Source organism: Lynx rufus, unplaced genomic scaffold (genome assembly GCF_022079265.1).
Source record: "Lynx rufus isolate CCGP_SWC_20201006 ecotype Redwood Valley unplaced genomic scaffold, mLynRuf1.p SCAF_9, whole genome shotgun sequence".
Classification (NCBI taxonomy): domain Eukaryota; kingdom Metazoa; phylum Chordata; class Mammalia; order Carnivora; family Felidae; genus Lynx; species Lynx rufus.
Genome location: NW_025814897.1, coordinates 99505371 through 99784089, shown reverse-complemented (window position 1 = coordinate 99784089; position 278719 = coordinate 99505371). Strand labels below are relative to the sequence as shown.

Below are 278719 nucleotides of genomic sequence, written 5' to 3'. Positions count from 1 at the left end.
TTATTTCCATCAGCATTAACTGAATTTAGCAGAATTTTAACTTTTAGAAACTTTAGTCTCCAGTTAAAATTAACCATCATTTTAAGGGTCTTTTTACCAACAAATTGCAGCTGAGATAACATAAGCTTACTTGACTTTTAGTAAACCTAGGTAATAAAAACATTAAGGCAGCCATGAGTTCGAGGAAGGTCATGTTCCGCATGTTTCAGGGGTCTATCAGTGGGCAGCAAGCTGTAAGATTTATTTAAGAGGGCGGGGGTATTTCCAATAGGTTGTAAGCCTATTGTTAACTAGACGGCACAGATTTTATTTGATTATTTCTGAAAATAAATCATCTCACTTCTCAATGCTCCAACTCACTAACAGGGGATCAAGACCTGAGCCCAAGGCGGGGGGAGGAGGTGGCGCTTACCCGACTGAACACCCAGGCGCCCCTCAATTCCACTTTTAAATGCCTTTCATATCAGTTTCTTTTTCATAATTAGTTTCTACCTCCAGCCGCAGTCATTAAAGCTTAAAGGACCAGACCCCCCTCCTGAAGCGGCGAAAAAGCCTGGGGCACGTGTCTCACGGGTACGAGCACCCGCAGCTCCCTCTCCCCCAGCCTCCTCCCGCTGTCCTAGACCCAGAGTGGCGTTGTAGGCTGGCGGACGCCGCTGCCCGAGCCCCCGCTCCTGGCCCCTCACCTTTGAGGAGTTACACAGGAACCGCGTCTCATATTCCTCGTTCATGGTGATCACCCCGCGCACGTTCTCGTCCTGTACCAGCTGCCGAGGCAAAGACAGGGCTCAGAAAGGGCCGCCGAGGCGCGGGCGGCGCTCGCCGGCTCCCAGGCCCGGCTCGGCCAGGCCTCCCTTCCCGGCTCACCCGGCGCGTCATGCTCCGCAGCGGCAGCGCGCCCAGCAGCACCGTGGGGTCGATGCGGTGGTACCAGTCGCGGCGCGCTCGGCCAGGCACCTTACCGCGGAACAGGGTGTACAGCAGCGTCGGGTAGAAGAGCACCCGGGCCAGGCCGGCCTCCAGAAATGTGCCGGCCGCCATCCCGCCCCACCCGGCCTGGCAAAGCGGCGGCCTGCCCGCGCCCAGGCTCGCGGTCGGCGGCCGCGAGGAGAGCCCCGAGGGCGACGAGGACGAGGGCGGAAGGTCGTTCGCCGCCTCCCGCGAAGGCGACGCGGTCTGCGCGGCCGCCTCGGACTCGGAGACTTCGGGCCTGGCCTCCGGATGTTTCGCGGGAGAGCCCGGGGCCCCCGGGCCCGGCTCCATGGCTCCGGAGGAGGGGCCGCCGGCCTGGGGGAGGGACCAGGATTTCCTGGCGGGCTAGTGGGACCCCGGCCGTGGGAGGGCGCGTCCGGGACCCGCGGCCTGCGACTCTACCGCTGGTGGAGCAGGGACCCATGCCCGTGGCCGGTGCCGCCCCGCCCCCCGCCGCCTTCCCGAGGGAGGGAGTTGGGACCCTAGGCGAGGGGAGCTCTGCCCCCCTGCGTGTGCGACCGCCCCGTGAGGAGGAAGGGCGGGTCCTGGCCACTTTTCCGAATCCCGGGCCAGAGGGAAGGGGCTGCGACCCCAGGTAAGGGTGAGACCAGACCCGGAAGAGACCCTGTGGTGGGGGCCTGCGGGTATGGTGGAAGGGGAGAGCGGAAAAGGGGGCTTTGGGCTGTTAGGCAGGGGAGCTACTTTGGAGGAGAGGGCTGGCAGGGCACCTGGGTTGATATGGCCCTCCCCCCATTCCCCACCCTCCCGATCGGCCACAACTCGTTGCTCCCTCCTGCCCAAACCGCAGTGTGTATGCGTGTATGTATATAAAGAAAAAAATATATAAATATAATATCTGCAACAAATTATGAAGATATATTAAGAAAATACTGTGATAAGCTTGCATGTAAAAACTGCAACCTACAGAGAGGTAAGAGGAATGGGTCTAATGCTGGCTATTTACATTTAAATGGAATGTGCATCTGGTGCTTTTCAAAAACGTTTCTTTTCTCCTTGTAAAAGTAATACATACATATTCAGGGTGCCTGGCTGGCTCAGCCGGTGGAGCGTGAGACTCTTGATCTCGGAGTCTGAATTGGAGCTCCACCTTAGGGATAGAGTTTACTTAAGAAATAAAAAATAAAAACTAATACATACTCATAACAACTGGAAAATACAAAGAAGTCGAATTTATTCTAGTTACCTATAATTCCACCACCTCAAATACATGTTTTCTTCCAATTTCCTATGGGTATCACTAGAAAAACCTTTTTTGTAACAACTTTACTGAGATATAATTCATATACAATTCACCCATTTAAAGTGTAGAGTTCCCTGGTTTTTAATATATTCAGAGAGTTGTGCAATCCTCACCACAACCAATTTTAGAACATATTCCTTAATACCCAAAAAATCCCATATTCCCCTCCCCCCAGCCCTAGGTAACTACTAATTTACTCTTATAGATTTGCCTGTTCTGGACATCTCAAATAAATGGACTCCTACAATATGTGTCCTTTGTGTCTGGCTTCTCTCAGCATACTGTTTTCACGATTCATCCATGCTGTAGCAGGTTCAGTGCTGTATTTATTGCTGGGTAATATTCCATTGTATGCATATACCACATTTTGTTTCCTCATTTATCAGTTGAAAGATATTTTGACTGTTTCCACTTTTTGGCCATTTTGAATAATGCTGCTGTGAACTTTCATATACAAGTTTTTGTGTGGACATAAAAAGACATTTTCATTTCTCTTGGATATCTACCTAAGAGTGGAATTGTTGGTCATATGATAACACTATGGGGTGTGTGTATACCATTAAAAAAAAATCATTGGGCTCCTGCATAGCTCAGTTGGTTAAGAGTCCAACTTCTCCTCAGGTCATGATCTCATGGTTGTGGATTCCAGTCCCGTGTTGGGCTCTGTGCTGACAGCTCTGAGCCTGGAGCCTGCTTCAGATTCTGTCTCCTTCTCTCTCTGCCCCTTCCCCGTTCGCACTCTGTCTCTCTCTCAAAAAAATGAATAAACCTTAAAAATAATTAGGAACACCTTTAAAAAAATCATTGCAATCATGTTGATAAAATTTTGTATCACAATTTTTTTCATGAAATGTGCCATAAGCGTTTGCTGTGTTATTACACTGTCTTTACCATTTAAAATGAACCTAATTACTATACCATGTGATCATTCTATTACTGGACATTCAGGATATTTCCAAATGTTTTTTTATAATTCCAGCATGAAATTTTTTTCTATATTTCTATATTTTCCATATTTAGAATTACTATATTAGCAGGGTGCCTGGGTGGCCACTCAACACTGGTTTAGTGTCTGACTTTTGATTTCAGCTTAGATTGTAATCTTGCATATCATGGGTTTGAGCCCCGCATCAGGTTCTGCACACAGTGCGGAATCTGCTTGAGATTGTCTCCCTATCTCTCTCCCCCTCCCCTGCTTACTCTCTTGCTCTCGCTCTCTCTCTCTCAAATTAACTTAAAAAAAATTATTAGGATAGGCTCCTAAAGTGGAATTACTATTTCAAAGGATCATTTACAATGTTTGCTTTATATGAAGTACATAGCCTAAAAAGCTCCATCCTTACCCCCAAGCTCACTCTTCAGAAATATAGATTCTTAGATACATATATTTTCCAACATTTTGTGATGAACCGTCTCATGATAAATTAAAAACTGAAAAAGGAATAAATTGAGCAGGAAAAACCCATATAACCACCATCTAAATTCAACAATTAACACTTTGTTTTATCACATATTCACCCAACAATCTGTTCTATTTTTTTTTAAGATTTTAAATTGTTTTTTTAAGTTTTTATTTATTTTGAGAGAGAGTGACAGAGAGAGAGAGAGAGAGAGAGAGGATCCCAAGCAAGCCCCTAGCCAGCAGCCCAGAGCAGTGCCAGCCTGCTCAGGATTCTCTCTCCCTCTCTCTCTCTGCCCCTCCTGCATTTGCACGCACTCTAACTCTCACACGCGTGCTCTCTCTCTCTCTCTCAAAATAAATAAACTTAAATAAATAAATGTGGAAGGAATGATAGAAACTCAGCATTTTGAAATCCCTCGTCAGATAATTGATCCAGTCAATGGTCATCAGTGGACAAAAAGCATTAGATGAAATGCTGACCGGAAACTTTACCTGGAGGGATCAGGCTCTTGCCACGGGAACCGATCACTGATTGATCCCTGCATTGCTGAAAGCAGGACAACCTGACATCAGATGCCTCCAGAAGTCCACAGCCTCAACCTCAACTCATTCGAACCTGAATTTAAGCAGGCCTGAAGAGCTAACTTTCTTTTTCTTTTTCTAATATATTTTAAAAGTTTATTCATTTATTTTGAGAGAGAGAGTGAGCATGTGCGTGGGAGGAACAGAGAGGGAGAGAGAAAATCCCAAGCAGGCTCCATGCTGTCAGCACAGAGCCCCATGTGGGGCTCCAACTGAAATCAAGAATCAGATGCTTTAGCTGACTGAGTCACCCAGGCACCCCTCTTTTTTTTTTTAATGACAGCTCTTTATTTTTATTTTAATTTCACTAACTACTTAAGAGATTGAATATCTTTTATTTTTATACACAAGTCTATGTAAGAAGTTTTTCTAACTGATTCATTTTTTGTGTACATTTACATACTATTTTATATTTTGTAGTTTAATCATACATACACACACTTTGGTCTTATATTGTTAGTGCAGTGAAACCAAAATCTTTTTAAAAATTTTTTTAATTCCAGTTTAGTTAACATATAGTGTCATAAGGAGCTAACTTTCATTTACAGCAAAGGTAAGTGATAGAAGGATGAGTTAATGTCATCACATGGAACAACAGACAAATCCAGAGTATAGATATTCTACAGGGACAGTCGATTCTGTTTCTGCAAGGCAAAAGCATGGGGGTTGGGGGGGGGGGGTGGAGAATGGGAGGTCCACTGCCTCAGATCAGGAATCCTAGAGACGTGTTAACCAAAAGTAAGTATGGACAGTATGGATCCTAACTGAAATGAATCAGCTATTAAAAGACATGTTTTGGGGGGCTCCTAGCTGGCTCAGAACAGCATGTGACTCTTGCTGGTGAGTTTGAGCCCCACATTGGGTGTATAGATTACTTAATTTTTTTTAATCTTTTTCTTTTTTTTCTTTTTACAAAAAAATGTTTTGTTTATTTTTGAGAGAAAGAGAGCAAGCAAGGGAGGGGCAGAGAGAGGAGAACAGAGGATCCAAAGCACGCTCTGCATCCCCCACCAATGTGGGCCTCGAACTCACAGACCACGAGATCATAACCTGAACCAAAGTTGGACACTCAACCCACTGAACCCAGGAGCCCCAGGTGTATAGATTACTTAAATAAAAATAAAACTTAAAAAAAAAAGTCTTGTTTTTGAAATAATTGGAGACCTTTGATTATGGATGGAGATAATACCAAAGAATTATTGCTAATTTTATTAATGTGGCCATGGCATTGTTGCTGTGTAAGAAAATGCCTATAAATTTATTTATTATATGCTTAGTAAGGTATGTAGACATACATGACATATGTGGGATTTGCATCAAAGTACTGTGCCAAGAAGAAAAGCAGATTAGACAAATATGGCAAAATATAAATCATTGTTTAATCCAAGTGATGTTCTATGGGGACTCATTATGCCCTTCTGCTTACTTTTTAAAAATATTTCATAATAAAAACTAAAGATGTATGTATGTAAAAACAATACATATATTGTTACATGGAAATGTATGCTTAATAAAATTGGTAATATAGCAACTAGTCTTTTATGACTTTTTCATTAAAGGTTCAATCACACAAGGGGCACCTAGGGGGCTCAGTTGGTTAAGCATCCAACTTTGGCTCGGGTCATGATTTCTTGGTGTGTGAGTTTAAGCCCTGTGTCCAGCTCTGTGCTGACAGCTCGGAACCTGGAGCCCGCTTCGGATTCTGTGTCTTCCTCTCTCTCTGCCCCTCCCCCGCTCACCCTCCGTCTGTCTCTTTCTCAAAAATAAATAAAACATTAAAGAAAATTTTTGTTAAATAAACAAGGAGTTTAGTGTGTTTTTTGTATGTTTTTTGTTTTTGGGTTTCAGCTTTTATGCAAACATTTTATTGTCATTCCCTCTACCCTGGTTTTGCTTTATAGTTTCTGATCATAATAGTAACATATGTTCATTATAAAAAATGCAAGCACTTCAAAATTATATACGAAAAGTGAGAGTTTCCTGTAATCTTACCTCTGGAGATAATTACTATTTCAGTTAGATGCATATTCCCCTCGTGATTCTTGTTTTTCTTTTTAGAGACTAACCGTCCACCAAAATTCTTTATATCCAACTCTCGGAATATCTGAGCTGTCATGTGCTCAGTGTGCCTTGAGGTAAAAAGTAATACAGGACTCAGTTACCTCCAATGGAGTGTGAGAGGAAGTGATGTGTGCCAGCTTCAGGACCAACAGGGCCTGGTCCATAACTCCTCCACGAGTCTCCTCCACACTCTTTTTCTCCTCTTCTGGGCTGGAGTAGTAATGAGGAAGACTGGAATCATCTCAGCAGGAACGAGTTATACCTAGCAGAGTCTCCATTAATCTGGGTCCCTAAATAATTACTTCGAGAAGAAGCTACTTCTCTCCATCCTCCCACTGCGAACATCTTCTCTAATCTGTTGAGGGAGAGAGAAATAAGCTTCTATTTTGTTTCAGCTATTTACTTGAGGTCTAATTGTTGCAGCAGTTCGACTTATCCTAGCTAATATGCGTGCATTAGTCAGTTGTAATGTGAAGACCAAATCTCTTATTTGAGAGAGAGAGAGAGAGGGAGTGCAAGTGTGAGCAGGGGAGGGGGCAGAGCGGAGAGATAGAATCTTAAGCAGGCTCCATGCTCAGCACAGAGCCCCATAAGGGGCTTGATTCCACAACCCTGGGATCATGACCTGAGCCGAAATTGAGAGTTGGATGCTCAACCGACTGAGCTACCCAGGCTCCCTTCAAATCTTTTTAAAAATTATATCAAAATATACGTGCTATAAAATATGCAATTCTAACCATTTAAAAAATTGTTTTAATGTTTATTCATTTTTGAGAGAGACAGAGCACGAGCCGGGGAGGGGCAGAGAGAGAGGGAGACACAGAATCCGAAGCAGGCTCCAGGCTCTAAGCTGTCAGCACAGAGCCCGACAGGGGGCCTGAACCCATGAACCGTGAGCTAAAGTTGGATGCCTAACCAACTGAGCCACCCCGGCGCCCCAAAACCATTTTTAACTAGGCCGTTCATTGGCATCAAGTACATTGACATTGTTGTGCAACCATCACTGAAGTCCATCTCCAAAACTTTTTTCATCTTCCCAGACTGAAACTCTGTACCTATAAAGCAACTCCCCATGGGGTGCCTGGCTGGCTCAGTCCTTAGAGCATCTGACTCTTGATCTTGGGGTCTTGAGTTCAAGACCCACATTGGACACAGAGATTACTTAAAAAGTAATTTAATTAATTAAAAAAATAAAGAACTCCCCATACCACCCTCCCTCCAGCCTCTGGCAACCACCATTCTACTTTTTTTCCTCCTCTCTATATTTTTTCAAGTTTATTTGTTTATTTTGAGAGAGCGAGAGAGTGTGCATGCTCATAGGAGAAAGCAGGAGCAAGGGGGGTGGGCAGAGATCAACATAGAGTGTTCTATTGGTTTCAAGTGTACAATATAATGATTAAACAATTCTATACAATGCAATACTCAGTGCTGGTCGTAAGTAGTACTATTTTTTGTTAAGGTTTAACTTTTTGGTGGGGTGGGGCTCCTGGGTGGCTCAGTCGGTTAGGCCCCTGACTTTGGCTCAGGTCATGATCTTTAGGTTTGTGGGTTTGAGCCCTGGGTGAGGTCTGTGTTGACAGTTCAGAGCCCGGAGCCTGCTTTGGATTCTGTATCTCCCTCCCTTTCTGCCCCACCTCTGGCCATGCTCTGTCTCTGTCTCTCTCTCTGTCTCTGTCTCTCTCTCTCTCTCTCTCTCCCTCTCTCTGAAATAAACATAAAAATAATTTTTTAAAGATTTTTTTTATGTTTATTTTTGAGAGAGAGACCGAGCACAAGCCAGGGAGGGGCAGAGAGAGAGGGAGACACAGAATCCGAAACAGGCTTCAGGCTCTGAGCTGTCAGCACAGAGCCCAACATGGCGCTTGAACTCGCAGAATGGGAGATCACAACCCGAGCTGAAGTCGGATGCTTAACTGAATGAGCTACCCAGGCACCCAAGATTTATTTTTAAGTAATCTCTATACCCCATTTGGGGCTCGAACTCATAACTCTGAAATGAAGAGATGCGTGTTCCTCTGACTGAGCCAGCCAGACACCCCTTGATGCCCAACTCTTACCTAATTTGGGAACACAGATGATCTACTGAGTCATATAACAAACCTCAGAAAGGGCAAGTGAGCACATAGCAACAGACACCAGGGGATTCAAATGCCATCAGGAGTTTTTGTCTATCACTACTTCTTCCCAGGCCCACATCTCCCCATATTTATCTCCTACTGAAAACCTCCCTTCCCTTAGTTAACAACATGGAATAATTGAATATACATGTATATTTCTTTAAAACATAATTCGGGGGCACCTGGGTAGCTCAGTTGGTTAAGCATCTGACTTTGGCTCTCACAGTTCCTAAGTTCTAGTCCAGAATCGGGCTCTCTGCTTCAGATCCTCTGTTGCCTCCTCCTTCTGCCCCTTCCCCCCATCAAAAATAAATAAACATTAAAAAAAAAAAAACCAAGATAAATGGGAATTTTGTAACTTGCTTCTTAGCACTTAATTGTGTCTTTTTTTTTTTTTTTAAGATTTATTTATTTATTTTTGAGAGAGAGAGAAAGAAAGAGCCCCTGATGCAGGGCTCAAACTCATGAGCCTCAAGGCCATGACCTGAGTGGAGATCAAGAGTCAGATGCTTAACGGTCTGAGCCACCCAGGTGTCCCTTAATTGTGTGTTTTTAAAAAAATTTTTTAAATGTTTATTTATTTTTGAGAGAGACAGAGACAGAATGCAAGTGGGTTAGGGGCAGAGAGAGAGGGAGACACAGAATCCGGAGCAGGCCACAGGCTCTGAGCTGTCAGCACAGAGCCCAACGTGGGGCTCGAACTCACGAGCTGTGAGATCATGACCTGAGCCGAAGTCAGATGCTCAACCGACTGAGCCACCCAGGCACCCCTTAATTGTGTATTTTTAACATCTTTCCATGTCAGTCTCTCCCTCTCTCTCCCTCTCCCTCTCTCTCTCTTTCTCTATACATATATATATATGTATATATGTATATGTATATATTTTTTAAGATTTTATTTTTAAGTAATCCCTACACCCAACCTAGGGCTCAAATTCACAACCCAGAGATCTCTAGAGTCACATGCTCCACTGGACTGAGCCAGCAAGGTGCCCCTATATATATTTTTTTCTGATAGCTTTTGATATACCAATATTTAATTGAACCATCATTTCTTTTTTCATTTCTCACTGTTATAATCTGAATAGTTACAGAATATTTACTTTAATTTTTTTAATTTATGTTTTTATTTCATTTTTGAGAGAGAGAGAGAGAGAGAGAGACAGCAGGGGAGGGGCAGAGAGAGGGGAGACACAGAATCCAAAGCAGCCTCCACGCTCTGAGCTGTCAGCACAGAGCCCGATGCGGGGCTCGAACCCGCAAACTACGAGATCATGACCTGAGCCAAAGTCAGATGCTCAACTGACTGAGCCACCCAGGCACCCCCAGAATATTTAAAAACAGCATTTTAGTGGTGCCTGGGTGGCACAGTCAGTTGAGTGTCTGACTTCGGCTCAGGTCATGATCTCTCATCTTGTGAGTTAGAGCCCCACATTGGGCTCTGCGCTGACAGGCTGGAGCCGGCTCTAGATTCTATGTCTCCCACGCTCTCTGCCCCTTCCCCGCTCAGACTCTATCTCTCTTTCTCAAAAATAAATAAACATTAAAAAAATTAAATAAGTAAATAAATAAATTAGCATTTTATGGGTGCCTGGCTGGCTCAGTTGGAAGAGCATGTGTGTTTGAGCCTCATGTTGGGTGTAGAGATTCCTTAAATGAATAAATTAAAACTTAAAAAAAACTTTTAAAAACTAGCATTATATATATTATATACATATAAATATAAGATAGATAGATAGAAATGATTTAAATTAAAAGCTCCAACACGCATTGTTTGAGGTAGATGTTATTGCTATCTATATCTTCATTCCATTTATTTAGTCACTTCAAGTAACTTCGAGTTCATCAATTTACAATGAGGTATAGAGCCCACCCAGGATGAGACAGAACGTGTCCCAAGTTAGAAGAGGACTGTATGGCTCCTCAGTGATGTCTCCTGTAAATTTTATTCTTTTCTTTTATTTTTTTTTAATTTGAGAGAGAGAGAGAGAGAGAGAGCTCAAGGGGGGAAGAAGGGTAGAGGGACAGAGAGAGAATCTTACTCAAGCAGGCTCTATGCTTAGCATGGAGCTTGACGGGAAGCTTGATCCCATGACCCTGGGATCATGACCTGAGTCAAAATCAAGAGGGGGCCAGTCAACCAACAGAGCCACTCAGGTTCCCCAGTGATGTCTTCCTGTAGAGCACCAGTGCTCCACTGTACAATTAAGGTTTTCTTCCCAATACTTGAATGTGACCTTCTGGGTCCCCTGGCTGTTGCTGACTTTGTTGCCATTTTGTTGTCTAGGATGTTGACCCAAGCTTCTTGGCCCCTCTCCTGTAGGCCATGCATGTGAGATTCAGGATAGCTGACCAATCAGAATTCGGGATACTTGCTTAAAGGAAGAACCTTCAGGGGCACCTGGGTGGCTCAACTGGTTAAGCATCCAACTTCAACTCAGGTCATGATCTCACGGTTCGTGGGTTCGAGCCCCATGTCAGGCTCTGTGCTGACAGTTCAGAGCCTAGAGCCCGCTTCAGATTCTGTGTCTCCCCCTCTCTCTGCCCCTTGCCCATGCATGGTTTGTCTCTCTCTCTCTCTCTCTCTCTCTCTCTCTCTCAAAAGTAAATAAACATTAAAAAAAAAAAAAAGAGGAACCTTCATTCCAGCATAAGCTGTCCTGAATCCTACTGCAGAAACTGTTTTCTTTCTGGGGATGGTGAATCCTAGATCATGGCCAACAAGCAGATGTTCTAAGTGGCATCCTCTGAGACTTTATCCCTAAGAGGGAGCCATCTGGTCACTTGCTTTTTCTCACCTTTCTAATAGCTGCTCCATCTCCTCAAGGGCTGTTGTAAAATCATCTACTTGACTGTTACAGAAAGCCCACTCGTCTAGGAACCAGGCCCTCTCTTATTCTTTCACCTTCAACTCTATTTTTAAGGCCTGGAACTCCCCCGTCTGTTTTTTGGCTGTTTCCTTACAAAGCTTCAGCTTATCTTGCAAAGTGTCTACCAGCAACATGGAGCCCATGTGATCCCTGTGATGCCGGGGTCTCACTGCCTAAAACTGGGTTGAGGCCCTTGCCCAACTGTTGCCTTGAAACATCTCCAGTGGCTCCACTATTGGGTCGGGCCCTTCAGTTCTTTCTGAGTTTCAGTGGACTTCCAGTGCGAGTGCTTGTTGATGGCCCCTAAGAGCTGGTTTTTGTTCTTCTTTTCAATATATATTTTGTTTAACATTTTAATGTTTATTTATTTATTTTTGAGAGAGAGAGCAGGGGAGGGACAGAGAGAGAGGGAGACAGAGGATCCGAAGTGGGTTCTGCACTGACAGCAGAGAGCCCGATGTGGGACTGGAACTCATGAACTGTGAGACCATGACCCCAGGCAAAGTCGGGCGCTTAACCGACTGAGCCACCCAGGCGCTGCGAGACCTCGATCTTATCCTCTCATTCCGCTTACTCAATGGTTGGTAGCTCTTTTGGATGTTCCTTCTGACGGCGGTGTCTGCAGCTTCCACCTGAGACACAGAATCCGAAACAGGCTCCAGGCTGTGAGCTGTCAGCACAGAGCCTGACACGGGGCTTGAACTCATGAACCATGAGATCATGACCTGAGCCGAAGTTGGACACTTAACCAACTGAGTCACCCAGGGGCCCCTATTGTATTTCTATATTACAGGATATGTGCGGGGCCCCTGGGTGGCTCAGTTGGTTAAGCATCTGACTTCGACTCAGGTCATGATCTCTCTGTCCATGAGTTCGAGCTCCACTTCGGGCTCTGTGCTGACAGCTCAGAGCCTGGAGCCTGTTTCAGATTCTGTGTCTCCCTCTCTCTGTGACCCTTCCCCATTCACGCTGTCTCTCTCTGTCTCAAAAATAAATAAACATTAAAAAATATTAAAAAAAAATAAAGGACATGTACATCTTTTTTTTTTAAAGATTTTCAAAAAGAATTTTTAAGTTTATTTATTTTGAGAGAGAAAGAGTGAGAGAGGAGGGGAAGGGCACAAAGAGAGGGAGAGAGAGAGAATCCCAGGCAGGCTCCGCACTGTTGGTGCAGAGCCTCATGTGGGGCTCAAACTCAGGAACCATGAGATCATGACCTGAGCTGAAATGGAGTCGGCCACTTAACTGACTGAACCACCCAGGTGCCCCGATGTGTGCATCTTTTTAAGAGGGTCATAGGATATGTTTTCTAGTTTTGTTGAGTATAACTGACATATGCTACACTACACATACACATACTTAAAGTATACACTTGAGGGGTGACTGGCTGGTTCAGTTGGTGGAGCGCGTGACTCTTGATCTTGGCGTTGTGAGTTCGAGGCCATGCTGGGTATAGACATTACTTAAAAAAATCAAATCTTTTTTTTTTTTAAACGTTTATTTATTTTTGAGACAGGAAGAGACAGAGCATGAACAGGGGAGGGTCAGAGAGAGGGAGACACAGAATATGAAGCAGGCTCCAGGCTCTGAGCTGTCAGCACAGAGCCCGACGTGGGGCTAGAACTCACGGACCGCAAGATCATGACCTGAGCTGAAGTTGGCCGCCTAACCGACTGAGCCACCCAGGCGCCCCCAAATCTTTTTTTTTAATGAAGTATACACTTTAATACATTTTGATATATATATGTACTTGTGAAACCATTCCCACAGTGAAGATAATAGAACGTATCCATGCCCCCCCCAAAGTGTTCTCATGCCCCTTTGTAACCCCTTCTCCCCACACCTCTTAACTCCCTCACCCTGTTCCTTGGCAACCACCGATCTGCTATAGATTAATTATCATTTTCAAGAATTTTATAGAAATGGGGTGCCTGGGTGGCTCAGTCAGTTAGGAGGTAGGCTCTTGATTTTGGCTCAGGTCATGTTCTCACAGTTTGTAAGATAGAGCCCCCCACCCCATGGGACTCTGCGCTGACAGAGGAGAGGGTGCTTGGGATTCTCTCTCTTCCTCTCTGCCCCCTCCCAATCGCAGTCTTTGCCTCTCTCAAAATAAATAAATAAACATTAAACAAAAGAATTTTATATAGATGTGAATGTTTTTCATTTTAATGATTACCATTAAATTATCCTTCGAGGGGCGCCTGGGTGGCGCAGTCGGTTGAGCGTCCGACTTCAGCCAGGTCACGATCTCGCGGTCCGTGGGTTCGAGCCCCGCGTCAGGCTCTGGGCTGATGGCTCAGAGCCTGGAGCCTGTTTCCGATTCTGTGTCTCTCTCTCTCTCTCGGCCCCTCCCCCGTTCATGCTCTGTCTCTCTCTGTCCCAAAAATAAATAAAAAACGTTGAAAAAAAAATTAAAAAAAAAATTATCCTTCGATATGGCTGTGTGTGTGTATACACCAAAACTGCCTATTTCTCACAACTGCATCAATCCTTTATTTCTATTTATTGATTGATTTATTTAAAATTTATTTTGAGGGGCGCCTGGGTGGCGCAGTCGGTTAAGCGTCCGACTTCAGCCAGGTCACGATCTCGCAGTCCGTGAGTTCGAGCCCCGCGTCAGGCTCTGGGCTGATGGCTCAGAGCCTGGAGCCTGTTTCCGATTCTGTGTCTCCCTCTCTCTCTGCCCCTCCCCTGTTCATGCTCTGTCTCTCTCTGTCCCAAAAATAAATAAAAACGTTGAAAAAAAAAAATTTAAAAAAAAAAAAAAATAAAAAATAAAATTTATTTTGAGAGAGAGAGAGAGCATGTGCACATGAGCAGGGGAGGAACTGGGGGAAAAATGGAGAGACAGAATCCCAAGCAGGCTGCCAGCGCAGAGCCTGACTTGGGGCTTGAACTCACAAACCCGTGAGATCAAGACCTGAGCTGAAACCAAGAGTTGGATGCTTAACTGACTGACCTACACCTAGGCAACCTCCAACAACCTTTTAAATTTAATTATTTAATTTATTTCCCATTCTGAGAGGAAAAAAACCCATATTGTTTTAATTAATTAATTATTAATTAATTAATTAATATTTAGAGAGAGAGTGGAGCCCAATGCACGACTCTATCTCATGACCATAAGATCATGACCTGAGCCAAAATCAAGAGTCAGACGCTTGACCGACTAAGCCATCCAGGTGCCCCCAAAATAAATAATCATTAATTTTTTAAAAAATTTTTGAGATACAGTGGGGAGGGGCAAAGAGAGAAGGGGGCAGAGGATCCCAAGCCGGCTCTGTGCTGACACTAAGGAGCCTGATGCGGGGCTTGAACTAACAAACTGGGCGATATTATGACCTGAGCCCAAATCGGACGCTTAACAGACTGAGCCACCCAGGCGCCCCAATTTTTTAAAGTGTATTTATTTATTTTGAGAGAGAGAGCTCAAGCAGGGGAGGGGCAGAGAGAAAGAGAGAGAGAGGATCCTAAGCATGCTGTTAGCACAGAGCCCAATACCTGGCTAGAACTCACAAACCATGAGATTATACCAGAGCTGAAATTCAGAGTCAGCAGCTGAACCAACTGAGCCACCCAGGTGCCTTTCTCCCTCCCTTCCTTCCTTCCTTCCTTCCTTCCTTCCTTCCTTCCTTCCTTCCTTTATGACAGACAGTGTGTGCGTGTGAGTGCAGGGGAGGAGCAAAGAGAGAGGGAGAGAGAGAGAATATTTTTTCTTTTTTTTTTTTGCTGTCCACTGTATTTTACTTCATTTTCTTTCTTTCTTTCTTTCTTTCTTTCTTTCTTTCTTTCTTTCTTCCTCTTTCTTTTTTTCTTTCTTTCTTTCTCTCTTTTTAAAATTTTGTTAACATACAGCAGTATTGTTTCCAGGAGTAGAATTCAGTGATTCATCACTTACATACAACACCCAGTGCTCATCACAAGTGCCCTCCTTAGTACCCATTGCCCATTTAGCCCATCTTCCCCCCCACCTCCCTCTGTCAACCCAGAGTGTGTAGGAGAAACAGAATCTTAAGCAGGTTCCGTGCCCATCTTGGAGTCCCTGGGGCTTGCTCTCATGACCATGAGATTGTGACCTGAATCGAAATTGAGTCAGATGCTCCACCAATTGAGCCACCCAGATGCCTGTATTTGTTTTTTCATTCATTCATTCATTCATTCATTCATTCATTCATTTTTAAACAAATGTTAATCAATTTGGAAGTCAAAACATGAAATAGGGGCTCCTGATTGACTCAGTCAGTGGAGCCTGCGAGTCTTGAACTCAGGGTTGTGAGTTTGGGCCCCTTAATGGATATAGAGATTGCTTAAAAATAAAATCTTTAAAATAGAAGTATCCTACAACCCAGCAGTTGCACTACTAGGTATTTATTCAAAGGATACAAAAATGCTGACGCAAAGGGGCACACGCACCCCAATATCTATAGCAGTGCTATCAACAGTAGTCAAATTATGGAAAGAGCCCAAATGTCCATCGACAGATGAATGGATAAAGAAGATGGTGGTCTACGTATACAATGGAGTATTACTCGATGATCCAAAAGAATGAAGCCTTGCCATTTGCAACAACATGGATTGAACTAGAGGGTATTATGCTAAGCAAAACAAGTCAGTCATAGACAAATTTATGATTTCACTCACATGTGGAATTTAAGAAACACAAGAGATGAACATAGGGGAAGGGAAGGAAAAATAAGAGAAAAAAACAGAGAGGGAGGCAAACTATAAGAGACTCTGAAATACAGAGAACAGACTGAGAGTTGCTGGAGGGGTGTTGGGTGAGGGGATGAGTCAATGGGTGATGGGCATTAAGGAGAGTATTTGTTGGGATGAGCACTGGGTGTTATATGGAAGCAATGAATCACTGGGTTCTACTCCTGAAACCAATACTACACTGTATGTTAACTAACTGGAATATAAATTTAAAAAATAAAGAAAAGAGCATATGGGACAGATATGCACTTTTGTGTTTATTGCAGCATTATTCACACTAGCCAAGATATGGAAACAAGTTAAGTGCCCATCAATAGATGAATGGATAAGGATGTGGCATAAGGAGCACCCCTCTATTTGCTAGATGGAATGATGCTGGATTTGTGAATCATTTAATAAAACTAATTAGATCTTTAAAAAAATAAAATCTTTAAATAAAATAGGAAGGTTTTCATACATGTTTGCATCTCAAGCTTTTTGTGTTTGGACTGTCCTATATTTTGTCTGTGCTGTGAAGCCCTTTTAAGTTATAAGAGCCTATGTATGGTTGTTTTTAAGTTTATTCATTTAAGTAATCTCTACCCCCAATGTTGGACTTTAACTCACAACCCTGAGATCAGGAGTCTCATGCTCTTCCAACTGAGCCATCCAGGCACCCCCTATTTGTGTTTTTCATGTAACTGTCATGCCCCCTCCCCACCCACCTATCACTTTGGGCTGATAGGATGTGGCCTTCCTTGGTAACTAGATGCAAAGGTTACACCAGTACCCTGCAATGAGTAGTACTTCCTCTCTGTCAATGGGAGTAAGTCAAGATAAAATAGGGAAAAGTTTCTGGTTGCCCTTCACAAAATACCTATTGAAAAACAAAACCAAACAAGATCCTAGAGAGATAAGAATAAGAAAATGGGTGTGATCCCTACTTTGATTTAACTCATGGGCAGGTTCCAGGTAGCTTCTGAAGCTTAAACAATTCATTCTCTTTTTTCATACCCAGCACCTAGATATGCTTATTCATGAATTAAGCAGTATTTATTGATGGGGGAGGGGAATTTGGGTGTAGATGGTCAAAAGGTACAAACTTTTAGTTAGAAGATAAATAAGTACTACTGATGTAATGTACAACAGGATGACCATAGTTAACACTGTGGTATGGTATATGGGAAAGTTGTTAAAAGAGTAGATTGTAAGAATTCTCATCACAAGGAAGAAAACTTTTTTTTTTTAATCTATAGGAGATGATGGGTATTAACTTATTATGGTAATAATTTCAACATATATGTAAGTCAAATTAAGAAAATCAATATTTATTAAGCACCATTATTCTAGGCCCTGAGGATATAAAACAGACAGTATCCCCATCTCTGTAGAATTCACCTTCTGGTTGGGGAAGACTACAAATAAAATAAGTAAAATATGAAGTATAAAATATACTATGTTAGTGATTAGTGCTTTGGATAAAGACAAAGCAGAAAAGGGGGATTGGAAGGATGGGTGTATGTGTGTGTATTTTATTTTTACTGCCTTCAGTGTGTGTGTGTGTGTGTGTGTGTGTGTGTGTAATTTTTTTTTTTTTTTAAGTGGGCCTCACGCCTAGTGTGGAGCCCAACACTGGGCTTGAACTCACAACCCTGAAATCAAGACCTGAGCTGACAGTTTAGCGACCAGCTTTGGCTCAGATCATGATCTCACAGTTTTGTGGGTTCCAACTGACAGTGCAGAGCCTGCTTGGGAGTCTCTTTCTCTCCCTCTCTCTGCCCTCCCTGACGCCTGCTTTCTCTCTCAAAATAAGTAAAATTAAAAAACTTAAAAAAAAAAAAAGCTGAGATCAGGAGTTGAATGCTTAACGGACTGAGCCACCCAGGTGCCCCTGTGTGTAATTTTTAAACCATTTAATTTAACTTTTAAAGTTTATTTATTTTGGGAGAGAGAGGGAGAGAGAGAGAGAGAGAGAGAGAGAGAGAGCGCCCATGAGCGGGGACAGAGAGAAGGAGAGAATCTTCAGCAGGCTCCAGGCTCAGCACTACCGGGCTCCATCTCATGACTGTGAGATCATGACCTGAGCCGAAATCAACCAGGGGACGCTTAACTGACCTAGCCACCCAGGTGCCCCATGGGCAATCAGTCTCTTAATAAGGACCCTTATGAGCTTCCTGACACTGCAGGGGTTTTGGAAAGTCGTGCGGTCACACAGCGGTTCATCCCGCTAGAAAGCACTCCTCGAACTCTGAAAGCTCGCAACACACTTACATTCCACACCTCAGCAAAGAAAGAAGGAGGCCTGGATCCTGTTGCTTGTCTGCTGGAGCAGAGGGAGGGTGCGTTATGTGTCCAACGCTGGCCAAACACCATTCCATTCACTCATTCATTCATCACCTATTTTATTATGCGCATATTCAGTGCCAAGCTGAGGTCCTCGCCCACCAGGTCATCCAGAACTCCGGTGGGCATGGTGCGCAGAGCCGAGAACTTCAGATTCTCAGGCCAGGTCTTCCCACCCTTCCCTTCGGTAGGGCTCTGAGACAAAGAGAAGCGTCCCGGCAGATCGCCGGGCTGAGGGTTCCGCCCGCAGCCCGGGGGGCTTCGGCGCGCCTGCTTCTCCACTCCCCAGCCCGAGGGGGCGCTGCAGCGCCACTAGCTCTGCTAGCCCTTGCGCCGCGCTCCGCTCGGATCTGCTCTGCGGGCGGCACCACGGTGGTACGTTCCCTCTCACTGCCCTCCCCCTCCTCCTCTGCCCTCCCCGCCGGTGGTAGGTGCCGGAAGTGCCGCCATTTTGGGGTGTTCTGCTCTGGCGGCAGCGGCAGCGGCGGCGGGACGCGGAGGCTCCCCTGGGACTCGGCCTCAGCAGCGAGGCGGCGGCGGCGGCGGCTGCGGAGGCGCAGGCAGCAGCTGAGGCAGCGGCGGGCTCAGGTGCAGCCGCTGGTGAGTGCGGCCGCCGCGGGTTAACGGGCCGCGAGTGGGAGGGAGGGAGGGAAAAGAGGCAGGAGGGAGGCGCCGCGGGGCGGGTCCGGTCCTGGCGGCCGCGGGTCACAGGGCCCTTCGGGCGCGGCCGCTCTGGTTCCCCGCGCCTCAGGGCAGGTCGGCGATTTCTTCCCGCGTGTCGGGGTCCTCCGCTCTCCGGGTCCGGCCGCGCTTGTCCGGCGCGTGCCCCCGCGCCCAGGGAGACCCGCCCTCCTCGTGGCCTTGTCTCCTCTCCCCCGCGCCCTTTGCCTTCACCCTTCGGGCCCCGAGGGCTTCGTCCCCCGCCCAGGGATAGCTCCGTCCTCTTTTTTCCGGCCGCCGTGCCAGACCCAGGCTGTCTGCCCGGGACACCCCTTCCCTGCTCCTGTCGCCCCACGTGTTTTTGGTGCCCACCCCTGGAGAGGGCCAGGACCCCTGCCTTTGGGGAGGCAGCCTGTTCTCCTTAAGAGCTTCGAGAGCCCCCCGTTCCCCGCCCCAGATCCGCTGGGGCCTTGGCTCGCCCTCCCCCCACATCAGGTGCTCACCCAGTCGTGGCCTAGTAGCTGGGCTGGAATCTCGCACCCGGGAGCGCGGAGAGCACATTGAAGAGCTTTTTTCTCCGGGGAGCTGGCTTTGGATTTAGAGCCGGTGGTATCTTGGTCGCGATCTTCAGGGCAGGATGTTGTTTTAATTTTTAAGACTATATAGCACAGGCTCTAAGGAGCTTCTTGTTGGTTCAGGTTCATCCTTATAGGTGAGGGGAAGGTGGTGAGATTTTGGTTGGAGCCTGTTTCAGCAAAATGGAATCTTCTTCTCTCCAGCAGAGTTTTAATGCTGTACTTTTATTACTCTCGAGTAAAAAGGGCTGTGTAACAATTCTAAATAGCGGCAGTGTTTTATAATGTCTGCAGTGTAAGAGGTTACACGCTCAGCGAATCCTTTACAGGAACTTCATCTTTTAAAGGTCTTTGAGCTGTCTTTGATTCTCTGTAGATTGGAGAGACTTTAAATGCATTCTTTCACCTTTTCCACAAGTGTTGGGTCAGCTCTTTTCCTCAAGTGTGGCGTCTCTGAGAGTGCCCTGCAAGTTCAGTTTCTCCTTAACGTGCTTGGTGAGGAAGGAGGAGTCTCCACTTGGAAGCACCCAGGGTTCTTTCTCCTTTAATATTAATGAGTCTACTCGGAAAATCATGAAGTTACCATAGCATGCATAAAGTATTGCCAGAGCCCCCCACTCCCCATTCCAGTTTTTATATTCTCCTAGCTTTACTTACAGTATGTGGTGTCTGGTCGTGAAATAGCCAAGATTGAAGCATTGCTGTTAGTAAAGCAAAGCTGGAGCTTTCAGCTGTTGCTTTAACCAGGAAGTTTGTGGTTCCCCCAGTGGCTTATTTCCTCTTGACTGTCCACCACCTGTTTCCATGAAGAATGGCTCCTGGCCCAGAGCATAGGTCTCAACTTGTCTCCAATCATTCATTCTTGTCCATGGGGTTTTCTGGTTCAAAGATGGTATCTCGACTTAAAATCTATTAGCATGTGGGGTTGTTAGAGATAAAATATCTTTTCCAACTCTTTCGCTTTTCAGATGAGGAAACTGAGGCCACCAAAGGTTAAGTGACTTACTTGGCCAAAGTTACATAGTGAGTATTCTTAAAATAGTCTGAACATAGGTTAAAAGCAACAACAACAATATCATGAGCAATAATGCAGATTGCCCTTTAAGATGTGCCAGAATGGGAAGGCCCCTGAGCTGGAAGTTAGAAGGCCTGGGAAACCTTACTTTTGTTAGTTGCTAGCTTGTACAATCTTTAACAAGTCCCTTAACTGTCCTGAGCCTCAGTTTATTCTCATCTGCAAAAGGGAGAAAATAGTGTCTGTCTCCTAGGGTGCTAACTCAGCTTCACTGCAGTAACGTGTGAAAGTGCCTGTGGTGTAAGAGACGGTGAGATTTTGAGCTAGAATGTTTATTTTTCTAAAGATTTCCACTTAATTTTTTATTACAGAAGCTACAGATTCATTATAAAAAATACAGAAAAGCAAGAAATGAAGAAACTCACCCTTAGTCCCATCACTCAGAGGTGATTGTTAGTCCTTGGTCTTTATCTTATCTTTTTTATGTACTACAGAACTGTTTATTATTTTACCAGAATAAGTTTATCCTGCTCACAGTTTTGTGATGTGTTTTTAAGATTTAATAATATATGATAGTTATGGTTAATAAACACCTTTTAAATGGTGCTGTGAATTTAATAGCTCCAGCACATGTGAGGCCAGTGGATACCCAGCACAGGCACAGAAGAGTTGCTTTTTTAAACGTATGCTGGGCTGGAAGAAGAGAAGAAAAGGAAGGGCAGAGACCTAACATCTATTGTATGGCTACTGTGTAAAATAAATAGTTGGTTGTTTTTTTTTTAAGTTTATTTATTTTGAGAGAGGTGTGCATGCATGAGCTGGGGAGGAGCAGAGAGAGAGAGAGAGAGAGAGGGAGAATCTTAAGCAGGCTCTGTGCTGTCAGTGCTGAGCCCTGACACAGGGCGCCACCTCTGTCTACCCAATCGTGAGATCATGATCTGAGCTGAAATCAAGTTGGATGTTTAACCAAACTGAGCCACCCAGGCACCCACCCCCATTTATTTTTTTTTAAGTTTATTTATTTATTTGTTTTGAGAGAGAGTGAGACAAGGGCAGAGAGAGAATCCCAAGCACGTTCCGTCAGCACTGTCAGTGCAAAGGCCTGCACGAAGCTTGAACCCACAAACCATGAGATCATGGCCTGAGCTGGAGTTGGACACTTAACTGACTGAGCTATCCAGGTGCTCCCCCATTTTTTTTTTTTTAATAAAGATTTGTTCTCTGCTGCTAAATGTCAAGGCGAATCCTGAATTCTGTCCTCCTTTGTGTGACTGTCACTGCAACTTCTTGAACTTAATTTTCCTGTGAGGCTGGACCTAATAAGGAAGATGGGGGAGGTTAGAAGGTGATGGTGGCGTGTGCCTTGTAAAGGGGGAGAAGACCTGTCACTTGGAGGCCCCATTGAACAAGTTGGAGGAAGTCAGAGCGTAGTCTGACTCTGCTGAAGGCTCAGGGTACTTCCAACAAATTGCTGTTTTTAAACCATGGAATGATAGGATTTGAGTGAGCTATTTCCTAAGCTTTTTCTTCTTTTTTTTTCTTAATTTTTTTTTAACGTTTATTCATTTTTGAGAGACAGAGCATGAGCAGGAAGGGTCAGAGAGAGAGAGAGAGAGAGAGACACAGAATCTGAAGCAGGCTCCAGGCTCTGAGCTGTCAGCACAGAGCCCGATGTGGGGCTTGAACTCACAAACTGCAAGATCATGACCTGAGCCGAAGTCAGACGCTCAACCAACTGAGCCACCCAGGCGCCCCGTCAGCTTTTTCTTTTTAAACAGCTTTATTGAGATACAATTCACATACCATACAATTCAGTGGTTTCGGTCTATTACGTTATTTTTAAAAATTGTGGTAAGATACATATAACAAAAATTTGCCATTTTAACGTATTAGCATTTTTTTTTTAATTTTTTTTTTTTTCAACGTTTATTTATTTTTGGGACAGAGAGAGACAGAGCATGAACGGGGGAGGGGCAGAGAGAGAGGGAGACACAGAATCGGAAACAGGCTCCAGGCTCCGAGCCATCAGCCCAGAGCCTGACGCGGGGCTCGAACTCACAGACCGCGAGATCGTGACCTGGCTGAAGTCGGACGCTTAACCGACTGCGCCACCCAGGCGCCCCAGCATTTTTTTAATGTTAAAAAAAAACCCACATAAAATTTACCATTTTAACTATATTTGAATGTGTAGTTCTGTGGCATGAAGTGCATTCCCATTGATGGGAAATATATCTCCAGAACTTTTTCATCTTGGATATCTGAAACTTTATACCCATTAAAATCAACTCTCCTTTTCTTCCTCCCTCAGCCTCTGGTAACCACCAATCTATTTTCTGCTTTTGGATACGTCATATAAGTGAAGTGTATTTTCTGCTTTTGGATACCTCATATAAGTGAAGTGACTGGCTTATTTCACTTACCATAATATCTTTAAGGTTCATCCATGTTGTAGCATGTGACAGGATTTCCTTCCTTTTAAATGCTAAGTAATACTGGGGCACCTGGCTGGCTGGCTCATTTGGTGGAACGTGTGACTCTTGATCTTGGTCATGGGTTTGAGCCCCATATTGGGTATAGAGATTACTTTGAAAAAAAGGCTGCTTAATACTCTATTTTATGTATATACCCCATTTTGTTTATTCATCTGTTGATGGACATGAGTTGTTTCCCACCTTTTGGCCATTGTAACTAGTGTTGCTATGAACATGGGTGTGCACATAGCTCTTTGAGACCCTTCTTTAAATTCTTGTAATTTCCAAGATAATAGCCAGAATTGGGACTGCTGGATCATATGGTGGTTCTATTTTCAATTTTTTGAGGAACTTCCATACTGTTTGCCATAGTGATTGTACTGTTTTACAGTCCTACCAACAGTGCACAAGCGTTCTAGTATCTCCATCCACATCCTTGCTAACATTTGTTGTTGTTTGTGTGTGTGTGTGTGTTTAAATAGTAGCCATCCTAATGGAGTGTAAGCTGATTTTTTTTTTTTAAATTGAAGTGTAGTTGATGTACAATATTATTTTAGTTTCCCATGTACAATATGGTGATTGGACATTTATATACATTATTTCATTGTGGTTTTGATTTGCATTTCTCTGATTAATGATGTTAATTGAACACCTTTTCATATGCTTGTTGGCCATTTGTATATCATCTTTGCAGAAATGTCTATCCAAGTCCTTTGCTCATGTTTTAAATCAGTTAACATGATTTTTTTTTTTGTTGAGCTGTCGTTGTTTGTATATTGTGAATATTGATCCTTTATCAGATAGATGATTTGCAAACACTTTTGCCCGTGTCTTTTCACTGTTGATTTTGTCTTTTGTCTGTTTTTGCTTTTGTTGCTTATGCTTTTGGTGTCTTATCCAAGAACACTGCCGAGTCTAATGCCATGAAGTTTTCCCCCTATTTTTTCTTCTAGGAGTTTTATAGGTTGTTACAGTTTTAGGTTTTAGATTTAGGTCATTTTAACTTTTTTTTATGAGTACAGTTTAGTGGCATTGAGTACATTCACAATGTTACTCAGTCATCACCACTATTTCTAAAATGTTTTCTTTATCCCAAATAAAAATTCCGTAACCATTAAGCAATAATTCCCCATTCCCTTTTCCTCCTAGCCACTTGGTAACCTCTAGTCTGCCTTCTGTCTCTATGAATTTGCCTATTTTAGGTACTTTGCATAACTGGAATCATAGAATATTTGCCCTTTAGTGTCTGGTTTATTTCAGTTAGCATGATATTTTCAAGGTTCATCCGTGTTGCAGCATGTATCACGTTGTCATTCTTTTTTGTGGCTGAAGTCTTTCTTTTTTGAGGTCAAGGATTTTTTTTCATCTTGATATTTCACCCTCTTTTGAAGCTCCATAAAGGCTATTGAATTGATTAGAATTCATGCTCTTCATGTGGGTTGCAGTCACAGGGGATGTCCACTGACAAGCACAAATTTCTTGAAAATTCAAACATATAATTGTGCGTAAAAGTGCATAATGGTAACCCAAACCATAGTAAATAGCATCATTTATAATTTCTTGTCTAATTATAATTTCTGATCTTTGAATGTACAGTGTTTTTGGAATATTCTGTTTTGTACAGAAAAAGTGTCACATGAAGGGAACAAGAATAAAGAATAGGCAGATTTTTGCCTTTGCTTTATAAGTATGTAGTGATTTTATTAGAGGTGTGGATTGATCGCCAGATAGTCTGTATTGTATAGAGAAGTTTTTTTTTTTATAAGTATGGTATTTAATGGCCTAGTTAGAAAAAATAACACTTTTGGGGAAAGAGCATTTTGAAGTTAATCATAGACTTTCTGGTTTGTTTCGGTACGAACAAAGCTATTCAGGATATTCTCATGTATGAAAGGCTTTCTTTTCTCTCTTTTTTTTTTTAATTAAAAACAATTTTTTAAAATTTATTTTTGAGAGTGAGGGAGAGGGAGGGACAGAGAGAGGGAGACACAGAATCTGAAGCAGGCTCCAGGCTCTGAACTGTCAGCACAGAGCCCTATACGGCGCTCGAACTCCACAAACCACGAAATCATGACCTGAGCTGAAGTTGGATGGTTAACCGACTGAGCCACCAGATATCCCTAAAATAATTTAAGTTTATTTTGAAAGGAGGAGGAGGGGCAGAGAGAGAAGGAGAGAAAAAGAGAGAGGGAGAGAGAATGAATCTGAAGCATGTTTCATACTGTCAGCATGGAGTCCACCCAGCAAGGGGCTTGAACCCACAAACTGAGATCATGACCTCAGCTGAAACCAAGATTTGGATGCTCCACTGACTGAGGCGTAGCCACCCAGGTGCCCCAAGGCTTTCTTCTTAAGATGAACTTGTACTTCTGTCTGTCTCTCTCTCCAAAAATAAATAAACGTTAAAAAATTTTTTTAAAAAAGGCGCCTGGTGGCTCAGTCGGTTAAGTGTCCGACTTTGGCTCAGGTCATGATCTCACGTTTCCTGGGTTCGAGCCCCGTGTGGGGCTCTGTGTGACAGCCCAGAGCATGGAACCTGCTTCAGATTCTGTGTCTCCCTCTCTTTCTGCCCCTTCCCCTGCTCACGCTCTTTCTCTCTCTCCAAAAATAAGTAAACATTTAAAAAAAAAAAAAAAAAGATGAACTTCTACTTGCTTTTTGTGGAGGTTCATAACTAATTTTGATCTGCTTGCCTACTTTTCTTCTCTTTGCTTTTTGGACCTAGCCTCCCACTGCATTTTTCTCCTCTCTGGTAATAACGGGGATTTAATATTAGTCCTTGAAGTATGGGATGAACTGGAAGTTTTTTTCAGTAAACTGTTCTCCTAAAGAGATATTACGGTCCTTATAGTACTCAACACGTGGGACTTTAGTGTCAGGGAAGACATTCATACTTTTTCTTCAAACAACATGAAACCATTCTTTTGTTAAAACTATTTCTTGATTCTTGGTTATTTTTAGTAAAAAAAAAAAAAACTTTATATGAATGAAAGTTTAATAAATGAAGGTTTAAGTGTTTCAGAAATATGCTTTGAACCAGAAATTAAATTCAATGTAGTGTTTCTGAATGGGACTTCTAACAGCCCAAGGCTGCTTGGTGTTAATATAGTCCTGCATTTACCTGCACATTCCTTCATAGAGGTGCTGTGGCATGCTGAAATGGTCAAAGAGCAAGTAAAATAGAAACAAGAAATTTGTTAAAACCTGGAGAATTACTCTTCCCATAATTGAGAGTTGATTCTTTGATTTTCTGGTTTTTCAAATGAAAACTTGTGGCTTGAAAGAATGATGTGATTTGAATGGGATTTATAAGCATAGCCTGGGAGGGATAGGTGTGGCTGCTCCAGTCAATGAGTTTAAAAATTGGTACCATCACTGTGTCACCTTTAACATTTCTGGTCCTGTTTTCATTTATTTATTTAAAAAAATTTTTTTTAATGTTTATTTTTGAGAGAGAGACAGAGTGCAAGTGGGGCAGGGGTAGAGAGGGAGGGAGACACAGAATTCAAAGCAGGCTCCAGGCTATGAGCTATCATCACAGAGCTCAATGTGGGGCTCAAATTCATGGACCGCCAAGATCATGACCTGAGCCGAAGTCAGACACTTGACCGACTGAACCACCCAGGTGCCCCCAAATTTATTTTTCATTAAAACATGTTTATTTTGAGAGGGAGTACATGGGTGTGCATGGTGGGGGAGGGGCAGAGAGAGAGGGGAGAGAATCCCAAGCAAGCTCTGCACTGTCAGTGCAGAGTCTGACGTTGGGCTCTATCCCACAAACTGAGATCATGACCTCAGCCAAAATCAAGAGTCAGATGCGTAACCGACTAAGCCACCCAATTGCCCCTGTTTTCCCGTCTTTAAAATGGAGACTGATACCACCTTGGAATGGTAATGTAAGAATTGAGGTTATTAATGCTAGGCATTGAGCAGTGCCTGGTAAAGTGTTGATAATGTTACTTCCTTTTTTCATCTGTAAAAATGGGCGTATACTTATCTTATGAGTTGGTAACCCAGTTTAGCAAAATCATCACAGTTAAAATGCCTGGCAGTGCCATACATAAACAAGCATTAAGTAAGTTCGTGTTCATTTTGTTTCTCCTTTTGCGTTTACTTGTTTCACATTTTCCTTTGTCTGTAGTGACTTAAGGGATAGGATTGTTTCCTTAAGTCCCAATTTGTGCATCTGAAATGTTTTGCTACACAGGGCATCCTTACCCTTAGAACCTTTTAGCTCATTGCTCCCTGTGGAATACTTGGGTAATGTGGTTTCCTAGATTCATCTTCACTGTCTGTATTTCATATGAGAGTCTGTTGATAGGAGTCTTCTATGTTCATAGAAAACTGAAAAATACAAATGAGTTTATTACTGGATTTGTAATAGGATCACCTGGGTCTCTTTCTAATTAGGTAACTGGTTTTAGGTGTGGAGGGAGAGAGACCAGGCTCTGATGCTTAGAGTTGTAATGTAGATGAAAGAGTTAGTCATAATCAGGTTAGCTGTTTGCTTTGTGAACTGTGTTGTAGCAAGAATCCTTATCTGAGCTTTGTAATTTGCTAAAGACAGTTTTCTGTGAGGGGTTCTTTGTAATTGTAACTTTGTCCTTGTCATGAAATTGGCTGTTAAAATGTCCTTAAATAGAGGTTTCCTTGTAGAATTAATCAGCAGAACTGTTCTATAGTTGTTTTTTTTATTTTTTTAATGTTTATTTTTGAGAGAGAGAGTGTGAGCGAGGGGCAGAGAGAGAGGGAGACAAGAGAGTCTGAAGCAGGCTTCAGGCTCTGAGCTGTCAGCACAAAGCCTGATGCAGGGCTCAAACTCACAAATCACGAGATATGACCTGATCTGAAGTCGGATGCTTAACCCACTGAGCCACCCAGGCACCCCTCTATAGTTATTTTTTAATCTCTATGTTATGGAGGTAATGAGCATATATCTGTTTATTTAAATTTCTTCGAATTCCAGAACTGTAACATTTTTCAAGAATGTTTTATATCTGTCTTAAAATTCATATTGACTTAACATATTTTTTTCTGCTAAGGAACTCTTTAATTCTTCTAAAAATTTTATCTCATGGGCCAGAGGGATAAACATCAAAATTTAGGCATTGAGACATGGGTGTATTTTTTTCCTTCATACTTACTGTCGTTTAAAACAAAAAATTTTAAAGTAAGATCTGTGCCTGATGTGGGGGCTTGAACTCCCAACCACAAGATCAAGAGTCACATGCTCCACCAACTGAGCCATCCAGGTGCCCGCGATTTTTTTTTTAACGTTTATTTTATTTTTATTTTTTTAGTTTTGAGAGACAGAGACAGAATGAGCAGGGGAGGAGTAGAGAGAGAGAGAGAGACAGAATCTGAAGCAGGCTCCAGGGTCTGTCCTGTCAGCACAGAGCCTCATGCGGGGCTTGAACTCACAAACCGGAAGATCATGACCTGAGCCCAAGTCAGACACTTAACCGACTGAGCCACCCAAGCACCCCTGCCCCTGATTGTTTTTAAGATTTTTATACAGAGAACATGAATTTTATAAATATGAAAAGTACTTAAAATTGGACTTTTTTTTCCCCTGAAGGGATGAGAAAGCCTAGTTAGGGGAGACTGTGAGAGTACTATGTATTGGCATTTCAAGCATCTAAGATGTTAGAAAGCATTTTAGCTCTTAGAGCTTTGTGAAATTCTAACGTGACCCTCTATCAGCTGACCTTCTCCCCATTTCGCAGGAAGTAGACTCATTTTCAGAACCGCTTTTGGATTGTAACATTTTGATTTCTCTTTTTCTCCACTTAGAAAGTAATGGCAAGCAAGTATAAAGAAAAATGGTGAGTTCCAGTTTAGAGACTGCAGTGAGGTCTGATGGATCGATCTCACTTAATTTTAATATGCCACTTTTGGGGTATGTTCATAGGTGCAGAGTGTGGCTTTAGAAGGAACTGTTAACTAACTTTCTGACCTCCACGGACTGCCAAGTGTTTAAACAGCTATGTTCAGCTTTGACAAAATGGAGTTGAATATCACTTTTTTTCCCTATGTTGAAACTCCACTGAAACTTTATTTTCGAGTTGGGAAATGTCTTTAGTTTGGGGATTATACAAAATGCAATTTTTTTGGTTTCAAAGCTGTTTAATTTTATAGTGTCATACTTTTAATTTTGGAAGGTCAGTAGTTTCCATTTACATAACCTTGCTACTCTTCAGCAAAAGAATCATTAAATTAGAAACTGTCACCACTTTCTCATTGTTCTTTTACCTTTTTGTTTCCTGTGAGATTGAAGCAAGCTCTTGCAGAGACTGGGAATGTGATATTTTGGTGATAATGTGGGGTAACTAAGAGTCTACAATGAGTAGACCCTTTTTTAACCCAATATTATGTGGACATCTGTTAAGTTTTTGCTAGTTTCTGTTTTGCACAGATCATTTACTGCAGGCTTTTCCCAGTTTCTTTGTGCTTGTAGCTTTTGTGTGTGGAAAACATGCCTCTTTTCTGCTCTAATTCCCTCCCCCCCCCCACTACCATCACATGGCTTGGCTAATGTTTCTATCCTGCATGACTTTGTGTGATACTGCCCACTTTACCATACTAGATTGGGTGGGATAGTGCTAGTGAGAAACACCTGTGCTGTCCTTTTGGCTGCCTGCCTGATTTTGAATGTTGTTGTCTGAGCAAGAGTCTTAGGGGTCTGGGGAATGAAAGGAAGTCAGGGTGGTGGTGATGAGCAACTTGACATTGTGTAACTGACATTATCAGCTAGCTGGTTATTACCGCCTATTGAAGCAGTACTGTTTTGTGATCATAAAGCCATTTTAAACCTTACAGCAGATTTTCAACAATGATGTTTCACTGGAAGCTGTCTATGTGGTAAAGGACCATTCCTTAGGTTTCTCTTTCTTAGAAGGCTAGGACGAGAGGAATGTGCATTGCATTTTTTTGTCTGTCAGCTGTTTCCTGCTCATGGTTCAATTTCTATTTGTCATTTAGTACATAGCTAACCTTTCTTATGAAGCCTTTACTGTTCATCCATTCCAATACTGTATTATAGGATATTATTTAGTGTTTTATTAGACGCATTTTCTCATTTCAGCAAGATTTTAAGCTTTTGTGAGCATGGAGACTGCTTTATGGCTGAGTGTATTATATAACTTAAAAAAAAAAAATTTTTTTTTTTTTTCCTTTAAGCAAGCTCTAGGCCCCAAGGTGGAGCTTGAACTCACAACCCTGAGATCAAGAGTCACATGCTGTATGGACTAAGCCAGCCAGGTGCCCCATGTATTCTATAACTTTTGAGGAGTCAGGCACACAGTCCCTATACTAATTATACTCTGTGACCTACCCCTTCTTGTAACAGCTTATTGGACCAGAGGTGGACACCTAACCCAAGCTGGGCAAATCAGTTTCTCCTAAGAATTTGAGATTGTAACTGAGATTTAAGTCTTTAGGGAACACACGTATCACCTGAATTCAGAGAACTTGAAACATATAAAATCACATTCACAGTCAAGTTTAGGCTCATGATACATCAGGAAGCTGTGAAGGCCAGTCTGTAGGGAGGGATAATTAAGTAGATTCATCCTGAAAGAAGTATAGGTGAGAAATGCATCTCTGAGGAGAGAGGCGGCCATCCACATGCAGAATAGAAACCTATGCATAAAGCTTTTCCAGGTGTGGCTCTGTTATACTTTCTGCCTTTGAGTTCTTTTAAATACTCCAGTATCCTTTCAGTTAATTCCGTTTTGTACTTAGGCTAGTTTGAAGGTTTCTCTTAATTACTGAAACCTTTGAGAAGAGTACAAGCTTTAATATTTCTTAAATATTTTTGAATTTTAGAAGTCAGGCCTAGGATCATGGCTTTTTGGAAGATTGCCCCTTTCCCCACGCAGCAGGTAGCTCCTCCTTTAGGCTCCTTTGAGGTCTCGGCTCCTCTGTAGTATAGACATTCCTCTATGTTGTCACTTTTGGTGTGTAGAGAGTACTTCTCTCTGGTGCTTTGCCAAATTAAGATTGAGGTTTTGTTTTTACATGTTTTTAATGATTGTTTGTTTAGTTTATGTAACGTTTATTTGCTTAGATTATTCTTTGCAGCATATATGACTGATCATAACAAAATAATATTGTTATTTCAGATAGGAAACTTAATGGTGGGCCATCATTTTAGAAGAATTTTTTGTGAGGTGTATGGATTAAGTTCATTCTTTTCTAGTTAAGTAACACATTTGTTTTAGTTCTTGATTGTTTCCTCTTGAAGAAAAGTTGATGGACTTGAGTGGAATACAATAATGTGAGTTGAATGGCAGTTGAGACTTTAAACAAAGGGTAATGGTGAGTGGCTGTGTGCCCAGTTGATGGAGTCTGTCTGGTCTGGGCTCAGTTAGTAACTTCATGAATGATCTGTAATAGGAGCATCACAGTGGTGTTTTTCTCTTTGAGAAATGTTAATGAGGGAGAGAGGGAAGCTCTGAGAAAGATAGTTTAATGCTTCCAGTTTTTTTCTTCCTGTGATCATTTGATATTTAAGTTGAAAACCTTTTTTCTGGAAAAATGTAAAATTTCCCTGTAATAATAACGAGCAGGAATTAAAAAGAGACTAGACCCAGCTTTGAAACATGGATTTTCATACAACCAGGAGGGAATGGATTTTCAGAGTAGGAAAAACTGGAAGACGTTATTTCCTATTGGAGGCTAGCCTGATTGTTGTGAATATGTACATAACCAGTGTTACACTTTCATGGAGTGCACATATGATATTGAGCTGAATGCTCTGCATATCGGAAGTCTTACTGTCCATAGTGCTCAGTGGTATTGGGTCCTTGCACAAAATAGAGACTTGATATTTTTAGAGTACTCCATGTCTGGTCGAATGGCACTTTAATTTTACGTTTTGAGATAGTTCAGGGCTGAGGAATAGGAAGAAAATCTTTTAAAACTGAAATTCTGAGAATTTCTTGTTTTTTCAAATCATTGTCTTTTGAAGATAATCAGTACTCAAAGGAGTTTTATGGGAAAAAAAAAATTGTAAGCAGCCTTCCATTGAACGACATTAACTTGGGGATGCCTGAGTGGCTCTGTCAGTTGGGTGTTTGACTTGATTTTGGCTCAGGTCGTGATTCCACAGTTTCTGGGATCAAGCCCTGAGTCAGGCTCTATGCTGGTGGGGCGGAGCCTGCTTGGGATTCTCTTTCCCACCCTTTCTCTGCCCCTCCCGCATGCGTGCTCTCTTGCTCTTAAAATAAATAAACTTAAAAACAAAAAAGACATTAAGTTGGCTAAAATTTGTACTACAAAAGACTTTGTGTACCTCTGTGATCTTGAAACCTCATATTGTATATTGCCTGGACAAAATCAGAAGGCTCCTAGACAACCCTGATTCTGGCTCTGTTTTCTGTAGCTCCAGAGAATTAGAAAAAGAGAATCTGATACTGTTGGCAGCCTGTGCTCTCTTGCTTTTCTGGGCCAAGACATGCATTTAAAAATAAAATCAAGGAGATTGTAAACCAGTAGTAAAAACGAATAAAACACCCAGGAGTTTGCTTCCTCTCATGTCCTGTGGTCTGAGTCTTTTTTAAAGTCTTTAGGCTGGCATTAAACTCATGTGACAAAACTGTACTCCGGGCTTGTTCTTCTGTATTTCCCCTTTGAGATTTATGGGAAATAATGGAAAGACACCATGTTTATTATATATTTATTGTTTTTGTCATGTTCTATTTCTGTTTAATAGCCTCTTGATACATTTACAAGTGCAATAATAATAATAAAAAAAAGCCTGCAAACTTCTTTACTGAAATCAAGTGCTATTTTTATTTATTAATGTTTATTTGTCTGGTATAACTTTGCTCTTGCCTCAGTAAGATCCAGACAAAGACTTCACTCTGTTCCAGGAAGCGTGCAATTTAGAAAAATGTTTTCTTTTGAATTCTGGCTGTTCCAGCTTCTCCTGTGAACAAACCAGATCCACAGATCAGGTTTGTAAATGACCTGTTTTCTTAAGGTATCTTCTAACAGAACAGGTCTCGGGAAACTGAGTGGCAACACATTTAGCTGGGAGTAGCAGCCCATCTCCCCGAACTACATCCCCTTTGTCCACACACAGCAATTTTGGAGGCAGACTTGGAATTTAAATGTACACTTCTCTGTTCTGGTCCAGTTTGACTTTATAGTCCATTTTATTATATTTTGTGTGTCTGACACATTAAGATTTTTTTTAATGTTTATTTTATTTTTTGAGAGAGAGCGAGCGCGAGCAGGGGAGGGGCAGAGAGAGATGGGGAGACAGAATCCCAAGCAGGCTCTGTACTGTTAGTGCAGAGCCTGAGGTGGGGCTCGAACTGCTGAACTGTGAGATCATGACCTTAGCTGAAACCAAGAGTGTGGTGCTTAACTGAGCCACCCAGATGCCCCTGTATTTGTTTTTATGAATAGGGGAAAGATGAAGACTAGAATATATTTCCTTCTTTTGCAAGACAGAGTCTCTGAAACAGTATCTAATATTTCTTCAGCATTGTATACTATATGGTAATATTTCTTGACGATAGCTTGCTAAAGAAAAATGGAATCAGGCTTTCTGAATTGCCAGATCCAGAACATCAAAAAATGCTTTGACCAAAAAAGAAAAAAAAAAAGAAAAAAGCCCGCTGGATCCACCCCCAGGAATCCTAGTGGGTCCCCATGGTAACAGCCTCCTTGCTTACAACTTGTCACTGTGTAGCTGTCACTAGAGTTCAGAGAAAAGCCAGTATATCAAGAACTGTGTGGCATTAACTACTCCTTGATAAAATGCTGTTGCATATTTGAAACAAGCCAGAAATAGAAAGTTAAAGGTTTTACTTTCTGTGTTACATTAATTAGATGTTTTAAAAAGCTGCCTAATTATGGTAAGGTGCAGCAGTGGGAAGGTGGTGGGTGGCCGAGGCAGGCATAGGAAGAAGCCATAGGCTCAGAAGGTTAGATTCTTCAGAGATTTTTCTTCTCTAATCCTTTCATTTTGCAAATGAGAGAAGTGAAGTGCTTTACTTTGGTTCACATAGAAGCAGAAACAGGATTCCAGCCCAGGCTTTCTAATTTTTCAGCATACTGTTCTGTCTCCACTCATACCTTGCATTTACCATGCCTCTGTTTTTCATAAATGAAGTCGCAAGTTTCTGAAGTTAGGGAAGGACCTTAGAGGTTATGCAGAGAAACTTTCTACCTAGCAAAGGAGTCCCTTCTGCACCATCTTGGGCAGGTGGCCTCTGCCTCTTCCCTCAGGTGGGGGTTATCTATCTAGTTAGCAGGAACTCCACTGCCTGAGTTCAAAGAGAAGATCGTTGTATGTGGATTTCCCATTTTAAAGCGGTATGCTTTGTTTTTCTCCTCTAATAAAATAGCAGTTGACCATCAGACTCACATGTTTTTCATTAGCCTCTTTATCTCCATTTAAGTCATGCTTGTCAGTCATGACGAGAGAGAATTCTTTAAAAGAATTATGTCTTACCTAAACCCTAGAACTTTGAAAAGGTAATGCCATATTTGGAACAATCTGGTCCTTTAATGGTGGGAGGGAAAAGATGATAAATGTTATATTCAGTTTAAATACTTTATAATGTGCTTATTAATAAGATGAAATTAATTATAAGCTGGAGTATCAAAGAGGCCTCAAAGTTTTAAAAACAAAATCAAAACCACATAGGCAAGATGTTTAATATTTTTTGTGGTGCATTTATGAATACTTTTGTATAGAGTAGGTTCATTTTGTATAGAGTAGGTTCATGTAAAATAATAATCTGACCCAATATCGAAAGTCCACCCAGGTGCCCCTATTTAGGCAATTATTAATTATAATACCAAAAAAGGACTTACTTGGTTTGTTTTTTGGATGCCCTGTTGCTTAGTATGCCAGTCATCAAATGCCTCTGTCAGAAAGCGCTTCAGCTTTTATCTTTCTTCTTTCACAATTGCTTAAAAGGTAGTAGTAGGTAAACAGTTAAGATTATTAGCTTGAGGGGTGCCTGGCTGGCTCATTTGGTAGAGCATGTGACTCTTGATCTCGGGGTCACGAGTTCAAGCACCATGTTGGGTGTAGAGCTTACTTAAAAAATAAAAAAAAAAAAAAAAGATTATTAGGCAGCTCTTCCTGCCCATGGGTCCTGTCCCTGTCCCCTTTTGCACATCCCTCCCAAAAAAGATTATTAGCTTGAGATTTTTTTTATACCTTTTAAGAAAAGCACATATGCATATTTTCTAAGATATACAGAAATGTTTTCAGTTTTTCATAACACAGATATTTTTTCCTCGAAGAATTTACCATACCTAAAAATGGAGAATTTGGCTCCAAGATTAATTTTCCTTTTTGTCTTACCAGAAAATTAAAGTGAAAATGCTGTTGGCAGTCTTTTGCTGTCTTGACTTCAACACAGTAGAGAATGCTATAATGAAAATGTGGCTGAGTTTTTAATATTCTGGAGTTTCATGACCACCAGCACTTCTTGTTGTACAGCCAAGGTAATTAAGGTAATCAAATATTTTAGTCATTAGCAGGTGTGGCCTGACTCTGAAAGAAATCTCTAATCCTAGCTTTATCCCCAGTGCCCTTTTCCTTTTCACTGTAAAACATTTATTACTTAGTTGTTCTGGCTCTCAGTTTGACCAGTGAATTTTTGTGTAAAAGTTCATTGTACAAAGTTTTTGACTAGAAAATATGCCAAGTTATAGTGTAATGAAAGAAACTGTTAGACCTCACATTGATGGGGGAAGGGAGGAGAGACAGATACAGGAGTGGGATGGAAGAAGAGAGAAATGGTGCATCCTTACATTTGGTAGACAAGGCAACTTGAGGTGTTAGGAACCTCAGTGAGGAGAGTAACTTATTTGAGGCATCGAGCTATTACGTGGTAGGACATGGTTGGACTGCGAGTCTACACTCCAAATGCTGTGCCATTTTCCTGCATTTTTCTTGCTTCTCGAGGCCTAGTCTCATGACAGTAATGAAATAACTTATTTTTGTAGCCATTCCGTTTCATGTAGTAATGTAATTTTTAATCATTGAACCAGTAATGTAAATTCAGTATCTTGTTCTAGAAGTTCTTAGCTTTGAGAGAGTTAGAAAAATAACTGCCCTGATATATTTTTTGGTGTACCTTTCCTAAACTGCTTACCGGTTTTCTGATCGAAAAGTGGGAGTAATTTTAGACTTAACAAGTGGCATGGAAATGTGGTTTTAAAGTAGCATTCATGACTTTCAAGTCATTCATGACATCTTCACGTCTTTCAAAACAAATGCATGGGTCATAATGAAGTTTCTGTTGGCAGATAGATGGAGGTAACCCTCACAGGTCATTTAATAGATGAGAAAACTGGATGTTACAGCTTTATTTGGTTCTAGGGAACCAAAATGAGACATGATGTGACACAAAAGACTGTCGTTTCCCCCCTACCCTCTTCTTAAAGTCTGGTCCCTCTCCCCCAGTTCCCATGCCCCACAGCCATCATTTTGGCTCTGATAATTACTTCTTAATTCTAAACAGCCATATTCCATGAGCTCCTAGAAAAGAGAGAGAAAGAAAACCCCAGTCTCTCCAGGGGACCTTTCAGTCAGTGCCACATTTACCAAGCGGTCTGTCTGGTCTGTGACCATGTCCTCTTTTGTCTGGGCCCACATGAAAGAGTGTCCCAAATGCTATCTTGATATATGTCCTCACTAGCAGTCTTGTTTTTTAAGCCTCCCTTTACAGGTTGATTCACAGTAGGGGAGAGTCATGTTCAGAAACTTTTTCTGATAGCCTGAATTTTCTTGTCTTTTATCTCTTTGCTTCTATTTATGTTCTTTGTACCTCTTCCTTGAGCTTGTGCCTTCTGCATAGTTGACTCTATTATATCATCTTTGGGGCTGCAGAATAAAAGTTGGAAGATTTTAAAGTTAAAGTTCCCAGAATAATGTTGTCGCCCACATTGCACATATGTCACATCTTGAGTTTACTAGTTAACTCTCTAAATATGTGCTTTATATACAGTATGTGCAGTGTGATCACTTAGGTTGCCATGAGAACCTAAAAATTTTAGGCTTAAATTGTTCAGTAACAAACACATACTTTTATTGTCTTAGAGGCTAGTTTTTTCTTTTGTCTGATATACTTTTTACAAATTAAGATATTAGGCAGTGGCCATTCTCATATATTGCCTCTTGCTTCTTTAACTATTCTTCACTTCAGTCTTCTATGTTGTAGTTTTTTCTCTCTACCTGCCTCCTATTTCTTTGCTATAGGAATAGAATTAGAAGTAGGAAATTGGGGAGTGCTGGGTGGCTCAGTCGACTAAGCCTCTGTCTTTGGCTTAGGTTATGATTTCAGAGTTTGTGGGTTTGAGCCCTGCGTGGGGCTCTCTGCTGTCAGTGTGGAGCCTGCTTCTGATCCTCTGTCTCCCTTTTGCTCTCTGCCCCTCCCCTGCATGTGCTCACTTTCTCTCTGTCTCTCAAAAATAATAAACATTAAAAAAAATAAGAAGTGGGAAACTGGAAGCTTTACTTTTTAAAAAAGTGCACCTGGTAAGAGAGGAACTATATGGGATATCCCTAACACACCTAAAGAGTTCTGTTTTCATGTAAGCCTCCTGAGATGAGCTATAGTGCTAAAATTTGCTTGGAAACTTTTTTTTTTTTTTTCTTTTAAGCATTGTAATGTTAGCCTATCATCTAAAAACAATTCAGGTCCAGTTTTAATTGGAATACATTTTATCTTAGACTTTTTTTTTTTAACTTATTTGTTTTGAAAGAGCATGAGCAATGGAGAGGGGTAGAGAGAGAATCTCAAGCAGACTCCGCACTGTCAGTGCAGAGCCCCGTGCAGGGCTTGAACTCAGGAACCGTGAGTTCATGATCTGAGCCAAAATCAAGAGTTCGATGCTTAACTGACTGAGCCACCCAGGCACCTCTAGACCTTTTTTTTTTTTTTTTTAAGTTTATTTATTTTGAGAGAGAGCACGGGGGTCAGATGGGGAGGGCAGAGAGGGAGAGAGAATCCCAAGAAGTATCTCCCCTGTCGGTGCAGATCCCAGCATGGGTCTCAATTCCATGAACTGTGAAATCATGACCTGAGCCGAATATCAAGGGTCACTTAGCCGACTGAGCCACCCAGGCGCCCTGGAATACGTTATTTTGAGTAATTTCTTGGCCATGGTAACTTGTTTATTCTTGACTGGGTTTAGTCATGAGGACTCCCTTTTTTGGACCAGGAAGTACAAGAGGAGATAAAAGGATGTTAGAATGGGGAACAAACTGTATATTGTTTAGTCTTAATCTAAATCTGTTTTGGATCATGGACCCCCCTTTGTAAATCTGGTAAACGTTATGGACCTATTTTCCTATAAATAGAAATAAATAAGTATAGTTGAACAGTGTGGAGATTAGTAGAAAATCCACTTATAACTTTTGATGCCCCCCCAAACTTTACTAATAGCCTACTGTTGACCAGGAAGCTTTACTGATAAAACAGTCAACACATTTTGTATGTTACATGTATCATATACTGAATTCTTAATAAACTAAAGAAAATGTTAAGAACATCATAAGGAAGAGAAAGTACATTTAAAGTACTGTACTGTATCAAAAAAAGTTGCAAGTAAGTGGACTCGTGCATGTCACACCCATGTTCAAGGGTCAGCTGTGTATGAATGCATTTTGCATATATGTGTAAAATTTACACATAATATAAGGGAGTTTATGGAATTCTGTAGGTCTGTGGACCGTAGATAGGGACTCCTGTTCTGGTCCAGTTCCGTTTTTGAGGAAATGGGAAATGAGAAAGAAATGACCAGCCCAAGGCCATAGTGTAGCTGTTTATAGCCATTTTGATTTTGAGGTGGTACTTTTAATCACTGCTTGGTATATGTAGTTGTGGTCCTTTGAATTGTGTTCTTTATTTTTACTTAGTTGCCTTCACAAGAGGAACCTTGGTAAAGTCTGTAATAGATCATTAAAGCTGTGATCTTACCCAAAAAGTAGCATATTAATCCATAACCAGTTACTCTTTGGGAAATCAAAGTTGCTATAACAAGCTGCTCAGAAAAACTAAATATATAAGCCACTACATACAATTAACAGGGTTTTAATAAAATGTTGAACATTTGCATATCTGTTTTGTTGGACATGAAGGTGCCTCTACTGCTGGAATCCTGTGTTTTCTTTGTCAGTATATTAGATGGTGTGGACAAGGCTCTGCCTTGCACTAGAAGATCTAGGTAGTGGGATTGAGAGATCAAGTTTGCAAGATCAAGTTTGCTGTCCTTTAGCATTCTTTGCTCATCATTACTGTATTACGTACAATGGGCAAAGAGAATTCAAAATTCCAAAACGTTAATTTCCTAATAAAATATATTGGAGCAAGTAATTATGGTGGATATGTTATTATGTCTTAAGAATTTGAAAAGTTTCTTTAGTTTCAGGGACAGTGTGTTGCTGGAGGGTGGGGGAAGCTACCTAGTGTATTTGTTTATTTATGCCCCATAAGCTTAGGCTAATGCGCACATACATACCAGACAATTCAGTGATGGGAAGGAACTGGACAGGGCTCTGTTCTCTGGAATTCTCCTTCATGGTTGGATGACTGGTAGTGTTTTGTAATAAAAAATCTCAGAATGTGTCAGCATGAACATTTCTAGTCTCCACCATACTGTTTTCCTGTGGCAGGTGTTTTGTGTTTTTTCCCCTTTTATTTATTAAAAAAATTTTTTTAAATGTTTATTTTTGAGGGAGAGAAAGAGACAGAGTGCAAGTGGGGGGAGGAGCAGAGAGAGAGGGAGACACAGAATCTGAAGCAGTCTCCAGGCTCTGAGCTGTCAGCAAAGAGCCTGACACGGGGCTTGAACCCACGAACCATGAGATGATGACCTGAGCTGAAGTCAGATGCTTAACTGACTGAGCCACCCAGGCACCTCTTTTTTCCCATCCGTTTAATGGTGGTGTAAAATTTCCTCAAAAGGCTAGGCAGAGATTTCTGAGATATGTTCCTGAAAGTGTGATGTGAGAGATGTTAGAGTGGATGCTGAGTTATGGTCTGAATTTATTTTTCTTTTTTTTTAGAATATATTTTCTCTGAAGTTGGCAAAAAACTATACATTTTTTTTCACTTTTTTTAAAGTTTACTTATTTTGGGAGAGAGAGAGAGAGAGAGAGAGAACCCACATGCGCATGTGTGCGCAGGAGAGCGGCAGAGAGAGGGAGAATCCCAAGCAAGCTCTGTGCTGTCAGCACAGAACCCGACCCAGGGCTCGATCCCACAAACCATGAGATCATGACTTGAGCTGAAATCGAGAGCCGGAGCCTTAACTAACGGAGCCAGCCAGGAGTCCCTTAACTTTATATTTTTAAATTACAGACTTAAAGAATTTCAGAAATGGAGGGACCTTAGAAATCATCTAGTTCAAATATCGTAGACTTACATTTAAAGATAATGCCCTTTGAGTGCTAGTAGGTGGGACCTGTGGGAGAAGATCTAGGTGTGTCTGTCTTCAGTCTTTCTCTTTTTTTTTTTTTTTTCAGTCTTTCTCTTAATTTGTATCGTGTTTATAGTTGTTACTCCACGGTTTAGCACTAGTCAGATGCTATCAACCTTTATCATCTCATGTATTAATCTTACCTAAGAACTAGAGTTTAAGTATTGGAGTCATTGATAGTACAGTTTATGTTTGTGCTGTATCCCCTGTAATACTGAATCTAGACAGTGCATGGTAAATACTTGGTTGATTGATTAGGAGTTAACGTATGGGATCATTTCAACCAGTCAACCATGCTTTTTTTATCCTGCGAGAGTTCACTCTGGCCAGAAATTGAGCTTTTCATACACTTCACATTGAATGAATCTGAATGAATTGTTCCAAGCAGAGTAATTTTTGGAATATAAAATATGGCTTCTGATTACATAAGCCAGCATCCTGGGAAATTATATTTTTAAAATCACCATCAGAATTTATTTTAACTTGTAACACCCCCCTGCCCCCCAAGAAAAGGAGAGACCCCAAAACATAACCTGAGAGCTGGAATGAGATCTTGATTCTGGAAATAGCACAGGAGCAGTGAAGGTTGGGATCATTCACACAAATGGAAATAACCTTTTTTACTGTGTTAAATTCCATAATTTAAATGATAAATTAAGCCTCACAGCTACTGCTGATCTGGTAAGACTCTGACCTAGTAAAGTTTTCACACTGTCTTTTCTGTTTCCCATGGCTGGGGGATTCTTGGTGTAAGTGACTGAGATTATTGGGAAGTTCCTTGACTGAAATAGAATCTCTCAAACCTTTCTTCAAGCACCAGCCTGTGTGTTTCTGGTTTTTGTCTGGAGCATGTGAACAGAATGCATGTGTGTGAGATAATTGGGTTTTCACTGATGGCCCCCTTTCAGCAACCATGTATGGGTAAAGCTGTGCAGGTCCCTGCTCCTCCCTCTCTGAGCACGGAGCAGAATCTATTCTGCTGAAGCTGCTGTTCCACTTTCAGCTTTCTATATTTGTACAGCAGCAGCAGGAGCAGCCCACTAGCTAGGCGGCGTGGCTGCCCTGTGCGCCCATATTGGCTCAGGCCTGAGCAGGGCTCGCAGTTTGTGTTCTTACGTGCGTCCATCTGTCTGTCTGTGTACATTACTGTGGAGGACTGAGGTTTTCAAGTGAAAGAGGTGATCCGTTTGTCTTTTCTGTTTTGTCATTTATAAATGGTAGAGAATATTTCAGAGTCTTGGGGATGGGGCAAGGAGACAAGATTTGTATTACTGAAGAAAATTTGTTTTCCGAGAGGAAGGCCAAACTGGTAAATACAGTGTCAGAAATGGTCTTTGGGTTCTTTTAGAAACTTATCTTTTTAAAGTAATAGTGTTTTTCCCCCTTTGTTTTTTTACCAGTTTCAAAGATCAGTTCTTAGAGGTGGAAATGAATTCCTTGTCTGGCATGCAAATTTCCTGATACAAAATTTGAGTAGAAAAGACTGAGACACGACCACCTCCTTAAGAAATGATTTTGTACACATCTTTTTGAAAGAGGGTGTAGTAAGAGCTCAGTCTCTTGGCCCTTTGCTGGGAAAGGAGCTGTGGGAAATGCCCTGTTGTTTTGGGCTTTACAGCGTCCTATGCTATGTTGCACTGATTCAGAGTGCTTTGTAAAGTTTGGCTTTACAGAGGGCTTGTAATGTTTTTTGGTGTCATGTCTATTTAAGGAAGAGTAGAGGATGTGACATGTAGACAGATTTCAGGCTATTTCCAAAGAGTATTGGGTTTGTTACGCTATTTTTAAAGGATTGTTTTCTTGGTTTGTTTGAGATATTCTAATTAGGCAGAAGTGAATTCCTCACTCTTGATCAGTTTAAGTCTAAATTCAAGTTTTGTTTCTTTGTTTTACATTTTGCTTTTACTCCCTTCCCCCCTCCCCCCATGAGTCATAAGCATGCAGAGTTGGGAATAGAACTTGTCAGCTGAGTAAGGATGAGACTGTTCTCTGCATATACTTGTTACTGTGGACAATGAAGAGAGAAAAGGACTTTAAATGCTGGAGAAACACAGTTCACTGAGGCAACTTCTTCCTGTGGCTCTGTGGTATGGTTGCAGAATATGTGTGACCATTTGCTGATGTATTCTGGCTTTGAATCACTGAGGAATCTGTTCAGTGATTTGTCCATTGTTGGCTTTGGGTATATGTGTTTGTTTAGAGTTTGGGACCTGGAGCTGTCTTTTGTGGGTCCTGCATACTTAATGAGTTTCTGAAATTCTGTTGAGTGGCTTTAAATTGGATTCACCCTCCCCTTCTTGGCAACTCTTAGTGCCCATCTCATTTTACCATCCTACTAATGTTTTCTCATTTATAGTATGAATCACTATACACCCTCTGTAGGGGCTGTCATTGGAGATTAAAATCAGTGGCAGCTCTTTGATTTTACAGCCCAACCTCAGTAAAGGACACGGGCTAGCACATCACGATTCCAGCTTTCCCTTTGTTTTTGATATTTAAAAAATACATATATGTATATATATATATATATATAATTTCCCTGATCTCATTTTATTTATTTTTTTCATTGTATGCATTTTGAAAGTTTCCACAAAATGTTTTTTGGTATGATGGGGGTAATAAATGAGTGTTTACAAATAAATAAATGCTCTTAGAACAAGTGGTTCAGTATTTCCTAATGGAGGTTACACTTACACTGGATGCTCACAGGCCCAGTTGGAAGTTGAAGATCAGTCAGCCAGTCATTGCCTTCTTATCTATCCCCCCACCCCTTTTAATAAGACCTATTTCTGTAGAATCTTAGGCACTCTCAATTTGAAGAGACAAAATCATCTTGTCAAAGAGTAAAACTTTTGGGGACTTCTCCTTTCTCACCATAGGCACCAACCCCTAGTGCCTGGAATAATAATGATAGCAGACGTTTATTGAGCACTCTGTGGGTGCCAGGGATTGTTCTGAATGCTTTATGTATATAAATTCTCTAATTCTAACAAGCACCCTGTAAGATAGATACTGTTACTATAGCCATTTCCCAGGTGAGGAAATAGGTGTAAAGAAGTTAAACAATTTGTCCCAAGTTAACTGGCTAGCAAGCAGCAAAACTGGGATTAGAAAGTGGTGGGGTGACTACAGTGTCTGAGTGTAGGATACGTTACAAGGTTTACAGTAAATACTTGTTTATTAATTTTGTTAACATATAGAATATTATGTGGGATTATTGGATTATGAATCAGTCTAACTCAGTTTAATTTTCGAATTTCCTTATGGACATGATTATGGCTTTGATTTTGCAGCTCACTGTCAATAATTCACTTATCGATGATAAAGAGCTGTAAGGCAAATAGCAAGTTCATGGAGTATCCCCGGAATTACTAGTTTATCTCTGCTAGTGCCTGTTTACTGAAGATATCAGAAGCAGAATTAACTTTAGTTTCTTTAACTCTTGTTCCCTGTACTAAACATCATCAGGAGATGCCTCCTCATGGTGAGGATGGGAAAGTGGGAGGTGGGGGGCTGGCAAGTTTTGCCTCATCCATTAACTGATTTGTGAGTGTAATAGGAAAATAGGGAGGTTTGTTGAAAAGGAATGATGATGTGAGAATTATTGGTAGGCTGGGTAATTTTAGTGGAAGGTAACAAAAATGTTATTCTATCCTAGACAGTGTGATTAAATAGCACATAAATTTGATTTAGACAGGGAAATTAGGAATCAGCTGTCCTGAGATAGATGTTTTAGTCTCTCTCAAATTGATGGCAGATTTTTTCCCTTGCCATATATGCTTTCCCTTGGATGTATGCTGTTCTATGCTTTTTGTTTCTTGTTCTTTTTTTGTGTGTAAGTCATGTCTTCTGAACAAGATTATAAACTCATTAAGGATAGGGATTAAGCTTTTTTTGTTACCTCTCTAGTTCTGGGTATATAGTGGATGTTTTCTACATGCGTTTTTGATTGATAGAGCTCCCATTTTAAAGAGAGCTTGTTTTTGTAAACAAGTTTACAAAGTTTAATTTTATGAAACAGTGGTGTGGTGGGGTTTTTTGTTGAAGTAGTGATTTGAAGGAGGCGAAGGAGATCATATGAATGGGTATTTAAATGTGAGAAACACTTTAGAACACAGTTCAAGAGTGATGAAAGCATGATAATTGAAGTCACTTTTTACAAAAGTGACAATATTAAGAATGTATTTAGAATTTACCCTAGGACTGTGTATTCTTTGGGATGAATCTAGCTACGCCAAACATACTCCCTGATTGGCTGAAGCAAAGGTGTAAGTTTTGTACTTTTTGGCATATAACCTATCTCAGGAAGCATCTCCGCAGAAAAGTTGTTTCTGGTTTTGTAGGATTATGATATTAAGAACAGAAAGATTGAATAAAGTTTCCTGCTATTCAACAAAACAAGATAAACTTCCTGAGACAAGACCATATGGCAGCATCCTGCTTCAGTGCCCATGTGTTTGGGGTGAGGTTGGGGCAGATGGTACAGGCAGGGTTCTTGGCTGCTTGGTCAAGGGTTTTGGAGATGGTAGAAGTTAGATGCTAGGTGCTGTTGTATGTCCTGTGTATTGGGCATGTCTGCCTAAGAAGTGGAGCGAGCTCAGTGAAATGATACTGATGTGTTGGGTAGTGTGGGGGTAAGATAAGGGGAGAGGCTGACTTTGGAATGATACCTGCAGTTCGATCATAACTTCCCTCAGAGATGAGGGAGAGAGACAAGATACGGTGTGAGAAACAAGATTCCAGATCCCTGGCCTCTTCTGTTCTCTAGAGCCTTCAAGTAAGATACTGCAGGACTGTAGGATTTTTCTATTTAAGCTTGAAGCTGTTTTGATTCCTTTTTGAGATACTAGGCCAAAAGCTGTATTTATAGAACTTGTTTTGACATATTATCTCACCCTGTCCCTTGCCTTCCTTACTGGAAGCCAGCTAATGTTGCACTCTGCCTGGCAGGAAAGGTTGATTGAAGAAAATGTACACATAGATATACAGCTGAGTGATTGAAAATAGCTCCAAACTTTGTAAATAGGCCAGCCATAAGATTTGCAGTCCAAGCTACATGAACATCAGTTGAGTTGCTGGGATAATTTCAGATGGTGTAATGGTAATTACTCAACTCACATGTGGTAGCTGTGCTGCTTCACCTGGACAATGGCTGTTTCCACACAAAAGTTTCAGGCAAAGCAGGAACAAATGCAAAACAAACTGCTCGTTTTGGAATAGATCATGAGTTGGGATTTTTCATCACTTTGTCTCTCATAGTTTCAAGAATTTTCTTAAAATTTTTTCTGGGGGTGCCTGGGTGGTTAAGTGCCCAACTTTAGCTCAGGTCATGATCTCACAGTTCGTGAGTTCGAGCCCCACATTAGGCTCTGTGCTGACAGCTCAGAGCCTGGAGCCTGCTTCAGATTTGGTGTCTCCTTATCTCTCTCTGCCCTCCACTCCCCCCCCCCCAAAACAAACATTTAAAAAAATTAAAAAAAACTTTTTTCCTGTATAGGCGCCTTGGTGGCTCTTCTTTGAGAATCCGACTCTTGATTTCAGCTCAGGTCGAGATCTCATGGTTTGGTTCATGGGATCGAGCCCTGTGTTGGGCTCTAGGCTGACAACACAAGGCCTGCTTAAGATTCTCTGTTTCCCTCTGTCTTTGCCCCTCCCGTGTGTGTGTGTGTGTGTGTGTGTGTGTGTGTGTGTGTGTGCGCGCGCGCATTGCCAGCACTCTCTCAATAAATAAACATTAAGAAAATTTTTCCTTTAGATAGGTAACATATCCATTTTTGGACAATTCAGCCAGTATTCACCTCTGCAGCCTTGTTAACAGTTTCTTCTTTATCCTTTCAGAGACATGTTGTTCATATATAAACCTCGTGTAATTCCTTTCTTCTATATTTTCTTGATAAGTTCTTAATGTAGTATATTGGAACTGCCTTATTAGTTTCTTTAATAGTTGTAGTGTTCTGTCACATTACTGTACTATAATTTATTTAACTAGCACCCAACTGATGGGCCTGTATACTTCCAGTTTTTGGTGTTATAAACAGTATTCGCATTAATGCCCCTTTGCGTACTTGGTGTACACCAGGTAAAAGTATATTTGAAGGCTATATTTCTAGAACTGGAATTGCTGGATTCAAAGGGCATATGCAGTTTTCAATATTGGGAAGATACTCTTGAGAACCTATTTTATGTTTTACTGAAGATATTATCCACTGAAGAATGTTACTGGTAGACAGAAAGATCTTAATGTTAGGGCGCCTAGGTGGCTCAGTTGGTTAAGTGTCCAGCTCTTGATTTTGGTTCAGGTCATGATCTCACGGTTTGAGTTCGAGCCTCGCGTAGGGCTTTGCGCTCACAGTGCTGAGCCTGCTTGGGATTCTCTGTTTTCCCCCTCTCTCTGCCCCATGCACACGCTGTCTTTCTCAAAAATAAATAAATAAACTTTAAAAAAAGATCTTAAACTACCACCCCAAAGAGTTACTTGAATGAACATAATGTGACCTGAAATGGAAAATTTAAGAAACCTCAAGATAAGCTTAATTATCAAACCCAGCAGCCATTATTGTTGAAGAGGCAGATTGCCCAGAGTAGGCAATTTCTACTATTTTCTGATTTCTACCAATTAGAAAAACATTTATGGTCCTGTGGCTCATTCAGTCCTCTCATAACACAACTCGAGGGGCTCCTGGGTGGCTCGGTTGGTTGGATGTCTGACTTTTGGTTTCTGCTCAGGTCATGATCTCACGGTGAGTTGGTGCAGACACTGCTTGTGATTCTTTGTCTCTCCCTCTCTCTGCCCCTCCCCTGCGGACGTGTGTGCGCTCTCTCTTTCAAAAATAAATAAATAAACCTTTATAAAAAAACCCACTCAGATGGATCATGAAACCATTTAGTCATCAGAATTAGTTGCAAGTAGTTGTTATAGCTAAGGTTTAATAATCACCTCAGACAATTAAAAGAAAGTAATATTTTGAATCCCCCACCCTTCCAAAAAACACATTTTAATAACTGTCTTTATTTTACAAGTGGAGTGCTATGACTCTAAGTACAAGCCTTACTGGCTGGTGGTGGAACGTGGGTCACTTAATCCGTTCTTTTCACTTTAGTTACCTTGTCTGAAAAATGGGAGTGAAAATGCTGAAGAATCTCCTTTGAACACCCAGAAAAATAATTGTATAGTCATTTCCAGAAGGTTATGTATTATAGAAATGAGTTTTAAGAGACATAAGATTATAAGGTAATTTTAAAAGTAACTCTGACAGTGTTTTAGAAAAAAATTAGTCACATTCTGCCTACATGGTACTAACATATGGTGCAGCCCTGATGAGCTGCACAAGTGGGCTGAAATCAAAATGCATTTGGAGAGAGGAGCAGTAGTGACTCACTAGATGAGACAGATTTGGCCTTATGGCAGGGCAGGGAAACTAAGGCGGAACTGGTGGTCTTAGAACATGCCAAATTTGAGCAAGTGATACAAGAATATTATGGGAAAGTGGAATGACTGAACCCTTGGATTTGGATTAGCTGCTGGATTATAGCTAGGCCCCGTCTTTGTCCGTAGAGCTCCTGCTTCTCCACACAATGGGGAATTTTTGCTTCCTCTGACTTCTGTGTACATGGTTCCGTGTGTCTGAAGATAGAGGCCAGTAGGCAAATATTTAACATTGATATGCCTGGAACGTTGGGTTCAAACTAGAAAGATACATAGAAGAGTTAGCAATTCTGCCCAAAGAAAGCTGCATGTTAGCTTGGCTACCATATGTAAATTGCTACTTCTACATCCAGCAATTTGTTGCCCAGGACTGACAGTGCTGCCAGGGAAACAGGAGGAGGAAAAGACAGAATGAGATTCCTGCACCCCACTCCAGCCCCCAGTGGAGAGCTGTATGGGGAAGAGAAGGGGAATTCTTTTTTTTTTAATTTTTTATTTTTTAACGTTTATTTATTATTGAGAGACAGAGAGAGATAGAGCATGAGCATGGGAGGGACAGAGAGAGTTGGAGACATGGAATCCGGAGCAGGCTCCAGGCTCCGAGCTATCAACACACAGGAGAAGGGGAATTCTTAATGGGAATTTGAGAATTACTTTGAGTCTGTAGGCATTTTGAGACCACGTAGGAACAGAGATTTTTAAAAATGTATTTTGCATTCCCTATGTGTCTCATTTGACCACCTCCAAAATGGGATGCCTCTTGTTTTGATATGTATATAGTCATATGGAAAGATTACTAAACAGGAGATGAGAGGGCAGATGAGGAAAGGAAGAACAAAGAACCAGACTCACCCACCCCCGTTAACCTTAATGTGCTACTTATTTTTTGTAGCAATTTCAGAAGATTTAATAATTATGTTGGCCTTATGAAACAGGTTTTATGTTTATTGGTTGTGAAATAAAGGTAAGGATGGTATTGGCAAAAGTCTGTCTTCAGGCCAGTTCTGACTCTTGATTCTTTTTTTTTTTTTTTTTTTTTTTTTTTTCTGACTCTTGATTCTTAAATATGCGTTGTTCACAAGAAAATGTTTGTAATTGTTAAGTGAAAAAAGTACGTTAAACAATAGTATATACAGTCTGATCTGTAATTTGATAATAATTGTATGTATTGGAGTATGTATGCATAGAAAAAACCCTGGTAGGGAATGAACCAGAATGTGGTTTTATGTAAACGTGAATAAATAGGCAAAAATTTTAATTGAGGAAATAGAAAAATCAAGGGGGAATACTTAATAAATATTCTATAAAAAGGGAGGAACTGCTCACACTACTGTTTTTACCCAAATACCACAATTTAATGGGGAAAAAAGACAGTTTTCTTTTTCTTCTTCTTATTTTCTTTTTAGATGTTTATTTTTGAGAGAGAGCGAGCACATGAGGGAGGGGCAGAGAGAGAGGGAGACAGAGAATCCAAAGCAGGCTCCATGCTGTCAGCGCAGAGCCTGATGTGGGGCTCGAACTCAAGAACTGTGAGATCATGGCCTGAGCCGAAACAAAGAGTCAGACGCTTAACCAACTGAGCCACCCAGGCGCCCCAAAAAAGACAGTTTTCTTACTAAAAAGTTGAAATATTTATGTGTAGATATCTCAGTTGAAGAAAATGTTAGTGGGGAAGGGTGGCTGGGTGGCTCAGTCGTTTGAGCATCTGACTTGATTACGGTTCAGGTCGTGGTCCCAGCATCGTAAGATCAAGCCCTGCGTCCAACTCACTGTCCAACCATGGATCCTGCTTGGGATTCTCACTCATTCTCTGTCTCAAGTAAATAAACTTAAAAAAAAAAAGTGTTAGTGAAAAATTTATAAATTAGAGCAGATAAACCAGGGAATTCATTTCAACAGTTGAAGGTCTGATATGTGTCATCTTTATTCCAGGTATCCTGAGGATATAAATAGAAAAGGAAGTACTCATGACTTGTTCTCAAATTAGTAGCCTTCGAAATCTGTTTCATTGGGGCACTTGGCTGGCTCAGTCGGTCAGCAGTTCGTGAGTTCAAGCCCCGCATCAGGCTGGCGCTGACAGCTCAGAGCCTGGAGCCTGCTTCAGATTCTGTCTCCCCCCCTCCTGTCCCTCCCCTGCTTGCACTCTGTCTCTCTCTAAAATAAAATAAAATAACGTAAAAAAAAAAAAAAGGAAATATTTTATTAGCAAAAATTTAGAAATGAGGTTTACACATAATTTTTCTCAGGTGTATCCCACATGTGGTAGGGACTAAACTAGAATTTGGATTACTTTGTAAAATCAGTTTGGAGAAAATAGAATTATGCTTTTATTTTACTTTTTTTTTAATTAAATTTTTTAATGTTTATTTTTGAGAGAGAGAGAGCGCATGAGGAGTGGAGGGGCAGAGAGGGAGACACAGAATCCAAAGCAGGTTCCAGGCTCTGAGCTGTTAGCACAGAGCTGGATGTGGGGCTCAAACTCACACAACAGCGAGATCATGACCTGAGCCGAAGTCGGACGCTTAACTGACTGAGCCACCCAGGCACCCCTTATTTTACTTTATTTTTAAAAATTTTATTTTTTAAGCAACCTCTGTACCCATTGTGAGCCTTGAAGTCACAACCCTGAGATCAAGTCACATGACCACTGACTGAGCCAGCCAGGTGCCCCAGAATTCTGTTTTTACATGATTTAGTGATAATCTGGATTAATCTAGTGCTGTCATATAGTTTTACAGATCGGGAAACTGAGGACCAGAAAAAAGTGACTCATTCAGGATCACGCAGATGACATCAGATCTGGGCTTTGACAAACTTTTTTGTCACCTTGCAGCAAGGAGAGTCAGAGGGGAATATTCTAACAATCATGAGCCCTTTAGACACCTGAGGAGAGCTCTGGATTCTCTCCTCAGGGAGCCTCCTGTGTCTGTTTTTATGCAGTTTAACAAAAAAATATCATAGGGTAGTGTTCATAGACCTACCTTTCCCCATAGCCCATACGTGGATTTTGAAGAGATGTGAGGGCCCCAGATTAAGAATCTTGATGAAAAAGGAAAGTTTAAAAAAAAATTGTTTCCATGTTGCACAATAATATTAACATACTCATCTGTACACCTGAAAACCGGTTGAGAGGGTAACTTTTATGTATGTGTTTTTGACCACAGTTTTTTAAAGCTGGAAAAAATTGTGGGGCGCCTGGGTGGCGCAGTCGGTTAAGCGTCCGACTTCAGTCAGGTCACGATCTCGCGGTCCGTGAGTTCGAGCCCCGCGTCGGGCTCTGGGCTGATGGCTCAGAGCCTGGAGCCTGTTTCCGATTCTGTGTCTCCCTCTCTCTCTGCCCCTCCCCCGTTCATGCTCTGTCTCTCTCTGTCCCAAAAATAAATAAACGTTGAAAAAAAAAAATTAAAAAAAAAAAAAAGCTGGAAAAAATTGTTACCGCTAAAGAGCACATACTGGCCAGTGGAGAAGAGATGAGATTGAGATCTGTTTATAAATTTCTCTACCAGGATCAGGAAAAAGGAATACACATAGATGATTCAGTCACTAAAGAGTCAGAAGCCCCAAACTTAAGCCTAAATCATGGAAATGGTAGCCACAGAGCAAGTGTTTACAAGGGGGAACATGATTTTTCTAGATCCCACAGAGAAAGTGTTAAGTTTTATCCCTACTAATCTAGACAAGTCAGAACTAAGCCTGATGTAGTGTAGGGCCTGGACTGTTCAACATAGAGACGTTTATTACAATAGAAGGTGATACTCTGGGGATGAGGGACTTGCAGGGAATTTATTGTGCGCTTCAGCATACCTATTTAATCCACCTAACCACCTACAGGTTACATATGAGAGATACAATTAATGGTTTCTCTGCGTTCAGTCTTGGTCCACCTATTTGTTGCTGCGTGCTTTCACACATTTTATTTCATTTAACGTTAGATTCTATCTACTGTTAGTTGTGGTGTATGTGTCCAGGATCCTGGATTACAGTCTGGTGGCAACTGTTCCCTGCGACAGGTTCCTAAGGAATTCAGGTAGATTGGCGTACCAGGCAAACTACTGGGTTCTAGCACCAGTCCCTGGTGGAGTTTTGCATCATGATGAGCTGGGCTAGCCAGAAAAGTTTCTCAGTTGATCTTTTTATCTGGTTACTTGACTTTGTAGGATACGAAGGTGAGACAGATGTGCAGTTTACCGGTGCACTAAACCCAAACTTTTTATTGAACCAGCCATATAATAGGAAAAAGAAAGAAGCAAGAGTATTGCAAAGCAGTCTAAAAGGTAACAGACATTTTTAAAAAGAGCTCACTTTTCCTCAGTAATTCCTATGGTCTCTTTCCTCTTCAGTTAGAAATGTGTACAGTAGCTTGGTTGTATTCTGGGCATCCATTTGGTTCCTATGGGGGTATGTAGTTAAGTCCTCTTATTTTACAGGTGAGGAAGCTGACACATCAAGATGTTGATGAACTTGCCCACATCTGCTGATTAACAGGAAGTTTTCACTTAATTGTATTTCTCTTGTGACAGTTGAGACTTTGGATATTTACCTATTTAGAAGATTTGCCATTAAAAAATGGTCAGACTCAACTTTATAGTCCTCCTCATTTGAGGTGTTTTCTGTGGCCTGTGTGCACGATCTTCATTGTGGACAGTTTTAACTTGAGTCAGTCTTTCACCCAGGGGTCCAGCTGCCTGACTTTATATTTCAGCTTCTTCATTGCCTGGATTCTCGTGATCTTGAGAGTTATTTCATTTCTTTGTGTGTCTTCTCATCTGTAAATGGAGATAGACTGGGTATGAGGATTAAATATAAAGCACCCAAAACACTGTATGGCATACACTAAGGGCTCAAAAAAATGTTACCTCTTAAAATTATTGCTACTTTAGGGGTGCTTGGGTGGCTCAGTCAGTTAAGCATCCGACTTTGGCTCAGGTCATGATCTCAGGATTCGTGACTTCAAGCTCCGCATCAGGCTCTCTACTGTCAGCGTGGAGCCTGCTTCAGATCCCATCTCCCTCTCTCTCTCTGACCCTTCCCCTCTCACTCACTCTCTTGTAAAAATAAATAAAAACATTTAAAATGAAAAAAAAATCATTGCCAGTTTATAAAATGTCTGGACATTTCTTACTACTTCTAGGTAATGAGGTTCACAGTTACTTCTCCTGCCCCCCCTCCAGTTTTTTTTTTTTTTTTTTTTAATTAAAGTAAGCTCTGTGCCAAGTCACGACCCTGAGATCAAGAGTTGCATGCTCTACTGACTGAGCCAGCCAGGTGCCCCAAGGTTTGCAAATCTTAAATACTATATTTTGTCAACCCAAGGATGTACATATTTATTACCATTGATGGCATTGGAAGCTCCTTGATTTCTGGTAATCTTTTAGATTCTAAAGCTAGAAAAATCTGTTCAAAAAACTATTCATCTCAAAACTGGATAATAAAATTGGTGAATTATCTATTATATTGAATTATCCAGGCCTTTTTTCATATTTTCCAGGAGATTTGGGGTTACTGTGAGGACAGGAAAGGCAAAAGGTGGGGCCTACCTTACCCACCTCTGTCTACAACCTGAATAGCTTCACTTTTATGTTTAGGGAAGAAACACTTACGCCTTTAAAAACATTTGGAAGTCTCTAATCTGAATAGTTGTTCAGTTCTTCATTAGTTCCCAGCCTTTTATGAAAAAAGTTTTCAAGGTATCAAGGGCATTTACTAACAATTGTTGAGTTGGTGAGTCATACTAATGAGGCCAAGGTCATGAGTTCAGTTCGTATGTAGGTCATTGAGCATTACTGTGCCTGCTGCCAGCCCCTGTATCTAGAGTTTGTTATTCTGTGCATACTAGTAAGAGTTGCTGATGGTGAGTGAGGCAGTGGCCATCCTTCTGGGAAGGACACTGTTTTGTCGCTTACTAAACGTACAGGCTCTATAGGCCAACGGAAAATTCTGAGAAAGAAAGAAAAAAGGGTTCATGATCTTGCCTTTCCTAAGGAAGGCATGTAGGAGATCTGAGTGCTTTTATATCAGTCCAGAGAGGTAATGGTGTTCATTCATTCTTGGATCTTTTTATTTGCTTGCTTGCTTGTTTGTTTGTTTAATTAATCTCTACACCCAGCGTGGGGCTCAAACTCACAACCCCGAGATCAAGAGTCCCATGCTGTCCTGACTGAGCCAGCTAGGTGCCCCAATGACTGCATCTTTAAACATGGCAAGATCATATGAATTCCAAGATATATTCCAAAACCAAATATAATTTTATCCTTCCTTGGGGAAATTGTGCAGTAGGTAGTTTGCCTTTTATTTTTTTTTTAAATTTTTTTTTTTCAACGTTTATTTATTTTTGGGACAGAGAGAGACAGAGCACGAACGGGGGAGGGACAGAGAGAGAGGGAGACACAGAATCGGAGACAGGCTCCAGGCTCTGAGCCATCAGCCCAGAGCCCGACGCGGGGCTCGAACTCATGGACCGCGAGATCGTGACCTGGCTGAAGTCGGACGCTTAACCGACTGCGCCACCCAGGCGCCCCGGTAGTTTGCCTTTTAGAGTTCCCTGTACCACTGACTTGCTAAGTGCAGTTTTAAAATTTCATAGGAAGTCATGTTTTGAACATGTTAACATGTCACAAGTAGGTGAATACTGCTTGTTTTCCTCAGAGCTAGCTTGCTCTTCATCCTTCTTTCCTCTGTTGCCTTGTGCACCACCACCCACCATCCTGCCATTGGTGTACCTTTCCCCCCTTGACTCTTTTTCACCTCTCTTTGGAACTGCCTTTATACCTCCCCTTATGGTGATTGAGAAAGGTGGAGATTATCTTAAACAGACTTCTGTGGAGCTCCAAGGAGGTACAGGACAAATGCAGTCCAGCCTTCCTCACAGAGCTTAGGCATTTTGTTTGGTTCCCCACAGAAATGAAAGATGTGAAAAACAAACCTAACGCTTTTAGGTTCCATTCAGCTTTCCTCTCTCCCCAAAGCATTTGTTTTCTGACAGACAAGGCAACAATATGTAGGAAAAACAAAACTGGGAAGGCAAAGCTTTTAAAGAATATACCTTCTTGTGTATTAAGCTTCCCACCGTCTTTCTTCAAGTGACAAGGATCTTTGTGGAGGAAGAGAGTGCTGATCCTTTTTTGGGTGTTTGAGTTTTCCTTTAAGAAGTCTTTGATGACTTAGGAGTAGGGTGATTAATATCTACTAATGTGTTTGTTTCTTTAAATAATTTTTTTTTTCTTTTTTCTTTTTTCTCTTGGCTAGGCAATTAGGGTGTTCCTTAACCCTTTTAGGGCTGCTTTGTTTTCTGGGACCTAGACATGTGTCTCTCACTCTTTTATACATTGGTCCTTCGTAATGATCTCAGGCCTCTCTTTTGCTCTCTGCTTCTGGAGATTCCCCAGCTAGGATGCAGCCTGAGTCTGGTCTAACAGCTTCACACAACAGCAGTGTTTCTCAACTGTTCGTGCACATTTCATATGACATTTTGGGAAACGTGACTCTCTGGTCTTTTCTTTGCCCTTTACCTCTTCTAGAATAAAATGAACAAGTAGGACTTCAACCTGTTCTCTACCGTGCAAGGTAGTAACTGCTATTCCAGAGCCTTCTCAAGACACACTGTCTCAGTAAAAGTTTGTACCTCCTAGATACTGGTCACATTGGGGTTAGAATCCCTTGTGCAGATTATTTTAGCATCTAAATCCTTAGAGTAGTCCCCACCTTAAATGACGATAATGATACAGGATTAAGTGAGGTATTGTGAACTTAGTAAATGTAAGTTCCTTTCCTCTTAATAATTTTTGATGATGTAGGCAGGTCCAAGTAAAATGCTTTTAGAAGTTTTTTTGTTAATCTGGATTTTGCCTTAAAATGATTGGAGGCATCACTACTTCATTAGCAAAATTGGAAACCAATTAGATCATATGAAAAGTCAAATTAAGTACTTAAGCACCTATTTGGACAAGGAACCTCTTTGTCTTTAGGAAGGTAGGTAGAGTGCAGTGTCTCATAGTTCTGGTTTTCACTTTGTCTTTCAGAATTCTTACTTTCCAAAGTAGACTTCATCCTTGATGACTTTTGGCAGTTCTCTGTCTTTACCCAGGGCCAAACAGAAGTATAGCCGGCAGGGGTGGACATGAAAGTTTGTAGGAATTTGGGCAGCTTTCTTTATAGAATCAATCTTTACTTGCAAGATTGTTCGATAATGTTTAAAAATAAATCAAATCGGTTTTGTGGTTCGTCTGTTTGCTTTTAGCTTCAATTAACTTCCCCATCTTCTGATTTTTTTTGGTTTCAGTGGTTCACCACCGCCCTAGGGCCACTGAGATGCATTTATACAGACAGGAACTTAGTTGCCTTTGAAGAGTTTTATGCCTGGTACCTGCCTATTCAGGAAGGTTGCTTTGGGGAAATAGCGTGGTCTCTCCACATTAATAACATGACCCTTAATTGCTAAAAGAATTATATAGCCTTTAGCTCTCTCGTAGTTTCTCATCCAAAAGCAGATGCTAAAAATGAGATTTTTTGTGACCTAAATGTACTGAAATTCAGCCTCATAAGTTCTGGTCCTTGTTTTGCTATTTGTTGTGATATTTAGGGACAAACCTGTATTAAGTCTTTTAGTACTTTCACTTTCCCATCTTTTAAATTGATGGTGTTTTAAAATTAACTTTGAGATGTTAAATGCAATTTATATTTTAAGGTATTGTGTACTTTAACAATGGGAGAGGGAGAAGGAGTTCTTTTATCTTTTTTTTTAATTTTTAAAATTATTTTATTTTTGAGAGAGAGAGAGAGAGAGACAGTATGTGAGCAGGGGAAAAGCAGAGAGAGAGGGAAACACAGAATCTGAAGCAGGCTCCGAGCCGTCAGCACAGAGACTGACACGGGGCTCGAACTCACGAATCGCGAGATCGTGACTTGAGCTGAAGTCGGATGCCCAACTGACTGAGCCACCCAGGTGCCCCCCCTTTTTTTCTTTTTTTTTTAAATCCTCAGCCATGGTGACAAAGGGGGGCATTTCTTTGGAAAGAAACTACATTTCTGGTATTATGAGAAGTGTAGGCATGGTCCACTTATTTTTCTTTCCTTGGTTTTTTAGAGTGAAGACATAGTCCAGAGAGGTGTAAAGCCACAGGTATGGGCTAACTGCTGGATGAGTGTGCTCTATGGTCATCTCTTTAACCTTCTTGCATGAGGCCTGTTGTGCAGATTTGAAAACGTTGCATTCAGAAAGGTGATGGCTTTTTTCCTATATTATGGGGTGTAATTTCCTATTCCTAGGAGGCTAGAAATATTTTCTTTCTCTTTCTCAACTTTCTCCTTAGCTGTTTCCCAAAGCAGGCTTATCTCCCACTTGAACTAGCTGTTGCCTAGTCGCGCGCGCGTGCGTGCGTGCATGCGTGTGTGTGTGTGTGTGTGTGTGTGTGTTTGTACACACAGCAGCTACCCGGCTAACTTTCTTTCCCCATTCCAGTTCAAACTGGAAGACCCTGAGTAAACCAGAATAAGGATGAGGACAGAACTTAGTGGATTCCACACAAATATTACCCACTTGGAATCAGAATTTGTTCAACATACTGATTTTTTAATCACCACTGGAGCTGAAATAAAGTTTAAAGTTACGTAGTATATTGTTACAAACTAAGAATTACACTAAATTCCAGAACCAATTTGGGATCTGAAAATACGACCTGATTTGAAGGGTGGTCACAATTTGACAGGACACTTTTATTAGGTCAGGGTTAGTTTCAGAAACTCCAAGGGAGGCTTTGAGTTTATACTTTTGCCAACAAAACTAAGCACAGAAGAGAATCTTTCTGCTAGTCATTATCTTTGACACTGATTGGGGGAGGAGGCAGTAGAGGAAATGGTAAAGTTTTTAGATTTCAAAAAAGGTGTTCGTTTTCCCCCGTTAGCCTTGTCGTATCCTCTCAGTATACCATAAATGATCTTTTTTTTTTTTTTTTTTTTTTTTACATTTTATTTTTGAGACAGAGAGAGACAGAGCATGAACGGGGGAGGGGCAGAGAGAGAGGGAGACACAGAATCGGAAACAGGCTCCAGGCTCTGAGCCATCAGCCCAGAGCCTGACGCGGGGCTCGAACTCACGGACCGCAAGATCGTGACCTGGCTGAAGTCGGACGCTTAACCGACTGCGCCACCCAGGCGCCCCTCTTTTTTTTTTTTTTAACGTTTATTTATTTTTGAGACAGAGAGAGACAGAGCATGAACGGGGGAGGGGCAGAGAGAGAGGGAGACACAGAATCAGAAACAGGCTCCAGGCTCTGAGCCATCAGCCCAGAGCCCGACGCGGGGCTCGAACTCACGGACCGCGAGATCGTGACCTGAGCTGAAGTCGGACACTTAACCGACTGCGCCACCCAGGCGCCCCAATAAATGATCATTTAATATCAAACCAATTTGCATACAACAATGACTAAACTTGGTGCTTTTTGCCTTACAGTGATTATAGATTTGAAATAGAAAAAAAATGTTTTACAGCATTTAAACTCCCCCATCCCGAGGTCAGAAATTTTTTCATTGTCTAGACTTTTATTGGAAACTCAGAGGTTTGGGGCTTTTGTGCAAAAAGGTGATTTTATTAAAGCACAGGGACTCTTTATTAAAGAGTTGCCTATCAAAAAACATTTTAAAAAATTAACTGCCACATTTTTACAAAAAGCTCCCACAAAGTGAGATGTCAAGTAGATGATTACATAAATTGGTCAGTATAATTAAAAAAAATTTTTTTTTTTAATGTTTATCTGTTTTTGAGAGATAGAGAGCCAGAGCGAGAGCAGGGGAGGGGCAGAGAGAGAGGGAGACACAAAATCTGAAGCAGGCTCCAGGCTCTGAGCTGTCAGCACAGAGCTGGACAAGGGGCTCGAACCCATGAACTGTGAGATCATGACCTGAGCCAAAGTGAAGTCGGCCACTTAACTGACTGAGCCACCCAGGCTCCCCTTTTATGTTAATTAAAAAAAAATATTTTTAAATGTTTATTTTTGGGAGAGAGAGTGCACACAGGGGAGGGGCAGAGCAGTATATTTTTGCCTGTGCAGAGTACTGGATTGGGAGCTCTGGGAGGCTCCCAATTGATCATATTAGAAGTACTCAATTTTTGAAGTGAAATTCAAGCCCATAAAGGTTTTAAGCTAAAAATTCTAAGTGTGGTTGGTTATTTTCAAGTGGTATCAGTTGCTTACTTCTTTTCTACAACCTTTCTATCCTCTAACTACCAGAAGCTTTGGGGGGAAATATCCAGTCCACTTAACTGTCTGAGGTTATGACTTTTTCGTAGATTATTACACTTTTCTCATATACACTGATGGTGATTTTTAATGACATAGGTTCTCTTTTATAATTTGGCAGTAAGCTCTAATTTCCTCTGTGCTCATATAACCAGACTTCACATTTTTGCCCTTCAAAACACATTTAGATTATTGAGCTAGAAGTATAAAATCCCTTCACTTGTCATTGAACTCCTCCCTGGTTATGTCAGTCAAGATAGACAGCCTGACGTTCGCATGTGCCACCTGGGCCGTTTTGCTCAACTATGCTTTTCTTTTGCTCTTTCACTCTTTTGACGAAACAACTGCTGTGATTTCTGGCACTTCTAGTCCAGTTTTTAAACTGTTTATTCCACTCCGATGTTCTAAATGCAGGCTGTGCTGTTTTTTAAAGGGTTTCCCTTATCTACTGATCAGTTTTAATGATTTTGGTTCTTAATGTTATGGCAGGTTGATTGCCCCTACCCTAACATCATTGGGCTTTGAATTGTTGCCCTTAGAAAAGAAGTAGGAGAATATTCAAAGCAAAGAAAACTAAGACCACAAGGGAAAGAAGAGGAAACCTTGAGTGTATAAACTCACAATGAGAGGACACACGGTAAAAAGGGACTGAGGGAAAGTTACCTCTTGTAGCAGACCATTGGTTATAACCCTTCCTGCCATCTCTTTATTTCTAATGCATCCTTTGTGGGAAAAGCTTGAAATGTGTTTCTGAATCAGAAATTTAAAAACAACTTACAGGCAGTTTTCTGTGAATAACTGCTAATTCTTTTTAATTTCCCCTTAACATCTGCATTTTTGTATTTGAATAATTGTTTTTATCATCATTTAACTTTGTAATCCTTTTCTGAAATTGTGACTTATGATTAATTTCTGTGCTTTCTTTTCCCACAAGCATGTTGAATTTTATTATACTGAGATGACTCTTGTGACCTGCCTAAAGAGAAGTGCCCTCCTTCATGTAATAATATTTCCATCTTTTAAGTTCTTAAAGCAGTCTTGCCTTATACGTCATAAAATGGATTTTAAAACGTTACTCTAAACTGGTGATTTTCAAGCTTTGGCTTGACAAAAATTACTTAAGGAGGGCACATCTTTACAGTATGCTGAGCAGTGCCTGGCTGCTCAGTAAACTCTTCCACATTAAATGCTCTCTTGTTATGCATGTGATTCTGATTAAAATAGAAATTGAATTAGATAATATTTTTAGTGAATAATAAAAGCATAACAGTAACCAGCGAGATTATCTTAAAATTTGTTGATTTCCTCTTTAAAAGAATCCTTGAACTAAAAAGAACCCAATTTTGGTTGTTGACTGACCTCACAAAGTTACTTGTTGGTCCTGATAGCTTTCTGTAGGAAGAAGCATGTGATCAGCTCCAGTGTGCATAGGAGAAACTAGGACAAACCTAACCAGTAACTTAACCAGTCCCAGCTAGGGTTACTGTCTCCTGCCTGTCCGGCAGTCAGCGCCTGGCAACCCGTGTGCCATGTGCCAGTTGCAGTCTCCTCTCACTGCAGTCTGGGTTGGCTTCCTCCTTTAGCAGGATGGAAGACAGCTCCTGCCGCTTGTGTCTCTACAGGAGCCAGGGTCTCTGACAAAATACAAAAGCAGTTAGCTGCTATTCTAGTTCTAACTTTTGGATGGTTATGTTTGCATGTTCGAACAGAAGACACAGTTCCTTGGTTGGATGCAGATAGGGGTCAGGCACTGTTAGCCAGTCTAGAACATTTAGGCCCATACAGTGACATGTTGCCTTTCATTATTTTTGTTTTTAAGTAACGCTATACGTTTAGGAGTTCATTTGTTTACCTCTTTACAGGCTGAACATAACTTCCTTTTTTCAAAATTCCCTGTGTTGTGAACTGAGCTTGAGTGAAGTGAAATCTTTGAGGTAAGGCAATGCTAATGATAAAAATGGGAAAGAAGGCCTGTGCAGCTTGGGAGCCTTCAGAGACATAGTTTTAGAGTCACTGCCTAAATATTGAAATGCCACCACTTGTTGTCTGGAGGATGGGAAGCTAAATTGAGAACGGGAGCACCACATCTGCCTCGACTGCTAAGTATATCCATTTCCACTGCTCACCCATAATAGAATTTTTATGTGTGCATTTATTAATCTTGGTTTTAACATCAGTTTAAAGGAGGACGGAGAATGAAGAGACTAAGATTGCATTCCTCCGTCCTTCCCTTACATTTGAGTGTGTGTTCCTGGTGGGTCCCTGTTCTTTTTCATCATCACTCTGATGGTTTTTGGTTTTTTGTTTCTCTGGAAAGGTCAAACAGCAGAAAAGACATGATTTCCTAGTACTCTATCAAAAGGCAGAATATTACTATCCCATTTTCATTTTTACTTTTTAAATTTTCTGGCAAAATAAGATTCAGGGTAAAGAAATTTTCCCTGTGCCACCTAATGAGTATCACTGAAGCAGGAATTTTTAAAAAGTCCTTCATTCTGATGAGGAACCATTAGGTAACCACTCTGCTCTCCGCACCATTAAGAAATCAAGGTTGGTCCAGTGCAAGTGGTAGTATGTGAACAGTTTAAGTTTTTGGTGACCAGTTCTTTAGCCATCTTGCCTCTGGCCTGCTTCCGATGGTCTGAACCACTACTTATGTGACTATTCTGAGGTTAGTGTGGACCCAGCACTGTGCTCATTGCTGCCTTTGGCACATGGAAAACTAAGTTTAAACCAAGGCCAACAGCCTAGTTTTTCCTTCCAAAAACATTTTCAGACCACATGAGGTGAGCTTTTTTTTCTTTCTTCCTTCCTTTCCTTTCTTTTCTTTTCTTTTCTTTTCTTTTCTTTTCTTTTCTTTTCTTTTCTTTTCTTTTCTTTTCTTTTTTCTTTTTTCTTTTTTCTTTTCTTTTTTTGCTTCAGGTAGTTTCAGACCTTGGGGCCCCTCAAAACCTGATTTGCAGAAAGGAGTTTGAAGATGTGAAACAAGTTAGTGTTACTTCTGCTCTGTTAGCCACTGCTATCTTCATGGATCTGACACTCTATTTATCTGACAGTGCACTTAGTACTGCTTCGCCAGGGAAAATCACACAAACCCAGCCTGGCGCATCAGCACTTTCATTGTGTGCCGGGCTGAGCCTCCCTTCACATGCTCACATCCCCCTTTTAATCCAGTACTCCCTTTCCCCTCCCCAGTCCTGCCTGTTTCTGTGGCACTTATTGCTGGTTTCCCTGAGCTCCTGTTTCCACTTTGTGTTTTTTGTGGGGCCCAGGAAGCTAAAGCTGTGTGTATTTGTGGATCAGACAAGTGCAGCAAGTTAATATCATTGGCTTCTGAAGGGGAGAGTGAGGTGATGGCTGCGTTTAAGTTGGATTTCCTTCCAGAAATGATGGTGGATCATTGCTCTTTGAATTCCAGTCCTGTGTAAGTATTTTTGTTGTCTAATTTTTGTCATAAGCAGAGGAACTGGGCTGTTTTCTTTGTTATTTGGTAAAACTGGTCCCTTTCCCTAAAAGAGGGAAGAAAAAAATTGGGTGAGGAAGCCAAAGTCCACAGTATTATTATTTTCTATTGTACTCTGATTCTGTCTCCTTACTACTGATTTCCTTGGGGCTGTAGCTAAGTTCTGTACAAAAGGGTACATTTGATATATGAGCAGCAACATCAACTCAAGTGTGCTGGCTCCAGTCCCTTCAAGCAAGCTGTAGTGTTTCCCCATGTGATAGATTCCAACGCATTTTTTTTTTTTTAAACCTTAGCTTTACTGCTTTGTGTTGGGTATGCAATTTCAAACAATCTTTTGGGATGTTATTTATTTACATCAAATTCTTAGACTCATGTCACAGTGGAGACAGGTTACTAGAGTGTATTTAGTAATGTATGCAGAATGCTGTATTGGCATCTAAACTGTATCCCTGGGCCCTGATTTTTTCCTAGTCAAACTGAAAATGCAACACAACACGTGATTTCAGGGATGTCAGATGTGTGCTCTTCCCCTCCCCTCCTCAGCAAAACTGTATCAATTTTGATTGGCAATTTGCCCAAATTTTCAACATGGGAACAAGAAATCTAATCAGTTTAAAATACTGTTTAGTAAGTGACATTATCATTATACACAGCTAAAATGCTAACCTGGTTCTGAGTTGTAGCTTCAGGGAACCTGAATTCTGAACTTCGTGAAGAACACATTTCTAACTCTTGTTTTCAGTTAATTAAACTGGGTTTCAAAGTATCTTGAAACCTCAAGCAGATGAGCCTTAGGTTATTCAAAGCCAAGAATATTAAATGGTAGAATATTCCCTAGATAACAGGCAGTAGTCTAAGTCCTTCAGTATAGCTCTCCGTTGGAAATCCATCTACCTTGGGATTATCTGTAGCAGGTGTGGATGATAGCAGATTTTGAACAGTTCTCTGTGAAATAGTTTGGGGGACCTCAAAGTTAGCTGGCTCACTCATTTGATACGGATGTTATGCCTTCTCTGTAGTGTCCAAAATAATGGTAATTTAGGTTTGTCTTTTTATGCAAGCTCTTTACTGCTAAAATTTTGTTATAGCTGTAGATAACGGGTGAAATCAATGCCATCATAAAGACTTAATATATATTATCAAAATACTCCCACATACCAGATATATGTCCCTAGAGCTAGGACTTTGTGGCTCAAATTATCTTTCATTGTAACAGTTTCTCTCTGTTTTGCCACTGCCTTTGTTCAGTCCTTAGATACAGTATTTTTCCTAAGCCTGCTCTCATATTTCAAGAGGTTAAACTAATTCAGTATCCCATGAAGTCTGGATCACGGAACACTGCATGAAAGTCACCTGGAACATGAAAATGCTGATTCCTGGACCCATGCCCAGATATTCTGATGTTAGAAAAAGGCCCCAGAATCTGTATTTTAGCAATGCCCCATGTGGTTTTCATGCACACTGAAGTTTGAGAGCTAATGGACTGAATACAGGTCATTCTGTCAGAGGTGATCAGGGAGCATGCGGTTGGAGCATGTTTTCCCAAGTATGTTTGCCTTTGTTTTAGTCTTCCATCTTCTCAAAAGCTTTGGGAGGTTAATTGGGCACAGGCTGTTGCCTCTGTTTACAGATGAGAAACAGTTGAGAGGCTGTAACTGACTTGCCTGAGGACAATTGGTGTCGGCTTTGGACCTCAAATCAAGTTTAATGATAATCTTTTTATTTTTGCCCCCTAGACCAGGCTGCCTCAGGTGTCATTGAGCAGGTACCCATCGACTTCTTTCATTATTGCAAGTGTTTGGGCCCATTCTCATGGGCACCATATATCAAAACACAGATTTGGGAAGAAGAAAGTTCGTGAGAATGGTGTGTTTGCCACATTTTTGTTGGGTTCTCAGCCCTTCTTTTAATTCGTACTCTTTAGCAGGAGACTTGACATCAGTAGTTTTCTCTCTCAAGTGATTTTGCCCAGTAATGTGATCTAGCAATGTATCTATTTCAAAATTTCCTGCAAAAGAGAAGAATGGCTGGAGGAGCTGTGGAAGGGCTGGGGACCTGAACTGTAGTTCCTATTCTTACTTTTAACAGTGTCCTTGATTCTGCTGTGACTACTCTTCAGCTTCCCTGGTTTCTCTTACTTTGCTTGTACCCTAGGAAATGGGTGTTCTCTAGGAGTTGTAGCTCAGTCCCTTTTAGCTTTCCCTTGGCTTAAGGGGGTACCGATTGCTTTTCTGATTCTCACATCTCTGTATTTTCCCCCAAATGTCCCCTGAACTTCCCCGTGCAAAAACACTTTCCCAGAATGACTGTACTAGAACCTAAGAGGGATCAGTAACTTCTTTTCTTCATCTTTTTCATTGGGTTATCTCCAATTTCTAGTGGGTTCTGCCCCCAAATTTTTCAGCATTGCCTGAGACTGGGCCCTAATCTTAGGAGCTAGTTTGTGCAAAAATCTCTTTATTTCCCCACTTTTATTTCATCCTCTGTATTGTCAGTTGTCTTTAAAAGACCGGTCCAATCACTTCCTTGTTTAAAAATCTTGTAATAGCGGGGCCTGGGTGGCTCAGTTGGTTAAGCATCCGACTTCAGCTCGGGTCATGATCTTACAGTTTGTGAGTTGGGGCTCCATGTTGTGCTCCGTGCTGACAGCTCAGAGCCTGGAGCCTGCTTCAGATTCTGTGTCTCCCTCTCTCTCTGCCCCTCCCCTGCTCTCACTCTGTCTCTCTCCTTCAAAAATAAATAAACCTTAAAAAAAGAATCTTGGAATAAAGTCCAAGCCTGTTAGTATCACAAGAAAAGCTCTTCAGGGCATCTTTCCAATGTATCTGTTTATTCTCAGTGATTTTCTAATGTTTTCTCTCTTTTTTCCTAATCTTTTAAAATGTGTACTCTCCCCTAAGTTTCTCAAGTCCTTTTTTTACCTAATGTTATCTTACCTTCTTCTCTTTTTTCTGAGTTCTTACCATTTTCACATCACTCCATTCTATACAGCACTGTTTCCAGCCCCTTTGTCCATTCAGCTTAAGTCCCTGCCCTCCTCCTCCAAATACAATAAAACCATCATACCCATTTTTTTTCCCCACAGAACTTTTAAGCATCCGTGAAAATATTTGTAGGTCCTTATAGTTGTGTTCTTCCACTTGTTTGGTGCCATCACCTTCAGGACAGGTACTGCTCAGTCCCCTTCTATAGCCCCTCAAGTGTGTAGTATCTGGCACATAGTAGGAGGTTAGGAAATACAGTTGAATGAATGATAAGCCCTGTGAGGTTTGTTTGTTTTTAATAATTAAAGATAATTACTGAAATAAGGTCTCTAGGTGTTATCTCCATTTCTCAGGGAAGAAGGCTGAAAACCTTCACAAGCATTGTTAGCCTGTTTAGTTGTTGAAAGGTAACTTAACCTTTATTAAGAGCTTTTTCTAATACCTAACATCCCAACTAACAGGAAGATCTCCCTTTATCCAAAAGGAAATTCCTTCCTTCCAGAATATGTACAATTTTGTCTCACTAGAGAACAGTTGGTAAGTAACTCAGGCCAGTGTTTCTGGGTCCTTTTTATTCTGATGTTCTTCTGTGCCGGTTTTCCACAGCACAGTATCTGAGCCAGAGGGACCTGGTAGGGGTGGGTGGTAGCTGAAGATTGGGAAGCAACAAATATTTATGCCTCTTGGGGATTGGTAAGTATCCAAAATTTTTCTGTTTGTATAATGAACAAATGGAGGTCAACAGGTAATGAGAAAGGTTGAGTGGAAAAAAATGAGTAATGAAAGGTTTTGGGAATTATTTTTTAATTTATTGAGGTATAGTTGACATACAGTATTATATTAGTTTCAGGTATGCAGCACAGTGATTTGACATTTGTGTACGTTGTGAAATGATCATGACAGTAAGTCTATTGTCACCTGCAAAGTTAATAGTTTTATTTATTATATTCCCATGCTGTACATTACATCCCCATGACTTAATTAACTGGAGATTTGTATTTATTAATCTCCTTTACTCATTTTGTTCCCACCCAAGGAATTGATTTTTGAGCAGATGTAAAGGTAGTATTTGCTAGCCTGTTTGGCTGCAAAGAACAGATACCCACTGGAGCTAGCATATGTGAAAGGGTTTTTTTGTAAGGGCACACATGGGCTGGACTGTAATGTAATTAGGGACTTTCTGGAAGACTTAGAAAATCCTTTCTTTCTGACCCAGGACACACATTCTCTTGTCCTCACTGCACGTGCTGCTGCTTGATTGCAGCATGGCTTTGCCTTGCCATTCTCCCTTCCATCCCGTTTTCTTGCTCCGTCTCTCTTTGTCTCTCAGATTAAGATATAATTCACATAACATAAAATTTACCCTTTTAAATGCATAATTCAGTGATTTTTACTGTGTCCACAAAGTTGCACAACTGCCTCCGCTGTCTAATTCCAGAACACTTTGATCACCCCAAGAAGAAATCTGGTACCCATTAGCAGTCATCCTCCTGCACCCCCAGTTCCCATTCCTAGGCAACTGCTAACCCGCTTTCTATCTTTATAGATTGGTCTACCCTGGAAATTTCATATAAATGGAATCACACAATGTGTAGCCTTTTGTGATTGGCTTCTTTCACTTGGCATCATGTTTTCAGGCTTCATCGATGTCGATGTTGTAGCATGACCTCGCTTATCTCTTGCCACTGCCCTTTTACCTTGTCACCTTAGGCTGTCTCTGCTTGCAGCTTCCCGAATTCTGACTTCATCACTGCCTGTTTCTGTTAACCAGTTCCAGGTTCTGTAGAGCAGTGTTCTGTGCCATAGAGCTTTCTGTGATGATAAAAATGTTCTCTGCCTCTCCTTATCCTATGCAGTAACCACATGTGGCCAGTGGCTATTGTCTTGTTCGGTAAAGCCAAGCCGTAAGGAGCTTGATTGGCCAGGCCTTTCTGTTGTAAGCATAGGTCTTAGATTTCTGGCTACCCGGTAGATCAGTTTGTTGGGTTAAGGTTCACCCCACTGGTATAGTTAGGTGGAGCCAGGGGATGGGGAAAAAGTGGGACAAGACATTAACTCTGCCCCCCTGAGCTGGGCCTGGGGCCAGGAAGTTTTGAGAGGGAGATAAGAGAAAGAAGAGAGGGTTTAAGAATTCTGAACAAATGTGTGCTTTGAAAATGAAGCTCTTAGTTTTGTCTCTCCTGTTTCTCTTCCAAAATGGTTCTCTTTTTTACTTTCCTATAGCATGTTCCATCAAGAATCCAGGTAGACAAGGCAGCCTCTGGTCCTGATTTTTCACATTTTCTCATTTTTAATGATTTGCTTGCTAGTTGCTGCTAGAAGCAGAAATGTAAAAAAAGGTGGTTGGTGCCATGCCTCTCCCCTAAAACACTTGCTGCCTCCTTATCTCTCTTCTTCCTTCCTTGCTTCCCTCATTCCCTGCTTTTCCTCTCTCCCACCCTGCTCCCAGGTCAGTAATTTCACAGAGGATAAGAATATCCATAGACTTGCTTCTTAAGAATGACAGGGATAGTATAGGTACTTCTCCAGGGGGCTGCTGAATTCATTGGTTCTTGAGTAGGCATAATATCAGTAATTCATGATCACTGACTCTGAGGAGCTCTCCATCAATGGGGAGGTAAGGCACACATTTGAGAGTGTTTTTAGTGATATGTAGAGTAAATGCCACACCTTGATGACGTGGGGTCCTTGGCATATCACACTGAGAGTCTTGTTCCCAGGTGACTTTTTTGTGCAGTGGTTACTTCTAAGGACAACATGCATGCTGGAAATATGTGAGGAAGTTGAGGATGGAAGAACATTGTTGTTCATTTCCTCTGACACAATAAAAGTTTATAATGATGTTTTCCTTATTCACCAATATATACCACATTTCACATAGTGTCTGGCCTGTATAACTGTATAAGTGCCCAGGATTTATTAGAGGAAAGAATAAGTCAGTGCAACATTCCGGTTACATGATGTCCACAGCATCTTCAACATGGCCTGGTAATTTGCTGTGCTCTAGAAGTGCTTCTCAGACTGGTGAAGAACCATGTCCTAAGCCTGTCACGACCTGACTTCTAAAATACAATAAAAACAGTCAAGTAGGAAGACAAGATAATAAGGTATAAGCTTGCATTTTGTATCTTTTAATTATTATTAGATTGAATATATATAAAGTTACCTAGTTCAGTTTCTATAAAAGTTTCTAAAGGGTGGGGCACCTGGGTGGCTCAGTGGGTTAAGTGGCCGACTCTTGACTTCAGCTCAGGTCATGATCTCACAGTCCATGAGTTCGAGCCCTGCATCGGGCTCTGCACTGACAGTAAGGGACCTGCTTGGGATTCTTTCTTTCCTCTCTGCCCCTTCCCTGCTTGCTGTCTCTCTCCAAATGGGGGTCTGGGGGAGGGAGTTTCTAAAGGGTTAAATTTGAAGATTTCTCCTGGTCCTTGGCACTTTGAATAGCACTGGTCCAGAAGATTCTTCTGGCTAATGAATTGGTATATACAGAGGGAAAGGGTGGTTCATGGAGTAGGTGGATGTGAAGAAATGGAGAAGGATTTGGAGAGTAAAGAGAGAAAGGGAGGGTATTCATCTAGAATGCTGAGTCTCCACTGAACTTTTAAATAAACCGTAATTCATATATGTTGATTATTGATTATTCTTTTGCACTAAACAGTGATGTAGAAAATTTAGAAATGGCACACAAATACAGAAGGAACGGACAGAGTGTTTGCCTCCAATATAATTACAAATCAGTAAACCCCTGCCTCTTTTCAAAAGTAGTGTCAACATTCTTATCAAAACATATTCTGAGCACCATTTGGGGGTTCTGTGTTAACCCTTTAACCCTCCCTAGGATGGAAATATTAAAGACCAGCAACATTTTAATAAAATGATATTAAAACTGGTAATTAAACTTGTTAGAGGCAGGTTGTTGGGAGCGACAGCCATTGTTTCGTTAGTCATAGAGTTTTGGGTTTTTTTGGGTTTTTTTTTAATCATAGCGTGGTTTGTTAGAACATTGGGATTACCTTCTAAAAGCAACTACGTTTCATCTATATAAATATATATATAAATGTTTATTTTTGAGAGAGAGTGTGAGCTAGGGGGAGAGGAAGATACAGAATCTAAAGCCGGCTCCAGGCTCTGAGCTGTTGGCACAGAGCCAGACATGGGGCTCGAACCCATGAACTGCAAGATCATGACCTGAGCCAAAGTCAGACGCTTAACCGACTGAGCCCCATTATATTTTTACAACAACCCGAATTTAGTAATTCAAAACTAAAGGAAAACCAATAAAATAATGCATTTCAAAACACTTGGGGTAGATTGATCTGGTGACAAATAATCACAGGAGATAACAGCTGCTCTTTGTGAGCCCTCTTTGTGCACAGTGTTCATTTTTATCAGGATTAGTTGCTTAAATTAAAGGGGGAAGAGAACAAGAAATTCCTCCCATCCCACACATCTGAGGACTTACTTTGAACCAGGTGCTATGCCAGGTGTGACTGTAAGAATGAATAGCAAACAAAACAGTTTCTGCCTTCAAGGAACTCTCAGTCTAATTGGGAGAGCTAGATATAGGCATATTATGCTAAAAGGTGGTAAATACTATAATGAAGGGGGAAATTTAGTACTGTTTGAGTCCTGACGAAACAGACTAAATTTACCTGAAAGAACATGGGGAAACCTTTCCAGACATAGTAACAAGAGTTGGTCTATATGCCATTTGCCTTACAGCTTTTGATATTTAGTACTAGATTCAGCCAAGGCAATATGTAAATAGTTCCTGTGGGTGTTCAGTTAAAAGTAGGAATTAAAATACAGAGGTTAATGGGGCGCCTGGGTGGCGCAGTCGGTTAAGCGTCCGACTTCAGCCAGGTCACGATCTCGCAGTCTGTGAGTTCGAGCCCCACGTCGGGCTCTGGGCTGATGGCTCAGAGCCTGGAGCCTGTTTCCGATTCTGTGTCTCCCTCTCTCTCTGCCCCTCCCCTGTTCATGCTCTGTCTCTCTCTGTCCCCAAAATAAATAAACGTTGAAAAAAATTTTTTTTAAAATACAGAGGTTAAACCACCTTCATAGATCCAGCATTCTCAAGTATCTTCAAATATTGTTCAGAAGATAGCACTGGTAGAAAAACTGTTGTTTTTCCTTTAAAGGAAACTAGCGTTTTATTTAGGGTTGATATTAGGACGTGGCAAATTTGTTGTTGTTTTTTTTTAAACATTTATTTATTATTGAGAGACAGAGACAGAGCATGAGTAAGGGAGGGGCCAAGAGACAGGGGGACACAGAATCGGAAGCAGGCTCCAGGCTCTGAGCTGTCAGCACAGAGCCAGTCGCGGGGCTCGGACTCACAAACTGAGAGATCATGACCTGAGCTGAAGTCGGATGCTTAACCGATGGAACCACCCAGGCGCCCCGAGGACGTGGCAAATTTGAATATGATGAAGTGATTTCTGGATTAAGCATGCACTAACAGAAAAGTTAGCCATGCTGGCTGTTTGGAACTTAAGGTGTTAATGGTTGTGATAAATGCTAAGATACGATCTTGAGCTACAGTGGTAGGAGAAGGACTTTGATTCATTCTGAGTGGAAACATTTGTAGTCCAGGAATCCCTCTAGGTTCTTGGCAGTGGGAGGGTTAAAATGAAGGTATTAAAGCAGGAGTGTTACAAGTTTGATGTGATAGGATTGCGAGAGTTTGTGGATGTTGTAATGGTTTACTTGGTAAGGGAATTAACTGGTACAGTCTTAGAGAACTAGTAGTAAGTTGGATAACTCAGAAACAAAAAACCCTAGGATGGTGTTGTCATTGTCTATATAACAATCATTTGTGAAAGTTTAAAAGGCGAAGCTTTGTTTTGGTCTTGGAAGCATGACTTAAGAGCACTGGGTCGAGGACTGAGACAGCAACATTCAAAGGCTGACATTCTTTCTGTTCTGTTCTTAGCTTAGGCCTTGGAAATCAAATGCTTTGTTCTAACATCTGCTGAAAAAAGACTTGTCACCTGTCATTGTATACGAGGGGAGTCCTGCATCTTACCCACTAATCAACAGTCCATTGTGATTTTTATGCACATTTTTAAGAGTTTTGTTAACTGTGTTTCAAAACCACTAAAACTTGCTTTAGGAAGTTTGCCTCTTAGGTTCTTACAAGAATTCTCAGGCTAGACAAGGATTGAGTGACATTTAATTACTTAGTTAAAACCCAGAATGCCCTAATCAGAATGGTGACTTCAGTTTGGGATCTAATGGAAAGCATGGCCATGGCTAAGGGGAAGACCAGAGAACTCTGGTAAATTGAATGACTGAAGTGAAAAGAAGTAGAATTCTTTCTCCCGACTTTTTTAGGAAGTAGTTGAGATCTTTAAAGAAAAGAAACATCTCCCTGGAAAGCACCATGAATGCATAATAGAAGCTATATTTTGTTTTATGCAGCTCAAAGAAAATGAACGGCACCCTGGACCACCCAGACCAACCGGATCTTGATGCTATCAAGATGTTTGTGGGCCAGGTTCCAAGAACCTGGTCTGAGAAGGACTTGAGGGAACTCTTTGAACAGTATGGTGCTGTCTATGAAATCAATGTCCTAAGGGATAGGAGCCAAAACCCTCCTCAGAGCAAAGGTAAGGGCTTTGGGTTAGTGTTTTGTTTGTTGTTGTTGTTTATTTAATTTTATCTATTTTGAGAGAGAGAGCATGTGCAGGGGAAGGGCAGAGAGAGAGAGAGAATCCCAAGCAGGCTCCATGCTGTCGGTTCAGAGTCTGACGCAGGGCTTGATCCCACAAACTGTGAGATCATGACCTGAGCCGAAATCAAGAGTCAGATGCTTAACTGACCGAGCCACCCAGGCACCCCAGGACTTGGGATTTTATATAATTTCTGTCATGTGCTTGCTGTCTCTCATTGCCGGAATGTTCCTGTGGTCACATCCAAAGGGGCTTTCCTTTTAGAATAGTTACATCTTCCAGCCCAAACACATTTAATGGCTTAAAAATAAAAAGTTAAGTTGATATCATGAGGATAACTTGTAAATTGGATCGTAGATGGTCCTTTGTGAGAGCTCTAAATTTAAGAGACAAACTCATGTGAGAGTCTATCTCTGTCTCTCTCTCTCTCTTTTAATGTTTATTTTTGAGAGAGAGAGAGCAGGGGAGGGGCAGAGAGGGAGACAGGACCTGAAGCAGGCTTTGCATTGTCAGTGCAGAGCCCAATGTGGGGTTCGAATTCAATGAACTGCTAGATCGTGACCTGAGCCGAAGTCAGGTGCTTAGCCAACTGAGCCACCCAGGCGCCCCTCTCTTTTTTTAAATGTGAATGTCTCTTGATCTTAGGGATGCAATGGCAAAAATAAAGTTGAAGTAAACTAACTACATAAGGTTTTCTTTGGTGTTTTGGCTAGAATAAGCTGAAAGGAAGGCACTATCTACACTGTACCTATGAATTTCTGTTAGTGTTTGCAGAGTCTTCATAGGAAGGCTTAGCAACCAGGAAGGACCTGTTTTTAGGTAACCTGTTTGTTGTAGCCTACAAATGAATGGAAGAAAGACTGCGTTGCTTCCAGAAATGCCTAGCAGAGTAGAAGCTTTATGGGAGCAATGGTAGAAGAGGCACTAGCTTTGCCCTATACATGCACATAACAATATTCTTTTCCAAATGACCGATGTTAGAATAATTTTCTGTGGAAGCTGTTCTACAGTGCAGATGTGAGCAAGCAGGATTGTTAGGTTTGAAGCCAGCTTAAGAGCAGAGGATCAAGAAGCAGATAAATTATTTTCTCTATGTGTATAGTTAACCAAAAATATAAAGTATTATAGTTCCTTTATATTAACGACTGGCAGTAGAACATGCAGTACTTTAAAATCTTAATTGCAGGGTGATTTTGAAAGGAATCTATATGGTATCTCATGGGACAATGAGCCCATATTTATAAGACACACCTCTCCCCTCCTATCCCTAATAAAGATACAAATGACAAAATCTACAAATCTCCGTAGTGCCATGTGCTGTTAGAATCTTAATTATATTTGATGAGGACCAAGGGTCCAAAAAAGGTATTAAGAGTTTCTTGCTTTTTAGTCATTTTATAATTTAATAAATGGTTATTATGTTTGATGCGTATGGTAGAAATTGACTATAAGGATTGATTTATTCTGAGAAAGAATGAGTTCCTGGTAGACTACAAGCTGTGAGTGCAAGGCCCCTTTTTTATTTGTTCTGAGTGTCTTGCCCAGCACACTCCCTGGTGCCCCAGGTAGGGTACGTCAAATGGCATGGTACTGTGACCTTTGCAAGGGAAGTTATCTTTCCCAGAGAAGTTTATAGGAGCAGCTAAAGAATTTTAGTAGAAGCAGAAGACTATAACAATATAGAAAATGAATAGAAAGTAGTGTAGGGTGTTTTTCTGTTTCTTTCCCTCCCCCCCCCCTTTCTCTTTGGGGGGAGGGATGCCAATTTTAATATACCCAGTCTTCTCTTTGAAGTTCCAGTATGTCTGTGGAGGAGGGAGTACTCTAGGAATTACCTGCTTTCAAAGGACTGGTTTGATTTTGTGAAATCTTGTTTATTGCAGGGTGCTGTTTTGTTACATTTTACACCCGTAAAGCTGCATTAGAGGCGCAGAATGCTCTTCACAACATGAAGGTCCTACCAGGGGTAAGAAAGCTCCTACTAGGAAGTGGAACTGTGGTGGTTTTAATACATGGAACATACTTATAGGTGTCAGGCCCACACTGAAAGCCATCTTGGGGAAAAAGTAACTGCCACAGAAATTGATGTAAAGGAGGACATAAAGGGATTATTTCAAAGAACATAGGCTGAAGGTCATGTAGTTCTCTCTTAACCAAAAGAATTTTAACCTCTTGATTCATACTCTATTTTGATACTTTGGGAAAAAATTATCTTGAGGCAGACGTGAGTATAGAGAGAACTCTTAAGGCTCTGGTTTTGGTATTTCCTTTAGAGTCCTCACTTATCTTTCTGAATGCCTTCAGTGTGTACAGTGATAGTATCTGTGTGTTTTCCTTTTTAGATGCATCATCCTATACAGATGAAACCTGCCGACAGTGAGAAGAACAATGGTAAGCAAGTGTGTAAAAGCCTTCTCCTTAGAAGGTTTCTGCCAGTTTAGTGTTCATTCTGATGGTATCTGGTTGTGTTTGCTTTAAGTAATCTTTTTATTATTATTATTATTATTATTATTGAAGTCTAAGTGACATAAAACATTCGTTTCAGGTGTGCAACATAATGATTCAGTATTTGTATATATTAAAATGATCACCCATAGTAAGTCTAGTTAGTATCTGTCACCATACATAGTAACAAAAAAAGTTTTGATGTGGGAATACAAGCTGGTGCAGCCACTCTGGAAAACAGTATGGAGGTTCCTCAAAAAACTAAAACTAGAACTACCCTACGACCCAGCAATTGCACTACTAGGTATTTATCCAAGGGATACAGGTATGCTGTTTCAAAGGGGCACATGCACCCCCATGTTTATAGCAGCATTATCAATAATAGTCAAAGTATGGAAAGAGCCCAAATGTCCATCAATGGATGCGGTGTATATATATATGTATGTATATATATATGTGTGTATATATATATAACCGAGGCACCCCAGGACTTGGGATTTTATATCTAATTTCTGTCATGTGCTTGTTGTACATATATATATACACACACACACAAACACACACACACACACACACACATACAAACATACAGTGGAGTATTCCTTGGCAATCAAAAAGAATGAAATATTGGCCATTTGCAACTACGTGGATGGAACTGGAGGGTATTATGCTAAGTGAAATTAGTCAGAGAAAGACAAATATATGACTTCACTCATATGAGGACTTTAAGAGACAAGACAGATGAACATAAGGGAAGGGAAGCAAAAATAATATAAAAACGGGGAGGGGGACAAAACATAAGATACTCTTAAATATGGAGAACAAACAGAGGGTTGCTGGAGGGGTTATGGGAGGGGGGATGGGCTAAATGGGTAAGGGGCACTAAGGAATCTACTGAAATCATTGTTGCACTATATGCTAACTAATTTGGATGTAAATTAAAAAAAAGAAAATTAAAAAAGTTTTGATGAGAATTTTTAAGGTCTGCTTTCTAAGCAGCTTTCAAATGTGCATTACATTACTATTAACTATAGTCACCAGGCTAAATTATTTTATAATGGGAAGTTTGTACCTTTTGATCCTTTAAAAAAATTTTTCAAGTCTTGTTATTTATTTTTGAGAGAGAGAGAGAAACTGAGCGTGAGGGGGAGGGTCAGAGAGAGAGAAGGAGACACAGAATCTGAAGCAGGCTCCAGGCTGCCTGCTGTCAGCACAGAGCCCAACACTGGGCTTGAGCCCATGAACCAGGAGATTGTGACCCGAGCCGAAGTTGGACACTTGACTGACTGAGCCACCCAGGTGCCCCACCTGTGGATCCTTTTTACCTTTTTTGCCCACTCCCTTACGCCCAACCTCCAACCACCAATTTGGTTTCTGTATCTATGAACTTAGGGAGTTTTTTGTTTGTTTTTAAGATTTTATGTAAGTGAGATCATACAGTATCTTTCTCTGTTTGACTTATTTCACTTAACATAAAGTCTTCGAGGTCCATCCATGCCGCCACAAATGGCAAGATTCCATTCTTTTTTATGGCTGAATAATATCCAGGGTGTGTGTGTGTGTGTGTGTGTGTGTGTGTGTATCCCACATTTTCTTTATCTGCTCATCTGTTGATAGACACTTAGGTTGTTTCCATGTCTTGACTATTGTAAATAATGCTGCAGTGAACATGGGTGTGCAGCTATTTTTCTTTTTAGGCTTTATTATTTTTTTTTTAATTTTTTTTTAATGTGTATTTTCAGAGCATGAGTGGGGAGGGGCAGAGAGGAGGGAGTCAGATTCTGAAGCAGGTTCCAGGCTGTGAGCTGTCAGCACAGAGCTCGACACGGGGCTTGAACTCATGAACCGCAAGATCATGACCTGAGCTGAAGTCGGACGCTTAACCAAGTCACCCAGGCGGCCCATTAGGCTTTATTTTTAAATAATCTCTACACCCATTGTAGGGCTCAAACTCACAATGCCAAGATCAAGAGTCGCATGCTCCACCGACTTAGCCAGCCAGGTGCCCGGAGTATGCAGCTTTCTGAGTTTGTGTTTTTGTTTTCTTCAGATAAATACCCAGAAGTGGAATTACTGGCTTATATGGTAGCTCTGTTTTTAAATTTTTGAGGAACCATGTTGGTTTTTACATTGGCTGCAGTCAGTTTACATTCCCACCAGCAATGCACCAAGGGCTCTCTTTTTCACATCCTCACCAACTCGTTATTTCTTGTCTTTTTGATTATAGCCATTCTAACAAGTGGGAGGGGATACTTCATTGTTGCTTTGATTGGCATTTTCTTGATGATTGGTGATGTTGAGCATCTTTTCATGTACCTGATGGCCATTTGCTGCATGTCTTCTTTGGAAAAATACCTGTTCAGATCCTCTGCCCATTTTTTTTTTTAACTGGGTGCTGTGTTTTGTTGTTTCTGAGTTGTAGGTGTTATTTATATATTGGATATTAACCCTTTATCAGATACATGATTTGCAAATATTGTTCCCATTCAGTAGGTTGCCTTTGCATTTTGTTGATGATTTTCTTTGCTCTGTAGAAGCTTTTTAGTTTGATGTAGTCCCACGTGTTTATTTCTGTTTTTGTTGCCTTTGTTTTGGGAGTTAGATCCAAAAAATCATCTTTAAGATTGGTTTTATGGAGCTTACTGCCTATGTTTTCTTCTCGGAGTTTTATGGTTTCAGGTCATACGTTTAAGTCTAATCCATTTTGAGTTAATTTTTGTGTATGGTGTAAGATTGTAGTCCATTGCACTAAGTAATCTGTCATCTAAATTGTCTGGGTTTTTTTTTTTCTTTAAAATAAATATGGTAAATAAATGAGATGGAGAGAGTTGATACGTAAATAGTACAAGAACATTTTAGAGTAAACTGGAATGTCTTTGATGAATATAATTTCTTACGACAAGAATGGGGGAAGGGGAGATGGACAAGTAGGAAGGAGAACTTAGTCCTCAAGAGAATAATCAGAAAAGGAAAGTGGACATTTACACTCACCAAAAGGTGTGTTCTGTTTCTCTTGTCATATCAATTAAATGTGAAAAACTTGTCCTTCTTTGGTGTAGTAGAACTGCTAGTAAGAGCAAACATCACTAAGTGCTAGGCAAGATGCTGAGTGCTTTGCATTTAATACCTACAGCTACCTTTAAGAGAAACACGGTTAGCCCTGTTAATCAGAAGTGACAGGCACAGAATGGTTAAGTAACTTTCACAGGATCGCAAATTACTATATTTTATCTAAATGTTTCCAATTTAAAGGTTCAGTTGATTATAAGATGAGTTGCTAAATGATGAAAAAATGTGTATCTTAGAATCCAAGTAATAGGATATAAAGGCATAGAGCCAGGATCCAAACATAGATGGTCTGACTCCAGGGTCTATGCCATACTACCTCTTGTAGTAATGATGTTCAAGCCTTTTGTGTTTTACTCTCTTAGCAGTGGAAGACAGGAAGCTGTTTATTGGTATGATTTCCAAGAAGTGCACTGAAAATGACATCCGAGTCATGTTCTCTTCATTTGGACAGATTGAAGAATGCCGGATATTACGGGGACCTGATGGCCTGAGCCGAGGTGGGTACATTTTTAGCCTTTAAAGATACTGGTCTTAAATTTAGAGTCTCTTTTAGTTAGACCAGTGGAAACCAGGGATCACTAGCTAACATGACCCTGTGATGATGGAGTGGCTGGGCTTGATATTGTAAATGTACGTTCCGTCTACCAACTGATTCCTTTAGAATTGTCCCATCTCCCTAAGGAGTCTGCATTCTGCACTTCAATGTCCTGTATTAAAATTTTCTCTTTTTGTGCTTGGACAGGTCCTTAATGGAAACACTTTCTTATCCAGAGGAACTAGAGGATTAGGATTTCTCTCCTTTATCCCTTTATCAAGCACTTTCTTTCTTGTTGTGCTTCCCTACTTTTTCACTGAAGCACTAGTCACTGTTACAATGTATCTGTGTCCTTTACTAGATCTCTAACCCCTGAAGGCAGGAACCATGACTGTTATTGCTAGCATAGTACTTGGCACATAGCAGGTACTCAGTAAATGTCAATCGGATATTTAATAAGCAAATGAATGAATGAGTTATTGACACTTCTCTTACCAGGTTGTGCATTTGTGACTTTTACAACAAGAGCCATGGCACAGACGGCTATCAAGGCAATGCACCAAGCACAGACCATGGAGGTAGGGAGCAGATGAATGAAAGGGAAAAGTTCCTTAGCCTGAGAGTGCTAGGACAGTTGGCCATTAAAGTTCTGCAGCATCTGACTGCCCTAAAGGTTAAGCAGGCTAAGCATCTTAAAGTGAAAAAAATGATTGCTTTTTAAAAAATTAACATATTAGAAGTTGCCCTTTTAAATTTGTCTTTTTGCCATTTGTGTCTGTCAGGAAGAGAGTCATGTGGCAGTGAATGAAATTAGAATGCATCTTGTGTGTCACTACAAAGGAGGATTTTTCCTTCGTGTAGAAGGAGGACTTTCACCCTTTGGCTTTGGTGTTTTCATAGGGCTGCTCATCTCCCATGGTGGTAAAATTTGCTGATACGCAGAAGGACAAAGAACAGAAGAGAATGGCCCAGCAGCTCCAGCAGCAGATGCAGCAAATCAGCGCAGCATCTGTGTGGGGAAACCTTGCTGGTCTAAATACTCTTGGACCCCAGTATTTAGCAGTGAGTCTTTGTGGTTTGCTTTCTGCAGACTGTGCAAGCTCCCAGCTGTTTTCTTCTTGTGCCATCCCTAGCTAATAGACACAATGGCATTTACAACTTTAACATATCAAAATTTTACGTAAAACTTAGGCAATGCAATATTCTTTTAAGTTATGTTAGTGTATCTCTCTGTCTCTCTCTCTGTCTCTCTGTCTTATAAACACAACTTTGATTATAATTTGAGACTTCCATTACTATTAAGGTGAAATCCTGATTTTCTGATCAAAGATTTAGAAATACCTCCAGTGTCCCTGTCACTTCATTTTTTTAAAAAGAAAATCCTAAGAGAATCTTAACTACCAAATATCTCCATATTTCTTTCTCCCAGATGTAGAGAACATAATTAAATGCTTATTGAGTCTTTCCTGAAGAGTATGGTAAATGTTTCTTTCCACTGAGAGAGCAAGATACTGGCACAGACATTATTAAATGAGTATTACAGGTGTATATTTGAGTTCCCTACATTATAGATGGATAGCCTTTAACTCTTTCCATCTTGTTCTTGAGTTTGACTTACGTAGTCCAAAGGCTCTAATTTGGTGTTTAGATTTACTAGATCTACAAATATGTTACAGGGGATTATCACTGCTTTAAAATCTTAAAAGAATAGCAGTATGAAATACTTAAAACTATCTCATCTGTGAAGCTGTCAATGAAGGAAAATCAGTGGTGAAACCAATAGATTCGTATGGATAGTCCCAAAAATATACACATAAGAATAATTACATACTTTTACTGTAAAAGTATGTAATTTAAACATTTAAATTTTAAAACATCCTTTAAAACATTGTCCTATACAGAAACAAGAAAGGCAATGATTTCTGTCTCCCAGTATTGAGTTTTGGCTAATTTGCTGCCTCCTGGTCTTCATATTTCTAAAATGTTAGAAGAAATCCCAGTTTTCCAGCTAGTATTTCTCTGAAGTCAAAAAGTATAGATGGTTGGTATATCTCATCAGATTAAGTTGTTTCTTAGTGCTAGAACATTGCTTGTAAGTTCAGGAAATTGAGAGAGATTTTATTTTAGTCTTCTGCCAAAATGATAATGCGTTTAAAATGATCTCCGTTATATGCATTCGCCTTTCTTAGAGAGTTTTGGAGCTCTTTTTTAGGGTAGAGTCTCCTTTTTATTGCCATCACCACATCCAGCAGCACATGATGGTATTTGTTGAGAGCTGCGGTCTTTTTGTTTCAGTTAGACATGATCCCTGCCCTCAGAACTGTTCTCATTTAGGGAGGAAATGAAGGTGCCAAGTATAGAATGCACAGCCCACCAGTTGGGGTTGAGCACATTGCCCAGGGTATTTAAGAAGACAAAAATGAGGACATGTGGTATATAAATGATAGTACATTAATATTAATTATGAGGTTCTTTCTGGAATAGGTGGACTTGAACCTCTAGTCTGTTTAGACTATAGCAGTGGTTCTTAATCTTTGTGGGGTGTGGACCCCATTGAGAAGCTGATAAAAATTGTGTGTATATACATTTTCTCATTCTATATCTGGAGGTTTGAGAACCTAAAATCTATATGGACTAAAGGGATTCATGATGACTGAGGAACCAGATCGGGTGTTCATGGAAATGGGCAACAGGTTGAATAAAGGATTCAGAAACGAGGATACCAGTTGTACATGAGGAAAAGTGATTGGCTTTGAATGGAGCAAAGGTTTTCAGCCGGTTTGTTAGTCAAAGGTTGCTGTTTGCAAAGATAGTAAGATCATGGAGATCCATAAGCTCATGGACAACCTCTTGTTGTATTTGTTAGGGGACAGCAATTGAAAGAATATACGCTGAACCGATCATGATCAGTCCGTTCGTCAGTCATTTGGTCATCCGTAACAGTGAAGACCAGTTTTGTGGGGGAGGAGATAAACGGGGCTGTATGGATATATATAGCATCAAAAGATTGGTCTTTTCGTGTTCCGTTGTCGCCACTAAAGAATGACTCCAAGAAATACCCTGAAATGGTTTAGATTTGATATTTAAAATAATAGTAGTGTGAAGTAGAAATTGAGTGCCTAGGTGGGAACAATCTGCAAAATAAGATGTGTGCGGAGTGAACTAAGAACTTGGGAGCGAGGAACTAGACGTGGCAGTCCTCCATCTGCAGACTCTCATTGCAGTGGATTGCATAGCTGAGCTTGGTTCTCTGCTCGACTTCTGTCCTCTGCTGTGCTGCCTTTCTGTTGCCCAGGGACTTGAGCTTGGTCAGTACTCAGTGACTGTAAATGTCTTCTGGGCCAGGGCTTTAGCTGTGTCGTATTGTCCTGTGCTGTCATAAGCCTCATGTTTCTGTTGTGTTGGCTTGGGTTCTTGTCTTCAACTCTCTTCTCTCTGGGGGCCTCTGCACTCTCGCTTTGCTGTGCTGTAGAGTTATCCCAGATGCAGAACCAGCCCTCACTCTCACTCTTGTTCTGTTTTTTGGTGTAATGTCTAGCTTTATTTGCAGCTCCTTCAGCAGACTGCCTCCTCTGGGAACCTCAACACCCTGAGCAGCCTCCACCCAATGGGAGGTAAGTGTTACGCTGCTGTGGAGGAGCAGCAGCCACCAGGCCACCAGACCCAGCTAACAACAGTCTGAGAGTTTTGCACCGTTTGTACAGAAAACAAATGTTTTCCCACTCATTACATAAACCCAACACAAGATGCACATCCCAGAACTCAACTGCCTTGTCTCTAGAAGGTGGCTCTGTTAGTTGCTGATGCAAGATTGCTTTGGGGTTGTCTGATACTCCCACCCCTTTAAGTCTCTATTGAGGAGGAAGATGGAAAAAGAGGTGTTAGTTAGCATGTGTGGGCTATCTGAGGCCGTTTTGATAAGGAGAAGATTGCAGGAACTCTTTATTTCCACAATAACGTGACTTTTCCAGTGAATCTGTAAAGTATAAGAAGAAATCCATGCAAATGACTTACCCAGAAACTGCTGAAATCTAGGCAGTTAATTTACCTCTGTGTCTTATACGTGTTAATTTCTTAGGTGAATTACCTTTTGTTGCTGTTAACATGCATAGAAAACTTAATTGACAAATATCTGAGTTGATGACAAAATGGGGCTCCACAGACAAAAGTAGGGCCATCAGACAAGTTAGTGGAGGTAGGGAGTGGAGCAGTCCCAGGGCCTCTGCCCCTAACCCTTCTGCAGTGGGTGAAGGCCCAGCAAGTGTATTTGAGAAAGGGGTAGTCTTAGGTGAACTGCATTTTAGTGTGTGAGAAATTTTGATAGAGGTTCACTTTGTCTTAGGGACCTGGAGTTTGGTACGTTTTTTGAAAGTTGCTAAGTTTTTGGAAATCTCTGTTGTAGTTTCGTTTTTTATTCTTCCTAACTCTCCCCGCAAACCACTTCCCATCTGCTTTTCCATGGTCCAATAAATGGTTTGCAACACACTGTCGGTGCAGTTCAGATTTCTTGTTCCTTTTAACTGTTGCTTGGATTCTACTTGGAGGTCCCCCCCCTACCGCATTGTTTTTCTCTCTCTTCTTTCTGATGAGTAATCTGCTATTAAAGTGGTGGTTTTTCCTTAGTCTTTCTCCTATTGCTGTTCTCACATGTATTCCCCTCCTGTCATTCCTCCTTTGGCCACCTGAATCCTGCTGCATTTTCTGCCTGTCCACCTCCGCTGGAAAGAGCAAATCCCCCATAAAGTGGGAGCGAGGGGCTCAGATGCAGTCCTGCTCTGTGCCATAGGTTTTGTCATTTGTTGTTCTCTTGGACACCTGGTGTGATGGTAGACCACAGACCTAACCCTCTCCTGGTTTCCTAATTGCCAGTCCCTGTTGTGAATGTTCACTTGGGGTGTCATGCTGTTGGATTAGATATCTCTTCTCTGAGGAAATGATGTCAAGTTTCTTAATGAATTGAGTGATATCTGAATCTTTTTTGGAGCCTTGTAGTATTACTTGTAAGGTTTATCTAGAAGAGGTCCTTTTGGGACCAGCCTTCGCCAGTGTGTGCGGTCATTGCTGGAGTGGTTACGAGGAACCTTTATCTGCTGGCTGATCTCTTGCTTTGGATGTTGCAGGGTTAAATGCAATGCAGTTACAGAATTTGGCTGCCCTAGCTGCTGCAGCTAGTGCAGCTCAGAACACACCAAGTGGTACCAATGCTCTCACTACATCCAGCAGCCCCCTCAGCGTACTCACCAGTTCAGGTAAGCGTGTCACCGGAACCCAGTGTGCCTTGTGCAGAATCCCAAGAGAGGGGTCTGTCATTCTGGAGAGTGGTTAACATCCCTTTCCAAAGGGGTCAAGATTATGAACAGTTAATTTTCAAATGTCATCTTGTGACTTAAGAGAAATCTCACAGTTTTGAGTTTGTTGTAACTGTCATTTGACTCTGTGTCCCGCAGTGACAGTTACCAGAGTCAGTAACTGAAAACCTCTTTATGAAGAGAATACTTGAGTAGTATTACTCTTGTGCTTTGGTTCCTGTTGACATGAGGAACACGTGTTGGCTCAAGTTTAACACTTGGGTTTCTGGTCACAGGGTCCTCACCGAGCTCCAGCAGCAGCAGCTCTGTCAACCCCATCGCCTCCCTTGGAGCCCTGCAGACATTAGCTGGAGCAACGGCAGGCCTCAACGTCAGCTCTTTGGCAGGTGAGAGACAGCCCCTGGATGCCATCAGGCCATTCTTTGTTCAGGTAGCACATCTTAGGGTCCCCAGTGGAATGAACAAGGTGGCCCGGTGCAGTTAGGAATAATGGTGGGATTTCAAGTCAGACCTGAGTTAAATCCCACCTCTGCTCTTAACTAGCTATAACCTTATACCCCCTGTCTAAGGTCATTTTCTCATCTGTGAAGTGGGAATAGAATACTTTGAGGGCTGTGAAGTAAATGAAAACATAGGTAAAGTGCTGAGCTCATGGCTTAGTACAGTGTCAGGCACATAGAATTTGCTGCTATTTTGATGATAGGGTTTACCCACATCTTGTCGTAAACCACACACACCCCTTTTAGTCTCCAAATATGGGATGCTTATTTTGCCACATTCCAGCTTTGTGAGAAAGTAGCAGAAAGCCAGAGAGAAAATGGAGCAGGTCATGTGTAAGTGTTGTCATGTCTCACACAGGTAGGAAGAATGTAATGGGGAGAGCCACACCTGCGTGTGGCATTTTTTAATGTTCCCATTGGCAGTAAGGCCTGGTGAGTGTCCTGAGACCTGACCAGTCAGGGAGAAGCTGAGAGAGAGATAAAAGGGAAAACTTTGGAGTTGTGTTTGGCGTCAGTCAAGTCTTCCCAATATGTTAATCCTGCTCTTCCCCACAACCAAGGGATGGCTGCTTTAAATGGTGGCCTGGGCAGCAGTGGCCTTTCCAACGGCACCGGGAGCACCATGGAGGCCCTGACGCAGGCCTACTCGGGAATCCAGCAATATGCTGCCGCGGCACTCCCTACTCTGTACAACCAGAACCTGTTGACACAGCAGAGTATCGGTGCTGCTGGAAGCCAGAAGGAAGGTGAGTGCGGAAGGACGACGAGGGGGTCGCTCTCCCCGCAGGCGGAGCTGAAGGTAGGGCAGAGGCCAGGAGGATCGTTGAGGTGGTCAGATCAGTGCTTTTCTTTGGCAGTGTCAAGGGTAGACTGAGAAGTTCTGTGCTGAGAAGTGTGCTCTGCTTTGGGACTGTTCTCTGGATGTGGCTCACATGAGAACCTGTGTTTGCCCTCCTGTAATCTGGCTGCAGGTTTTAGATGAAGAAGCATACTGACCTTACCGTGTGACAGTATTTTGACAATCTGTCTTTGTTAGGAAGTCATCTTTGTGGATTATAAATTTCTCAGAGGATATCTTCTGTCAAGGTGTCCCTTTTAAGCTCTCTTACTTGGCATTTTCCTCATTTTCTGATCTGTGTTTTTCCTAATTAACGAGGCACTGAAGGTGACGAGACAGAAAATTATGGCCCGTGGGTTGATGGATTGGGAAGTGTGTGCTGTGGCATAAATGGGATTAAATTCAGGAGAGACTTTTCTAGGCAGAAAGAGGCGTGAAGGTGGTTTGTATCAATAGAAAGTCCTGCTGATACCTCTGTGCTCATACTTGACTGGATTTCTGCAGCCCAAAGCTGGCAAGGTTTAAGCACTGATGTGGGGAAAAGACACATAGCCTCTCTCGCCATGGCAGCAAGGACTCCTGGTACGGTGCATCCTCACCTGCCCTAAATCAAGATGCTTCTGTACCTAGGATATGGTAGTGGAGGAACTGGAAGAACTGTGGAGATGGACAGTATAAAGCAGGAAAAGCATGAGGTGTTCCATATGGTGCTCTGAAGACTGATGAATGGGAAAGAGGGATGGGGAGCACCAGAGGCACAGCATTTTGTGTAGAATGGTCAGAGAAGGTCTCTCACTTGCTGTTTAATCAGAGACCTGAGGAAGTAAGCTAGCAATGCATACATCTAGAGGAGGAAGGGTAATGCGGGCAGAGGAACACCTCTGTTTCATCAGTGCAAAGGCCCTGATGCAGTAGTGTTCTGTAATGTGTTTGGTGACAGCAGGGAGGCTGGGTGGCTGGAGAATGGCTGGACTGCAGTTATAATAAGTTGCCTTTGGTTAGAAAGTCATTGAGTGTAAATGGTTGGAAGAAGAAAGCACATTCTGGTTTTGAGCTCAGAGTTAATCATAGATACCTTTTTCTTTTTTCTTTTTAAATGTTACTTTTTTTTAAATTATTTTTTATGTTTTTGAGAAAGAGACAGAACATGAGCAGAGGGGTGGCACAGAGAGAGAAATTAGAAATACAGAATCTGAAGCAGGCTTCAGACTCTGAGCTGTCAGCACAGAGCCCGACGCAGGCTCAAACCCACAAGCTGTGAGATCATGACCTGAGCCGAAGTTGGACACCTAAGAGGGAGAGAGAGTGTGCACACGTGGGAAAAGGGCGGACAAAGAGGGGGACAGAGAATCCGAAGTGGGCTCTGTGCTGACAGCTGAGAGCCTGATGCGGCGCTCCAACTCATGAACCGTGAGATCATGACTGGAATGGAAGTCAGATGCCTAACTGACTGAGCTACCCAGGTGCTCCAGTCATAGGCACTTTTTAAAATGTAATTTCTTTTTATTGAGGTATACTATACATGTGGTAAAATTCACCCTTTGGGGAGCATACAGCTCTGTGAGCTTTGATGAATGCATACAGTCATGTAACCACCTTTACAGATGGAGAATGTTTCCATTGCTCCCCCCACCCCCGCAATTCCCTCATGTCCCTTAGTCATTCCCGGCCCCCACCTCCTGCCTCACAACTGCCAATCTCTCTTTGCTGTCCCGATACTTTCTAGCACAGTTTGGAAACCTGTTATGTTTATAATCTCTCTCTACTTCTTTTTCTGTGTTTCTGTACAAGCCTTTAGTCTCCAGTTTTATTGCACCACACGCAAGTCTGCCTAGTTTATTGTCTCAGCACTTGCTCCTCCCACAAGGTCAAATCCTGACCCGCCTTAGTGGGAAGGAGTCTGTTTCAGTGATTGCCCTTTAGTTCCTGTTTCGTATTTGGAGAATCTGTAGTTCTCCAAATGAATTTGTGTGTTGGGACACAGACTGTTTTAATGCAGGTAGAAATGAGAAGCAGCGGGGGGTAAGTTTGACACTGATACTGAAGGCCTTTTTTTTTTTTCTTCTAAATGTCTATTTTTGAGAAAGAGGGAATGCGAGTAAGAGTGGGAGAGGGGCAGAGAAAGGGAGAGAGAGATTCCCAGGCAGGCTCTGTGCTGATAGCGGATCCCATGACCCTGGGATCATGACCTGAGCAAAAACCAAGAGTCGGACCCTCAGCCAACTGAGCCACCCAGGGGCCCCAACACTGATGCCTTTTCGATCACTGGGTATTTTGAAGGTCCAGAGGGAGCCAACCTGTTCATCTACCACCTGCCCCAGGAGTTTGGAGATCAGGACCTGCTGCAGATGTTTATGCCCTTTGGGAATGTCGTGTCTGCCAAGGTTTTCATAGACAAGCAGACAAACCTGAGCAAGTGTTTTGGTATGTTGGCTTCTCTTTTGGTGTCGGGAGGGTTAAGTGCCTTTACCACTGAGAACAAAAAGGGTCTGAAAGCAGGAAGAGCAGGGTTTGAATTGGGTTACCCTTTAACTCAACCTTGGGCAGATCAATTTTTTTATTGCTGTTTATGGATGATGGATTTCTACCCATACTGTTGCTCCGGAAGTAAAAATAATGTATGGAAATAGTTGGTCAGAAAACTTTAAAGTGCCATGTAGAAGTCAAGTGGTACTGTCGGGAATCTAATTTGTTTCATGTGATACAATTTCCAGAATTCTTGTCCCTGCTGAGAAATTTGGGATTTGAGACTATGCTCATAAGATATCTCTTGGCTCATCATGTCCCTCACCCAGGTTTCTGCTTGGATACACAGGTTTTGTAAGTTACGACAATCCTGTTTCGGCTCAAGCTGCCATCCAGTCCATGAACGGCTTTCAGATTGGAATGAAGCGGCTTAAAGTGCAGCTCAAACGTTCGAAGAATGACAGCAAGCCCTACTGAGCGTGCTCCCCTCTGAGACTGGAGTGAGAGGGTCTTCTGGTAAGTGGGGGAGGAGCACCCTTAATGATTCGAAGCCCTAAGGCTGTGTGTTGACAGCCCTGGACCCTGATCCCTGCCACTCTCGCAGGCACAGCTTGCCCCGAAGACTCGGCTACTGCCTTCTGTGGGAGTTTCGCTTCGTACAGAGGACGAGTTTGTGCTTTGGTTTCCAGTGTTTTACTTTGGAGTTTAGGTGCCATATCCTGAGTTTTTTTCTTTATTTAAAGTTTGCTGTGTTTGTAACCAGTGTGTGTTGAGAAGGACCAACATCAAACCGCCCTGGGGGGAGGAGGGGGAATGGAGAAGCATTAAAAAAGATCAGACCTTTCCCCACACTACCCCAAGAGAAGACTGAGTGAAACCAAAAATTGACCCCAGAATCTCCCTGAGTGCGAGAGTGGGTGAAATGAGAACTGGTGCCCAAGAGCCTTGGGGGTGGGCAGGGGGAGGGCAGAGGCGAGGCTGGCTTTGGAGGTGAGGACAGTGACCCACACCCAATGGCCCCAGGAGCCAGAGGCTGAAGTGCCTCCATAGCTATCTTCTGGGGAGTTACTGAGTTCTTGCCACCTGTTTTTCAGATTCTTGTGCAGAATTTCTGCTGCTCTTTCCCAAGAAGGGGAAGACAGTTCTGTGGAAATAAAGCATTTGTTAAATTAGCTTGACATAGGCAACATGCAGGGAGACATCACCCATTACCGGCTTTTCCAGCCACCCATTGGTGTTGGATTGGCTCCGGCTGGCTGATGGCTGTTAAGGAGAAGCAGCCAGTCAAAAAGATCTTTTTTAGTTTATTTCAACACCACATTGTTAGACCACGGCCCATTTCTAATAGGTCCCTTTAAACAAGGTCTCTAGGCAAGACACTGTCTGGTTTCCTTCCTTGTAGTTGACCACAGCAGAGTGTCACTTCCATCCCAAGCCACAGTTTTCTCATGAGGGTAGATCTAAGAAGAGCTTACAGTATCTAGCTTGAAGGGCGCACCTCTCCTGAACAGAGTGATCAAAAGCCATTGAATTGGGGCGGGGGGGGGGGGGGAGCCTTCTTCTTGGTGTACCTGAATCAGAAGGCACCTTTAAGCCAGAGTGCTGCATTTGTCAGCGGCCAGCACTTATCCGTAAAAGGATGAGAAATCTTTGCTTGCCTCTGTGGTTGAGGGATCCCAGATGTGGTATTCCTGCCCTCCACCGCCCCCCCAAGACAGGCCCCTCTTCTAACCACTCCAGCCCCTTCTGTTCTTGGGGACAGAGGAGACAACAGGACGTTTACAGCCTCCATATGGATTTAGTGTTCATTTACCTCAGTATTACCATGTTCATTTTTGTCCTCATGCTTACAGTTAGCTCCCTGCTGCCTCCCACAGGCATCACTGCGGCTCTTGCCTGTGACCCACACAGCCTTTGGGCCCTTCCTCTGCTCCAAGAAATGCTGTGGGGCTGGAGAGCCAGAAAGGACGCGCTGTTGGGAATGTGCACCTGGGCAGAGGTAGCCCTGTTGGGATATGACTCTTAGCCAAGGCCAGGGACAGGGTCCCTGGGATCTTAAGCCTCACAAACATCGGTCCTGACCCCTAACAGCAGAGATGAGATTAAAGGGGTTGCCTTGGTATTAAGTCAGATGGGGACTCTCTCCTTGTCATGCTGTCCCTTTGGGTCACAGACAGGGATTGACCGTCTTGCTGTTGTACAGATAGTTTGGTGGTGTTGGATTATCCCATTGAAGCAGGGACAGCTGTTCCCTTCTCATAGTGATAACTTGGGTCTGTTGTCCTCTAAGAAACGTGAAACCTACTTCTTAAGCTGAACCACGTAAACTTGAATTCCGTGCACTGGGAGAAATGTGTCCTGTGTTTCAAGGATAAAACTGTTCCAAAGGCTTCCAGGGTCATGATGGGATTTTTTAAATAAATGCAAAAAATAAAAATAAAAAAGAAAAAAGAAAAAAAGAAAAAAATGCTAGGTTGGGGAGGCGCTGTTCTGAATCCCAACCGGCTGGAACCAAGAATGTCGTTTCTATTTTTATAGAAGTTTTATACAGCTCCGGGGTGGAGAATATTTATTACCTAAATTATATCTCTGGAAAAGGCCAGGATTTTGTAGAATCCAGAATGTGATTGTTGTACACACAGGGTGCTGTGTATGATTGAAACTACTGACTCTCTGTGGCCCGTTTGCAGCCCAGCTAATAATCTGCCAGAGGGGAAGGAGTTAATGCTGTGAATTGGCGGAGGAGAGAGCTGTGCTCCCCAGGGTGCTGCCGGTGCTGTGATAGCTGACCTTCTGTTCTGTCTTCCTCCTTGGCCATTATGGGGTTTTCCAAAGCCCAGAACTCCACTCCCTCCCTACTTTCTCTCCCATCCCCCTCCTCCCCCATTTCACAATTATTTGTCCATGGATTTGTCCTGGGCTCCGGGACCTTCTGAAATGCCTTTTTGAATAATATGAAAGGCAAAGGTGCAGTCAGCCCACCTTTGATAGCAGACCCAGAGGTTTCATACCTGCTTGTGAGTTCTCTTTTCTAAAAGGAGCTTGTGCCACAGCAGGGCCCTGGGCTGCCACAGCGGCCAGCTGGTGAGACCAGGCACTTCTCTTCTGTTCTCCTCTCTCCTGCCCAGCGAGTGAGCACAGTAGCACTGCCCTTGAGCACAGTTCTCTCCCCAGGCCAAAGATGGTTTGTGAAGAAGCTGCTCCCCTATAAGTCTCACGGTGTGGAAGGGTTCAGCTCGGAGAGTGGAGACTAGCAGTCGAGTCTTAAGCAATCCTTTTCTGTTGTGTGGGGGTTTCACTTACATAAATGTGTTTTCTGCTATAGTTTTGTTTCTTACTTGGGTTTTATCATGAAATTGATTTGCCTTGAATGCAGCCAGACACTGTCTCCTGGGTCCCACATGAGTGGCCAGGGCCTGTGTGGAAACTAAAAGCTTGGATTTCTGGAAACAAAAGGCCATCCCTGTAGAATTGAGGACAAATCCTGGCCCTCTCCCCTAGAGAGTTCCCCCACCCCAGCCATGGTCTTCTATTTTCTCCTGGGTTTGAGGAGTGGGGAGGCTGCACCTCTGCTCCACCAGAGAGACCTTACCTTCTTCCTGGGACGAGTTGGGGCGCCTCGGGAAATCCAAGCCTTAGGTTCCCTTCTGTCTCTGGCAGTTGGATGTTTTCTTGGTGTCCTCCATGTCCTTTTTGACTTTTCCCTGTGTCCATTGTTAGCATGTGCAAAAGTTCCCTGTCATTACCCAGCCCCCGCCCCGCCCGCCTCCTCATTTCAGGGCTGTACACAGTGAGTGTTCCTTTTCTCTCTCTCTCTGTTTGGATGTATTGCTCTGTGTAACTCAGTGGGTCTCCCTCTTTCTGGTTTGTTTTTTTTTCTAGATTCCTGCCGTTTGTTCATCGTTGTGCCTAAAGCATGTCGATGTGGCGTCAAGTACATCGTCCAAATCCCTGTCTCTTCAGCTTCTCTGATGCTTGAACTCTCACCTTTGACCTTGTGTTGACCTTTGATGCTGACGTGTATTTTTATTATGTTTGTTTCTTTCTTTGTTATTTCTTTTTTTCTTTTCCTTTTTTTTTTCTTTTGTGCTGCCAAATTGGTTTTGCTAGAACGACTGCTGAAGGGGAAATATTTAAACTTGCATTTGAATATAAAAAAATCTATTTTTCTAGAACTTCATAAGATAACCACTTGATTTTGTGATTCCAATTCTTTGTAACTGTCTTCAGAGCAGCCCTACTAGCACATACCGCGTGGTGTTTGTATTTCTGTGAACACACAGCCAGTCCGTTTCTAGGCTTTGTTTCTCTGTGTGCTTAGTTTTAAAGACAACTTTGAAGTAAACAATGAAATAAAAGATGTCACTAAAACCTTTGAGGCTCCTGAGCACATTTTGCTGATATAGTTTGTGGGGCTTGAGGAGACCGCATGTGTTCTTTTTGTTTTTCTGAGTTCTCAACTGCAGAAAACACCTGAACCCCTTTCCTTTTTGACCGCAGGCTGCAATTTGGGCCCCAGCCAGCCCTTTTTCTTTTTCTTTTGTGGTTCTTCCCTGTAGTGACCCTGCAGGGAGCCTTCAAATCCCTCTGGCCCCTTCCCCTCAGCCCCGCTGTGCCCGCCTCCATGCTTGTTCCTACAGTCTCCACAGCAAAATGTGATGCTTTGATTTTTTTTTGTTTTTGTATTGTTTTTGTGTTTTTTTGTTTTGAATTTTTTCCTTTCCTACTAAGATTATGCCCAGAAAAAACAAGTTTTGCATGTTTCCTGCTGTTTCTTCACACCTTCGTATATATCACCTTCACCTCTCTGTTTTCTATAGTTTGTGCAAAAACTGACCGATTTAAAAGGGTTTCAAAGAAGCTGTTTTAAATTGTTGTGGGGTTGATTATTTTTTTCAAGATTGTATTGTTTTATTTTGAAGTGGCAACTTTCTCCTCTATTGCCCTTAGAGCGTTTGCCTGTGCACTTAGACTGTCACCTCATATGGCCTCCAGGCCTCAGCATTGGGGGGGGTGGGGGGGGGACGGCGGAAGCTGGCTGCTCTGCTCAGAGATGGGTGGGAAGGGGGCCTGGACAGGCACGAGGAGCAGAGATAGAACCCAGAAGGTGGCCGTGGGTGGGCAAGAGGTTCAGCGCATTAGGGGTAGTGAGTGTCCCTCAGCCCGGAAGAAGGAGGGTGCTCTTAACCACTCGGAGGAGGCCATCCATGCACTAAGCGGCAATATACCTGCCAGCGCTTTTCCTAGGTGACAAGCACAATACTACAGTCTTCACACTGTTTACAGCCCTGGGCACCAACTACCCCACACTGGCTCTTCACCACAGCTCTGCTCTTGCTTAGCTTAGTGGGGTGGGGGTGAGGGCAGGGATTTGTTGTTTTTGTTTTTGTTTTTGTTTTTGTTTTAATTGGGTGAAGAGCCAAATAGCTACTGTCCCTGGGTGCCAGGCAAGCCAGTTCCTTGGTTCCCTGAGGGGAACTTGCTCTCCTCTCTTGTGGCACCATCCAGCCTCAGGGTCTTAGGGACTTGAGTAAGAATGTGAATGGCGGAGGGAGAGGCCAGAGGAGACTAGAGGTCACGGGATGGATCTGTGGAGGTAAGAGGTTGCAGAGGGAGGAGTTTGTGATAGATTCCACCCAGACCTAAGCTGCTGGCGGGTGGGAGAGCTGGGAAGTAGGATTGTCCAGGGAATGGTGAAGAGGGGTAGCCGAGGGACGGGGGGGAGGGGGGTGGGGAAGGTAGAAGCACTGTTAGCGTCATCCATGCAGGGGTTGATGAAGGAAGGGGTCCTGGCAGAGTTTCTTCTGTGGGACCCGGCGGGTTGCCTAGTATTATGCTTGAGGCCACTCTTACTAGGAGGAAAGGGCGGCCAAATGGAGGCCCAGTGTATGGTAGGCTGCTTAATTTCCTGGAAGGGGTGATTGGATGGAAAGAGGCCAGGAACCCCAGCCTGAGCGAGACTGCCGTGCACCCCACAGTCTGACTGCACAGAGCCGCCTCTGTTGGCAGAAGGCGCCGAGGCTCCCCTTCCTGTGTATTCAGAATCCGTGTTTGCCAATACATTTTGCTTTCAATTCCAAGAGGAGCTCTGGGAAAACCTGTGGATAAAACCAAATGCCAAACGTTGGACGTTGTTTCCTTTTCCTTTTCTCTCTCTGATTGTTTTAATTGTTCTGTGGTGGTTTTAATGGATTTGAGACCCTGGAGCGGCAGCTGCCTTTCTGATTTCCAGCTGCTTTTTGTGAATAATTTAAAAAGAAAAAAAAAAAAAAGAAACTTTACATTTTGGAGACAAACCTGTGTGAGTTTTTTATTGGTACAAACGTTGTATTTAACACTAGGGGTTTTGTACAGTTTTTTGCCTTTTCTACTAGAAAACAATGTAAAGTGATTTCACAATGTGAAGAGAAAAAAAATTGCCACTATGACCAAACGCACAGTCTGTTCTGCAGCAACAACGGGATTCAATCAACTCAAAGTCGTGATTCAGCCGTAGAAATGCTTTTCCTTTACCTTGTTTGAGCTTTCCTTTCTTTCCTGTTTTGATTTGCAAAAGAAAATGTCTTTTCTGTGTGAACTTGTGTTGTACTATGTAGAAAATTATGGATTTTACTTTAATGGTTTAAAAAAAAAAAAAAAGGGCAAGAAGAGCCTTTGTCGCTTTTCTGACCTGATCACAGAGTTTGTGTAGTGGATTAAAAAAGAAAAAAAAATTGTTACAAGTTTGGAGCAAGGGAGTATGTGTTTAAAAGGAATCTCCTTCCTTTTTTTGTGTGTTTTTCCTTTTGTCCCAACGGGGAACCTAAATCTGTTTTAATTGCACAGACACACGGACAAAAAGTCATTTTGTATCTGCCAAGTGTGGTACCTTCCTTTGTTTATTTGCTATTAAACTGTTTGAGAAGAATTGATGTTGTCTTCAGAGTTATTATTGATTGTTGGGGTGGTCAGTGGGGTCCTTGGGGCTGGTGGGGATGGTGACGTTCCTGAAGAATGGGTGGGTACCCCGATAAGGTTTTGTTTTGATGTGCCTGTTTCATGGAACTGAACTCACCAAAGGCTCCTGAAAGAACATAACTTCTCCCCAGAAAACTACCTTCTCCATTATTCCGTATTCTTCCGCAACATTCCTGCTGATACAGGAGCATCTTCATGGATGTGAGGGCGATCTGGCTGCGACATCTGTCACCCCGTTGATCGCCAGGGTTGATGCGGCTGATCTGGCTGGCTAGGCGGGTGTCCCCTTCCTCCCTCACCATTCCATGTGCGTCCCTCCCGAAGCTGCGCACTCTATTGAAGAGGACGGCCTTCCCCAATAGAGGAGGACCGTTCTTCGGTCAAGGGTATGCGGGTAGCTGTGCTCCCCTGCTAGAGCCTCCAAACAAGCTCTCAGGAACATCTTCAAACTTTTGTGTAAATGTTAATTTTTGTGCTGCTTCCATTTCTAGTAGCGGCTGCCACGCTGCAGAATTGGCTAGACCAATGAGTGCAGATCCCCTCTCTGGGCTGTGGAGTTTTCCTGCGCACCAGGGAGGCAGCCAACCAGCACCGAGTCCCAGAACAGGAGACCCGTACTGTCTGGGCCTTTAATGCTCCACCACAAAGTGATTCAGCTCCTGTCCCCTTCATTCTGACCTCGGAACAAGGTCACAGAAGGGCATCTCTAGGATTCCTTGAGTTTACTACTAATTCTAGATCACTCTCTGAGACTCTACAGCTGGGCCTCCTGAGACATCCAAGGGCTGCAGGCTCAGCATGGGACTGGGAGGCTAGAGGCCTGCAGCCAGCGCAGGGGCTGTGGGTGGGCCAGGCCCCAACCTCATCAGAGTCTCTGTTTGTGAGGTATCTGGAGGAGCATTTCTCAGTGGGAGTTAACACTGAGTACTAGCCCATGAAATGTTTGATGAAGTAAGAGTTCTGAACGCAAATAAATTTGGGAATAGTGCTTTCTCCTCGTTTGTGTTCATTAAAAATAAGTTTAAAAGCGAAAACTTTGTATTACTCTGCCGTAATTATCCTAGCTAACTTCATTGACTGTTTACCACAATCCAGGTGCCATGGGAAACTCTTGATACATGTTATATGTTCCAATTTTTATAACATCCCTGGGAGGGAGCTACTGTTCCCGTTCTCGTTTTGTAGGTGAGTCAACTGGGGTTAAAAGACATTGGTTCCGGCCTCCTGAGTGTCTTGACCTCAGCTCAGGTCACGATCTCACAGTTTGCGAGTTCGAGCCCCCCATCAGGCTCTCTGCTGTCAGTGTAGAGCCTGCTTAGGATCCTTGGTCTCCCTCTCTCTCTCTCTGCCCCTTCCCCACTTGTGTGCACATGTCTGCTCTTTCTCTCAAAAATAAACATTAAAAAAGCTTCAGTAAAAAGATACTGTGTTGTCTCCCAGAAGGTGGTGTGCACTGAGAATCAAGCCAGGTCTGCCCACCTCCCCAGCCCTTTCTCTTAACCACTGCTGAGGAGAAATAACTCCAGAAGAGCAAATAAATGTGCCTTAGTTAAGCTGTGCCTTCTCCTCCCACATGCTTGCACGCTGCCCCCTAGGCTCCAGTGGAGGGCACCTGGGGGGCCTACAACTCTTGTGGTTCCCTCAGGTGGTGAACCGTTGCAACCTGGCCCCCACCCACCCCCACCCTTAGAGCAGCTATCTTGGTTGTAGAAGGGATTTGCTAATAACTCACTGCTCCCAGATAGATGGTCCACACGCTTGACAAGGCATCACTTCCTTGGAGGACTGGGGCACTTTCTGCGCCAGTCCTGCCACAACTGTTCTCTACCTAATGTTTCATTGTGATGAAGTATACATATATAATACCAGATGTTCTTAAACCACTCATAAGTAGATAATCCAGTGGCATTCAGTACATCTACAGTCCTGTACAACCATCACCACCTGGTGTTCTAAATCCATTTGAAATGCACCTTTTTCAATTGCACCTTGTTCTGACCATTAGTATTTATGAAATCACAAGTTTGATATTTTAATTCTGTTTTTAATGTACATTATGTGTTTATTTTTTTTTAATTTTTTTTTTAACGTTTATTTATTTTTGAGACAGAGCATGAACGGGGGAGGGTCAGAGAGAGGGGGACACAGAATCTGAAACAGGCTCCAGGCTCTGAGCTTCCAGCACAGAGCCCGACGCGGGGCTCGAACTCACGGACCGCGAGATCATGACCTGAGCCGAAGTCGGCCGCTTAACCGACTGAGCCACCCAGGCGCCCCCTACATTATGTGTTTAAATACACATTAAACTACATAACCAGTATGCCCGTAAGGTGTCTTCTCACAGAGGGCGTTTCACACATTGGAAAATGGGGCCAAGATAGAGAGGGGCTTCCTTTGAGGACTCCCTTCCCAACTGGTTTCCTCTGTAATGAGAGGGTAATTGAACCTGAAGTTCTCTCCCATCTAGTTCAAATTTTTCTGTCACTCAAGATCAAGGTGGCAGATCTTGTCTTTTCAAATCTTTGCCTTAGGATTCTTGTTCTCCTGAGATAGAACCTGATATAAAAATAGAACGTGAAGTACAACTTAACATCTTTCAATTTAACATTGTCCTTAGACTGCTGTTTCTCTTGAAAATGTACAAAACAGAATATGCCAAAGGTAGTTTTGTTTACCTTTTTTTTAAATGTTTATTCCTTTTTGAAAGAGTGCGTGTGAGCACACACGTGAGTGGGGGAGGGGCAGAGGGAGACAAACCGGGACAGAGGATCTGAAGCCGGCTCTGCGCTGAAGGCAGAAAGCCCACTGTGGGGCTGGAACCCACTGACCTGAGCCCAAGTTGGACGCATAACAGCCACCCAGGTGCCCCTCAACTTTTTTTTAATGTTTATTTTAGAGTGAGAGTGTGAGCGGGGGAGGGGCAGAGAGAGAGGGAGACGGAGGATCCAAAGTGAGCTCTGCCCTGACAGCAGAGAGCTTGATGCGGGGCCCAAACTCACAAACACTAAGATCACGATCTGAGCTGAAGTTGGACGCTTAACCGACTGAGCTACCCAGGTGCCCCCACAAGTACTATTTTTAACCTTTAAAAGAATATTCAGGCTTGAGATGCCTGGGTGGCTCAGTCAGTTAAGTGTCCAATTCTTGGTTATGGCTCAGGTCATGATGCGCGGTTCATGGGATCGAACTCTGTGTTGGGCTCCACGCTGACAGTACAGAGCCTGCTTGAGATTCTCTGTCCCTCTCTCTCTGCGCCTCCACCCCCCCCTCCCCTTTCTCGATAAACTTTAAATAAATAGATAACATTGAGGCTTGTGCACCTCTATAATCATATAGCTGTATCTTAATTAAAACTGTATTCCTTTTTAAAACCCACACGCAGACACCTTTTATTTTTTAATAGGATCCTCGGACCTAGGTGTTGCCACACTCCTGGTTCCCAGCTCCCCACAGAGGCAGCCTCTGCACCAACTTTCTCAGCCAGCACACTGCCCTAAGGCTCCCAGGTCCTTCACCTAGTGTGCTCACCTGAGCGTCTCAGTCCCTGATGAAGAAAGGCATTAGGAAGGAGATGAGACCAGGTTTGTGACTTTACCTCTGGGAATGTCATACTAATGTCTGATGGCATTGCCCTTCCAGGAGGGATCAGAGAGGGTTTTTTCTTGCACCTTCTGCCTCTCTCAAGCATTTTCCTTCTCTCTCAGGAGTCCTTTCCAACCCCCACCATCTGGTGTTTAATTTCTTCTGCATACATTGACTTTCTCTTCCCCGGTAAAGGCTTCAGCTCTAGGGATGGCTCTTGCTTTTTAAATCAGTCAGAGTCTTGGGAGGGGAAATGGAACACAGTTCAACCGAGAAGAGCCATCCTGATGCTCCTGCAGTTGAGGCTCCAGGACTTGAGCCGTGCCTGCATCCCCACCAACACCCCCTCCACCCCCAAGTCGGGGGGGGGGGTCCCACTGACCTGAGGCCTCCTGAGGTTTTGGTATTTTTAAACAGCTTGATGGAGATAGAAATCTCATAGTCTACAATCCACCCACTTAGAGCGGACAGGTCTTTGGATTTTAGTGTTGTGCAACCATCACCACAGCCTAATTTTAGAACATGTTCATCCACCCCAAAAAGAAACCCCATACTCATTAGCAGTCACTCCCCTTCTCACCACCTCCTTGTCCCCAGTCCCTGACAACCACTAATCTTTCTGCGCTATAGATTTGCCTATTCTAGATGTGTCCTATAAATGCAATCATAGAATATGTGCCTTTTGTGTCTGGCTTTCGCTTGGGCTACCTCCCGAGGCCTGTTCTTTCCTCCCCCTGCTTGAAAGCAACTCAGCATTAGGAGCCACCTGCTCCTGCCATTCCTGGTCCTTCTGAGCTCTCCACACAGTCCAGCCACGTGTCTGTAGCCCCTGTCGCTTCCATCTCTCCTGGCTCCTCTTGTTACCTGCTGTACCATCTGCCTCCCCCTGAATCTGGCTGTCTTCTGGGCCTGTCTACACTGTCCAGTTCGATTACTCACTAGCCACGGTAGCTGTTTAAAATAAATTTCATCCCTCACTTTCACCCTGAAGCTACATGAGACCAGTGGCCCCTGCATTGGACAGTGGAGGGACCTAGAACATCTCCATCACGGCAATTAGTTACAGTGGTCAGGACTGTTCTAGATGTTACTTTGCATTTCTTTATATATATATATATATATATAGAGAGAGAGAGAGAGAGAGAGAGAGAGAGAGAGAGAGAGCGCTTGAGCCAGGAATGGGTAGGGAACGGAGGGGAGAAGAATGCCAAGCAGGCTCTGCATTATCAGCACACTGGGCTCAAACTCACAAACTGAGATCGTGACCTGAGTCGAAATCAGGAGTCGGACGCTTCACCAACTGAGCCACCCGGTGCCCCAGCATTACTTTACCTTTAAGAAGACAAAACAACTCCCAAGGTGCGTGAGTGGCTCAGTCGGTTAAGCATCCAACTTTTGCTCAGGTCATGATCTCACAGTTAACGGGTTCGAGCCCCGCGTCAGGCTCTGCACTGACAGCTCAGAGCCTGGAGCCTGCTTCGGAGTCTGTGTCTCCCTCTTTCTCTGCCCCTCCACCACGCGCACACACTCTCTCTGTCTCTTTCAAAAATAAATAAGCGTTAAAAAAAATCTTAAAAAGATGACAAAATAACTCCCATTTATGGATTGTATCTGTTCTCCTCCACCCAGCACCTGGCAGCATAGGAAGGTGGAGACTGAGGCACAGAGAAGCTACAATTGTCACATAGCTCTAAGTAGGAAAGTTAGGTTTTTAACCCAGGTCAACCTGACTTTGAACTCCCTGTAGAGCATATTCCTTTGGGAGGGTCTATGGTGGACCCTTGTTTAAATTCCACCTCAAGGGGCACCTGGGTGGCTCAGTGGCTCCTTGGAGCCCCAAAGATGAACAGATACCAAAAGATGATAATTGATTTTGGTCAAGAGCTTCCTGATGTGCTCCCCCTGCCCCCCAATTACATTAGAGTTTGATTTCGAAATTTCCACCCACTCCAGAAGAAAGGGGATCCTTTCCTTTCATACCTTGTTTATACATCGCTCCCAGCCAGTACCTGAGTTCAACGTAGGGCCTCGGTGGCCTTGAAACAAATGACAGCCAAGTCCCTTAGAGCCATTTTACAGGGGCCCTGCTAATACAACTCCCAAGGCAGCCCCCAGAGGCCCTGTCCCACAAGGAAGTTGGTGCCAGCACCTGCTTGGCCCTGTGCTGCAGGAGAGCCCCCGTGGCAGTCTGGGAACTCCGAGAGAGGGGAACCTACCTGCGGTCCTCCAGCCTTGAGACTGTCCCCGACCCAGTCATCCTTGAATGTGCCCACAGCCTGACACAATGACCTTTTCAGTTTTTTTAATTTTTAAAAAATGTTTATTTTGGGGAGAGCACGAGCGGGGGTGGGCAGAGAAAGGTGACAGAGGATCCAAAGCAGGCTCTGCGTTGACAGCAGTGAGCCCACTGGGGGGCTCCAACTCACAAACCGCAAGATCATGACTTGAGCCAAAGTTGGACACTCAACTGACTGAGCCACCCAGGTGCCCCCACAATGACCTTTTTAAAAAATCATTTCAGGGGCGCCTGGGTGGCTCAGTCGGTTAAATGACTGACTTCGGCTCAGGTCAAATCTCAAGGTTCGTGAGTTCGAGCCCCTCATCGGGCTCTGTGCTGACCGCTCGGAGCCTGGAGCCTGCTTTGGATTCTGTGTCTCCCTCTCGCTCTGCCCCTCCTCGCCTCATGCTTTGTCTCTCTCTGTCTCTCGGAAATAAATGTTAAAAAAATTTTTTAAAATCATTTTAGGGTTCTAGGTTTTTTTTTTTTAATTAAATAGTTATATAGAAGAAGCTTTAGAGTATGGTGGGAAAAGATTTGTTCAGGAATCTCTTAATCTGGTCGGACCACTAGTCCTGGGACCTTGGGCAAGTAAGTGACTTGATTCTCTCAGCCTCACATTCCTCATGTGCCAAATGGAAGTGAAGACACCCACCCAGCAGAGCTGGGAAGATGAGAGATTGGCACAGGGCCGCCCCTGGCAAACACTTGTTCAACTTGCTAAAAACCCTAAGTATATAAAAGTTAGAAGTGAGCGTTTCCCCATCCCACAGCCCATTGATAACTGTTAAACAGATGGGGTAAGTGTGCTTCCAGAATTTTTCTCTCTATATACAAAAAATATGTACATATATAATTTTTGTTAATAAAAATGAGATCGTGTCATAATGTACAGAATGTTCTGCAGCGTGCATTTTTCATTTACTATGTCACGGGCACCCTTCCATCTCAGTATGTACTCCACCATCTACAGCTTTCACTTTTAGAGGCTACAGAGCATTTCACGGTTTCTTCACCACTTTCCTACTGGACATAGATTATTTCTAGTTTTTCCACTATTACAAACAGTAAAAGCCAATTCCAGGAAGGTTCAGTAGGCCCATTATAGGGGTGTTAGTTCAATGACTCGTTTTCATAGAAACTTTACCAGAGAGATGATACCCCAATTTACAACCAGGAAAATGAATGTGTCGAGAGGAACAAACTGCCCAAGGATCCCACAAATCCCGGCAGAGGGGGCCTGAGACTGTCCCCTCTGGTCACATTTGTCATGCTTCTGCAGCAGGGGCCAGGCAGGCAATGCAAGTGAGTGAACGGAGGCCGACCTAAGATGACAGATGACACCCGGCCTCAGTGTCAAGGCAAAAACAGTGGGAGCGAGGTGGGGGCTGTGGGTGAAAGAGACATTCTTGGTCTGCCTACCTGACTGGTTGACCTGCAGAATACCAGGACCGAGGGTGTTTGAGCTCCTGTCTCCAGGAGAAGCAGAAAATGCCGAGTTTTATATAAAATCTGCGAGGTAACAAATGTGGCCAACCAACTCAGAGGTCTCCAGCCTTTGCATGCCACATTGAGACCCCTGCTTCAGCCCCAAACTTAATATTCTACTTTTTTTTTAATGTTTATTTATTTTTGAGAGACAGAGACAGAGTGTGAGAGTGGGAGGGACAGAGAGAGAGAGAGGGAGACACAATCTGAAGCAGTCTCCAGGCTCTGAGCTGTCAGTACAGAGCCCGACTGGGGCTTGAACTCAAGAGCTGTGAGATCCCGACCTGAGCCGAAGTCAGAAGCTTAACTGACTGAGCCACCCAGGCACCCCTGATGCTACTTTTGATTATAAAGCAGGGGTCTAGCATGTGAGGCACGTAGCTTGTACCTGACACAGAAGGCACTTGGTAGAAGCCTCCGTGCCCCCGTGCCACACCACCCTGGGAGGTTAAGTGGCCCCGAAAGGACCATTTCAATCTGTCCTTTTGACTTCCAGGGGCCATTTGTCTGCCTTCACTGCCATGCATTGGTGAGCAAGGCTTGACTCTTGACCCTCTCCTGAGCCGCCTTTGTATACATTTCTTCTGGCCACCCTGACCAGAGCCTCGGTTCTGTTGTGATTTCTGAAAACGGGTGTCCAATTCCCCTTTACTTTTCTCCCTCTCCCTCCTCCTTCCTGAGACAGTATCATGGTTAAGAGAGGGACCGCTGGGGTCACACTGCTCAGATCCGGTCCCTGCTCTGTCTCTAGCCGTGTGGTCTTGGGCAGGTCAAATTACCTCTCGGTGCCTCAGTTTCCTCATCTGTAAACTGAAGGAAATGTTTAGCTCAGGAAATTTTAGTTGTCGTTCTTCCGTTGGTCTCACTTCGCCAGGGGCTGTGCAGGTGCTAGGGGTACAAAGACAAACCACAGCCTTTGCCCTAAAGGAGCATGACCTTGACATAACTGTGCAGTAGTCCGTAAAGGGCTGACTGGGGGACAGAGGGAAACTTTCTCCTGCCCAGTTTTCAAGTTCTGAGATCATGTGAGTTCCCAGGGACCCAAAAGGTACCCAGACTCCTTTGGGGCAGATGTAGGCTGCCCATGTCCTTTCCTTCCTGCCAAAGACCAAGATGAATTCAGGTCTAGACTTTTGAGTGGGAGTGAATCTGCTAGGTCTTTCACTTTCCCTGTGGGCCCAGTTTCCTTCCCCTCTGGAGGTTAACTTTCACCAAGGACCCACCTTCCCAGATGAGAGGAAGATCCCAGTCAACACTCCTGTGCGAGTGGCTCCTTGGCTGGCCACCGAAACTCCCTCTCTCCCCCTTTCCCAGGTTCCGTGGTGGAGATTCAAGAGCACTTCCCCCTGGGGAGTGCCCCTGACCTTGCCTGGCCCCATGGGTCTTTTCCCTACATCCTCTCCACCCTCTGCTGCGCTGTGACCCTGGGGCATGGACTCCTGAACTGGCTGTGAGCCCTCCTGCTCCAGATTGCCCCTCTCTGGACCCACGTGCCTCACAGTAAAGAGGAAGCCAGCTCTGCCCACACCTCGGTTTCCCCAGGGTGAGGCAGGACATGGCAGATTGGCTGTGAAGCCTGCAGCGGTTGCTTTGAATTTCAAAATTACTTTTGTTCCTCCCCCTTTTCCCATTCATTCATTCAGCATGTTCATTGAGTGGCCATGCCTGGCCTGGCCCTGGAGATAGTCAGCGGTGGATGAGACAGAGACATGCCCACACATGTGAGTAGGGAAACGGATGTTAAGCAAATAACCTTATTGATGAATATAAAATTATAGAGGTAAGTCTTGTATCAGAATGGAATGTGATTCTCCACAAGAGCATAATAAGCTGACTCACCCTAACTAGAATGTAACTAGGCAGAATATTGGGGTAAGGAGGAAGAAAGGAATCAAGAGGTACAAAGGCCCTGGGGCAAACAGGTTGGCAATTCCTCAGAAGTTGAACACCACAAAAAATGAAAACATGGGAGGATGTTGGTGGCTCAGGCAGTTGAGCGTCCAACCTTTTTTTTTTTTTTTATGTTTATTTATTTTTGAGAGATAGAGACAGAGAGCGAGTTGAGGAGAGGCAGAGAGAGAGGGAGACACAGAATCTGAAACAGGCTCTGAGCTGTCAGCACAGAGCCCGACACGGGGCTCAAACTCGGGAACGGTGAGACCACGACCTAGGCTGAAGTCAGACACTTCACCGACTGAGCCACCCAGGTGCCCAACTGTCTGACTTTTGATTTCAGGTCAGGTCATGGTCTCTTGGTTCATGAGTTCGAGCCCTGCCTGCATTGGGCTCTGTGCTGACAGTGTGGGTCCTGCTTGGGATTTTCTCTCTCCCTCTCCCTGCCCCTCCCCTGCTTGTTCTCTCTCTCTCTCTCTCTCTCTCTCTCTCTCTCTCTCTCTCAAAACTAAATAGACTTTAAAAATAAAAAATAATAAAAATAATTTTTTAAAAAGACAGTAGATAGTGGTTGTGGGGTGTATTAATTTGCTCGGGCTGCCATAACAAAGTACCATAGACTGAGTGGCTTAAACAGTAGGAATTTATTTTCTAAAGTTCTAGAAGCCAGAAGTCAGAGATCAAGTGTTGAAAGGGTGGGTTCCTCCTGAGGCCTCTCTCCTTGACTTGTAAGATGGCTGTCTTTTTTCTATGTCCTCACTTGGTCTTACAATGTGTGTCTGTGTCCTGATCTCTCTCTTATGACACTAGTCATATTAGGTTAGGGCCCTCCCTAATGACTTCATTTTACCTCTTTAAAGATGGTGTCTATGGGGCGCCTGGGTGGCTCAGTTGGTAAGCGTCCGACTTCAGCTCAGGTCATGATCTCACGGTTTGTGAGCTCGAGCCCCGCATTGAGCTCTGTGCTGACAGCTCAGAGCACGTAGCCTGCTTCAGATTCTGTGTCTCCCTCTCTCTCTGCTCCTCCCCCACTCACACTCTGTCTCTCACTCAAAACTTAATAAACATTAAAAAAAATTGAAAAAAAAGATGGTGTCTCTAAGTGCATCCCATCTAGGGGTAAGTCTTCAACATATGGATCAGGGAGGGCACCAATTCAGCCATAATGGGGGGGATAGAGTGACTTCTCATCAGTATGGGGCTTCTTTTTGACGTGGTAAAAATATTCTGGAATTAATGGTGATCAATGCACAAATTTGTGAATATACTAAAAACTCTGTTCATCCTGAAAGAAGGATCTTTGCTCTGGGGCAAGAAAGAGCCTGGTGTGCAGAGAAGAACGAGAAAAATCAGGGGAGACGAGCTGGTGGGATTGGCAGGGCCCTGTCACCTAGAGTGTCTCAATACTAGGACCCCCAATATTTCAAGCGTCTGCTCTCTATTTAAGACGTGCTGCTCTCCAAATAGATGTCAATATAAGACAGCTCTACATAAGGTGCCTGGGTGGCTCAGTTGGTTGAGCGTCTGACTCTTGGTTTCAGCTTGGGTCGTGATCTCAGGGTCCTCAGGTCAAGCCCTGTGTCAGGCCCCACACTGGGCACAGAGCCTGCTTGGGATTCTCTTTCTCCCTCTACTGCTTGTACTCTCTCTCTCTCTCTCTCTCTCTCTCTCTCTCTCTCTCTCTCTGAGAACCTACTGCTTTAAGTAAACTTATATTCAAAAATTTTTAGGGGCGCCTGGGTGGCTCAGTCGGTTAAGCGTCCAACTTCAGCTCAGGTCATGATCTCGTGGTTCATGGGTTTGAGCCCTGCATCAGGCTCTGTGCTGACAGCTCAGAGCCTGGAGCCTGTTTCGGATTCTGTGTCTCCCTCTCTCTCTGCCCCTCCCCAACTCGCGTACTGTCTCTGTCTCTCAAAAATAAATTTAAAAAAATTAAGAAAAAACATTAAACTTATATTCAAAAATTTTTTAATCTAAAAAAAAAAGAAGGGCAGGTGGCTTGGGTGGCTCAGTTGGTTGAGTGTCTGACTCTTGGTTTCCTCTCAGGTCATGATCCCAGGGTTGTGGGATCGAACCCCACGTCAGGCTCTGTGCTGAGCATGGAGTCTGCTTAAGATTCTCTCTCTCTCTCTCTCTCTCTCTCTCTCTCTCTCTCTCTGTCTCTCTTTCTCCCTCTGCCCCTCTCCCCCCTTGCATGCTCTCTCTCTCTCGAAATAAAAAAATAAAATAAATTTTAGAAAAGATGTTGCCCTTCTCCACAGTGTCTGGCACTAAAGCACATTATTAGGAACTTTTCCAAACTGGGAAGGGGATTGGAATTGGGACACTTTTTAAATGTTCAAGGGTCAACTCCTATCCCTGGTGGGTAGTGTGCCATGGAGCAGGTGGACACAGCGGGGGTGACCTCTTGCTTTTCTACATCTTCTTCAACGCTGAGTTCTAACAATCCACCGAGGTAGGTAACGGTACTCTTGCCCAAAGTCACACGGCCCACACAGCTAATAAATGGCAGAATCATCCTGGCTCCAGAGTCCACGCTGTTCCCCACTACCCTATGCTGCCTCCTAACAACCCTGTGAGTTAGGGTTTATTAGCCTGTTATTATCCTCATCTGACACGAGGAAGCTGAGGCGCAGGGGTGAATCACAAGGCTCGGGTCATACTGTGAGTAAGCACTCGGTGTTGGGGACAGTGTGGGCATGTGCGTGTGTAAGAGGCCTCGGTGCAGTGCCCGGAGAATCACAGAAACAAATCCTGGGGGAGGGTGGGTCTAGGGGGAAGGTTGCGATGGGGAGGGGCAGGGCTCGGGGCTGGCCACCCGCCTCACTTCATCCCTGCTTCCTCAGCCCACCTCTGGAGGCAGCTCCTTGGCCAGGCTCCGGGGAGGGCCTGTCCTGCCAGGGGAGTTGGGGCCAGTTTCAGAGGTGCCGAAGAGACACCCACGGGGCTGCCCAGGGAGCAGGGTGCCTGCATCCCTGGGCAGCCAGCTCCCAGCTTGGGGTGGGTGCAGCAGAGGCCCGCGTGACATTGTGGCTCACATTCCTCAGCGGCCACGTGGCCCCAACTGGCAGGGACAGCTGCGATCAGGGGCCGCACCAGCTTTGTTCCCAGGGTGGCGCCCGCTCTCCATCCAGGCCCTGCTCGCCTCCTGCCTGGTGCTGCTTTCCTGCCCGTGGCTCCGTGGGCAGCCGGCACCGTGGTCCCCGCCATGAGTGCCTAGAAGCCCGTAGCCACCAGGATCTCTCCGTGTGCCGGGCAGGGCTCTGGAAGGATGGGGCAGGACCAGACGAAGCAGCAGATCGAGAAGGGGCTCCAGTTGTACCAGTCCAACCAGACAGAGAAGGCGCTGCACGTGTGGATGAAGGTGCTGGAGAAGAGCGCGGACCTCGTGGGGCGCTTCCGCGTGCTGGGCTGCCTGGTCACGGCGCACTCGGAGATGGGCCGCTACAAAGAGATGCTGAAGGTGGGCCTGGCTGGCTCCCCCCCAACCCCGGCTCCCGACCCTCCCGCCTCCTCAGACTCCCCCGCGTCCCGTGGGCTAGCAGCACGGCCCCGTGGGGGGCTCTGAGTCCCATCTAGGGCCCTGTGGCCTTGAATTTGGGTGTCTGAAACGGAGACCGAACTTCTTAGCTTCAGAGTTTGAGGATCTCCAGGCCAGGTCTGAGAAGGCTCCAGACTTCCCGTTTGGGATTCCGAGTCGGAACCCCAGGGGACGTGGAGATCCAGGTTTGGGGCCGGGGGTGGGAGGCCCATGTAGCCTCCGGCCGAAAGGTGAAAGCTATGGATCTGAGTTTGGCTTCAGGGCTGACACTTCTCGCCTATGGCTGGGGAGCAGAGAACTCATCTGAGGCCGGGCTGGGTCCGAGCCGGGGGGCTGGGTCCTAGGCCTCGGCTGTGAGGCAGGGAGGAGGTTTGGGTCGGAGGCTCAGAGTCCAAGTGGAAGACACCTGCCCCCGCCCTCCTGGCAGTTCGCTGTGGTGCAGATCGACACCGCTCGGGAGCTGGAGGATGCTGACTTCCTTCTGGAGAGCTACCTGAACCTGGCGCGCAGCAACGAGAAGCTGTGTGAGTTTCACAAGACCGTCTCCTACTGCAAGACCTGCCTCGGCCTGCCTGGCACCAGGGCAGGCGCTCAGCTCGGAGGCCAGGTCAGCCTGAGCATGGGCAATGCCTTTCTGGGCCTCAGCCTCTTCCAGAAGGCCCTGGAGAGCTTCGAGAAGGCCCTGCGCTATGCCCACAACAACGATGATGCCATGCTCGAGTGCCGTGTCTGCTGCAGCCTGGGCAGCTTCTATGCCCAGGTCAAGGTGGGCCTGGGCCCAGGGGGAGGGAGGGCGGCGGAGGGCACCTGTCCCCTGACACCCTCGCACAAGCCCCGCTCTCCATTCAGGACCTTGCTGAGTTCTCCCACGTAGGAGAGTCTGAGAGGGACGGTAAAGACTCACCAGGAAGGGCAGAGACAGAATTCAAACCTTGGTCTGTCTGTCTTCCTGGGAAATGGGAGGCTCCTGTGTGAGGACAGGCCAGGAACCCGCACTGCCATGTGTTTTGCTGTGTGATCTTGGACACAGCACCTTTCCTCTCTGAACCTTGGTAGGTGCAGCTATAAAATGAGGGAGAATAGGGCCCACCCTCCAGCATGGTTGTAAGAATTCATTCATCAAATATGTATTGCCGGGCTCTGTTGGCTTGGGATGCAAGCAGGGAAAACAACAACAAAGCCTCTGGCCTTGTAAAGGTTGCATTTTAGAAAACAACAAATAAACACCATCAGTAAGTCAATCATACAGCATGCTAGAAAGTGCTTAGGAGAGGGGCACCTGGATGGCTCAGTCAGTTAAGCATCCGAACCTTGATTTCGGCTCAGGTCTTGATCTCTCAGTTTGTGGGCTGGAGCCCCACGTAGACTCCGTGCCAACAGTGCAGAGGCTGCTAGGGATTCTCTCTCTCTCTCTGTTTCTCTCCCTCAAAATGAATATGTAAACATTAAGAAGAAGAAGAAGAAGAAGAAGAAGAAGAAGAAGAAGAAGAAGAAGAAGAAGGAGGAGGAGGAGGAGGAGGAGGAGGAGGAGGGGGAGGAGAAAGTGCTCAGGAGAAAGGAAAGAAGGAAAAGGGGGTGGGAAGTGCCAAGGATGGAGTGTTGCAGCTTCAAATAGGGTGATTGGAAGGCTTCATAGAGGTGGCATCAGCCTGGTGATTGGAAGCAGACGAGAGGGTGAGCCATGCTGAAATCTGGCAAAGGCATGAAAAAGGAGACAACAGCTAAAGCAAAACCCTGCTCTGGGCGGGGCAGGAAAGGGAAATAGCTGGCATGTTCCAGGGCTGATGGAGGCCAGCATGACGGCAGCAGGTGTGTGAGAAGGAGGTAGGAGGTGGGGAGGTCCAAGAGGTAAGGAGGGGGGGAGGGGAGAAGGCAGATTGCGAATGAACTGATGGAGGCAGTGACCACAGGCTTCTTTCTGGTCCAGTGTCGGTTCTCCTGGGACCCCAAGGCATCCAGGCTGCTCTTGGCCCACGGGAGCGGGGGGAGGGGGGCGTTGATGCCTGGCATACAGTAGATGCTTAATAAATCTGGGGGTAACTGGGTGTGTAAATGCTGATGAACTGGAGGTGGGGTGTGAGGAGATGAGAGTCAGCCAGGACAACACCGAGGATTTTGTTTTCAGCAACTAGGTGTATGAAGAATCCATTCAGGGCCACCTGGGTGGCACAGTGGGTTAAGCATCAGACTCTTGATCTCAGATCAGGTCATGATCTTGTGGGTTAGTGGTTAGAGCCCCACATGGGGCTCTGCACTGATGGCCAGGGGCCTGCTTGGGATTCTGTCTCTCCTTCTCTCTGCCCCTCCCTGGCTTGTGCTCATGCTCTCTCTCTCTCAAAATAAATAAACTTAAAAAAAATTTTTTGAAGAATCCATTCAGTGAGATTTGATAGGATGGGAGAGGGACGAGGTGTCTCAAAACCTTTTTTATTACAAAGAAAATTAACCATATAGGAAAATAGAATACTATAATGAATCTGCATATACCCACTTAGATTTAACAATTATTAATATTTTGCCATAGTTGACTTACATATTTTAACTGAAGTGTTATGATAATGAAATTAGAGATATCGTGGTATTTTACCCCAAAGTAGTTCAGTATGTATCCCTGAAAGAAAAAAAAAGACATTTTCTTATATAAGGACACTTTCTTACATAATCACAATTATAAATTTCTCTGCTTATGCTGAAAACACGCCTTTACCCTCAGCTTCTATAAATTGGAACACAAGTAAGAGGCACATGTGCAGCAGGAATACGTCCCTTAAGTCTTTTCCAACAGAAAATTTCTCCCCTTTATTGTCTATGATTTAAAATGTTTAACAAAGTTTTATTTATTTTTGAGACGGGGGGGAGGGGCAGAGAGAGAGAGAGAGAGAGCGAGAGAGAGACAGAATCTGAAGCAGGTTCCAAGCTGTCAGCACAGAGCACGATGCAGGGCTCGAACCCATGATCGGGGAGATCATGACCTGAGCTGAAGTCAGATGTTTAACCGACTGAGCCACCCAGGTGCCTCTTTATAATTTTTATCGAAGAAGGCACTCATTGCCCTGTAACACGTTTCATCTCACTGTCCCATTGCTTCCGCAAGGAGTCCTTTGACTTGGTTTTTTTTCTCTCCTTTGCCCCCTGGGAACTGGAACTTAATGACTTGGGAAGAGTCAGGTCACAGCTTTTTGGTAAGAAGACTGTGTAAGCCCTGCTGCTCACCTCGTGTTGTATCAAATCCGATAGAGGGGGCGACAGCCTGATCCCTCTGTTTGAGGGGTCGCATTTCTCTTTTCGTGACCAGCAGGTGAGCTTGGGGTGTTGACACTGTGGCTCCCTGTGAATATTCAGTTCTGCAGTAACATTTTCCATAACGGTTTTAGCATCTAGTGATGTTTGTTGCCTGAATCACTTCTCTTATTTCAACTGTAATGAAATGGCGATTTCCAAGCTCTTACCATTCCTTCTATAATTGCTGCCCGGATTTCTCGGGAAGGACGAACTCTCCCCCTTCACGTGGGGCTAATTGGCTCCTCTGAAACACAGCTCCTACAGGAAAGGTGGAATAAGTACCTTCCTCTTTCCTTTCATTACCACTTTTTTAATAAGGAATTGTCATAGCTGCCTTCGAGGATCAGATCACTTATTTGTTTTGCTTTCTTCTTTTGGAGTATCATTATAAAATCCTGGATTTTAAAAAAATATTCGATAGTCTTCAGTTAATTTCAATATTGTTCTTTGCAATGGTCAAATTATCTTTTTTTTTTTAATTTTTTTTTTTTTTTTTTTTTTTTTGAGACAGAGACAGAGTGTGAGCAGGGGAGGAGCTGAGGGGAAGGGGGACACAGAATCCCAAGCAGGCTCCAGGCTCCGAGCTGTCAGCACAGAGCCCGACGCGGGGCTCGAACTCACAGACTGTGAGATCATGACCTGAGCCAAGTCGGACGCTTAACCAACCGAGCCACCCAGGCGCCCCTACAAGGGTCAAATTATCTTAACTTTAGTTACCAGAATTCCTTCACTATGGCTCCTGTGTCCTTTTGGCAAGACTTCATTTAAACACTGAAAGTGTTCTTGTTTTCTGGAAGAATAAGCTGTCTCAGGCTCATTTTGTATATTTGCTGCCCCAGACCTGGAATTAGCCATTTCTCTGGGCTGTTTTTAGTGGGAAATTGTATTAAAGACCAAACGTGGGTTCTCAAGGTGCTCATTGCAACTGGGTTGTCATGGCTTCTAAATCTTTTTAGTTGCCAAGACAACTGAAGTTTATGCTAATATTTGCAATTCAAATCTAATGTTTCAGGATTTTCCGTAATTTATTTTAATCTTGATTTTCTTTTCTCTTAGGCTGAAAGTGTTGACTTTTAGCAACATAATTACGTATTTTAACACACAAAATACACAAAGTACTTTCAAAAGACAATACCAATATTACTTAAAAGAAAAAGACAACTGAAAGATGTTTAAGATTTCTTTGCTGTTTGGGGCGCCTGGGTGGCTCAGTCGGTTAAGCGTCTGACTTCAGTTCAGGTCATGTTCTCGCGGTCCATGAGTTTGAGCCCCGCGTCGGGCTCTGCTGACAGCTGGGAGCCTGAGGCCTGTTTCAGATTCTGTGTCTTCTCTCTCTCTGACCCTCCCCCGTTCATGCTCTGTCTCTCTCTGTCTCAAAAATAAATAAAAACATTAAAAAAATTAAAAAATAAATAAAAGATTTCTTTGCTATTCTTTTGTCTTTATCATATATTCTACTATGGATGAACTGTCCAACTACATATATACCAAGGTCATCTGAAATAATTTTTTCTGTGTGGTTATGTTAATATAATACATTATAATGTAATAATATATTATAGAATTATATTTAATATTATATTGCAGTATCATTATAATAATAGTATAATTAAATATTATAATTAATTAGAATATTAGTATGATGATACGCAATTAGGGTCATTTATTTAAATTTTCTTTTTCCTTTTCTTTCTTTTTTTTTTAAGAGAGAGAATGTGAGTGAGGGAGAGGGGTAGAGGGAGAGAGAGAGGAAATCTTAAGCAGGCTCCACGTTAAGCACAGAACCCGATGTGGGGCTCAAACCCACGATCCTAGGATCATGACCTGAGTCTAAATCAGGAGTCCAACGCCCAACTGACTGAACCACCCAGTTGCCCCCTTTTATTTAGGATTTAAAAAAAAATAAAAAAAAATTGAAGCTATAAAACATTTACATGTCTTCAAATTAAAAAGTATCTAACAAGGGGCACTTGGCTGGCTCAGTTGGTGGAGCATGTGACTCTTGACCTTGGGGTCCTGAGTTCCAGACCCATGTTGCGTAAAGATTACTTAACTAAATAAAACTAAAAAGTATGTAACAAAATTTGTGAGGAACTGGTTTTTATTGGAATTATCGAGAATTCTCTTTCAGTCATATTAACTGGGAGATGCTTGTTAGATATTAAGCGAGAGATCACACAGATATTCTATGAGAAAGAACAGAGCAATGGGGCTGTAGCTGAAGGGGGACATGAGGTCAAAAGAAGGTTGTTTGATTTTGATTTATTTTCTCTAATGAGGTAAGAAACACCAGGATGTGTTTGTACACCGATGGGCATGATCGAGTTGAAAGAGACGGGGGATTTGTTCCAGAGCTCCATGGAGGGACTGACATCTGTGGGAGCCGGGAACCCTCCTCCACGGTGGCAGGAGGGAGGCAGAGAGTGGTCGATCTCGCGGATTAGGTGGAGAAGGTGGAGAGGGGAGAGTCCTTTTTGATTTTCTTCTGTTTTCCCTGAGGACATTGGCATCACCTCCTGATTTGGAGGTTGGAGGAGCAAGAAAGGACAAGGGAGTGATTTCTTTGCCTCAGTGGTCTGTTCTTCGGAGCAGACTGCGCTGGCAATCGGTCACTGAGCCTTCGGTGAGCACCCGCTCTGGGTACCAGGGGGCAGATGCTAGGGGTGGGGTGTCTGGTACTCTCCCTGCCACGTGTCTCTGAAGCTAAGGGGCCCCATTGGGACCCAGTGAGGAGAATGAATACCTTCTCATTCATTCCTTCATTCAACAATAGTCATGATGTGTCTACTAAGTGCCAAGAACTGTGCTAGGCTCTTGGGATCCATCAGCAAACCAGATGAAAGTTCACGGAGCCCACACATTTGCACCGGCTGTTCCCCCTGCCGGGATCACTCTATCCCTGGATTCTCAAAGGAATGACTGAACGCCGGTGGGGCCTGTGGGTACCCTTGGTTCCTGGAGAAGCCAGACCCTGGAGCCCTTGACTTAGAGGCAGCTCCTGCCATTCAGTGTGTCCCATCTTGTCCCACCTCCTCTCTGTGTCCCCCGCAGGACTACGAGAAAGCCCTGTTCTTCCCCTGCAAGGCCGCAGAGCTCGTTAACGACTACGGCAAAGGCTGGAGCCTCAAGTACCGGGCCATGAGCCAGTACCACATGGCCGTGGCGTATCGCCTGCTGGGCCACCTGGGCAGCGCCATGGAGTGTTGTGAGGTGGGGCAGGAGGGAAGGGAGGCAGGTGGAGGGTGGTGGTGTGGGCCAGGGTGTCCTCCTTCCACATCAACCCACTGAGGGCCCCAAGATCTGCCCTTGGCCTGGCTTCTGTAAGAGCCCCTGAAGGATGCGTTTATTCCACCATCCCCAAACCTCACTCCCTTCCAGGCCCTTCCCTCTGCCCACCCCAGACACACCCTCTGTGGGACACTTTAAGTAGGAAGAGAGCCAGTCTCTGGAGGTCCACTGACCTGGGTTCAAATCCTAGCATTGCCACTTGCTAGCCGGGTGGCCTTGATCAAATCACTTCTGCTCTCTAAGCCTCAGTGTCCACTCCCCTGAGTGTCGCGAGGCCTCCGTGGTTCAGCGCGCGGGGCCTCAGCACGGTGCTAGGTGTACTGGGCTCTGAGGATGTTGGCGATCCCTGGCCACCCTTGTCAGCGGGTCCCACTGAGCGATGACACCCCAGTGGTGGGCAGATGAGCAGGCCTGAGTGACCAGCCTCCCTCACAGGAGTCTATGAAGATTGCACTGCAGCATGGGGACCGGCCACTACAGGCACTCTGCCTGCTCTGCTTTGCTGACATCCACCGGAGCCGTGGGGACCTGGAGGTGAGGTCACTGGAGAGCGGAGGGAGGGGTTGTAGGCCTGGCCCAGTCCGACTCCACCCTCCACCTGGCTGTGCAGACAGCCTTCCCCAGGTACGACTCCGCCATGAGCATCATGACTGAGATTGGAAACCGCCTGGGGCAGGTGCAGGTGCTGCTGGGTGTGGCCAAATGCTGGATAGCCAGGAAGGCACTGGACAAGGTGAGGTCGATCTCCTTCCTACCGTTCCCGGCTTTCCCCACTGCCCCTATTTGGAGCCAGTGGGTGGGTCACCCAGAAATCTGTGGGGCTGGTTCTGGGCAGGACTCTTTCGGACACTTTGTCTGACGTCAGCCTCACCCGAATCCCATGAGGTGGGTACATTCCAAGTCATTTTCCCGACTCAGAGAAGGCCCATGAGGTGCCCAGACCCACAGCTAGTAAAGGGCCAGAACTGGATTTGAATTCAGGATGCCTTAACTGCTTTCGTGATTTCACGACACCCAAAGAGACAGAAATGTTCTTCCTATTCTGTATCTGAGTAAACTGAGGCAGCAGGTGACTTGCCCATAGAGCTCTGTGACTGTGCTCCAGCCTCCTTCTGCTACCTGCACACACAGGGCAGCTGCCCAGCTCCCTCCCCAGGCCCACCCCTCCCTAGCCCTCCCTTTCCTGTGAGCCAGGGCCTCTGTCAGACAGCTCTGCCTGCAGCCCTGGCCCGTGTCTTCCAGGCTCTGGATGCCATCGAGAAAGCCCAGGACCTGGCCGAGGAAGTGGGGAACAAGGTCAGACCTGATTCTGTCTTCTGGGTCTGGAGTCAAGAGCCCAAGGTGGGATCTTGGGTGTGTGGGGAGGGCTGTGCTGAGAGCCCACACATGCCCTGAGCCCTTTTGGATCTCCAGGAGTTGCCCCCACCCGTTCCCAGACCCTGGCTGTTTCTCTTCCACACAGAGAGCACTTTAGAGGGCAGGGCAAGAATTCCATAGCTCAGAGGAGATCAGAAGTCCTCAGAGCTTGATGGGCATTAAAACCCCTAACAGTGGGCCCCCCACCCACTGAGAACTGGGCACACACAGGTTCTTCTGGGTATTGATCCCAGTCATCACTATCTCCCTGCAAGTTGGGTACTGCAAGCCCCATTTTACAGCTGAGGAAAGTGAGGCTCAGAGAGGTGCTCCAGGTCCCACACTTGGGACCTGGTCAGTTTTTTTTTTTTTTAATGTTTTCTGTATTTTGAGAGGGCACGAGCGGGGGAGGGGCAGAGAGAGAAGGGGACAGATGATCCGAAGTGGGCTCTGTGCTATCAGCACAGTGTGAGGCTTGAACTCACGAATCGTGAGATCATGACCTGAGCAGAAGTCAGACACTCAACCGACTGAGCCCCCAGGTGCCCCGGGACCTGGTCTGTCTTAACTCCAAAGCCCATGTTCCTTCCATAGTGCATGTGGCCTCTCAAATTTAATAACTGTATCCAAACCTTTAAATGTTGAAAATAGATTCAGTGTTTCTTCAAGTCTTCTAGAAGATGTGAAATCCTCTGGGATCCGGTGTACATCCCAACTAAAATGCCAAATATCTTTGGTTTTGGCTAGATTATACCCAGTTTTACCCACATATCTCAGGTTGGCCAGAAATGCTGATGAGGTGGTGTATATATTTAATTAACAAAAACAGGACAGCAAATCAATTATTACAGAGTCCTTGCAGCAGATTTTGTCAATAAAATGCTTCAAAAACATTGGATTCCCAGCTAGTTCTAGGGGTGAGGACCACCTACTTCATCCACCTGCTCATTCTGCATGAGGGGAAACAAAGGCCCAGGGAGGGCAAGACGTTTTTTCCTAGGCCCATCAGGAAGGCCAGAACGCAGCCAGGACCGGACCCTGTGGGTCCTGACTGCCTGGTGGTCCCTCGGGGACAGCCTCTGGGGCTGGACAAGGAGGGAGGCTCTCCAGTAGTGACTTGGTCTTGTCCCCTACACCCACCCTCCCGTCCCTGCCGGCCCCAGCTGAGCCAACTCAAGCTGCACTGCCTGAGCGAGAGCATCTATCGCAGCAAGGGGCTGCAGAGGGAGCTGCGTGCGCATGTAGTGCGCTTCCATGAGTGCGTGGAGGAGACGGAGCTCTACTGCGGCCTGTGCGGCGAGTCCATAGGCGAGAGGAACAGCCGGCTGCAGGCCCTGCCCTGCTCCCACATCTTCCATCTCAGGTGAGGGCTCCTGGCCGGTGGGCAGGGGGCACCCAGGGTCCCTTTGGGGTACGCTAGGGCCCCAGCTGGCCTAACCATGATAGTGACGCTGAACATAGTGCTTTCTGCATTCCAAGCCTGCCCTAAGTGCTTCCCCTGTATTAACTCAGTGAATCCTCCCAGCAGCCCTTTGAGGTGGCCATTATCCTCCCCAAAGAGAATTCAGAGAGGCCTCTCAAAGGCCATGAGATTCAGACACCCAGGGCTACACAGGTACCGGCCTCCATGCCGATCTCCTGACTCCTGGCCTTCTGGAAGGCTCAGGACAGAGTGCCAGGGGCAAGCAGGATCCAGGGGGCCCTACCCTCTGCTTAGACACCTTCCCAGCTCCTACAGAGGGGAGGGGAGGAGAGAGAGCCCAGGCCCAGGACGGAAGCATGGGTTCAGTGAGTGGACAGAGCCCTTCGCGTCCCCAGGTGCCTGCAGAACAATGGGACACGCAGCTGCCCCAACTGCCGCCGCTCATCCATGAAGCCTGGCTTTGTGTGAGTCCCACCAGCAGTCTCGGGCTTCTGCCTCACTTCCCCATGCTCTTTCTCCACCACCGTGCGGGGGTCCCCTGACTGGCCATGCCTTGGACCCTCTTTACTCCTGGGGCAGCCGCCGGGGCCTCCTCCAACCTCAGTCAGGGCCCAGGGCCTGCCCACTGTTGCTCGTCCAGGCTCAGCTGCCCTCCCTGACTCTTTGTACTTTGCTCTTTATAGAAAAATAAACTGTTTGTACTTGAACCCAGCGATTCTGACTCTTTGTGGGTGTGCTGTGGCCAGCACAGACAGGACAGCTTCTTCTTCTCCAACTGGTCTTCTTGACTCCTGTCAGGCAACTCTGACAAGTGTGAATTTGGGGTCAGCAGCCCCTGTGCTGACACTGACTCACCGAACAACCTTGAGCAAGTCACATAGCCTCTATGATCATCCACACATTTATCTAAAGTGGAGAATGATAGGGGTGCCTGGCTGGCTCAGTCGATGGAGCCAGCAACTCTTGATCTCCGGGTTGTGAGTTCAGGCCCCACGTAGAGCTTACTTAACAAAATAAAGTTGAGAATGATAAGCCAATCTGTCCACGGGGCAGAGCTGTTGAGAGGATGGAAGAAATGCTGTTATTTGCAGAGGTGGCTTGCCAGCCTGAGCAAGCAGCTGCAAATGCTGTTATTTAAAGAAATTTCTGCCTTCAACTGCTTCCAAGAAAACCATTACACAGATTCTCACTGTATAGGGGTTACTTGTGATGGTTTGACTTAAAATATACACTTACATGAAGTACATTTTAGCGGTGCCCTGGGTCTCACTCACCTCATGGTAATAAGCAGAGATCCTCTACAGCAAGGGACCCAGCTACAACAAATGGGTCTCATAAGATCCAGAGGTCTGCCCTACTCCTTGAAATGACAAGAAACGATTACAGACGTTGAGTCATAATGTTTTTAATTGTGGAGACTGTTGTCAATTGAGCTCTTTCCACGTGGGCAGTTCTGTGGCACCTGCTCAGAAAAGCAGCAGCGATTTCTCTTTAAAACTGATTAATGATTCTCTCAGGTGACCCTGGGCATGCCCTTTTCTTGGCTCGTTGCACACGGCTAGCCTATGTTGTCTATGGTTTGGGAGGCAGAGCCATCGCGCGAATCCCCTAATTCCTAGCTGCGCCAGATTCTGAGGTCAAGTCACCCCTTCGAACGTGCCCTTTCAATTACCGGCCAGATTAACACTACATTTCCCAGACACCCTGCAGGCTCCTTTCATTGCTCCCTCCCCTTCCGGTTTTATATCCAGGCCCCGCCCATTGCGCGCGCCGACCAATAGCGCACCCACCTCTCGCTCCTGGTTTAAACAGGATTGAGGGCGGTAACGTTTCTGGAGCAGTAGGGGGAGTGAGGGGCGCGTCCTGCGGCCCGGGTTTTGTCTTTTGAATCGGAGTAGCAGATTCGCTGGGGCCGTGGAGGACGGACCTAATTCAGTTAAGAGTCAGGACTTGGGGAGAGAGGCCCGCCACTAGTCAGAAGCAGGCCTTCAGAAAGAAAGTATTAATCTCTCGCCGCAGTTCCTGTCCAGTCCGATCTTCGGTCTTCTCCTTTCAGAACATGAATCTGCTGCCGGAACTGGAGAGTCCAGTGACTCGGCAGGAGAAGATGGCTACCGTGTGGGATGAAGCTGAGGTGCGCGCTGGGAGGGTTGGGGCTCCCGGAGCTGGGGCCGGCGGGAAGACGCCCTTGGCGGGAGGGTAGGAAGTGGCTGGGGGAGTCAAGATCTAGCCTGGTCCTGGGGTCAGGGCCGCTTGGGATGTGGGCCAGGGTCTCGACTCCTTCATTCTGGTTTTCTGGGCTGGGAAGCTGAAGCTGTGAGTGGGCTCGGAGGACGCGGAATCCTTGCCCTGAGTTTAAAAAAAAAAAATTTTTTTTTCTTTTTTTTTTTAACAGCAAGATGGAATCGGGGAGGAGGTGCTCAAGATGTCCACAGAAGAGATTATCCAGCGCACACGGCTGCTGGACAGTGAGATCAAGGTGGGCTCACAGCCCCAGGGGCATCGAGGCCCCCGCAGGGCAGACCCTAGAGATCCCAGCTGCTTCTTTCACTTTGTTCTCGGCCTTGCCAGGAAGACTTCGGGCCCGCGGATCAAGAAAGAAGAACTAAGCCTTAGAAGGGACTCGAAGAGGGTCAGGGTGGTGGGAGGGCAGGTCTGACAGGAGGAATCATCCGAATGCTGTTTCCAACGAGGTCTTTATTCCTCTTGAGAATCTTTCTCTTAGGAAGCCCCCATTTTACAGACGAGGAAACAGGTTTCTATTGTGGGGAAGTACCCAGCCCTTAATTAGCAGCAAAAGCTAAAACCTGTATTTGCTTGATTCAGAGCCCTGCTCTTTTTCCTCTGCTACAACTGCCTCAGGAAGTTTCCACACTGGCCTGTTTTGACCTCTGCTGGATGTGGACACAGTGAGGTTCACCTTTCAGAGAGCCTTAGAGCTGACTGACTGAATGGGTGCGGGAGGTCCCCTTGGGCAGCCTGGGCTTCACCAGTTACAGGGTTCCAGGGATAAGCTGAGCCACAGCTGAACATTTTGCTTCCACTTGCCCTCATCCCAGATCATGAAGAGTGAAGTATTGCGAGTTACCCACGAACTCCAGGCCATGAAGGACAAGATCAAAGAAAACAGTGAGAAAATCAAAGTGAACAAGACCCTGCCGTACCTTGTCTCCAACGTCATCGAGGTGTGTGTGTATGTGGAGGGGAAGAGAAAGGGTTAGCGGGGCTTGGAGGCAGGCAGCCTGCGATGGTGCCGTTGGAGAAAAAGTGGGTGAAAGTTTTGAGGCCTAATTTGCATGTTAGAGCTGTACCTCGTGAGGCCCCCTCCCTAGTGTGCACTTCCGGGGCTCTACACACACACACACACACATACACACACACACACACACACACACACACACGTGTGTGTGTGTGTATATGATATGTATATGATATATATGATATATGTATGATATATATATATGATATATATAATATATGATATATATATAACCTGGAAAGGCCTCAGAAGCCTCACATGTATCCTCTTTACTAGGGGGTAGAGAGCTCTGTGCAGAGAAGCAGAACCTAAACAGATCTTACCAGTCCCCTGGCTTATCAGCCACACCTTTGCTGGGCTTGCGGCTAGTCTCAGGAGTGGGGTGGATTGTCTTGGCCCCAGAAGCACTGGGCTTTGGGGAGCTCCAAGGGCTGAGCAGGGCCTCTTGACCTGAGTTTTTTCCCTTCCTAGCTTCTAGATGTTGATCCCAATGACCAAGAGGAGGATGGTGCCAATATTGACCTGGATTCCCAGAGGAAGGGTAAATGTGCAGTGATCAAAACCTCTACCCGACAGGTGAGGCCAGCTCAATGCTAGGAGAACTGAGGAGGGTGAGGAGTGGATGTGGGACAGGACTAGGGAGTGTTCTTGAGGGCAGTAACAGACTGCACCTGGAATTTTTCATACAGACATACTTCCTGCCTGTGATTGGGTTGGTGGATGCTGAAAAGCTAAAGCCCGGAGACTTGGTGGTGAGTGGTGTCCCTGAGCCCAGGCAGGACTTTTCCAGTGAGGTTTCTCCCACTGGCTAGCTGAGCCTCTGCCCCAGGCCCAGTTCAGTGTTGGCCCTAAATCTCAGCAGAACAGCCCAGAGAGTCCGAGCTTATCTGCTTGCTCTTCGGTTCTTGTCTTTCCTAATCCTGTTTTTTTTTTTTTTTTTTTTTTTTTTTTTCCACTCTACAGACACCTATCACCCAGCCAGTTAGTTAGGCTTTGAGCTGGGACAAATCTGAAGGCTTTGTGCTCTGTCCCTAGGGTGTGAACAAAGACTCCTATCTGATCCTGGAGACCCTGCCTACGGAGTATGACTCACGGGTGAAGGCCATGGAGGTGGATGAGAGGCCCACAGAACAATACAGTGACATTGGGGGCCTGGACAAACAGATTCAGGAGGTGAGGGAGGCACCGGATGCCACTAGTAGCCTCGCCAGCCTTTTGTTTTTCTGATTCATTGATCAGAGCACTTAGTGCCAGTGTGCCTCCTATCTTCCATCCTACGGTGGTAAGAGGGTGCCCTATGACAGTTTAGGAGGCTGAGGTCCAGAGAGATTAAATGACTTGTTGAGGGCCACAGGAAGGTTAGGGCCAGAGCCAGGACTGGAACTCAGGCTCCTGGTTCTTGTCCCAGTGCTTTTCTACCATATTCTGCTATTTCTGGAGTGACCATAGCCAGCCCTGGTGGGAGTGAGCATTCTGCATCTGTTTTTTTAAGTTAATTTATATATTTATAAAAACTTGAACTCACAAACCATGAGATCATGACCTGATCTCAAGAGTTGGCCACTGAGCTGAGCCACCCAGGCACCCTGATTCTGCATCCTTTTGATGCAGGGAAGAAGAGAGCAATGTCTCTGAATAGGAGGAGTAGGAGGGTTGCAGGTTGGGGTTGAAGTCATTAAGTGTTAGGCTCGGAGCCCTCAGGGCTTCACTCTCCTCACCCAGGACTTCTTCCTGGCAGCTGGTGGAGGCCATTGTCCTGCCAATGAACCACAAGGAGAAGTTTGAGAACTTGGGGATCCAGCCTCCAAAAGGGGTGTTGATGTATGGACCTCCAGGTACGGGGAAGACCCTGCTGGCCCGGGCCTGTGCTGCACAGACCAAGGTGAGTGCTTTGGGAGGGATGAGGAAGAAAGGGGCAGAAGCTAAAGCGTTACCAAAGGGACTCAAGAGGAACTTCTCTTGGTGCCTTTGGCCTGATATGGATCACCGTGCCGCCTCATCAGGCTACCTTCCTGAAGCTGGCTGGCCCACAGCTGGTGCAGATGTTCATTGGGGATGGTGCCAAGCTGGTCCGCGATGCCTTTGCCCTGGCTAAGGAGAAAGCTCCATCCATTATCTTCATTGATGAGCTGGATGCCATCGGCACTAAGCGGTAGGGGGATGCTGAGTGCCTCCAAGGAGATTGTTCTAAATCCTGTTTCCCTTGCTGTCCCATTCTTCCCCTGGAGCAGTGGCAGCTCTCCTCTCGTGGTTTTGCTTCCTGAATTCTCTTCTAACTGGCTTCCCTGCTGCTTTTCTCCTGACCATCTGTTCTCCTCACGGCTGCCAGCATGGTCCTTTCGTACCTGCTTGCTTCACTCCCATGCACCCCATCCATCCCTCACACAAACATCTTACTTAAAATCCTCCATGGGTCCTGCATTGCTCCTTGGGATAAATGCTAGACTTAACCAGTCCCCTGTGTGGCTGTCCCTGCTCCTCTCCACCTATCCTGGACCTGCCTCCGCCCCCACCTCTTCACAGCATCCTTCGGGTTTATAGGCCTGCTCCAGCTCTGTGCTGAGAGAGATTTTGCACTTACTGTTCCCTCTGTGGAATGTACTTTTCCCCTGGTGTGTTTTCAGCCTGAGGGATACTTCCTCAAGGATGCCTGCCTGGGTTTTCCCTTATGCTCCAAGTCTGGATCCCATATTTCTGAGCTATAAGCCCAGTTTGCAGTGGCACATTCATTGGTGGATAGCCCAGGCAGTGGCTAGTTTTGCTCACTGTTTTATTCTCAGCCTGGCTGATCCTAGGAGCCTCTCCAGTGTCTGACACCTTCCTTGTACCAGTCCTGGGCTGGGGGCCCCCAGTTGAGTGAGACCTTTCTCTGTCCTGGATGGTTGGGTTAGGCTTCCAGTGGGTGGAGGAAGGGAAGGCTCTCCTCGAGTTGTGGCCTCACCAGTGTCTCGGGCCTCTTGTGTGCCCCAGCTTTGACAGTGAGAAGGCTGGAGACCGGGAGGTACAGAGGACAATGTTGGAGCTTCTGAACCAACTGGACGGGTTCCAGCCCAACACTCAAGTAAAGGTGGGTATTGTCATCATGGATGGAAGAAAACAGGGTTTAGAGGGCAGGGGACCTTCGCAGTCACATAGCTAGTGCAGCTAGAGTTAGAATTGAGATTTAACACACTTGATGTGTGATCTGGACCCTGGGCTATCTCTCTGCCTGTCATGGCCTTGAGTGTTGTCTGTCTGGGAGCCCCATCTTCCTCAGTTCAAGTTGATGCTTCTCCTCTTGCTTAGGTAATTGCAGCCACCAACAGGGTGGACATCTTGGACCCTGCACTTCTCCGCTCAGGCCGTCTGGACCGAAAGATTGAATTTCCGATGCCCAACGAGGAGGCCCGGGCCAGAATCATGCAGATCCACTCCCGCAAGATGAACGTCAGGTGAGCAAGGGCATGAGCAAGGCGCTGAGACCTGAGGGAAGCAACAGAGCGGTCTCTGTGGCCTTCGTACAGTGTGCCCAGGTCTCTACCCGCCCCTTCTCCCCTCCCTATTCACACACAACTATTCCACGTGCTGGCTTCCATTTCTCCCCGGAAGCCTGAGATAGAATCTTGCTGGGGTCCAGGCCCTGATTCTGGGTGCTCTGCTCCTTACAGTCACCCTGCCTCCTCCTCCCCCATGATCTGAAGGTGCACAGGCTTGAGGCCCTCCCGTTTCCTTGACTCCCCCGCCCCAGCAGACGAGCACAGCTCAGAATAGCTTGAGCACAGCACAGAGTAGCTCAAGGGAATTCAGCCAGGGGCCAGATGGACTTGGATTTAGATCTGTGTGACCTCTAGTAGGTGCTACAATCTGTCTAAGCCTGAGTTTTCCTCTCTCGTACTTGAGGGTAATGGCACTGCCATTCACTTCCTGCCATTCACTTCCTGGCACCTGAGACTGAAAATGCTGTGCTGATGCAGGGCTGACGCTACTGGAAAGAGAGGGAGATGACCATCCTTTGTCTCTACAACCTCTTGCTCCCCTGCCGCAGTCTGAATCGGTCCCTGGAATCTCAGGGACTGAGAAATCTCAGATTTCTAGAAAGCTAGACCCCCAGAAATAACCTGGTCTCTGCTTTGACCTACCCTCTTTCCTCCTGTATCTTGTACTGAGAGGAGAACAAGGCATATTGGGGAAGGGACTTGTCGACGTCACCAGGCGAGTGGGCCTTGCTGCCTGATGGGGAGTGTGGGAGGACATCTCCCACCCCTCGCCATAAGTAACTCAGTCCTGTGGAATCTCTCCTCCACCCCCACACCCAGTCCTGACGTGAACTATGAGGAGCTGGCCCGCTGTACGGATGACTTCAATGGGGCCCAGTGCAAGGCCGTGTGTGTGGAGGCGGTGAGTGCTGGGGTGCGGGAGTGGGTTACTTTGAGCCTTCTTGCCCCCTTCCCTGAACAGGATGGGGCGTTTGACTGGTGGAGACCGCTGGGGGGAAGAGGCTCAGAGGGCTGAGGCCTCTCAGAGCCGGGCCAGGGGTGTGGGAAGGCACCCTTAGAGCCTTTGTGTCCTGGGTGCAGGGCATGATCGCGCTGCGCAGGGGCGCCACAGAGCTCACCCACGAGGACTACATGGAGGGCATCCTGGAGGTGCAGGCCAAGAAGAAAGCCAACCTGCAGTACTACGCCTAGGGGGCTGCCTGCCGCACCTGCTCCCTGGTCTCACGCTCGTTACAGTTCATAATAAAGGAAGGCTTCAGGTCCCGGGCACCTGTCTGTTTTCCCTTCCCGGGCTCTGGGTGGAACGGTGGAGCGTGTGCTCGAGGCTCCTTCCCCACGTGCTGCTGCCTGGAAACCCGAGACCGCCGTGGGCCTCACACCAGTTGTGAGGCAAGGCCCTCCGGGAAGGATAGCCTTGTGCTACACCTGCTGCGTGGGGTCTTCTGGCCCCCCCACCCCGCACTGTGTCCCTCCAGATCCTGTTCCCATTCCCTGCCCCACCTGTCAGCTCTAGAGGTTGGTGCCTTGCAGCTCCAGGACCAAGGTCCTGAACAGAAGCCAGCCTTTCCCCTTTTACATTTTTTACATTTTGGTGCTCTCATCCCTACTCCCAGGTAAAGCCAGGCTCTAGGTGTTTCTCCTTGAAAGTCCTCCCCTGCTTCCTGGCCCCTGAGCCTCCTGTTCCTCCACATGTTCCCATTAGCTCTTTTGGCCCATTTTTCTCTTGCTGAAAAATGAACCTTGAGCAAGAGCAGTGAGAGTCCTTCTAGGCCTAACCTCTGGTTCTGGTGTGTTCTCCTCCAGTCCTCAGTTCTGCCGTCAGCCCCACTCCCCATCAGGCCCCTGTCCTGTTTCCTTTAGGCTCTCGTTGGTCCTCTCCTGTTCACTCACCTTCCAGCTCCCCCACATCGTAGCTGGCCTGGTGTGGTTCGCTGAGGGCTTGTTTTGGGTCCCGTGCCGAGCAGGTCTTGTGCATGGTTTGATGCAGTTATCTTAGCATCCACCAATGGGATAGTCCCCTTTCATAGATGTGTTTACGCACCTGGGCCAGGGTTGCTCTTAGGTGGTAGCATAGCTGGGATTGGAACCCAGGACAGCAAAGCCCTTCTTTCCGCTCTGCTCTTAGCAGTTTTGCTGGGCTCCAGAATGCCTTTCCGAATAAGAGCCCCTCGGAACTCTTGTCAGCTCTTGCCCTCTAGCAAAAGCCCCTACATGCACCTTTTCCCTGTACTCTCCCCTGGTGGAGGTTGGGGGAGGCCTACCACAGTGGGCTACTGACTGAGCTGGCCTAGCTGAAGGGCTTGGCTTCCTGCCAGCTTCCTCACCCTGGCATCCCAAGGCTTCCACACTGCCTTCTAGAGTGCTGATGCTCCCAGTGGCAATCCCCTTGACTCCTACCTCCGGCCTGAGGTGCTCCCAGTACAGCCTCTGAGAGCTTCTGGTTTCTGTCCCCTGTCCTGGATTTGGCCACTTGGCTTCTGCACTCTCTGTCCCTTCTAGCCAGTCACAGCATTCACCTTGTGGCACTGTAGTGAACCCACAGGCACCCCCTCCCACCCCACCTGCTTCTTCATCTATAAATGAGGCCCAGCTGCCTCTCTGGGCAGGCTAAGCGCAGTGATTGTGCACCTGCCACCCGCAGGTAGGAGCCCCAGTGCTGCCGAGGAGAGGACGGGGGCTGGTCAAACAGCTCTGGATTCGCTTCCAGGCCTGGGCTCCCCAGGCCCTGGATGTGTCACAGCCAGGTGGGGCAGCTCCCTTTTTGCTGACAGAGCTACTGGGTCAGAGCCAGGCACTCCCGGCTGAGGTTGCCACGAATTTGGGCTTCCCAGCCCCCGTACTGGACTCCACGATGGCACAGGCACCACTGCTCTCAGCCAACGGGCTACTGGAGGTTGTCCTGCTTGGTGTGGAGAGGAGAGGGGACTCCGTTTCCCCTCTTCTTTCTTGGGCTAGCACTGAGGGGAAGGAGCACCCCCCCCCGGTGCCTGATGCTGTCCTTACATTCAGAGGAAGTGAGGATGTGTGGTTTAGAGTAAGGATCCCCTAGTTTTTCTTTTCTAATTTCATGGAAGCAAAGCTGGAGGTGACTGGATGGACCTCCCTTTAGTTAATTTGCTCAAGGAACAGGCCAGGGAAAAGCCCCTAGCTCTGTAAAACGAGGACAGCCACCCTTGGGGATGACGTTGGCTACAATGGCATACTGCCAGGCTTATAGTGTTGGGATGAAAAGCTAACGAGCCAGGGATAGCATGAGGGGCTATACCCTGTTCTAAGAAGCACTGCAGAGTAATAGTTCAGAGATGAACATGAAGCAGAAGAGCTGAAGGTGAGGGGAGAAGGGATAAGATGCTGAGCTGGGACCCACACAGCCACCAACCCGGCTGGAGCAAGGGACTCCTGGGAAAGCCCTGCTTGACCACGGACTCTGGTGTGCAGAGGAGAGACAACCAGTTTGTATATAATTATTTATTTGCATCTTATCTATAGAATATTTACAGATAGAAACGGAACCACAGCAAAACTGCTGTAAAACCATTCAGACCCTCTTGACGGCTGCTTCTCAGAACGTCCACGGTTGAGCAGCAGGGCTGAGCCCGGCTGTGGAGTGGGCCAGCTGAGTACCTGGGTGTCAGCCAAGGGAAATAGCTGGGGATTATGGCTTCAGCATTCTCCCAGAGCACATTCCTGAGTGCTGACAACGCGGAGCCCTCACCACCCCCAACTCCCCCTCAGCCTACGTGGGACAGGAAAAAGGGGCCTGGAGCCGGGGGGCAGCCGTGGCACACTCTTCCTGCCCCCAGGATCTCTGCCTGGATCCTGTGCTGGCGTGAGCATCCCTGAGCTGGCCTCAGAGGCCTCTCTGGCCCAGGGCTGCTCCCTGCCCCGCAGGCTGCTGTTTGGCAGCTGGAGGTGGCAAAAGCCGCCGGCGCTGCCAGGGAGCGTTCACCGGGGGGAACGGGAGCCGGCCTAGGGCTGGCAGCCACGAGGAAAAGGTCTTGGAAAGCATCTGCCAGGCTCCATCCTGGGCTGGGTAGGGCTGTCAGTGCTGAGTGGGGTGAGGGGCTACACAAGCACCTGCCTCTCCTTTCTTTGGCCTTAGAGCTGGCAAAGGAAGGGCCGGGACAATGGACACGGCAGAGAGAAGGTGCCCCAGCCTCAGCCCCTCGGCTGCCCAGGGCTTGGTGCCCGAGCAGAGGTCAGGGACGCCAAGGCCCCAGAAGGAGACAGCTTTGGGCCCCCTGAGCTCCCTGGGGAGCAGCCTCTCACTCCCCCTGCAGTCTTGTGGGGAGAGGCCTCCACCTGGGACCAGTGCTGCTCGTCCTCACTGCTCACTGTGAGAAGTGCAGGGTGACAGGGTGGTCAGGAGAGAAGACCACGGCGTGGCTGGGGGCCGGCGCGGGCATCGGGCCCTGGGCCCAGCGCATGATCACAGTGTCGGTCTCACACATAACTGGTCACACGTGTGCACGTGTACACACACGCACGCATGCACACACACACACACCATCCTCTCATCTGGTCAGAGGTGTGCTCTCTCAGGCACTCGCCCTCTGCCTCACACACGGTCACAGAGTGAATCTGAGTCTCTTATTGCAGTGTGGGGGGCATCAGGGACCGTCAATCCACGAAAAGCGAGAACAGCACCATCACCACGATGCCTGTGCAGAGCAGCAGCACTTGCTGCAGGGAGCGCCTGTGGGGAGAGGGGTGGGGCTCAGGGGGGGGCGGCGGCCACTGGCTGATGAAGGGGCGGAGCCCAGAAGCCCTTCCCCCTCGAGCTCCCATGAACCCTGTGAGTGGCGGTGGGGAGGGTAACTCACCACGGGTCATCTTCCTCCAAGAGGTCCGGCAGCACGTTCACCAGGGCGATATAGAGAAAGCCACCAGAGGTGAAGGGCAGGATCCAGGCCACGGTCTCCTCTGCAGTGGGAGAAGTCCCGACTGGCTAGGAGCCCAGGGGAGCCACGTGCACCGCACCCACTCCCACAGGGTAGACCGGGCAGATCCTGGCCTGCACACTGGGGCGGGGCAGCTGTGCCCTCTGGCCGGGGCCCCTCCACTGACCGCCACCTGCCACCCCCACCCACCGTGCCCGTACCTACTCCCTTGGGGGACTGCGTACAGATGGCGAAGCAGGCGCCCAGCAGGCCCCCCAGTGCCGTCGAGAGCTGCAGCTTGGCTGCGCTCCATCGGTCAAAGCCGGCCCGGAGCAGGATGGCAAAGTCGCCCACCTGAGGGGAGGTCCAGATGATCACTCTGGGCCCCAGGGGTCAGGTACGGACATGCACACCGAGCCCCCTGCACCGGCCTTGCTGCTGGGCCCCCCGCCAAGCCCACATCCCCTAGGCTGGGACCCCAGTCCCCAGGAGGCTGGAGCACAGCTGAGATGGAAGCTGCAGCCTGGTGGGCTGAGAGCTCCAGGCCTCCGGAGCCCAGCCCCCAAGGCTGCTACTGCTGGGCTTCCTACCCCCACCCCCTCTCTGAAGCCCCACGTCCCCACTGCCGCCATGGAGACCCTCTGGCACACACACCTCATGGGGGATCTCGTGCAGAAGGATGGCCATGGTGGTCAGGAGCCCAATCTGCAGGGAAGGAGTCTGTGGGGTTCTGGGCCGAGGGCCAGGCACCCACTTGTCCACTCATTCTACAAATATTTACTCTGCTGAGTGCTCTGGCCGGACACCATTTGGCTACTAGAAATACAGCAGTGAATACAACACACAAGGAGCCTGCCTTCACGAAGCAGGAGGCAAGGACTGAATGAACACACAAAGAACTGCATGATTACAGTGATAAGTACTGCAGGAGAAGAGATGGACTGGGTGTCATAGACACAAGTGACAGGGGCCTAATTTAGATGAGGGGTCAGCAAAGGCCTGTTTGAGGAAGTGCATTTAAGTCGAAGCCTGAAGGATAAGGAGCCAGTGTTTCAAAGAGTGGGAGGAAGAACATTCCAGGCAGACGGGGTAGTGTGAGGTGGAGGCCATGAGCGGGGAAAGAGCTCGGCCAGTTCAAGAGTAGGCGGACCCCTAATGTCAGAGCTCAGAGGACAGAGTGCAGAAGTGGGTGAGAAGCATCTAGAAGCAGGCAGGGCCCAAGCCTAGCAGCCTGGCAGAGGTATGTGATCCCAAAAAGGAGTGTTTGGCTTGGGACAGAAGGCGGCCTCATGCAGGAGCCCTTGGGGCTTAGATGGGGGTGTGGATGGTGGAGGGAGTGGGAAGGACAGAAACTGGAAGCTTATTTTGGAGGTAGAACCACCTGGTCTACATAGGCACCATCATTCCCCCCAGAAATGCCTGGATCCCCACTGTCGCAGCCGCCACTCACCTTCTTGCTCACAAGGAAGCTGGCAGCTACAGCCAGCCCATGAGTGAAGTTGTCTATGGTGTTGGCCAGCAGGTTGAGATAGCCACTGACCTGCATGAGGGGAGAGGAAGCCAGGCTGACCTGGGTGGGCAGGGCTCAGCTGGGCCTGCCACTTGTGGGGAGGAACAGCTGCAGGGAGAGGGGACCCTGAGCGGGCCACTCACTTTGATGGTCCGGACCACGGCGCTCACGCCGGGCTCTGCAGCCGGCTGGGCCAGATAGCGGCCTCCATTGAGCGCGGCAGCAGCGGCAGGGTCTTTGCTGGGGGCCTAGGGCCAGGAGAAGGAGGGAGAGGTGACATTAGATGCTCCCCCACTTGGCCAGGGTAGACGCAGGAAAGGAGCAAGAGATGGAGAAACAGGCAGGGAGACCCTTGCCCCTTTTGTCTAGCTAGACTTCTCTGCTGCTCAATAAGCCGCGTGTACCCAGACCCAACTGATCCTGTGCCTCCCACACGGCTGCCGCCGTCAGTCTATGAGAACAAGCCAGAGCAGGGCCAGTGTCGTCACTCCCCAGATCTTCCCAGTTGGCCCAGCCTCCCAGAGCCCCCAGGGAATGGCCAAGAGACCCACTTTTCAGGGTTCAATTCAGAACCTGGGCCTGCAGGCCCTCAACCACCACAGAGTAGAGGCCAGCTTGTCCGGACCCTGGGATGTGGAGCTCACCTGGCTGGTCCCCTCCTTCTCCTTGCTGTCCAGGAACATCTTCTCCAATGCCAGAAAGGTCAGGAAGCCAGCAATGACCCACAGTCCCAGTTGCTGTTGCTGCTGCAGGCTCTGCCCCTCACCACCTGCAGGGGGCAGCACTGACAGGCCAGGCCAAGCCAGGGCCACAGAAGGGGGGCCATTTGGAATGGGATCTAGTCAGGGGCAGTGACAGGGGAAGGGGGACAGGAATGGCTGGTGGGAAAGCTGGGCCCCAGGGACTCCCACAGGGGCCAGGGTATCGGGGCCAGGGCACGTTCCCTGCCAGACGCCCAGAACCCCTCTCCCAGTCATTCTGGCAGAGCAGGTAGGGCCTAGGCCAACCTTAGGCATGGGCACCAGCTCCCTCTGCCCTCCTGCCCAACTGCAGCCTCACTCACCAGGGCTGGCACTGCATGTGTAGGCCCACGCCTCAGGCAGCAGGTGGAGAAACACATTGCCCAAAAGTCCCCCCAAGGCAAAGCTGAGCAGCTGTTTCAGACGTCTGGCCCCAGCTACAAAAGAGATTCGGGGCCTGGGGCTGATCTACCAGAACCGCTGGCCCGACCTCTGCCCCACCCAGCTTACTGGGCGCTATGTTTTTCCAACCAGACTGCAAGCCTCCAGAAGGCTGGACTTGGCCTCCTGCCCTTCCTGGAGCACCGACCCCACCCCCCCACCCCCACCCCCAGGCCCAGCACTGGCTGGGTGCTCAACAGGAAATACATCACGACCTGCTGGATGACTGTGGAGTACTAACTAGTGCTTCACAGTTAGGAGACTGGGCTTGGGAATCCGAAAGCTGGTGACCTTGGGCAGGTAACTTCTGGGATTCGTTTTCCCATCTGTAAACTGGGGATAATTATATCTGATAGGGATCTTGGGGCAATTAAATTGCAATACATATAGCAAGTGCTCTCCAAGTGGGAATTTTTCTTTTCACAGCCACGGCCACTCTTGGAAAAGTGGCAGAGATTTGGGGACTTTTGCAGACTTGCAGCATCCAGAGTTGGAAGTGCCCTAAGAAGACTATGTCCAAGCTCTTGGTTTGTAGAGAAACAGGCCCAGAGGGCAGAGGCAGCTTGGTGATCGGGTGGAATCCCAGGAAAAGCTGCCGCTTCCAGGCTGTGTGACCTCAGCCTGATCAAAGGACCCCTCTGTGCCTGTGCTTCCCCATTTGTGAAATGGGGCTAATAATCCAAGTCCTCCCTATGCTGACTCACCGGGACACGGTAAGAGGGGCTGAGAGGATGCACGGGCACAGGCATGACAGCAGGGCCCCACATCGGCCCCATTCACAGCTGCGGCACCAGCCGTCAGCCTGGCGCAGGGCATAGATGTGCTCATAACCATCTGCTGAATGAACAGCTCCTGAGCCTCGCAAGCGGCAGAAACCCCTGGAGCAGGCATTTCAAACAGATTCCAGGAGTCTGGTCCAGACCTAGCATGTTGCATTCCTGGGTGAGGCAGCAGGCACCTAGTTTTAGCAGCTACCCATCTAGTCTCTTTGGTTTTCATCACAACATGTCATTTGTGGACAGTACATGTATCTGGCACAAAAGGGCAGCTTCTTCCCATGCCGGTGCCCTGCCTCCCAGATCCCCTCCCCAGAGGCAGGCTGGCTACCTGGGTAAGGCTGACCCAGGGGCCCTTGGTAGGAGGGTCTTTTGCGCTATGAGCAGAGACTGAAGGGCAAGGCACCGCATCCCTGTAGCCGGCACAGGGCCTGTGAACATGCTGCCCTTTCCCCTGCACCAGGCAGCCTTCTAAGTGCTTTTACCAATATTAGCTCATTTCATCTTCACAGCAGTACCTATGAAGTACATACTAGGATTATGCCCATTCTTAAAAACTATTCTTCAAGTTTATTTATTTTGAGAGAGAGACAGAATGAGCAGAGGAGGGGCAGAGACAGAGGGAGGGAGAGAATCCCAAGCAGGCTCCACACTGTCAGCACAGAACCCGATGCAGGCTTGAACCCATGATCCATGAGATCATGACCTGAGCTGGAACCAAGAGTCGGATGCTTCACCGACTGAGCCACCCAGGTGCCCCTTTTTAAGGTTGGGAGCCTGAGCCTCAAGCAACTTGCCCGATGCCACCCAGCTGGAAAGCGGCAGAGCCAGGGGTTGAACCCAAGCAGCCTGGCACTCACATTTCCAACCAGTGTCTATACTGTTTCTTGGTGAACGTCTGCTGACTTTGATTCTTTCGGAACAAAGGATGAACGAAGGAAAGAGCATGGCACACCCTGGTCTCACAGGACCAAAGTGAGAAGTTACATGTGTCCCCGCCCTCCACCTCAGACACACTGAAACCTGGGACGTGAGGCCCCACTCTACCAGGGAGAGCAGCGATGTTTTCCACGCTGCTGGCTGCCCTGGGCACCAGAGGAGGGTCACCTACCTTCTGAGCGCAGCGTAGTCCCCATCTCCAGGGGAATCACGAGCAGTGGGAAGACCCCACTGAGCCCCACCATGAGTGAGCCCAGGAGGGAGCAGATCCAGGTGTCCAGCCTCTCCCCACTCAGCAGGGCCCCCCAGGATTCGCTTTCTTTGTTGTCTAGACGACAGGCCGCGGCAGGCCCCCGGCTCCTCAGGGCCTGCTGGGAACCCCCAGCCCCTCCCAGGAGCTCTAGGACAAGAGCAGTGAAGAAGAGGAGCCTCTGGCCCGCCATGCCACAGCCAGGGCAGGGACATCCAGGCATGCCACGTGCTGAAAAACACAAAGGCCTCTTACGTGAGCTGCCACCCTTGGCCGCACACCTGCTTAGCAAACGTGGCATCTTAACCCTCCTCCCTACAAGCGGCCATGGCATCCACTCTCCTGCTTGCCTTGCCCAGGGCTTCTGATCCCAGTGATGGGTTCCCAGAGTAAAGGGGCTCTACTCTTCTACACCCCACTCCCAAGGACCACACATTGTTTCCTTCTGAGCCAGCTCCAGACTGTGTGTCAGCACGTCTGCCTGGGGCTAAACTTTCCCTAATGACGGGGTGAGGCGCTGGCTGGGCTCCCTTCAGCCACCGGCAGGCCCAGCCCAGTCGGGTGTCTCTAGCTGCCAGGGGAGGCCCCGCCGCCAGGACAAGCCCCAGTGAGGACGCCCCAGGGGACTGAGGCTGGCACTGTCTAGCTTGATGGGCGACACTGGGAGGCGCAGGTGGGGAAAGCGAGCAGCTGAGCTAGGGCAGAACCGTCAAGAGCTTCTCCCTAGGCAACAAGCCCACTGTCCCCAGGGCACAGAGACAGACAGGACGTAGGGCTGAAGAGAAAGATCCTTCAGTTAGGAACTGCCTCACAGCTGTGCAGGGCACACGCTTCGGAGACCTGCCCTAAACTTTGTGCTCTGCAGCTATGGCTTTTTGAGTGTAGGCAAAGTCCCTGCAGCACCTGAGCCTCAGTTTCCTCCTCTGTAGGATAACAGAACTGCCTCCCGCACAGGCTGCGAAGGCCACGAGCTTGCTGATGCAGGTGAACTGTGCCCGGCAGGGAGGGGGCAGGGAGAGCCCTCCTTATATTGCAGGAGACCTGGGGCACCGGGCAGCAGGAAGGTTCCCAGCCTCTGGATCACAGGATGTGGATGTGAGTCAACTAAGAGAGAAGTTCAGTCTGGAAACTCAGGCATGAGGTTTAAATGCGGTCTGCCCTGCCTCATCTGGCCGTGACCTTGAGCTGGCGATGTCCCTGCCTCAGTTTCCTCATCCCCTGATGGCGGTGGGAGGCTGAAAAAGATGCCCGCGTCCAGGACCTCCACAGGCCCTCACGAGAGACTGAGCAAACCCGCTGAGCTCCACGGGGTCCAAAGGCAGGACTGGGCCGGGCCGGACTTGAGGCCAAGGCAGGGCACGCAGAGGTGAGGGGACCACAGTCTGGGCAGAGGAGAAGCGGAGGACGGAGAGCCAGAGAGCAGAGGGAAAGGAGAAAGCAAGAGAAAGTCAGGAGTGAGAGAGCCAGAGAGACTGGGAGACGGACACGGAGGAGGAAAGCGAGGGAGCGATGGGCAGCGAGGGAGCGATGGGCAGCGACGTGCAGGGCGACAGGGGAGAAGAGAAGCCCTAGGAAGTTGAATTCCCGGGCTCTGCGCCAGAGGCCCGGGTCTGCCCGGGAGCGGCAGGGCCGGGGTCGGAGTGGGGGGGGGATCGGCCGAGGCGTCCCGCCCGGGGCGCGGGCCCCGAGGGTCGGGCGGTCACTCACCGTGCGGCAGCGGCGGCGGCGGCGCTCCGGACGGCCCCAGCCATCCAGCTGCGGCGCCGCGCCCCGCCCCGGGTCTGCCCCGCCCGGTCCGCCGCCCGGCCCCCAGCCCGGAGCCGCCCCCGGAGCGCGGCCACGTCACACGGGACCTGTCCGGAACCCGACGCGCGGCGCGCCGCAGGGTCGAGGGGAGCGGCGGTCGAGGCGCGCTTCCGCCTCGCGGCTGTGGGGGACCCGGGAGGCCCAGGCGCACTTCCGCCCGGAGGATCGGGGGCGGAGGGGAGGGCCCGGCGGAAGTGGGAGCCCCAGGAGCGAGGCGCTCAGCCCCCGCTGGGCGGGGCGGAGAGGGCGGCCCCGCAGGGACCGCGAGCCGCTGGGTGGCTGGGCTTGCGGCTCCGGCCGCCGCTTCCTCTCTCGGGCTGCAGTGTCGCCCACGGCCGCACGAGGGCGCGCTCCACTGCCAGCCCTCGCAGCCCGGAGCCCGGAGCCCGGCCGGGGTCGGGGTGGGTGCCTGGCTTGGGCGCTCCTGCTGTGAGTCAAACCGGCCTGGCTCCTCCATGAACAAGGGAAAGGGGAAGTGCCCGCCGCAGGGAGGGGCCTAGCCTCGGGAACCTCAGAAGAGGGAATTTTATTCTTACTCATCGAATTATTTTTATGCTTTGGTTTTTCACTGGGAACCTCAGGCCTTTGTCTCCAGGGCTTGTAACCCTTTGGGGTCCAATGCGTGGTGGCTTGACACTGTTGCTTGGAACCCCAAACCTGGGGTAGCTCCCTTTTGTGCTTGCCTCACCTGGAGGAAGGTAGGCCTAACCTCAGACTAGGGCAGCAAACAATAAATAGCATTATTATATCTACAATTTACTGGACACTGTTGCGTGCCATTCACTCCATCTGCATTATCTCACTGAATCCTCATTCTGCCCCCACTGAGGTGGGTACTGTTAGCCCCGGGGTCACGCAGTGGCACAGATGGCAGAGCCAGGTTTCCCCCTGGGTGTCCCTGAGCCCAGAGCATGTGACAGCACCTCTCACTTCCAGGGAGGTGGGAGTCTGGCTTGGAGGTTCCACATTGCATCTTTTGCTGGGAATCAGCCAAGACTGTGTAATATTCAGGATGGGGCACGTGGATACCCACTTGGGCAGAGATTGCGACCGGGTAGGGGTCTCCAAACCTCTGACCCTCATTCGTCACCCATGCTGGTTCCCTTCAACTGTCCTGTGTTGCTCTCGCCTACTGGGGGCTCTGAGGGCACATGACTCACATACTGCACCTGATGCCTGTTGACCACACTCCAATGTGTGCTTTTCTTGGACCTCCAGCTCCTTCTAGGTGGGATCAGCTTTCCTCTGAAAGCCCCGTGTCTGTCTCACCACACCAAGCCCATAGGCGAGTTCTGAAGTGGAAGCCCTGGGTTGGTTTTTTTGCAAAGGGAGGAAGACGCTCAGGGATGCTGCTCTGGGATGTCAAAGATGCACCCACCCCCCCATATGCAAATCACTTAATCATATGCAAAGCACTTCACAATATACAAATGATTTCACAATAAGACAGTCAAGTTAGCATTCCTGCCTCTGGGGGCTGAGGGCTGCTGGCCCCCAGCAAGAGGATAAGGCAAGACCCAGCCAGAAACGTCACCTGGCTGCCTTCTCACTGTCCTTTCCTCTCACCTAGCCTGGAATTTCCACCATCAAACTCCCTAATGGAGTAAAGAAGCACACTGGGGGGCTCTAGAAGAGGACCATGAGCAGAGGGGACCAGGTGAAAAGACGGTGTGTGGACTGATGTGTGCTGTTAAAAGCAATGCATTAGATCTGCCAGGGGCTTCCAGGTGAGAAAAGAAAGATGCAGAAATATTTATTTAATATGATCTGCTCTTTTAAAATAATGACAAAAGGAACCCTGTCTAAATATATGTGATTATAGGCATCAGTATATAGAAGACTATGTATAATTGTGAATAATAAAAAATATAGAAGATCAAACATTGAGTGATAACATGGATTCCATGGATGGGTGGGGAGGAAAAATATAAAAGGAAAATTTAAAAGCACGTCAAAACATGAATATGATCACATTTATGCAATTATGTACAAATGTATATACATGTGTACATAAAATCTCAACTTATTTATTGATTTATTTGATGACCTCATAGCTTTATGGTTAAGACAGCCAGATTCTTGTACCAGACTTCCTGGAGCAAATTACTTGACATCCTATGCCTCAGTTTCCTCATCTGTAAAGTGGATTTCTGTGTCAGATTGTTGTCAGGAGTAAATGAGGGAATACACACAGAGCATTTAGAACTATGCCTGGCATACGACAAGTTCTCTTTAAGGCTTAGGTATTATATAATTATTTACATGTGTGGATATATGGGTATAAAGAAAATGTTATAGCAATGAACAGATAACTTAAAGATACAAGGTGGAGGGGCGCCTGGGTGGCGCAGTCGGTTAAGCGTCCGACTTCAGCCAGGTCATGATCTCGCGGTCCGTGAGTTCGAGCCCCGCGTCGGGCTCTGGGCTGATGGCTCGGAGCCTGGAGCCTGTTTCCGATTCTGTGTCTCCCTCTCTCTCTGCCCCTCCCCCGCTCACGCTCTGTCTCTCTCTGTCCCCAAAATAAATAAAAAACGTTGAAAAAAAATTAAAAAAAAAAAAAGATACAAGGTGGGGACCATCTCCTTGCTGAGCACAGTTGACGGATGAGTGTTTTCCAACACATTTATCAATCGGTTTGGAGGCCACAGCGACCTCCTGAGTCGTGGCCCTGGGCAGAAAAATTTTAGCAGGGTGGACGGGCCTAGACAGTGCTCGGATCTGTGTGGCTGGGAGGCCTCTGACTGGGGGGCTGCAGATCCGTTTTTCTGACCTCACTGGGTCTGACTTTAACACGTCGTTCCTGGCTTTGGTATCTTTAGTGGGGGCCCTTTTCAACAACAAGGTCTCAGCCCTCTATTTCCAGAAGGGAGGACTGCCTCTGGGCCTGGGCCTGCTGACAAGGTGGGGGCTGCAAGACCATCAAGGTCTGGCATTGTCACTGTTCTGACAACCTCCCCTCTGGCTGCACAGGGCTAGACACTCTAGGGTGGGGGTTGATGCACATTTTTTTTTTTTTTTTTTTTTTTTTGCTTCCAGAGGCCTTCTCCTTTTCAGGGCTTTCTTTGGGTCCACAGGCTGGCAGCAACCTCTTGTAGAGAGGCTTCTGAGGCTCAGGGTGGTGAGCTCCTTGCCCGTGAGTACAGCTGTGAAATGAGGCCTGTTACTCTTACAGCGGCTTCAGGCTCAGCCTCTCCCAACTGAATCTGCCCCTCAGGAACCCCTGACCTTAACCCTCTCTCAAGTCACCCTTCTTAGAGCAGCCTCAGCCCCCTAGTGAGTTTCTGGGGTGCTTTACCCCCCAGATCCTGAGCCCTGGCCAGACGAGGCACTAGCAGCTTCATAGCACAACCCTTCCTGGGCAGTCAAGCCTCACTTCTTTCTGTCTGGTCTCTCTGCCTTTATAACCCCCTTTGTAATTGCCATCCCACCCCCCGGCAGGCCTGGCGTATTTCTCCCCTTCTGCCATTTCTGTTGATTGAAATTCAGCCCTTTTACAAGGCTTCCCTGAAGCCTTCTGGATCTGTCCAGGCTGAAGGCCCTCAGTGTTGTGTGTCTTAGGGGTTTTTTTTAGCCCTGTCCCCTGCATGCACAGGCCTTTCCCCCCATTCCATATGGGCTTCTGGAAAGAAAGACAACCTCTTGCCTATACCCTGAATAAAAGTCAGTCCAAATGGCTTTAATGTCTCCCTTTCCCCTTCAGGAGCACAAATGCAGATACTTCTGCATTATGCACAGCCATCTGGGCCTTTGCAGGCCCTCCTTTACTTAATTTATGTGTTTATTGATATATTTGCTTACTTGTCACTCCCACCCCCGTCCCATCTCCCTGTCTCCTTATTGGGGGAACCTGAATTTTGTGATGATCAGGTTTTCAAGATCTTTCCTTTTCAAGTTTTTTTTTTTTTTAATGTTTATTTATTTATTTTGAAAGAAATTGTGCACGTGCAAGCAAGCAGGGAAGGGGCAGAGAGTAAATCCCAAGGAGGCTCCACACTCAATGCAGAGCCCCACAGAGGGCTCCACCTCAGACCATGAGCTCCTGACCTGAGCTGAAATCAAGAGGCAGACGCTTAACTGACTGAGCCACCCAGGTGCCTCTCTCTCTCTCTCTCTCTTTTTTTTTAAGCTTTTATTTTTAAGTAATCTCTACACCCAATGTGGGGCTCAAACTCACAACCCGAGATCACGAGTCACGTGCTCCACCGACTGAGCCAGCCAGGCGGCCCTGGGCTCTTTTTAAAGCTAAGGAAAATAAAAGTTGTTCTAAAGTTTTCTTTTACATCGTTCAGTGATTCTTACAATTGTTTTCATATAGGCCCTGCATAATTATTAATAAGTTTACTTTAAGATATGTTGCATTTTTTTCAGGTATTTTGAATAGGATATTTCCCATTACATTCTGAACGATTCGATGATAGCTGACAGGAAGGCAAATTATTTTTATGTATTCCTTTGATACCTGGTAAACCAACTATATATTTTTTATAGGTTCTCATAATTTCTCAGTATTACTCTTGAGTCTTTTGTCATCTCCTAATAACAAAAGTATTAGAAGGAAGGACCCAACATTGCTATTTGTAGAGATATGGCTTGCCTTGGTTTTGAACTTCACAGGAAGGGTATTTGTTTTCTGGGACTGGCTTTTGCACTCAACAGTATGGTGCTAAGATGCATTTATGCCATTATGTGAAACTGGTTCATTTGCTTGCTTAACTGCTGAACTGCCTTATCGCTGTGTGGATGTATCCACTGTAATTTATTTACCCGCTCTCCTTAGTGTTCACTTGGGTTACTCCCAGAGTTTTGCTATTAAGAACAGTGTATCTTTGAACGTTCCCGCCCAGGTCTCTTGGAGCACAAGGCAAGGTCTCTCTTGATTTTATGCCTGGGGGGTGGGGATCTGCTGCGTCTCCGCATTATAAGATAAGGCCAGATTGTCTTCTCCAGTGGTTACACAGAGTTGCTGGCTAGCGATGCACGGGAGATTGTGCGGCTCCACCTCTTCTCCAACACTGGGTGCTGTCAGGCTTAATTTTTGCCCTTCCAGTGCTGTAAAATAGCATCCCACCGTGGTCGTCGCTGTTGTTCCTTCACTACCAATGAACTTGAGCATCTCTTAAGATGTTCACTTGAACACATGTGCTTCCTCTTCTTTAAAATGCCTTTTCACGTCGTTTATCAAATTTTCTGCCGGATATTATGTGTTTTTCCCCCCTATGGATTTGCAAGAGTTCTTTATGTATTTTTGATGCTTAACCTTTGCCAGTTGCACGTGGCGGGCGTCTGCTCCCGTTTGCGGCTTGCTTTTCACTTTCTCTAAGGTGTCTCCACTTCTCTCTTCCCTCCCACATCTGTGCCAGGGACGCCCATGGGCGTTGCTAGTGTGTGCGTGTGCACTTGTGCGTGTGTGTTGGGAGGGGGGGTGGGCTCGTGTCCCTCCGAACCCGGTGCAGACCGACCCCGCCTCTCCTCCTGCTTTCCGGCCTTTAGGGGACCCCGCTCCTCTTCCCTCGCAGCCTCTCTCCCAGCTTTGCCCAGGGGACCCCCGCTCGGCCTGGCGCGGCGGGCTGGAAGCAAGAGGCGCCCCCGCCCCCCGGGGTTATTGATCACTTCCGGCGCCTCATCTGGGGGCCGGGCCCCTCTCCGCTCGGCCGGGCAGCGCCCTGCTAGCTCGGCGCTCCCTGGGGGCGGGCGCCGGGGGAGGGGCCCTCGGGCCGGCCCTCCGGAGGCGGGGGCGGGGGCCCGGGCTGCGGCGGGGGCTGGGGTGGGGGGCGGAAGCTGCCCGAGCAGATAAGCGCCGAGGTCGGTCCTGCGGTGAGACAGTGCGGGACGCCGCCGCCTCCCCACTGCCTCCGCTGCGCCGTCCCCGCACCCTCTGTCCCCTACTCCCTCCAACCCTGGCTCGGCATCCTGGGCGGAGCCCCCCGGGGCCCGTGGGGGAGAGGCTCTGGCCTGCACCTTCTGTTCCTGGCCTGCACCTTCTGTTCCGGGCCTCAGTTATCTCAGCTGGAAGACGGGGGTAGGAGGCTCCATTTACTCCGCGAGGCTGTTGGAGATGCAACAAATGCAGGCTGGTGAAAACCCTCTGCAGATCTGAGCCTTCTGTAAAGGATGGGGACCCTGATCCCTTCTCCTTGCCCCTGCTGTACCCGCCTGTCTCCCGGCTTCAATCTCGTTGCACAGATGGGAAAGTGGAGGTCTCGCTTGCCTCAGGGCCAGGGAGCCAGAGGAGGATGGAACGCTTTCCACTGTCCTCAGCGTGGGGACAGAGCTAGGTTGTGTAGAGCCTGATGCTTTTACAATTTGAGGTCCTCGTTAAGAAAAAGACTACAAAATCACAAATACAAATTTGCAGAGGCCTCTACCAGGGCCTTGGAAGGTGCTTAAACCAGAGAGAAGCTCAAGTCTGGTTTCTCTGTTTCCTTGCCTTGCCGGGAGGGCCCCTACAGGAACTTATAACACCCCTCTGCAAGAGACAGACACCTACCTGATTGCAGGGTACGGTGGCCGCAAACAATATGGCTGGGGAACGGCCTGGAGGAGTCCCTGCTGCAGCTGGCCCCAACCCCTTGCGTGCCCAGGAAGCCATCCGCAAGCCCAACCCAAGAAGCAAGGGCAGTCAGGCATTTGGGGACTGCACCACAGCTGGGCAGGGCCATCCAGTCATGGTTCAACTCGCCACTCAGGGCCCCTGACCCTGCGGGTTGGTGGTGGCAGAGAACAGTTCCTAGGAGAAAGGAAGAGGAACCTCTCTGAGGCAGTATAAATGCACCTGACTTGCAGTTACACAGGATTGGGGTTCAAGCCCCTGCAGGGCTGTGTGATCTTAGGAAGACTCCTCCGCCTCAGATTTCTCATCTGTAAAATGGGAGTAATAATAGTACCGACCTGTCAGAACTGTTATGGGGCTTAAATGAGACCATGCATGAAGAGGGGCTGAGCTCTTGGCTTTTAGAAAGAAACTTCCCTTCTGTGAACTCTCCAGGCCAGGAGAGGCATTTTTCTCTCCATTTTAGGGTTAAGTCACTTAGCCAGGGGACGGTCTCTGTTGCTCTACAACAAGGTCTGGCACCAATGTCTTGGTTCTAACTAGCAGGGAACACAGCTCCCTTGAGGCTTTCTTCCTAGGGAGTTAAGTGCGACTGCTGGGTGTGAATTCCCAGGGCAGGGAGCCAAGGAGAGCCCTTGATTCAACAGACTGCTCACCTTTCTGTTTTTATAACCTCTTTGCTCTCGTGGGCACTTGAGGCCGGAATGTGTCCAACTCTGACATCTTACAACCTGGACCAGGAGAAGCAAGAGACTGTGGTGATGGGGACAGGGCAGGGGAGCCGGGAATGGGCCAGGACCATGGGCCTGGGCAGCGGTGACACCCCAAAAGACCTGCTGCTTTGCCTCATGGTTTGCATAGGATTTCCACTGGGTTGGAGGACAGAACCAAGTTCTCACCTCAGAGCTGTTGCTTTTTGGCCAGCTGACCTTCCTCCCCTCTGAGCCTCAGTTGCCTCATATTTGAAACGGGGATAAGAATACCTGTGAGGATTCTGACCTGTTATGTATGTAAAGCGCCTAGCGAATGCCACCAGTTGTTGCAAAAGTGGATGGGGCACCTGGGTGGCTCAGTGGATTAAGCAACGGACTTTGGCTCCGGTCATGATCTCACAGTTCGTGAGTTCGAGCCCCGCGACGGGCTCAGGATTCTCACGTTCGCTACCCCTCCCCTGCTCTTACTTTCTCTTTCTCTCAAAATAAATAACTAAATTTAAAAAACAAAAAACAGTTGTGGCTGTCTGAGGATGAAAGCAAGGTGTCCTGCGAGGGCAGGAGGTGTGAACAGAAATGGGGAATCCTGTCAGAGCAGGAGTTTGGGCCTTCAAAGTCTCATCTCACAGAGGGAGCCCCTTGGGGTAGGGCTGGGAACCTCAGCGCTAACACTCTCCCAGATCAGGACAGGTCAGAGCGAGGCCAAGGTTCCCGGGGGGGTGGGGGTGCAGAGAAGAACAGGGAATAGAAGTTCTCACCCCACCTCAGGCAGGTGAAAGGGAAAGGAGGGAGGAAATAGGTGCTTCTGGGAGGAGATGAGAGTGTCAGAGGCCACTGTGTGATGCAGGCCCCACGATCACCCTGTGATCTCCTTTGTCTTTCTTTGCAAATTTTCTAGGGAGGCATTTTCCACGTGGGGAAACTGAGGGTGGGAGTTACGGTCACACCCTGCGTGCTCTTGGATCTGTCTGGCTCGGCAGCCTGGACTCCCAACAGTCACTGCCAATTTCTTATCTTATCTGCCTGACGAGGTCGTGAATGAAGCAGCGTGATCTTAGAGGCTCAGAAGGATCCTGGGCCCTGCCAGGCTCTTCTGTTAGCCTTGAGCTCCAGGCTGGTAGCTGTCCAGGAGACATCGTGCGCAGACTCAGGGCTGGGGCTGAGGAGAACTTGCTCGCAGTGAGAGAGAGACCCCTGGAGTCAGGGAGTGAGCACACTGTCTCAGGAGGGCTTCAAGTGGAGGCAGCCTGAGTCTCCACAATGCACCCCAATGGCACTGGAGGAGGGTCTGCTTGGTATCTGGGTGCATGGCTCATAGAGGCCCCAAAACTAGCAAAATGTTTCTGAAATTCCTTATTTTATCTTAAAAATTCATACAGATTTGCATCTTCCTTTTTTAAAAAATTTGTTTATTTATTTTGAGAGAGAGAGAGAGCAAGCAGAGGAGGGGTGCAGAGAGGGAGAGAGAGAGAAAGAGAGAGAATCCGAAGCAGGCTCTGCACAGTCAGCCCGAAGCCCCAAGTGGGACTCAATGTCACAAACCATGAGATCAGGACCTGAGCCCAAATCAAGAGGCAGATGCTTAACTGACTTGGCCACCCCAGGCGCCCCTCATTCTCCTTTTTTAATATGTGAGCTTTCCCCCTGCCTGAAAAAAATGTTTCCCCTCCCAGTATCTCTGTTGAGTGGACACTTCAGGAAGACATGATGGGGGGAGGGGACAAACAGTGGCCCCCAGGCCCCTGGGCCCCTTGGTCTGGTTTGAGAGAGTGCAGGAGTTGAGTTGAAGTCAAGGCCCTGCCTGCTCTCACAACACAGGGCTCTCCCCACCTCTGTTCCCTACTCCTGCCTCTTGCCTTGGCCCTCCAGTCCCCTCTCACAGACATTTGTCCTGCTGAGCCCGACTGTCCACCAGGAATTCCCGGAATGCCTCCCCTCCCTCCCTTCACCTCTTTCATTTCTTCATCCTGTCCAGAGGGGCACTACCCATCTTCAGCCCTCTCTGCTGGGCAGCCTGACCATACAGTCTCCAAGCCAGCACCCCCCCACCTCCCTCCCGCCCCATGGAGTTCTGAGTCCATGAGGAGGAAACTGAAGCCCCACCTAAAGGTGCCTGGATCCAGGGTGCACAGCAAGAAAGGTTGTTGGGCACCCAGGAGAGCTCTGGGCAGGTGGGGCCCCGAGGCCTGAGAGCAAGCACCGGATCTGGGTCCCGGCCAGGGAGGCAGAAGGGAGGAGGGAAGACCGTGGGGGTGCCGGGGGCTGCTGCCTGGCAGGTCCCTGTGCCCAGGGTAGGGAAGTTTCTTATTTCTCCTGCTCTGACTTCCCCCTTTGATTTATTATAGCCATGAAATGCTCTGCTCTCTTCTCTTTTCCTTGCCGTCCCCGGGGCTGGAGGAGCACAGGCCTCCCCAGGCACCGGGCCTCAGCTTTGCTGCACTCCCATCTCCTTCCAAGGGTTGAGGCCGGGTGGCCAGAAATGGGAGGTGAGTCGGGGCAGGCAGGGCGGGATGAGGAGGGGCGCTAGTCTCCTGAGGGCTAGCCTGGGCAGGACCCCAGGGGCCAGCAAAGTCTCAGTTGGGAAGGGCTGGGGCTGGGCAGAGGGCGTGGCAGGCGTGGACTGGACAGCAGATGGCTCCCTGGGGTCGTGGGGGCGGTGGGATCTAGGCCAACTGGGTCAGCGAGGCTTGGGCATCAGGCCCTGTCAGGGTCTGAGGGACAGGCACAGAGTCCTCCAGTGCCACCCACCGAGTCAGAGAAATGGCTTCCCTGTGACCCCTGACCCCATATTCTGATTTAATGATGGCCAAAGCAGGCCTAGCCTAGGCCAGTCTGGGATTAGGCTCTAGAATCCAGAGTCAGGCATGAGGCCTGAACCCTAGGGGACCCTGGGCTCCTCAAGGCCACGGCTGGACATTCACCCCGTGGCCTGGCCCAGGCAAGTCAGGGCTGGAGTCTGTCTGTCCGGTTCTTCGGCAGTCCTGGCGGCCGGAGCGTTTCTGCCCGCCACTGTGTGGTGCCTGTGGTAATGGGGCTGTTGGCGTTTTGCAATGGGCCGGGGGTGGGGAGGCTGCGCACACATGCTTCCTGTGGTGACTGGGCGCTTCCTGTTTTCTCAGGCCCGGACTTGCTACTGCCGATGTGGAAACAGGGGCAGCTGCAGCCCGGGCGGCTCTGGGCTGGGCACCCCGACCCTGCCCAGAGGGGCCTGAGTAGGCCTGCCAGGCCAGGCCTCACACCTGGGCAGTGGATGGCCTGAGGTACCCCCACACCAGCAACCCGTCCTTCCCATACCCAACAGCTTTTGCCAAGTGTGAGGGGCCAGGTGGGGCCATCGCTCAAGGCCAAGCTGGGGCCCAGGAGGTCAGAGGTCCAGGGATGGGAGCTCCAGTCCAGGAGTCAGGGCGCGTAGTTTTGGTCTCAGCTCTGTTCTTTGCTCACTGAGTGCCTTTGGCCATCCCTGACCCCCTGCAGGCGTCGGGTTCCTCTTTTGTGTAGTGATTGTGGCCCCCATGATCTAAAATCTCTCGCCCATTTCTGCTCCAATTCTGACATCCCCCTTGAATTTCATATTTCAAGAGCCTCTGCTTTGGGGACAGGTAGGCACGGAGGCTGGGACCCTCAGAGCAGGGCTTGGCATAGGCCTCGGAGAGACTAGGGGGAAGGAAAGGGCATGCCAGGCCAGGGGCCAGACTGGAACAAGGCTTGGAGGTGGGAAGGCCAGGTCCAAGTCTGGGAGACGAGGTGTTGATGGGACAGAGGGTCGTAGGTGACAAGATTGATCCAGAAGGATTCGAAAGTGCGAGAAAGATTTTAGGAGCCGCTTTATTCCCGCAGACCTGAGGAAGGGGTCTGACACCTCTCCAGAAGTGGTCTTTTGGAGGGTGGGGGCAGGGCCAGTGCTTCCTGTCTAAGAAGGAGATGGGTACCCGTGTGGTGGGACACGGGAGCCTCAGGAGGGAGCCGCATCTTTCCCCCTCTGTCAGGTGCCTGGAGTGCCACCATCAGGGCCAGGCCTCAGGAGTTGGCATTGCCCTCTTCCCGAACGCATCTTGTTTTGTTTTTAAGCACTGCTATTGCAAGAATGGGAGGGGAGATGACTTTGCTTCTTGTTGACTTTGCTGACAGTGCCTGACCTCTGCAGGAAGAGTTTCCAGGAAGGCCAAGGCATGAGCCCCCTGGGAACCGACCAGTCCACTGAGTTCAGACACCCTCTTGGTCTAGGAGGTTCTGAGGTGCCCACCTCACAAGTACAAGCCCTAAATCTCAAGGCCTGTGCAACACAGACAGCACAAGCACTGGTTCCAGCCAAAGAGGCCTTGGGGATCCCAAGACCCCGAGGCCCAGACTGAGGGACCATCGGGCTGGCCTGGCCCCCACTATCCTGTCCCGGCACCAAGTGCTGAGTTGGCGGTTCAGCAGCTGCCTCTGCCCACGGAGGCCCAGTTATAAATAAGCTCAGTGTGGCCAAGTCATCAAGTTCTGCCCCAGCTGCATTACCTCAGTGACCACAGGTTGGGGCTGCCCAGTGCTGGGCCCACCGAAACCTGCCCACCCAGAGAAAGGCCGGGCCAGCTTCCATGCCTCCTAGGGTCCTCAAATGCAGGCTTTGAATAGCTGCAGCTACTCAGGCCCGGGCCTCCCTGGACACAGGCCACAGAAGGGGCAGGGCCCATCCCGCCTGCACGGAGCCGGCAGCTATTTACAAACCGAAACCGGGAGAAGTGAAGTGGCTGCGGCCAAGTGGCTCCAGGCCCCCCAGCCCCCACTCCCACTCCATCCCCAGCAGCCCATCCCCCTCTCCCCATGGCTTCCTCTTTCCTTCTCCACACAGCTCCCCAGCCTCCCGCTGCCCGGCCAGCTCTGTCTGGACAACCTGCAGGCACCTCACGGTGACACCCAACCCCACTGTCACAGGCCGACGGGTCCCTTCTCCTCTGCACCCCCAGGACCCCATCAGTCTGGACTCCTTGGAACAGCCCCTCCCACCCGGGCCCGGCCGCCCACCCTGGGCAGGCCCAAGGCACATTCCCACACTTCTCAGTTCCCCTTCGTGCTTGGAAAAGCTCCAACGCCAATGGCTGCCACCATGCTGCCCATCCCTCCTGAGGGTGGTTTCTCTGGGCGTCCTGCATCTTCACAGGAGCCAAGGAATCTGGGGTGCTACGGTGGAACTTGGGGCACCCGGGGACTTTGGAGGGCATGTTTCTGGACAGGAGGACCCAGCCACTGCTCTCCTTGGGTTGGTGTGGGGGACAGGCCCTCGTGCGGTGCAGAGGGACACTGGGCCTGAGGCCGCGGCACACCCGGCTTAGGAGGTGGCAGGCTGGATGGCCTTGCAGCAGGAGACCGCTCCGAGGAGAGACAACAGGCCACATAAGTGACACTCATTACTAATAACAGACCAACTCCCTCACATTGGTGCAGAGGTTTCCAGTTGACATCAGTCAGATCTTTCCACCCCCAGAACGAGCCTATCCCATGACCACCATCATAAAGTGGAAACCGAGGCTCAGAGGGGAAGCCACGTGTACGAGGCCCCATAGCTAGAGAGCGTCTGGATCGGGATTCAAGGTTTCTTAACACCCTATTCCCTCTTCTCCCTGACTGCCTTTGGTTCCATCTTGTACCCCAGTCTCCCTACTGGCAGGACCGAAGTCTCCTAGCACTGTGACAAGAGCGAAAGCAGGGCTGGTCTGGTGCTTGAGAGAGAAGCAGGCTTTGGACGGCATAGTTGTCGGATGGCCACCCCTGGCCAGGTGTCAGTGCCCAGTGCCCCCGCCTCCCGCCAAGTCCCAGCTGAGCAGAAGCCCTGGCCTGAGCCCCGCTCCGCCATAGCCAGCTGCTGGTTGAGTTTCTCCTAACCTCTCTGAGCCTCAGAGCCCCCTCCTGTGAAATTGGCATTTCATGGACACCAAGCACCTACTTGGTGCCAGCTCTATGCTGGGTGCAAGCTGCCTCTGAAGCTACAACATGACCCCTGGCCACAGTCCTGGGTAGAAGGCAGATGAGTTACAAAATTCTGAGAGCTCCCAGATGGAAATTGAGGCCTTGGGACACGGAAAGGGAGTGATGGTGCTCCCAGGGTGCGGAGGGGTATCACTTGGGATGGGCCCAAAGGACAGGAAAGAGTTCTCCAGAAAGAGCATGGGGGACAGACTCTCATGCTGAGTCACACTCCTGTGCTTTGTAGTTCCCACGGCCTGAGTGCCCTTCCTTCCTCTGGGCCTGGTGAACTCCTACCCACCCGTCAGGGCCCATGGGCACACTGGAGAATGACCAGGCCTGGCCTGGCCTGGTGGCTCCTTACCTCCTTTCTCCCACCCAGAGCCTAAGCAGAGCCTGAGGCCAGGAGTCTTTGGTCACAACACCCTCGCCAGCCCCACCCGGGCAGGCGTCTGCTCCCGGGTTCCAGCCCCCGCCGTCCCCTGCTCCGAAAAGCACCATTTCCCTTTTCTGGGTGACCACACGCCATGCACAGGGAATTTCCATCGCAGCCTGCGGAGCCTCTGATTCACTCAGGCCCCTCATGCAGTTAACTCCTTCCAGGCCCCGCGCCTTTAGCTCCGCACGCTGGGTGGTACCCCACACCCACCCAGGGCCCCTGGGTGGCCTCAAACTGGCCTTGGGCCACAGCTCGGAAGTCGAAGTTTCTCCCTAGCCCTACGCCTCAAGATCCTCCCGTCATATGCACAGAGACCTCTTCCCAAGGACTCACAGCATACACACTGGGCAGCCTTGGGCCCAGAGCATAGGCTTTGGGGTAAAACAAGCCTGGGTCCAGTGCTGAGTCTGGCTCTTTCAGTCCTGTGACCTGGAAAAGTGTCCGCTCTGAGCCCCATTTCTCATCTGTGAAATGGAGATCATCCCTGTCCCATAGCCTCGCTGTAAGGATCCAATGTGCTGGGCCCGTGAAGACGGTTGTATAATTATTGCCTTTCCTTTTTCTTTTCAAAGGGCCCCTCTCATCCAATCTCAGGGTCCCTGCTCCAGTCCTGGGCCCCTTTTCTGTCTGGCTTTCCCCTCCTGAGAGCTGACTGCTCACACAGGGAGGGTGAGAGAGAAGTGCCAGGGGGGCAGAGGAGGGAGGGGTGCTATTGTCATGGGGCTCTCCTCCAGCAGCTTCCTGGCTCCCCGCATTTCTCTTTTCCCAAGGAAGCTGTGAAGAGGACCTCTGCTGGGATCTTGAGCCCGCAGGGACAGGGTGAGCCTTCCTCCCTCTGGAAGAACGCCGGGTGTGCACCCCCCCCCCCCGCACACGAACATCATACATGCTGTCTTGTGGAATTCTCACAACCTCGTGAGGTGCAGCCTGTTATTGCCCCCATTTTAAAGGTGGGGACACGTAGGCCCTAAGAAGGGACTTGCCCTCAGCTACACAGCGACTAAAGGGCAGGGACAGGATTCAAATCAAGGTCTCCAGAGCCACACTCCTAAGCCTTCACAGGTCCCAGTAAGCGTGTGTGGAGGCCAGTGAGGGAAACGGGCACTAAATGAACCCCTCCTGTATATTAGGTAAAGACCGACAAATTATCCTTTCAGTCCTTTGAACGATTCTGGGAGGCGAGTCTCGCTGACCCCTCTGTGGAATCGAGTTGTCTGAGCTTCCCTAAGTTGAAGGAACTTGCCCAGAGGCCACACGGCCAATCGTGGGGAAGGATCCAGGGGTACCTAGGGAGAGAAGGATGGTGGAGGGGCTGCATGGAGAAGGGGCCTACACCTGGAGGAGAAGCCATCCTATCTTCAGAGAGCAAACGGGGTTGGGGGGGGTGGTGCTGGGAGGTGCTGCCGTGGTGAGCAGAAGGAAGTCACTGTGGGTGACGGTGGGTTTGAGGTGCCGGAGGCTGAGTGATGTGGCCGGGAGGTGAGCTCCCAGGCTGCAGGCCTGGTCAGCAAGAGTCAGGGGTGAGGAGGGATGGCCGAGATTTGGGCCTTAGAGGAGGTTGGGCTACTCGTTGCTTCTTGGTTACTGGGGCTGGGGAGCTGGAGGCAGGGGTTGGTGCAGAGCAAGAGGAGAGATTCAGGGGGGCTGGGGAGAGATGGAGGTAAGGGGGGAAGGATGTGTCTGGAGGGCAGCCTAGAGGAGGAGAGCCCACAAAAGACAGAGGCCTTAGGGTGTGGAAGGGGTGGGCCTGTGAGCAAGGCCTGGGAGATTGAGAAAGAGGTTCTGGGAATGTTGAGTAGTGTCTTCTGGTTGGAGGTGGGGGTGGGGCTGGTCCACATGGATGGGAGAGGGTGCAAAGGTGGGCTGGACCCTGGGTGTTGGGGGCTCCAGCATAGGCGACAGAGCTGGACGGCACCCTGTGGACAAGCAAGAACCAAGGAGGATTTTTAGGCAGAGAAATATCCATGGGAGAGACTTGAGGAAGGGACAGCAGCCCCAGGACCACTGCAGTCACCTCCCACCCACTCACCAGCTCTGTGTCCTTGGGTACACCCCCCCCCCCCACCAGAGCCTCGAGCCTCTTTTCCCATGCCTGCCTCGTAGGATTATGTGAGGGTGGAACCAGTTAATGCCTGCTCTTTCCCCTTGCCTTTGTCTTTTAAAGTTTATTTTTTTTTAAGTTTATTTATTTTTGAGAGGGAGAGAGCGTGCAAGCAGGGGAGGGGCAGAGAGAGGGAGACGCAGAATCTGAAACAGGCTCCAGGCTCTGAGCTGTCAGCACAGAGCTGCATGTGGGCCTCGAACTCACAAACTGCGAGATCGCCACCTGAGCTGAAGTCGGAGGCTTAACCGACTGAGCTACCCAGGCGTCCCTCACAAGCACTTTCTGAGCGCCTGAGAGAAGGCACCCTTCGCGGGCACCTCCTTTTCACTCAGTCACAATGAAATTTCACACAAGGTCTGCCACTAAGCCCTACCTGCCCCAGCCCCTCACACTCTCCCCTCCCGGCACACCAGCCCCCTGCTGGTCCTGGCTCATACTTTGCAGGGCTGGGGTCCCTGCCCAGGGCTCTTCTCCCAGAGGTCTGCTCAGCTCACTCCCTCACTGGCTCCCAGAGTTTGTTCAGATCTCCCCTTCTTGGTGAGCACGGCCTGCCCTGCCTTAGCCAGCTGGCCGCTCTTTTCCTATAGTGCTGTTACCTGCTAACCTGCAGTGAGATGCCCTCAAAGACGTGCTCAGCCCTGTCTTTCTTGCTCCAGAACAAACCCCACAAGGGCAGGAGTCTGCCTCTTTGGGTCTCCTGGCCCACAGAGGCCCTGAGTAAATATTTGTTGGAGGTTCTCAGGCCCTAAAGAGCCAGCCCAGTGCTGGGGAGCTCTGAGGGGCCCAGGCGACACAGACTGGGGCCCGAGGAGCCTCCCCCAGTGTCTCAACCATGAGAGGAAGTTGCAAGACGGCCATTTCTGTACACGGGCTCAGCTTTTTTTGGTCAACTTTCCCAGTGCTTGGTCTGAGGCCTCAGTTTTCCCCTATACTCTGTCAGTCCCCATAGAGACCAGTTGCTGGGACTGTGGGGACGGGGCGCCATTCCCTTATTTTAGAGCTCTTTTGGGATGAGGTTAAGGGATCTACAAGTTCAAGGTCTTGTCAGCTTCGAGGACGCAGCACCCACGTTTCCTGTTGCCTGCTCACCCTGAGATTGCAATAGTCCCCAGTCTACCCCCTCAGCAGCCCAGTCCAATGAGGGCAAAGGGCCGCCTGGCCTCCCTGGCACGCCACAGGGCTGCCCACTTGTCCTATGGAGTGGGTAAATAGCACTGTCATATGCTGCTGGTAGGAGGGAAAGTTGTTACAAGTTTCATCGAGGGCAATATGACAGTATCTCTATGTCAAAATTTAAAGTGCGGTACGACTAGGGGCACCTGGGTGGCTCAGTTGGTTAAGCGTCCAACTGGCTCAGGTCATGATCTCACTGTTCACGGGTTCGAAACCCGCATTGGACTCCGTGCTGACAGCTCAGAGCCTGGAGCCTGCTTCCGATTCTGTGCCTCCCTCTCTCTCTGCCCCTCCCCGCCCCCCGCTCATGTTGTCTCTGTCTCTCAAAAATAAACATTAAAAAAATTTTTTTAAACGTTTATTTATTACTGAGAGACAGAGAGACACAGAGCGTGAGCAGAGCGTGAGCGTGTGCCCAGAACCTGACACAAGGCTCGAGCTCACAAACTGTGAGATCATGACCTGAGCCGAAGTTGGTTGCCCAACCAACTGAGCCACCCAGGTGCCCCTAAAAAAATTTTGTTTAAATGCAATACAACTAAAACTAATAAAGTATTATGCATCAATTAGGACTCGATAAAAAAAAAAAACAACACATCTCCTTTGACGTCAAAAGAAGGGAGTCAAAAATTCCTGTGCACTTATGTTATAGAATCTAAATTATCTGTTTTTTTTTTTTTTACAGTGAGTTAGGATATGACAGATATGTCATTTTCAATATTACTTATAATTGAAGGGCTTTTAATTTCCATTTTAGATTTTCTGATACTATTTATTAGTGTCTATAAGGAGGTCATTCAGCTTCCATTCAGTTGTGGTGATTTTCTTTTTCTTTTTCTATTTTATTTAAAAAAAATTTTTTTTCAACGTTTATTTATTTTTGGGACAGAGAGAGACAGAGCATGAACGGGCGAGGGGCAGAGAGAGAGGGAGACACAGAATCGGAAACAGGCTCCAGGCTCTGAGCCATCAGCCCAGCGCCCGACGCGGGGCTCGAACTCACAGACCGCGAGATCGTGACCTGGCTGAAGTTGGACGCTTAACCGACTGCACCACCCAGGCGCCCCTCTTTTTCTATTTTAAAGAGAGACAGGGAGAGAGTGCACAAGTGGGGGGAGGGGCAGAGGAGAGAGAGAGAGAGAGAGAGAGAGAGAATCTTAAGCAGGCTCCATACCCAGCATGGAGCCCGATGCAGGGCTCGATCCCTAGACCCTGGGATCATGACCTGAGCCGAAATCATGACCCGGATACTCAACCGACTGAGCCACCCGGCGTCCCGGTTGTAGTGATTTTCTTTCTAGTACCAATCTCTTAACCATCAAGATTAACCTTGAAAACTTAAATATAGAAAAAGGAGAATTTATAGCATTTAACTTCCCTTCAAACATTTACTTCCACAGTAGTGGGCCTTTCTCCTACCTTGTTTTCATCGAAGGCAGAAAGTGACGTTCTGTTATTTGTGTTGAGCGGTGCTTTTTTAGAGACAAGCAAAAAAGCATAAGAGCAGACATCCTGAGTCAGTGTTGCCAGTCCATCCAGCCCAGGAAACGTGTAACTCAGACCTTCCCTATATTCCCTCTAGCTTCCCTAAAAAAAAAACAAAAAACAAAGACACACACTAGGATATGTGCAAACTAGAAAATTTTATAGATTGTATTATGATTTGTAATAGCAGAAGACTGGAAACAACCCAAATGTCCACATCAATGAAAGACTGTTTAAATAAGATTTTTAACCATGGAATATTGTACTGCAATGAAAACAGACCAAGGCTACATGCAACCTGAAGGTAGCAGAGAGAAGCAGGACCCGAAAGAATATTTATACCATTATTCTTTTTATATGAGGTTAAAGTCTGCTAAGATAACAGCTAAACTGTGGAGATGTTTAGGTAAGTGGCAAAACTATAAGGAAAAGTGAGGAAATAATTACTAAAAAAGTTAGACTACTGTTATTTCTAGACACAGGGAGAGATCTGTAAGGGGACCTTTGGAGGATGCTTCTAGAGTGCTGGATAGGTTTTATTTCTTGACTTGGATGGAGGCTACATAGTGTTAGTTTTATTTTTGCTCCTTAAACTATACAGAAATGTTTTGTGTACTCTTTTATATGAATGAGATCTCTCGTGATTTAAAAATATCACAGTCCAGGGGCACCTGGTTGGCTCAGTTGGTTAAGTGTCTGGCTCTTGGTTTCGGCTCAGGTCATGATCGTTGTGGTTCGTGTGTTCTAGCCCCATGTCATGTTCTGCACTGACAGTGTGGAGCCTGCTTAGGATTCTGTCTCTCCTTCTCTCTTCCCTTCCCCCGTTAGCATTCTCTCTCTCTCTCTCTCTTTTTATGTCTCAAAATAAATAAACATTAAAAAAAATCACAGTCCAGGGGTGCCTGGCTGGCTCAGTTGGTAGAACATGACTCTTGACCTCGAGATCATGAGTTCAAGCCCCACGTCAGGTATAGAGCTTAATTAAAAAAAAAAAAATTAGAGTCCATTCAAACAGTGAAATACTATAGTCATTAAAAAGAATAAGACAGCTCTCTATGTCTGGGCGTGGAATAGATTTAGGGGAAAAATAGAACCAGAGGTAAGTACAATGTGTTTAGTGTGCTACCTTTTGTGTGAAGTTTTCAAAATAGTATACCTGCCTTTTTGTGTCTACTCGGACTATCTCTAGAAAAATTCACAAGAATCAAGTAACGGGGAGGGTTGCCTCTGGAAGGAGAACTGGGCAGCTGTGTCCCTTTTTTGTGCCTTTGAGTTTTGTACCATGTGCATATGTTACCTATTTAAAAAATAAAATAATTTTTAAAACGTGGTTTTTTTCCTTTCATTCCCTGGAGCCTCCAAGATTTTCGGTTTCAGATCCATTCCTTACTGATGAGAATGAGAGCCACAGCCCAGGTACGATGCATCCTGTGGACCTCCAGCAAGTTGGGGACCCTCTCTGGGCCCATTGCTCCCCTGCAGGAGGAGGAGGCTGTCCCCTCTCCTCCCCCTCTCCCCTCTGCCCTCCTCTTCCACCCCCTTGCCTATTCTCTTTCTTATCTCACCTCTCTCTGCTTCCTTCTTTTACTCTTTCTCCCCTTTTTTACCCTCTTCCTTTTCAATCCTCCCTTTCCCCCCTCTCTGCCCTCTTGCCCCCTCTGTGCTTGGCTTCTCAGCCTTTTTCCCTTCTTCCTTCTGCTCCTTCCTTCCCCACGGGGACCCAAAAGGCAGATCTGATGCCCCAGCTCTCCACTCACACACTTGACCCTGGGCAAGTCACTGACCTCTTGGGCCTCAGTTTAACAGATCGTTGTCTTGGTTACGTGAGATCACAAGGGTGGAAGACCTAGCACAGTGCTGGGCACTCAGAAAAGTGTCCTCCCCACCCTTTTACGAGGTCCTAGGTGGTTGATTATCAGTCCCTTCTGGGTCCGAATTGCTTAGAATCTGGGTGCTACTATTCCGAGGGCTTTGAATAACAGCGGATCCCTGGGGGTATAAGGTCTAGGGAGGAGGCCTCTGGTACGTTTTGGGAGGAGGGGAAGTGGGAGGAAGGGTAAAGAGGGCTTGCTGGTATTCAAATGGACACAGATATTGTGACTTACTGCACAGAGAGTGAGAGTCATTTTGCTCATTTTTAGAGATTTGGGCCCTGGATCTTTTTGGGGCTTCTGTATCCAGGCCCCTTGGGCTTGGCCAGACTTAGGATAATGGAATCTCTTTCCTCTCCTGGAGCCCCTCAAGACTCAGGCCTCAGGAACACATAGCTGACACAGCATGTTGCCTGCACCGATGGAAATGAGCAGCACACTCCCTGCTTACAAACAGCAAAGGCTCCACATCTATCCCTGGATGCAACCCAGTCTCCTTGGCCTGACACTCAAGGCTCTTTGCTTTCTTGTCTTGTTTCTAGTCACAGGATGAAGGCTCACTGTCCCTTTGTTCTTTTCCACCTTCTTACCTTTGCCCAGGCTGGTTCCTCAGCTAGACACTCCTTTTCCCTTGCATGCTTCCCTACCTATCGTCTAGACCAAAATAATCGCTCCCCAATGCACGTAGCACCTCTCTCTTGTTCCCCCACCCCCTGAAAGAACCACAGTATCTGTTTAACATGTGTGTTCTCTGTGTGTTCTCTTTGCAAGCCTGTGAACTCCTGGGGGCCCAGGACGTGCTCTCTTCATATTTGTGCCCCCTTACCAGGCCCAGCACATAGAAGGCCTTCAATAAAAAGTTAGTGATGAAATGAAAGAATTAGTAGACAAATAAACATATAAACAAAGCAAACCAAGACATGACTGAATGAATGAAGAATGAACACGTCAAGCAGGACCTGGTTCTCATGAGGTAGACCCACCCCACACACATGCAGTCAGCTGGGACATGGCCTTCTTGATGGGGAAATGGGGAGTAGGAATGGAACTCCTGTCAAGTCAGCCGCCTGTCTCCTACTCTTGGGGAGGGGCCTCGGTCATGTTCCTAGGGAGTCCTAAGGACTTGTGACCTGGACCTCTTGGAGAGTCCCAAGTACAGATGCAAAAAAATCAGTGAAGATGGAAGTGAAATAGATTTAATGGTGAACCTAGACCTTGTGAATCCCTGGTCTTTGCTGCCAGTGAAGAAACACTTGGGGGCTTGGGATTCCACTGATGGGAAGAGGCAGGCTAGTCTTAGTGGGAAGAAGATATAAAGCAGAGGGTAAGACAACACGTGGGAGGAAACAGAATGCTCAAGAAGTTCTTCTGCAGCGAAATGGACTCACCAGAGGCCAATGGATCAAAAAAATGTCTCTATTCATCCCTGCCTTCCAGACTAGATCAGGAGCTCTCTGAAGACAGGGATCTTGTCCAGTACTTACCTACTTTCCCATAACTCAGCATAGAGCCTGGAGCTTAGTTAATACTGGCAGGATGCATAGATGGATGGATGGGTAGATCGGTGGATGGATGGGTAGATGGGTAGATGGGTGGATGGGTGGATGCATGGACCGGTGGATGAACAGATTGAGAGCTGGATATACAGTGGATAAACAGATGAAAATATAGGGGTGCCTAAGAGGCTTCGGTTCAGGTCATGATCTTGTGGTTTGTGAGTTTGAGCCCTGCCTCGGGCTCTGTGGTGATAGCTTGGAGCCTGGAGCCTGCTTTGGATTCTGTGTCTCCCTCTCTCTCTGCCCTCCCCCCCTCAAAAATAAATGAATATTAAAAAAATTTTTTAAAGATGAAAATATAAAGTGATGCGTCAATCACAGATGGATGGGCTAGTAGAGGAGCATATAGATGGCTAGATGGACAAATAGATAAACAGATGAGTGGATGGATGAATAGACTAACAAGTAAATGGAAGAATAAATGAACGGCTACATAAACTGATAAATAAATAAACATATGGTTGGCTTGATGGGGGGATAGATGGATGGACATATAGACAAAAAATAGAATGGTAGGAAAATGAATGATGGACAAACAAGAAAGGTTTGTAAACTGGGAAGACTAGATTGACATTCAGGCATTGGCAAGGAGTGGGGAAACTGAGAAATCTGGGCTGAGAATAGAGCCCCTAGGGATTTGGAAGAAGCAGTGGTACTCAGGAAACTGGGAGGGGAAGGTGTAAGGACCCAGGACCATCCTCTGATGGAAGGGAAGCTGGTGTGAAGGAACTCAGAGGGAAGGGACAAATAAGCTCTATGCTGAGGACCTTGCCCTAGAGCCCAGCCCCAGGCTGGATAGAACATAAGTGTTGGGGACCCTGGACCCAGAAGAGCCAGGCCTGGCACTCTGCTAGATCAGAGCTCTCAGCCAGCCAGGCTGACCCCAGAAAGTGAAGGCCCCTAGTAGCCACCACCACCAGCCCTGACCCCAAGCAAGTGACTGATGGCCACATGGGGGTCTCAAGAGCACTGGGCATTTGTAGGGTTAGGGGTTAGGGGGCGTCAGCAGGGCGTGGGGGCAGCAATGGCCTCCCTGTGGTAGAGCTGGCCTTCCTCCCTCCCACTCTTTCTCCCCACCCCAGCCTCCAAGACCGCCTCTCACAGTTCCAGCTTCCTCTGGGCAGGGGGCCTGGCCCCCATAGCCTCCCAGGCCAGCCCCTGGAGCACCACCTGCCCCAGCCGGCCAGAGACTTCCTGTCGCGCAAGAGATTTATGCAAACGGGCTGGGGCGGTGATGTCACCCCAAGGGGACTATCTCCCAGTGGCAGGCCCTTCGATAAAATCAGGAACTTGCGCTGGCCCTGCAATGTCAAGGGAGGGGGCTCACCCAGGGCTCCTGTAGCTCATGGGGCAGGCCTGAGCCCTGCGCCCGCCCTGAGTTCGTCCCAGCCCCTGACGGGGCGCCCCATCCTGAGGGGCTCCGCACTGGCCCCCACTGAAGCAGGGGACCTGACCGGCTAGGAGATCGGCTGGATGTTACAGGCGTGCAAAATGGAAGGGTTTCCCCTCGTCCCCCCTGTGAGTACTGGGACTTCTCTACTGGCTCGACCCTCGGCCCTCAGACGCCAGTCCGCCTGCCCTCCAACCCACCAGCCAGCTGCCCTCCCGGTTAGCTATCAGTGGGAAATTGGAGTTTCCTCCCTGGAGCTCCTGGTCTGAGATCCAGCGAGGGGGCCATTGGTTTCTTCAGAGCATGCCCTGGCGGGCTGAGGGCTGGGCTCATGGTGGGGCTGTGATCGGTGGGGCCTGAACGGTTATTTATAGACTTGGGTGCTTTAGGGGCTTGGGTGGCAGGCCGTAGCTCCTGGGCAGGGTGTCGGGGTGGGGATGGTGAGGGCAGTGGCAGAGAGGTGGCGGAGGAGGAGATGGGGAGACTGGTGTGGGGGGAAGCCAGTCCCCAGGACAGTAAAGACTTAAAGGACAGGAGGCAACAGGCCAGATGTCTCAGTCCATGGCCCCAGGTGCTCTTGGAGACTAAGGCCGCCTTATGTCTGGGTTCCCGGTGCCCAGTCTGGAGCCTGGCACAGGGGACATGGTTGTTGACCCAAAGATCTGGGCCTTGGACCGGCTCTCCCCAGGGGCTGGGGCTGGGGCAGGGGCAGGGGCAGGGGCTGGGCGGCAGCAATGAGTAGAGCAGAGACTAGGACGGCAGTTTGGCTGGGGCCTTGGCCGGGGCGGGGGAGAGGAGGGCAGGCGCTGGAGCTGGGCCGATCCTGGGGCTGAGCGCAAGGGTGCCGGGACAGGACCTGGTCAGTGGATACCGGAGTTCCGGGCGGGGGCTGAGGCTGGGGCAGAGACTAGAGGTGAAGCAGCAGGAGTCCCAAGGGACCCCTGGGGGGGAAGGGCAGGTCCCCACCACTCCTGCTCTCTGTGACAGTTAAAGCCTCAGGCAGATGCAGACCTGGGCCCCTCAGAGAAGACCCCTCTCTCTCTCACACCCCATCCCCACTCAGCGAGGGTGGGGAGCCCTGGGAGAGCCGGGAAGGGCTTGGCAGGGCCTGCCCACCTGACTCAGCTTTCCCGGCTTGGAGGCTGCTCCCTCCCCCCACCCCACCCCAGTCAGGCCTCGGGGCCCAGGGAGGCACCCCAGGCCTGACATCCTGCTGTTGGGCTGGGCTGCCTGGAAACCCAGTGCTGGGCTCCTGGCCTGACACAGACCACCCCAGCCAGCCGGCCCTGGAGCTGGGCCCGTCCCACCCTTCCCCACCCATCACCAAGAAGGAGAGGAGGGGGCAGGCAGGGGGTGACGGAGGTGGTCCCAGGAAGAGCCAAGGCCGCCTCAAGAAAGCCACAGGCCCAGGAGCTGGACCACAGCGTCTCTGACCCTTGACCTCTCAATCCCTGAACTCCAGACACAGCTAGGTGGGAGGCACAGCTTCTTGGTTTGCTATGCCAGACCCCTCAGAGAAGGGAGCACTCCTGGGAAGGTGGGCTCCCAGGGCAGCCCTGGCCCCCAACCCAAGCTCTGAGGGCCTGAGTAACTGTTGTGCAATCCCTGCGCGCACACTGCGGGGGTGGGGAGAGGCCTGAGGACAGTTGTGAAGACTCTGCGTGTGTGTGTCCCTGTGTTGCACCAGGATGCAGAGGAGTGAGGGCTGGAGGGGCAGGAGGGGGAGGAGGCCAGGGAGTGGGAGGGGGAGGCCGAAGACGATAGGGGTAGAGAGGAGGATGGCTGGGAGTGAGGGGTATAGGGGGAGGAGGGGCAGAGGAAAGAGTGGAGTGGAGGAGGGGGAGAGGGGGAGAGGGAGGAGTGGGGAGTGGAGGGGGAGGAGGAAGAGGGGGAGGGGTAGAGAGGAGGAAAGGGAGGAGTGAGGGTGGAGGGGGAGGAGGGGGAGGAGTAGAGAGGAGGACAGGGAGGAGTGAGGGGCTAGAGCGGGAGGAAGGGGAGAGGAGGACAGGGAGGGGTGGGGGGAGCAATGAGGGGTGAGGGGAGGGAGGGGAGGGGAGGGAAGGGAATATCCCAGTGGGTGTGTCAGAAGGAGGACGGAGGAGGGAGAGGGAGAGGACCAAGGCTCTAGCTGGCCCATGGCCCCCGAGCCTGCCTGGAGAGCACTACACAATCCATGAGTGTGAACGGCCACTGGTCATCATGAGGGTGCCTGGGCCCAGGCGTGGGCTGTGGAGACTGGCCGGAGGACAAGCATGTGTGCTATGGGGGTGGGTGTGTAAGTGGAGCGTGCGCGGCCATGATGGTGTGGGTATGAGCCTGTGTTTAAGGTGCTTGAAGGCAAGTGTGAGGATACGTGCAGTAATTCAAGTGACTGCGTGTGCCTACAGGGTGAGTGCACAACAGTGCGTGTGAGTGTGACCACAAGTGTGTGTGAATGTAGAATTAGGGCGAGGGTGAGCGTGGGTAGACTGTGGGTGTGAGTTCACATGTGGGAGTGTGCGTGTCACAGGAGCGTCTGTACATTTGGAGGTGTGGATGTGAGAGTCCCTGTGTGAGATGGGGACCTGGGGTGCAGGTGTCCATGTTGAGTGTGGCTGTGCAGGGGAGGGGGTGCGGGGAGGCCATGCTCTTCTCTCAGCCTTGGTCCTCCTTTGACCTCTGACCTTGGGGGGGTCCCTGTCAGCCCCTTTCTGCAGGAGCCGAGGGTCTTACTCTCCTGTCCCCACTGCGGCCTCTCCCAGGTCAGGCAGAGGGAGGGCTGTAGGCCTGATGCGGTCCCTTCAGTGTGAGAGGGTGGTGTGGCCCCAACATACCGGGGGCTGCCAACCTGACTGCGGTTTTCCCGCCAACATCCGAGTCCTGACTGCCTCTTCTCTCAGCAGCCATCGGAAGACCTGGTTTCCTATGACACGGACCTGTACCAACGCCAGACGCACGAATACTACCCCTATCTCAGCAGTGATGGAGAAAGCCACAGCGGTGAGTACAGGGCCCTCCCCCGCCCCCGCGTCCCCAGCCGGGCCTGGGCCCTGAGGGAGAAGGGAAGACTTCTTTGGGATCCTGAGAATTGGATTAAACTAGCTTTCAAAGGACCGTGAGCTTACTACTCTAAACCCCCACGCCCCACACCCCAGCCTGCATTTATTGAGCATCTGTGGTGTGCCAGGGCGCGAGGGTAGCTTCGTCCACGTTTATCGTCTGGTCCAGTCCTTGTGGCCTTTCACAAATGAGGAAACGGAGGCTCGGGGAGCTAAGTGACCTGTACAGGGTCATGCAGCCGGTGGGTGGAACCCAGTCTGTCTGCTCCAGGTCCAGGGCTTTCTCCTCTCCCCCTCCCCCCAGGCCCCTTCATCCTCTCTGTTGTCCTCACCCCCTTGCCCTGAACTCCACGTGGGGCAGCTCTGCTCCCTGCTGTGTCCTTAACTTCCTTTGACATTCGGGGCTGGAGAATGTCTTTGTTGCGGGAGCCCGCCCTGTACGTTGTAGGCTGTCTAGCAGCATCCCTGGCTTCTACCCACTAGAAGCCAGAAGCACCACCAGTCACGACAACCAAAAATGTCTCCACACGCTGCCAAATGTCCCCTGGGGGGCAGAATCACCCCTGTTTGAGAACTGCTCACTAAGGGAAAGGCTCTGAGGTCCCCCTCATTCAGCAGGGGCTGGAGCCCCAGTTTGCTGGGGTGGGAGTGACGACGGAGTGTGGGCCAAGGGTCCTTTTGTCCCAGTCTCGCTGCCCATCCCCCGGCCCAGCCTCGACCCTGGAGCAAATTCAGGGTAGACGGGGACAGGCATCAGGTGGCTGGCACCTGGACAGGGCACTGTGAGAGAACACCCAAAGGGGATCTCGGTGTCTCCATGGGACCCCTGAGCCCAAGTGAGAAGGCCTAGTTAGCAGGTCTTCATTGGGGGATTCTCTAGGATTCTGAAACCGGGGCAGGCCAGGCACTGGGGTGTCCGCAGCCCCAGAGGGAGAGGCAGGTCGGGTGCCACAGCACAGAGGAAGGTTTCACACTGCCAGGCCACACCTGGGGACCATGTCCTGGAAGTAGGTGGTAGATATGCCTCCAGCCCTCATGGGAGAACACATAGACTTCTTTCAGAATCCCAGGGCTAGGAAGTTTGTAAAGCATCCTTTTTTGTCATCCTTTAAAGCTCATTTATGATTCTGCAAGCAAAACGATCTCTTTGTGGAAAAGCCAGGCAATTTAGAGAGAAAGTCTCCCTCACCCACCCCCTCCTCCCATCTCCCCCAGCCAGGATCAAGGGTGGGTCTCTGTGACCTAGAGACCAGCACTGGTGACCCCTGCCCCTAGCAGTTCAGGACCCGAGAAGGTCCCTCTGGCCTTGAGGACTGGCTCCCCCTGGTGGCTCCAGGCAGCAGGACGGCCAGGTCTCAGCAAACTCAGCGCGGCCTGGGACTGCTTCCAACATTAGGGACCTTTTCCCCTCTGGCCTAACCTCCACTCAGTTTCACTGGGTTTGGGGTCATTTCCTTTGGGCCCACCGCAGCCTCAGTGTCCCCTCTTGTAATGTGAGGGTGTGTGCACGCATCTAGAAACCAGCTAGACCAGGGGCTGGGGCTGATGAAGTGAGCACTTTAGAGAAAGTGCTTGTGCTTTCCTGGCTCGGTGCCCAGGCAGGTCCCTTATATCAGGGCTGGGGCTCTAGGAATGACTCTTGATTAGATGCCCGAGTACCCTGTTTTGGTCATGCCCCGATTCCTTCGGAGACTCCTCTGGTGTCCACGGGTGTCCTGGCCCCTACTCCCCACCCTACACCCTACTCCCCCCCCCCCACACCCCCTGCCCCATCATCGCCCATCTGGGCATCTCTGCTGATCTGTGCACCTGTTCTGTCCTTTCCTAATGAAGACCCAAGAATAGAGACACCCCACATTCTTCACTAGTTCCTGCATGTCCTCTGGGTCTACATTTTTAGGTGGTTGAACTTATTAAAAAAGCACTGGGGTTGGACCTGGTTCTGATGCCGGTTCCATCACTCACCAGTGTGTGTGACCTTAGAGCAAGTGACTTAACCTCTGGGAGCCCCTGTTCCCTCATATATGGAAGTGAGAGCATGGAAACACTGACCCCGTAGAGGTGTAATGACTCACTGAGTTAATGCACAAAAGGCGCGAGGGGCTGAGCACAAGGCCCAGTGAGCTTTCGGGTCAGAGTATGTTAGCTTTACTCCTTCCCCCAGTTGGGGGAGAGGAAGCAGCTGGGAGAGTGGGAGACACACAGAAGGCTCTGTGACAGATCCACTGCGTCATTTTCAACTGACCTAGGTGACAGTCAACCAACCAGCCACCCACCCATTCCACCACTCACCCTTGAGGCCACCCACTCATCCTCCCAACACTTACCATCTTTCCTCAGGCCCACTCATCCCCCATTTTTCCATCTACCAAATAGCTTCTAATTGCATGCCATGGGCCAGACACCATTCTAGCCACTGGAGTTTCTGTGATAAGCAAGCCACACAAAGCCACTGCTCTCACAGAACTTACATTCCAGTGAGGGAAAAGGTGGCAGTCAACTAAGCAGACAGGCAATAAGCAGTCTTCTAAAAAGCAAAGTAACATAAGGCAGAGTGCCTGTGTTAGGGGCTACTTTCGTTCGGGTGGTCAGGGAAGGCCTCTGAGGAGGGCAGTTGAGGTGAAATCTGAGTAAAGAGAAGGAACACGCATGCAAAGGTAGAGAGAACTGCAAATGCAATGTAGCATTGACCTTGAGAGAGGGCCTGGGTGGCCGGGGCACGCAGGGCGTAGTGGAGACCAAGGGAAGCCGGAGGGACCTGCGGAGGACAGATCACACAGTGCCTGAAGGCCATGGCAGGAGTTTGGGTGTTATCCTACAAACAATGGGAATGGGAAGCCATTGGAAGGTTTTGAGCAGGGGAATGACATGATCTGAATTGTGTGTGTGTGTGTGTGTGTGTGGTGAAAATCTAAATAAATTTTAAACCCTTAATTTTTGATTATTAAAATAATCAACAACAGCTTTATCAAGGAAAATATTTCCCTCTTCCCAACTTCCCTCCCCACTGATGGCACCTTAGTCAATCCTTGTAGACATTTTGTTCCACATTTATGTTCCTGTACATCTGTCAGTGCAGACATACACATATGCACATTCTGCTCACCCAACAATGGGATCGTAGCCTCATGCTATTCTGTAAGCTGCTGCTTTTTACTAAAGCTTATCATCGGCACTTCTTCATGACATAGTGGCCCGGCGGGGATGGATGAAAGCTATTGTCCAGTCTTTCTATCATAGCACTAAGTAAATGTACACACAAAGATTTGAAATAGAGACTTAGTACGTTATTCGTTTATTCACTCATAAGCATTTAATGGGTTCCTTCTATACGCTGGGTGGAGATGAGTCTGGCTTGAATTTTTCACCCTGTCCTATGAAAGATGAGACTTTGGCTCTGTAGTCATTCAGAGCATACACACACTCACCCACACTTCACACATACCCAAATGATTATACAGTAACTTTGTTCCATTTTATTGATGTAATTGATGCACAATGCTGTGCGGGCTTAAGGCGTACTGCATAATGAGCTGACGTATGTAGATATCACCTCATATAGATACAAAAAAGTTTTTCTCCTTGTAATGAGAACTTTTAGGATCTATTCTCATAGCAACTTTCAAATACAGTAAAACCTTGGACTGCAAGTAACTTGTTCTGCCAGTGTTCCACAAAGCGAGAAAGTATTTCTAATACATTTTAACTTGATATACAAGCGATGTCTTGCAATACGAGTCATACGTGACACTGAATGTCACATGATCTTGAAATTCACTTTGATATACAAGTGCTTTGGATTACAAGCATGTTTCTGGAACGAATTATGCTCGCTAACCAAGGTTTTACTGTCTACCATACAGCATTGCTAGCTGTGGTCACCATTGCGACCCAGTACTCATAACCAGAAGGTTTTGTTTTTTTTTTTTTTTTGTAAGTTTTATTTATTTAAGTAATCTCTACACCCAGTGTGGGAATCAAACTCAGAACCCCGAGATCAAGTATCACATGCTCTTCCAATAGAGCTAGCCAGGTGCCTCTTATATGTAGAAGTTTGTACCTTTTGACCACATTCCTTCAATTCCCATGACCCTGACCCTGGCCCTCTAGCAACCGCAAATCTGATCTTCTTGTCCATAAGTTTGGGGTTTTGTTTTTTGGTTTAGATTCCACATATAAGTGAGATCATACTCACATACTCACATATAAGTGAGATCATGAGTATTTGTCTTTCTTTGTACAGTAACTCTTGTTAAATCAGTATCTGAATTTTCCAGGAGTATGACCATGTGAAGATTACTCACAGCTGAGCCATATGGTGTTCTTTGACTACCTGTACTTGCTCATCCTTGAAAAAGAGAATGAGGGGCAGGCTAGCAAGGAGATAGTGCCCTCATTCTGGAGCCAGGCTACTGGGATTCACACCCCATCTCCCCGTTACTATCTGGGGTGGTCGTGGGCAAGACATTTCACCTCTCTAGGTCTCAACTTCTTCATAATGATACCTACTTCATAGGATTGCTGTAGGGATTGAATGAGTCACTGTATGTAAAATCCTTAGAACAGTGCCTGGCACATAGCGAGTGCTATGTAACATGGATAGGAGTTGTTATTCTTTCCTCCCCCCCGACAATGTTTATTTGTTTATTTATTTTAAGAGAGAAAGAGAGAGAGGCAGAGAGATAGAAGGGAGAGAATCCCAAGCAGTGTCAGCACAGAGCCCGACGCGGGGCTTGAACTCACGAAGCGTGAGATCATGACCTGAGCCGAAATCAGGAGTCAGATGCTTAACTGACCAAGCCCTCCAGGTGCCCCAAGAGTTGTTATTCTTCTGATAACAGTCTCCTAAGAGACGGTGTGTGGGAGGTACGGTTTTGTTGTTTGCTTTTTTCTCATATCTTTATGATTAACAGGGTATAGAAATCTAGGCTGAAAATCCTGTTTCCCTTAGAATTTGAAAGCATTTCTCTATCTTCTGGTCACTAGAGTTTTTCTTTTGAAGTTGGATGCCTTTTTATGTCCTCTGTTTTGAATGTAAACTAATTTGTTTTTGTTTTTCTGCTTGTTTACTTTAGTTCTGTCTCCCTGCAAGTTTTCAGTGCCTTCTTCGCCTAACACTTACTAGTTCCACTGAATAAGCTTTTTAAAAAGTCACTCTGGCTGCTGTGGGAGAATAGATGGAGAGAAGATCACAATCAGAACAGCGAGAAAGCACTGGGAGGAAACTTCTGGCATAATCTAGGCAAGAGATGACAGTGGCTTGGCCAAAGGTAGTGGCAATAGAGAGAGAAAGAAGTGGACAGATTCAGGATAGATTTTGAAGGCAGGGCTCATCAGGTTTACTATTTATTATTATTTTTAATTGTGGTAAAATATACATGATGTAAAATGGTAGTTCTATTTTTCATTCTTGAGGACCTCCATACTGTTTTCCACAGTGGCTGTACCATGCTAAATTCCCACCAACAGTGTAGAAGGGTTCCGATTTCTCCACATCCTCAACACTGGTTAGTTTCTGTTGTTTTTTTTTTTTTTTTTTTTGATAACAGCCATCGCAATGGATGTGATAGGATTTGCTCTTTGCAATGGGGTTGGTGAAGGAACCAGAGTTCCAACGTATGACTCCTTCCCTCCATCTTTCCATCTTTCCATGTACTCTTCCATCCTTTCATACCACGCACCGTCCACCCATCCACCGATGTGTTCTCACACCCATCTAATCTTCCACTCGTTCAGCTTTCCAATCGTCCTTCCCTTTACCTGCCAAACCCTCCATCCATCTCTCGTGGACCTATCCATCTAATAAATATATACAAAGCATCTTTTGTACACCAGGCACATTGCTAGGTGCTACGGAATCAATAAAACACAAGTCCTACCAGATTTATTATTTTAACAGGGGGAATAACGAAAACTTTAATAATTAGGATACAAAGTAGAGAGTGACAAGTATGACGAAGCCTGGAGCTCTCCACTCTCGGGGCTTCCGGTTCCCTTAATCTGAACAATGTGCGGGAAGGCTAGGCTTCAGGACCCTTTGTCCAGTGGTCTGTGATTTCCTAAGAAGGTTTTTGTTTGTTTTGTCTTATTTTGTTTTTATCAGCCCTTGTCTTAATTCCTTATCTTCCTTCTCTGTCTTGATCTTACTTCTGCTTCCCTGGGGAGAACCCTGGGCTTAAGGCTGGGATTCCTGCTCTGAGGAGATAAAGTCAACTGAATGACACTTAAAGCTTTAATTTTGAGTATGTGTGTTGTTTTGAATATGACTTTATTTTTGTCCTGGTGACATACAGGTATTAGGAGCACCAAATATACTGAGGAAGAATAGAGATGGGTGGGTAAGACTTTGGTCCCAGGTAATGAGAGGTCAAGATGAATGGGGCCACTGCTGGCAGGTTAGATGATGGATGGATGAATGAAGGGAATGATTGATGATGAATGGATAGCAACTGATGGGTGCATGATGGATGGGTGGATGACGGACACTGATGGGTGGATGGGTGAATATGGATGAATGAATGCATGATGGATGGGTGGAAGACGGATGATGAATGAAGGGTGAGGGGTGGATGATGGTAGACAGGTGCATAAGAGCAGTCGATAACGTCGGTGCCACCATCGGTCTTAATTAAAGCTTTAATTAACAGTCTTGTTCCTCAGAAGTTGTATGGTATACTGGTAGTTCAGTCCCTGGAGGCAGACACAGGTGGGTTTGGATCATGACTTTACCAATGGCTGTCTGTGGACAAGGGACTTAATCTGAGTCATTGTTTCCTCGTGTGCAAAAGAAAGATCACACTATAGTGGCCACCTTGTCAGAGTTGGGGTGAGGATTCATGAGAAAATGTGGATTAAGTACTTAGCATAGTGCCCAGTACCTAAAAATACATGTTAAAAGCTAACTCTTATGGATCATTTGATAGAATATTTATGGAGGCCTACTATGTGCTGGGTGGCCTAATAGGCTATAAAAAGGAGGGTCCAGAACTAACTCCAGATATGCGAATGGAATTATATTCTTTTGAGGTGCAGTGTTGTGCTAAGGAGGCATGGTGCAGGATGACCCGGGGAACCCATTGAAGGGACAAATAGGGATAAAGCAATGTGTTCTTTATTGTGAAGAACAATGTGAAGTCATCTATAAATGAGGTCCAAAGAGCCCAAGAGTGCTGACTTTCGCACTATGAAGGCTTCCTTGTATTGTGTCCCTTCAGAGGCCCCCAGACTCAGAACGTTTCTGTCTACCAGACAGCGTTTATTACATAATTGCCTGAACACCCAAATCAAGGGTAAAGGCGAGGTTTCCGTTGGGCCTTTTGAAACTAATTGTAGCTCAAGAGTCCCATTTGCAGCTTTCAGAGGACCCTGGGGCAGGGTTCCAGAGTGTCAGTGAGTGCAAGAACCTCCTTAGGGCCCGTTAGATTCCAGTTCCCAGCGCTTCTGATTCGCTGGATCTCCAAGGAGGGGCCCAAACCCCCCAGAGCGACTCTGGTGAAGGTGTACTGAGACCTCCATGGGAAATGCCGGCCTCAGGCTGGGATTCCAAGAATGAGCTCATGGGTCTCATGCGAAGCTACAGCAGAGGTGGGGAGCAGGAGGGAAAGAGCAGTCGGGGGCCCCTCACTCCACACCTGGAGGGTTGCAGGCATGCGGGGTCCCCTGAACCCTGGAACCGTAGCGGGTTTGAGGGTGGAGGTCGGTGGGCAGGATAAAGCATTGTGCCAAGATCTGGACAGTTCAGCCCAGGGTGGGGGAGGTGAAAATGGGAGGGGCCAGAGTGGGGCCGGAGGGCTGATCTGTCTCTAGAGAGGAGCCTGGATTGGCTCACCAAATCCCAGAGCCCCCAAAACAGCCCATCTCTAAAGCACAGAGCCAACTGTCCCGGGCAAGGGGAGAGCTTCTGGGTCCTGTTTACTCGCTGCAAGATGAAAATACAAATTAAGTGTTGTTTTGTTTTCCCTTCAGGTTTAGATAATTTTGTGGAGGAGAGTCAGGGAGAGTTCTCAGGAGGCTAGAATTCATTCATTTATTCATTCATTCACTCATTCAGGAAATGTTCGTTGAGTGCCTGCTGTGTTCAGGCACTGGGAATAAGGCGAGGATGAAACCAGTCACTGTCCTCATGGTACAATGCTGAGGGCCCAGCTCTGGCCTCTGGGAGACGGTGACAGTCAGGCTCACCAAAACTATTTCTCTGGACCACTGAGATGGCAGGGAACAGGAGGAAGAAGAGGAAAGAAATAAATATATATGAAAGTATCTGCCACTTGCTCAAGTGCTAATCCGGGTTCTTTAGAATAACACATTAATTGTATTGGTAACAGGTAATGTTTATTGGATCTAATTTTGTGCCGGGTTCTATTCTAAGCACCTTGAAGGCGTTTGTTCATTTAACCCTCACAACAAGAGTATGAGATGGGTGTAATCATTAGCCCCATCTTACAGATGAGGAAACTGAGGCTTGCAGAAGTGGAATGACCCACCCAATAGCACACGACAGAAAATGGTAGAGGCAGGATTTGAACCCAGCTCTGTCTGGCTCCCAAATCGTGTACTTTCTCTCTTCTGTGCCATGTAGCCTTGTAGAGGTGGGAGTGTGGGCTGCCTGGATTGTGGGTTCACTACCCAGTCGGGTCCCTGCTTTTAGATTGGGGAATTGGAGGATCAGGGAGATAAAATAGCTTGTCTGGGGTCACACAGGAATGCCACCACAGAGCAAGATTAGAAAGCAAGTCTTCTGATAACCAGTCGAAAGCCAAAAAAACACATATTTTGGGGATGTGTGAGTAAATATGTGCTTGTATGCGAGAAAAAAAGGACGAAGATAGACACACACACACACACACACACACACGGGGCTGGTGGTGGTCCCCATGTAGGGCTGTGCACTTGTCCCCGAGATGCTACTCTGGCCCACCATCTTGTATACTCCCTCTTGGGTCACATTAGAAAATCCCTCTTGTCGCTTTATCACCACATCTTCTTTTGGACCCCAGACTGTACCCAGAAACTCCACAGACATGTGGCAGGTTTTTGTTTTTTTTCCTGGAAAAGATGCCCAGAGAAACCATGTCCTAGTCCCAAGCCAGGGCTCCCGATGGCATGTGGCTGTTCCCCAAACTCAAATCCACCCCACCACAGACTCTGAAAGCACCTATGGGGGAGTTTCCAGGAGAGCCCTTTGTCCTGGTAACCTCACTGGAAGACAGACGCAGCTGTCCAAGGGCATGGCTTTGAAGGGGCAGCACCGTGGGCCTGGGCAAGTTCTGGTGTGTGAGGAATGTCAGCCTTGTGACTTTGTCATCACACCTGGGCCATGTGACAAGACCGTGTGCGTGTGACTACGGGCTCAGGAACCACCGGTTTTCGCAGGAGCTGGGAGGGAGGGAATCAGCATCCCCTGAGGGCCTGCTCTGGGGCTGGGAGTTTTTACAAATGTGAACTCATTTGTATCCTCCCAGTAACTTTTATCCCCATTTTACAAGTGAGTCAACTGAGGCCGAAGAGGTCCGTGCATGTGCCTGAGGTCACACAGAAAGTGAATGGCAGAGCCAGGACCCGTGTCCTTGTGACCGCCTGGACACGGGACAAAAGGGTTGCCGGGAATGCCGGCTTTGGCTCAGGCCTGCCATCGACGGGGCCTCTGACTGCGGGCATGTTATGCGGCCTTGCCACACCTCGGTGTCCTCATCTGTAAAATGGGGATGGTAAATAGCGAGGTGGGGGCGGGGGCGAACGAATGTCAACCCGGAGCCCGGCCCGGCCGGTGCCAATAGCCCCCTGTGGCCTGACATTGCTATTTTCTCCACTGTGGTCACCTTTTCCCGCCCCGCGCCCTGGGCTCACGGCACGCCGTCTGGCCGTCCCTGCAGACCATTACTGGGACTTTCACCCGCATCACGTGCACAGCGAGTTCGAGAGCTTCGCCGAGAACCACTTCACGGAGCTGCAGAGCGTGCAGCCCCCCCAGCTGCAGCAGCTCTACCGCCACATGGAGCTGGAGCAGATGCACGTGCTCGACACCCCCATGGCGCCGACCCACGCGGGCATCGGCCACCAGGTGCGTGCGGCCGCGGCTCCCGTGGGACCCGGCCTGTGGTGAGGCCGGCGCTTCACAGGAAGCTGACACAGGCTCTTACTCAACTCGGCTTCCTGCCCCACAGCGCCAACGGCGGCCGGAGCCCCAACGGCTGCCTCCTGACCCTCTGACTGACCTCGTGACCCCACACCCTTATCTCCTCTGGCTCCGCGATGGACAGAGCCCCGATAATTCCCACCCTCCAGTGAGCTGCCTGACCTCAACGGCCCTCCTGATCCCCACTGTGATCCCCATCCACCGGCCCCTCGAGGATCCAAGTCGCTGGACACTGACCTCCACTGGCCTCCACTGACCCCCTTTATTGACCCTCCTCAGCCCCACGGACGCCCCCATCCCGATCAGTGACCTCCGTTAACCTCTACCACCCCTAGCTGACCTCTGCTGGCCCTTCTCTCACTGTTCACCCACTTATTAAATCCCTGTCGCTCCCACACCCGACCATCCCATTGGCCCCTCTTCACTGCCACCTCTGATCCCAAGAATGCCAGGCCATATGGCACCTTTGCGCATATGAAGAAAGGGTGCCCTTTCCCCTGGCCACGAGGCTCTGAACTGGGAGCCCAGGGAGGGCCTGATTCCAGCAGCCCCTGGTCCCCCACAACCCACTCCCCGTGTGTAGTTGACCCTGCCTGACCCCTGTAACCCGACTGACCTCCAACTTCCCCAGCCTTCTCGCAAACCTTTCTGCCCCTTGCTGGCCTGCCCCCCTCTTTACTCCCACTTCTCTTGCTCAGATGGCCCCTCCTCAGCAGCTCTGAGCTGTGAACCGGCCCTCACTGACCTCAACCCACTTTCCCTGCCTTTCCAGGTCTCCTACCTACCCCGGATGTGCCTCCCATACCCCTCCTTGTCCCCGGCACAGCCTAGCTCGGATGAGGAGGAGGGCGAGAGGCAGAGCCCCCCGCTGGAGGTGTCTGACGGGGAGGCTGATGGCCTGGAGCCAGGGCCTGGCCTCCTGCATGGGGAAACAGGTAGGGCGGCCCCGCCGTCCAGCCCAGCCCTGACCCTGGCCGTAGATGTGCCCCATGCACCCCAGCCAAGGGCACAGCAGTCACACCACAGAGCTGAGTGTGGTGTCCGTATCTGTGAGCGTGTCAACGTTTGCTAAATTGCGCACTGCATCTGAGACCATCTGTACCTCTCCGTGTGTCGATGAGAGTGCATCTCTGTGACCGAGCCCGGGAGGGTGTATGTGTGTCTGAACCTCTCCGGGCTGCGTGTGAACGGGTGTGAGCGGGTGTGAGTGCCAGGCGTGGGGTGAGGGAGCCCACTCCTCGGTAGACTACCCCCCACCGCCAGTCCCTCCCCAGTGACCAGCCACCCCCAGGGGGACCCACATCAGGGGGAGGTGAGGGTGGGTGCCCGTGTTAGGGCACTGACCACCTCCCGCCCACAGGCAGCAAAAAGAAGATCCGCCTGTACCAGTTCCTGCTCGACCTGCTCCGCAGCGGGGACATGAAGGACAGCATCTGGTGGGTGGACAAGGACAAGGGCACCTTCCAGTTCTCGTCCAAGCACAAGGAGGCGCTGGCACACCGCTGGGGCATCCAGAAGGGAAACCGCAAGAAAATGACCTACCAGAAGATGGCCCGCGCCCTGCGCAACTATGGCAAGACGGGTGAGGTCAAGAAGGTCAAGAAAAAGCTCACCTACCAGTTCAGCGGGGAGGTGCTGGGCCGCGGGAGCCTGGCCGAGCGGCGCCACCCGCCCCACTGAGCCCAGGCCCACAGAACCCGCTGGGCCCGCCAGGCCTCCCCGCTGGCCATAGCATTAACCCCTCGCCCGGCCCGGACACAGGGAGGCAAGCTCCCAGGGGCCAGGGGCAGGACTGTGGCGGGCCGGGCCTTGACTCACCCGTCCACTCCCTCCTCCAAGCCCGCTACCCACGGCCTCTCCTCACCTCCCACCAGGACTCCAGCCCCAGCTCCAGGGGGCCACCTGGGCGTCTGACCGCAGCCAAGGGTCAGCCTTGCTTAGTACAACCTGGGGTGCTTCCTTGGGAGTTCAAAGTCATCAGATTTGTATAAATTGAACCCTCCTTCTTGAGCGTCTCTCCCTTCCCACACCTCTCCCTCGTTAGCTTCCTCAAGGAACAGTTATTAAAGTTATTCTCAGTGAGTCCTCTCGTAGCACAGAGTCTCCTTTATGATTTTTTGGTGCATCTTGTCTGGGCGACCCCGTCTGATCTCTCTTTTTCTCATACGTCCTTTGGGCATTTACTGCCAGTGCTGGGTAGGGACATCAGGACAAATGACACACAGCGCCTGGCAAGGGGTCAGAGCTGGTGAAACGACAGGTCCTTTGTTGTTATCAGGGGAATAAATCATTAAAAAGTCCTCCGCACCTGATGAGTGGCTTTTTAAAAAATTTTTTGTTTAATGTTTTTATTTATTTTTGAGACAGAGAGAGAGCATGAGCAGTGCAGGGGCAGAGAGAGAGGGAGACACAGAATCCGAAGCAGGCTCCAGGCTCTGAGCTGTCGGCACAGATATCCCGACGTGGGGCTCGAACTCACAAACTGTGAGATCATGACATGAGCCGAAGTTGGACGCTTAACCAACGGAGCCACCCAGGCGCCCCGATAAGTGGGCTTTCACAAATGCCCCAGTGAGGCTGAAACTCTTCAGGTTATGGGCCCAATGGGGACGATTAGTGATAATGGGCTGCCGCACTGGATTTTCTGGCCACTTATTACATGTCAACCTTGACAAGCAGAGTCGGATATCATCCCATTTTATAGATTGGGAAACTGAGTCTTGGAGAGGTCAAATGATTTGTTCAAGGTCACACAGCTAGGAGAGGGGCGGGCCAGATCCCACTGCACGTGGGTGCTAGGTCAGCGTGGAGCAGAAAGGCTCAACGTGTCTGGAATGGGGTGCCGTGGAGCACGGCCAGGAGCAGGAATTAAGCCCCAAGGCGTCCTCATAGCTGCTGTCTTGTGCTCTCTGGCTTCTAGTCCACAACAAGGGAGAAACAGAAAAAGATGAGCCTAGAAGCATCTTGTTTGCAACCACAGCAAGATGGGGGGAGCAGACCACCTGGGACTGAGTAAACGGCCCAAAGCAGCCAGCAGGCCTCAGAGAACCCGGACTCTGGGGCCATTAGCATCGGCGCAAACACCCCCACATGCCTCCTTGCCCCGAGAGCGAAACTGTGACCTCCCTTCTCAGGCTTCCAAGCCCCAAGAGAGGGTCAATAGTGTTCCGTCCTCTTTAAGAAGGCCAAGGGGAATGCAATACAGTTTAAAAGTAGTTAGAAAGCACTCCACAGAGGCAGAAAAGAATGGATTCCGTGTCTACAGGAATGGTAAGTTTGGACCACGTGGCAATGCTTGTGTACAGAATTCCTCCCATGGGGGTCGGGAAGGACAAACGGCCTTTCCTGATATTGGACCTTGCTTGGAGAAAGTCACGTGTAATTTGCTTCTTTCTGTGTAGCAACCGATACTCCTGAGGTGACGGGGTGGGGGGGGGTGGGTAGGAAGGGGGGGCAGTCACAGACGGCCAAAGTTCATAGAGGAACAGTGGGGGTGGGGATGGGAATTCAGAATATTCTGGCAGTATTTTCCGTGTGAATCCTTGTGACTTTGGCAAGAGCCATCTCTGTTTCTGCCTTCCGCTTTGAGGTTTACCCCAATACCCTTACCTGCAGACCCCGCCCAGCCCTTCCCCTTGGGTGGCACCAGCCCCCAGTACTGCTCTCTCCCCACATGGCCCTGGACTAAGCCCACCCAGGACTCTGCAGCACGAGGCCAGCCCAGGGCCCTGTGCGCCGCAGTAGGAGAGATATTTTCATTCAGCACTTCCTGTGTGCCTGGCTCTGCTCTCGCCTTTCCATTTACAAACCCACTTCGTTCATGGAACAGTCCTACACAGTGGATGCTGCTTTCATCACCCCACTTTATAGATGAGGGAACTAAGGCACTGAGGTTAAGGAAAGGGCAGTGCCTGGTCTCAGGGCAGCCCGGCCCCAGGATCTGGATCTGTGCCAATTCACCATACAATCTCCCTGTCAGATGAACATATAGATAGGGCTTGGGGTGCCCCTGAGGCTTACCAAAGGTTAGAGGGGCAGAAGCCATCATATTGGACCCGAGGGGGAAGGGACAGGAGATAGCCGGGAACAGTGTGGCCCTGCCATCGCCCTGGAGAGCCTCGCTCTCTGGAATTTGTCTATATTTAGCAGGTGGTTGGGCAAGAGGCAGATAAGAAATCCTGGGGAGGGGGAGAGCCCCTTATATAGTGTGGGGGGACGGGTCCTGCTCAGATCCTCCTTGGGTGGCCTGTGACTGCTCAGATCCTGGTGTGATCTCTCTCAAGATGCCTGAGCCGGGGAAGAAGCCAGGTAGCCGCAGGTCTAGGGTTGGGGCTGGGTGGGGGGCCAGGAGGGCTGGGGCATCTACAATTGGGGGGTTCCTGAGTGAGTTCCTGAGTTCCTGAGAGTGGGGGCTGTCTTCTGGGTCTTTTTCTGATTCTTGGTTTCTCCTTCCCATCCTTCTGATGAGAGTGAGGGTGAACCAGGGCCAGGGGGTACAGAGTGGGCCATCACCCCAGTCTCGGGACAGAAGAGGATCCCTTCCCTATCCCCATCCCATCTCCTTCTGCAGCAAGATTAGGCCTGGGCTTGCCTTTTGGGAAAAGGCTGCCACAGGCAGGGGCCCAAGTTGAGTCTAGACTTGAGCCAGTCTCGCTGAATGCTCTTGGGCAAGCCCTTGCCCTCTCTGGGTCTCAGTTTCCCTATCTGTATAAGGAGGAGTTGAGTTGGCTCTCTCCAGTTGTGATAGTCTCCGCTTTATGAGATTGCATTCCTGTGGCCCTCACACCTGGCGTGAAAATGCCAGTTCTTCTGTTCTGCGAGAGAATGGTCGAGAAGCCCTGATCCTGGGCCAAGGGCAGAGAAAGTCACAGGCCAGGGACCTGGTCCTGGCTTGTGCCCTTACCAAGGTCATTCAGGGCAGGGACCCAGCCCCCCAGCCCCCAGCGCCTCCCAGGCCAGCTTTATCTCAGTTGCTGGTTCTCAGCCTGAGGCCCTTGGAGAACAAATTTAGCCACAATTCAAGTGGACAGAGTACCTGCCCCTTGCCAAGGGCCCCAGATGGTGGGGGAGAGAGGGAGTTGGGCTTCCCCAGGAAGGAAGGGTCAGGTATCCAAGGACATACCTAACAAAATTCTTGTGTGGAGGTTAGGACCACGGCCCTGGCTCTTCTGCCTACTGGCTGTGTGATGTTGGATAAGTCACTTGAACTCTCTGAGCCTCAGTGTCCGCATGTGAGAAATGGGCATGATAATTGCATCTGTCTCATAGAGCCACTGAAGCATTAAATGAGGCGATGCATTAAAGTGCTTTAGGAAGAAGGGATGCAGGGATGGGGTGCCTGGGCCAGCCAGTGGCTCCTGCAGCCTCCATTGGCCTATCTCAGTCTCAGCCTTCAGCAAGAAGCCAAGGTCAGTGGAGGTGGCAGCCAGCAGCCCTGCTGTGTTCGAGGCCGAGACAGAGCGGTCAGGAGTAAAGGTGCGCTGGCAGCGGGGGGGCAGTGACATCAGCGCCAGTGACAAGTATGGCCTAGCAGCCGAGGGCACGAGGCACACTCTGACAGTGCGGGACGTGGGCCCCGCCGACCAGGGACCCTACGCAGTCATCGCTGGCTCCTCCAAGGTCAAGTTTGACCTCAAGGTCATAGAAGCAGGTAAGACCCTGGTCCGCCTTCCCTAGGTTTGAGCTTCTGGGGCAGCCTGGCCATCTCTCCCTCACCCAGGGTATAGGAGGAGCCTTTCCACTTTCTTGCCTTTGCTTTGGCTGAGCCGTCTGCCAGGAATTCCCTTCCTCCCTTTTCTGCAGCAAGACCTCACTGAGTGTCCCCATGTGTCTCCCTGGCCTGTTCCAGTCATTGTGGAAGTAGGGAAAGTTCTGAGATGGATAAGGCACCACGCAGCCCTCCCTCCAGACGCCTTCTCACAGATGGGGACTCGGTGGGCTGCGTGCGCTGGCAGGGAAGCCCCTGGTTGCTGCGGGTGTGGAGGGAGCCCCTGGGGAAAGGAGAGGAGGAACGGAGCCCACAGCCGCTCGGGCCGACCCACCAGGGCGTGGGCGCGCAGTCTGCGAGGGTGAGGAGGTCAGATGCACACACTGCAGTATGCGACCAGCCTGCAAAGACTGAGGGGGACCAGGGGCAAGAGGAGGGCTCTCTGCTTAGAAGCTGCTCCACGACCCCCCACCCTTTCCCTTCTAGAGAAGGCAGAGCCTGTGCCGGGCCCTGCTCCTGCCCCTACCGAGGCTCCTGGAGGCTCCGGAGAAGCACTGGCCTCGACCACTGAGGAGGAAGGAGGCTCCCCAAGTCCCAAAGGTGAGCCGGTGCAGGGAGGGCGGTGCAGGGACGGTGAAGGCCAGCGGATGGGGTGTCCCAAGGCAGGTCACAAAGGCCTCTGCTCACAGGGTCAAGCTCAGCAGCCCCCGATGGCTCTGGTGCCTCTGATGACCCCATCGGCCTCTTTGTGATGCGGCCACAGGATGGCGAGGTGACCGCAGGTGAGTGTGGGCTGCGGCACCCCGGGGTGGGGTGGGGCAGCGCACAGCAGGGCACCCGCCCAGGCCCAGCCTGTCGCCCTTTCCCTGCAGGTGGCAGCATCACCTTCTCAGCCCGTGTGGCCGGCGCCAGCCTCCTGAAACCGCCCACAGTCAAGTGGTTCAAGGGCAAGTGGGTGGACCTGAGCAGCAAAGTGGGCCAACACCTGCAGCTGCACAACAGTTACGACCGGACCAGCAAGGTGGGGCCTGCGGGCACGGCACGGTTCAGGGGCCCCCTGGAAAGAGGGCTTGGGAGCCCCTGGGAGGCACCGGGGGCACAGGGGAGCCTGGGGGTCACCCTGAGACTGAAGGCACACAGGAGGTGCAAAAACGAGACCTAGGGAAGTTGGGAAGCAGGTTGGATAGCCAGGGGCACCCGGGGACAATGGGGAGGCCCAGGAGTCCTGTGGGACATGCTGGGCTTGGAGGGCACGACAGTCTTAAGGGGGCATAATAAAACTTGTGGAGGCAGGGGGCCCAGGAAGGCTGAGGGACCTCCTGAAGCACGGGGGCAGGTGGCATCAGCCAGTGAAGATGTGAATCCTCTGGATGGATGAGTATTGGAGCTCAAGGGGCTCTTCATTACACAAAGAAACTGAAGCTTGAGAGGTTGTTGCTGCTGATCTGATGTCACTCAGAGCCAGGCCTAGAACCTGTGCTTTGACTCCCAGCTTCTGCTCCTCCCACTCTTCCACAGTCTTGGCCCAGGCAAAGGCTCCTCTGGCAGGGCAGGGCCAACAAGTTCAGTTGTGTGGGTTGTGCACTGCACAAAAGTGCCTTGTCTTAAGTGAAGGTCATTTGCCTCGTAGCCATCACAGATTTATATTTTATTACCACCTTGTGCCAGCAGATGGCAGTCATGTGTCTTGAAAAGGGGCTCTTTTTCCTATTTACACAAAACCCTTACCCACAGGTTAACTAAACCCTGAGGGGTGAAAATGTTGGTGGCCATTAGCCACTCCCAGTCTCCTTTAGGAGTGAAGGGCCTTCTCTTCCGGTCCCTGGTCTCCCCTGATACCTTCCTTCTACAGGTCTACCTGTTTGAGCTGCACATTACAGATGCCCAGACTACTTTTGCAGGTGGCTACCGCTGTGAGGTTTCCACCAAGGACAAATTTGACAGCTGCAACTTCAGTCTCACTGTCCATGGTGAGGGGAGCCCTGGCGTCCTGGGCTCAGGTCCCCATGGGTCTTATCCCCCACGTCTGCCTCCATTTCCCAACACTAAGGAGGATGTCTAGTCCCAACAGGACAACCGCTGCCCACATGCCCAGTGCTGCTCATGCAGGGGCACGAGAGAAACCCACGGAGGTTCCCAGGGTTGGGGTGGGGTCTGACAGCCAAGTCCAGATCTCACCTGGATGGTGAGATGGTCCAGGCTCCTGGCCCAGGTGAACAGGTGAAGGGTGAGCTGGGAGCTGCGTGGGAGATCAGCCACCGCTAAGGGGCTGGGGACCAACAACTACCCAAACTCCCTGGTACCTCAGTTCTGGAAAGGCTCAGAATGTGGGGTCCTGGGGCAGACGCCCGCTCTCAAGGGTCATGGATGGGCAGGTCTGTAATACTCGGAGACTCCGGGGTGAGTGAGGCTTCTGGGGTGTGCCCTCTGAAGCCCCTTCCCTGTCTCATCTCCCTCTCTGAACGCAGAGGCCGTTGGCCCTGGAGACCTGGACCTCCGATCAGCTTTCCGCCGCACGTGAGTGGTCATCTCTTCTCAGGGACAGCGGGGAGGCCAGTGCTGGGATCTGAAGTCCCTCGGGGTCAGGGCTGGGAATGATGTGGGAGGGGCTGTAGGGGGACAGAGCTGAAGTTGATAGTGATGGGGGACAGCAAGCTCCCCCGGGCAACTGAAGGAACTGGTTCTAACCCCACAGGAGCCTGGCTGGAAGTGGTCGGCGGATCAGGTACCCCTCTCCCAGCCCATGCTTGTCGGACTTCAGGGGTCTGAGATGGAGCCCCCCATCCAGACAGTGTCCCTTCCTCTCCCAGTACCTCTCCCCACCCCTACCTCCCCAAGCCTCTTCCAGTTGGGGAGGTCCTTACTGGGGCCCCTCTCCGTAGTGACAGCCACGAGGACGCTGGAACTCTGGATTTCAGCTCGCTGCTGAAGAAGAGGTGAGCCCCTGGGTAGCAGCTCCTGGGCAGATGGTGAGGCCCCATTTCAAATCCCAGCAATGCGGTTTTCCGGCTGTGTGGCCCTGAGCTGGTTACTGTACCTCTCTAAACCAATTTCCCTGTCTGTCAAATGGGATAATCCTAGGGGTGCCTGGGTGGCTCAGTCAGTAAAATGGCGACTTCGGCTCAGGTCACGATCTCACTGTTCGTGGGTTCGAGCCCTGCATCGGGCTCTGTGCTGATGGCTCAGATCCTGGAGCCTACTTTGGATTCTGTGTCTCCTCTCTCTGTCCCTCTTCCCCTTGTGCTCTGTCTCACTCTGTATCTCAAAAATAAATAAGCATTAAGGGGCGCCTGGGTGGCGCAGTCGGTTGAGCGTCCGACTTCAGCCAGGTCACGATCTCGCGGTCCGTGAGTTCGAGCCCCGCGTCGGGCTCTGGGCTGATGGCTCGGAGCCTGGAGCCTGTTTCCGATTCTGTGTCTCCCTCTCTCTCTGCCCCTCCCCCGTTCATGCTCTGTCTCTCTCTGTCCCAAAAATAAATAAAAAAAAAAAATAAAATAAATAAATAAGCATTAAAAAAAAAATTGGATAATCCTGGTGTTGGGAAGAGTCAGAGGGCTCTGCAGATGTGATATCTTGTGAACTAACATCCTCCCAGGGTCCCCCACGACCCCTGACGCTTGAGTCCATGAGAGCTTGCCTCAGTAGACTCCAGGGACTCACAAGAAGCTGGGAGGGGGCGCCAAGCTGCAGGGATTTCTCCCCCAGCCCCTCCAGCTGACTCTGTGTCCTCTCCCTCTCTCTCCTGGACCCTGCGTTGTGGCTGATGCTGCCGCGGCCTAGAGAGTAAGCATCGGGGGCCGGTGTTTGGGGGCAACAGGGTGTTGGTGGGACTCTGTACCCTGGTGACAGACAGGGCTGGGAATCAGACAGACCTGAGTGTGGATCCCCACTGCCTGGGGCGTCTCTGAGTTTTGGTTCTCCAGATACTCACCTGCCAGAGCTCAGGAGGAACAAACAAGGCCCTGTGTGGGGAAGGCCCTGCCGTGTAAATGGAGGGACACTGGTGTGGGGAGAAGGGAGGGGTGAAGGCCCACGGGCTGTGGCCCCAGGGCCTTTGTGGGCAGGTGGTCCATGCCTCTAATGGTCCACTGCCTTTTTGTCCTGCCCGGAGCAGCAGTTTCCGGAACCTAAGGTGAGTGCGTGATGAAGCCTGCGCCCCCGTCACCCCCACTTCCACCAGGACTCCCCCATACTGAACTCGAGGTCCAAAGCCAGCCCAAGCGGCACCACCAGAGGGGTCCTGGGCCCCAGGAAGCCCCACCCCAGGGGAGGGCGGGGGGCAACAGTCCTGCCTGCCCCCCCCCCTCGCCCCAGCCAGAGGGGATTCCCTTGAGGCCTCTCTGCTGGACGCAGGGACCCGAGGCTGGAGGCGCCAGCCGAGGAGGACGTGTGGGAGATCCTGCGGCAGGCATCCCCCTCCGAATATGAGCGCATCGCCTTCCAGCACGGCATCACCGACCTGCGCGGCATGCTCAAGAGGCTCAAGGGCATGAAGCGAGACGAGAAGAAGAGCACAGGTTAGCCCTCTGCTGCCATGCAAGAGGAGAGGGCACACGCACACACTCACATGCGTGCACACACATACACACACGAAAAGGTAAGAGTCAGCTTAGACCAGAGACACCACAAGAAGAGGACAGAGCACAGCTGGGCCCTCCTCACTGAGTAGAAGCCTGGGGGGTGCTGTAAAGCAGAGTCAAGAAGGAGAGAAGGTCCCTTTGGCTGCTGTCTCCCTCTCCGGCCAAGCTTCTGTCTCCCTGAGCTGAGCAGGTGGAGGGGACCCCAAGGAAGGCAGAAGGACAAAGAGAGAGGAGACAGACACGTAGAACAGACAGAGATAATAAAGAGACAGGCACAGTGGAGATAGAGAAAATGGGGGACACAGGCAGAGTGTGGTGGGAGGACTCGGCCCAGTGGCACGGCCACCAGCCACGGCGATGCGTGTGAGCCTTCTGGGGCAGCAGGGGCGGCAGGGCAGTGGGGGTGCTGACGGAGGTGCTCAGCCTTTCAGAAGAAGCTGGAGCCCGCCTACCAGGTGAGCAAGGGCCACAAGATCCGGCTGACCGTGGAGCTGGCCGACCCCGACGCCGAGGTCAAGTGGCTGAAGAATGGACAGGAGATCCAGATGAGCGGCAGGTGCGGTGGGGCTGGGGGTGGGGGGGCAGGTGCAGTCCTGGGAGCAGCGGGGGCAGGGAGGCTCCCAGCCTGCTCTCCGTGCCTCTCACGGCCGGCCGCTGCCGTGTTCTCGGTCTCTGGGCGGCTTTCTGCCCTGCGTGTCTCTCCCCATTTTCCTCTCCCTGGGTCTAATTGCCCATCTTTCTGTTTCTGCCTGTCTCTGTTCCTCGCCCTTTTGCTCCGGGTCTCGCTTCCTCCCGCTTGGATGCTCCCGTGGCCCCTTCTGCTCCACAGCAAGTAAGGCCCAGCTCCGGGAAGGAAGGCTCGGGGGTGGGGGCACGGTCCGACGGGAGGAGGGGGTTGGATGGGGCACCTGGGACACACGAGGTGAGTGACGGCTCTCCATCCGTGCCCCGCCCCCGGCCCCCGGCACAGGTACATCTTCGAGTCCGTGGGTGCCAAGCGCACGCTGACCATCAGCCAGTGCTCGCTGGCCGATGACGCGGCCTACCAGTGCGTGGTGGGCGGGGAGAAGTGCAGCACCGAGCTGTTCGTCAAAGGTGGGCCTGGACCGGGGCCCCTGGGAGGCTGGGACCCTGCGGGGAGGGTGCACAGGGCTCGGCCATCTACGTTCTCCTTGCTCGCCAGAGCCCCCCGTGCTGATCACTCGGCCCCTGGAAGACCAGCTGGTGATGGTGGGGCAGCGGGTGGAGTTTGAGTGCGAAGTGTCTGAGGAGGGGGCCCAGGTCAAGTGGTGAGTGCCAGAGGCACGGGGGCGTGGGCAGGGCTGGGGGGCCCGTGGGCATCCCCAAAGGAGGCCTCGGCACTTACTGCCCGCCCACCGGCCAGGCTGAAGGATGGGGTGGAGCTGACCAGGGAGGAGACCTTCAAATACCGGTTCAAGAAGGACGGGCAGAGACACCACCTCATCATCAACGAGGCGACGCTGGAGGACGCGGGGCACTACGCGCTGCGCACCAGCGGGGGCCAGGCGCTGGCCGAGCTCATCGTTCAGGGTGAGGCCCCGGGGGGTGGGGTGGGGGGGGGAGCACAGGAGGCTGCAAGGCCCTGGGCGCCCTCGGCCCCAGCACCACCCCCGGCCGTGTTTGGGAATCAGGCAAACCCAGGATGGAGGCCTGTGTGACCTTGGGCAGGTCACTCTGACACACCGAGCCTCGCCATTCTCATCTGTAAAATGGGGGTGCCGAGGTGGCCACCTCAGAGAGTACTGGGAGGGCCAGATGGGCCTGGTTAGTGTCGCCCCGCACCACACACACACACTTGAGCTTCCTCGTGCACCCCGTCCCATCATCGTAGGCACACATGAATCACACTCACGCGTGCACACGCGGGTTTTCACATGCCCGTGTGATCTCCACACAGATTCACGCCCACACCCACACACACCCTCCCCGGCTCACTGGCTCTGCCCTGCCCTCCGCCCCCCAGAGAAAAAGCTGGAGGTGTACCAGAGCATCGCAGACCTGACCGTGGGTGCAAAGGACCAGGCGGTGTTCAAGTGTGAAGTGTCCGATGAGAACGTGCGGGGCGTGTGGCTGAAGAACGGGAAGGAGCTGGTGCCCGACAGCCGCGTAAAGGTGTCCCACATTGGGCGGTGAGTGTGCAGAGCTGGGCCCCAATGCAAAGGGGGGCAGGCAGATGGGGAGAGCAGAGACTGAGACAGAGAGAGAGACAGAGGGAGAAACAGACAGACAGACACTAGAGACACATAGGGAGACAGGGAAAAACAGGGAGAGACAGAGAAAGAGAGATAGAGACAGAGAGGGACAGGAAGAGACACACAAATAGACACAGGACACAGACTGAGATAGAGAGACAGAGAGAGAGGGAGAGAAGGAGCATACAGAAGAGAATCCTGCAGAGGCAGAGGAGAGAAAGAGAGAAGTAGTGAGAGAGACAGACAGGCTGGGAGTTCCCCCGGCCCCCTCCCCGCAGGTCATGGCCAGGGCAGGGCAGGAGGCAGCCAGGCCAGCTCTGGCCAAGGGCCCTCACTCTCTCCCACTCTCTTACTCATGCCTCGAGCATCTGCACCGGCCCGTGCTGGGTCCAAGGTCACAGAGATTAGTGACAGCAGCCCCCGATCAGTCTCTAAAGGCCCAGCCAAGGGGCACTTGTACATTGCCTACCTCTGAAAACACGCGAGGGAGCTAGAAAGTCAAAAATAGAGAAAGAGAGCATTTAAAATACCAGCACCCCACTGAGCTAAGGTGGGGCAGGGGCCCTCTGGAGCCCTGACTACCACGAGACTGGGGTGTGTGGTCCAGTGGGCTCCCCTGAGCCACCACATCCCTGCAGAGTCCACAAACTGACCATTGACGACGTCACGCCTGCCGACGAGGCGGACTACAGCTTTGTGCCTGAGGGCTTCGCCTGCAACCTGTCAGCGAAACTCCATTTCATGGGTGAGCGGGCGCCTGGGCCAGGTGGGGGCCCCGTCGCCGGGCTCTGCCCGTGCCCAGCCCCGTGCCGCATGCTCTCCCTTCTCTTGCAGAGGTCAAGATTGACTTCGTGCCCAGGCAAGGTGAGTCGCGGGACCTCCTCCCCATGCCCACTCCACCCATGTCCCTCTCCATTCACAGAGGGAAGAGCAAGGAAGCTGGAGTGGGGACCCCAAGACCCAAGCCCCAGCTCTGTCAGTCAGAACCATGGGCCAATTATAATCTCTATGCACCTCAGTTTCCTATTCTCTGAAGTGGGAATCCTGACGTGCCTCCTCCACGGGGTGTAGAAAAGAGGAGACGAGAAGATGTGAGGTTTCATTATTAATTTTCTCTTTTAGAAGTACCCCTCCTTCTTTTAGATTAAACATCAAGCATTTATCCTAACTTCAGGAGGGTAGTCCGGGCTGAAGCATGCTCTAGGTCAGGGCTTTCCAAACTAAGTTCATTCATTGAATACGGATACTCCATTTAAAAAGGGTTCCATGGTTGGAGGGGCACCTGGGTGGCTCGGTCGGTTGAGTGTCCGACTTCGGCTCAGGTCATGATCTCGCGGTCCTTGAGTTCGAGCCCCGTGTCGGGCTCTGTGCTGACAGCTCGGAGCCTGGAGCCTGTTTCAGATTCTGTGTCTCCCTCTCTCTCTGCCCCTCCCCTGTTCATGCTCTGTCTCTCTCTGTCTCAAAAATAAATAAACGTTTGGGGCGCCTGGGTGGCGCAGTCGGTTAAGCGTCCGACTTCAGCCAGGTCACGATCTCGCGGTCCGTGAGTTCGAGCCCCGCGTCAGGCTCTGGGCTAATGGCTCAGAGCCTGGAGCCTGTTTCCGATTCTGTGTCTCCCTCTCTCTCTGCCCCTCCCCCGTTCATGCTCTGTCTCTCTCTGTCCCAAAAATAAAAAATAAAAAATAAAAAAAAGTTATAAAAAAATAAATAAATAAACGTTAAAAAAAAAAATTTAAAAAGGGTTCCATGGTTGGAGGGGCACCTGGGTGGTTCAGTTGGTTAAGCGTCCGACTTCGGCTCAGGTCATGATCTTGCGGTTTGTGAGTTCAAGCCCCGTGTCAGGCTCCGTGCTGACAGCTCAGAGCCTGGGCCTGCTTTGGATTCTCTGTCTCCCACTTTCTCTGTTCCTTCCCCGCTTGCACACGCGCACTTTCTCTCTCTCTCTCTCTCTCAAAATAAATAAATAAAATAAAATAAATAAGCATTAAAAAAGGTATATGTAAGTGATGAACCACTGGATTCTACTCCTGAAGCCAAGGCCACACTGTATGTTAACTAACCTGAGAATTTAGGGGGGAAACAAAAAGGGTTCCATGGTGAAGTCAGTGTGAGAATCACTGAACACTTGGGCCACCTCCTGCTGACTCAGAAGCATCTCAAAGGCTCTGGAAAATCCTGCGGTGAAGAAATGTGCTTAACTTGGTTTAATCCAGGGCCTTCTCATCGATTTGGCCGTGGAAACTTCTTTTTCTTTTTTCTGGCAAGACACTAGTGTTCCTCCTAAGCGCAGTCTGAGAAATGCTACAGTAGGCGACCTGGTGTTACAAACCTCCCTGGAACTTCCTGGGGGGATGGAAAGGTCTTAGATCTTGACCTGCTGGTGGTTGCACAGGTGTATACAATTGTGACACCTCATCAAGCCGTATGCTCAAATCTTGGCATCTTCTTGAATGGAAATTACATGTCAGTCAAATTGATTAAAAAACAACCACCAGGGGCATGGACTCCTTCCAGTTTCCGCCTCTTTCGTGGGGCTTGGGCCCCTGCCCCTTTTTCTGACCTATGCCATCTCCCCCCCAGAACCTCCCAAGATCCACCTGGACTGCCCGGGCCGCAAGCCGGATACCATTGTGGTTGTGGCCGGGAACAAGCTACGCCTGGATGTCCCTATCTCTGGGGACCCTGCTCCCACTGTGATTTGGCAGAAGACCCTCACACAGGTACTGTGGATCCCTCCTCCACTTCCCCATCTGTAAAATGGGTGCATGGGACCAATGGGTGTTGGCATCGGCTCCCCACCCCACCCCACAAGTGCACACCCTACAACTGGCTACCCACTGGGTGTGCAGAGGTTCAGCTGGCTGGGAGGCGGGCAAGGTGGGCAGCAGAATGTGGGTGGGCAAAGGGGGGCCAGAGGGGCCGCTGGGCAGGGATGATACCCTCCAGGCTGAGTCAGCCCCTCTTCCCCCTGCTTCCCTCCGGCTCTGTTCCCAGAAGAACAAGGTCCCAGCAGGGCCATCCCTGGATGCCCCAGGGGAGGATGCAGGTGACAGTGACGAGTGGGTGTTTGACAAGAAGGTGAGTGAGGCTGATGGTGGGATCCAGCTCGTTTGCCTCCTGTGATTTTCTGCCTACACGGTTTCCACCCTTTGGTGAGGTCTCCGTGAAGCCACCACGTCTGGCCAGCTGTGTTCCTGCCCCAGGCATGGTCTACGTGGGATCCTCATGCCTCGGTCAGGCACGAGTTCCCTGAACATTGCTGGGAAGCCCTCATGACCGGGCTGTTCCCAAGGCTCCCGTCTCCCTGGGCCGACCTTGACTTTGTACTTCTTCCCGACTGGACAGGGGGTTTCCCTGGCACTTTTCTGTCAGAGCAGCTGCCTGGGCACCACTCGGGTCAGCTCTTCCTCCTCCAGGCACAGTTGACCCCTCCACCCACCTGAGGTCTTTCGGGATCCTCAGCTCTGTAAGGTCATGTGATTTCCATTTGGCAGATGAGAAAACTGAGGCACAGAGAAAATCGGTGATTGCCTAAAGCTCCGTGATAAAGCCAGACCTAGAGCCCAAGCCCCTGGCCCCAGTGCTTTGCCCACGGCGAGCGCTAAACAAAGCTGTCTGGACTCGGTGCTCACAAGAGTGCAGTTTCCACTCAAGCTACATCTGCTCCCGGGACCCCGTGCGGAGTTCTGTTCCTATCTCTGGCCATTGCACGGGCTGTCAAAGCCTGTGGTGTCTGACTTGGCCCTTCTCCCCCACTTCCCCTCCCCCCCCACCCCAGCTGCTGTGTGAGACCGAGGGCCGGGTGCGGGTGGAGACCACCAAGGACCGCAGCATCTTCACTGTCGAGGGGGCAGAGAAGGAAGACGAGGGTGTCTACGTTGTCACAGTGAAGAACCCCGTGGGCGAGGACCAGGTCAACCTCACAGTCAAGGTCATCGGTGAGGCTGGCTGGCCTGGGGCCACCAGGGAGGCCCGTCCATTTACTCGTTTAGCTACGTGACAAACATCACGGGCATGCTCTCAGCTCCATGGAGAGGATTGGGATGAGGACATGGGGTGAATGTGGGCAGTGGGGAGCCATGAAAAGCATTGGTCACAGGCTGGTGACATGATCAGAACTGCATTCTGGAAGCATCTGTGGGGTGGTGGGGGCAGGCAGCCTTGGCCCTGGGCCCTGGGCGGGGCTGATGTGGGTCCATCCCTCCAGATGTGCCAGATCCCCCCGCGGCCCCCAAGATCAGCAATGTGGGTGAGGACTCCTGCACCGTGCAGTGGGAGCCGCCTGCCTACGACGGGGGGCAGCCAGTCCTGGGTGAGTGCAGGGCACGGGGATAGAGCTCAGGGCCGGGGTTGTGGGGCAGGCTGGGCCCCAGACCAGAGCTCCCGTCTCCCCTTCATCAGGCTACATCCTGGAGCGCAAGAAGAAGAAGAGCTTCCGGTGGATGCGGCTGAACTTTGACCTGCTGCGGGAGCTGAGCCACGAGGCGCGGCGCATGATTGAGGGCGTGGTGTATGAGATGCGAGTCTACGCGGTCAATGCCATCGGCATGTCCAGGCCCAGCCCTGCCTCCCAGCCCTTCATGCCTATTGGTGAGCCTGCCTGGCCTGGCACTGCCCCACGCCCTCCCTGGTCAGAAGCAGCTGCTCTGTGGGCGGCCACCCCACTAGGCATTTACATCCGGGTCCCTTTTAAAAGGCTCCCTCGGGGATAATCCTTTTCATTTCACAGAGGAAGGAAGTGAGGCTCTGAGAAGTTAGAAGACTTGCTCAAGGTCACCTAGCTGGTAGGGGTGGAGCTGAGCCTCTCATCACTCTGTTGGTGCCTCTCAGGCCTCACTCTCCACATCTGTAAAATGGGGATAATGACAGTATCTACTTCATGGAACTGAGGTTAGGGTGAAATGAGATAACACAGGCAGAACATCTGGCATACAGCAGGTGCTCAATAAATGTTAACTGTCCCCTCTTCCCCACTCCCTTCAAGCAGGGTTTGTCATATATGGGATAGGGTGAGGGCACTGGGCGCCTTGGGGTCTAAGAGGCGTGGGTCTGTCTCCACCACCCCCAGGAGGGCCATCTGGGGTCACTGCCCTGAAGTGGCCATTTCCTCATCTGAGTCACGGGGGTCGAGAGGGTGGAAGGGATGCTGACAGGTGTGTCAGGCTCTCAAGGACAGCTGTCCCTACCAGGATGTGGGAGTGGGGGGGGGGTGGCTGTCTGTGGCATGGGCAGAAGCCACCCCCTGCCCAAGGACCCAGCACGGCTTGGGGAGATGGAGGCAAGGGGTGGGGGTGGGGGGGACTGTGGGGAGAAGGGTCCAGGCCTCTCTCTTTAGAGACTGGCTTCCAGTCAGTCAACTATTAGCTGTTAGTCAACTCGCCCAATCATACAGTGCCAGGAAATCTCGTTTTCAGCTAGTTTTTCTTTAACTTACATTTATAGCATTTCCTGTGTTGTCTGACAGAAGGGGCTCCTTCTAAGCATGTTTGTGCTCTTTTGGGTATCTATTCCTATTTAGCGCTCTATTTTTTTTTTTTTTTTTTTTTGAGAAGGAGAGAAGAGGCAGGGAAAGAGAATCGTAAGCAGGCTCCATGCCCAGCGTGGGGCCTGAAGTGGGGGCTCAGTCTCACGTGAGACCATGACCTGAGCGGAAATGAAGTCTACCGCCTAACGACTGAGCCACCCAGGCGGCCCTAGGCTCTCTTTTGCAATTGCTGTGTTTGTTTGTAAGCCTATCTAGAGACAGGTCTTTTAGTGGGAGCTGAAATAATTCTGACAGCCCTCGAATAAGCCAGGCTAAGGGCAAGTGTCCCTGCGTGACCGGTGGCCAGTTGAGGGTCTGGGTCAGAGCCCTTCCGTTTCCCCCAGTGGTGTCGGCTCACTCAGACCCCTCTCTGACCCCGCCTCTGCCTAGGCCCCCCCAGTGAGCCCACCCACCTGGCCGTGGAGGATGTCTCAGACACCACCGTCTCCCTCAAGTGGCGGCCCCCGGAGCGGGTGGGAGCCGGAGGCTTGGATGGCTACAGCGTGGAGTATTGCCGGGAGGGCTGTGAGTGCCTCTGCCCAGCCCCGGGCCCTCACCCAGCACCCTCCTCTGAATTGCCCCCTTCGGACCGGCACCTGTCACCCTGTTCGACCCCTATTTACGGCAGAAGCCCCAGACAGCCACCGGAGGGCGGGCAGTGGGGTGGGCCCTTGATGTTGATGCTGCCCATGGGCTTCCCCGGCCAGGCTCGGAGTGGGCAGCTGCCCTGGAAGGGCTGACAGAACGCACCTCGTTGCTGGTGAAGGACCTGCCCACAGGGGCCCGGCTGCTCTTCCGTGTACGGGCGCACAATATGGCGGGGCCCGGGGCCCCCATCGCCACCAAGGAGCCTGTGACGGTGCAGGAGATACTGCGTGAGTGGCCCTTGCGCAGTCACAGGACAGACCTGCCGCTGACATCCTGGCCGTTGGGGTCGGTGGAAGTGGGGACATCCCGGGAGACCCTACTGGAGAGAGGGACAGGAGAGTCTGAGCCTTTATTCACGCCCCAGGCCCAGGGCAAACATTCGGAGAGGGTTCCCTGGGTTTTTCTGCATCAACCCCTAGTTCTGGGACAGGGAAAATGTAGGCCTTTGAGCTTTGTTCTCTGAGCCTCTCAGTTCAACAGGTAGGTATTGTCCCCGTGTTCATAATTTAGCATCATTGGGCCATCTGGGATCCACTCCCCATTCCTCTATTCCCAGCAAAGGATCAATCATGTAAAGATTGGTTCTCAAAGCGGAAAGAGGCAGCAGACTGGGGCAGAAACAGTCTGCAGGACAGGGATAGAGTCCAAAAGTCTACATTTGCATCCTGGCCTGTGACTTCCTAGCTGCGTGACCTCAAACAAGTTGCTCACCCTCTCCGATCCCTCCCTCTTACAGCGGTGTGGTGAGGTGGAGATAGAAGCAGGGGTTCCGTAGACCATCTGGGGCTGGGATAGGGGGAGCGGAGGGCGGGGCATCTTCCTCAGCCATAGCCTTCTGGGCCCTGCCTCGGGAGGGGAGGAGCTGTAGCGCTCCCCAGGGCTGAGCCCTCCCTTGCTGAGCTGCCCACTTGGCACCCGCAGAGCGGCCACGGCTCCAGGTGCCCCGGCACCTGCGCCAGACCATCCAGAGGAAAGTCGGGGAGCCCGTGAACCTCCTCATTCCTTTCCAGGTAGGGCTGGTCCCCCTCTCTGTGCCCTGGTGTGTCGTCCTTGCCTAGCGGGTAGAGGAGTTTCAGGGGCTGACCAGACCCTGAGATGCCACCCAGTCGTGCCAGGCTTGGGGGTGAGCTGTCCCTCCCTGCAGGGCAAGCCCCGGCCTCAGGTGACCTGGACCAAAGAGGGGCAGCCACTGGCAGGCGAGGAGGTGAGCATCCGCAACAGCCCCACGGACACCATCCTGTTCATCCGGGCTGCTCGCCGCGCCCACTCTGGCACCTACGAGGTGATGCTGCGGATCGAGAACATGGAGGACAAGGCCACGCTGGTCCTGCAGGTCGTTGGTGCGTGGCACTGGGGCCCCCTCTCTGAGATGCCCAGAGACCCTGCAGAAGGTGGCAGGCCAGGTCCAGGCTGGCGGGGGTGAGGGGGCCTCCCAGGGCCCTCTGTTCATACGCCAGCAGTCTCAGGAGGTCTGTTCCGGCTGGTCTCTCTCCTGCAGACAAGCCAAGCCCTCCCCAGGATATTCGGGTCACTGAGGCATGGGGTTTCAATGCGGTTCTGGAGTGGAAGCCACCCCAAGATGATGGTAACACAGAGATCTTGGGTTACACAGTACAGAAAGCTGACAAGAAGACCATGGTGAGCCTGGGGTTCTGGGCCCCCCATATGTACCCTCCCCAGGGCCGGGCACACCCGGGCCCCAGCTTCCTCCCCTGACCTTAGAATGGGTCTGCTTTTCATCCTTCCTCTCTGATCTGGTTCCCTCCACAGTTGGGGTACAGACACCAGGGGTACCCAAAAGAGGCCCCTGGCAGGGAGTAGGGCCTGACCCCCAGAGACCCTCCCTTTCCTCCACACCCCCAGGAGTGGTTCACTGTCTTGGAACATTACCGTCGCACTCACTGTGTCGTCTCAGAGCTCATCGTTGGCAACGGCTACTACTTCCGGGTCTTCAGCCATAACACGGTGGGACCCAGTGACAACGCGGCCACCACCAAGGAGCCTGTCTTTATCCCCAGACCAGGTGCTGTACCTTTACTCCCACCCCCAGGAGGAGCTGGGGCAGGGAGGCGGTAGGAGCAGGGAGGGGGCCTAGCGTGGTGTGGCACTCTTGGTGCAAAGTCTTATCACCCACAGGGATCACATATGAGCCACCCAACTACAAGGCCCTGGACTTCTCCGAGGCCCCGAGCTTCACTCGCCCTCTGGTGAACCGCTCAGTCATTGCTGGCTACAATGCTACCCTCTGCTGTGCTGTCCGGGGTAGCCCCAAGGTAGACAGTTTGGGATCCTGGTCCAGGCAGACTCAGGAGGCAGGGTTTGGAGGCTCCAACCTCCATCGGTCCTCTCCCCAGCCTTTCCCTGCTTTCTACTGCCCAGGGGCGCAGGGCCGGGCTCCTCTCCCTGAGCAGGGCCTCGGCACTCTCCATTGGCTCCCTGTTCATTCCCTGCTTAGGCATAGTTTGGATTCCAGCGGGAGCCCCTAGAATACAAACAGGTTCCTGCCAGGTCTCCTGTCAACCTGAGATGGTCTCCCTCCCTCCCGTTACCTGATTTATAGCCCAAGGTTTCCTGGTTCAAGAATGGCCTGGACCTGGGAGAAGATGCCCGCTTCCGCATGTTCAGCAAGCAGGGAGTGTTGACCTTGGAGATCAGAAAGACCTGCCCCTTTGATGGGGGCGTCTATGTCTGCAGGGCCACCAACTTACAAGGCGAGGCACAGTGTGAGTGCCGCCTAGAAGTACGAGGTGAGGAGCCCACAGGGCCAGGGCCCAGGGTGGTGGAGGCAGGGAACCAGCTGGGACTGTGCTGGCCTGGGCCATGCGGTGGCTCTGAGAGCAATGACCCTGTCTTGTCCAACACGTGTACTGGTTTCTGGGCTTTGCTCTCAGAGCTGAGAAACACACATGTGACGTGGCCTCCTCCTCCCCTACAGTGCCTCAGTGATCTGACTGGCTCCCGGAGAGGGCCAGGTATGTATTCCAAGTCACCCCGACACCGCCACCCAGGTCAGAGGCTGAGCCCTGGCCCTTGGTTCAGGGGCAGCCATCAGGAAGTGGGGGTGCAGGGCCTCTTTGCAAGATTTCGGTGCAGCTCATTCACAAGGGAACCTGTGTTACAGGTGCCACAGGATGCCAGCCCATGTACTGGGAGCCTGGAAGGAAGCTGGACAAGCCGCCTTCTGCTGCTGGATATGTGTGTGCAAGTGTGTATCTTAGGGTTGGGCTAGTAGAAGCATCAGTAGGGCAGTGCAATTAAGGTGAGCGGGCCTGGGGGGCTCGGAGCACGGACTGAACTGAGCTCCCACTGGAAGCTCTCAGGTCTTTGGGACAAACGGGTGGTAGGCTCAGCAAATGGTGGTTGGGGACAGGCCTTTCTGGCCTGCCATGTCTTCTCAATGTATAAGGGCAATAAAAGATCAGTGCGGTCACAGGAACTGACTCTTCTTGTCCAACGCATTTTTCACAAAAAGCACAGGGAAATATACTTGACCTTCAGAGCAAAATTCCAGGTATTCTGTCTCATGAATGAGTTGAATGAAGCTGAAAGTGGAATCCTACATTCATAAAACACTAGAAGAAACCTCGGCCTTCCCCCACTTGTGTATGTTCTTCTGATGAGGAAACTGAGGCGCTGTGATGGAAGGAAACCCGGGGCTCTCCCGCCTGGTCCCCTGTGCTCTGTACTGCCTTTGTCCTGGGGACCTGTGGTTGCAGCAGCCTGGATGTGGGGCAGTGCTGAACTTCCATGTGGTTCTGTGCCCATAGGGTCTGGGAAGGAGCCGCGCCAGGCTGCTTCGGGGTCCCAGTATGCAACAAGTCCACGGCCCTTCCACACCTGCTTCCCAGTGGGAGAGGGTGGTCCTGTCCGGTGCAAGATATCGGGAACCAGGGGCCTCCTCTGCTCTTCCTTTCCCCGTAGGGAGCCTAAATCCAATTATCAGTCTACTTTTGGGAGGAAGAAGCCAGCCAGCCGGTCTCAGAGTGCCCTGATAGTGTGGATGGTCTTTCTTGTCCAGGTAGCGCCAGAGGATTTTCCGTGGCATAGAAAAAAAAAATTCCAGGAAGCCTGGTCCTAGGGTCGCTTCTCTTAAGAGTCCCACCCAACCTAAGGCACTCCTGGCCAAGAGCCCTGAGCCCGGGCTCCAGGCTCTGTGAGACGCCCTGGCCAAGTCATACCACCTCTCTGGACCGCACCTGTGAGGGGCCGGGGGGCCCTGGTTTTTCCTTCACTGCTAAATGAATCTCTCTGCTCAAATGTCTAAGCCCAGTTTGGCTGCTTCCTCCAGTGGCCAGTCCTTAGCAGGGCAGCCCTTGGGGGGCTGGGCAGGGGGCATAGGGCAGGAAGCCCCTCCCATAGCCTCTTCCTGGAAGCGGGGTGGGAGGCTGGGGCTTCAGCATGCCAGGACTCCAATGCGCACGATCTCATCTCCCTCCTTCTAGGCCTGAGATGCCTCTGTAGAGTCCAGGGACAGCCTTCCTCAGGCCTGGGCGGAGAGGAGGCGTCATTAAATACAAGGCGGTCAGGAGCCCAAGGGGAGTTAAGGACATTTATTTCACATTCACACATCTGTACATTTTTTATAAATAATGTAGAGCTGAAATATGTACAATCACCTCTTGCCCACTCCCAGGCCATCCCTCCCTTCCAGCACCCAGCTGCCTGCACACACGGACGTGTATACTGAGCTCGGCTCTCCCCTACCTGGTTCCCGGGCATGGTAGCCAGTGGTCTCTGGGACTCTCCCAGCCCAACCACTCTGGTCTCTCATGCCGAGGCAAAGCAGACCTTAGGGAAATTGCTGCTCAGCGAGAAGGAGCCCCTCGGTGCGGCTCCACCGCAGTGGGAAGCCATGGCAGGCGGCAGCTACGGGCTTGGGAAATGCGTAAGGAAGGAGGGAGGCTGCCACTCACTCTGCTGCCCCGTGACTCTCCCGGCCTTTCCCTGCCCACCCCTTCTCTGGAGGACAGGTCTCAAGCTCCCCTCACTCTGCACCGAGTGGGCCTTCGCCCAGGACCCAGTCACGCCGGATCAGAGGAGACGGACAGCCAGAGTCCTGCACTGGAGGGTCATAACACCAAGGACGAGGAACCACGACACAAATGTCTCAGGGACACGCAAGGGTGGGTTCGTACTGTACTCAGAGTTCTTACAAGCCATCGGCCCAAAAGACAGACAGACATCACTCTTGAGCCCTGAGGGGACAGGAGGCTGGTCTCCTGGGAGTGGAGAGGGAGCAGGTGGAGGAAACCGGCTGAGTCCTGTGACAGACACTAAGACACGCTGAAACACACAACTCTGGACCAAGTAAGCCACGGCTAGGGGCTCGCAGAGGACACACGTGCGCGGCACGGTGCGCTTGCGGACGGAAGACGCAAGCACATCCCCCGGGCTGGGGGGGTCTCGACCCCTCCCATCAGCTCGAGACGGGCCGGGGTGGGGTCCTGAGATCTTCCTCACTGCTACGGACTGCGGCCACATACGAGAAGAGACACAACACAGAGTAGCAGATCTCATGGGCCTAGAGGGAAGAGAAAACCAGACGGATCAAGTTCCTGAGATTCCGGCATCACCACTCGTGGAGGTCTGCCAAGCAGGAAACTCTGCCCTCACACCGGGCTCGGGGCTCACAGCTGGCCGGCGGGAGAGGGGATCTGCGCGCGTGTCTCTCTCTCCCAGGGCCGAAGACTGGTTTCGGCTTCAGCTGGACCTGTGGCATCTCGACCAAACTCAGCTCTCAAACCATTCCTAGTGCCCCGTACCCCATGCTCTCAGAGGGCCCACCCACTCCTGTCTGAAGGTCCCCAGGGAGCCCTGCGCACACTGGCCTGCCGGGGTTGGGCGGCACACTCACCATTGGTGTCTTGTACTTGTGGCTCACCACTTCTTTAATTTCAGGAACTAAAACCGGACGGGCAAGAGACAAAACAGAAAGTTCAAAACTAAGAGCGGTAGTGCCAGGCTCTCCCAGGCGGCAGCGCCCGGCACCAGGGTCCCCTTCCCCACCGTGGCACGTCCCAGTGGCTGTGGCGGCTCAGGCCATGCCAGCTTCTGTCCAGCTGCTGCTGGATGAGAGGCCGCTGCCCCAGACTCCTCAGCCAGACCTCTGAGGCCTGCTGTGGCTCCCTGTGCCATGGCTGTGACTCTACCCACTTCCTGGAGAGCCTCAGCAGGGGAGCGGGCTGGCCTCTCACCAGCCTGTTCACTGCCACTGTCCAGGGCCCTGCGGAGCTGCGGTGGGGCGTTCCCACGTTTTGGTTGAGAGTTGTCTCTAGCCTGTGCCTCTCGCCGTGCTGAGATGCCCGAGAACTCATCCCTGTGACCAGCCCGAGACTGTTCATGTTAAGCATGGTTCCCTGCACTCCCAGCCTCTACACAGAGGGTCCTTAGGCTGGATGAAGAAGCGGCATGATACTCAACCCACCAGACCTGTAAGTTTCCTTCCCTGAGTGGCAGGAGAGGCCCAGGCCTGCCTGTGTGAGGGAGAGCGTCAGAGGGCTCTGGAGCAGACACACCGAGCAGAAGACAGGCGAGTACAGCACCCGGGGAGGGAGGTGACAGGGAGCATCAGGCAAAATACACACATGTCCACAGCCCAGAATGCAAGACTAAGAGTCACCCCTGCCTCAGCCATGCAGGGGTTCTGCTTGGCCAGAGGAAGGAGTAAGGCCCCCCCCCCCGGGGCACAGCCATCCTGATGGCCCCTGGAGGTGGGAGCAGGGGGGCATGGCATCACCCTGGGGGCCAGAAAAGGTAGCAGGAGAGTTGGCCACACCTTCTTCCGACCCTGGGAGGTAGAACTCAGGGGGACCCAGGGTTAACCAGGGAATAAACTCATCATAGGTAGAGCAAGAAGCCCAGGTCCTTCTTCTGAGTTGAAAGATTCCCCCAAATATCTCTCTGGCAGAAGAGAGGAGGGAGCACACAGGGGAGAAAACTCAGAACGAGTGAGCCAGCACGCGGGTGGGGGGAGGCTGAGAGGAAGAGGGTGGGGAGAAAAGGGATGAGACAACTGGCAATGGGAGCGGCTGGCCTGGTTGAAGGGAGCCCATCCCACCCACAGCAGGGCCCAGGCAGGGGCCTGGGGGGAGGCAGCACGAGCCGAGGTCACTTTACCTGCTGGAGAACGAAGGTTTTCATAGCAGCGATGGGGGGCACAAAAGAATGAAGCACAAACACAGCAGGAACTCAAAGCCCCAGGGTGAGAACCCACTACACCACTTCTCAGCGCCTGGCTGCAGGGAGGCTGGCTCCCAGCCTCCAGCTACAACTGCCCTGCCTGCCTCTGAGGCCCACGAGGCTCCCTGCCTTCCAGAGTGAGTCTGCCTGTACCACCATGCGCCCTCCTCCAGCGCAGAGGCTCAGGGGACACCAGAGCGGCACCAGGTGGCTACATGGAGCACTGGGCTGCCAGGAGAATCGCAGCAGGCGACATGAACACAGTAGAGCTTGGAAACTGCCCGTCTGCTCTGCCCCAGAACTTTCTGATCACCAGCTGGCCAAGCAAGGGAAGGTGGCACCAGCTCGCTGAGCCTTTGTAGGGGCATCTCTGAACTCTAACCCTGTCTAAGGCCACTTGCTCTTCTGGGACCCACTGCCTAGCAGCTCTGGTCTCTCTTTTCTTTCTTCCTCCTTCCCTTTGCTCATCTCGGGTTCCCTTTTCTTCCCTATCGCTCCTAATCCTCCTGACCTCTCTGCAGAGGTGGTTCTTCTCTCTGCCTCTAGTCCCTCCTCTGGAGCTCCGAGGTTTGAGTTACTGCCATGTGAGTCCAGACCTAAGAGCAAAATAGTGTAATTACCAAATTCCTCCAGGACAAAGACGCCTCGAACTGTATTGCACTTTTTAATGTGATTCAGCTCTATGAAAACCTGCAAGAGAGGGAGGGAGGGCGGGGTAAGGCCCAAAGGCTCTCCCCCTGCCCCACAAAGCCCACTCTCCCAGCTCTAGCCCCACCCACACACGGAAGACCTAGTTCCCAAAGGGAGGACCAAAGAATCCACACACACACAACTCAAAAGCGCTAAGAAGCGAAGACAGCAGAAAGGGCATGTACCTTCCGCTCCTGGCCGGAGGAGAAAGCATGGGAGAGAAATGAAGGCGTTAGTTTTAACGGTCAAACCCAACCCAAAGGCCCCTCTGCTGTCCTGGGCTGCCCGCCCATACCCTCTGCCCAGGGCAGCGCTTGGAGGACACGGTGCCCCAGGGGTCTCCCCGCTCAGCCCATCAGCTCTCTACCCTTCCATGCATCCTCCTCCGGCGCAGAGGGCTGGCACGGGCGCAAAGCTCCCCTCAGATTGTCCTTGGGGTGGGAGGTGTTGGTATCTTCCTTGAAACAAAATCCAGGCTCTCCCCAGAAGTACACGGTGATATAGTAACAGCTACCTCTTAGGAGCAGCTACTAGGAGTTCCACAAATACTATTTGTAATCCTTACACCTATGTGGCCCAGCATGCAGTAGTGCCCTCGTTTTCGAGCTGAGGACAGAGGATCAGAAAGTTTATCTGCCCGTGAGTACTGAAGCTGGGCTCTGACTCCAAGCACATCCTGACTCCAAAGGCCCACTTGTTACCCCACTCTGTCAGACTCTCCCAGAGGGTCCAATGCTTCAACTCCGAAGGACTGTTAGGTGGTGGAAGACGGACCCCAGGGCCATTATCTCATTATCAGTCAGAGTCTGACTCCCCCTATAGGCAGGATCTCTCTTCTAGGGCGAAGCCTTAAACTACAGACCAGCTCGTGCATGCGGTGCTAATGGTTAGACATTAGGTTGGTCCAGAGGGGCTCTGCTGACGCTGGTACCCAGAAGAGGGCATCTGGCTGTTGTTTAACAAGATCTCTTCTTCAGAAGGTAAGGCATCGGGGGAAGCCTCTAAATGCAGTCAGAAGCCTGCTTCCCCAAGAAGTGCTGGCACCTTCATGTTCCAGAAAAGTACTTCAGTGAACCTCTCTTTGGGCTGACCCTAAGGTCTCAAGTATACTATTTAATACATTAATGTTACTGATAGTAAATATACTGCTGACAGTACACTGCCTGAGCAGCTGTTTCCCATCACACCAAAGCTGCCCGGTTAGATTCCTAAAAGAAGGAGAACTAAAATGGCAGTGGAGGAAGAAAGCCACAGGGTCCAGATGTTCACCTCCCCTGAGTATCTGCTGCCTGGCCAGGGGCTGTGGTGCTTCACACATTCGGACCTGGCTCAGAACCTCAAGGAGAGGAACCAGTACGTCAGGGAAGGGGTAGGGAAGGCACTTGTGTGAAGAGGCAGAACTGGGAACGGACCTGGGATGATGCGCTGGCCTCAGAAAGGAATTAGCTTAAGGAATGTCCACTGAGAGAAAAAGTATCACTGCGTTAAAAGACCAAGAGAAAAAAAAAGTCAGCTCCTATAGTGAATCACAATGAGAGAAAGATGTATTCTGATGTGCTCCCCAGTCAAGGAAAGGGAGCGGGGCCTGCGGAGCAGGGGGCAGAGTGGGGACACTCAGAGGCACGAAAAGAATAGGAAGAAGAATCAGCAGGAGAAATCGGCAAATAAACACACATCCTCCAGATAGGACAGACACAAGCTACTCACACACACACACACACACACACACACACACACACACACGCTTCACGCACACCAGCAACACGCGAGGAGATCAGCTGGTCTAGACTCTCAAAAGCAAAACCACCAAGCAAAAGCACACCCTGGGAATAAGGGAAGGCAGACACTGTGCGAAGAAGGGCCAAGTGAGACGCTCCCACTCACACTGTACTGAGTCTAATGGACGGAGGCAGCCTAGCCACCAAGGCTCCCCCTCTTTCCCAGCCCCCCACGTGGGCGCCCCCCTGCACCTTCAAGGTGGTCACCAACGTCACTGTGCCCTCACTCTGATTTCTCTCTCTGGTCCAGCTGCTCCAATCCTCCCACTGGCCCCAAAGGCCCTCAGGCTCACTGGGAAAGCACCGGGACCCGGACACTGAGCCTCACAGCAGATGGAAAAACAGGGCTAGGAAGGCTGTGCTGCCACTGGCACCTACCTGGTTGTGCATGAACTTGAGATTGATCCCTTCTAGGGTGACCTGCAGCAAGCCACCCTCACCCGTCTTCATGTCCTGCACGGGGAACTCGCCACCTAGTTCAGGGCCTGTGGTGGGGGAGGAGGTTATCAGCTAACTGGGGAGATGGGGAGCCCCACGCCTGACTTCCTTGTCAGGCCTCTGACACGCAGGAGCATGGGTAAAAATAAACGGAAGGCACTTGCTCGGGGAATCATTCTCTTCTCACCGGGTTTGATGCTTTGCTGTCGGGCAGCAGCTCGCTCCATGCTATCCTTCACACAGTAGTACAGCTCCCGACACTGCAGCACACGGGGGAGAGAGCTGTCCTGTCGTCCGAGCCTTCCGGAGTCCCCCTGCTCTGCTCTCTAACAGCTGCCAAGGGCCTGGGCCGATGCCAGGGCGCCAGAGACAGCTTCATGTGTCCCACACAACAGCCAGAGGCAAAAGTGGGGCTCTGACACGGACTGTGGAATTTTAACTTCCCTGAAAGAAACTCCAACCTTCGCCCACAGTGCCCACCCCCAGCTCAAACAGAGTTCATGGGTACCTTCTTAGTATAGAATTTGTTGAGCTGAGTCTCAGAGCCATTTCTACGCCACAAGCACAACACCTTGGTCTTGGGACAGTAGGTCATGTTGATGAGCTTCTCGTACCACCAGCGCTCATACACCGTCCCGATGTTACTACGCAACACCACACAGTCATCACACACCTGCAGGAGTGCACAGAGCGGGTCAGTGGCGCTTGTCTCTTAAAGTCTCCTTCAGCCCAGGCCACACTACAGGGAATGGGTGGGACGGCTGGTCCTGGGAGCATCCCCACGGTCAGGTTTTCTGCCTTCTGTTCACAGTCTTCCTTTGGTGGAGGCACAAACACTGAACTGCTGGGCATAGGGTCCACTAGAAGGTTTACTGGAAGAAAAGGAATCACTGGCAGGAGCCTCTTAGATGTTCTAGGCTTAAGAGGGTATCTCATGCCGCCATGTTCCAACCTTAGGAATCATCTCTGTTGACGAGTGCAAAGGCAGAGGATTATGGCAGACTTAACCAAGGAGAAAAAAATGGAACCAATGATTTTCTAATACTGCCTTGATCCTAGTTCTGCATAAATCTTTTATCTTAATTAATTAATTCATTAATTTATTTATTGATGTTTACTTATTTTTGAGAGACAGACAGAGACAGAACACAAATGGGGGAGGGCCAGAGAGAGAGGGAGACACAGGATCTGAAGCAGGCTCCAGGCTGTCAGCACAGAGCCTGACATGGGTTCGAACCCACAAACTGTGAGATTATGATCTGAGCCAAAGTCAGACACTTAACCGACTGAGCCACCCAGGCGCCCCTCTGCATAAATCTTTTAAGTAATTAACCATACAAGTGACACGTGGGCAATGCTTACTGCAAAAAATATTATACAATTCAGGAAGATATAAATGAAAGTGAATGTGAAGTTCTCCTTCACATCCTTTTCTTGTTCAACATTCTCCAAGATCTGACTGCATTAGGTTTCTGGCTGTTCCATTACTTAGCTGTGTCACCTTGAACAAGTTAGCCTGCATCTACGTTTCTACGTTTCCTCATGTGAAGATTAAATAAGTTAATGTGCACACACTTTTTAGAACAAAGCCAGGCACACAGGAAGTACTCTAGAGTTAGATGCTGTAACGATAATAATAATTACAATATAGGAAAGGTAACAATGATTATTATGACCCCATCAACGGTTCTCAAGTCTTTCTCCACATGAGACCATCTTCCTGAGTTCCTGAATCCCTCTCTTCTGGATGGCTGGAGGCAGCACCTCAATCTCATCATGTCCAAATCTGAAGTCCACATCTCTTCCTGGGTAGATCCTCCTTCTGCGTCCCCTAGTTGAGTAAATGGTGTCACCATTCACCCAGCTGCCCAAGCCAGACATGAAGGAGTGATGCAAGACTCCTTTTGCCTCTCACTACATCACTGAGTCCTATCCATTCTGAGTCACCCTGGAACTCTCCCCCTCCCCCGCTTCAGCCATTCATTCCTACTTCTTCTAAGTCTAAACTCAAAGGTCACTTCTAAGGGGTCACCCATGACTCCTAGACCCTCTGCTATGTTTTCCCAGACTGCCTACTCCCCTGAGCATCTTCTTTCATAACACTCATCATACGTTATGACACTGTTTCATTAGCTGACTTCCCTGATGGCTTGTCAACCCTGGAAGGGCAAGAGGAACAATGTCTCCCTTATTCACTGCTGTAACCCCATACCCAGAGTACCTGGCATATAGTATGTTCCATAAACATTAAGTGAACAAAAAAGGAATACACAGGACTACCAGGTTTAACCTACTATGGTAAGAGTTACTGAGGCTCTAAAAGCCTTATGAAGAAAAAGATGACAGGGGCACCTGGGTGGCTCAGTCAGTTGAGTGTCCCACTCTTGATTTCGGCTCAGGTCATGATCTCATAGTTCGTGAGTTCAAGTCCTGCAACAGTCTCTGCTGATAGCATGGAGCCTGCTTGGGATTCTCTCTCCCCACCTCTATCTCTGCCTCTCCCCCGCATGCTCTCTTTCTCTGTCTCAAAATAAACTTAAAAAAATATATTTAAAAAAGAAAAAAAGAAAAAGTCATAAAATAGTTGAGTTAGAAATTAAAAATTTGAGTTCTGGTCCCAGTCTGACTCCAGGTGAAAAATGAAGACAATTACCCCGACTTCCCATAATCCTTTAAGAACACAATGTCAAGGAGAGGGGCAGGACAGGTATTTATAAGAACATAGGATTTCTAGGCTTGAAAGATGATGATAATAAAGTATCATACTTGCCTATGCTGCTGGTGGAGGTGTAAACTGGTATAGTGTTTGGAATGGCAATTTGGCAGAATCTATAAAAATTTTATTTATTAAAAAATTTGTTTTTAATGATTATTTATTTTTGAGAGAAAGAGAGATAGAGAGAGTGCGAGTGGGGGAGGGGCAGAGAGAGAGGGAGACACAGAATCCAAAGTAGGCTCCAGGTTCTGAGCTGTCAGCACAGAGACTGACACGGGGCTCGAACTCACGAACCATGAGATCATGACCTGAGCCAAAGTTGGACACTTAACTGACTGAGCCACCCAGGCGCCCCTATAAAAAATTTAAATGTATATAAGCTTGATCCAGAAATTTTCACACTAAGAATCTAGTCTGTAGAAATTCTCATGTGAGTGTGCAAAGACATACAGTCAAGCATATTCAATGAAGCATTATTTTTTTTTAAGTGGGAATTGAATAACTCATGGTATACATCCATATAACGCTTGATAGCTAAACATCCATTAAAAAAAACGGAGACAAGGGCATATGGCCAGCTCAGTCAGTGAAGCATATAACTCTTAATCTCAGGGTTGTGAGTTCGAGCCCCACATTGGGTATAAAGCTTACTTAATGAAAAGAAAAGAAAAGAAAAGAAAAGAAAAGAAAAGAAAAGAAAAGAAAAGAAAAGAAAAGAAAAGAAGAGGGAAGGGGAGAGGCGGGAAAGGGAGGGGAGAGGAGGGAAGGAAAAAGAAAAAAAGAAAAAAGAGGGGCCTTTGGGTGGCTCAGTCAGTTAAGCATCCAACTCTTGATTTTGACCCAGGTCCTGATCTTATGGTTTGTGGGTTCAAGCCCCACGTCAGACTCCACGTGCTGTCAGCTTGGAGTCTGCTTGGGATTCTCTCTCTCTCTCTCTCTCTCTTTCTGCTCCTTCCCCGCCTGTATGTGCATGCTCTTTCTCAAATAAACTTAAAAAAAAAGAGAGAGGGGCGCCTGGGTGGCGCAGTCGGTTAAGCGTCCGACTTCAGCCAGGTCACGATCTCGCGGTCCGTGGGTTCGAGCCCCGCGTCAGGCTCTGGGCTGATGGCTCAGAGCCTGGAGCCTGTTTCTGATTCTGTGTCTCCCTCTCTCTCTGCCCCTCCCCCGTTCATGCTCTGTCTCTCTCTGTCCCAAAAATAAATAAACGTTGAAAAAAAAAATTAAAAAAAAAAAAAAAGAGAGAAGAAAAAAGAAAAAAAAGGAAAAACAGAGATAGATCTATATCTATCGTAGACATGGAAAGATGTCAGTCATAAATTAAGTGAAAAAAATCAAATTATGTAACAATATATATAGTTTGATACCACTTTTCTAAACACTAAAACAAAATTATATATAAGTAAATTGTATTTATAGAAATATGCATTTTTAAAAATCATCCCAAACTCTTTGACAGTGGTTACTTCTGAGACCTAGTACTGAAGGAAGTGAAGGGAAACTTTCACTTTTTATTTACTTCTACATGGTTTGAAACTTTCACAACATATACTGTTCTACTTCTGTAATTAAAAAAAAAAAAAAGGGTAATAGAGAGGATTTTTTAAAAGTCTTTGCAAATTGCTCTCCAAGTGATCATGCGGCCAGCAGGCTGTGCAGAGATGAGAAAGGCTAAATTAGTAAGCTAACCATAGTGGGTGACAGAGTGAGTGAGGTACAGTCTTATTTGACACTTTAAAGGAGAGGGATCTGGGAGGTGACAGATCCATTCCATACTCCAGGGACTTTGTACGAGGCTCCCCTGTATGGTGGGGAGTGTTAGTCCTATACTTCAAGGGATCTTCTCTCTTTATTTTTTCAAAGGAAGAGGAAAGGGCAGGAATCACCTGCTACCTGCATGTGGTGCAGACGTCCTAAGTTAGCCCTCAACTCGAGCAGACACCTAGCCAAATTCTAAAGTTTCACGGTGGCATGAAAATGACTCCCTTCTCAGCTACACCAACACGAATGTTCCTGCTTCAGGGCAGAACTCCTGCCTCATGTCTGATAAACTATTTGCTCCAAAAGCTGTGGATGTGAAAACCCAACTCAACTAAACCAAAAGGAAGAAATACTTGTAAAAATTAGTTGATTTCACTACTTTATATGGGAGTTGTACTTGGTCCCTACGATTATGTAGAAGAGATTCATTTTAAAATTAAAAATACAGAAATAAAGATAACATAGCCAACTGCCTTTACAATCCTGAAGTAAGGAAGGTTTTTTCTTTTTTCTTTCTTTCTTAATGTTTATTTTTCAGAGAGCGCAAGCAGGGGAGGGGCGGAGAGAGAGGGAGACACAGGATCTGAAACAGGTTCTGAGCCAACAGCACAGAGCCCGATGCGGGGCTCGAACTCAAAAACCGTGAGATCATGACCTCAGCTGAAGTCCAATGTTTGACCGACTGAGCCACCCAGGTGTCCCTAGGAAGGTTTTTCTACCTCTGACTCAAAATCCAGAAACTATTAAAAATTAATAGTAAACTTAAAACTTACAGTTGATTAATTCAACCACATAAAACTAAAAAAATTCTGCATGGCAAAAAAAAAAAAACATAAGCAAACTCAGAAGACTCATGAGGAACTTCACAGTGGATTGGCAGGCTGCCCACATCTAAATCCACTAATCACCAGGAGGGAGATGACCATATGGCACAATAGGCAATATACAGCACCACCTACGAAGTATTCTTGCCAAAATACTGAATCTGAAACTCATCAAACCTCAAGATTGAACTACTGGTTTATAAAAAATACAAGTGGTGGAAAAACATGTTGACACCAAAGAGATGCAGTCAGATGCAATCAGCAAAAAAATCTAGAATGTGAGAATGTGAGATACTCCATATGGCACATTGCTTCAACAAAATAAATGGCAAAGTGGGAAGGGAACTATTATATGTTAGGAGATACTTCAGAGTCAGATCAACCAAGATCATTAATGCATTTTTTCCTTTGGTTCAGTGATGCCACTCTGAGAGTTCTTGGATAACTTGCACATGTGTGGAAGGAAGAAGGCATGGCATCACGCATAGTAGCACCATTAGCAATAGTACAAACGTGGAAGAAAAGCAAGGGCACATATATATTGACTGCTTAAATCAATTATGGTACAGTCACATCACGGAATACTACGCAGCTGTAAAAAGAATAAGAACCAGAGGGAATAGAGTCAATAACATTGTAATAACGTTACAATAATGGTGACAGATGGTGACTGCACTCATCACGGTGAGCCATGCATGATGTACAGAACTGTCGAGTCACTGTGCTGTATGCCTGAAACTAATATAACCTTGTATGTCAAATCTTCTTCAACTAAAAGAAAAAAACCCATGAGAACCCTCTGTTTGTACCGACAGAGAGATCTTCAGGATATGTTCAATGAGAAAAGCAAGGTACAGATCAGTGGATATGATGCACTACCTTTCTGTAAGAAAGAAGAAAGATCAGAACTGATGCGCACATCTTATTGTGTGTGTGTGAAGTACCACTGGAAGAAACAAAAGAAACCAATACAAGTGGTTACCTATAGGAGGGAGGGGCAAAGTGGATGGGAAATTGAGACGGAGGGCTAAGAAAGAGAACAAGGCTTCCCCATGCCTACCATTTTAGTTGTCTTGACTTAGGAACAATGTGACTACATCATCTATTCAATATATATTTAAAAGAAATCATGGGGAATCATATATTATATCATTTGCATAAGAGCCTGACTATTAAATGGATAAATGGGTCACGAAGATGAGTAAGTGGGAGAAATATTCTGGCATCAGTTCTAGAAGTTCCTTGTGACTCCTAAATGTTCCTTTGAGACATCTGAACTAGCATGAACTAGCATTTACCTCCATGAAGAAGATATCTCCATTTGTGTCTGTCCCCGCATGTACCACAAATGTCTGCTTCTTCATGTGTCGGCTGCCACTGGACCGGATAGAGAGGTCACGTCCATTCTGAGAAAAGAGAGATCTGTTAGACACATCCATATGTCTCTCTCACAGAACAATCTGGGCCGAGAATTCCGCCCCCACTCCACCCCTCCCACCCCAGCTTCAGCAATTAAATTCCTATCAGCTTACTTAGCACAGTGCCATCTGCTGGCTATAGGCCACTAGGGACATGTTCTCAAACTTTTTGGTCTTAGGACTCCTGTACCTCTTAAAAATTGACAATCCCCAAGAGCTTAGGTTTATGTGAGTTAAATTTGTAGATATTTACCATACTAGAAATTAAAACTGAAAATGTTATTAATTCATTTTAAAGTAGTTGATCATTCATTAATAACACATCCATTACATGGTAATATAAATAACTTTTTAAAATAACAACCATATGCCCCCCCCATCCAAAAATGAGAAGACTGGCACTGTTTTACATTTTTGCACATCTCTTTAATGTTTGGTTTTAAAAAATGGCTGGATTCTCATATCTGCTTTTTCATTCAATCCATTGTGACACATTGCTTTGGTTGAAGTATATAAAGAAAATCTGGTCTCGCAAATATGTATTTGGAAAAGGGAGGAGTATTTTAAGAAAGAGACAGCGAGAGCACAAGCGGAGGAGAGGGGCAGAGGGAGAGAGAGAGAATCTTAGGCTCTATGCGGAGCATGGAGCCCAACATGGGGCTTGATCCCACAACCCCGGGATCACAAAATCAACTGATAAATGGATAAAGAAGATGTGGTATATATACAGTGGAATATTATTTGGTGATGAAAAAGAATGACATCTTGCCATTTGCAACAATGTGGCTGGAACTGGAGGGTATTATGCTAAGCAAAATAAGTCAGTTAGAGAATGACAGATACCATGTGATTTCACTCATATGTGGAATTTGAGAAACTCAACAGATGAACATAGGGAAAGGGAAGGAAAAACGAAATAAAAACAGGGAGGGATGTAAACCATAAGAGACTCTTAAATACAGAGAATAAACTGAGGCTTGCTTGAAGGGCGTGAGGGTGGGTAAATGGGTGACGGGCATTAAAGAGGGCACTTTTCAGGATGAGCACTGGGTGTCATATGTAAGAGATGAATCACTGGGTTCTACTCCTGAAGCCAAGACTACACTGTATGTTAACTAGCTTGAAAATAAATTAATAAAAAAAGAAAAAAAGAGTTGGATGCTCAACCAACTGAGCCACCCAGGCGCCCCTGAACATCTTCTACTTTGTTATATTAAATCCATTTGTCTGCCTTACATTTTGAGTGTATCTTTACTCATACTTGAAGTTGTAACACAGATTCCACACAGTGGTCTTTTGGAAAATACTGGTTTAAGTTATGCAGCTCTTCCAAATATTGACACATTTCATTACAGAATATAAAAAAGATCACATTCATTAATATCAATCCCATTGCGGCATCTGGATGGCTCAGTTGTTTGAGCGTCCAACCCTTGATCTTGGCTTAAGATTCTCTCTCCCTTCTGCCCCTCTCCCCCTCTTGCAATCTCTCTCTAAAAAAAAAAAAATCTGGGGCGTCTGGGTAGCTCAGTTGGTTAAGTTCCCGACTTTGGCTCAGGTCATGATCTCGTGGTTCATGGGTTCAAGCTCCACATCAGGCTCTGTGCTGACAGCTCAGAGCTTGGAGCCTGCTTCAGATTCTGTGTCTCCCTCTTTCTCTGCCCCTCCCCTGCTCATGTGCTCTCTCTTTCTCTCTCTCTCAAAAATAAATACATATTTAAAAAAAAAGAGTGTTTAAAAAATTTTTATTTAAAAAAATGTCAATCTCATTAGAAAAGTCTTTAAATATCAGGAAAACTCAAGCCTAAAAGTCTGCCAAATAAATACCCAACTCTGAATAACCAGTTAGTCATTCTTTCAAGTAAAAATGATGTCTCATGACCAAAGTTGACAGTTCACCTTGCAACTCAAACTGTCACAAATTGCTTTTCCTTGAAACAATCATCGTTTTGGTTTGCAACACAAACACTTTCTCTATATTTCTCATTTTGTCACATAAAATATTCAAAAGGTGTATAATCAATGATCAGATTTAATAAAATTAACGAATTTTAACTCTTTCATCAAGAACACTCTTAAGTGAAACTATTTTTCATTTTTCTTTCTTTTTTTAAACTGAGAGGGCCCTCCATGGCTACCATCACACTGCCTCACGGTGTGAAGGTATCCAGGAGTTGTAACTATCACTGCTTTTGTACCATCAGTACAAATGTCAACCTGGTAAAAAAGGCAAAGAACATTTTAGTATTATTATGAAAGTAGTTTTTCAGCTTGTGGCTCCTCAGGAGTCCACAGACCACATGTTGAAATGGCTGCACTAGGATGGTTTTAGGACAGAGAATCCTATCACAGATGAACAGAAAGACCAAAGCCTCATCTAGACTCAAAACCCTATTTTCAAAACTCAGTTTTCTGAAAATATACAAGAAATGACCTGTAGGGAAGCCTGTGCACTGGGCGACAAGGCCCAAGCCTGGGAGGCGACAAGTGCAGTGGGAAGGGAGCCTAAGGATCAGCCTGGCTATGCTTACCAGGTTAGCCAGCTGATCAAGCACTTCATTGATTTGCTGGCTGTACACAAGCCCAATATGCGACTTTCCCATCAGGCGCCTCACCTTCTTCCGGATGTCATTCTTATTTACCTAGAAAGTCAAAACAGGATCTTAACAAGGGATCTGCTCTTGCAAATGAGGTAGAGGGAACATACAAGCAAGTTTCCGACCATTTGAGACAATTCGGAGTCCACATCACTGAATAGGAGAGAAAATACTCAACTGTCTATTCTGCCAACAGGCTGGGAAGGAAAACCTTGGTTCTGTGTCTAGATGACTTCTGCAGAAAAGTAGCTTTTAGAGCAGGTCTGGTTCAAGTGGACAGGGGTTCAAGAAGACACCTCCTCCCTATCCCCAACCAATACATAATGTTTACCCCTAAAGGGGCCCTAAAACCCCCTGGGGCTCCTCAGAGTATAGTTCAGAAATGATGCCTTAGAGTAGTGACATTCTGGCTTGGTTGTAGCAGAGATACCTTCCCAGGGTTCGGGATCATCACTCTTTCTCAAGCAGAGTTAACTGGTACCCCTGGAGTTCAATAGAATGGAGTGAACTTACAGCAGAAAATGAAACAAAATAAGTCAGCCTGTAGGGTGTTCTCGTTCTCTGCATCTGATCAACCCATCCCTTCATCTTCAGGAGGGGAGAACAGGAGGAGGAGAAACCCAGGGGCTCACTCTCAAAACAACTCTCTTCTACCCACCAACCCCAAACTCATGTTTCCCTTTCAAAACAAGACCCCTCTATTTGGTAACATTCTTCTTCCACAGGTATAACAACTAGTACAACCAAGTCAAACTAGAACATACCATTAATTTTTTAATGAGTAGCTCTTTTTACATCTATGGAAAATTCTATATGATAAAGGGCTAGTGCTAAAAAATGAATTCTGACTATCCTTTCTAAGGTTTTAGAAACTAACACTTAAAAATTTTTTTTAATTCATTGTATTCCGTAGGGCGCTCTACTGGGATCCTAGAACTACTAGCAAAGGAAGCCCATTTAAATTTCTAAATAAATAAATGGTATAGAATCACCAATCATCTTTACCACATTCCTTAGCACAACAGCCTGGCAGCTTCAAACAAATGGATCATGTGTGAGCTAGATCTCAAACACTCAATCAGGAAGAGCTCTAGTAAGATGCTCAGAGAACTTCCCAAATGTCCCAGAACTTAGGTCATAGGAAAAAGCCTTTCCCTTCTAGCATCAGCAGTAGCTGGGCACAAGCAAAATCGACTTTACCTTCATCAGCAGCATGTAGGAGATGAGGTTGTGCAAAAGTGTGGCCAGCAAACGATCTTCATCATCCTCCAGACGCTTCCGGTCATGTTCTCCCAGGGACAGGTACCTAAGCAGGAGACAGGGACAAGTCAGCCCTCAGATGGGAGACCACAGAACTCGGAAAAGGCTGAATTTGCATTTCCCAAGCATTTGCTAAGTCTCATACCTGTCGATCATTTCCTGGGGACCCTGATCCATACCCATCCCTTCTCTCTCCAACATCACAGCATCTAAGAATGCATCTTCCCAGAACTGCATTTGGTCCCACAAAGTAGAACGCTCTTTGCCTGTGTAGAACAGAATTTTTCTAGAGGCTTATTTAACGTATAAAGAATATAGCTGCCAAACCAAAATAAAGAGTAAACTCCAGATAGAAGGGACAAATTCTAGGACAAAGGAAACATGAGCCTCTCCACCCCAGAACTAACATCCTGCCACCAGCCCCAGCTCCTCCAAGTGAGGCCCAGCCCCTCCCGAAGAGGAAGGATGCACACAGCACACAAAGAAAGGTGGTTACTTATAGAAAAGGTCTCCATAGCCGCATCCTCTAACTGGTCCCACATCGATCCTTTGTCCCTTCCTGCCAATTTGTGAGCGGGAAGGACCATGGTAGCAAGAAAGGAAAGACAGACAGACAGAAAGACAGAGGCTGTTGATTAATACCAAAATCCAGTCTCTTATAGTGCTCACCTACTGCTATTTGCAGACCTGGTAAGTCACCTGCTTCAGATATAAAAACACCCTCTAACATCAGCACTGAGATCGGCTTAAAGCTAAGCAGCTAGTTCTTTGGTGCTACCCTCTTCCCCAGCTGAGTCCAGCTTTCTTCCAGGGCAAGAGGCCTCCCCAGTCTGTTTCTCACCTAAGAGTCCCTCGTAGAGATAGACTCGCTGGCTTACATCTTCAGAAGAGCGAACTGGGCTGCCCACCAGCTTCTCCTTTACACTTGGCTTCAAGCTGTGGGCTTTCCCCTACAAAGAAGAGGTACCAGTCAGCTGCCTGAGGTACCGATGGGTAGGGTTTGCCACCAGCTCACTAAGAGGCTCACACACCTGTTATCTTCCATTAGCAACGTATACTCTAGGAGTCCTGCTTTTGCTACTCTGCTTGCCCCAAGGATTTGACCAGAAGTCAATGTGATAATGCTGCTGTTACTGCCTCTTAAAACATGCAATCACATTTTCATTTTGCTTATCTTTACCCTTTAGTCTCTATAAAAGACCATTTACTCTTTAAAAAAAAAAAAAAAGCAAATTCTCTGTAGCAGCATGATGCAGTAGAAAGAACACTGGTTTTGAAGTCGGACTGACCAAGGTTCAGATCCCTGTCTCTCGCTAGCTGTGTGACCTTAAGCATAAAACTTAGCTTCTCTGAGTCTCATTTTCCTCACCTATAAAAGGAAGGTATGTATCATCTACCTCACAGGACTATTACAGGAATTAAATTAGAAAAAAATATATAAAGCACTTAATCAGGCCTGGCACATGGTGTTGATAAATGTTAATTTTCTCTTTCCTACTGTCTCTTAGAAATATCTGCCCCTTAGAAATATCACTAACTTTATGTGCCACTTCCACAATAGTCGGCTTTCTAATCATTCAAAAAGGATTTTTAACTGGGTCAGAGGCAGGTTTCATGCCCATTTCACAACTCCTGCAACAGCATAAGCAGAGAAGCAACCAATCAAAGGTTATTAGGCAATACCTAATTAGTGCGTCTAAATGCCAGTCTCCAGATTCATAGCCCAATTCTTTGTTCAATGGACCATACTGACTTAATCCAATTTATTTCTTACTGTTTAGCCTTTTTTTGAGCCAAGAAATTTAATTGCTCTCAGCAACTCAGCTGTACAAAAACAGCCCTTGCCCACCAGCACAGAACAAGTAAGAATTTGTCCCAGGAAGGTGCCAGGAAAGGCAGCACACAGCTGAAAGGCTTTTTGCAAGACTGCTATCCCATATTATCTATCTTAACTTCCAGAATGGAGACACACAGGAAGGATTTAAAATACTCTCATTAAAATGGTCTATTTAGACTCAAGGAAAGTTAAGGTCCATTAACTTGAATGGCTCTGCTGACTTTCCATCCCATTTGCCACCTTCACTCAGGGATGTCACCTGCTCTATCAGAAACACACACAACAGAAAGCCCTGAGGGTGGGAATGATCACCAGTGTTAAATATTTGATTGCATTTAAATTCCATCTTCCATGCTCCCCACAAAGATAAGGACCTATAAGCTCCTGTAGAGACTATCCATTCTCGACTCTAATAAAGTGACAAGCATATCAGAGTGCTTAGTACTGTTTAAAGAGGCATGTATACACCAAAAACTAGGGTGTCTAAAGGCAAGAACTAAACAGAATTAATTTAATTCCAACTGATTGCTGGCTTTTTAGATGATGTAGGGCAAGTTCTTTTTCCCCTAAGGCTTTGTTCCCATCAGAAGAGATTAGTCACAGAAACAGTGAATTGCAAACTTGTTTGAGAGTGAGAATCGTGCCTTATCTCTCTTTCTTTGGTACAGAATATAGCACTTAGTAGATCACTTAATAGATACTTATTAATGAATGAAAACATCAAATAACTGTTAAAAATATACTAAAATAGGGGCGACTGGGTGGCTCAGTTGGTTAGTGTTGGATTCTTGGTTTCAGCGCAGGTTGTGATTTCACGGTTCGTGAGTTCAAGCCCCGCGCTGGGCTCTGTGTTGACAGTGAAGAGCCTGCTTGGGATTCTCTGTCTCCCTCTCTGCCCCTCCCCTGCTCATGTGCACATTCCCTTTCTCTCTCTCAAAAATAAATAAACATTAAAAAAAAAAAACCATACTAAAATAAAATAAAAATGAAATAAAATGCTATTTTAAAGCGCTGTATAAATAGAGCAGTGACCAGCATAAAACCAAACTATTCCATAGCAACAGGCTGACTGGTACACACTATAACTGCCCTGACATTGCCACAAAGTACCCATCACTTTGTCTATTGTAAATGTGGGGATTACTGCTACTTAGGATTTGAGGCCCTTATCTGAGTGGGAGGGGAGCCCAACTCCTCAGTGATTCTTGAGAGGATCCTAAAAGCCCCAGATCATGGAGTCAAATAACTCTGAAAAAAGATTTGAGAAACATTTTCTTTGAAGCCAGATATATCAGGATTATTCATTCCTGACTGATTCCTGACATTCTCCTTTCCTTCTAATTGCCCCCTAACTTTTCATTCTTTTCTAATCCACTGCCCTCCCGTGAAAGAGCTGATCTCCTTTTGTTAGTAAACAAAACTCACAAAGATGGTGCTGGTAGCGGAGTTGGTCTCAATTTCACTATCAGACAAAGTGCCCCGAGAGCTGGCCAAGTGGGCGCTGCCCTCACCACCTGCTCCATCACCTGCGTTGCTGCTCAGGTCACTGTCTGCTCCAAGGGTCTCTCCAGAACTATTACTCACCTGGAAAGGAAAAAGGGGTAGTAAGGGATATTCCCCAGGGAAAGGTTCCCAGAAATGCCCAGCTGTTAGAGCTCTCCACTGCCATAGAGAAAGCACTGAACTTCAAAGGTGGGTCATATAGCCTCTGGAAGTACCTTCTCTACAGGATGAGGTGCCCTGGGTGCAATCTCAGGGTCTGATCCCACGCATACAAACCTAGGACAGGTGAACATCTCCACCATGAGAACCAAGCTGACATGAGACTAAGAGCCTCCATGGGAGAAAGCAGCCCCCTTTTCCAGAGGGAAGCTCACACCCCACCCACCAAGATGCCAATGTGGTGTTCCCCTACCACGGTGCTAACTTCAGAGTCCTGACTTGAGCTTCGGATCATAACAGCTGGACTCACACCAATGACAGAGTCTGGATCAGTCCTCTGAAACGACACGGGGACTCAGACACATTAGAAGGGGTGTCCCGTATACTCCTGGTTTCTTTAAGAAATACTGTATCTTCTTCCTTCTCCCCATCCCCAGCCTACTATTACCATCCCTAAACAGGTCATGAGAAATTTATTTTTTTCCTGAATATAAAATATACATAATAGAAAATAATAAAAACTATGTAATAAAAAATAGTAAAAAAGAAATACATACTCACTATAGAAAATACAAGAAAGAATAAGGAAACAAAAGCCATAAACCTACCACTGATATTAATCACTGTTAAGGTTTCAGTACATTTCCTGTTAGTCTTTTCTACATACATTTTAAAAATAAAATGGGAATCATACTACATGTAGCTGTGTAAAGCATTTTCCCATGTTACTACATTTTTAAAAACAGTCTTCAATGATGTTAATATCATAGTACATGATGTATTATACTTATTTCATCAGTCCACTATCACTGGGCAAGCATGTTGCTTTGAGGTTGTCTTTTTTTTTTTTTTAACTTAAAGAAGTATTCTGAGAGAGCAAATTTAATTCTCGCAATTCTTAAGGTCGTCACAAACCTGGGAACCAGATGTCAGGCTCACGCCACTGTCCGCGCTGATCTGGGACTTTTTCTCTTCTGTCTCACCAAGGTCAAAGACGGGTTTGATTACTTCAGGCCCTGGGTAGGGGAAGACCTCTGTCACCCAGTGCACACACACAAGGGGCAGGCTGGTGAAGGGAAAGGGACAGCAGCACAGCCTGGTCCCAGACCTGTTCAGCGTGTCCCAGTCACCTTTCCAGGGACTGCCCCCACCTCGGGCCCCATTGGAAGAAGTCCCCAGATGCCTTAAGAACCAAGTAGGACAAATTAAACCTGGTCTCAAGGGGTTCTGCAGCCATCTTCACAACCTGAGAAAATTCTGAGCAAATCATTCTAAAACAGAAAGCTCCACAAACAAATGTCTAAACCACATTCCACTACACTCAGAGTCAGAGCTTCACTGGTGTGTACAACCGGTTATGGGTCCCCAGGTCATTCGGTGCTTCCCCAGCAAATGTATCTAAAAGGGGCTAGAAAAGGATAGGCCCAATGAGATACAGAAACACCAGCTGTTTCTGTGGACACAGCCTACCCCAACCCTACTTCTACATTTGAGATAAAAAAAACAAACACACTGTCATTTTTCCCCACCCACCCACAGTAGTATGGCAGAAGGACAGAATGACAGAAAGCAAGAAAGCGTGCCTAGGCAAGCCACCAGAGAGAGCTGGGAAGCTACAGACTCAACACGGAGGGACAGCAACCATCTCTGCCAACTGTGCCCACAGGCCTTCTAATGGGTGAGGGAGATCTCAGCCAATGAGGGGCACTGAAATAGGCGACCATTCTCCCCACCAACTCTGAAGCAATAGAGAACCAAGGTCTAAGGGACTTTACTCGATAGACGCCCTGATTACAGCCTGATTGCTAGGAGGAGCGGGGAAAGAAGCAGCCTACAAGTCACGTACCTGTGAATCACATACCACCTACCTGCTTTCATTCCAAATACCCCCCAAGAGCAAATTTGGGGTGGGGCTGACAAAGAGAGCCTGCCCCAACTGGGCCTGGGGAGTTGGCAGGTATGGGAGATTTGGGAACAGGAAGGGGCATTTGTTCCTTACTCTGTTTTTCCAAAGCTTTTTGCTTTTTCACTTCCTGGTGCTTGTTCCACAATTCTACCCCAGATGCAATGTAAGCAGGAGAGAAAGACAGACAGAGTCAGAGGCTGGTCAGACAGACAGAATGGAAACCCACCCAACCCAAGCTGATTCAGTCTCAGGCACAGGATTACATATTAAGAGATAAAAAGAGATCTTCATTTTGGGAGGTTAAAAAATCAAGAGATCTAATGCCTTTCCCCCACTCATGAACTAAAGACTCTAAATTCCTAACCCAAACCTTAACGTGGTAGTAAAAACCTTGCAGAACGTGAGATGGAACTGCCTTGGACCAAGCTCCTTCCTTTTGGCATGAGAAAACTGATCCTAACGAGGCTGGAGCACTTGCTCAAGATCATGTAACTTAGGATCACCTGGGACCATGCTTTCTCTGCCAAATGAGCTGGGAAACAATTTTTAAAGATCCTAGACAGATGATCACCGCAAGCAGCCAAAGGGGTTCAGAAGTGTGAGCACAAACCTGGCTGATTCACGGGACTGGATAGAGGCCACTCATGCAGGTGGTTAGCATCCTTCCTTGTTGCTACCAAAAAATCCAATTCACCCTCAGTATTAGCACCTGCCCTGCCAAGTGACCCGTTCTCAGCTAGTCATCTGGAAAAATGCTTTCAGTAAAGGTGACAGAGAACACTAAATGGTCAAGAATAGGATCTTCATTAGGGTAAAGAAGAGAGAATACTGATCATAGCATTCTTTTCCTGGAAGAACTTGAGTGCCTACTTAGTCCAATCTCTTCATTTCCCAGATGAGGAGACAGAGACCCTGAAAACAGGAAGTGCTTTGCCCAAAGTTTCATTCCTAGCTGGGGGGCAGATACAGGACTAAAACTCCGGACCGCCAGACTTGCAGGCTGGTGCTTTTCCTAGAGCATCGCATCATGTGGGAGAAAGACTGGGTTGGCTGCCTCTAGGACACTATTCTCCTGGTTAGAGAAGTGCAGTTCCCCAACAAAGGAAACTGGTTCCTCCTCCCCACTTTTGGGAGCATAAGACAACTGCTAATGGTGTGGCAAAGAAGCATCAGCTAGAAGCAAACTGCCCAGGGAAACAGAACCAGAAAAAGAAAGACACAGCCTAGACGGCTCTAGGTCAAGTGAGTCAAATGGAGGTGACACCCAGAGAGCTCACTAAGGCATTGCCTCAGTGGGAACAGAGAGACACCAAATGTAAACAAGCTCTTGGTCGAGTCCAGTGAGAAAAGGTTTGAAGAAAAGCCGATTCAGAAATCTATACCTTGAGGTCCAGCGCCCAGGGAAATGGGGTTGCTGGACACACCCCAGGAAAGCAAATTTGAGGGTAGTGTACTGGTTGGATGGGAGAAAACTGGCCAGACAATTATAATTTTATAGGCCAAAGACGCATCTATAAACTTTCTTATAGCTTCCTGGACCTCACATCTGCAGAAATCCAGATGTAAATAAAAAGTGGGACAAGGAATATAGCTCAGACTCCCTGCACTAAGCCTCACTGGCCCCTCGAAGCAAAACTTCCATTCTTCCTCTAAGATGTAGGTGGGGGTGCCTGTAAAGGAAGCATAAGCGGTAAAGAAGTACAAAGAAATTCCATTAGAAATGGATGCAGATCTATCTCCCTCTCTAGAAAGCAAAGCATGGGGAAAAGAAAGGCAGGATTCTGAATGAATTGAGAGGAGGGAGAGGTATTTTAGAAGCCCGAACCCTCCACCACACCAAACACGGTGATACATACCAATAGATGCTACAAAATTCTCTTCCTTTAAACTTCTGGTGTCTAGCTCTTTAGGACCCTTTCCTGCAGCACTTGGTGCCCGAGGTCCTAGCTGGGGAACTCTCAGCTGTGCCATAGCCTTTGGGTCCCCCCGCCCAGCCAGGCCAGGATCCTTGCCAACTGGTGTATTTACGCTCTCTGTTGGACTTCTCTTCCGCTTGTCTGGTTCTAGGAAAAGAGGGAATACAGGAAGAGGTCAAGAGAGACAACGAGTGGGAATCAAGCTGTGGGAACGAGGTGGGAGAAGCAAGGAGGATGCAGAATGGAAAAAGTGCAAGGAAAGAAAAACAGACATCTTATTTTTCATGACAGAAAAACACCTGGTACGTATAAACACGCATTAAAAAAGGAAACCCCGAAGCCTGAGGGGAAACAGCCTGGCACTGGGAAACCTGTGAAGGAAGAAGCCTTCTTTGGAGATGAGTGGAAGAGTTGTGGACAGCGCCCGCCCAGCTGGTGCGATCCCTACCTTTACTGTAGTAGTGGGTCTGGGCAATCTCCAGAAGCCCAAAGGTGCTGGCCATGCCTCCCAGGCCCGCGTGGGCATAGGACTGCTCCAGGCTGAGCACCGTGCACTTGAGCAGGTCTAGCATCCCCTTGTACACCTTTCGACTGACCTCCTGCAACAATAACCCAGGGGCTGGAGTGGGCAAAATTGCCTTCGGGGTCCAGGTCCCTCCGGCAGTTGATTCCAGCTCCTCACCCCAGACACTGACCACATCAGGGATGACGTCTTGCCGGGCGTCGTCCTCCGACTGCACTGTGCGGTTCAGCTTGCTCAGGACAAAGACGCGCAGCTGCTCACTCTCCAGCAGCCGGCGCACCTTTTTCATGTTGAGCCAGCCAACGCCCTGGCCGTCCAGCACACTGTGCACCACCTCCTTCAGGAACTGCTGGTTCTCACTACGGGGTCCACACACAGCTTCTGTGGTCATCGGCTTCTTTGCAGAGCACCCCGCCTCTTTCACCAGACTAGATGTTTGCCTCCAGGGGCAAATCGCAAAGCCAAGTCTCCAGGGGTGCAAGTCCCCTGCACCCCCCACCGCTCCGGATCGCCTGGTGTGCCCACATACCCACCACTGCTGTTTCATTCTTCTCACCAGGGTGAGCTACTACTGTTGCATGGGAAGTCAGAATGCGCAGGACTCCCAAGAATTGATTTCATCCACCCAACTGACAGGTTCTCTCCCACTCCTGAGCCTCCCTACAGTGTGGTACAGGAATCGCTACCTCTATCAGAGATCTTTTGTAATAGCTCAGCCATGGATTACCTAGAATTGCTGGATCGACCCTGAGGTGATGGAGGCTCTCTTTTCACTGTTGGGCTGTGTTTAATAACAGATGACTTCTGGTCCACTAAGGCCCTCCTGTTTCCTATAGCCAGGAAGGTAGGAATGAGAGACATCACTACTGTAGTCCAGCAGCCTTGTCAGCACAGCCCTGGGAAGCCACGTTCCACACCCGTTCCCCAGAAGGGCCGGGTGAGGGTGACCCCAGGGCATCACACATAGGTAGAAACCAGCCATGGCAATGTGGAGGAAGTGGGGATGGAGACTCAGGCCACTCCACATGCACCAGCAGCATGCCCCACGGGCAAGCACGGGCGTCACGGGGGACAGGGCAAGGCAGGTCACCCATGTGGTACCGCTTGCTCCATGAGGAGGATGGCCCTCAGGCAGGCACAGAAGATGCTAGGAAAAAAAGATCATGCACAGCTCACGGGCAAGACCCACCTTCACCACTCCCGGGGCCGGCTTCAGTAACAATCTCCATTAGAGTATTTAGCCCAAATACTGGGACACAAAATACACAATTAGTAGGTGCACCATGATACCACAACCCCTATATCCCTCGATGGAGCTGTAAGTCAGATAGTCTGAGGATTCTCCCAAAGCTTAGTGCACATAACCTTAGTTCTCAGGCACCTCAGAGCTGGAAGCCAAGAGATCAGGAATCAACCGAGGCTCTAGGAAAGACCATTCTTAAGACTATGGCCTCTCAGAGCCAGGGGCAGGGTACATGACACAAGGGACCTTCGGGTACTAAACAGGCACATGCATGAAAGAAGGACCGCTGGTTTTCATGAAACATCTAGCACAGGGTCCACAGGGCTTGCTGGTATGCAGAGAGAGGAGACCCATCTTGCAGATGCTGTCATGGGACGTGGGGTTGGGGTGTGAGGATGGGAGGTGGATGGGAGTGGGAAGTGCACAAATGAAGCATCAGCATGCAATGAAAGCGCTTCAATCGCTCCCCTCCCCAACTGTATCAAATGAAAGCCGGTGACGCTAACACTTTTCTACCCCTACCCTACAAAGTCAGGTGCAGATTTACGCCACAGTGCTAGTTAACCCCCTACACCACTAGCTATTCTGTCCCTCTGCCCATCTATCCTCTGTTCCCAGCCCCACCAAAGAACACTCCTTAGATTCCTGGGATTTTTAATCACTGGGAAGAGAAGTCAGGTGAAAAATATATGGAGCTGCTTCTCACTATGCTTTCTAGTGTAATTAAATAGTTCAGCACAATATCTAGAGAAAAACAAAAGTCAGAGTAAATGCAGAAGAGCTCTTCAAACTCTCAGCGATCACAAATGAAAATCAAATAAGGTCTCAAATGCCCGGAGAAGCCAACCGATACTACCTGGCCCACCCACAGGCCCTACGTTGACAGGAAGCCAAAGAGGCTTCCTGACGCTGTAACACTGCCAGGCTCTCTATGAGCATCCCTCAGTGCACCAGCTAATCGGGATGAAGCTTGTCCTACATTCATGCAGCAGGAACCTGGCAGATCACTGGCAGCAGCTGACGATCCCTGTGTTAATTATGTACACCTGACAAAGCTCCCCCTAAGAAGCAGCGGTGATCTCAGTTGCTGTTATCCTAAATGATACGACAGGGCCGTCTCTTCAGCTACAAAGACACTTTCCATCTGAAAACGAGTAGAGCCCATAATGTGCAATGAAAGCCATGAGAAGCGGTATGAGGGGCAACAGCCAGATCAAACGATTCGTCATACGCAGGGCTCCTGACAAGCACCCGTAGGCCTGAAATATCTTCTGGAGAATCCTGGTATGGCAGAAGGAGGGCTGTAGTTACCTTTCAGACTGGGGAAGGGTGTGGTCTTCTCTCGGGCACCTTTGGTGGGCAGCGTGAGGTTTGAAAGGCTGAAGCTTGTACTGTGGTTCCGATATAGGCTGCCTATCAAGGGGAGGGTGTGAGAGCGAGGAGTTAGGAGCATAAGTATATCGTCATCTCCATCTTTCTCCTTTTCAAACATAATCCCAGTACCTCTGATCTACCTTAGAGAGGACCAAGTCGAATTCAGGGCAAACATGGGGGCCACTGTCAGGATAGCTCAAAACCCAGTAAGAACTTTCTCTGACTACCTCCCATGGGGATGGACAAGTGTCCCATCAACTGTTAACTGAGCATGAAAGCCAACAGTTAATGCACTTTTGGTCAAAAGTTGGTGCTGTCCCTGTCTGGCTTCTGAGAAAAACTCACAATCATAATTATACCCAATGTTGGCTTTCTCTGGCCCCTGGGCTGTCCTCAACCTTTAACTGATACCACCCCTCATTTCTGGAAATATCCTCTAGGCACAAAAGTCACCTCATATAGATTTCAAAGCATGTTCATGAAAAAGTCCTTCACCAGGCAAAAAAAGGTATTAGATATGTACCCAAATCAAATATGACCAGAATATTTCCACAAGATATATGTACAAGTGTATGATTTTTAATATAATGACTATCTTTCAGTTGACCAGCTGTCTTACCCGAAACAGACTGAAATCTCTGGGTATAAAGATAGTGACTACTCTGTCTCTGTCCTTTATTGACTTCCCTTGGAAATACCTTATTCACTATCACCGCAACAACCTGAACTGGGGCTTGATAATGCCAACCCAGTTCTACCTCTGAAGTTCTAAGCAGCATCCACCATAGTCAGGCCCCACTGCATAGAAAACGGGACAGAGGCATGAGAGCAGAAGGCACTTACTGGCAAAAGACATGATGCCCCCGAAGCCCTCGGTGCTGTTGTTGGAGACGGTGGAGGTGGGAGAGCTCGCTCGAGAGTCTGATTCTGCGTCTGAGTCACTTGCCAGTTTCAAGCTGTTGGGCCGCAGCAGCTTTTGAGCCCTTGAATGCACAGTGGCATCTATGAGCCCCAGGCAGGGGTACCTACTCTTGGAAGTGTGGGCCCTATGCTACACTGCAGTCACTGCTCCCTTCCCACAATTTCTATATGCCTAGATCAAGGCACCACCATGGGATGGCGGGTCACAAGAACATTCAGACTTCTCTTTCTGATTAACCCTCACCCGGGGTCCTCTGTGGTGAGGTCCTTCAGTCACCCACCTAGAAGGAATCCCCAGGCTCTCACCGATTGCCATTGACATGTTGGCTGAATCGGGGAGTGTAACTTTCCCCCTGCTCATCATCATCTTCCTCAGGGGGAAAGCCATATTGGGGCTCGAAGTATGGATTGTCATAGGTTCGCCGGCGCACTGACCCCTCTCCAATTTCTGTCTGACGCCTGTCCGCGGTCGATTTGCCAATGCTGGGAGGCGTGGTAGGGAGGGGCTTGGAAACGCCTACTGCTGCCTTATCGTCCACCTCCGTTGAGTCAGCAGGTTCCTAAAGGCCATATTAAATAAAAACTGGTCACCTGGTGCCCAGTGATACCTACCTACCTCAGTTTGGCAAGGCCAAGCCAGGTCTATTAGATTCCCATCTCCTATCCTAAGGGAATGTGTGAGAAAAGATCTCTATGACACTCCTGCTCTCTGTCCCCACAAACCATGCAAAGGGGACCTTAGCTAAGCGCTGAACAAAGCCCGATGAGTTCCTTCTGGAGTCAAAACTATGTCTCCTAGGCTCTAAGCTATGGGATGTATAGAGAGGAAGACAGGAAGACTATGAAGAGGCAAATTAACAGCTTCAGCCTCGCCTTCCTAATGGAGGTATGACCCACATAAGTAACAGTTCTCACTTATCCGCCCTTCCAAGTCCTCACGTACAGAATTAGCTCCATGGACGACGGTGCTGGGACTACTGCTGGCGGTGGTGCTGGAGCTAGAGCGCAGCGGGGGGTTTTCCTGAGGGTTCTCGCTGTCTGGGCCAGGTTCCTCTGATTCCTTCTGGTTCTGCAGCTCAGCAATCTCCACCTCACTGGCATCCCCCAGGGCTGCATGCGTCAATGGATCCACATCTGCCAAAACCCAAGGTGGCAGGTACAGACCACACCATCCCAGAGCCTCCAACCCCTCCCAGAGCTGGCCCATCTCCTCAAGTACACTTACTAGGGGTATCACCATTGATGTCACATTTCATCATTTCACTGACAAAGTCACCAAGGGAGGAGTAAGAAGAGCTTGAGTCATCATAATCCATGCTATCACTGCCACTGCAGAGTGAAGAGCACAAAAATAAAAATAAAAATAAAAATAAAACAGAATGAAGGGGCAGGAAAAGTACCAGCAATCAGCATTAGGAAAAATAAAAAGGGGAGCATTCTCATACACTCATACACACACACACACACACACACACACACACACACACACACACACTGGACTATTATTCAGCCATAAAAAAGAATGAAATCTTGCCATTTGCAACAACATGGATGGAGCTAGAGTGTATTTTGCTAAGCAAAGTCAGAGAAAGACAAATACCGTATGATTTCACTTATATGTGGAATTTAAGAAACAAAGTAATCGAACAAAAGAAAAAAGAGAGAGACAAACCAAGAAAGAGACTCTTAACAATATAGAGCACACTTGGCTACTGGAGGGGAGGTGGATGGGGGGACGAATGAAATAAGTGATGGGATTAAAGACTACACTTATCATGATGAGCACTGGCTAATGTGAGAATTGCTGGATCACCGTATTGTACACCTGAAACTAACATAACACTGTATGCTAACTATATTGGAATTAAAATTAAAAACTTAAAAAAAGAAAGAGGAAAACTCTTAAGGTCAGGGAACAAGATAAAATAAGGAAGCTAACACAAAACAATCAACCAAAATATCATCAAGGCTTCAAACACTAATGTTTAAGTCCTATGAGGTTCTGCCATAGTGCTCAATAAGGACTAGCGAGAGCCTCTCGACCTTAAAAAGAGGTTTTGCTGCTGCTCACCTGTCATCAGTAGGGTCCGAGTCAGAGTCACGCTCTGGTGGCACACTCAGTGCCTCCGCCAGCTGGGAATTGCTATCATAGACTCGATAATGGATAGGCTGCAGCTGATGAGCATACCACTTTGGCTTGTCACCAATCAGGGCTGGATCAAACATATCTACCCACAGAGAAAAAAAGTTAGAGTTAGCAACAAGGAGGAAAAAAAAACAAGCAAAACATAGAAGAAAGGTAGGGAAACATCTAAAGCAAAATAGGAATGGAAGGGGCAGATCAAAGATGAGAAAAGGGAAAAGCAAAGGGAAGAGCCATCAGGAGGACAAAGAGGCAGGGACAGGTGGACTCACTGTTGTGAATTCGCTGGAAGGCATAGTTGGTGGGGTTAAGGACCCATTCGCCAAAGTACTCCACAGCCTGAGTCCTGGCCAGCTTCTCAGCAAAAGGAGTCTGTCGGGGACGTGAGGCTAGAAAGGAGCCAGCTTGAAAAGCTACCACAGGCCGAGGGAAGAGGCGCAGGGTACGTGTGTGCATCTGAAAACCCTGCAGCACGTTGGGGGAGTTGAAGAAGCGGACCATGGCCACTCTGGGGAAGAAGGGGATGGTGAGATAATTCAAGTCCCACACCCTGCGCTAGAAGGATTCCTATGATCCAAGGTGTCAGACCACCTCCCCAAGTCATCATTTCACAGGCTTCCAACATCAAAGGGGAAGGGATCTTAAAGAATCATCAATCTCTTTCTTCACTCAAGGCCTAAAACGCCTGAGAGTACGATGAATTAATTCTTCTTTGCTTTTACTAAGGTGACAGATATACCTAATGAGAGAGCAGAACCCAATCTAAGCACCTGTGATGGTCTAGTCGACTTGGTCGTACCTGGTTGCGACATCCACAGAATCTACATCATTGCCATAAATGAGTGGGTTGAATTCAGTGGAAGGTGTGGACTGTAAGTCGTTAGAGGGCCTTCCCAAGAGAAGGGGGATCTCTTGGCCTTCATGGAATTTCTCCAGATTGAGGATGGGCTGGGTGTTGAGACTCATGCTGGCAAGGGCCTGTGGAACAACAAGAAATCCCCTATAGAAGGCAGATTCCTGGGCAGCTGGCCAATCTCATCTCCTAGGAAAGAGCCTTAATCTTTGAAATCAGAATCCAAATACCGTACTTTAACCTTTAGAAGATGATCTGAATTATGTAGCCTTGCAGTTTAAGCCAGGTTGGTTCAAGGCAACCTGATCAAATCTGAAGTCCAGGGCAATAATTTTCAAATTTATTTTAGCCATGAAATGTTCTTTTTCAACAACATGTTGAAATCTGTATGAAAATATAAACAACTGAGACACGTAAAAGTAAAGCTTCTCTGAAGGACATAAGGAACCCAGAACCTCACGTGCTCAGTGTTACCAGCCTAAATCAGCCCCTATGAGGCTCCATGGGGCAGTTTGAAAACCACTGATCTAGACCAGCAGGGCTTCCTTAAATATTCATGAGCATTGGAGTCATCGGGAATGTTGTTAAAAATGCAGATTTTTCTGGTTCAATATATCTGGGGTGATTCTGCACTTTTAACAACCGCAGGCAAAAGTGACACTGCTGGTCCATGGACCACACTTCAAGTAGCGGGGGGAAGGACACAGGATTAAGGAGCCCAAGGATCTTAACTCCTACCAACATTTAAAGTACCATTCTATACATCAACCTCTCCATCTCATTAGTCATACTAAAGTAACCATCAAGAATGAAAACACGGCAAAGGAAGACAGAGAACTTTCTCAACTTGCAATCCTCACAGACTCTGCAGTAACAAGACACCATATTACATCAGCAGGGATGATGAGAGGGATGCTACAAAATGACCCATTTACACCAAGCAGAGGTACTGCTTAGCAACTAAGACAACACAGAGATTCCTGAAGACCCTGAAGATGACAACAAGGATTCCTAAAAATAAATACGGAGCTATCTACTGGTGGTCCTACATAACACATACAACAGGGCAAAGGGATGGGGCCTTGTCATATTTTACCTTCAGGTACTGTGTTCAGCATGCAGGAGAGGAAGAAAAGCAATGAAAAAATGTATTTAAGAGATTATTCAAAGAGAGGAATTTTTGAAGAAAGCATTCTTCAGGGACCTAGAGGTCAATTCAGGAGGAAAATATAAAAGGAGCCAGACTATCCAAACAACTAGTTCTTTCCTTACAGGACTGAGAGAACACTCTAAGCCACAAAGAATGGTACACGTGACAAGAAACAGAAAATGAAGGTTTTTTTTATATATATATATAGTATTCTAAGTATTAGAGGGTGGGAGGCATACAATGAATTAGAAGATATCTAATAGCCTTTTGGAGAGTCATCCTGCCACCCAGAAATGTGATACACCTCTTCTTAAGCCCACCTGAGGCTAAGAAAACCTATTCCACCTGAGGTCCGAAGGGAAACGGGCTCTCACAACAGCTACAGCCTCTGCAGCCACCCGGGAGTAGCTACCGCTCCTCTTCCTCTTCATTCTTCACTCACCTGCTTCAGATGCTTTTTCAGCTCCAATGATTCCGGTTCTGGCAGGATTGGTAGCACTTCTGCATTGGTGGGGGCAATCACCTGCACCAGAAAAAAGACAAAAGGCACGACCTTAGAATTAATTGCTCAGGAGTTACTCTTACGTAAGGGTTAAGTGGAAGTTGTATACACAGTATTTTCACATATATGTGAACATGTATATTATGCATACAAATATATTACATATACACGTGTATTAGGGGCACACATATACACGGCTGTGATATACATACACACCTGAAAAGAAATATACCTCATGTTACTGGAGACTACGTCCAGACAATAGGACTATGTTTTTTCTTTTTTTTTTTTTTCAAAGTTTATTTTGAGAGAGCGAGTGTGCACGTGTGGGAGGGGAAGAGTCAGAGAGAGAGAGTGGGGAGGGGGAGAGAGAGAGAGAGAGAGAGAGAGAAAGAGAGAGAGAGAGAGAGAGAGAGAGAATATTCCAAGCAGACTCCACAATGTTAGCATGAAGCCCAAAGCAGGGCTCAAACCCATGAACCATGAGATCATCACCTGAGCCAAAATCAAGAGTTGGACCCTTACCCGACAGCCACTCAGATGCCCCTGGTTTTTATTTATTTCTTTACACTTATTTGTATTTTCTAAACTTTTACTATAAACAGATATAAGGGCTTCCTGCTGAAATTTGAGTATATTCACACTACAGAATATTACTGTACATTTTAAGCCTGAAAGGCACTGTCTTACTAGAAACCATACCCAGGAAAACCATGAGATGACCTACACCATAGGCAGTGGTCCCACAACCACAACTGCCTACTGCTTCTAGATGCGGGGGAGCACTTCATTCTGGCAAAACTAAATCTTGTACTCATTTGGGTCTTAACCAAGGGCCTATTAGCCAATAAAGTAAAAGCTAAGCATTAAAAAAAAAATGGTATCAATGAGTCACACAAGACAAATCACCCACCAACTGAGGACCTTCTTGGGAATAATCTAGAAAAACAGAACACAATCCTATTCTGGACTCTATAATATCTCAGCCAAGAACCTCACCCTATTGCTGTCCAGATCCACCAGCCATACATCATCAGGCATTTTGAAGTCCAGTTTGTAGAGGAAGAAGCTGGCAGGGACCCCAATGATGTACGGAGTTGGAGCTAACAGTAGCTGTAGAAAAAAAATAAGAGGGTAAGAAACAAAAACTAAACATATTTCGATCACTTATCACACGAGGATTTTTCTTGATGAGGAAATGCAGGTCCATAATCTCTTTTCCAAAACTCTTGAGGCTAGGTGTGTTTTAGTATTCATGATTTTTCAGATTTTAGAAAGGCGACAGTGTATATTCTGTATATTATGTAACACCTGCAGGAGCATGGCCAGTAACCTATAATGATTAACATTTACTTTGATAAATAAAAACCACAAATAACACAAGTTTTGCCATCAAATCAGTTCAAAGTTAGGTCATGTTTTGCAGACAAAGAAGTTAGAGTAAAGGATTGAAGACCAGTACTGATTTACAACTTCTTGGCATCGGGCGTTCTCCCTCAGAGCTGGCCAGAGTTGGAAGACAGAGGTGACAAAGCCAAAAAACACCTGAAACTCACCTGTTCTGCCGATGCCATGCAGGTGGGCAACAGTGGGATTACAGGAAACATATACTCCAATGGGTAGATCATCGCCACAAACGCCATCACAGACATGGAAAGGGCATTGTAGTCTCGGGACTGTAGCACCACCTGCCACAAGCCATACCATAAGGATCATTCAACGGCCTAAATAAGGTTTATGGGGAAAGTTTCCAATGCTACAATTTAATTTCCATTTCACCATGTGTAGGGCTCCATGAGCATGGCTTCCACAATTATCCCTGCCTCATGCCTTACTTTTCTGGCTCTTGTTCGCCCAATGCCAGGACCACTCATTAGACTAGAACTACTGATACTTCCAGAGAATTAGTTCAGTCTAGCGTAGGATAATTCACCTGAGTGGCAAACCCTCTGAACACATCCCACTTAATTCAACCCACATCTACTGAGTAGTGCCGTATACCTGGCACCATGTTACCTCCTAGAGACAAAAAGATGAGAAAGATGTAGTCCCTGTCCTTAAAGATCTAAAAAGCTGGCTCTCTCACCTTGTGCTCTAACAGGATGCAGGTTAGCACCTGAAGACAGGCATCCACACCCAGAAGTTCCAAGGGAAGGTGCAGTGGGAAATCCACTAGGGTGAATCGAGAAGGGTCTGGAAGAGCAAAGGTCAGAGCTTGTTGGAGCTCCTGGGGTAGGACTTCAATGTCTACTCGCTTCTGCCCAGAAACAGGCACTGGGGAGCGCAGCAATCGATAGATCCAGGCCTCAATCTCTCGAAGGTCATGCAGAAGGGCACTTGACTTCTCCTCCACTAGCAATGATCCAGTAAAGATGCGCCACATAGTGTCCCTGAGGAACAGACAGCAGGAAACAGATGCGTAAGCACCAGGAGCTGATACCCCAAAGCAACCCAATGCAACCATAGAGAGTAAAATGCTGACAACTGGAAAAGCCCACCCTTTGGGCTCAGCTAGGACCAGAGAGAATATACAAGGGTGAAACAAGTATAAAAATGTATACACAGCAGGACTTACTGTCCCGCCTGCCATGAAATGTTGAACTCCAAACATTATTATGGCAGGAAGTTTAACTTTGCAGCTGTCTTTCGCTTAGAAAGGACTAACACAAAAATGCTTAAATAGGTATGAAAGACCTCAGGCTTTTTTTTTTTTAAACAAAAGTTTATTCTTAAATATACAACAGGATATAAGACAACACTTCATTCTAGCTACCTGAAGGACCTCAGGCTTTAGAGGCAATTTCCTGCCCCTCACACACCAATTATACCTCATCTCTAACTGCTTCCCTCTCTTCTGACCATCAGTGGCAAAGTGTACCTTTGTATGCCTCGAGGGATGCCTAGTTTCTTGCCCAGCAACCGCTCACTGCAGCAGTCCACCAGACGTTTGAGGGTGTACAGACATTCTCGGAAGGTGGAGAAGAAGGGGTAGTGGCTGAGCACACACAAGGATGTCAGAGTACTGTTGCGGGAACGGCTTCCTGCCTTGGCCCGGGGTTTGCCCCGAGGAGACTGATTCACCTCAGGGGCAGAGTCAGCATTGGGAGGCTGCAGGGACAAGCCACTCTCCGAGCTCTCAGTACCAACTTCTTCTGAGGCACAAGTGGCACGGGGTCCTTCCTTCCCACGGGACCCTCCCCCACCTTCCCCCTTCTCCTTAGGCATTCGCTTCTGGAAGGAGCGGTAGAAGTTAACACAGATGCCGTAACGCGTGACTCCAGTGTCCTTGTCAGTGAGGGTGAAGACGAAAGAAGTGTCATCCCGCAGGCTCATGCGTCGCTGCCTCACACTCAGACAGCCCTCTGGTTGGCAGAAAAACACAACGTCTGGGGGCAGGGGAAACTCAGCGTGGTCCTCCAGCGGGTATCGCCGTAGCAATTCGGGAGTCTGGGCCACACTATCACTGCTCGGGTGCCTGAAGAATATAAAGACAAATTCAGCAGCCTGGAGGGATAGGATGTTGTTTCAAATTTTAACCACAGTCCAGAAATAAAGCTCAAAATGCTATTTTGGATAAAGTAACCTAACTGCACGACCTTGGAAAACTTGGGTGCTGCTTGCCACATTTAGCTGGGGGGCTAAATGAGGTCTGCAGTGTCATGAAGATACCCATCCTGAAATGCAAGGAAAATCGCAGCAATAGAATTATCACCAATGCATTAAGATGATTAGCACTTTTAAAAGGTGTATTAGCTAATGAATTACCAAAAGAGCATATGTAGGTTGAGAAAGAGCACAGGGTACTTTTTTTTTTTTTTTTTTTTTTTACAAAATAAGGAAACTGAAGTATACAGGGTATATTTGCCCAAGAACACAAAGATGCTAGATAAGAGCAATTCTGTTCTGTTTCTGTTCCTTTGGGCCAATGCTCTCAATCCACCTGACTGCTATTTTCACTAATGGCATCAATGTTCCTATGAGGGTAAAATAATAGAGAAAGAATGAGATATGCAAAGCAATGTGGGCATGGGGAAAGGGAATAATTATAGATGTTGTGGTTATCCCAAAAGACAAGACAAAAACCAGTCTCTTCTTGGTTACCTGGCCCCTACGATCACTAGATAGTCAAGTAACCGAGGACAGAACTTCTTCTTTTGCACCATGATTCCAATTCATCAGTTCATCTCAGAGAAACTTCAAGGCACCGCACAAGGAGTCAATGTTCCCAGGAGGATTTCTGATATTATCTGAAAATTCAAGTCCAATAGGAAAAAAAGTACTGATAAGATCCACTGCTGGGTGTAGGGACTCATCTCTCTCAGCTTCATTCCAGCCAGGGTCATAGGTCAGAAGACCTTCCATTTCAGTAGTAAAGATGGGGAAACATGACACTTTTCCTAGCCTAGAGCTTGGTCTAAGCTTTTGAACTCACAGGGCCAAATGTCAAGAAGTAGGAGAGGGATGCCTGGGTGGCTCGGTCAGTTAAGCATCCAACTCTGGATTTCTGTTTAGGTCATGTGGAGCCTGCTTGAAATTCTCTCTCTCTCTTCCCCTCTCTCTCTCTTCCCCTCCCCTGCTCATGCTTACATGCACGTGCGCTCTCTTTCAAAATAAATAAATTTTTAAAAAGTAGGATAAATAATGGCTCACTTCCCCATCCCCACAAACCAGCCCATTTCCAGCCTCACTCCTGGTGCTCTGTTTCTAAAAAATAGAGCCAGTTAGTCTAAACAGGACTGTCATTATGACAATAAAAACTAAGTCACTTCTAGGACAGCTCCAGGCTGAATCAGTATCAAACCAGACTCTAATCAGTACTAATCTATACTCCTAGCTCTATATGAAAACCTAATTATTTCCTGAACCAACATGCTGCATTCAGCTTCATGGGAAACTACCATATAAATTGTATACTTAATGCACTGAGACAACAACAACAGTGGGCTACTGTACCCTGTGCAATCTCACATGGGGAATATCCATGCTCCAACTGCTCCATCTAAACCATTTTTCTTCCCTCTTCAAGCAAGAAAGGGGCTCACTGGCTACCGCTACTAGCTCTGCCCTTGGTGCTGAATCATAGTCTTTTTTTTTTTTTTTTTTTCCTCTACTCTAGTCCCAAGATTGGAATCAGTGATACAAAACACACAGATGAGACTTTGTCCTTCTATCTCTAATAGAAATTAAGAATTAGATGCAGAAATAATAGGATTTCTGCAAGGACAGGAAGAGGTGCTCAGTAATTTCTAAACCATAGACCAAAAGTTAGGAAAAGCTTACGTGGTCTTAATTATAATCTAAATCCTGTTGGGTGCCCATACACTTCTCTAAATAAAATGGTTCACTCCACTACAAGCTATCCTCGGTGCATACAGAAGTGTACCTCTGTGCTCCACACATGGCCACACTAGGACCTTCTTTACTGTATACACAGACATTCTCATTACACTACACACACACCACTCTTTTTTCTGCTGCTGTGTGCACTTCCATACATAGACATGCACACTCCCTGTATGCTTAAGATTCTATTTGATTTAGATAATGAGAAGCTCTATCTTTTTTCTTCCCTACTTAATAATAAATAGACCGCTCTGCAATACCTCTCAAATCCTCAAAATTCTGCTCCCTCCCTTCTGTTGCTCCCAATAGAGGACCTGCAGGTAATAGGATTCGGGTTTGTCTCCATGGCGACTCTGGCTCCCAGAACTATTTATAGCACAGCCACAGCCCCTCCCCTGCTTGGTGACCGCACAGTGCTAGCAGCTGCTACTCCAGAGTCAGCCAGGGCCCATAACAATTCATTCTCTTTGAACCTAGAGATACTTCTTCCACTGACAGCACCTGCTAATTATTAGGTTATCTTCTTCCCTACCTATCTTTAGTTTGCACTTTGTCCTACTTCTGGATTTTGAGAGATTTCTTCTTTCTACACAACCAAAACCAAGTTTCTAAAACATGCCATATGCTCATTTCTAGGTATCACTAACACCCAAAAAGTCCTTTGGTTCTCTCCAGTGCCATGGAGTCATGAGCAAACCGCAGTAGGTGGGGCACTACTATAAAGTTGATTTCAACTCCTCCCAAGCAGAGTAAGAAGGGGAGGGAAATAGAGAAATGAAAAGGGGCATAGGTAAAAGCATAATTTGTTCTATAATTATGTGCAAAATACTTAGGATGAGAGCCAATGTATCTCAAAACAGAATTTACAGAGCCAGAGCTCAAGGCTAAGCCTTGAAATCTATTTTACACTGAAAATCAAGAGCCCTTTCCTGCCAAAATCTCAAGTATCACACCTGAAGTATCTTCTACTGACATATTAGGGCATCAGGCCTCTAGCCTTGGTGAGATCCCAGCCCTCCCACTTGAGAAGCATGTGATAAAACTCAAATCATTATCATGCCCTACAACGTTCATGTCCCTCCAGAGCCACGAGGACCCCAAGATCTTGTGACTATTCTAGTACTAGTGATAGGATAGATGCTTAGCCACACTTCATGTCTCATCAATAGCCACTACCTCCCGTTATTCAGATTGCAGAGATAACCAAGGCTTTTCTCTCCATTCTCCCTCCTCTCTGTAAAGCCTCTAACATCACCTATAACTCACATCCTGTCTTCATACCAACCCAGGCTCAGCCTCTGCCTCTTGCTTCAACCATGTTTACTAAGGGGGAGTCCCTGGTTTCCAGCTCCTATATTCCAAAGGCATCAAGCCCTAAACGCATACCTATCTGCGGAAGTCCTCCATCACCATCCACTCCAGATGCAGATTTGGAATCCACAGATCTTTACGTTCTCTATGTCTTTTCAGCCTACAAATGGTAACGTTAACCAACCCTTTGGATTCGTCCCTCGTTTGGGGCAGAATGTCATAGTAAAACCACAGGAACCGGAGAGTGATATGACATCTTTGCTGACGTGAGCACAACAGGAGGCTCTCTCCCCTCCTACCCAGGCAGTGACCTTGCAAGCGCATCAGCACAGACCGGTCAGCGTGGGGGAGAACGAGAGCAATAAGGCAGGCAATAGGCAGGGTTGGGAAAGGCGGGGGGGGGGGGGGAGGCCGGGCAGGAAGAGGAATTTAGAGATGCACGAGGATAGGAAGGGAAGCAGTTGCGGCAAAGATTAAATGGTGTCTCGACCCTCCAACAAGCAGTTTTGAAACACTTCCCCCCCTCCCGCAATTTTTTTTCCCCAAAGAACCAAACATGGTCTCCAAATCGTGATCAAATGTAAGATGCACACACACATACACACGCGCGCACGCGCCAGGTGCTTATCCCGGCTCGGCCCCCGGGCTGGACAGCTCTGCCCGCCCCCTCACCTGCTGGACAGTTCTCACCCGCCCCTGCCCGGCCGGCAGGAATCGAGCCCAGCCGCCGCGAGCGGCGCTGGGTCTGGCAGCCCGCACCCGGTCCGCGGCCCCGAGCGCTCTCACTTCTAGCCCCGCCCCCTTCCCGACGGACTCCCCTTCCTCTCCAGACCCCACGCCCCCCCCACTCCACACACACGCCTCTTAGGGCCTCCTCAGAGGCCGCTTCCCCCAGAACCCCTGTTTCCTGTCAGAGCCCGTTCACCCCCGCAAGGAGTCCCGTCCCAAATATCCTTCCAGGGCCCCCGAGTGGCCCGGACCTTCCTACCTCCCGAGCCTCGGGGAACCGGCCAGGCCCAGTCAGACCGCCCCTGGCAGCTGAGCGTCGGTCGCTTGCCGGCGCCGCTTCCAGCGCGCGCCAGTTCCGTGTCTGCCCCGGGGGAGGGGGGGGCGCGTACCACTCCGAGCCCGCGAGGGAGGGAGAGGTTGAGGGGGTCGGGGGCTGTACCATGCACCACTGGGGGGGACAGAGCTGCACCAAGCCGAGCGCTGAAGGGTGGAGCCAACCTCGGGAGAAAGGCGGCTACGCACACACCTATCCGAGTGGGAGTGGGAAGGCGATGCGGAGCGCTGGGCCAGCCCAGCGCCAAGCGTGCCATGGGGAGGACTCAAAGGAATACCTTTTGTTCAGGTTGCACAAAGAGATTTTAATTTGACAAGGTAATAGCGCCCATTTCGACGAAATGTAGATTAATCTGGGAGCGACTTCTCAAGATGAAACTGCTCTTGAGACTTTCTGAGCGTCCCCCACACCTCACGCTTCCTCCCCCTGCAAGCGGCTTGGAAGTGCCCAGCAGCCGGGGCTGCAAAGCCGCTGCCCTGGAGGTGGAGCCTACCAACTCAGGGACGGCGGGGGGGACCGAGGCCGGAAGGCGCGGCCCGCTGTCTCACCTACGAGGGAGCGCGCAGATCGAAGGGGACGTGAACGGTGCCGCGGTGTCCGGTGGGAAATGGAGTCCAGCCCTTCCCACAAGACAAACCCGCAGCAGGGCAGCCTACACCCTGGTGTCAGGGCACTTTTCCTCCTGTCCCACAAGGCCTGGGGCCCTAGAGGATAGGCTGTTGTACCCTCTTTTTTAGGTGCCAACGGAACACCCGAGGCATTATGAGCGCGCCCACGAAGACAGGTGCATGACCGGGGTGTTAGTTCTGAAACTTCAACCTCCTACCCCGCCCCCCCACCTTAGAAAGACAACACAATCCCACTTGGGTCACTAAAAGGGAAGGGGGCATCTAAGCCTCAGCATTTCATTTATCCTCATGGGGTTGGTAAAAGGAAGTCCCCTCTCACTGCCCAGGCTGTCACTTGTGACTTGTCTCGGTTATGCGTCTGGAGGCGGATCCTAAAGGACGGTTTCCTCCTCTATGGTGGCCGTGCCCCCACCCCCAATCCAGAGACTTTTTTTCTCTCGTTCTGTCTTCTTTTTGGTCCTTCTGTACAGACAGCGCCAGACCTATCAGTGAGGCAGCCCCCAGGCATTTATGGCCAAGCCGCAGTGACAGTGGAGAATTTCTCTTGGGGCCCTGTGGGGAAAACAGGAAGTGGTGGAGGCAGGAGGGGCAGGGCCCTGGAGAACCTTGTGCAAAGTGGCCCCCAGGTTCATCCATTTGGTTGGGTCAGTACGATCTTCAAATGGAGCACACTTCTAGCAGGACCCTCACTGCCCAGCAGCCACAAAACTCCCAACCCTTTGACTCTCCTTTAATGCCACACGAGGATCTCCTTTGCCCAGCTCCCAGGAATGTTTGCCCTTCTCAGTCAGCTCCACCTGTAGGAGGCAGCCAGGCGCCTCAGCCATCCAGCCCAGAAAACAGAAGATATGGGGGAAGAACAGTCATTCGTGCACATCCCAGATCTCAGAGAGCAGCGGGGGAAGCTTTTTGTCCTGCAGGCGCAGTGCAAACACTTGCTCTGAATGAACACTGCTCAGGGTCCGGAGGCTCACCAGTTTCATTAGCATCCTTGGGAACATCAGTCGGTCCTAGGGGAAGAGAGGGACAAATACAGGTTCTGTCTCTCCCCAGGGAAGGGGCAAGGGTAGGGGAGTTGTGAGAGAAGTACCAAATTGTCTGTGCAAGATGTAGTCAGGGAAGGAGTCTTGAAGGGAAAACAGGTGTGTCAGGGGATAAGCCTGTGGGGAGGAGGAAAAAGGACACCATCGGGAGACTCACATGGGGGTGGTGGATGGAGACGTAGGCATGCAGAGCCTCCACGTATGTGTGTTGTAGCCTCTCTACCTGGAGCTGGTCCTGCACGTTGGGCCGGTCTACAGGTCACCAAGAGAGTCGAGGAGCAAGTCTGGCCACGGTCTTAGTTCCATATCCCAAATCACAACCCCCAAAATAGGGACATGCCACACCCAACATCTCCCAAAGTAGCACGACATGGGCTTCCACCCCCACAACTCCTGCCCCATGGGGCCTGCAGCCCCCTCTTGGTGCAAGTCTCTTGCTCCCTTTCCCTCCTGCCCCTCCTCACACCTGCAGAGAAGATGCTGATGGCGATGAGCAGAGCAAACTCAGCATCATTGAGCTGCAACTCATTCATGGCTCTGGAGAACTCGAAGATGGGGTTGATGAATTCCACCTGTAGCCCTGGGGAGGAAGAAGGGAGGCGGGGGCATGCAGCACGAGCCGTGGGAGCTTCCTTCTCTCCTCCAACTCCTCAACTTAGGGGAACTATTGGGAACGCACGAAGAAGTCTCCAGGGCTCTGCTGTGTAATGTTAGGCAAGTTTCTTAACTTCTCTAAGCCTCATCTGTGATATGGGAAGCTCATCTGAACTTGTAAGACTGTTGAGACGGCTAAATGATAAAGCATGCAAAGCACATAGTGCTGTGCCTGGCACATAGGAGGTGCTGAATTGAATGACAAGGATAAATTCTTCTATTATTGGCTTTTAAAAAAAATGTTTATTTATTTTTGAAAGACAGAACGTGAGCAGGGGAAGGGCAGAGAGAGAGGGAGACACAGAATCCGAAGCAGGCTCCAGGCTCCTAGCTGTCAGCACAGAGCCCAACTCAGGGCTTGAACCCACAAAGTGCAAGATCATGAACTGAGCCGAAGTTGGACACTTAACTGATTAAGCCACCCAGGTGCCCCTATTATTGGCATTCTGGAGGACCCCACATTACTAGAAATAGAGGCAACTCTTATTTTTGTTTACAAAGAAAACTTTTTCACTGGCAATAGGCCTTACTTGTTTGAATACCAGAGATAACATGTTTCACATCCCAGCAAGAACACAGCAATAAGGTTGAGGGTATGGACTATGACAACAGACTGCCTGGGTTGGAGTCCTGGCTCTGCCATTTATTGGGTTGTGTGACCTTGGGTAAGTTATTTAAGTTCTCTGGGCCTTGGTTTTTTCCATCTGCAGAATGGAGATAGTAATAGTACTCATCTCATGATGGATCCTTATTATAATGTGCCACATACTATATAAGTGCTTGTTAAATAAGTAATAGATTAAAAAAAACAGAGCCAGATTTCTTGCTGAGGAGAGTGAAGTTCAACAAACCATGACCTAAAGTCGTGACATGTAAAGAACGCTTCTCCCATCACACAGTCTCCCCCACTCCACCCTATCCCCTAAGCTTTCTCAGATTTCTTTTAGCAACCATCTGCTAACTTTTCCATTCAAGGCTTCTTGGTTAGTCACTTCCTGTACTTTCACCCTGATGTTTATCAAGTGTGTGCTGAGACATTTAATGGACAAGCCCCATTTTATAAAGCCTTTCTTGTTGAGGTGTTGAGCCTCCAATTGTGCCGAACAGCCCCTTTGTACAGAGAGGAGGCGGAGGTTCTGGAGATGGTCTGTGCACCCTTGCAGGGTCTGCTCATGTTATCAGGCCACATCATTAGTGGCTGCAGCATAGAGTAGTGGATGCAGAGAGGAATGGAGACCTGACAAAAGAGGGCCCCTGCTCCTCCTCCCCAAGACCTCGCTGACAAAAAGAAATGAAAGGCAAATGTGATGGCATCACAACTGCTTATATAAATGAATCTATAAATAGGTGCAGATTCAGATGGCACAAGCCCGCGAGTGCTGCAGGAACACCCGGACATGAGAATGGCGAAGGGTTCAGAAAGGAGGAGGCTAGGGAGGAGGAGGAGGCCACGCTTGGGAACGACCTGGATGATAGGCATTTAGGGAAAAAGGCAGAGAAAAGGAGCAGGGCTGGGTTTTTAAAGCTGGAAAAAAGTCCTAAAGTTGCCCCCATTAGGCGCCTGTACACTCCAGCAGCACACAGGGCACTAGAGAAGCCAGGAGATGTGACAGGGCACTGTCATGCTCTATAGTTAAGGGAGGCCTTCCTAGAAAGCTCAGAGTGGCCTGTATTGGACAAGAGGCATATGAGCTGGTCTGAGTCACCAGAAACCAGACAATGAGCTCTGTCCTGGAAAGCAGGACCTACCAAACCCCAAGAATGGAGTCATAGCATTGGCCCTATTTTACAGACCCACTCACTCAGGTGTTAAACTACTCGGTCTCCCGTTGAGCTGAAGTTCCAGTCCCTCCAAAACACCCTCAGCCGTCCATTCTTGCCCACCCCCACTCCCATGACACAAACATCACCAGCAACTGAATATGAGGAAGCCAACACTGCTTAGCCTACAAGTAAGGATCAAAGAGCAGCGCTGTGAACGAATTCTTGGAGAGAACATTCCAGGTGTAATGCAGCACGGGGAAGGGAGTGTTCACTCTTAACCTAAAATGGCCCTGAAGTTGCCACGTTTCAGCTTCTGTTCCACAACGCATAAAAAAAAAAGCATTTGAAAGATAGGGTGAAGTCAGTCCACATGTTCTTTAAAGGGCACCACTGAGTTCCTTATTAAGTACTAAGACTCGGTGCAAAATCTTTTCTTTAGGCAAAACATCATCCAGAAACACAATATTACGTGGAGTTTCTTGTTTGGCTCAAGGAAGGATGAAGGACATTCCTGTGCCTCTCTGACCCTCCTCCAGGGTGACAATTCTCCAGAACCCCACCTCAGATTCCTTAGAACACTGTTTGAGAACCACTGGCCAAATGCAACAGAGGACAGGGGTCTATTTGGAGCAGCTGAGAGAGGCCGATCACCATTCCAACTTTCTATCTTGGGAAAACAAGAGGAGCCTTCCCTGAACAGCCACCCAAAGCCTGGGCCTGTGTCTCTGTAGTCACTATGAGCCCAATGGCCAAAAGTGTCTCTCCATCCACCCCAATCTTTTTTTGATCTCAGTTCTCACCTGCCTTGGCAAAGTCTTCCCGGTTGTAACTGAAGTCCTTGAGGAAGGTGATACTCTCACTCCCAGGGTTGTACCTCCGAGACGTCTCCAGGAGCATCACCTGCACACAACAGCAGACCTCAAACAGGGACTCTGCAGGCTGGTCTCGGCATGAGGCACTTTCAACTCCCCATGCGGCTGTCGTGAAGCCCCTGCCAGAGACAATCCCGCCCCGGTCCTCCCGTCATCCCTCAGCCTTGCCAGCCACCTCAATCGCAGAGGTCTTCAGTAGGGCGATCTGGTCCTCCCGGCTGAGCTGCAGGAAGCCAGGCAGCTGTTTGGCGAAATCAACGATCTCCTGCACAGAGACGATGGCCAGCTCCGTGAAGTGGGCAAAGCGCTGCTGACGGGCCTCCCGGCTCTGGGGATCTGGTGCCATGGGCCAAGGCTATCCAGAAGGGCAAGGACGGAAGACACAAACTATACTGAGTCGGATATCAAGAAGCCAACCATGCCCTGGGCACAGCCATCTGTCCCCAGCTCCCTCAGTTACCGTGACTCGGAGCCGGTCAGAAAAAGAGCGTCTGTTACACTGTTGCTGGGCAGCCACCAGTTTCTCAATCATGCCCCGCTGTTCTGGGCTGAGCTGGGGCAGGACTTGGGGAGGTGAGGACACCCTTGGGGGCATGGATGTGGCCTGAGCCTGTTCTTCCTCTTGCCGCTTCAGTTTCTTTAGGCGGATCTGCTCTTCGGACAAGACACCTAAGGACGGGGCCGGACGTGAGGAGGGAGGAAAAGGGGGAGACAGGAAGCAAGGATGGGGCACAGGGGTAGTTTGAGTCTCCAGAAAAGCAGAGAGCATTGAGTAAACATAAGGAAGAGATTTTAATCTATACGTAGGGACCATGTAGGAAGGCCCTGTAGGCTCAGCTGCCTGTCTACCCTCACACCCCGGCACCCCTTTCCCAGAAGCCTCCTCCCCCACTCCTGCCCCCAGACACTCACACTCTTCCCGCATGCCAGCCTGGCGGCATTTTCGAAGGCGACACTCCTGGCACTTGCGACGCATGTAGGTGTCCATGGGGCAGTGGCCCCCACTGTGGCAGACATAGCGCGCTCCTTTGATGACGCTGCGGCGGAAGAATCCCTTGCAGCCCTCACAGCTCAGCACGTTGTAGTGGAAGCCAGAGGCCTTGTCCCCACACACACTGCACAGCTCATTCCCCAGCATTTTGGGGGCTGGCCCCTTTTTCCGTTTTTGCGGACGGAGCTCTGGGTACAGGGAAGAGCCTTAATGTTCTCCTCCAAGAAAAAAGCTTGGTGCCCAGTTGGCCACTGCCCTGAGCACTCAGTGACCTTCATTCCCTTCCCTGTACACTATCTAGTCTGTTATGAGAAAGTAGCTCTCATATACCAAGTGCTATTATGTCCTAGGTATTGTCTGAGCCTTTATATGCATTGATCCATCCTTACAACAGCCATAACAGATAGATACTATTATTAAACTGGTAAGAACAGATGTTATACTTGCTCTTAGACAAAAGGCCAAGAAGCGATAATACCATTATTACTTCCATTTTACAAATAAGGAAACTGAGACTCGGACAGGCCTAAGGTAGAGACAAAATTCACACTTAGATCACTCAAGTCTAGTTGAATCCAAAGCCTTTGGACTTAACCATGATCTTATGAGGTAAACAGCCCTAAGGTACCTCTCCCAGATCCAGGGAGCCCCTGCCTCCTCCAAATCCAACAGCTCCTCACCTGTAGACTCTGGAGGGGTATCCACCCCAGGGAGCAGGACTATGGGCTCTGTTGCCTCCAGCCCTGCCCCCAGGGAGTCCCCAGCCGACTGGGGAGTGCTGGCTTCCTCCCTGAGGACGCAGTTGCTGACTCCCAGCGCCTGGCCACTTGCATCTTGCGCATCTGGCTCCCACAGCTCCACTGCAGAGTCTAGCCCCAAAAGAGAGGCACAAGGGGGGGTCTCTCAGGTCCCTCCCATCCACTTCCTCTGTGTCCTTCTGGGAAACTGCAAACTTGTTTCTACCCCTAGAGGGCAGCAAAATGTTGGCTCAGGCTTCAGGCCCCCGGGGTTCATGTGGGCTCTAGGGCTAGTCACTTACAGTCCCCTGTACCTCAATACCTTAAATGAGGATGTTAACCTCTGTCCCCTTGAGGGGCTGATGTGCATCCATTTCAGAGATTGGACAGAACTCTTCAAAGCCAGTGCTGCTAAGCCCTGGACATGCCAGCTATCCCCGGCAGCAAGCCCAGATTGGGAGGGAACAGCACCAGAACCAGTGTAGAGGTAGTCTGGGCAGAAGGAGGCAAGCAATACCAAGAACGACTCTAGACTGCTCTCTGGGGTATGGCAGAAGGCAAGTAACGAAGGAGGCTGATTCCTGAGGGAGGAGAAGGGCTGAGATGTGGGCTCAGGGGAGAGGGCTGGGATGAAGAAGCTTACCAGGAGAAGCATCAGGCACAGGGGCCTCCAGCCACAAGGACATCTCTTCCTGGAGCCCTGGACATTACCAAGGGACTCTCCTGCAGGAATGATCCATGTTACAGTCTTCAGAACCGGGCTCCTTTCTGGCCTCAGCAACTTTCTCCTCCTGATCTTATCAGTACTAATATATCCGCTAACACTTACTTGCTGTATACGTACATATCAGCCTGTTCTAAGGCTTTATATGCCTTTCTCTCAATATTCCTATGGATGTCGTTACTATTCTTTCTTTTTTAAGTTTATTTATTTATTTTGAGAGAGAGAGACACAGACAGACAGCACAAGCGGGTGAGGGGCAGAGAGAAGGAGAGACAGTATCCCAAGCAGGCTTCGCGTCATCAGCACAGAGCTCCTTGCGAGGCTTGAACTCACGAACCGTGAGATCATGACCTGAACCGCAATCAAGAGTACGATGTTTAACCGACTGAGCCACCCAGGCACCCCAATATCATGACTATTCTTAAGCTCATTTTACAGATCAGGAAACTGAGGTTCAAAGAGATTAAGTAAATTGCCTATGGCTACACAGGCAATGGTAGAGCCAAGATTCCAATTCTGGTCTGACTCCAAAGTCTTAGCTGTTGGCCACCATGCCACCTCTTCTCCCCAAGGACCCCTCCAGGCCATCACAGAGTGTTTGGGCACATCTGCCCAGCTTCTGTCAGAGCCCCTTCCTCTTACTCCAAAGTAAGGACAGCACTGGGAACAAAGTTGGCCAGGACCAGCTCACTCACTGCTCACTCACACAGTAAAACTCACTGCTTCTTAGACACCCTCACTACTGTCACTTTCCAGGGTCCCAGCACAAACCTCCTGCCTGTGGGAGTCGCTCCAATTCACAGCCAGGACCCCCCTCCCCCAGAACCCTTCAGAAGTTATTCTGGGACCTAAATAGAATCCTGTTGCTGCCTGGGCTGCCATCACCATTATCATCCTTCAGTTCTCCCCAGAGACCACTTTCTAAGATCTACAGGGTAACCTCCCTCCCACCCCAGACTCACACACAGAACCCCAGGCCAGTGCTGAGGAACAGACCCACCGAATCCCCAGGCCACCGGACTTCCTGGCTGGGACAGTCTCTGGAGCCCCCTTGCTGGGAGAGGAGGATGGTGCAATCCCCTGTCCAGAGGCCTCGCTGGCTGGCGGAGGAGCCGGAGCTGAGCAAGTGAAGGACCGGAGCCCCAGGAAAGTAATGTGGGGAGAGGCTGAGGGGAGGGACTGCTGAGGGGTCGGGCCACTTCTCCTTCCTGCTAGGCAGACTGGAGACGACTGACCAGAACCCTGGCCGCCGTCCCCCACACCCACGGGGCAGCTTCCCTACCATGCTGACTCCTCCCCAGCCCGCCGCCCCTCAGCCCAGCCTCACCCCTGCTTCCCTTCCCCCAACCATGACAGTCGCATTTCCCTGTAGACCAGCCCAGTTCCACGTCTCTCCCCTTCCTCTCCTCACCCCGGTGCCTCTTAGCTGCTCTTACAGAAAGACGGCCTCCCAGGCACCCCCACCCCAATCCCGGCAGCCTCCAGAGTCAGTGTTCCCTCCCCTCCATAGACACCTCGTAGAGCAAAGGTCCCTGCACTGCCCGGAATTGCAACACCGAGCCCCAGCCTGCTTTCCCAGCCTCCCTCCTCCTCTCCTGCCTCTGGGAAAGGGCCAAAAAGCTCTCCCCACAAGCCCCGGGCCTCAGCCAAGCTGGTATCACTCCAGAGGTGGAAAGGCAGGTGCTTTTCCTTCCAGGGAGGCTTTCTGAACGTGGGTGCCCTGCAGGGGGCCACCGAAATGTGAAGAGGCCAGGAGAGGGAGGAGGAGCAATGGCAGGCCTGGCAAGGAGGTAGGGGTGGAGATGGCAGGTGACTCAGGTGCCAGCCCAGGATGGACCTGGGAAGGTACACAGGTTCTCATATCTGGGAAACGTTCCATCTGAAGTGATGGTAGGTTCTAACCAGGATGTACTGAGACTATAGCTGTAGTTGTCCTGCCCTGTTGCCCGGAAAATGAGATACACCCCTGAAGGTAGATACCATGTTTAATTGATTTTATCTCCCCTGTGGCCCATGGAACAGGGCCTAGCATAGAGTAGGCAACAGAGGAGGTACTATGTTCCTGTTTCTTAAATAAGAAAAATAATATGATCCTCTTCTGTACTTGTTAACTCTTGTCAATTTCATCTCAACGTGTTGTTTGGCACCTGAGCTCTGGGCTCAGGTTTTGGGTTCAAATCCTGGCTTTGCCTCTGCCTCTTATTAGCTGTCTGATTGTGATTAAATAAGTTACATAATGTTTCTGAACCAATTTCCCTACCTTTAAAATAGGGATGATAATAATAATGGTTTTAGCTACATAAGGTTGTCATGAGACATAAACAACGTATCACAGCACAATGTGTGGCACATAGTAAGTGTTCAAGAAATGGTAGCAGCTATCATTAACTTCCCAATCCTTTCATCTATAGGTCTTCCCATCACCTGGAATCTCACACCGTTAACCTTCCAGTGCTTGTTTCACTATATCTTTTGGGCCTTAGAGCAACCTCAAGAGGGAGGGAGGGAGGGAGGGAGGGTAAATAACAGGAGCACCATTTTACAGAGAACATTCAGAAGAACTAGCCTCAGAACACTGAGCTCATGGGAGAGCCTTTTCCAAGACCACACACAGTTAGTGGCCAAGCTGGGATCAGAATCCAGATGTCCTCACTCCAGTGAGCACTCCTGTGCTCTTTCTCTTGAATTGGAGTCCAGGATGCTCCTGTCTGGTTGTCTCTCAGGTCAGCTGGACCAGTGAAGCACTAAGATGGTTGGAAGAAGCTGGGGCTGGTGGGTTGCTGTGGGAGAGACAGAGAGCCCCGGCGATGCTTCAGTCCAGATGTGGGAGGCTGAGGTTACTGCTGGTTGTTCACCCCCTGCCCCACTCCCAGTTTCCTGCTCACAGGCTCTTCCTGTTTTGCTGTGAACTCCAGTTCCCATGGGCCCCACATTAAAGGATAGAAAGACAGAGGGCCAGGGCAGGCAGCCAGGGGGATGGAAACAGATGAACAGGACACCAGGGAAGAGAGGAACGGGGACAGAGCGGACAGAGGGTGTGGCAGAACAGGATGGGAGAAGGTCGGGGAAAGCAGAAACAGAAAGAGAGCTTGGTGAAAGATGGGAGGAAGCACGGGGTGGGGTGGGGGAACAGGCAGGGGTTGGAGAGCAGAGGCTTGAGAAGACAGCAGGCTGGGTGGTGTTGCAAAATCTGCCCCCGTATTCACTTTCACATTTCAGAAAAGCCCCTCTGACACCCCCCATCTCAAAGTTCTGCCTCCAGCGTTAGCTCTTGTTCCCTCTTATCACAAGGTCATCCCTTCATGAGGCCACCACCCTTGTCCGAACATCTCTGAGTCATGAGCACAAGGCTCTCCATTCCTCTTGCATGTCTTCCTTTCCAGATTTTCACAAGGCCCCAGCTGTCCTGGAAAAGCAGACACCAGGGACTCCAACCCCTGGGAAACTGGAACCATTCTGTCTCAGCACCCACATCATCCACCCAGTTCCCTCCTCCACCTTTCCCCACCCCCAGAAGCTTCAGCGTAGAAGGACAGTCAGAGATGTCACTGAAACACCTGGATACAAGGAACTTGGGACGTAACATTGATCTGGGGCTTGATGACCTACCTTCTGGGAGGTGGGAAAGGCCTCCCTCATCTACTCCTGATCCTCAGCTCCCTCTCCTGACACCCCCGTCTCTCTGCAGTCCAGGACCTGAGACCACACACAAGCCCCATCTGGAGCCTTTTTGACCCAGGCTAGTGCCAGCTGCTGAACAAGCAGATCAGGGCACCATCTCCTCCAAGTCAGGGAGTCTGCTCCTTTATCTCAAGTAGAAGAGAAGGAAGCATTACCAGTGCTTTACTGCCAGAGCTACCCCTTCAGGTTACAGGGCTTCAGGAGCCTCCCCCCTGTGAAGAAAGAAAGGGTGAGGAAAATGGGAAAACGAAAACCTGTTGGCACTATCGCCAGAGTTTCTGCAGTCCCACCACTGGGACATCTCCCCCAAACCAGAGCAAGTAGTCAGGTGATCAGCAGCTGGGGTTACATGTCTCACTTTACCAGACCCACCCCCATAGTAGAGTCCCACTAGCCCACAGGTATTAGGTGCAAAGCCTCCCAGTGCTGTTTCTTTCCCAGTCTCCTACGTTTCTTTGGCTCCTAGAGGATCCTAGAACCTTTGGGGATCTTCCAGGTCACATTTGTGACCCTAGAACCTCCAGAGGATTTTTCCTTGCAGCAATGGGAAACTTGAAGCAAAAACAGAGGAGCATTCCCCAGTCTACAGTCATATGTACTATTCGATAATTCCCTTGAAAGTACTCAAATTCCCATGAAGCAGGCCACAAGGTACAGTTTGGAGAGACAGACTAAGGAAACAGATTCTTGCTCTCTCCTTCACCATTCTGGAAAGGTGCAGAGTGTGGGGGGTCATCTTGCAGGGCACTCAAACAACTTCTGCCCAACCTCCCAATCACAAGATAGAGAAGAACCCAGGAATTTCTGCTTCTCAGGCTTATGAGTTCAGAGATAACATAGAAGGCAGAAAGGAGAAAAGTAACATTTACTACTATGTATTTACTATTTATCTTTACGTGTATTATTTTATTTAGCATCATATATAACCCTAAGAGATAGTTACTAGCAAGTGGGTAAATATCAAATTTGAATACAGGTTTAGCTGACTCAAAATCAAACAAAAAAACACCTCACTCCATTACACAAAACCACCTCCCCAGATCAATAAAATGATTAACTCACCTGGATTTAGGTTTACTTCTGACAACACAGTGGAACAGTGGTTTCCAAACCTGGTCTCATTTTCATGGATTCTGATTTATTTGATCAGAGATAGGCCCATATATCCACCTATCTATAAATCTATCTACACACCTAATTTTTTGCATCTGTATTTAGGAACAAAGGCATGGAGACTACAGAATCATCTGGTAGAAAATATGCAGGAGCTAGGGGTCAAGAAACCAGGGCTCACAGGGTGCCTGGGTGGCTCAATCGGTTAAGCGTCTCTGATTTCGGCTCAGGTCATGATCTTGCAGTTTGTGAGTTCAAGCTCTGCATCGGGCTCTGGGCTGATGGTGCAGAAATTCTGCACCCTGCCTGAAATTCTCTTCCTCTCTCTCTCTCTGCCCCACTTAGGCTCTCACTCTCTCTCAAAACAAAAAAATAAATAAATAAAAACAAAAAAACAGAAAACAAAACAGGGCTCAGCTCTTGGTTCTACCATGTACTTGTGCTATAATCTTCACCCTTCCTGGATTTGTTTTTTACTACAAAAAATGGAAATAATATCAGCTCCATCAATCCCTCCTACATAGGATACTTGCAGGCACAAAGGATACAGGCATACTTGAGCAAGTGGGAAGAAAAGCAAAAGTTGAATTTGCTCTACTCACCAAAATTTAGTGAGCCCAAGATTTACATTCCCCCCCCCCCCGCCCCACCCAAGATTTACATTCTGAAATCACAAAGGCCTGGGTACAAGGCAAGGCTATGTCCTTGCAAGAGTAAGGGGCATTTAGCCATGCCCCATTCAACCCAACCAATGTGAGAAAGTTTCATTAGAAATCTCTTTATTGAAGGCATTTGGGGGCCACCAAATATGGCTTAGCAATGCAGTTTGAGTAGCCTGTGAGAAATAGCCCATTATAAAGACTATCTGGGAATCAGAAAACTTGAGTTTTAATCCCTTCTCCTAAACTCTGTGACCTTGGACAAATCACTTCCTCCCTCTTTGTTTTCTTATCCTTTTTTTTTTTTTTAAGAATTTTTTTAATGTTTATTTATTTTTGAGAGAGAGAAAGACGGAGTGTGAGTGGGAGAGGGGCAGAGAAAGGGGGAGACAAAGAATCCAAAGCAGGTTCCTAGTTGTCAGCACAGAGCCCGATGCAGGGCTTGAACCCATGAACCGGGAGATCATGACCTGAGCTGAAGTCAGACGCTTAACTGACTGAGCCACCCAGTTGCCCCTGTTTTCTTATCCTTCTAAAGTAAGGGGACTAGGTTGGATCAGGGATTCAGAGATGCTGAATCAAGAAAACTATTGATGGTCTTCATGAACCTCTTAAGATTATATACAAAATTCCATTTGTGTGTGTGGACATTTTTTCTGGAAAACAGGGCACTAAATTTTCATCTGATTCGTAAAGGTGTTTATGACTAAATAAGAAGGTTAAAAACCATTTGACTACCCATCTTTCAGCTCTCAATTTCTATTCACTCCTCCATAACAATTTTGAAAGGTATATTAAAAATAATTGGATCTGGGGCGCCTGGGTGGCGCAGTCGGTTAAGTGTCCGACTTCAGCCAGGTCACGATCTCGCGGTCCGTGAGTTCGAGCCCCGCGTCGGGCTCTGGGCTGATGGCTCAGAGCCTGGAGCCTGTTTCCGATTCTGTGTCTCCCTCTCTCTCTGCCCCTCCCCTGTTCATGCTCTGTCTCTCTCTGTCCCAAAAATAAATAAACGTTGGAAAAAAAAAAAAAATTGGATCTGGAGTCATAGGGTAAAATAATGATCCTGCTTTCTCCCATAGTTCTTTTTTTTTTCTTAACGTTTATTTATTTATGAAAGACAGAGAGAGAGAGCAAAAGTAGGGGAGGGGCAGAGAAAAAGAGAGGCACAGAATCTGAAGCAGGCTCCAGGCTCAAATCCATAAACTGTGAGATCATGACCTGAGCCGAAGTTGGACGTTTAACCCACTGAGCCACGCAGGCACTCTAAGTTTTGTTTTGTTTTAATGTTTCTTTACTTTTGAGAGAGGGAGAAAGCCTGTGAGCAGGGGAAGGACAGAGAGAGAGGGAGGCAGAGAATCCCAAGCAGGCTCTGCACTGTCAGCACAGAGCCAGACATGGGGCTCAAGCTCACCAAGCATGACATCACAGCCTGAGTGGAAATCAGAGTCAGACCCTTAACCAACTGAGCCGCCCAGGCACCCTATTCTCCCATACAGTTGTAATCAGGTTTTATTTCTCCAACCATTTGAGGTGATTTGCTTCCAGTGGGCAGACCTGAATCAAAGCATCCCAAGGGCCTGTGACCCTGGAGTCATTCCAAGCTCAGTCACAAAGCACTAAGGCCAAATTGGCTGCACCTAGATCCCAATGGCCAATGCCAAGAGGGTCTCCGATTCTGTGGAAACTACACCTACTCCACTTTATGATACACTCCTTCCCCTTATCCTTATGTATCTCCCCATTGGTCTGAAATTCCTCGCCTGTGGACTCACTGCTTTGATTCTGCAAAGTCTGAACACACTGTCCAACATTCCTTTCGGAGGAGGCATGACATCTTAGAAGACCTCTAAAATTCGGAAGTGGACGGGTGGGAGGGCAGGGAAAGGACTGGAAGGGAAAGTGAGGGGCCTTTTGGAGCTTTGCTCAAAGGCAGGAGCAAGTAGGCTACACTGGGACCAACCTCAAGGACACAGAGAGTCCAAAGAATTGTTGACACTCTGTGCCCTGCACCAAACAGGGCCTCTCCCGGGAACAGGGCCAAGGCTCAAATTCCACCAGAAGGCAGGGGCGTGGAGAGGGCGCCCTACACTTCCCAGCTCTTGCCCCAATTCTGCAGCGGCTGTGGCTCTGAGCTCAGGACGGGCGGCACCCCGGCCCGAGGGGGCGCTCGCTCTCCCATACACCGGCACACAGTAGGCGCCACCTTGTTACAGGGTCTCCGTGGCAGAGGCCAACCCGAGCTGAGAACTCTCTTTACCAAGACGAGATCTTCAGCTCCTTCTGCCACGCGAGGTCGCGCTACATTCCCACGCTCCTCCGCCGCGGCCGCATCGCATTCCCTCCCAGATTCCTCCTTCTCCCACCATCTCTGCCCCTCCTTTACCAAGATGGCGGCGAAGGCACTTCCGGCGTGTGTCCTTACGGGTGCGTCCGGGCGGCTGCTGTAGGTGCCACGCAGCGGGTTCCAGCCGATTTGCTGCATAGTCTACAGCGGTGATGGCGGGCAGGCCGTTTGCATGGAGCGGGGCAGCTCTTCTCCAGCTCCTTCTTGGCGTGAACCTGATAGTGATGCCACCCACCCAGGCCCGGAGTCTGCGCTTCGTCACCTTGGTAATGAGAGACGGGGTGGCCAAAGGGCTTGCCAGAGCTGGAAGGGCACGGCCGGTTGTTCGAGGGAGGGGCGGGGCTTGTGCTGGGATCGGGATCTGGAGGAGCGGGAGCCGGTTTAGGACAAGACGACTGGCCTGGAGGGTCGGGGGCCCAGTTCGGAATTGATGTGGAGCCCGAGTTATTTTCGGGGACAGGCAGGGTGTAATTAATCGGGGACAGGCAGGGTGTAATATATCAGGGCATAGGTCGGTGAGTCTGTCTTGGGACAGGGATGTTGTAGAACGGTAAAGGGACTCACCCTTAAGCCTTTGGTGATTTTTCCCCCATCCCTCCCCCCATCCCCGGCATTGCTTTCATTTCTCCTTTCCTTTCCCATCTGTACCTTTGGCTTCTCTTATGGTCTCCAGTGGCGTTGGTTGGCCAAATTAGAATCTCTGGAACCTGTTCAAAGTTACTGACTTCTGAGTTGGGGTCTTTTGCAGGGGGTAGAGTTAAGGCTTCCTAGAAGGAGTAAGGCATCTCTCCCCAACAAGGGGAGAGATGGGCTCTTTGTCCCTATCGAGGAACTCTCTGACCTGTAGGCAAACCATTTTCTTTCCTCAGCTGTACCGACATGGAGACCGTTCGCCAGTGAAGACATATCCCAAGGATCCCTATCAGGAAGAGGAGTGGCCCCAGGGGTTTGGTCAGCTAACTAAGGTGGGTCACAAGCCAGCCTCCATTCAGGGCGTGCTGTAGAATGAGTGACCTCAAGAGCAGGCTACAGAACTTGGGGCTCCACCAAACTCTCATTTGCCATGTGGGTGCTGACTTTGACCTTAAACTTACTTTCCTCTGTGTCCAGGACAGATGCCATATACAATCAGCCACTTAGTAAATGACTTCTGTGATCAGATTAACCCACTCCTACTTCCAGACAGGGTAAATTTGGAAAGCAATAGTGCCTAAGCCCTGTGGGCTTGCAAGCTGTCCCTTCCCTCTTAACTCTTGAGTTTGCCCACAGGAGGGGATGCTACAGCATTGGGAGCTGGGCCAGGCTCTGCGGCAACGCTACCATGGCTTTCTCAACACCTCTTACCACCGGCAAGAGGTAAGGCTGGGAGCTCCAAGAGGCAAGGGGAGTGGAATCTACTATCCTCACCCCCTGCCCTCGGGAAGCCTGGGGCACTCTGGCCTCCTGCCATGAGTTTTTGGTAACAACTACAGGACGCGACATCCAAGAGCTGTGTAGAACAGAGTCCTAGAGGCCGAGTTGCCCCTCCTTGACTTGGAAGGGGCAAAACTGATCAAGCATCCAATCTCAGACTTTAGGGCCTGGCAAAGTCTTTTCTGATTCTGTGGAATAGCGTAGACTTTCCATCCAAAACACTTACTGAGTACCTACTAAGGGCAAAGTGCTGTGCCAGCACTGTGCGTGTAATGGTGCACCACACAGATATGATCTCTGTTTTTGTGGAGCTTAGAATGAGGTGGGGGTGACAGACGATAAACCACACAGGGCCAAGACGTAAAGGTAGGAGGGAACACATGTAGAGAAGGCATGTCAGGAAAGATTGGCAAGTGTTCCTGATTCTTGAAGCCCTCTTCCTAGAGCCCGGGGATGGCGATGAATGTTCCTCTGGTTACCATTATCAACCACAGGCTGTGGGGTCCTCAATGTTATTGTTCCCTTGAGGGCCAGCTCTGTCCTGGTCTTGCCCCTCCCCACTGCTTCCTCCTCCCTTTGCACAAGCAATTAACTGTTCTCTATTTCCTCTCCCTGATCTCTAAGCTACTTTATTAAGGGGTATATGTGTGTGGTGGGAGACAGTTTCTGCCTTCAAGAACTCTGGTCTAGATAGGGAGATAGGCGTTGTTATAAAAGCAGACAGATAGACCTGACAGCCTCACTGACTGACAGCCTTATACTTTGGACTGGGAAGGCATTTGAACTAGAGCCATTACAACAGGAGTTCTTCACAGAGTGGTGACAGCTAGCCACTACCTGAGCATTTGGCCCTTTGCTGGGAAGAGGGACGAGGAAGGTCAGAGATGGGGAGCAGGGGCCACCATCTGCTGGGTAACCATCAAGAACAGGTTCAGGTTCTCCCCCTGAGGCCCCAATGAGGGGCCAAAGCTGCCCCATCCCACCCCCACAGGTAAGACTTGTGTTGTCTCTGCAGGTTTATGTGCGAAGCACAGACTTTGACCGTACGCTCATGAGTGCTGAGGCCAACCTGGCCGGACTCTTCCCTCCCAACGGGATACAGCGCTTCAACCCAAATATCTCTTGGCAACCTATCCCCGTTCATACTGTGCCCATCACTGAGGATAGGGTAAGACTGGCCAGCGCTTCCCTGGAGGCGGTGAGAGGGACAACTCTGGCCATGGGCCGGCTGATCCCTGACTCCTTCTCAGCCTGTTTTCCCCACTTTGTTCTGCAGCTGCTGAAGTTCCCGTTGGGCCCGTGTCCCCGTTACGAGCAGTTACAGAACGAGACCCGACAGACGCCAGAGTATCAGAATGAGATCATTCAGAATGCAGTGAGTGAGGCTGAGGTGGAGGTCATCACGCTGTCCTTTCCCCAGGGCAGGACTCATCCCCTGATCCTTTTTTCATAGCAATTTCTGGATATGGTGGCCAACGAGACAGGCCTTACAGACCTGACGCTGGAGACCGTCTGGAATGTCTATGACACACTCTTCTGCGAGGTGAGCCCACTTAGGGTCCCAGTGTGACCTTTCTTCTCTCACACCTCGGCAGGCCCAGGGGACCAGGACAAGTGGGACATCATGCCTGGATACCATTCCCACTGGGGAGGTCCAGGCAAGCCGCTTCTTGCGAAACAAAGGAACTTCCCTCATGGGTGAAAAAGAACCTCAGAGTGGGAAATGGTTTATTATCTGTCAGCAGTTCTTGCCCCTCTCCACCCAGAACTCTCGTGCTATCCGAGATTCTGCTGAGTCACGCTTTTCGTGCCTGAGCTTCCTTTCCTGTGTCCTGTCCACCATGTCTCCTGGTTCCAGTCCCTCAGCCTCACCTCTCCTCTCCTCTCCCTCCCTCACACACACACAGGCACCTTCCCGCTGGGGAAGAGAGCTGTCCCCGGAGAGGCTCTGGCCTAGGCCTGGGGAGCTAACCTGCCTGCTGCGATACACAGCAAACACACGGGCTGGTCCTGCCGCCCTGGGCCTCTCCCCAGACCATGCAGCATCTGAGCCGGCTAAAGGACTTCAGCTTCCGCTTCCTCTTCGGGATCTACGAGCAGGCAGAGAAGGCCCGGCTTCAGGGGGGTGAGTGACCAGAGCAGCATGTCACTTCCCTCCTCAGGACCCTACAGCATTAACAACCTGCTCTGGAAGGCTGCTCACACACTTCCCTCTCCCCCCCATAGTCTTCTCTGCCCATTCAGAACCAGACCTCCCATTAGTCACCGAAGCCTTCCCCCGCCCTCCAAACGCTTATAGCTCCTCTGTCACTGTATGATCGACCACAGTCAGGTTTGCGTGCTTCTTTCCTGCCATTCATCTTCTTAAGTCACTCGTGTCAGGAGACCTTCTGTCCCCTTAAATGAATACCTCCCTCCAGAAACCCACCAGGGAATGCTTTGCAAGAAGGCTGAGAATAATACACATGCGCCAGTTTCCTGGTCTGAGCACCCAAGGGAGGGCCAGCTGTCAAACCTTCCTGACATCTCTGTAGTTTTCAGAGCCTGCATGTGCAGAGCTCCCGTATTTGCCACCATCTTATGGGTTTTGAAGCAGTCTTAAGTTTATATCTGTTCCAAACTGGAGTAATTCTTCAGACATGGGCAGGACCTCGTAGCTCACTTATAAAGAGGCAGATCTCTGTATCTGTTGAAATGTACATATCTTGTTTTATCTTGCTTCTCTCTGTAAGTTTCAAAGTTCTTAGAGAACAGGGGTGCTGAAGAGTTTCCTGCATGGTTCCCATGTACCTAAAAGTTCCCTGTGCAGGTGATCAGACCCAGGACCAGCAGAGGGTGAAGGGGCTCAGATAGGTCTGATCAAAAGACAGGGGTAGCTGGAGCCACTGACACCAGGATCTCTTCTTCCTTAGGAGTCCTGTTGGCTCAGATACGGAAGAACCTGACCCTCATGGCAGCCTCTTCCCAACTCCCTAAGCTGCTGGTTTACTCTGCGGTAAGCTCCCATACTCCCCGGCATGCGAACGTCGGCCAAAGAGCTGGCTGTCTCCTCTGTTCAGTGCCTGGGGCGGGAGGGGGGCAGGGGTTAGGTGAGGAGGGCTGACAGGGAGCTCCTCTCTGTTACAGCACGACACCACCCTGGTTGCTCTGCAAATGGCACTGGATGTCTACAATGGGGAACAAGCCCCCTACGCCTCCTGCCACATATTTGAACTGTACCAGGAAGATAATGGGTGAGTGGACAGTCTGCCCTCCGGAGGGGCAACTGTGGAGGCTGTGGCAGCCCAAGCACTCAGTTATAGGCCCGCTGAGTAGCTTCCATCGCCTCTCCTGTCCACCCTCAGGAATTTCTCAGTGGAGATGTACTTTCGGAATGAGAGTAACAAGGCTCCCTGGCCGCTGATCCTGCCTGGCTGCCCTCACCGCTGCCCCCTGCAGGACTTCCTTCACCTCACAGAGCCCGTCGTGCCCAAGGATTGGCAGCAAGAATGCCAGCTGGCAAGCGGGCCTGCAGACACGGGTGAGTGGCTGCCTGCCTCCACTAGCAATCTCCCCAAACAACCTTCGTTTCCTGCCCACCGGTCTCCCGAGAGTTGCTGCCCTTCCAGCCATCTCACTGCATTTCCCTAGACCACCCTGACACCATTGCTCACCTTCTCTCCATTCCTCACTCTCAGGCGATGCCCTCACTTCTCAGGTCACTGGGAAAATAACGGTAGCCAGGAGAGCCTGGGCTCATCCTGCAACCAGCAGATCTTCCCGCTTACTTGCTGCTGTAAGCTGCTACCTGAGGCCAATCTCTGCACTTGTGCTCCGGGTCCATCTCTTCTCACCTCCACAGAGACTTCTGGAGCCTTAGTGTTTTCTCTCTACTGGGTCAGTCCCTCCTTGAGAGCCTTACAAAGACCTCTCAGGGCACCATCTTCCTCCAGCCACCACTGTTTCTCTGTTCCCTATGAAAGTGGAATCCTTCCTGGTTTGCTTTTTCAGTGCCTGTTCTGTCAGACTCCCGATAGATAGGCTTGTGTCACCTTCCACACCAGTGAAGCCACTTTTGTAAAGGACCAATTACCTCCTCTTACCAAAGCCAGTGACCAATTCTTAGCTTCTCTCATCTCTCAGGGGCATGATGTAATCGGTCAGTCCTTCCTTAGACACTTTCTTGGCTTCTCTGCTTTTTCTTCTGACTTACAGGTAGCTTCCTTACTGGCTTTTTCTCCTGACTAAACAGTGGATGGCCCAGGGCTCACCCTGGCCCTTCCCCATGTGTGCACACTCCCAAAACAATCCCATCCAACCTCATGGCTTTACATACCACCTGCATGCAGAGTTCCATCCTCTTATGACTCAGATTCATGACCTTTTCTGTGAGCTACCGACTCACATATCTGACTGCTGATTGGAGGTCTCTCCATGGAGGTCAGCTAGAACATCTCAAAGCTGCTGTGTCTGAAACCAAACACTCTTGCCCCTAAATCCACTCTTCCTCCAGTCTTGCCCATCTTAGCAAATGCCACATTAGTCACCTAGTTGTGGAGTGTAACCCTAAGAGTCATCTTGAATACCCTCTTTCTCAGACCCCACATCCAGTCCACTAGCAGATCCCATCGGCTCAACCTTTAAAATACATCCTCTTGCCTCCCTGGTCTGATCTGCGCTCATCTCTTGCCTACACTACTGAAAAGTTTCCCACTGTTCTTTCTGACTCTCTTCTTGTACCTACCAGTCTCACAGTACCACAGAGTTAACTTTTTTTTTTTGATGTTTCATGTATTTATTTCAAGAGAGAGAGAGAGAGAGAGAGAGAGAGAGAGAGAGGGAGAGAATCCCAAGCAGGCGCCTTGCTGTCAGTGCAGAGCCTGACTCGGGGCTCAATCCCACTAACTGTGAGATCACGATATGAGCCAAAACCAGGAGTCAGACTCTTAACAGACTGAGCCACCAAGGCATCCCGAGTTAATTTTTTTAAAACATAAATCAGTTGACATCACTACCCTTCTCAGAATCTTCCGGTGGCTTCCCATGACATTTGGAACAAAATCCAAGTTCTTTCTCATGGCCTTCCAGGCCCTTCTTGGTCTGATCCTCAGTGCTGATCTCCTACTTGCCCCTCACTCTGCTATAGTGATATTGGCTTTCTAGCTGATCTAGAATTTGCCAAACTTATTTCCCCATCAGGGCCTTTTGTATTTGCTTCTTGTCTACTCATCCCCTCTGTCCCTGCCCCCAGACCCTCTTCTCTCATATCTGAGCATCTCAGGGACTCCAGGTCTCTGGTCAGATTGTCATTTCCTCAGTGATCCGTTCCCTGACTGACCTACCTTTCCATCCTTTTCCCCTTAGTTTGGTTTGTCTTTCTTTCTACCATTTATCACTGACCTAGATATATCCCCATTGTAAGAAGAGCACGTGGTATACGGTAGACAATCAAATATTTGTTGGAGGAATACTGACGTGACCTTTCTGTCCCCCTCCCCAACCTGTGCTCAGAGGTGATCGTGGCCTTGGCTGTATGCGGCTCCATCCTCTTCCTTCTCATAGTGCTGCTCCTCACTGTCCTCTTCCGGATGCAGGCCCAGCCTCCGGGCTACCGCCATGTCGCAGATGGGGAGGATCATGCCTGACAACCACTCAGCCCCCTTCCCTCTGCCTCCTAGGGGAGGTGGGCTGGGCCCTTGCTCCTGACTATTGCTGCTCCCCAGCCCATGGACAGGAGACCCTGGGTTGGCCTCCCTCTGATTACCCTAACCTAGATGAACAAGTGGGGCTCGGCTTGGCCCATGGCACCTGTCGCTCAGCATTCGTGTGCCTCCTGTTTACCAAGTACTATGTTGGACTTTGGCTTTCTTCAAACAAGACTTGCCTCCGCCATGCTTCCGAAGGACTAGAAGTGTAGACAAGTATCCAAGTTTCACTCAGGACCTGGGATTGAAAAACTGAAGGAGTTGGTGCTTGATCGCCTTGCCCCCGCCAATCAAGCCTTGCTCTCTCTTCCAGCTTGGAGTCTTTGGCAAATGGTTCAGGGGACACAGTCTTGCCTCTCAGTGCTTATTTTAGTGGGAAAAACTGCACAACATTGGGCGTACAAACATTGGCCACTAAGGAGCTGGATCACTCAAAGGCCAGCCAGCCAAGTTTTCCTTTGTCCCCCTGAAGCCACCATTAGAGTCAGACATAATGCTTCAGGCACCTTTGTCACCCTGCAGCTGGAGCAGGTCAGAAGGGTGTTTGTACTGGGGGGGGGGGGGGGGGAGGGGAGTGAGTTGTACAGTTGTGACACTACTATCCCAGTCGGCTAGGCTGGGGTCTCTAGGGACCAGAGGTAAATGTAGGTTGTAAGCTGGACAGCTTGTGGCTGTGGCCCAGAATAGGGCTAAGGCAGCGTCCAGAGAATGAAAGTTTTAGACTCGCTGTTTCTGTGCCTTTTCTTCATTTTGGGGGGCCCAAGGAGCCCTTTGACCAGATCAGTGCTGTAAAATCCACTCAGAAGCTCAGTTGGGTATGGTTTTATTGGCCATGTCAATAGTGAGCACAAACTGAAAACCACTACCTGATCACTCTGCCACTGCACGTCAAAGAAAAGTACCTTGGCCCCAGGCTAGATAATAGCAAGGACCCTTGGGGCACCTGGGGCACCAACTCTGGAGAAGTTTCTGGATCTAAGTCCAGAGCAGTAACATGCCAGTGTCCCAGTCCCACAGTGTCCCATGCCACAGTGTCCCTGCTCCGACCCTAAGACTTGGATACCTTTGGCCCTTTAACACATAGCCGCCTCTTCTCACAGGATTTGTTCTCAGGTGGCTCCAAGCCCTTGCTTGGCCCACACCGTCATTAATGTGTCTCATTTCCGCATCCCAGCTTCCTGGCTCCAAATGAGAATGTGATAACCTAGGAGGAGTGAGACCAGTCTGACTTGCACCTTCCATTATCAGTCTCTGAGAACTTGGGGTTGGCCCAGGGAACCTAGGACTTGGTAAGGAAATACCAGGAAATTGGACAGCAGCCAGGCATTGCCATGACCAGGACAAAGGCAAGAGGCATGGAGGGCCCAGGCCAAAGAGTCCACGGTCTCCTGGTAGTCTTCTTTACTGACTCCTACCCTGGGGTGACTGGTAGGGCTAAGCTGAGGAGAGCCTGCACTCAACCTTGGGGAGTAGGATAGGGCTTGGCCAGTCTGAGATATAACCACTTCACTCACCCATCAGAGAGGCCAGCGTGTCCCCCATGGGATTGAACTCATTGAGCTGCAGAGACAAGGGCATAAGCATGAGGAGAGGTTGAGGTACTGGGAGAAGGGCACATGAGGATAAATTTCTGGTCGTTTTTGGTCAATAAAGTAGGTTGAATCCCTGCTTCCTCCCATCATTATTTGAGGGCCCAAACCTCACCGAAATGATACCAGAAGATTCTGGGTCATAGAGCTGATACATCATCTTCCCTGAGCTTCCATCAAACACATCAATGGTCCTTAATTCATGGGGGGTACAACTTTTGAAATTAGGATCTGGGTATCGGCCCACAACAATGAGGTTGTACCGAGGATGCCAGGTTGCCTAGGAGACGAAGAGTTGTCATGAGAGTAAATGCAGAGCACTACCAAGAGGGACATCAAAAGTACTTTTTGTCACTAACAGTTATTAATACAGTTGCCAGCAATTTAATAATGGAGATCAGACCCACATGAAACTATTGTATGTGCATCTACTGTCCCAAATTTTTAATCCCAAATTGGCCTCTCTGGACCTTGGGACACCTTCAGGCCTTCTTTCTCTTTTGCACTTCCTGAGATCATACCAACTGATCAATGTTTTAACATCAGCTTTACCCAGACATTAGCCAAAGAGGTAAGCCTACAACAAAGCGAAAAGTCTCTGGTAACCAAAAACCAAATAGGATGGAAGTTCTGAAGTAATCCCTCCATCAATGTGAACGATAAAGAGTTGAGCAGGAGATGGCTTATGGCCAAGAAAGGGAAAGAAACCTATGTTCCCCAGATTACCCCACTCAAAACAAATCTGGCAGTTAGCTGGAATGACAGGTGGGATTTTCCTAAGAAATCTCAAGGGAGTTTTGAAGGCGGAAAGACATGGTTAGCGGGAAGGACGAGGTGGTACATGCCACGGCTTGGACATGTCACAAGCCCACCTGGGAAGCTAGAAATTGGCCTGGCTGGTTACAAAGTGGGAGATGACACATGGATCAATGGGAACCAGCCAGTGATGAATGCTTGTTCTTAAGAGCTTGGGTTGGATTTGAGGTACGTGGGAGCCTCCCTAATACTAAATCATCACTGTTTATGTAGTACTTACCAGGCACTGGGCATGTGCTTTAGGTATACTGATTCTTCCAACAACCCTATCGGTCAGATACTATTATTCCCTTTTTAGAGATGAGGAAACCAAGACCCAAAATTCAAGCAGCTTGCCCAAGGATTCTAACCGGAGGTTGTCAGCCTGCCTGAGGCTGGCGCCCCCACCACTATGCTGTCTTGATGAAAAGTACAGGCATGAAACCTGGAGGTCTGAAGAAAGGCTGTGGTTCTATAAAAGAACACAAAGCAGGAGAGCAGAGTAATGGGCAGAGCTGAGGCTGCCTGGGGGCATGGGCAGGAAGCAATCAGAAGACTTCAAGACCATAAAAACCTTGGGGGCTGAGACTGGAGAAGTCATTAGCAAGGCTGAGGTCAGCAGGAACTGAAGTTTGAGGGCAGAACAGCAGGGAGATAGGCTGGGCTGAAAAAAAAACAAAAACAGGAAAAGAGCTTACAGGAGACAGAACCCAGCAAAGTGGGATTGTAGAAGGGGGACAGAAGGGACAAAGAGAGAGAGAGCCAAGGGAGAAGAGACTGCTTTGTGTGGGTGCAAGATGAGATCTGGGATTAGGGATTCCAGATCTGGCCTTTCTCTACCTTGGGCAGACCCAGTCTATCCCCATGTCATAGCTCCCTGTCTTCATCACTTACCTTGATGGGCGTCAGGTGCTGGAAGTGGCGGTGAGGGTGTGGGATCAGGCTTGGGGGGCAGTCCCACTGGGAGGCCGAGTAAACCCGGAGCTCACTCTTCTGGTCAGTGGTCAGGAGCTGGGCTCCGTCAGGACTGAAACAAGCTGGCGAGTGAAAAGCCCCAGAACTGAAGGAACCACAGGCCCTTGTCCTGGCTGGTACAGGCCTTCTGCAGGGGCGCCCTCTTTCCCACTCCTCTCTAGACCCCGGGTGGAAGGGAGGAGGTGAATCTGGACTGTGAACAAAAACATTCTAGAAACTTAGCAGCTGTTGGGGACCACTAGTTTCAGAAAGTTTCCAAGATATCAACTTGGTTGATGCTATCAGGGTAAAGGGTTTGGCCTAGCAGCTTCTACATGTTGAGGGGAGACCCCAGAAACGGTGGGATAGGCACCGTCTGCAGGAAGGATGAGGTCTGATATATCACACCTGCGTTGACAGGATGGCTATGCAGCAGCGAGTGGAGGCAGCTGGATTTCCCTTTAACCTGGCGCAGGTCCCAGATTTTCACTGTTTGGTCCACAGAGGCTGTGGCCAGGAGCCAATCACAGCATGGGTTCAGAGCCACATGGGTCACTTTCTTTTTGTGCATTCTCAGATTCCAAAGCTGCAGAGAAGGGCTTGGTTCAGGTGGGGTGCAGGGAGGCTGGGGGTAAGGGAAAGAAAGGGAAGACCAGGGCTCCAGAGAACGCACCTCCCTGCCGTCCATGTTCAGCAGGATCACATGTCCCACATTGTCGCCTGTGACCACCATTCGGCTTCTGGCAGACACATCCAGGCTGCAAAACCAGATGCTGGAGGGAGAGACTGTGCTATAAGATTCTTGGGGACAAAGGCAAGAGCCATTAACTGTTCCAGCTCTAACGTCAAACGGATAGATGTCCAATCAGTATTTGTTGAATAAGTGAATAATTGTCTCACCACGGACTCCCAGTGGGGAACACTCTTACTTGTCTACCTTCCAGAGAGAGGGCATGAGGGTGATGAGGCTCAGAAATTTGTCCAGTTACTGTCGGGGCCAGGATCCTCAGCTGGTAGGAGTCCTTAAGAAGCTGTCCCTTAGAGCCATTAGGCAAGTCCCCAAGCCAGCCTGCCCCCTATAGCCCTGGGTTTTGAGGAAGACATGTTTATTGGTGTCTCTCTTCACTCTCTACCCTCTGGGCCAAAGGAGATGACAAATCAAAAAGGGACTGCCCAGCTCCAGTTGTCAGAGCTGGCGAGAAAAGAACTTCTGCCCTCTTCTGAGCATTTAGGGAAAAAGCACAATTTTAGGAGCTCTGTCTTGCTCTTTTGCCTCTCGGACTACTTGAGGACAAAGGGTTGGGATTGCTTCAGGGATCCTAATGCCCAGCCAGGAGATCTCCGATTCCTATTTTTCCTCTCAAACACTCAAATCCTTGCTACGGTGTCTTTTGTATCCCCTACAAATATCTTTCAGAGGGAGGGTTTCTTGTGGAAGAATAACATGGAGCTGAGTCTATCCCATCACTTGCCCTGATTGCTTGGTATTTCTTACCTCTGTGGGGCAGCCCAGGATAATGTCCAGTGCTAGTTAGAGCCTCCACACCCTTGATTCCTTAGAGAACAGTTAGAGTCGTGTCTCTGGCTAGAAATCAAACTGACGCGTCTTTTGTAATTTCTCCAGCCACTTGCCCTTGGGGAGTCCAAAGTGCTTTATGGGCACAATTCTATCCCTTTAAGCTTCTATCAAAGAAGTGGTTGGGTCATCACAACTCAGGGATGTAGAGAATGAAATCTCAAATTCTTAGTTCCTGCTCCAACCTTTAAAAGTGGCTTTCTAGGCCAATGCCATGTTAACTAGTGAGAATCAAGGTCTAGTCTAATATATGAATGCCTTACAGAAGAGCTGAAGCCCTTCCCTCTCTGAGAACAGCTGAGGTTCTAGAATACTTCACCGAAGCAGTAACCCACCTGGAACAGAGAAAGGCAGCTACAGAAAGTCTCAGAAAGAGAGGGAAGGGTGGAAAGGGGCTGCCACCTTGCTGGTCTTTCCCGTGCCAGGTTTGGGTAATACAAACGAGATCCAGAGGCTCTCGTCAGAACTACACCGAGAGCCTAGAAGCCCTTTCCCTCCTAGTGAAGCCACTCACTTGCAGGTGTCTGAGCTGGTAAACACTCGGAGCGTGTTGCCTTTAAAGTCTTGCAGCCTAGTTGTTCCCTCCATTGAGGAGGTGAAAAACTGGTTGGTATCAAGAGGGTTAAACTTCAGCCCAGTGACGCTCCCTCCAGCTCCAATCTAACATAAGGAAGAGAAAAAGCAGTGAGTGAAGATGGCCCAGGAGGATGAGGCCTGGGTGCACGGAGTCTGCCGACCAGACAGCCGGGCAGGCAGCACGTGCGGCCAGGCCAGCCGAGAGGCCTGGACGCAGGCATGCGCTCCATGGGACTCTTCATGACTTAAGGTTTTAGTTTTAATGGAATTTAAAAAAAAATTAACATACGGTACATTTGGTTGTTTTTACCACACACTTCTATGGATGTGAAAACACAAGAGTATAGATTTGAATAACCACCACCCAAATCAGGATGCAGAACAGTTCCATCCCCTCAAAAAAGCCCCCTGTGCTCTCCCCTCGTGGTCACACCCCTTCTCCTCCTGTCACCCCTCGGCCACTGTGGATCTGTTCTCTATCACTGTGCTATGGTTTTGCCTTTAATAGATTGTCGTATAAATGAATCATACAGTATTCATCTCACTCAGCATAATGCCCCTGAGATGCACCCAAGTTACTATGTATACCCAGAGCTCATTCCATTTTATTGCCAAGCATTCCATTATGTGGATGTACCATGGTTTGTTTATTGCCCAGTGCTCTTTAGAAGAGCTTCAGCTCGGAACAGTGCCTGGATTAGGTGGGCAGGAGTCAGATCTGAACTCCTTCCTATTTTATCCAGATATTCCAGACAATGATGATGAAAATAATCATAACATCAAAAAACATAACCTTATTAAGTGCTTCTTATGTATCAGGCACAGTTTTAAGAACTTTACACCCTCGGGGCGCCTGGGTGGCGCAGTCGGTTAAGCGTCCGACTTCAGCCAGGTCACGATCTCGCGGTCCGGGAGTTCGAGCCCCGCGTCGGGCTCTGGGCTGATGGCTCAGAGCCTGGAGCCTGTTTCCGATTCTGTGTCTCCCTCTCTCTCTGCCCCTCCCCCGTTCATGCTCTGTCTCTCTCTGTCCCAAAAATAAATAAACGTTGAAAAAAAAAAATTAAAAAAAAAAGAACTTTACACCCTCAAGAGCCCCTTCTCTACTTCTTAAGCTGCCGCTATCCCAGCCTCACAGACCCGTACAAGGCCTCTTACACAACATCCACTTGGCTCACTCAGCATGCTAACTGGCACGTCCTATCTCCTCTATAAAGGTGACGATGGTCCGCCAAACACTTACTGCTGTGATAATCTTCTGCTCCCAACAGTTGAGTCCTGTGCTCACTAAGGCTTCACCGTGTTTGCTTTTTTTTTTTTTAATATTTATTTATTTTGAGAGAGAGAGCGAGCATGCATGCAGGGGAGGGACAGAGAGGGAGGAAGAAAGAGAATCCCAAGCAGGCTCCGCGCTCTCTGTCAGTGCAGAGCCCGACGCGGGGCTCGATCTCTCAAGCCGTGAGATCATGACCTGAGCCGAAATCAAGAGTCAGATGCTCAACCGACTGAGCCACCCAGGCACCTCCAAAATAAATGTCTTTAAAGAAAAGTTTCTGAAGTCAATGGAGAGCTATCAAGGCATCCAGGACTTGAAGACCAACATCCCAGAGAAAGAAGCAGAAAGATGGACCTGACGTTTGGATGCTGCTTTACCCCTTGAGGTCTATGCAGATTAGAAGGCTGTGGCTTTGAACGAGAGAAACCAAACTGCAGACAAGCTGATATGAAAGTGGTAGGTGGCTTCAAGGCTGAGAAGCTGGGCTGCGGTTTTGCCAGTCTCACACGGCAAGAGAGGCAGAACTGGAGTTCAGACTTGCCAAGAAGGAGAGGTCTTAGAAAAAAACCCCAGCTTTTAGTTAAGATCCTAGACACTCTCGAAATAAGAGCAAACTAGAAATAGCCTGACCTTCACAAAACCTGAAGTCCAGATTCAAATAATTTTAAACTCATTGGATTAAGATGATCTGATGGAGAAAAAAAAATTGTCTCTAGAGGAAAACATCACCACCCAAAACTCAAAATTATCTCTACAAGTTTTCACATGCAATATTTGGCATTACATCTAAAATCATCCGGCATATCAGAAGATAAGGCCAAATAAACAAAAACGAAGAGGAAAAAACAACATATGAAAGACACAGGAGATACAGATATTGGAGCTGTTATATATAGGCTTTAAAATAATTGTGATTAGGCACCTGGCTGGCTCAGTCGGTGGAACATCTGACTCCTGATCTTGGGGTCATGAGTTCAAGCCTGATGCTGGGCATGGACCCTACTTAAATACATACATACATACCTACGCACACAAAATAATTGTGATTAAAACACATTTTTAAAAATAGACCTAATTTTAAAATGGACAAAGGATTTGAACAGACATTTTCCCAAAGACATGCAAATGGCCAGGAGCACATGAAAAGATGCTCAACATCATTAGTCATCATGAGATACTATTTCACACCCTCTGGGATGGCTATAATAAAAAAGATAGACAATTAGGGATGTCTGGGTGACTCAGTTGGTTAAGCATCTGACTCTTGATTTCAGCTCAGGTCATGATTCAGTTTGTGAGATCAAGCTCCACATCAGGCTCTGTGCTAATAATGCAAAGCCTGCTTGGGATTCTCTCTCCCCCTCTCTCTCTGCCCCTCCTGTGCTCATGCTCTCTCTCAAAATAAATAAACATTAAAAAAAAAAAAGACAATTACAGGTGGTGAAAAGACAACCCATAAAATGGGAGAAAATATTCACATACTGTATCTGATAAGAAGTTAATATAAAAAAATATAAGGAACTCTATAGCAAAAACCAAAAATCTCCCCCAAATAACCTAGTTAAACAATGGGCAAAGGACCTAAATAGACATTTCTCCAAAGAAGACACACAAATGGCCAACAGGTATGTGCAAAGGTGCTCAACATCACTAACCCTGACATCAGGGAAATGCAAATCAAAACTACAATGAGCTATATCACCTTAAACTTGCTAGAATAGCTATTATCAGGGGCACCTGGGTGGCTCAGTTGGTTAAGCACTGACTTCGGCTCAGGTCATGATCTCATGGTTTGTGATTTCGCGCCCTGCTTTGGGCTCTGTGCTGACAGCTCAGAGCCTGGAGCCTGCTTCAGATTCTGTGTCTCCCTCTCTCTCTGCCCCTCCCCAACTCACTCTCTCTCTTTCAAAAATAAATAAATAAACACTAAAAGAAAAAAAAGAATGCTATTATCGAAACAACAGAAGATAACAGGTACCAGCAAAGGGGTAGAGAACAAGGTACTCTTGTACACTGTTGATGGGAATGTAAGTTGGTAGAGGCACTGCAGAAAACAGCATGGGGGTTCCTCAGAAAATTTAGAAATACCATGTGATCCAGTAATCCCACTTCTGGGTATATATCCAAAGGAAATGAAATAAGCTTCTCAAAGTGTTATCGTCCCTCCTGTGTTCACTGCAGCATTATTCACAGTAGCCAAGATAGGAAAACAACCTCAGTGTCTGTAGACAGATGAAGAGATACAGAAAATGTTGTATGTATATAAATGGAATATTATTGAGCCTTTAAAAAGAAGGAAATCCTGCCATTTGTGACAACCAGGATGAACCAGGAGGATGCTATGCTAAGCGAAATAAGTCAGACACAGAAAGACAAATACTGCATGATCTTACTTATATGTGGACTCTAAAGAGATAGAACTCATAAAAGCTGAGTAGAATGGTGGTTGCCTAGGGGCTTGGGGCTGGAGGAGATGTTGATCCAAGGTACAGAGTGTCAATTATGCAGGATGAGTAAGTTCTGGAGTTCTAACGGACAGCACGGTGACGACAGTTATTAACAGTATGTTATATGTTTGAAATTTACTAAGAGAGTTGATCTTAAATGTTCTCAGCTCGCTGCACGCACACAAGGTAATATGTGAGGTGATGAATTAGCTTGACCGTGGTAATCATTTGCAAGTACATATATGTTAAAACTTCACACTGTACACCTTAAATATGCACAATTTTTATTCATCAATTATACCTCAATAAAGCTGGAAAAAAACCCACAAATGTTGTTAAGGATGTGGAGCAGTTGAAGCCCTCCTACACTGCTGGTGGGAATGTCAAATGGAGAAGTCGCTCTGGAAAACTGTTTGGCAGTTCCTCAAAAACTTAAACATAAAGTTACTGTGTGTCCCACCAACGTACACTCTTGGGCATATAGGCATATACCCAAGAGAAATGAATAAGTATGTTCACATGAAAACTTGAACACAAATATTCATAGAAGCATTATCCATAATAAAAGGCTAAAAATCAATGATTCAAACATCCATCTCAAGAAGGTATGAAAGTAACAGGAAAATAAAGTAGGAGATTGAATAGAAATGAATAAAACAGAAAACAAATATACTGTGGGAAAATTCACAAACAAAAGTTGGTTCAACGAAAATACTACTAAAATTGATAAATCCCTGGTGAGACTGACCAGACAGAAGTCACAAATAACCAATGTAATAGATCAAAAAAGGGACATCAGTAGAAATCTTAGACATTTTAAACAATAATAAGAGGATATAATAAACAATCTTATGCCAATAAATTTGAAAACTTAGATGAAATGGGGAAATCCCTAGAATTTGCTAAACTGATGGAAAATGAAAGAGAAAATCAGAATAGTCTGATTAAAGGCATTGTATTCACAACTAAAAATGTTCTTGCAAAGTAAATTCCAGATCCTGGTAGCTTCACTGTTGAATACACTAAACATTTAAGGAAGAAATAATATCAGTCTTTTGTTGTTGTTGTTTTCCAATCATCTCAAACTCTTCGAAAAGTTGCAAGACTAGCACAAAGAACTGCTTTTCTGGAAGCATTTGATAATAAATTACCAGCTTGATGTCCAATCACCCTCAAATACTTTACTGTGTATTTCCTACGCAGAACATTCTCCTATGTAACCACAATAAGCCCATCAAAACTTAGGGGTATCTAAAGCAGTTCTAACTTATAGAAACAGAAAGCATTAATTGCGGTCGCCAAGGGCTGAGGGAAGGGGAAAATGAGGAACTTACCCGATGGGTATACAGTTTCGGTTTTACACAATGAAAAAGTTCTAAAGTTCTGTTATATAATAATGTGAATATAGTTAACCCTAGTGTACACTTAAAAATGTTTCAGTGATTGGGGTGTCTGGGTGGCTGAGCTGGTTAAGTGTCCCACTCTTGATTTTGACTCAGGTCATGATCTCACAGTTCGTGAGTTTGAGACTGGTGTCAGGCTCTGAGCTGACAGCATGGAGCCTGCTTGGGATTCTCTTGCTCCTTCTCTCTCTGCCCCTCCCTCACTCACGCACACACACATACACACACACACTTTTTCTCTCTCAAAAAATAAACTTAGAAAAATGTATGTATATAGGGGCACCTGGGTGGCTCAGTCAGTTAAGCGTCTGGCTCTTGACTTCAGCTCAGGTCATGATTTCATGGTTCGTGGATTCAAGCCCCATGTCGGGCTCCACACTGATAGTGCAGAGCCTGCTTGGGATTCTGTTTTCCTCTCTCCCTGCCCCCCTCCCCCGCTCATACAGTCTCTCTCTCTCTCTCTCTCTCTCTCTCTCTCTCTCTCTCAAAATAAACTTAAAACAAATATATATATATATATATATATATATTTTAAATGTTCAGTGATAAATGTTATGTGCTTTTACCATGATTTTTAAGAAGCAGTATTACTTGCTGGAGATGATAAAATTGGAAAGGTTTTAAGAAATGAGAAAAAAAGAAAATTTAAGTGAAAAATTGGAATATAATTAATAAACCAAAACAAACACACAAAATCAATTGGTGTAGCTTATCACATTAGGGGAATAAAGGGGAAAAATCATATGCTGATCTCAAGAGATACAAAAAAGTATTTGATGAGATACAATTTCATTCACAAGAGCTTCTGGCAAACCAGAAATAAAAGGGGAATTTACATAATCTGATAAGGGATATTAAAAAACAGACAATTTTAAAACACAAACAAGCTCCCATGTATATACCCAAAAGAAGTAAAAACAGGTATTCAAACAAAAACTTGTACACGTACATTCACAGCAGTTGCATTCATAATAGCAAAAGGTGGAAACAACCCAAACGTCCATCAACAGATGACTGGATAAATGAAATGTGGCAAATCCGTATGATGGACCATTATTCAGCTATAAAAAAGTAATGAAGTACTGATCCATGCTACAACATAGATGAACCTTGAAAACATTATGCTAAATGAAAGAAGCCAGACCCAAAAGGAAAAATATTGCATGATTCCATTTATATGAAGTACCCGAATAGTCAAATTTTTAAATATTTTTTTAATGTTTATTTATTTTTGAGAGACAGAGATAGACAGTGAGTGGGGAGGGGCAGAGAGAGAGAGAGGGAGACACAGAATCAGAAACAGGCTCCAGGCTCTGAGCTGTCAGCACAGAGCCCGACGTGGGGCTTGAACTCATGGACCACAAGATCATGACCTGAGCCGAAGTTGGATGCTCAACCAACTGAGCCACCCAGGCGCTGCAAATACTCAAATTTTTAGAGACAGAAGGCAGATTAGTGCATATAGGGGAGGGTAATAAAGAGTCTTTGTTTAATGGTACAGAGTTTTATTTTGGGAAGATGTACAAGTTCTAAAGATGGTTGTGGTGATAGTTGCACAACAATGTGAAAGTACTTAATGCCACTGAATTGTACACTTAAAATGGTTAAAATGGGGAGACGCCTGGCTGGCTCAGTCAGTTAAGCATCCGGCTCTTGCTTTCAGCTCGGGTCATGATCTTGCAGTTCGTGGGTTTGAGCCCCACATCAGGCTCTGCGCTGACTGTGCAGAACCTGCTTAGGATTCTCTCTCTGTCTCTCTCTCTCTGCCCCTCCCACATCTCTCTCTCTCTCTCTCTGAAAACAAATTAACTTTAAAATTTTTAAAAAAATGAAATAAACTTTTAAAAACTGGTTAATTTTATGTTATGTGTATTTTACAATAGAAAGTAGAAGAAATCATGCTCAATGATAAAATATAAAAGCCTTCTATGATCAAGAATAAGACAAGCATGTCTGCTAGAATCAATATTCAGCAATGTACTAGAATAAGACAATGGAACAAGGCAAAAAAGAAGTATAAGAATAGTAAAGAAAGAAACCCAACTCTTGTGATTTGTAGGTGACAAGACTGTGTAGGACAAAAACGTTAAATCCTCAGATAAACTATTACAATGAATGGGAATTTCTGTTCCCAACCATGATGGAGTGTCAGAAAACAGGTATATCTTCCTGTCTTAAACAACTAAGAAAATGGACAAGAAAAGTGAAATAGGGGGGCGCCTGGGTGGCGCAGTCTGTTAAGCGTCCGACTTCAGCCAGGTCACGATCTCGCGGTCCGGGAGTTCGAGCCCCGCATCGGGCTCTGTGCTGACTGCTCAGAGCCTGGAGCCTGTTTCCGATTCTGTGTCTCCCTCTCTCTCTGCCCCTCCCCCGTTCATGCTCTGTCTCTCTCTGTCCCAAAAATAAATAAACGTTGAAAAAAAAAAATTAAAAAAAAAAAAAAGTGAAATAGGTTCTCAGAGATTAGACAGCAGGCAGCACAAGACAGGAGGCAAGCAAAAGAGATAGTCCTACAACTGTCCCAGCTTAGCACTTGGAGAAAGTACCCAGGCAGCAAGACCGAGAGGGAGGACACACACAGCCTAGCTGTCTCACTGAGTTGAGAAGACAGAATTTTAGGAAAGCCAACACAGCAAGAATTTGTGGGCAAAATTCTGGGGAGGAGACACACAGAAGGAACATTCTGGAGATTTTCACAAGGATCCCCTCAAGTCTTTTGGGTAAGTATTAATGTGTAAATGGGTATGAGGAAACTACCCAAGGCTGGGAGGGGAGTGGGGAGAAACACCATGAATAAATAAGGGAGAATCCTCAGAATAGTCTGTATTCTCACCATCCAGAATGAAAAGACTTAATATACAGAACATTGAGTCTTCAGAAGAGTATTGCCTCAGGATGAGGCCAACTTATACCTAGACTATAGGCTTCCTTAAACCCATGCTAACTGGGGTAGATTAAATAATGGTCCCCAAGATGTCCATGCCCTAATCCATGGACCCCATGAATAATACTCTAGATGACAAAAGGGATTGTGCATATGTGGTTAAGTTAAGGATATTGAGATGGGGAGATTATTTTGGATTGTCTGGGTGGGACTGATATAATCGAAATCAAATGGTCTTTATAAGAGCAACACAGGGGGAGTCAGAAAAGAAAGCAATGTGATCACAGAAGCAGAAATTGCAGTGATGCACATTTAAGAAGAAACCACAGCCCAGGAGTTCAGATGGCCACAAGAAGCTGAAAAAAGCAAGGAAACAAATTCTCCCCTCAGAAACTTGAGAAAGAACCAGCCTTGCCAACGTGTTGACATTTGTTCAGAAAAATGATTTCAGATTTCTGACCTCCAGAACTGTAAGAGAATAAAATTGTTTTTTTAAATTTTTTTTTTTTTCAACCTTTATTTATTTTTGGGACAGAGAGAGACAGAGCATGAACGGGGGAGGGGCAGAGAGAGGGAGACACAGAATCGGAAACAGGCTCCAGGCTCCGAGCCATCAGCCCAGAGCCTGACGCGGGGCTCGAACTCACGGACCGCGAGATCGTGACCTGGCTGAAGTCGGACGCTTAACCGACTGCGCCACCCAGGCGCCCCGAGAATAAAATTGTTTTGTTGTAAGATACCAAGACTGTGATAATCTGTTATAGAATCAATAGGAAACTAACATAGTAACTATATTAACAAAGCTTAAAAGCAAGCCTTGAAGGTATCAAAGTGGTTATAGGTACCTGTGTCCCAGAACAAAGCCCAACAATATTTAAAAGAATACAACAAAATCCAACATCCAACAATGTAAAATTCACAATGTCTGGCATCCAATGAGAAATTACCAGGCATGCAAAGAAGCAGGAAAATAGAACTTATAACCAGAAGAAAGCTCAGTGAATACAAACACCCTTACAAGTGACACAGATGATAGAATTAAGCAAAAACATTGAAACAAGTGTTACAAACATATTCTATATGGTCAAGAAAAGTAGAGGAAGTAATGAACATGAAGAAAGAAATGGAAGATATTTTAAAAGGCCTAAATTAAGCTTCTAGAGATGATATACAGTATCTGAAAAGAAAAATACATTGGATGGGATTAATAGCAGATTAGATGTAGACGATCAATGAAGTTGAGACATGCGGTAGAAGCTATGCAAAATAAAATGAGGGGGAGGGGATTAAAAAATAAAGTGTTAATCAATGACCTGCAGGACAATACCTAGTAGCCTAACATGTATGTAACTGGAGTCCCAGAGGGGGAAAAAAAAAAAGAGGGGAGAAACTATTTGAAGAAATGATGACCTAAAATTTTCCAAATTTGATGACAAACCCATAGATCCAAGAAGTTCAGTGAACCCCAAACAGGAGAAACATATAGAAAAACACACCAAACAAACCACAATCATTTTTATTTTTATTTAAAAAAATTTTTTTCCAATATTCATTTATTTTTGAGAAAGAGAGACAGAGTGTGAGTGGGGGAGGGGCAGAGACAGAGGGAGACACAGAATCAGTAGCAGGCTCCCGGTTCTGAGTTGTCATCACAGAGCCCAACACGGGGCTTGAACTCACGAACCATGAGATCATAACCTAAGCCAAAGTTGGACGCTTAAGCAACTGAGCCACCCGGCACCCCTATTTTTATTTTTAATGTTCATTTATTTATTTTGAGAAAGAGAGTGTGCATGTGAACAGGGGAGGGGCAGAGAGAGAGAATCCTAAGCAGGCTCCCCGCTCATCACAGAGCTCGACAGAGGGCTGGATCTCACCAACCAACAACTGTAAGATCATGACCTGAGCTAACATCAAGACTCGGGTGCTTAACCACCTGAGCCATCTAGGCACCCTCACAATTATTTTTTTTTAAATAAGTCTCTCTGCTCCTTCCCTGCTTGCACGTGCTCTCTCTCTCTCTCTCTCTCAAAATAGTAAGTACACTTATTTACTTGGGTAAGATACAGAATCTGAAGCAGGCTCCAGACTCTGAACTGTCAGCACAGAGCTGGACATGGGGCTCAAACTCAAAAAGTGTGAGATCGTGACCTGAGCAGAAGTCGGACACTTAACCAACTGAGCCACCCAGGCGCCCCAAAGATCATTTTATAATAAGAGTAAAACTAAGTTATCTTCATTTTGAAAATGTAATGTGTTTCCTTGCCAAGGGCCTGAAGATGTAAAGGTCAGAGCCAAGGTCAGAGGACAAAAGAAGTGACAAAATGAGGCACTGCTTCTCCTCCAGTCACTGGTGCCAAATCAACTTTCTGTCAGTATCTGGGAGTAAAGACAGGCAGTTCTCCAGACCACCATACCCTTCTTCCGTTCCAATCTAGCGTCTTGCTAATCCAAAATTCAAATGTCCAGGCCAATCTCCACCATGGTGTGAGGAAACATCACTTAAATGCACATTATAATAAAGGGTGATGTAAACCCAAAGCAGTCTCAGCCTGGCACAAGTTCAAAGCAGATGTCATTCTCCTTTTCGTCAGGTGGCTCTACCCTGAGGACACCCTTAGGTACTTCTTAAATTTCTCTATTCCCATGTCCTAGATTCCCAGGGGAAAAAACCAAAACAAAACAAATCTCTTCCTGCCTGAGTTCTGGGTTTTGACTTCATTTTAAAACTGCCCCTTCTGGTGGTCACCTGTCTCACCAGCTGGGCAGGAAGCCAAACTCTGGGCACAGCATTTCTCTGGCTGTCTTTCTTCTGGCTTCAAGCACCTGTTTTCTTGAACATCCATCTCATCCCAAGGCTGTCTAACCTGGCCTTTTCTGATGGGCTGCTTTGGAGCCTCCACTTAAGAAAACTCATCCTGGGTTCACCACTGGCCTTGTCTGTCTCTTCTATTCCACTTCTGGGTATATGCCCAAAAGAACTGAAAGCAGAGGCCTGAAGAGAGATTTGTACACCCATGTCCATAGCAGCATTATTCACAACAGCCAAAAGGTAGAAGCAACCCAAGTGTCCATCAACAGATCAATGGATAAGCAAAATGTGGTATATACATGAAGTGGGATATGACTCAGCCTTAAAAAGGAAATTCTGACACCTGCTACAACATGGATGAGCCCAGAGGACATTATATGAAGTGAGATAAGCCAACAGATAAATATTGTATAGTTCCACTTATATGAGATACTCATGAGAGTGTCAAAATCATAAAGACAGAAAGTAGAATGGTGGTTGCCAAGGACAGGAAGAGGGAAGAATGGGGAGTTAGTGTTAGTGGGTACAGAATTTCACTTTTGCAAACACTTTTGCAGTTTTACTTTCTGGAGACTGGCTATACAAGAATTCCAATATACTTAACACCACTGGACTATACACTTAAAAATGGTCAAGATGGTACATTTTGTTTTGTGTATTTCATCACAATTTTTAAAAATCAGAACATTTCATGTAAAAAAAAATATCAAGATTTCAGGGTTCATTTGAAAAAATCAAACCTGATACCACGAGACCTAGATTCTTGCCTGTCAACCATCTCCTGTTTACCACTGATCCCATCATCTATCACTCTTTTTTCTCTTTGGCTTTTTAAGGCCTGTGAGTCTGTGGCTGCTGCTCTAAGCCCAGAGTGTCACTTTTTACAATAGAGTCCTCCATTTGTTAGCCTCCATCTGGGCAAACGAAAGGTTTTCTCTTTTCAAAAATGAACTATCTGGACCTCATCAAAATAAAAAGCTTCTGCACAGTGAAGGAAACAATCGGCAAAACTAAAAGGCAACTGATGGAATGGAAGAAGATATTTGCAAATGACATATCAGATAAAAGGTTAGTATCCAAAATCCATGCAGAACTTACCAAACTCAACACCCAAAAAACAAATAATCCCATGAAGAAATGGGCAAAAGACACAAACAGACACTTCTCCAAAGACATCCAGATGGCTAACAGACACATGAAAAGACGCTCAACATCACTTATCATCAGGGAAATACACATTAAAACCACAGTGAGATACCACCTCACACCAGTCAGAGTGGCTAAAATTAAGACCTCAGGCAACAACAGATGTTGGCGAGGATGCGGAGAAAGAGGATCTCTTTTGCACTGCTGCTGGGAATGCAAACTGGTGCAGCCACTCTGGAAAACAGTATGGAGGTTCCCCAAAAGATTAAAAATAGAACTACTCTATGATCCAACGATTACACTATTAGGTATTTATCCAAGGGATATAAGTTGCTGTTTTGAAGGGGCACATGCACCCCAATGTTTACAGCAGTGCTATCGACAATAGCCGAAGTATGGAAAGAGCCCAAATGTCCATCAACAGATGAATGGATAAAGAAGATGTGGTATGTGTGTATATATATATATATATATATATATATGTACTATATATATATATATGTATAACACTCCATTGTGTGTATATATATATGTATGTGTATATATATATATATATATATACACACACAATGGAGTATTATTACACAGCAATCAAAAAGAATGAAATCTTGCCATTTGCAACTACATGAATGGAACTAGAGGGTATTCTGCTGAGCGAAATTAGTCAGTCAGGGAAAGACAAATATCATATGACTTCACTCATATGAGGAATTTAAGATACAAAACAAATGAACATGAGGGAAGGGAAGGAAAAATAATATAAAAAAGGGAGGGGGACAAAACATAAGAGACTCTTAAATATAGAGAACAAACCGAGGGTTGCTGGAGGGTTGTGGGTGGGGGTATGGGCTAAATGGGTAAGGGGCATTAAGGAAGACACTTGTTGGGATGAGCACTGTGTGTTATATGTAGGGGATGAATCACTGGAATCTACTCCTGAAATCATTGTTGCACTACATGCTAACTAACTTGGATGTAAATTAAAAATAAATAAATTAATAAATAATTATAAAAATAAATAAATAAACTGGCAATATTATAGCTGAAAAAATAAGTAAATAAAAATAAAGCTCTTCTTTTTGGTAGAGGGGCCAACACCTTCACCCCTCAGCAATTGATGATAAACACTAACATGATTAAGGCCATCCCTAGAAAGCGCTATGCCAAACTTTGCCCCAAACACACTCTGCTTGTCCTTTTTCTCTCCATTTACCTAAATATTATTCCTCCTCACTCCCCACTCATCCATGAGCCTTCTCTGTTGACTCTAATTCACAAGGGGTTCTTCCTTCTCTCACATTCTGTAGCATTTAGCATCTATATTGCAAGTTATCTTGTATGTACATATCCCATCTACCCAGTTATACTTCAAGGCCCTCACTCATTCAACAAATATAATAAAGCAGCTACTCCTCTAGGCCAAACATTGTTCGAGGCACTGGGAATATGGTAGTAAACCAGAAAGACAAGGTCCCTCTTATCGTGGAGCTTACTTTCCAAAGACATTTGTATGGGCAAAGACACTCAAATAAGTGAAACATTTCAGATATTGATAAACATTGTCGGTGGGGGAAATGAAGCAGGGTAATGAACCAGAGTGAATGAGTCAAGTAGAGACTACTTTAGACAGAGTGGTCAGCGAAAGCTGTTTGAAGAAGTACACCAAGTCAAGACCTGAATGGTCATGGCTGAAGGGAGCCAGCCATGAGAAAACCAAGAGAAAGAGCACTCCAGTCAAAGAGAAAAGCAAGAGCAATGATGCAGTTTTAGGAATAGAAATAGCTTGTGTGGCTAAAGCATAGGAAGTGAGGAAAGACAGCAGAAGATGAGGGCAAGAGAAAAGAAGGGGCTCGGATTCTGTTCTATGTGATAACTTACAACAGGGTGGCCAACATTTTATACCTTCTAATATTTTAAGGGCTGGCACTCAATGAAGATTTGAGTATCATCACCATTTCCTTGTTTGAAAATACCTAGTTACTTTGATCCCAGTCATCTCCTTGTTACCAGATAATTCTCCATCCCTTCAACAAACACTTCTTCAGCACTATTGTCTGGCAGAGGGAACTGCTCACCCCTTTAATGAAGGTGGGTTTGTCCTTTATGCCAAAGTTCCAGAGCATGATATCTCCCCCTTTGGAACCCACAGCCAGGGTGCTGGGGTGAGTTGGGTGCCATGCCAAGGATGTAGCCCTCCTGTCAAAAGGGGCAGCCTTTTGGAATATCCGGTAAGAAGCCAGAGAGTGCACAAAGGACTGCTGGAGACCCTGACACAGAGAAAAAAGAATTAAGTTGAGTTAAAATCCAAGTCCTGGGTAAATTGTCAATCTCTGCCTCCTCCATAGATGAGCCCTAGGGCCAAGTCCTCCCCCCCCCCCCCAAAGGAAAGTGAACTGCCTGGCTCTGTGTGTGAAAATATTTGCAATGTGCATGAACTAATCTTGGAAAGCAAGGGGGCAGAGTGCATTCCAGATGGGACCTTTACAGCATAAGACTTTTCTACTTGGCTGAATGCCCAGTAGGTCAGTCACCAAGGTAGAGGTGATCTGACCACTCTGACAACCCGCTGAACCAACTGAGCATCTAATTTTAGAACATCCCAATAGTTAAAAGGTACGAGGGAAACTCGAGCACTTCAGCCAGGAAATGCCTCACCTGCTGTAGTGATGGCCAGGCAGCTTTGCCCAGCTTATGGTGGTGAAGGGCCCTGACGATGCTGGTGTATGATGGCGGGACCTGAAGGCTAGCCAACCCCGCCCAAAGGCAGCCTGAGTCAAATCTTCTGCTAGAACCTGCCAAGCAGAACAGACACATATTTTCCTCTCTGCTCTCACGCACGGAAGGGTTTCCTGCTGAAATCTCAGAAAGAAAGCTTTGTTGTTCCATTCTACATAGCCAATCTCTCTCATTACCTCTTAAAGGCCTTTCCATGGTCTGCTCAGTCTCAGGCAGCACAAAATATAGTGAGTAGGGATTCAGCCCCTTGCCCCAAACACTCCCCCAATAGTAATTCTGAAGTGAAGCTAAATATGAAATAATATGAAAACAAACCCTTGCAGGGTTTCTGAGAACGGAACCAAAGAAACACCCAAGAGTAAAGTATACACAGAACTCTTCCCAGTAGGTTGGAAAACTCATGGTAGGGTTGGGTGACAATTTAAAAATCACATATCATGTAAAATAAAAAGATTTTAGGATAGCATGGTAGAAGTGACTGGGAAAAGAAGTATCTTTAAATCCTATATTAAAATAATGTAGAGGTGACCAGTTGTTCGCCCCAAGTCCAATCTGTTCTTTGGGAAACCAGCAGGATCCAGAGGGTCTGGCCTGGCTACTTTTGGAGAGATAGATCCACTTAGAATAGGAATAAAGATGTACTTGAGGATCTGGTTTCTATGAATCCAGCCTCTTGACAACCGATTAATTCCTTTTTCTTAGGGACAAAAAACACTTCATCAACAACACCCTGCTCCAGTGTTTTGTGCCCCCCCCCCACCCAATCCTTATAGCCTCAGGTTCAAGCCCCAATGAACCTCAGAGAATGAGTTTTCTAAGGAAGGAAACTGAAGATTCTCACAGCGGAAACCAAGGACACACAGCTAGCAACCATGACTACCGAAATTCACCACACGCACCACCAGGCAAGGTAGGATTATTTTAAGCAGTCCTCAGTGTGTAAAAATCCTGGTACACAGGAATTTGAAAAGTCCGTTGTGTCTTATGTAATGGAGCTCATCCGCCTCTTCCCATCACCTGAGAGGGGTTAAGCCCAAGCTCTGTGGTGTCAAAGGACCTGCGGAAAAATGCACAGCCCAAGGCATCCTTAAAACTTGGGATAGCCTCAGGAAACCAACAGCACCCCCCCCCCCCCACTCCAGCCTCCTGCGTGAGAAACCCCCAAAGGCGGAATTATTAAAGCAGCAGGCGCAGGCAGTACCGGGGCCCTTCACACAGAGCTTCTTGGCCTCGGGCTCCAGCTCCCGGGGGCTTCTGCTCCTCCTGCTCTTGGGGCGCACAACCACCTCGGGGGTCTTCTGGGTTTCTGGGCGTTTCCTGGGAGCCATCGCGTCCTCCGTGCGAAAGGGTACTGTGCCCTATGCCGAGATCAAGGAGGGAAGATTGAGAAGCCTCTGGGGAGAAACTAGGCGGGGACCAGGGAACTAAGCCAACTTCCCGCCAAACAGCCTCACCGCGTTCAATCTGGCTTCCTGCTCCGGCCCGCCCCCTCTCAGAGAGGCACGCGAGGGGAGGGGCTCATGGGCTCCCTAGAGAAAGACCCAACGCCTGGCCTCTAAATTGGGCGCGTTGGTGCCCATCAGCTGATCTGCCAGAAATAAAGATGGCCGCCACGGCTAGAGCACCCAACTTGAAGCCTCTTCAGACTCCGCGTTGCCAGGCCTCAGCCAGTCCACAGGAGACCAGGTGCCAATCAAGGCTTCGGCTCCGCCTTCTCTGCCTTTTAATTGGTGATCACGCCCTTTCGGGCTTTAGGATTGGCTGGTCCAGGACATAGGCGGCTTTGTAGAAAGCTCGCCACCGCCCTGTGGTGGAAATCGAGCTCTTCCCTCCCGCCTGCTTTGCCATAGGTGTCCGCGCTTCTGTTTCCTCACCTCCCCCGAATGTCAGCTTTTCTGTGCAGAGTGGTTGACACTTGCAGCTTTCAACTAAATTTTCCCTAAACCTGCTGAGTGTCCGCCTAGGGAGTAAGGGATGGGCTGGAGGGCGTGTAGGCTAATCAGGCTTAGAGGTCTTGTGCCCTGACTTAAGCCAAAGTCCTGGGCATTGGCCCTCGTGGGTGACCCTCCGCACGGCCCCAGAGGAGACAGTTCACATGCATCCTACTTCCTGCGACGATGAGCCAGGCAGGAGCTTCTGTTAGTGGGGGAC

At 47.9% G+C, this 278719-nt stretch overlaps 12 protein-coding genes, 1 long non-coding RNA gene and 1 pseudogene across 61 annotated transcripts in view; 7 read left to right on the top strand and 7 right to left on the bottom strand.

The window, feature by feature from the left end:
- The window catches only part of PTPMT1 (protein tyrosine phosphatase mitochondrial 1), a 9677-nt gene extending 8334 nt beyond the window's left edge, over positions 1-1343 (bottom strand). Inside the window, exons 1-2 of the mRNA XM_047070815.1 lie at positions 868-1343; positions 687-767 (exon numbers count right to left, since the gene is read on the bottom strand). Coding sequence (XP_046926771.1) covers positions 687-767; positions 868-1263 — 477 coding nt within the window. The 5' untranslated portion in view covers positions 1264-1343. The remainder of the gene's footprint in view (positions 1-686; positions 768-867) is intronic.
- A 17456-nt stretch (positions 1344-18799) lies between these two features.
- On the top strand, positions 18800-88926 carry CELF1 (CUGBP Elav-like family member 1). 7 transcript variants are annotated; one of them, XM_047072471.1, is made up of 16 exons: positions 58894-59775; positions 61001-61072; positions 62411-62562; positions 72015-72202; positions 74149-74231; positions 74608-74656; positions 78142-78276; positions 78813-78892; positions 79215-79376; positions 81853-81928; positions 83435-83563; positions 83899-84009; positions 84684-84869; positions 87242-87385; positions 87777-87943; positions 88032-88926. In XM_047072471.1, exons 3-15 carry the CDS (start codon positions 62492-62494, stop codon positions 87902-87904), a joined length of 1542 nt encoding a protein of 513 aa, XP_046928427.1. In that variant the 5' UTR covers positions 58894-59775; positions 61001-61072; positions 62411-62491; the 3' UTR covers positions 87905-87943; positions 88032-88926. The 7 variants fall into 7 exon arrangements, with proteins under 7 accessions (XP_046928434.1, XP_046928429.1, XP_046928433.1 ...); XM_047072478.1 differs by lacking the exons at positions 58894-59775; positions 61001-61072; positions 62411-62562 and adding exons at positions 18800-18900; positions 56987-57022; XM_047072474.1 differs by lacking the exon at positions 62411-62562 and having other exon boundaries at positions 58897-59775.
- Positions 88927-97893: 8967 nt separating this feature from the next.
- Positions 97894-117222, top strand: RAPSN (receptor associated protein of the synapse). Its single transcript, XM_047072479.1, has 9 exons — positions 97894-97965; positions 106885-107088; positions 107594-107932; positions 113500-113658; positions 114172-114270; positions 114347-114469; positions 114979-115032; positions 116256-116455; positions 116911-117222. The coding sequence occupies exons 2-9, from the start codon at positions 106897-106899 to the stop codon at positions 116981-116983; spliced, it is 1239 nt and encodes a 412-aa protein (XP_046928435.1). The 5' UTR covers positions 97894-97965; positions 106885-106896; the 3' UTR covers positions 116984-117222.
- Positions 117223-118367: 1145 nt separating this feature from the next.
- PSMC3 (proteasome 26S subunit, ATPase 3) lies at positions 118368-124517 on the top strand. The gene is made up of 12 exons (XM_047071749.1): positions 118368-118649; positions 118911-118994; positions 119575-119700; positions 120246-120350; positions 120464-120526; positions 120810-120947; positions 121513-121656; positions 121778-121926; positions 122745-122841; positions 123060-123205; positions 124070-124151; positions 124331-124517. Exons 1-12 carry the CDS (start codon positions 118575-118577, stop codon positions 124439-124441), a joined length of 1320 nt encoding a protein of 439 aa, XP_046927705.1. The 5' UTR covers positions 118368-118574; the 3' UTR covers positions 124442-124517.
- A 2186-nt stretch (positions 124518-126703) lies between these two features.
- Positions 126704-134573, bottom strand: SLC39A13 (solute carrier family 39 member 13). 6 transcript variants are annotated; one of them, XM_047071420.1, is made up of 10 exons: positions 134494-134573; positions 132709-133017; positions 130704-130817; positions 130285-130478; positions 129784-129888; positions 129581-129670; positions 128785-128835; positions 128352-128484; positions 128074-128173; positions 126704-127946 (listed from the first exon to the last, which is right to left on the bottom strand). In XM_047071420.1, exons 2-10 carry the CDS (start codon positions 133007-133009, stop codon positions 127871-127873), a joined length of 1164 nt encoding a protein of 387 aa, XP_046927376.1. In that variant the 5' UTR covers positions 133010-133017; positions 134494-134573; the 3' UTR covers positions 126704-127870. The 6 variants fall into 6 exon arrangements, with proteins under 6 accessions (XP_046927376.1, XP_046927379.1, XP_046927377.1 ...); XM_047071423.1 differs by having other exon boundaries at positions 128356-128484; XM_047071421.1 differs by having other exon boundaries at positions 130285-130424.
- A 4748-nt stretch (positions 134574-139321) lies between these two features.
- On the bottom strand, positions 139322-141310 carry LOC124505659 (uncharacterized). Its single transcript, XR_006960699.1, has 2 exons — positions 141080-141310; positions 139322-140638 (listed from the first exon to the last, which is right to left on the bottom strand). It is a non-coding gene; the product is annotated as an uncharacterized LOC124505659 (long non-coding RNA).
- A 16402-nt stretch (positions 141311-157712) lies between these two features.
- SPI1 (Spi-1 proto-oncogene) lies at positions 157713-173074 on the top strand. Of its 4 annotated transcripts, none has more exons than XM_047071643.1 (5): positions 157713-158037; positions 160699-160798; positions 170730-170917; positions 171765-171927; positions 172353-173074. In XM_047071643.1, exons 1-5 carry the CDS (start codon positions 157903-157905, stop codon positions 172670-172672), a joined length of 906 nt encoding a protein of 301 aa, XP_046927599.1. In that variant the 5' UTR covers positions 157713-157902; the 3' UTR covers positions 172673-173074. The 4 variants fall into 4 exon arrangements, with proteins under 4 accessions (XP_046927599.1, XP_046927600.1, XP_046927601.1 ...); XM_047071644.1 differs by having other exon boundaries at positions 157718-157947; XM_047071645.1 differs by having other exon boundaries at positions 157721-157947; positions 160702-160798.
- A 2201-nt stretch (positions 173075-175275) lies between these two features.
- LOC124506026 (myosin-binding protein C, cardiac-type-like) lies at positions 175276-176771 on the top strand. The gene is made up of 2 exons (XM_047072039.1): positions 175276-175300; positions 176283-176771. The coding sequence occupies exons 1-2, from the start codon at positions 175276-175278 to the stop codon at positions 176666-176668; spliced, it is 411 nt and encodes a 136-aa protein (XP_046927995.1). The 3' UTR covers positions 176669-176771.
- Positions 176772-176903: 132 nt separating this feature from the next.
- MYBPC3 (myosin binding protein C3) lies at positions 176904-193104 on the top strand. Of its 2 annotated transcripts, none has more exons than XM_047072137.1 (33): positions 176904-177299; positions 177389-177481; positions 177572-177720; positions 178552-178669; positions 179168-179216; positions 179395-179424; positions 179582-179635; positions 180480-180482; positions 180814-180831; positions 181053-181216; positions 181703-181835; positions 182109-182111; positions 182250-182374; positions 182463-182568; positions 182664-182830; positions 183264-183429; positions 184131-184237; positions 184327-184356; positions 186073-186212; positions 186490-186570; positions 187271-187430; positions 187700-187804; positions 187894-188082; positions 189407-189541; positions 189724-189891; positions 190586-190674; positions 190809-191004; positions 191163-191302; positions 191528-191687; positions 191801-191937; positions 192225-192411; positions 192600-192636; positions 192786-193104. In XM_047072137.1, the coding sequence occupies exons 1-32, from the start codon at positions 177074-177076 to the stop codon at positions 192608-192610; spliced, it is 3639 nt and encodes a 1212-aa protein (XP_046928093.1). In that variant the 5' UTR covers positions 176904-177073; the 3' UTR covers positions 192611-192636; positions 192786-193104. The 2 variants fall into 2 exon arrangements, with proteins under 2 accessions (XP_046928093.1, XP_046928092.1); XM_047072136.1 differs by having other exon boundaries at positions 186487-186570.
- A 1095-nt stretch (positions 193105-194199) lies between these two features.
- On the bottom strand, positions 194200-234252 carry MADD (MAP kinase activating death domain). 29 transcript variants are annotated; one of them, XM_047072132.1, is made up of 35 exons: positions 233995-234252; positions 233082-233166; positions 230454-230599; positions 229231-229827; positions 228439-228742; positions 227909-228040; positions 227352-227465; positions 226293-226373; positions 224647-224825; positions 224120-224355; positions 223776-223932; positions 222930-223033; positions 222648-222838; positions 222011-222264; positions 221627-221739; positions 220721-220822; positions 218894-218996; positions 218339-218525; positions 218092-218242; positions 217584-217790; positions 214737-214837; positions 214087-214158; positions 213585-213743; positions 211164-211272; positions 210819-210881; positions 210468-210588; positions 210263-210368; positions 208997-209107; positions 206346-206453; positions 200258-200422; positions 199937-200009; positions 199690-199796; positions 197464-197533; positions 195519-195565; positions 194200-195185 (listed from the first exon to the last, which is right to left on the bottom strand). In XM_047072132.1, exons 3-35 carry the CDS (start codon positions 230513-230515, stop codon positions 195081-195083), a joined length of 4791 nt encoding a protein of 1596 aa, XP_046928088.1. In that variant the 5' UTR covers positions 230516-230599; positions 233082-233166; positions 233995-234252; the 3' UTR covers positions 194200-195080. The 29 variants fall into 29 exon arrangements, with proteins under 29 accessions (XP_046928088.1, XP_046928062.1, XP_046928066.1 ...); XM_047072106.1 differs by having other exon boundaries at positions 214075-214158; positions 221627-221766; positions 233995-234251; XM_047072110.1 differs by having other exon boundaries at positions 214078-214158; positions 221627-221766; positions 233995-234251.
- Positions 234253-235412: 1160 nt separating this feature from the next.
- Positions 235413-242719, bottom strand: NR1H3 (nuclear receptor subfamily 1 group H member 3). Of its 2 annotated transcripts, none has more exons than XM_047070609.1 (10): positions 242446-242719; positions 241403-241482; positions 240703-240891; positions 239944-240210; positions 239492-239700; positions 239207-239386; positions 238960-239059; positions 236208-236321; positions 235899-235993; positions 235413-235708 (listed from the first exon to the last, which is right to left on the bottom strand). In XM_047070609.1, exons 2-10 carry the CDS (start codon positions 241443-241445, stop codon positions 235562-235564), a joined length of 1344 nt encoding a protein of 447 aa, XP_046926565.1. In that variant the 5' UTR covers positions 241446-241482; positions 242446-242719; the 3' UTR covers positions 235413-235561. The 2 variants fall into 2 exon arrangements, with proteins under 2 accessions (XP_046926565.1, XP_046926566.1); XM_047070610.1 differs by having other exon boundaries at positions 242484-242719.
- Positions 240371-240495, bottom strand: LOC124506616 (uncharacterized; annotated as a pseudogene).
- Positions 242720-249418: 6699 nt separating the features above from the next.
- Positions 249419-256889, top strand: ACP2 (acid phosphatase 2, lysosomal). Of its 2 annotated transcripts, none has more exons than XM_047070612.1 (11): positions 249419-249546; positions 250150-250245; positions 250550-250636; positions 251709-251861; positions 251970-252068; positions 252147-252236; positions 252728-252818; positions 253606-253688; positions 253820-253926; positions 254038-254213; positions 256184-256889. In XM_047070612.1, exons 1-11 carry the CDS (start codon positions 249433-249435, stop codon positions 256315-256317), a joined length of 1230 nt encoding a protein of 409 aa, XP_046926568.1. In that variant the 5' UTR covers positions 249419-249432; the 3' UTR covers positions 256318-256889. The 2 variants fall into 2 exon arrangements, with proteins under 2 accessions (XP_046926568.1, XP_046926567.1); XM_047070611.1 differs by having other exon boundaries at positions 252686-252818.
- Positions 256890-257490: 601 nt separating this feature from the next.
- On the bottom strand, positions 257491-278117 carry DDB2 (damage specific DNA binding protein 2). 4 transcript variants are annotated; one of them, XM_047070607.1, is made up of 11 exons: positions 278023-278117; positions 277770-277926; positions 276488-276624; positions 275908-276099; positions 261806-261951; positions 260389-260488; positions 260124-260301; positions 259656-259798; positions 258082-258246; positions 257892-257937; positions 257491-257581 (listed from the first exon to the last, which is right to left on the bottom strand). In XM_047070607.1, the coding sequence occupies exons 2-11, from the start codon at positions 277894-277896 to the stop codon at positions 257535-257537; spliced, it is 1281 nt and encodes a 426-aa protein (XP_046926563.1). In that variant the 5' UTR covers positions 277897-277926; positions 278023-278117; the 3' UTR covers positions 257491-257534. The 4 variants fall into 4 exon arrangements, with proteins under 4 accessions (XP_046926563.1, XP_046926564.1, XP_046926562.1 ...); XM_047070608.1 differs by lacking the exon at positions 278023-278117 and adding an exon at positions 259336-259425 and having other exon boundaries at positions 277770-278013; XM_047070606.1 differs by lacking the exon at positions 278023-278117 and having other exon boundaries at positions 277770-278012.
- Positions 278118-278719: the final 602 nt, after the last annotated feature.

Excerpts from the sequence above, each read along its gene's own strand:
- PSMC3 (XM_047071749.1), top strand. The coding sequence starts at position 118,575 with ATGAATCTGCTGCCGGAACTGGAGAGTCCAGTGACTCGGCAGGAGAAG. Across the intron at positions 118,995-119,574 it reads TGCTGGACAGTGAGATCAAG|ATCATGAAGAGTGAAGTATT; the intron begins GTGGGCTCACAG and ends CCCTCATCCCAG. Across the intron at positions 120,948-121,512 it reads TGGACAAACAGATTCAGGAG|CTGGTGGAGGCCATTGTCCT; the intron begins GTGAGGGAGGCA and ends TCTTCCTGGCAG.
- RAPSN (XM_047072479.1), top strand. The coding sequence starts at position 106,897 with ATGGGGCAGGACCAGACGAAGCAGCAGATCGAGAAGGGGCTCCAGTTG. Across the intron at positions 113,659-114,171 it reads GCGCCATGGAGTGTTGTGAG|GAGTCTATGAAGATTGCACT; the intron begins GTGGGGCAGGAG and ends CCTCCCTCACAG. Across the intron at positions 115,033-116,255 it reads CCGAGGAAGTGGGGAACAAG|CTGAGCCAACTCAAGCTGCA; the intron begins GTCAGACCTGAT and ends TGCCGGCCCCAG.
- NR1H3 (XM_047070609.1), bottom strand. The coding sequence starts at position 241,445 with ATGTCCTTGTGGCTGGAGGCCCCTGTGCCTGATGCTTCTCCTG. Across the intron at positions 239,701-239,943 it reads GGCTGGCATGCGGGAAGAGT|GTGTCTTGTCCGAAGAGCAG; the intron begins GTGAGTGTCTGG and ends CCCCGTCCTTAG. Across the intron at positions 235,994-236,207 it reads CATCAGCATCTTCTCTGCAG|ACCGGCCCAACGTGCAGGAC; the intron begins GTGTGAGGAGGG and ends GGTGACCTGTAG.
- DDB2 (XM_047070605.1), bottom strand. The coding sequence starts at position 276,970 with ATGAGTTTTCCAACCTACTGGGAAGAGTTCTGTGTATACTTTACTCTT. Across the intron at positions 276,100-276,487 it reads CCTGGCCATCACTACAGCAG|GGTCTCCAGCAGTCCTTTGT; the intron begins GTGAGGCATTTC and ends TCTCTGTGTCAG. Across the intron at positions 259,799-260,123 it reads TAGCCATCCTGTCAACGCAG|CTTGTTTCAGTCCTGACGGA; the intron begins GTGTGATATATC and ends TTCACTCGCCAG.
- CELF1 (XM_047072471.1), top strand. The coding sequence starts at position 62,492 with ATGGCTGCGTTTAAGTTGGATTTCCTTCCAGAAATGATGGTGGATCAT. Across the intron at positions 74,232-74,607 it reads ACATGAAGGTCCTACCAGGG|ATGCATCATCCTATACAGAT; the intron begins GTAAGAAAGCTC and ends TTTCCTTTTTAG. Across the intron at positions 81,929-83,434 it reads CAGCCTCCACCCAATGGGAG|GGTTAAATGCAATGCAGTTA; the intron begins GTAAGTGTTACG and ends TGGATGTTGCAG.
- LOC124506026 (XM_047072039.1), top strand. The coding sequence starts at position 175,276 with ATGCCTGAGCCGGGGAAGAAGCCAG. Across the intron at positions 175,301-176,282 it reads TGAGCCGGGGAAGAAGCCAG|GCGATGCATTAAAGTGCTTT; the intron begins GTAGCCGCAGGT and ends GCATTAAATGAG.
- MADD (XM_047072106.1), bottom strand. The coding sequence starts at position 230,515 with ATGGTGCAAAAGAAGAAGTTCTGTCCTCGGTTACTTGACTATCTAGTG. Across the intron at positions 228,041-228,438 it reads GCATCCTGTTAGAGCACAAG|GTGGTGCTACAGTCCCGAGA; the intron begins GTGAGAGAGCCA and ends GGCTTGTGGCAG. Across the intron at positions 220,823-221,626 it reads GGGCATCATGTCTTTTGCCA|GCAGCCTATATCGGAACCAC; the intron begins GTAAGTGCCTTC and ends TCCCCTTGATAG.
- SPI1 (XM_047071642.1), top strand. The coding sequence starts at position 160,019 with ATGAGGGTGCCTGGGCCCAGGCGTGGGCTGTGGAGACTGGCCGGAGGA. Across the intron at positions 170,918-171,764 it reads ACGCGGGCATCGGCCACCAG|GTCTCCTACCTACCCCGGAT; the intron begins GTGCGTGCGGCC and ends CTGCCTTTCCAG. Across the intron at positions 171,928-172,352 it reads CCTCCTGCATGGGGAAACAG|GCAGCAAAAAGAAGATCCGC; the intron begins GTAGGGCGGCCC and ends TCCCGCCCACAG.
- ACP2 (XM_047070611.1), top strand. The coding sequence starts at position 249,433 with ATGGCGGGCAGGCCGTTTGCATGGAGCGGGGCAGCTCTTCTCCAGCTC. Across the intron at positions 250,246-250,549 it reads GGTTTGGTCAGCTAACTAAG|GAGGGGATGCTACAGCATTG; the intron begins GTGGGTCACAAG and ends GTTTGCCCACAG. Across the intron at positions 252,069-252,146 it reads ATGAGATCATTCAGAATGCA|CAATTTCTGGATATGGTGGC; the intron begins GTGAGTGAGGCT and ends CTTTTTTCATAG.
- SLC39A13 (XM_047071420.1), bottom strand. The coding sequence starts at position 133,009 with ATGCCTGGATGTCCCTGCCCTGGCTGTGGCATGGCGGGCCAGAGGCTC. Across the intron at positions 129,671-129,783 it reads CCGTGGTCCGGACCATCAAA|GTCAGTGGCTATCTCAACCT; the intron begins GTGAGTGGCCCG and ends CCCCTCATGCAG. Across the intron at positions 128,836-129,580 it reads GCTTCCTTGTGAGCAAGAAG|ATTGGGCTCCTGACCACCAT; the intron begins GTGAGTGGCGGC and ends CCTTCCCTGCAG.
- MYBPC3 (XM_047072136.1), top strand. The coding sequence starts at position 177,074 with ATGCACACACTGCAGTATGCGACCAGCCTGCAAAGACTGAGGGGGACC. Across the intron at positions 177,300-177,388 it reads AGGCTCCCCAAGTCCCAAAG|GGTCAAGCTCAGCAGCCCCC; the intron begins GTGAGCCGGTGC and ends CTCTGCTCACAG. Across the intron at positions 177,721-178,551 it reads GTTACGACCGGACCAGCAAG|GTCTACCTGTTTGAGCTGCA; the intron begins GTGGGGCCTGCG and ends TTCCTTCTACAG.